The following is a 207,297-nucleotide window of genomic DNA, read 5'->3' on the forward strand; positions in this document are numbered from 1 at the left end:
CTGATGCTACAATGTCTCCTCAGACCTGACCTCAGGCATGTCCATATCACTCTGTTTGCCTCATCAAAGATGCCATCACAGTGCGTTTGTTTTCCCTGCAAAACAAAAAGCAACCTGAGCTTAGACTCGGAACCATATAAATGGTTCCAGTGCCTCAGATGGTGTCAGACGACCAAGTGGAACTTAATACATTTTTTAAAATTAGACTTAATTTTTTTAGAGCAGATTTAGGTACACAGCAAAATTGAGAATTGGGAGGAATTTACAAAGGTTTCCCATATGCCCTGTACCCCCACACGTGCATAGCCTCCCCACTGTCAACATCCTTACCAGAGTGACACATTTGTCATAATCAAGGAATCTAAACTGACAGATTATTTTCACACAGAGTCCATAGTTTACATTAAGGTTCATTCCTGGGGTACATCCTATGGGTTTGGACAAATGTGTAATGACATGTATCCACCATTATAATGTTGTCCATAATAGTTTCACTGCTCTAAAAATCTTCTGTTCTATTCATCCCTCCCTCCAACCTAACCTCTGGCAACCATTTATATTTTTACTGTCTCCATAGGTTTATATTTTCCAGAGTCCATACAGTTTGAAATCACAGAGAATGCAGCCTTTTCAGATTGGCTTCTTTCACTTAGCAATATGCATTTAAGTTTCTTCCATGTCTTTTCATGTCTTGTTTTTTTATTATTATTTTTAATCTTTTAATTTTTAAATTATTTTAAAATTATTTTTATTGGAGTTCAATTTGCAACATATAGCATAACACCCAGTGCTCATCCTGCCAAGTGCCCCCCTCAGTGCCCATCGCCCAGCCACCCCAACCACCCGCCCACCTCCCTTTCCACCACCCCTTGTTAGTTTCCCAGAGTTAGGTTCTTTCATGTTCTGTCACCCTCACTGATATTTTCACTCATTTTCTCTCCTTTCCCCTTTATTCCCTTTCACTAATTTTTATATTCCCCAAATGAATGAGACCATATAATGTTTGTCCTTCTCTGATTGACTTATTTCACTCAGCATAATACCCTCCAGTTCCATCCACGTTGAAGCAAATGGTGGGTATCTGTCGTTTCTAATGGCTGAGGAATATTCCATTGTATACATAAACCACATCTTCTTTATCCATTCATCTTTCGAAGGACACCGAGGCTCCTTCCACAGTTTGACTACTGTGGACATTGCTGCTAGAAACATCGGGGTGCAGGTGTCCCGGCATTTCACTGCATCTGTATCTTTAGGGTAAATCCCCAGTAGTGCAATTGCTGGGTCGTAGGGCAGATCTATTTTAACTCTTTGAGAAACCTCCACACAGTTTTCCAGAGTGGCTGCACCAGTTCACATTCCCACCAAAGGTACAAGAGGGTTCCCTTTTCTCCGCATCCTCTCCAACATTTGTGGTTTCCTGCCTTGTTAATTTTCCCCATTCTCACGGGTGTGATGTGGTATCTCATTGTGGTTTTGATTTGTATTTCCCTGATGGCCAGTGATGTGGAGCATTTTCTCATGTGCTTTTTGGCCATGTGTATGTATATTTGGTGAAATTTCTCTTCATGTCGTCTTCTGCCCATTTCATGATTGGATTGTTTGTTTCTTTGCTGTTGAGTTTCATAAGTTCTTTATAGATCTTGGATACTAGTCCTTTATCTGATAGGTCATTTGCAACTATCTTCTCCCATTCTGTAGGTTGTCTTTTAGTTTTGTGGACTGTTTCTTTTGCTGTGCAGAAGCTTTTTATCTTGATGAAGTCCCAATAATTCATTTTTGCCTTTGTTTCTCTTGCCTTCACGGATGTATCTTGCAAGATGTTGCTGTGGCCAAGTTCAAAAAGCCTGTTGCCTCTGTTCTCCTATAGGATTTTGATGGAATCCTGTCTCACATTTAGATCTTTCATCCATTTTGAGTTTATCTTTGTGTGTGGTGTGAGAGAATACTTTAGTTTCATTCTTCTGCATGTTGATATCCAATTTTCCCAGCGCCATTTGTTGAAGAGACTGTCTTTTTTCCAGTGGATAGTCCTTCCTCCTTTGACGAATATTAGTTGACCATAAAGTTGAGGGTCCACTTCTGGATTCTCTATTCTGTTCCATTGATCTATGTGTCGGTTTTTGTGCCAGTTCTACACTGTCTTGATGACCACAGCTTCGTAGTACAACCTGAAATCTGGCATTGTGATGCCCCCAGCTCTGGTTTTCTTTTTTAATATTCCCCTGGCTATTCGGGGTCTTTTCTGATTCCACACAAATCTTAAGATGATTTGTTCCAACTCTCTGAAGAAAGTCCATGGTATTTTGATAGGGATTGCATTAAATGTGTAAATTGCCCTGGGTAGCATCGACATTTTCACAATATTAATTATTCCAATCCATGAGCATGGAATATTTTCCCATCTCTTTGTGTCCTCCTCAATTTCTTTCAGAAGTGTTCTGAAAAAAAAAAAAAAAAGAAGTGTTCTGTAGTTTTTAGGGTATAGATACCTCTTTGGTTAGGTTTATTTCTAGGTATCTTATGCTTTTGGGTGCAATTGTAAATGGGATTGACTCCTTAATTTCTCTTTCTTCAGTCTCATTGTTAGTGTAGAGAAATGCCACTGATTTCTGGACATTGGTTTTGTATCCTGCCACACTGCCAAACTGCTGTATGAGTTCTAGCAATTTTGAGGTGAGTCTTTTGGGTTTTCTATGTACAGATTCATGTCATCTGCAAAGAGGGAGAGTTTGACTTCTTCTTTGCCAATGTGAATGCCTTTTATTTCTTTTTTTGCCTGATTGCTGAGGCTAGGACTTCTAGTGTTATGTTGAATAGCAGTGGTGAGAGTGGACCTCCCTGTCTTGTTCCTGATCTTAGGGGAATGGCTCCCAGTGTTTCCCTATTGAGAATTATATTTGCTGTGGGCTTTTTGTAGATGGCTTCTAAGATGCTGAGGAATGTTCCCTCTATCCCTACACTCTGAAGAGTTTTGATCAGGAATGGATGCTGTATTTTGTCAAATGCTTTCTCTGCACCTATTGAGAGGATCATATGGTTCTTGTTTTTTCTTTTGTTGATATGATCTATTGCATTGATTGCTTTATGATTGTTGAACCAGCCTTGCATCCCGGGGATAAATCCCACTTGGTCATGGTGAATAATCTTCTTAATGTACTGTTGGATCCTATTGGCTAGTATCTTGTTGAGAATTTTTGCATCTGTGTTCATCAGGGAAATTGGTCTATAATTCTCCTTTTTGGTGGCATCTTTGTCTGATTTTGGAATTAAAGTGATGCTGGCCTCATAGAACGAGTTTGGAAGTACTCCATCTCTTTCTATCTTTTTGAACAGCTTTAGTAGAATAGGTATGGTTTCTTCTTTAAATGTTGGATAGAATTCCCCAAGGAAGCCATCTGGCCCTGGGCTTCTGTGTTTTGGGAGGTTTTGATGACTGCTTCAACTTCCTCCCTGGTTATCGGCTTGTTCAGGTTTTCTATTTCTTCCTGTTCCAGTTTTGGTAGTTTGTGGTTTTCCAGAAACGTGTCCATTTCTTCTAGATTGCCTAATTTATTGGCATATAACTGTTCATACTAAGTTTTTAAAACCGTTTGTATTTCCTTGGTATGGTGGTGATCTCTCCTTTTTCATTCATGATTTTATTAATTTGAGTCTTTTCTCTCTTCTTTTTCATAAGGCCGGCTAATGGTTTATCTATCTTATTAATTCTTTCAAAGAGTCTTCATGTCTTGTTAACTCATTTTTTTTAGCACTGAATAGTATTCTATTGTCTGGATATACAATTTATTTATCTGTTCACCTCCTGAAGGGCATCTTGGTTGCTTCTACATTTCAGCAAGCAGAAATAAAACTACTATAAACATGCACGTGCAGATTTTTGTGTGGAGTATGGACATAAGTTTCCAACTTCTTTGTGCAAATAGCCAGGAGCATGACTGCTGGATCATTTGGTAAAAGCATGTTTGGTTTTGTTAAAAATCATAAAACTGTTGTCCAAGCAACTACCATTTTGCTTTTTTACTTAAGCAATGAATGAGAGTTCTCTGCTGTCCCATATCTTCTGCCTTTGGTGTTGTCAGTGTTCTCAATTTTGCCATTCCAGTGGTGTGTAGTAGTATTTCTTTTTGTTTTTTTTTTAATTTGCATTTCCTTGATGACACAATGTGGAGCATCTTTTCATATGCTTATTTGCCATCTGTATATCTTCTAGGACAAGGTGTTTGTTTTTTAATAATAAATTTATTTTTTATTGGTGTTCAATTTGCCAACATACAGAATAACACCCAGTGCTCATCCCGTCAAGTGCCCCCCTCAGTGCCCACCACCCAGTCATCCCCACCCCCCGCCCTCCTCCCCTTCCACCACCCCTAGTTCGTTTCCCAGAGTTAGGAGTCTTCATGTTCTGTCTCCCTTTCTGATATTTCCTACCCATTTCTTCTCCCTTCCCCTCTATTCCTTTTCACTATTATTTATATTCCCCAAATGAATGAGACCATATAATGTTTGTAGGACAAGTTGTTTGTTAAGGTCTTGGCTCATTTTTTAATTGGGCTGTTTGTTTTATTATTAAATTTTAAGAGTTCATTGTGTACTTTATCAAATATGTCTTTTGCAAATATTTTCTCCTAGCCTGTAGCTTGTCTTCTTATTCTCTTGACAATGTCTTATGCAGAGCTGAGAATTTTAATTTTCCTGAAGTCCAGTTTATCAATTCTTTCTTTCATGGATTGTGACTTTGGTGTTGTATTTTCAGATCCCCAACTCCAAGCCCTCTAGATTTTCTCCTACATCATGGTCTATAACACTTATAATTTGCATTTTATATTTAGGTCTGTGATCCATTTTGAGTTAATTTTCACGAAGAATGAAAAAGTCTGTGTATAAATTGTTTGTGAATATCCAGTTTTTCCAGCACCATTAATTGAGAATATTCTCTTTTCTACCCTGCATTTCTTTGCCCCTTGTTAGAGATCAGTTAACTAGAAGTGTACGGGTCTATTTCTAGGTTTTCTAATCTGTTTATTTTACCATAATAAAAAATTTGTGGGGACGCCTGAGTGGCTGAGTGGCTGAGTGGTTGAGCATCTGCCTTTGACTCAGGGCATGATCCCAGGGTCCTGGGTCGAGTCCCACATTGGGCTCCCTGCATGGAGCCTGCTTCTCCCTCCGCCTGTGTCTCTGCCTCTCTCTCTGTGTTTCTCATGAATAAATGAATTTAAAAATCTTTAAAAAGTTTATGGCATTAAGAAAAAAAATGGTTTAATCTGCATGTATCTGAGGTTTTCTAGCTATTTTTCTGTTACTGATTTCTAGTTTAATTATATGTGGTCTAAGAGCAGACATTATATGAGTTAAATTACTGTAGAGTAGTTAAGGTGTGTTTTATGCCCCATATGTGGTCTCTCCTGGTGTGGGTTCCATGGAAGCCTAAGAAGGATGGGAGTGGATGATGTCATCTGAAGATGTCCACTGCATCCGGTTGCTGAAGTCCACCATCACATCCACCTGCTGAATGTGGTCACTTCTGATAGGGGGCTCCCAAACACTCCAGCTGTGCTAGTGGGTTCAGCTGTTCTTTGCAGTTCTATTAGGTTTTTACCTCAAGTATTCTAATGCTCTTTTGTTAGGTACATGCATGCTGAGAACTTACATTTTCCTGGAGAATTGCTCTTTATCATTATATAATATCTTCCTTTGTTCCTGGTACTTTCCTTACTTTGACATCTGCTCTGTCAGAAACCAACAGATTCTGCTTTCTTTTGATTCCTGTTAGCATGGTACATGTTTCTCCACCCTTTCACATTTGATCAATATGTGTCTTTATATTTAAGGCAGATTTCCTATTGAAGACATAATCCCATATTGTTTCTTGGTCCACTCTGACTTTGTCTTTAGACCACTGATGTTCAAAGTGATTTTTGATATAGTTGGATTAATATCTACCATATTTTATTGTTTTTGTCTTCCACTATTTTTCTGTCTTTTGTGGTTTTCATTGAGAATTTATGATTAATTTATGATTCTATTTTCTCTCTTCTCAGCATATCAATTATATTTCCTCTGTTTTTATTTTTATTTTATTATATTTTGGAAGAACATTTAGTATGTAATCTATCCTCTTAACAAATTTTTAATTGCACAATATATTATTGCTGAGTAATAGTTATTGTTTTCTCTTTTTTTAGTGGTTGCCCTAGAGCTTGTACTATACATTGATAACTAAAACTAGTCCACTTTTTAAAAGATTTTATTTATTTGAGAGAAAGAGAGAGGGAGAGCAGGAGCAGGGGCAGAGGGAGAGGGGGAAGCAGACTCCCCACTGAGCAGGGAGCCTGATGTGGGGCTCGATCCTGGGATAATAACTTGAGCTGAAGGCAGACACTTAAGCAGCTGAGCCACCCAGGCAACCCAGTACTAGTCCACTTGCAAGTTACACAATACCACTTCATGCGTAGTTGTGAGTACTTTATGATAACAAAGTAATCCTAATTTCTCTCTCTTGTCCCTTGTAGCATTATGGTCACTCATTTTTTTCATCCATAAACATGTATCAAATACACAGTAGCTATTATTATTTTAATTTTTTTTTAAATTTTATTTATTTATTCATGAGAGACACACAGAGAGAGGCAGAGACATAGACAGAGGGAGAAGCAGGCCCCTCGAAGTGAGCCCAATACAGGACTTGATCCCAGGACCCTGGGATCATGCTCTGAGCTGAAGGCAGACACTCAACCACTGAGCCACCCAGGTGCCCCATGCTATTATTATTTTAAACAAATAGTTATCTGTTAGACCAATTAAGAATAAGAAAAATAAAAGTTTTTATTTTACCTTCACTTATTCTTTCTCTAATTCCTTCCTCAATATAGATCTGAATTTCTGACCTATATCATGTTCTATCTACCTAAAGAAATTCTTTAGGAAAGTCTACTGGCAACAAATTCACTCAGTTCTCAGTTTCTGCTTGAGAAATTCTATATTTTCCTTCACTTTTGAATGATAATTTCACAAGATACAAAATTCTAGGATGGTGGTTTTCTTCTTTCAAATACTCCACTTGCATGATATCTGGGAAGCTGGATATAATTCTTGCCTTTGTTCTTCTATCGATAAGGTGGTTTCTTTCTCCCCTCTATCTTCTTTCAATATTTTTTATCTTTAATTTTCTGTAATTTGAAAATAAGTTGCCTACGTCTAGCTTTGGAGGCATTTTTCTGTTTGGTGTTCCCTGAAGTTCTTGAATATTTGATTTTGTGTCTGACATTCAGTCATTAATGTTTAAATATATCTTCTTTTTCTTTCTCTCCCTCTTTTCCTGGTACTCCCATTACTCAGAAGTTATATCTTTTGTAGTTTCCCACAGTTCTTAGATACTCTGTTCTGATTTTTTTTCAGTTTGATTTTGGTTTTGGAGGTTTCTATTGAGATATACTCAATCAGAGATTCTCTTTTCAGTGCTTCCAGTTTAAAAATAAGCCAATCAAATCCATTCTTTGTTTCAGTTAGTGATTTTGATTTCTAGCATTTCTTTTTTATTCTTTCTTAGAATTTTCATCTCTATTTTTACACTGCCATATGTTTTTGTATTCTGTCTAGTTTATGCATTAGAGCCGTTAGCATTTTAATCATAGTTGTTTCAAATCCTGGTCTGATAATTCCAACATCCCTGCCATATCTGAGTCTGGTTCTGATGCTTGCTCTGTCTCCTCAAATTTTTGGTTTGTTTTGTTTTTATCTTTTAGTGTGTCTTGCATTTTTTTAAATTGATAGTTGGACATCCACTAGGTAAGTAAAACTATTACAAATAGGCTTTCAATAATGTGGGATGAGATGTTCTCATCCTGAGAAAAGTGTTCTGTAGTCCTGTGACTAGTTTTCCGTCTTTCAGAGCTTTTTCCTCAGGCTGGAGCCTCACACAAGCTTCTCCAGCTCCCTCTTCTCTCCCTTGGTGAGATGGGCAGCTAGACTGGGCGAGAGCTGGGTATTTTCCTTCTGCCACAGACTTGAGTCTAATAGAACACTGGCAGGTTAAACTCTGGTTAACCAGCTTCTCCCGAGAGTGGCTTTATTAAGAACAGAGTGCTCCAGCATTATTTTTAAATGGTTGCTTCCCCCCCCCCCCCCCCCTGCAGAAAGAACCGGAGGATTTTTCTGATATTCATTGTAACAGTTTCAGGAGGTAAAATTCACAAAAGTAAGTGGAGCCTCCAGTAACTAAGGCCTCTGAAGTTTTTTTTTTTTCCCCAGACTTAGCTCCACTGTGCCTCCAGCACTTTGTTAATTACAGTTCCTATTTTCCTCTCTCAGCACTGAAACCATGAAGGCTCCAGCGAGCTGTGATTCTCTGGAGGTTTGCTCTGAGACCTCACTTCTTTTGTAAATCTAAGAATTGTTGATTTTTCCATTTTCTCAGTTTTTACTCATTAGGCCAAAGTGGTAACTTCCAAGATCCTTATGTGTTAGACCAGAAACTGGGAGTCTCAATACATTAAAAAAAAAAAAATGAGAACCATCAGTTTGGATTTGAGAGGATGATCAGAGATACACAAAATTAAAAAGAATTTTTTTCCCAAGCTGAAAAGAAACCACATTTTCTTTTTGGTCTAACTTACAACTGTTTAACTCATTGAGTTGACACCCTTATCTATTTCTACAGCAAATGGCAGTAATCACCCTGGAGAGGGCCCACTGGAGGAAATGTGTAATAAAAATAAACTTTCCGCCTTTTTATTTTCTCTGTGACTGACAGAAACTAAGTTGTCTTTGGAACGTTAAGCCTTTCAAATATATTTCAGGAATATCTTGGTATCATTCAACTGGAAAAAAAACAAATTTTCTCTCTCCATAGTTCCCTCCAATTCCCAAGGGCTTTCTAGGACAGAATCACAGAGTTAAAATAGCTTAGACTAATTCAGGCTCACTCAGGCAAGCTATTTATCCTCTTGTACATAGCTTTTTTTCCCCTTTTCGAACATCTAGTAACTCTTTAATGCCATGAAAATATCTATGTGATATGAACAAGACTGCTGTACTTACTAAGTCACCTCCTTGAAAGTAATTCTAAGAGTTCAGCTTTTGGTGAGCATCTATTACTTGTCTTTCCAATTATATTTCAATACACACTGTTACAATGTCATAACCACGAACCCTTTATCATCTGCCTAATTACTAAACAAGTCCAATTATGTGAGCACATTCTTAGCATCTAAATATTTTGGTTCTAGGGGAGGAGCAAGATGGCGGAGGAGTAGGGTCTCCAAATCACCTGTCTCCACCAAACTACCTAGAAAACCTTCAAATTATCCTGAAAATCTATGAATTCGGCCTGAGATTCAAAGAGAGACCAGCTGGAATGCTACAGTGAGAAGAGTTCGCGCATCTATCAAGGTAGGAAGACAGGGAAAAAGAAATAAAGGAACAAAGGCCTCCAAGGGGGAGGGGCCCCGCGAGGAGCCGGGCTGAGGCCGGGGCGAGTGTCCCCAGGACAGGAGAGCCCCGCCCCGGAGACGCAGGAGCTGCACCGACCTTCCCGGGCGGAAAGGGGCTCCAGGGAGTTGGAGCAGGACCCAGGAGGGCGGGGATGCCCTCGGGCTCCCGGGGACAGTAACAGAGCAACTGCGCGCCAGGAGAGTGCGCCGAGCTCCCTAAGGGCTGCAGCGCGCACGGCGGGACCCGGCGGGACCCGGAGCAGCTGAAGGGGCTCGGGCGGCGGCTCCGCGGAGGGGGCTGCGGGGCCCCGGGAGCAGCTCGGAGGGGCTCGGGCAGAAGAAGAGGCTCCGTGCGGTGGGGGCTGCGCGGTTCCAGGAGCAGCTCGGAGGGGCTCGGGCGGCGGCTCCGCGGAGGGGGCTGCGCGGCCCGGGAGCGCGAATCCACCAGCGCAGGCTCCGGAGCACAGGGCGCCGGGACACAGCCCAGGATCCCGCCTCCCCCGGGACAGGCAGAGGCCGGGAGGGCCCAGGACAGCAAGGACGCTCCTGCCCCAGCTGAGCAGATCAGCGGCCCCGCCCCGGAGCCTCCAGGCCCTGCAGACGGAGTTCCTGCCGGAGCTGAATCCAGGTTTCCAGAGCTGCCCCGCCACTGGGGCTGTTCCTCCTGCGGCCTCACGGGGTAAACAACCCCCACTGAGCCCTGCACCAGGCAGGGGCACAGCAGCTCCCCCAACTGCTAACACCTGAAAATCAGCACAACAGGCCCCTCCCCCAGAACACCAGCTAGACGGACAACTTCCAGGAGAAGCCAAGGGACTTAAAGAACACAGAATCAGAAGATACTCCCCGGTGGTTCTTTTTTTGTTTGTTTGTTTTTGTTTTTGTTTTTGTTTTTGTTTTGTTTTGCTTTTGATTTGTTTCCTTCCCCCACCCCCTTTTTTTCTCCTTTCTTTTTCTTTCTCTTTTTCTTCTTTTTTTTTTTTTTTTTTTTTTCGTTTTTTTTTTCTTTTTCTTCCCTTTTTTTTTTCTCTTTCTCTTTTCTTTCCTTCTTTCTCTCCTCTCTTTTTCTCTTTTTCCCAATACAACTTGCTTTTGGCCACTCTGCACTGAGCAAAATGACTAGAAGGAAAACCTCACCTCAAAAGAAAGAATCAGAAACAGTCCTCTCTCCCACAGAGTTACAAAATCTGGATTACAATTCAATGTCAGAAAGCCAATTCAGAAGCACTATTATACAGCTACTGGTGGCTCTAGAAAAAAGTATAAAGGACTCAAGAGACTTCATGACTGCAGAATTTAGAGCTAATCAGGCAGAAATTAAAAACCAATTGAATGAGATGCAATCCAAACTAGAAGTCCTAACGACTAGGGTTAACGAGGTGGAAGAACGAGTGAGTGACCTAGAAGACAAGTTGACAGCAAAGAGGGAAACTGAGGAAAAAAGAGACAAACAATTAAAAGACCATGAAGATAGATTAAGGGAAATAAACGACAGCCTGAGGAAGAAAAACCTACGTTTAATTGGGGTTCCCGAGGGCGCCGAAAGGGACAGAGGGCCAGAATATGTATTTGAACAAATTCTAGCTGAAAACTTTCCTAATCTGGGAAGGGAAACAGGCATTCAGATCCAGGAAATAGAGAGATCCCCCCCTAAAATCAATAAAAACCGTTCAACACCTCGACATTTAATTGTGAAGCTTGCAAATTCCAAAGATAAGGAGAAGATCCTTAAAGCAGCAAGAGACAAGAAATCCCTGACTTTTATGGGGAGGAGTATTAGGGTAACAGCAGACCTCTCCACAGAGACCTGGCAGGCCAGAAAGGGCTGGCAGGATATATTCAGGGTCCTAAATGAAAAGAACATGCAACCAAGAATACTTTATCCAGCAAGGCTCTCATTCAAAATGGAAGGAGAGATAAAGAGCTTCCAAGACAGGCAGCAACTAAAAGAATATGTGACCTCCAAACCAGCTCTGCAAGAAATTTTAAGGGGGCCTCTTAAAATTCCCCTTTAAGAAGAAGTTCAGTGGAACAGTCCACAAAAACAAAGACTGAATAGATATCATGATGACACTAAACTCATATCTCTCAATAGTAACTCTGAATGTGAACGGGCTTAATGACCCCATCAAAAGGCGCAGGGTTTCAGACTGGATAAAAAAGCAGGACCCATCTATTTGCTGTCTACAAGAGACTCATTTTAGACAGAAGGACACCTACAGCCTGAAAATAAAAGGTTGGAGAACCATTTACCATTCGAATGGTCCTCAAAAGAAAGCAGGGGTAGCCATCCTTATATCAGATAAACTAAAATTTACCCCAAAGACTGTAGTGAGAGATGAAGAGGGACACTATATCATACTTAAAGGATCTATTCAACAAGAGGACTTAACAATCCTCAATATATATGCTCCGAATGTGGGAGCTGCCAAATATATAAATCAATTATTAACCAAAGTGAAGAAATACTTAGATAATAATACACTTATACTTGGTGACTTCAATCTAGCTCTTTCTATACTTGATAGGTCTTCTAAGCAAAACATCTCCAAAGAAACGAGAGCTTTAAATGATACACTGGACCAGATGGATTTCACAGATATCTACAGAACTTTACATCCAAACTCAACTGAATACACATTCTTCTCAAGCGCACATGGAACTTTCTCCAGAATAGACCACATATTGGGTCACAAATCGGGTCTGAACCGATACCAAAAGATTGGGATTGTCCCCTGCATATTCTCGGACCATAATGCCTTGAAATTAGAACTAAATCACAACAAGAAGTTTGGAAGGACCTCAAACACATGGAGGTTAAGGACCATCCTGCTAAAAGATAAAAGGGTCAACCAGGAAATTAAGGAAGAATTAAAAAGATTCATGGAAACTAATGAGAATGAAGATACAACCGTTCAAAATCTTTGGGATGCAGCAAAAGCAGTCCTAAGGGGGAAATACATCGCAATACAAGCATCCATTCAAAAACTGGAAAGAACTCAAATACAAAAGCTAACCTTACACATAAAGGAGCTAGAGAAAAAACAGCAAATAGATCCTACACCCAAGAGAAGAAGGGAGCTAATAAAGATTCGAGCAGAACTCAACGAAATCGAGACCAGAAGAACTGTGGAACAGATCAACAGAACCAGGAGTTGGTTCTTTGAAAGAATTAATAAGATAGATAAACCATTAGCCAGCCTTATTAAAAAGAAGAGAGAGAAGACTCAAATTAATAAAATCATGAATGAGAAAGGAGAGATCACTACCAACACCAAGGAAATACAAACGATTTTAAAAACATATTATGAACAGCTATACGCCAATAAATTAGGCAATCTAGAAGAAATGGACGCATTCCTGCAAAGCCACAAACTACCAAAACTGGAACAGGAAGAAATAGAAAACCTGAACAGGCCAATAACCAGGGAGGAAATTGAAGCAGTCATCAAAAACCTCCCAAGACACAAGAGTCCAGGGCCAGATGGCTTCCCAGGAGAATTTTATCAAACGTTTAAAGAAGAAATCATACCTATTCTCCTAAAGCTGTTTGGAAAGATAGAAAGAGATGGAGTACTTCCAAATTCGTTCTATGAAGCCAGCATCACCTTAATTCCAAAGCCAGACAAAGACCCCACCAAAAAGGAGAATTACAGACCAATATCCCTGATGAACATGGATGCAAAAATTCTCAACAAGATACTGGCCAATAGGATCCAACAGTACATTAAGAAAATTATTCACCATGACCAAGTAGGATTTATCCCTGGGACACAAGGCTGGTTCAACACCCGTAAAACAATCAATGTGATTCATCATATCAGCAAGAGAAAAACCAAGAACCATATGATCCTCTCATTGGATGCAGAGAAAGCATTTGACAAAATACAGCATCCATTCCTGATCAAAACTCTTCAGAGTGTAGGGATAGAGGGAACATTCCTCGACATCTTAAAAGCCATCTATGAAAAGCCCACAGCAAATATCATTCTCAATGGGGAAGCACTGGGAGCCTTTCCCCTAAGATCAGGAACAAGACAGGGATGTCCACTCTCACCACTGCTGTTCAACATAGTACTGGAAGTCCTAGCCTCAGCAATCAGACAACAAAAAGACATTAAAGGCATTCAAATTGGCAAAGAAGAAGTCAAACTCTCCCTCTTCGCCGATGACATGATACTCTACATAGAAAACCCAAAAGTCTCCACCCCAAGATTGCTAGAACTCATACAGCAATTCGGTAGCGTGGCAGGATACAAAATCAATGCCCAGAAGTCAGTGGCATTTCTATACACTAACAATGAGACTGAAGAAAGAGAAATTAAGGAGTCAATCCCATTTACAATTGCACCCAAAAGCATAAGATACCTAGGAATAAACCTCACCAAAGATGTAAAGGATCTATACCCTCAAAACTATAGAACACTTCTGAAAGAAATTGAGGAAGACACAAAGAGATGGAAAAATATTCCATGCTCATGGATTGGCAGAATTAATATTGTGAAAATGTCAATGTTACCCAGGGCAATATACACGTTTAATGCAATCCCTATCAAAATACCATGGACTTTCTTCAGAGAGTTAGAACAAATTATTTTAAGATTTGTGTGGAATCAGAAAAGACCCCGAATAGCCAGGGGAATTTTAAAAAAGAAAACCATATCTGGGGGCATCACAATGCCAGATTTCAGGTTGTACTACAAAGCTGTGGTCATCAAGACAGTGTGGTACTGGCACAAAACAGACGCATAGATCAGTGGAACAGAATAGAGAATCCAGAAGTGGACCCTGAACTTTATGGGCAACTAATATTCGATAAAGGAGGAAAGACTATCCATTGGAAGAAAGACAGTCTCTTCAATAAATGGTGCTGGGAAAATTGGACATCCACATGCAGAAGAATGAAACTAGACCACTCTCTTTCACCATACACAAAGATAAACTCAAAATGGATGAAAGATCTAAATGTGAGACAAGATTCCATCAAAATCCTAGAGAAGAACACAGGCAACACCCTTTTTGAACTCGGCCATAGTAACTTCTTGCAAGATACATCCACGAAGGCAAAAGAAACAAAAGCAAAAATGAACTATTGGGACTTCATCAAGATAAGAAGCTTTTGCACAGCAAAGGATACAGTCAACAAAACTCAAAGACAACCTACAGAATGGGAGAAGATATTTGCAAATGACATATCAGATAAAGGGCTAGTTTCCAAGATCTATAAAGAACTTTTTAAACTCAACACCAAAGAAACAAACAATCCAATCATGAAATGGGCAAAAGACATGAACAGAAATCTCACAGAAGAAGACATAGACATGGCCAACATGCACATGAGAAAATGCTCTGCATCACTTGCCATCAGGGAAATACAAATCAAAACCACAATGAGATACCACCTCACACCAGTGAGAATGGGAAAAATTAACAAGGCAGGAAACAACAAATGTTGGAGAGGATGTGGAGAAAAGGGAACCCTCCTACACTGTTGGTGGGAATGTGAACTGGTGCAGCCACTGTGGAAAACTGTGTGGAGGTTCCTCAAACAGTTAAAAATATACCTGCCCTACGACCCAGCAATTGCACTGTTGGGGATTTACCCCAAAGATACAAATGCAATGAAACGCTGGGACACCTGCACCCCGATGTTTCTAGCAGCAATGGCCACGATAGCCAAACTGTGGAAGGAGCCTCGGTGTCCAACGAAAGATGAATGGATAAAGAAGATGTGGTTTATGTATACAATGGAATATTACTCAGCTATTAGAAATGACAAATACCCACCATTTGCTTCAACGTGGATGGAACTGGAGGGTATTATGCTGAGTGAAGTAAGTCAGTCAGAGAAGGACAAACATTATATGTTCTCATTCATTTGGGGAATATAAATAATAGTGAAAGGGAAAATAAGGGAAGGGAGAAGAAATGTGTGGGAAATATCAGAAAGGGAGACAGAACATAAAGACTGCTAACTCTGGGAAACGAACTAGGGGTGGTAGAAGGGGAGGAGGGCGGGGGGTGGGAGTGAATGGGTGACGGGCACTGGGTGTTATTCTGTATGTTAGTAAATTGAACACCAATAAAAAAAAAAAAATAAAAAAATTAAAAAAAATAAAAAAAAAAAAATAAAAAAAAAAAAAATAAATAATATTTTGGTTCTAACTAAAGAAAATTAGGTAATTTTATACATTTGCTTTTCCTTAATTTCTGGATTTCATAGCTCCCTCTATATTGTGCCTTTGAGTCCAGCTGTTTCTCTGATGTCTATTTCACACATATACATTTTATCGCAGTGAAAATGTTTCATTTACTTCTTTGCACACCGTGATGATCATGCATTAATTCTTCACCCATGCTTAGATTTCCTACTCGTTATATTTTCTGAATTGTTCCTTCAAATCTTCAAATTCTCCAAAAAGGATCTATTCTATTGCTTCATATAGCTTTTTATGAAATCCAGTTTGTTATTCTCTCAGTGCAGATGGGGTGGCTGGAAAGACTAATGGCAAGGATGTACTTGCCATAGTTGTCCTTTCTGTTTACTCTTTAAATCACAGTTTAAGTAATTGTTCTATACTCTAGCTACTACCGACTCCCATCTTACCTCATCCCAGCACATACCAGGTTCTGGTGAATTATGTGTCCTAAATTAACAAAGGTGAAAGTGGTAGAATCAATAAGACTCAGGTCATACTTTTTGTTGTGCCCAAGATTGCGAATCCGAGAAACCACCAAGGAGCCGACACCGATGCAAACACACGAGGGTTTATTACAAGCTCGAGCTTGGGTCCAAGTGCACCCGACACAGCGGAGCAGGGACTTGGACCCCGAGACTAAGAGGCGTAGCAGCTTTATAGGGGCCAGAGGCCCATGGGATACGCAGAAAGTTGCACAGTCATCGGTCCACACGCAGGTGGCCGATTGAATTACACCTTACCCTATAGTATCCACTTGAGCTGGCCTATTACTTTGGTCAGAATCGGCGCGCAGTTTTGGCGGGCACAAGGCAGGGTTACATTGTTATGAGCCGATTTCTGATTAGGGTGTGCCCAGCGGCTTGACTGGGGGGGGGGCAGCGCCTTAAGCAATAAGCAGGTCATGTGGGGGTCATATGGGAGGTGGCGGGTGTAGCACAAAATGGAGTTAGTCCTGCTCTGCTTGTCCAGGGGTAGAGGATTTTTGTTAAATTTCCTGGGTCCCACACTTTTGAGATGGCAAATAACCCCTGAATACTAATTCTATAATTCTATGCCAGGCACTATTCTAGGCACCAAGACAGAAAAAGTCCCTGCTCTCATGGATCACATAATCCAGTCAGGGAGACAACCAAGGAACAAATTAGCATTGGGTGCTACAAAGAAACTGGGAAAACAGGTTAAAGAGTGATGTTTTGAATTTTCCCTTCATAGATACACTATTCATGGAAGACTTCTCTGATGAGATAACAAGTAAGCAGAGGAGTGAATGAAGATGAGGTATGGGCTGTGCAGATACCTCCAAGAAGGATCTTTCCAGATGTAGGGAGAAAGAGGGAAGGGGCCCTAAGTCAGAAGTATTCTCGACATGTTTGAGGAACAGAAGAGAGGAAATAGGAAGCAGAAACACATTTGCAAGTCTCAGAGGGAATCACATCTACTAACACCCCCTGGCCACTGGAAGTCTCACAGCCAACTTGTGAATCAAAAGGTGAGGAAATCAACTCTGCCTCTTTAGTGGGAGGAATTGCAAAGGCATAGACAGAGAAGCAGGGGAAAGATGGGGACTGTCTTAGAAAGTCTTTATCCACATTCCTAATTATTCACTTAGAATAAAAACCAAAAAAAGGAACAAAAGACAAATGATCTTTTGAGTATTCTCCTTGAGAGTATTAATGCAGTAAATAACTTGTTTGATTTTTAACTATTAAATCCCCCTTCTATTCCTAGGATAAAGTCAATGTGTTCACAATCCACATGGTCTTTAGAAATTTATGTCTTTGGCTTGTTCAGTATGTATTTGGGCTTCTGAGTGGACTTCTGGAGATCCACGAGCACACAGCAAAGAATGAGACTGGCCCTCAGTCATCTGTCTTACCTTGTCCAGTTTTTTCTAGTATTAAGACTATGTTGTTCCTGGGGTGCCTGGGTGACTCAGTCCATTAAGCATCTGACTCTTGATTTGGCTCAGGTCATGATCTCAGGGTCTTGAGATTGAGCTTCACTTGGGCCCCACACTCAGCGTGGTATCTGCTTGTCCCTCTCCCTCCTGCTCTGCTCCTCTCCAAGCTCACTTGCTCTCTCTCAAATAAACAAATAAATACAATCTTTTTAAAAAAGACTTTATTGTTCCTATAACAGTAATTGGAAAATGTACCCTCTCTATAGTTCTGCAGATAAGTTGGTTAAAGATTGTTTTTCAAAATGTTTGGTATAATTTTCCAATGAAGTCATTTGCACTGTTTTCTTTATGGGATAGTCTTAAATATTGATTCATTCTTTAATAATATAAGACTTCTAAGACTTCCTGCTTCTTCTTGTGTTTGTTTTGATAAGATGCACTTTCCTAGGATTTTTTCCAGCTTCCTACACGTATAGCTTTGTTTATAACATTTTCTTACTATTTCTTCATGTCTGTAGGATCGTGACAGGCAAACCCACGAGACCTCATGAGGGAGAAAGCTATTGCTTCCCTTTGCTCCTTTTCCTGCTTCTGTTCTTACAAGGACCTGCACCCCCACTCAGAATGCTTAAAAGCACACATCCTCCTGGTAAGGGACAGGGAGTTAACAATTCTTTAGAACAGATAATATCTAAGGAAGGACCAGGTGAGAATGACAGTCTGAGGCTATCACAGGTGCATCCCAGACCACCAGAGCTAGACATCTCGATGCCCAGATCCCGGGCTTCAGGGAGTAAGTGACTGAGGATGGACACCTGGGTCCTTGTGTTTGTTCTGACCAATTTCTGGATGCCTGAGAGGACAGGTGCACCAGCCCATAATCCTCAGGAAAAACCCCAGACCCCAAGCAAAGACAAGGCTGTCTCCTTTCCCTTCTGTGTCTGCTGGACTGTCTGTCTGTACCTTCAATAAACTGCACTCACCAGAAGGAGCCGGCTCACATTTGATTTCCATCCTGAGTGAAGCCTGGCATCCTTTTGGCTGGTCCTGCAGGACATCCCCAGCCACCTATCCTTCCCCACTAGTCTGCTGCCTGCATCAAGATGTGCAATGATATCTCTCCATTTGCAATTCCAGAAATTGCTTTCTTCTGCCTTTTCTCTTCTTTTCTTTTTAGTCATACTTAGAGTTACCAATTTCATTAATTTAGATAAGTTGTATTTTTTTAATTGTTTATTTTTTATAATTGAATTTTATTCCTTTGCTTTCTGTTCTTATTTATTTTCTTCTACATTTTTTGGGTTTACTTTGCTTTTGTTTTTATTACGTCTTGAGCTGGATGTCTAATTTTCACTTCTCTGCTTTTTACAACATGGATTTAAAGATAAATTTTCCTCTATATTCTGCTTTAGCTTCATCCCTCAAATTACAGAATGTATTTGTGTGCATCAGATCGGATAAGCTATTAGTCTGATATCAGTGGCTCCATGCAGTAAAGACTTATTTTTCACTCAAGTGTGAGTCTACAATGGATCAAATCACTCTCATTGGCCAGTCTCCTCCAGGGGTCTCTCAAGGATCCAGGCCTTTCCCATCCTAGGGTGATGCCTAACATCACCGACTGAGTCACTGTCAAAGAGAATTTAATAGTAAGGAGGGACTTATATAATTCCACTGGTTGGGGTCTTGTTACTCTTGCTGTGTAACTAACCACCCCAAACTTAATAGCATGACATCACCATTTTATTTCATTCATTCATTCTGCCTATCAAGTGTTCAGTAAGACTTGATGGCTGGGTCTGAGGGCTGCAATCAGGAGTGTCTTCACACAGATAGCTGGCTGCTGGTGCCAGTGGTCAGCTGACACTTCAGTCAGCAGACCTACACAGAGCCTTTCCCTGTGGTCTGTTCTTCATAGCTTGGAGGTCTCAAAGTATGTGGACTTCTCATACAGTCACTCCAAAAATGAGTGACCCAAGAGGACTGAGTGGATGTAACAAGGCCCTCTTGAACCTTGCCTCGGAGGTTGTATGTTGTTCCTGCTGCATTGTGATGGTTATGAAGGAGTCATTAAAGTTGATCTCAACTCAAGGTGAGAGGAATAGATCTCATATATCAATTGGAAGAGAGTCAGTCACTGTGCGGAAATGTTGAGAACCCTCACACCCAGGCACATGGTCTGCATAACTACAGAAGAATCTGACAAATGTTATTTTCTTACCCACTCAGGAAGGGGAAAATGAAACAGGGTTTGGTGAGCACATTACAAGTAGATGCAGCAGCATTTTTTCATTTATTAGAAACCCCATTCTAATTTCCATTATGAGTTCCTCTGTTATTTTAGTAATCCAGGTGTACTTAAAAGGAGTGTATTCTGCAGTTTGTCTAGTGCAAACTTTTTCTATGAATAACCAAATAATGCATATTTGAGGATTTGTGAGCCACATATGGTCTTTGTAGCACATTTGTCCTTATTTTTATTTTTTCACAACTCTTTTAAAATATAAAAGCCATTCTTAGATCACATTTCATTCAATAACAGTCCGCAGGCACAATCTGGCCTAGTTTGCCAGTCCCTCCTATGATGACTACTAGGTCAGGTTTGCCAGTTCTGTTCAAATCTCTTATATCTTTCAGTAAAGAAGGATTTCCCACATCAACTGTGAACAAAGACATGTCAAAATCAAATCTCTGAGATTGTGGATTTCTGTTCATAGATCGATTACTTTTTGCTTCATGCATTCTGAGAGGTCTTATTATTGAAAACTGTTAGACAAGCAATTTCTGTTTAACATCAGTGTTATGTCCATGGGAAAATGACATTTTATGCAAAATGTCACTTACTGGTGAGGAGCCTATTTATCATCTATAATACATTCATGTTAATGCCAAATCCTCAATCAATTTCCTAAAATGTCACTAAAACACAATAAAGAACTTATAACTATCTGTAGTGTTTATTATATACTAACATGTTAGGGATACAGTATTTTTGAAACATAACTTCCTAATCACCAAACACCTAATTTATTTGTTAACCAATATCTGCTTTGTAAAAAGTAACATAATTTCTTTTAGCACCAAAACTATCTCACATAAACATTCCCTTTGGGCAGCCCCGGTGGCTCAGTGGCTCAGCGCTGCCTTCAGTCCAGGGCGTGATCCTGGAGACCTGGGATTGAGTCCCAGGTCAGACTCCCTGCATGGAGCCTGCTTCTCCCTCTGCCTCTCCCTCTGCCTCTCTCTCTCTCTCTCTCTCTCTCTCTGTCTCTAATAAACAAAAAGTAAATACAATCTTTAAAAAAAAAACACATTCCCTTTGTTGACATTGAATGCTTTTCAAAACATTTACTTTTATAGCACAGAAAAGATTGTCACAGACAGGTATCTCTAGTGAACACTGGTGCAAATATCCTAAATAAAATATTAGTGAACAAAATCATGTACCACATTTAGGAAGTAATATTTAACAATCAATTTGGATTTATTCTGGTACTGCAAAAATGATTCAATAGTAAGATATCTATTAACATAATAGGCCATATAATAAACCAAGGAAGAAAAATCTTTAGTTGCTTGGAAAGCCTCTTTTTCTTTTTTTTTCCTTTAAAAAGTTTTTTTACTTTTATTTTTTTAATAATAAATTTATTTTTATTTGTGTTCAATTTGCCAACATACAGAATAACACCCAGCGCTCATCCCGTCAAGTGCCCCCCTCAGTGCCCGTCACCCATTCACCCCCACCCCCCGCCCTCCTCCCCTTCCACCACCCCTAAAGGGAGTCAGAACATGAAGACTCCTAACTCTGGGAAATGAACTAGGGGTGGTGGAAAGCCTCTTTTTCAGACAAATTGGAGAAACCTCCAGAAAATAGTAATTGATGGATATTTTCTTACACACACATGCACATACACACAAACACACACACTTGTATGTAGTTTTATATATATATATATATATATATATATATATATATATATATATATATATACATATATATTTAATCTACTATTTTACAATGTGCTGGTGACATTAGCCAATAGGATTAGACAACTATAGTCATAGGAATTTGAAAAAAATAGAAAAAAGGTATCTCCAGTTCAAATGATATGATGGTATTCCTAGAAAACTCTAAATCATGTGCAATAAGCTAAAACAAGAAAAGAATTCAATAAGGTATCCAGGCATAAAAAGAACATAGAAATTAATGGACTTCTTGTAAGCAAAATAACTACTTAGATAATACAATGGAACAGTGACCATATTTAAAATAAGAGGATAAAAATGTTTAAACTTAGGAATGTGCTTACCCTAAAAACACTTTAAAACAATTCTTCAAGGCACAAAAATAGATATGAGTAAATAAAAAAAGACAACCCTTGTATTTGGGTATAATAACTCGAGTTGCAAATATGTCAGGTTTGCTCAAAAAAAAATACCAGCAAACTTTTCTTCTATGGAGTTAGAAAAGTCGATACCAACGTTCCTATGGAAAAACAAGCATACAGCAATAGCTAAGAAAATACAGAAGAGAAAAGCTAAGAAAAGGGACTAGCTGGACAATATATTAAAATATATTACAAATCCTCTGGTATTAAAACAGTTTGGAGCTTTTTTATGAATAAACAAGTATATTAATGGAATAGAACAGCAAGTTTTGAAATAGGCCCAAACACACATGGAAGGTTAATCTGTGATGAAGATGCTATGTGGAAACCCTGGGACAGAAGTGAAGTTTTTAATAGATGTTGGGGTGAAGGGCAGCCACGTTGAAAAAGACAGAAGGGAATCCATCTCTCACACCATGCACAAGAACAAACTCCAAAATGGACCAGGTATATGGATAGGAAGATAAAACTAAGAAGGGTTAACTTTCCTTACACCCATGCCGACTAACCATGACCCAAAATCCAGATTTGCTAAGATTTGAGGAAGCTGCTCTTGCCTCGAGGGAAGAATCATCCCTTAATTGACATGCCATTTCCCTATGAATACTGTGTCATCCTCCACTGTCTTCTTTCAAGATCATCTCCTCCTATTTGGTTTTTACCAGATCAGCTATGATGTGCCTACTTCTATATCACAAATAAAATTTCTGTAAGCCTCAAAGTTGCCATGTGCAACAATGATTAACCCTGGGCAAAAGACAAAAAATACACAAAGGCACTGAAAGTGAATGAACCATTTAGTTAGGATTTCTTGAGAGAAAACTTGGAACAAGAGGCCCACGCAGGGTAAGTTTCTCCCTTTTATAGCTTTTATTTGCAGACAGGCCAAAGCAGCTTGCACGTAGGGTGGGTAAACTTCCGGCATTCTACAGTATTTGTGGCCTGTGGAGCAGAGGACAAATTCAGGGCCATTTCAGGGAAGGCAGGAGAGATTCCTGAAAAGAGAGCTAGAGTACGGTGATTCTTAAATTATGTGAGTGAACTCTGGCCGAGACTTTGGCCCTTGAGCTGCATAGAGGAACAGATAAAGTGACAACTAAATATACAAGAATGGACCTGAGATTTGAGCTGCCAAACAGGAGAAACGGTCTACAATTTAACTTCAGTCAAATTTTCTGCTTTCAAAAGAAACAGTATCAGGCTTTTCCAGAGCTTCCAAAATGTAATATTCCAGAGTCTTCCCAGGATACAATCCAAAATTAATTAGCAAGTAAGAACCAGGAAAATGTGGCCCATTTTTAAGGGAAAGAGGATAAGCAATGATGATGCAGATGTTGGAATGAGCAGGCAAAGGTTTCACAGGGGCTGCTACAGTAATGCACAGAGAAGGGAGTGTTGATAGCAGTGTGGCAGGATGATACAGTATCTGCAATTTTAAAGTCATTGCATGGCTTTCAGAGCAGAATTCAGGTGATGGAGGAAAACAACAGAGAACGTAAAGACAGACCAATAAAGGATATCTAATCTGAAGAAGAAACAGGATTGAAAGAAAATAAATAGAGCTTTAGGAATCTGTGAGATGCTGCTGTGTAGAATAACATACACATATCTGGAGTCTAGGAAAGAGAGGAGTGGATGGGTCAGAAAAAGTGTTTAAACACATACTCTCCTAAATTTTATACAAGTGTAATAAGGCACAGGTTATTAGATTCGAGAAACTCAGAAACTCTGGATTTGCTTTTAATTTATTAATTCTACTTCTAGGCATTTATCCTAAAAATGTAACTCCAAAGTGTGAAAATACATGTGCATAGGCTTATTCATTATAGCATGATTAATAGTTACAGATATTGGATATAATCTCAACTTCAATATGTTGTATATTGTTTGAACAGATTTAAGTTTTCCCCAAGGGACAGCCAATTTTTCTTAATGGGCCAGATTGTAGTGTTTGGTCCATACTGTCTCTGTTGCTCTGCAGTTAGCTCTGTGGTTGCAGGTTTACAATTGTAAACAAATGTGCATGCTGTGTGCCAATAAAACTCCATTTACAAAAATAGATGGTGGGTCCAATTTTGCCAGTGGATCATGGCTTGCTACACCTTGATTTGCACAATGTGCATCTATTAAAAAAAAGATTGAAGAGAATCTTTACAAACTAGTATGGAGAAATGATTTTAAAGAGACGCACAGAAAAGGGACAAATCCAGGACCACTTGAACATCAAAATAAATAATGACAATGATGGATAATAGCACTTTGAATAAAATGTATATCCATGAGTTCATGGAAAATAAACGAACCGCTAGAAGGGAAAGCAGAGCTCCTTCTTATAGTACAACACCAGCAAATGAATATAGAAGGAATGATGACATTAGAAATATCACTATTTTGTAACTATTATAGTAATAATTGATTCAAGCAAGAATCATCCGTGGATGCTAAAACTAGTGGGTGTAAGTTTGGTTAGGAACAAGGTATTTATTTACTCAGATCCAAAGTATCACTCTGTCAATTACTTGTTCATCACAAAGGTAATGATAACTTGATGGTAGAAACCAGGAATAAACCATGTTAACCAGGTGATCAAGGTTAGAACCACCCATAATGGACATCATAGACTTTTTGACACCATACAGAGGGGAGTATGATGTCATGTTTGTGCTACCCTGGCCAGCATGTATAACCTCCATCTATGATGAAGACATGTCAGACAAACCCAAACTGAGGGATGTGCCACAGAAATCACTGACCTATGCCTTCAAAATGTGCCACACTGAAGACAAGCTGAGGAAGTGTTCCAGATCAAAGGGGACGAGACAGACATGCCACGTGTTTGCAGTGTGTGAGCCAGGACGGAGTCCTGGACCAAACAAACAAAACTGCCAAAAAGGACATTCTTGGAATAATGTGCAAAGCCAGATTAAGAACAGAGGATTGATAAGAGAATTGTATAATGTTAAAATATCCTTGTTCTTAGGAAATTCACATTGAGATATTTTGGGAGTAAAAGGATATGAGATCTTCAACTTCCTATCAATGGATTAGAAAAATTGTAATGGTGTCTGTATAGAGAGATGGTGATGTACCAAATGTGAAATATAAATAAAAATATAACTGGTGAATTTGGGTCAAAGGTAGATGGGAAATCTTTCCACTTTCTAGAAGCTTTTCTATATATATTTTATTTGAAATTGTTTCAAAATTAAAAAAAGAAATCGTTTCAAAATAAAAAATTTACAAGAGGTAAGATGTCAAACCACACTCCTGTCACAACAAAACCAAATCCTGTCACAAACTTTCTTACTTCTCAACAGAAAAATCTACTTTGTGATTTTTGACAATGTTCTACCAATTGTATTTGAAATTATATATGTAACATACAATTTTGTTTAAAATGTTGTTTTGAGTTTGAGTATGTAAATATTCATATATCCCTTAAAAACATTACCCAAAAACGGTTGTAGGGAGAAATTGGTACCCACTATGCACTTTGGGTCTTTTTTTTTAATAATAAATTTATTTTTTATTGGTGTTCAATTTGCCAACATATGGAATAACACCCAGTGCTCATCCTGTCAAGTGCCCCCCTCAGTGCCCGCCACACAGTCACCGACCCCGCCCTCCTCCCCTTCCACCACCCCTAGTTCGTTTCCCAAAGTTAGGAGTCTTCATGTTCTGTCTCCCTTTCTGATATTTCCTACCCATTTCTTCTCCCTTCCCCTCTATTCCTTTTCACTATTATTTATATTCCCCAAATGAATGAGACCATACAATGTTTGTCCTTCTCCGACTGACTTACTTCACTCAGCATAATACCCTTCAGTTCCATCCACGTCGAAGCAAATGGTGGGTATTTGTCTTTTCTAATGGCTGAGGAATATTCCATTGTATACATAAACCACATCTTCTTTATCCATTCATCTTTCGATGGACACCGAGGCTCCTTCCACAGTTTGGCTATTGTGGACATTGCTGCTAGAAACATCGGGGTGCAGGTGTCCCGGCGTTTCATTGCATCTGAATCTTTGGGGTAAATCCCCAACAGTGCTATTGCTGGGTCATAAGGCAGGTCTCTTTTTAACTCTTTGAGGAACCTCCACACAGTTTTCCAGAGTGGCTGCACCAGTTCACATTCCCACCGACAGTGTAAGAGGGTTCCCTTTTCTCCGCATCCTCTCCAACATTTGTGGTTTCCTGCCTTGTTAATTTTCCCCATTCTCACTGGTGTGAGGTAGTATCTCATTGAGGTCTTGATTTGTATTTCCCTGATGGCAAGTGATGCAGAGCATTTTCTCATTGCACTTTGGGTCTTGAAAAAACCTGGAAAATCATTAACGCAGAGCAGGCCTCCTTTGCTGTGACCATATTTTCTAACATATATTCTGTCGCTATGAAGTTGTTGGTTGGCAAGCTCAGGTGGACTCTGGACAGACCGCAGGCAGACAGGATGGGGCGAGGGGACACACAAAGGGCGCTTCCCTTCAGGCCCGTGCTGTCCATAGCGCGGGGAGCCCCGCACCTGTCCACACCTGCTATGCCTGTCCACACCTGCCGCGGACTCTGTCCCAGCCCTCAGATGGGCTCTGTCCTGGGTCCACATCCTGCTTGTGTCAGCAGCCCAGCGGGGGCATGCACGCCCCCAGGTGGGGCCATGGGGAGGCGTGAGAGGCCTCGGGGCACCCAGACTGATCTCCGGATCTCCGGGGCACCTTGGTCACATGCTCTCCCCACCCTTCCCCACCGGCCCTCTTCAGGTCTGCTGCAGAAAGGAGTAACGGGCAGTACTGTGCTCTGTGCACACAAAGAGAACTAAGTGATGGCATGGCTTCCAGGCGCCAGGTGGGGACCAACCCCGAGTGTGTCACCGGGCGCTCCGCAGCGTGCAGAGAGGGCAAGCACTGCCCTCCCGCCCCTGGGCCTGGAGACACCTGCACATCTGCTGCCAGTCGCAGTGTGGAGAGCAATCGCAGGTATAGAGGTTCACAGCGAGTGCTGGCCGCCCTGGGCTGGAGCTGGTCAACGCAGGAAAAAGATGAGCCAGGAATCTCGGAGCGGGCACAGCTGGGGAGGTGTCAGAGGCCGCTGCCCCCCCCCCCCACCATCCCACATCCCCTGCCTATAGGAATGCACTAGGGCGTGAAGGTGAAGGTACCGATGCCACCCCGGGCGCGGAGGGGTCATTCCTCATCTAGGGGCCAGTCCACCTGTGAATCCTGAAGGGTCAGTTTCCCCCTGCATCTGGAGAGGAGGGGTGAGGAGCCCTGAGGACCCCTGCAACCTGGGGGTCTCGGGATGCACCTGGGAGAGGTGAGCAAGGACAGGTGGTAAGCGTCAGAAAGTAAGGTAACAGCCCAACTATAAGAAACGCAGCCCTCCAAAAATGTGTGTAATTATTGGCCCACGAAGCTGACTGGAATCTTGCCGAAAGAACTTTAAATTTTGAGACGTGTTCTGCCAAAGGAGCCATGAGCCCTCAGGAGAGCTGGAACTCTCAACTTTTTCCTCTCTGGACACCTGCAGGCATGAGTCGTCTGGGTGGGCTGCATTAGCTCAGCTCTCAAAGGTTCTCTGTATAAATATAAAATTTAATACATATACAGATGTAAGTTTTGCTTTTATTAGTCAATACCCAAATATTTTTCTTTATTATTTCAGCTTTTAGGGGAATACTTAGAATGGCATTATACACCTGAAGATTACATATTAAAAAATAAAAGTTCACCTGACTCTTTCTCTAGAGGTTTTATGGTTTTTAAAATGACATTCAATTTCTTAATGCATCTCATTTACTTTATGGCAAAGGTAGAGAAAGAAATCTCTTACCCACTTCCTTTTATTCAGTATGGCTTCATTTTCCCCAATGAGTTATGTCCTTTATCATACCATAAAATCTTATATCCTTAAGTCTTTGACTGAACTTTCTATTATATTCTTTTAATGTTTCCATTTTGTGAATACCCAACTATTTATTGTGGTTTTACTAAATCATTTAATGTCTTATAGAGCAAGTGCCTTTCACTGCTTTTTAAAAATGCATTTACTTGCTTTTGTCACATTTATTCTTAGAAAAAATAAATAATAGAGAAAACTTGTCCCTATAGAGGAATGCATATTTAAAATACTACATTCTACTCAAATTAATCTATAAATTTAATACCAGTCTCAGTCTCATCAAACTATCAATAAAATGTATAATTTATGTAGACTTTGACTCATTTTTTTAAAGTTTATACTTTACATGAATTCTACAATTCTTGGTTGAATTTATTTCTATTTATTTTATATTTTTTAGCCTTTACTATTTTTTGACTGGCTATAGCTAGCATATAGGAGAACTATTTAGTTTTCTGTTTACCTTTATGCTCTAACATTATTCCAAACATATTTCTTTCTCCTGTTTTAATAATTTTCAGTTAAAAATATTTTTCAAACTTTTCCTCTTATTTATTTATCATATTTTATTTAGCTTATTGTAGAAGTTCTTAGTTAGTGAGCAATAGTAATGTATTGGGACACTTTTCCCTTATTCCTTCCATCAATGGAAGCATCTTTGATATTTCTCCATGTTGGTTTTATTTGAAATAGGTAATCTTCACCATGGTCATGATGTGTCTGTTATTCTTAGTTTCCTAAGTTTTTTTTTAAACATACATTTAGAATAGATATTGGTTTTTTATCAACTCTGCATTTTGGATCCCTGGGGATGGTTAATTTTTTAATTTTGTACTTGTGCTTAAGGGATCTTGGTGTTCATTTAATTTACCAAAGTTAACATTATTCACTTTACAGCATATGTAGAAAATTGAGGTCCAGGCTGTATTTGACTACTTCCAGTGATAAGAAAATAACTACATATAAGGCAGTTCCATCCATTCTTGATATGTCTGCATTTCCTGAGCCAGGGTGACTCCACTCCATAACTCAGCAGTGCTCTCAACTGTCCTCTGATTGTTTATGAACCATTCCTCTGTTACCCAGTCTGTATTTGTTAATCTTGCTGCCAAATATATTACATGATGCCCTTGGTCAGTAGTTTACTGAAAGGATTCTAATCATTCTACCAAAAGACAAGTTAATTTAGTCCAGCATGACTTATCCTAAGCAAAGCCGCGGTGATCACAGTGCTTACACAATATCCGTATAATAATATTAAGATACTGAACGCCTATTTAAGCTCAAGTCAATATAGTAAATTAAAATAAATTGCTGATGTTTCACATAGTGTTTCTAATGTTTAACATAATAAAGTTTTAGCTACAACAGAGATAGTAAATGCAATTATTACAACCTCATTACTTTAAAAATTAAGATAGGGAGGTTCAGAGATGTAGTGCATGCAAGTATCTGCCTCAAGCCCTAACCTATGAAGACCTTCACCGAGAGAAGACCAGTCCTTCTGAAGCTTCTGGGCTTTCGTTTTTCCTCTGTGTATTCTACATGAATTAGGAGTCAGGACTTGGAGCTCCATGCTTTAAATTACCCAGATGATTTCCTGACTCTACTATTATCTGTAGCTGTCGGCCAACTCACCCTAAACTGCATTTCCCAGCAAAGCTCCCGTGTCAGTAGCTTCCTGTCAGCAGCAGCAGCTGCCCCGTCTTCCACGGAGCACCTCCTCAGTTTCTCCCTGAGCAAGGAAGCATCTCCTCTCATTCTCCTAGCCTTTGTCCCTGAGGCCAGTGACAATTCTGTTTTCTTTGCCTTTGGGCTCCTAGCTCGAGACTCTCTAGGGAGCAACCCCTTCTCTTATTCATTTTGCCCCACTTAACTTTTCAAAATACTGTTATAATAATTATACCTTTTGTAAAATTAATCAGTATCAATCAAACCATGCAGATGTGTGTAGTGAGGAGGAAGTGATCTTGTCATGGTGTCCCTACCACCCCATAGAGAACAGAGCCCTGAATTTAGAAGTCCCAGCCCAGTGTCCTGTTTGATCTCAACATCATCAGCAGACCTATCAGCACACGCATACCACCCGATCTCTGTGAGAACTGTCACTTCTTCACACACCCAATGGTTTTCACTTTGAGCACTGTATTTTCTCATTCTGCCAACTACTTTCTTTGGTCTGCATGCCCTCAACGCTGCTGCACTTGGTTAAAACATATTACTAGATCGAGAATTGGTCTTGTCTTTTAGTGCCACCATGTTCTTAAATGTGATTGAAGAAACGACACTTAGAAGGTAAGTCTACAACGCAGGAAAAGACTGAGGGGTCCTTGGTAGGAACCCATCACTTAGCAATGGCTAAGCAGGAGAGGAAATCACAAGCTCTCAGTGAAGGGAATGGTTAAAACAAGAACACAGGCCCTCAGACTACCAACCTGCTTCTCTCTGTGGACCTGCATCAAGTCCTTGAGAGCCTACTTCTGCCTCTGTGGACAGATGCATTTACTGGTCCAGTACCAACTCTATGTCAAAGAATAGAGAAAAGTGAGTCTTATGTTGCAAAAGGATAAACTGATATCACATCAGAAGTTTACTGTAATAACATTTTCAGTGTGAAGGTTGCTACCTGAGTATGAAAAACTGTGTGATGAGAAAAGGGACAGACAGTGCAACTAACTACAAAACAACAAGGTAGTTGTGTCTCAATGTTTGTTTGTTTTTAAGTTAAAGACTAACACGTCAACTAACACCCTCAGCCCTTTCCCATCCAAGTACTAACCAGGCCCGACCCTGCTTAGCTTCCGAGATCAGACGAGATCGGGCGCGTTCAGGGTGGTATGGCCGTAGACTACCCTCAGCCCTTTCCAATTTTGCTTTGACTTACAGAATTCGAGTCAGGTCAAAAACATTTGAATATTACTTCCCCACTTAACTGTTTCCTCCAGTTGATGTTTCTAAACAGATTGCCTTGGTGCCATTTAAATTAAACATTTATTAACTGATTCATTCAAGCATCAAGCAGTTGAGTTCTTACAGACAGTATTTGCCATGAACAAACACATTTCAAGCAGATTTTCTTATTGCTGGGTATAATGACCAGAAAAAAATCAAAACTCTAAATCATGGCTCCAGATGTGGACAGAACAAAAAAGGAGATTCTTAAATTAGGAACAACACCCTTTAGAATGACTGAGGTTAGTCTTTGAGGTCAAGAGTGTTTTCCTATTTTTTTTTTTTTGGTCTATTACTCTATCCATCCATCCATCCATCCATCCATCCATCCGTGCCACCTACTTGCGCCCTCAGGGTGCAGTGGCTTTCACCCTCCTGAGCTCTCTCGTTCCCAGTGCTGGCAAACTCAGAAACTCTAAATTTGTCATCTCTTCCCCCTTCTATCAAGTTGATTGCTTTTGCTCACACTTCCAAAATCCCTTTCATTGCTCACTTTTCATGGTATGCAGAGGTACCTTTACTTCAGAATTTCAGGGCAGCCTGGGTGGCTCAGCAGTTTAGTGCCACCTTTGGTCCAGGGCATGATCCTGGAGACCCGGGATTGAGTCCCATGTCAGGCTCCTTGCATGGAGCTAGCTTCTCCCTCTGCCTGTGTCTCTGCCTCTCTCTCTCTCTCTCTCTCTCTCTCTCTCTGTGTGTGTGTCTCTCATGAATAAATAAATAAAATCTTTAAAAAAAAAAAAGAATTTCAGACAGTCTGGCTGTCTTCAATACAGTTGTAGTGGGCTTCTTTCTGATCTTTTCATGTCTGGCTCCCTGCCTTCTCTCTTCCCTTAACCAGCACCTGCTTGGAGAGGCCTCTTTACCTGACCTGAAGTAGTTGCCAGTTACCATCATTACATCAACCCATCTCATTTTCTTTTTTTTCTTTTTTAAGGTTTATTCATTTATTTATTTATGATAGAGAGAGAGAGAGAGGCAGAGACACAGGCAGAGGGAGAAGCAGGCTCCATGCCGGGAGCCCCACGCAGGACTCGATCCTGGGACTCCAGGATCGCGCCCTGGGCCAAAGGCAGGCACTAAACCGCTGAGCCACCCAGGGATCCCCCAACCCGTCTCATTTTCATCGTGGCCTATGTCTCTGGTTTAATCTCTTTCTTCCATGAAAGCTCCATGAAGGCAAGTAGGGCCCTTATCAGGCTAATTTGTCTCTGAATCCTAAAATGGTGCTTGGTACACAGTTGGCATTGATTAAGTATTTGTTGAATAAATGAATCGGATTCCTAATTGATTGATTCTTAAACAACTATTGATATTGATTCATTCTTGCTGAGAAGTTTTAAATTCTCACATCTGTGAGGATTAAACAGAATTTAAAACTAAATCTTAAAAACAGTTTAGAAATGGAGAAAACATCTGGCAGAGAAATAATTTCAGCATTTGCAGAGATGGAAAGAAAGGTTTTCTCTGAAGTAAGTAGGCTGCTGTCTTTATCGTCTCATCATAAAATGCCTGCCTATTTTTGTTGCTCAGGAACTGGGCACATCTGGTGTTGGGAACATAGAACGTCGTTCATTTTAAAATAAAGAGTTACAGTAAATTCAGGGGTTGGGGACGGGAGAGAAGATGCCCTAAGAGACTGAAGACGGTCTGGAGAAAGGAGAGGCTCTTGTCCTTTGCAACAAACAAAAACAAAACAAGTTTCTTTGGTACTTCAAGAATCTTCCTTAAAGGAACCTTCCTAGAAAGTTCTCAATTTGTATTATTTCCAAATAAGCAGACTTAGGGGGAAGAGAGAAAGAGACTGGAATGAAGGAGGGAAGGAGGAAAGGAGGAAAGAAAAAGAGGAGAGAAGAGAAAAATGGGAAAAGAAAAAGAGCAAAGAGGGAGGGCGAGCGCGTGGTTCCACCTAGTCCAGGGCAGCGGGTGAAGCGCGGAGGCCGCCGAACCCCTCGAAGGCGGGGACCCCCGCGGGCCCCAGGGGAGGCGGGCGCAGCGCCGCCGCAGTCCGGTCGCCACCGGGACTCCTGGCTCCACGCCCCGCGCCGCCCGCTCGGCTCCCCGCCCCGCCCGCGCTCGCTCCGCCCCGAGGCCCCGGCCCCCTCCCCGCGGGGTCCCCTCACCCGACGCGCTGGGCTAGGTCCCCCGGGTACCCCCGAGTGGCGACTTCGCCCCGGGCCGGCCTGGGAGCGGCTGGCGGAGCTCGGAGCCGCCGGAGTCCGCAGCCCTCACCTCCGCTGGGGCCCGGGCCGCGCAGCCCGACGTGCCTTCCCCGGGAGCCCGGCCCCCGCCGGCCAGGCAGGCGCGCGAGCCATGAACCAGGGCCGGGGGTTCGCCCCCGGCAGGGGCGGCTCTCCCCGGAGGGCGGCCGGGGCCGGCGCGCGGCGCAACCAGAGCCAGGACTATCTGCTCCTGGACTCGGAGCTTGGAGACGACGGCGGCCCTCAGCCCCCGCGGCCGGCCTACGGCTACTATCCCTGCCTGTGAGTGCGGGCCCGGGGCGGTCGGGCGCAGGGGCGCGGGGCGCGGGGGCGCGGGGGCGCGGGGGCGCGGGCCGGGGGCGCGGGCGGAGGGGCCTCTGGACCCGCATGTCCCTCCTCGGCCACGCGAGCCTGGACAGAGCCTGAGGGGCCGGGGAGCTGGGGGCCGCGCGTCCGGGGGGTGGCCCTGCTGAGCGCACGCGGGGACTTGGGCCAGGAGAGCGTGACCCACGGCACCCCCCGGCCCCACGGACGATGTCACGGGTCCGTCTCCAGCCCGGCTGGCTCCCAGTCGGCTCAGACCCCTGTCGCTGCGCCGAACGCACAGTCTGGGCCAGGCACTGGCTCGCATTCGTGGCTGCCGGACTCCGCGTCCGAGGGACAGAGGGTTACAACTCTAGGGTCCCCGGCGCTGCCCGCGCGCCCCGCGCCCCCTGCCTGCCCCCGCCCTGCGCTCCCTGTCGCGGCCAGGCCGCGCAGAAGTTCAGAGGTGCCAGTGCCGGGTGGGCTTGCCCCGTACATCCTGCGCCCACCGCAGGTCTCCCGGTAAAGTCGGGGCCGCGGGAGCCCTGTGCGCTGTCCCAGCCCGAGCGCCAAGCACTCACCGAGGGCACCCGGTGGGGGGGGTGGGGGGGTGGAGAGTCGTCCGATGTAGATGCCAGGGGGTAGAGTAACTAGAAGGTTTGATTTAGAAGCTGGCGGGGTTTCTGCGGGGGCGGCGGGGGCGACAGGGGCAGTCAGAGGGTGGGGGTGAGGAGCAGGCTCTGCGAGCGCACGTGCAGCCGGCAGATAGCGTTCCTGCTTCTCTGCACTTCCCTTGATTGGATGGTGTGGCTTCCTGACATTGTTTCCGCGCGGTTTCCAAGGAAGGCGGTGCTGAGCAGCAGCGGGGTAAGCGGCTCGAGCGGGGGGCGCTCACCTCCTCACCGTCTCCCCCCTGCCAGGCTCCTGGCACAACCTTGTGATGAAAGGTGCGCCTTCCAGTGGTAGGTCAGGTGTGCCCAGAATCTCAGATGGGCTGTTCCCTTTCTCAGGAAGAGGTGAGCCCCAGGAAATGGTGCATCTAATTTTTTCCCAAGATAAGAGAAAAAAAGTTGGAGCTGGTTCCATTCATCTCTGTGCTGTACAATTTGAAGCACTTACTATTATCTTTTCTTCCTTTTTCAAATATCAAGATATATTTCACATACCATAGAATTCGTTCACATTGTACAGATCAGTGCTTAATATATCCACAAAAGTGTGAAAAAAATCATCACTCTCTATGAGAGTCTTCCACAACATTTCCATCATCCACAAAAGAAATCTTGTTCTTGACATTAAATTAGAAAATATTTCTATGTCTATAGCACAGTGTCTCTCTAGCCTTAATGGGCGAACGAATCACCTGGGAATCTTGTTAAAATGCAGATTCAGATTGTGTGGGGCCTAGGTGTAGCCCAAGATTCTGCATATCTAACAGTCTCTGAGATGATGCTGTCCATGGACTATGCTCTGAGGAGCAAGGAGATACATGTGAAGAAAAAAAAAAGTCAATCCTACATATTCTGAATACAGCTATTTTCAAATGTGCTTTGAGGGTATATGTTTAAAACAAAAGTGAATTTTTTTTATTGGCTTAGACGAGACCTACTAAGACTGACGGTTATATATTTGGTAATGTCATCTGCAGCTAATTAAGCAACTTTAAAAAGCTATACTGCTTTTTAAAAATTAGACTGTCCTGTAGAGAAAATTTAGATTTTTTTTCACCTGATTATTCTATAATCATCTGTTACTCTGTGTGTGGGAAATAATAATTTGATTTTAAAAATTTGTGGTTGTAAATTAGTAGTGACAGGGACTAAGTGAAGTGATAATTCTAAGTTGTTCTGTAAACTTTGCCCCGTACTTTCTTTGAACGTGATCCACTGCCTTATTGATATATCTACTTCTTAACATTACCTACTCTCTAGAGAATAATTCTCCTTTCTTGCTTCAGGAAACTCAGACCATTCTAAATGTGTAGACCAGGACAGCAGAAGATGACGGAGATATTGTAATGTGCTTCAATTCGTGAACACCCCCGCATCATGTCGAATCATACTATAATTAATATGATATGTTATAGTATAAGGTATTATTTGTGAAGGTGGCAATCATTAGTACACTGTAGATATGGGTATCACCATTTTCTCAAATCATTGAGATTTTTCCCTTATAAGATCACAAATTATTGAAAGTTGTAATTTCTGTGGAACATATTCTATGACTTTTGCTTAAAATTCTGTTTCATAGTTTACATGTGTAGAAAGACTTTCATGTTATATTGTTTATATCATGAGGCTTTTACTACTGAAAATTGTGGCACATCATCTTATTTGAGAGCAGTTGCATATTTTCAGGCCTCAATAGTGTTTGAGGGGTAACATTCAAAATGATATGTAGAAAAAAAGATCCCCTTTCTCTCTTTCCAACTTTTAGTTAGAAATCAGTTAATACACTCCCTTTTTTGATCAGTTTGTAATGGTGATTATCAAGAAATGACCCACATCCTTCCTGGATCCCAGGAGGCATTTCAGAGCTATTTCACTTAGAAGTTAAAAGTATGTCTCTAGTCCATTACTTCTGAACATGGGAAAGAATCCTGGACATAAAAAATAATGTGAAGGGTTTCTAACTACTCAACATCTGAAATACAGTTCTACTACACTTCTGCTTGGGAAGGACTAATTGATTAAATGATTATAAATAATGAAACAGTGAAGTGTTTATAAACTAAAGCTCTGGCAATGCAGTAGACTGAGATAATCTAAAAAAATTCTGTACAAATACCTAGTAATACTGAGTTAAATATTTAAAATGACTTCAAAACATTAACTAATTTTGCAATCAATCAATCAACGAGAGAGGATTATTACCATGTGCCTGAAGCAAAGCAGTGAAAAGTCAAGTACAGCCTGTGTATGAACTGACCCGTGGCTGCCCCACAGGGGATGGATCAATGTGACCACAGAGATTGGATTCCAATATCTGCATGGCACAGAGGTGAAGCTAAGGCCTTGGTTCCAAATGAGGCCCAGAGCTGGAATCAAGGGATTCCTATCCCTGCGTGAAACCAGGACCCTTCCTTTAATAAATGCCACCAGCCATGAGTGAAAACAAAAACTTGACTAGTAAGAAGGAAATCTTCTGCTAAGAATTTTATTCATTGTGCCTGTGTCTTGTGAGTTTTTGTTTTTGTTTTTGTTTTTTTATACCACCTGCTGACCTAGAAATATTCCTGTCAAAAAATACCCCTGGGAAATATCAGAAAGGGAGACAGAACATGAGAGACTCCTAATTCTGGGAAATGAACTAGGGGAGGTGGAAGGGGAGGTGGGCGGGGGGTGGGGGTGACTGGGTGATGGGCACTGAGGGGGGCACTTGATGGGATGAGCACTGGGTGTTATTCCATATGTTGGCAAATTGAACAACAATAAAAAATAAATTTATATTTAAAAAAATACCCCTGGGGCTCCTCACAGAGGAAAACACAAAGCTGTCCTGAAGCAATCGTACCCCCTGCCAAGGATCCTCAAGGAAACAGCAAGCCTTCTGAGGAAATGCTCACAGTAATATGTGACCAAACATACAAGGAAACAATTGGCCAGGACTGAGACTGAGCAGATGATATGATCCATGAGAAGAGTCAGCATAACACATAACAGCAGTTTTTAAATGTAAACACTTGACATAATATAACAACACAAGAAAGAATGTAAGATGGGCATGTATAAAATATTGACAACATGTAACAAGAAATCAAACCCTAAGAAAGTAAGACTAATTTTTTAAAGACAGATGGAAAATCTATAAATGAAAAGTATAATTTTGAAATAAAAAATTCAGTGGAAGGATTAAAATGCAGATTGACCATAGCAAATTTGGTGATAATACCCAGAATGCAGACATAAATAAATGAAACATATCAACATCATTGAGTTATGGAACTAGAAGATAGAAGTCCCAGAAGGGGAAAATACAGACAGGGGAGAGGTAACATTGGGATAGATAAAGGGTGATAATTTTCCAGAAATGGTGAATTCTCGTGTTTATGAAGTACAACAATATCAGTGCAATATAGAAAACTAAACTCATTTAAACATACCATTTTGAAATTGCTGAACATTAAAGATAGGAGGAGATATATAAAATGAACTAAGATACAAATGACTTGAAGGAGTAAACTCTAAAATAAAAATATATATGATGGAAATGTACTCACATTATCTTGATATCTGTTATATAATGTGTAGCTTGTATGAACTGTGGTTTTCTTTTATATAAAAGAAATTATTCACATAATGTTTTATACAAAGTCAATGTTCCATGGCTGATAGGGTCTCTTTAAATATGAATATGGCCAAAAAGGGATTCATACATAGTAGTGTAGACTTCACAGAGAATCCTAAGGATCCATTATGACCTTTGGGAAAAAAATAGAATATAATCATAAAGCATAGACCTGGGCTTTGGTGAAGGGTTTGCAGTTTGGAAGCTACTAGTAGGAGAAAAGCAAATGTAAAAGTCACCTTTGGATTTGCTTCCCCTTCTTCATTTATGAATGGACCTCTGTTCCATCTCTTGGATATTTGGTGGGTCTCTTAATTGACCACTTTGGAGGTCTGTTCTACATGACAGAGACAACCTGTTTTGGTTCCAAACCTCCCCTGGCTTGAAGCAACATCCGCTGCTAACAAATTATTATCATGAAGATGTTTTTTAGGGGTCAGCTTTGCAGGTTGTGGAGTCACTGCCAGATACGCTGAAAGGGCCTCATGTATTCTGTAACAAGATGTTGATTTGCCTCTAGAAAGACATTGCATATTTTTTTTCTAGACAGTTATGTTCCTTGTGTTATAAGAAGTAACTTCATAAGGCAATTCATCTTCGCCTCCTAGAGAGTAAATCATAAAAGGAAAACATTTTCTTAAATCCATTCTTATTTTTCTTCCTCTTTGTGAAGTATGCTAAATATAATTGGATCCAGTTGGATGAAATTACTATTTGTGATTGCTCTTTGTGTAGGAATCTTCTCGGGCTTTCAGGACAGGGAGAAGTACTCATCTATATGCCAAATTTCAGTTAAACTTTGGCATCTAAAATTGGTATGCTGTTCAAGATTCTCAAGTCTTTGGAATTGATTGAATCACATTTCTTAGAGAATGTCTGTTTGCAGCGAGCATCTAGAAATGAATGTTACAGATTCCCAAACAACATATATGATTGCAGCATCATTGTTCTCTACCTCATCCAGGTAACTCAGCCAGGGCAAAGAGGAGAAGTAATGTTAACTAGAGTTATTTACCATTTAGTGCAAGTTGCTGTTTCTGTAGAGGACTAATCAAAAATATGTACATGTATTTCGGGAACAGATATATTACATATAGTTTTGAATAACTACCTTGTAGCAGGTCCTTTTCTACCTGTCATTCAAACGTAGTTTGCTCTTTGGAGTGGCCTCTAGGCTACTTTTAATGTCCATTTTATAAATGACAATGCTGAAATTTAGAGAGGTTAAGCAATGTTCAAGGAGTTACACAGCTAGTAAGTTGTTGGGTTGGGAGGTTGCACCCATTCCCTACCCTCTCAGCGTCCACGCAGCTGGATATGTGGTGGCAGGTGCCCTTGGAGAGCACACTCATCATTTCTCCTCTGTGTTTTCATAGGGACTTGAGACAGCACAGGTTGGCCCTCATTTCCTGAAGCAAGATTGTGGTCCTGTGCTCAGCATATCACCCTCTGGGTGAGGGGACAGGACAGGAGGAAAGTTAGGAAGATCAGTATGCTTCACCTCTACCTTCTCTTTCTGTTGAAATCATCACCTTTGAGGATCGAGCTTTCTATTCCACTTCTTCCACTGAGTTAATAATCTATTTATTCACTCATCTCTGTTGACCTTATATGATCATGTGCAGCAATAATGAAAACAGTGGCTAGATTTGTTAGGGGCTTTAGGGGCTTCTATGTAGGAGGCTGCCTTGTACATATTAACATACTTCATATGTATTCAACAAGCCCGTTTTACTGATTTTACTGATAAGAAAGAAAAAAATACCACAGCAGAGAGGTTAAGTGACTTGCTAACGATTATACTGAATAGTTGACAGAAAGAGGAAGGAAGGAAGGAAGGAAGGAAGGAAGGAAGGAAGGAAGGAAGGAAGGAAGGCAGGCTCCATTTTATCACTTATCCAGATAAACAGGGATGCCAGGTTTTTGAACTGCCAATCTTTATCACCAAAGGAAAATTATGAATGTGCCCAAACTGACTAATCTGTAGCTGATTTACTAATTTTATCAAATGGCCCACAAGCTGAGGATGACTCTGCAGAGGTAATGAAAGAGAAAGGTTTCTTTTATTCTTCATTTCGGCCTGTGAAAATTAAGTTGCTTTGGTGCTGTGATGCAGGCTGCATCAGAAAGCTGACCTGATTCACTGGCTGGTGTGAAAGTGCAGATTTCACTGCATGATCTGCATCATGGTTAAAAGCATTTTACGTGTCTTCATCTGAAAGTGCATATTGTTAGAGGCAATTACAGTGTGGATAGTCATATTAAAACTCATTGTCGGGATCCCTGGATGGTGCCGCGGTTTGGCGCCTGCCTTTGGCCCAGGGCACGATCCTGGAGACCCGGGATTGAATCCCACATCGGGCTCCCGGTGCATGAAGCCTGCTTCTCCCTCTGCCTGTGTCTCTGCCTCTCTCTCTCTCTCTCTCTCTCTAGAAAAAAAAAAAAAAAAAAAAAAACTCATTGTCTACTCAAGACATGTTTCATCTTTAAATTCCCATAGCTCTGGTTTGTAGCACAAAATTCTCACACAAAATTGGGATGAGATCTCTTCATGGACATTACTGAAAATCATCATGGGATTTATAATAAGAATTGGAAATGACGTGTTTCTAAAGCTCTTTTTAAAATTCTTTTAGGCAGTTAAACTGTAACAGATAAAACTAGTTGTTATTGTTACTATGTTAAATTCTTTGAACAAGAATTTTGCAGTGAATGAGTTGGAGGGTGGCTGGCAGTGGCAAGAAGCTGATGCCTGGGCAGGATAAAATCCCTGCTACTACCTGGGAGACTGTTTTCTGCAGAACATCTTTTCGTGGCTGGGCATTCAGGGCCAGACACTGTATTCCATTTTGTAGGATGCATTAATTTCTTTTAACAAATATTTGCTTAAGTTCTTTGATGTCCCAGGCATCATATTTGGGACCCATGAACACCATGTTTCATTGAATCTAAAGTTCTATCAATTGTGTAACCTGCCCTGATATTTTATATGCATTCAACATATAAGCAAAAAAAAATGCTATCAATTAAACTATACTTTAGATTTTTGTTTTATATCTATTGAAAAGCTTTTTAGACTTAATTACATACAGAGTTGGGTCGCATATAACTCTTATGCACAGATGAAAAAAAGGAAATCTAAACAAAATGAATTTGGTTAATGTATTTCCTAAGTTCCTTCATGTCAGAAATGGATTTTCTGAGTCACTTTTCCACTCAGAATCTTCAATGCCCTTGTTATCCTACACAGACCTGTCCTCTGTTCCCAAAAGAATGATGGTGATACAGCATTTCCTTAAAGAATTAAAAGAATCTATGATAGACCAAAAGCTGTTGGTGCTGGGCAATTAAAATGACTTTGCAGTTACATGGAGTTCCTGGTGTTTGGTTCTGGAATTGGGGTAAAGGAGAGAATGGGATAGGAAAGATAAGCAAAGGACACCTTTTCTGGTCAGTCCAGAATTTACAAGATTTGAACTTTATTCTCCAGCTGACTTTGAAACACAGATAAGACTATGAGAGTCTTTTGCTTTATTTATATTAGCTTATTTGATTCTCATAGCAAACTTGTGTTATATGATTTCCATCTGTAAATGAGGAAGCAGAGGTTTCAGAAACGTAACTTCTCATTTTACAGCTGTCCAGCATCTGAACCAGAACTTGAGCTCGTATCTGACAGTTTATGTGAGCTCATGTTTGTTTGCTTCTTGTTTGTACTTCTTCCCCGCCAGGAGAATGGCACCTCCCTGAGAACAGGGAGCTGGTCTGCAAACAGTGACCAGGCACTCATGAAATATTTGTTGGATGAATGCATTGATGTTTCTTTTATCCAAAGTGATTTCAGTGGATTGGCCTTATCACTTCAGTTCCTTTCTCCCTGGACCTCAAATGGTGTTGCTAGCTTTTGCTGCTAAGGTACCATGTTTTCATCTTAGTTTTTTCAGAAGCACTGCAATATTGGAGTTTCATGTTCTTGCACCTCAGGTTTTTGGATGAATTCTAAGAGCATGTGATATATGCTTGAGTCCTAAGATGGTGCTTGTTAAATATTTTTAATAATCCTACAAACAAGAATATATTAATACTAACTATTTCATTTTTTATACTGTGTTGACAAAATACCCAGGGGGGTCTATCTTTTTTGTTTTTACTAAAATGGTGAAAGGTTCTTGAATTTTTATGTAAGTTATATGGAAACAATTGCGTAAAAACTGAGTTTTCTGAGACCAAAGCTCTTTTTATCTAGGAAATTCTTTTTTTAAAAAAATTTTTTTTAGATTTTATCTATTTATTAATGTGAGACACACATGGAGAGGGAGAGAGAGAGAGACAGAGAGACAGAGACACAGGCAGAGGGACAAGCAGGCTCCATGCAGGGAGCCTGATGTGGGACTTGATCCCGGGTCTCCAGGACCATGCCCCAGACTGCAGGTGGCACTAAACCACTGTGCCACCAGGGCTGCCCTATCTAGGAAATTCTTAAGTACTTGATGAAATAATCCAACTTAAATTCAAGAAAGTGAGAAAGAAATGGTTAAGTGAAAATGGTCTGAATGTTGCATCATATTGATAACTTTGATTTGGACCAAGTTGTGCCTGGGCAAACTCTGCAGTAATCAAAGTCATCTAGTTGATTTTCATTACAATCTGTCCTCTAAAAATTGGATCAATTATTTCAAAGTGTTGCATATTATGTGATATAAACACAGAGAATATATTATCAGCCTCTTGTCTAAACATATGTCCCAGAAGATGAGGATACAGTTTGCAAATCTGGCTACGTATCAGAATCCCTTGAGTTGTTTTTTAAATATAGATTCCCTAAGAATTATGATGGTCCAACAAGATCATAATTACTAGGATTGCCTGGGAATAACATTTAAAAAATTCCTCCAAATTTTGGAATTTTGTTTCAGCTACTTTAGGTTGACTATGAAAACCAGAGTTAGGAACTAAACCTAATTTAAATCAAGAAAACCATTACTATATATTTATCCAAGAAAAAGCTATGGGATTTAAACATTCATTTTTCTGCCTAGGATCCAATGATCAGATATTATCAGATAAGATGGGAAATATTATACTTTAATTCAGCAGATTCTCATCAAATACTACTATATACTAGGTGCTATTGATATCTTTTAGGAGAATAAATGATGTTTCTATATGTTTTGCTTGATACAATGTCAGGAAAGTAATGTAGTGTTTTATGAGAAAGCATATGAGAAAAGTGAACTTTCTAGTTTGTTTCTTAAGTAAAAGTATGATGCAGTAATTTTATATTTAAACTAGAAGACAAAGAATTTTATTTCTATCTTAATATTGACCTTCTTCCTGATTTGGATTATCTGTAATTTCATAAACTATGGACTAAGTTTGTTCTTATTCAGATCACCCAAGATTTGAAGGAATAAAATTACCCAAAGGAGAAAAATTTTCTTATTAAATAAGTTTATTGTCAAAGCCAAATTAGCTGGCTTTCTTTTTCTGAATATTATGAAGTTTTGAAAAATTTTTTTGTAATTCTGCCTCCAATGGTGTAGTAGAATAGATTACATTAGCAGCCATCCTATTACAAAACAACTAAATTCTGCATAAAACAATTTATATTTCTGTACTTGCAGGAAGTGGGGAGAATAAGCATCCCGGCCTCTGTTTTTCCACATCACAAGACAGAGGTTAGCAGAGCAGTGCTGCACAGTGAGTTCTCTTGAAAGGCAGAACTCCTGATCTCAGGTTCAGGATACCCCTTGGCCCTGAGACTCCTCAATTAATACTTGTCCTCTAAATTCTCCACAAATTGGTGATCCTTGATTATGAGTGTGTATTTATTTAATTCATCTTACACAAGGAAACAGCCATCATGAGTGGGAGTCAACAGAAACCATATACGAGATATAAATCCCCCAAGGAATTTGTAGAAGGACTTATGATAAGAAAATAAAATTACTTGAATTAAGCAAAGAGATCAAGATGGAATCACAAAAGTGAACAAGCAAAAGAAATTGTCCAAGATGAACAAGCATATTGGAAAACAACAAAACAACTTCCATAAATTAAAAAAAATATATTGTTGAGATAAAATGATCAATAGATCAGAGTTAGTGTGGAAGACTGCATCCAGCCTGAGAGAGAATTGCTTGTAGGGGAAAAACGTGACCTAGAAGACGGGAAGTAAGAAATCTCTTAGAATGCAGAAAATCATGTAAACTGTGAGCGGAACTGTGAGCAAGGTTAATGGATGGAAAGGCTGGAATTGCAGACATTACATGTATTCCAAGTCCCATACGCAAAGAATACAGAGAATAGATGAGGAAATAACTGAAAAATATTGGCGAAGTCTTTAGAATTGATGAAAGAGATGGAACCACAACAAAGCCACAACACATATGTGACAATAAATAAGGAGAGGTCTCCAGACAGTTACAAGGCACTGAAACTAGATTATAACAGATTCACTAAAAATGATCTTGTAAACATCCAGATAGCACCAGACCACATGCTGCTAGTCCTAGAAAAAATATCAAAACTCAACGTTTGATGTATGGTCACTACCAAATGTGTATAGTTTTCATGCTATCATAAAGTCAAAAAACTGTAAGTGGAACTATCATAAGTCAGGACAGTCTGTACTAGACTAGAAATGTTTCTTAGGAGGGTGGTCTGAGATGGCAAAGAAATGGGAGAAATGAAACATACCTATGTAGATATGTAGTTATTTACACATTATAGGAGAATAATAGTAATTATAATTCATAGGTTTAAAAAAAAGACAGAACTAAAATCATGTGAGCTGAGAAGGAGTTATCAGACTTAAAAAGATTCTGAAGTGGGATCCCTGGGTGGCGCAGTGGTTTGGCGCCTGCCTTTGGCCCAGGGCGCGATCCTGGAGACACAGGATCGAGTCCCGCGTTGGGCTCCCGGTGCATGGAGCCTGCTTCTCCCTCTGCCTATGTCTCTGCCTCTCTCTCTCTCTCTCTCTCTCTCTCTCTCTCTCTGTGACTATCATAAAAAAAAAAAAGATTCTGAAGTGATGCTGCTTGGGAAGTGGGGATGCTTTAACTGTGCACTGTAAAACTTCAAAGGTAGCTTCTGTAAGAATATGGAAGAGTGGAAATAGAGTGTATAACTCTACCAATCAGTGAAGGGAAAATAAAGACAGAGGAAAACAGTCAACTGGGGAAAAAGCAAGCAAGGAAAAAGAAGCCAAGAAAAAGAAACAGGATAAATTCAAAGCAAAAAATAAGATGGTAAAAAAAAGTCCGTATATATCAGTTAAGATAAAATTTAATTGACAAAATTCACCAAGGTGAAAAAAAACAGATTTACAAAATAGATTTTTCTTAATCCAGTTATCTTTCATTTAAATATGAGACATCCGGGATCCCTGGGTGGCGCAGCGGTTTGGCGCCTGCCTTTGGCCCAGGGCGCGATCCTGGAGACCCGGGATTGAATCCCACGTCGGGCTTCCGGTGCATGGAGCCTGCTTCTCCCTCTGCCTATGTCTCTGCCTCTCTCTTTCTCTCTCTGTGACTATCATAAATAAATAAAAATTAAAAAAAAATAAATCTGAGACATCTAAAACATAAGGACATGGAAAAACTGGACATCAAGAGAGGAAAAAAGATACATCTGGCAAACACAAAGAGAAATATAGGTAGGTACACTAAACCAAAAGAAAAAAATGCTTCAAAGGAAATCCATTAGTAGGGAAATAGAGGCCAACTACAAAATTATAAAAAAGTATAATTCATCTTGCAAGTATTAAAGTTAAAAATCTGCATACCTACAATAAAGTAGCCTTAGAAATAAAGGCAAATATTGAAGGAACTGTAAGAGCCATATTGAAAACCTATCATCATGGTGGGAAATCTCAATTTTTGATAGGTTGAATAAAAAATTATAAATAAGAAAACTTGAAAGATAAATTACACAGCGTGATTTATTAGACATATATATAGAACATGACTATTTAAAGAATGTCCACTTTTTTCAAGCACATGTGAAACATTAAGATTTGTTGAGTTTTGCTTTATTGTCTAGCACATATAAATTTTAGTAAAAGAGTATGTATCTCATAGAAATACTATATGATCACAATGCAATTGAATTAGATAAGTCTCCTGAGGCAGGAGAAACAAAAGCAAAGTGAACTACTGGGACTACATCAAAATAAAAAGCCTCTGCACAGCAAAGAAAACAATCAACAAAACCAAAAGGCAGCCTACAGAATGGGAGAAGGTATTTGCAAATGATATACCCAATAAAGGGTTAGTATCCGAAATGTAGAAATAACTTATAAAATTCAAAACCAAAAGAACAAATAATCCAATTAAAAAATGGGCAGGAGACATGAACAGACATTTCTCAAAGAAGACAAGCAGATGACCAACAGGCATATGAAAAGATGTTCCACATCACTCATTGTCAGCAAAATGCAAATCAAAACCACACTGAGATACCAACTCAGCTGCCAGAATGGCTAAAATGAATAACACAGGAAACAAGTGTTAGTGAGGATGTGGGGAAAAAACCCTCATAAGTAAAAACAGTTTTCATAAATCTTAATGTATGCATTTATACATTTCATAGATAAAGAAGAAATCATAATTAGAAATCTTAAGATAGTTAAAAATAAATTACAATGAAAATATTACATATGCCCAAAGTTTGAAAATTAAGACTCTGTGGCCAATTTTCAGAATAATAGAAGATATCAAAATTGGCTCATGAAGATAGAGAAGTCCTAAATAGTTTTATAACAAATAAAGGAATCGGATCAGTACATAAAAAATGTTCTCATAAAGAAAAGACAGACTCAGAGTTTTTAAAATAAGTTTTTTTTTAAGATTTATTTATTTACTTATTCATTCATTCATTCATTCATTCATTCATTCATTCATGAGAAATACACACAGAGAGAGATAGGCAGAGACACAGGCAGAGGGAGAAGCAGGCTCCATGCAAGGAGCCCGACGAGGGACTCGATCCCGGGTCTCCAGGATCACACCCCGGGCTGCAGGCGGCGCTAAACCGCTGCGCCACCGGGGCTGCCCTTAAAATAAGTTTTAACAAATTTCTTTTCTTCCTTTTAAGTTTTTATTTTAATGCCTGTTAGTTAACATACATACTTTTGGTGTAAAATATAGTGATTCAGCACTTCCAAACATCACCTGGTGCTCATCACAAGTGCGGTCCTTCATCCCCATCCCCTATTTCCTCCATCCCCCACCCTCCTCCTCTTTGGTGACCATAAGTGTGTTCTCTAGTGCTAAGAATGTGTTTCTTGGTTTGCCTCTCTGTTTCTTTTTTTTCCCCATTTGCTGGTTTTATTTCTTAAATTCCACATATGAGTGAAATCATATGGTATTTGTCTTTCTTGGACTGACTTATTTCACTTAGCATTGAATTCTCTAGATCCACCCATGTTGTTGCAAATGGCAAGATTTCATTCTTTTTAATGGCTGAATAACATTCCATTGTATGTGTAAACCACATTTTCTTCATTTATTCATCAGCTGATGGACACTTGGGCTGCTTTCATATCTTGGTTATTGTAAATAATGCTGCTATAAACATCTGGGTGCATATATCCTTTTGAATTAGTGTTATTGTATCCTCTGGGTAAATATCCAGTAGTGCATTTGCATGATTATAGGGTAGCTCTATTTTTAACTTTTTGAGGAACCTCCACACTGTTCTCCAGAGTGGCTGCACCAGCCTTCATTCCCACCAACAGTACAATAGGGTTCCCCTTTCTCCACATCTTCACCAACATCTGTTGTTTACGGTGTTGTTAATTTTAACCATTCTGACGGGTGTGAGGTAGGATCTCATTGTAGTTTTGATTTGTATTTCCCTGATGATGGGTGATGTGGAACATCTTTTCATGTGCCTGTTGGCCATCTGAATGTCTTTGGAGAAATATCTGTCCATGTCTTTTGCCCATTTTCTTTTTTTAAATTAATTTATTTTTTTATCGGAATTCAATTTGCCAACTTATAACGAAACACCCAGTGCTCATCCCATCAAGTGCCCCCCTCAATGCCTGTCACCCAGTCACCCCCACCCCTTGCCCACCTCCCTTTCCACCATTTTCTAATTGGATTATTTGGTTTTGGGGTGTTGAGTTTTATAAGTTCTTCATATATTTTGGATGCTAACTTTTTATCAGATAAGTCTTTTGCAAGTATGTTTTCCCATTCCATAGACTGCCTTTCAGTTTTCTTGACAGAAAACTGTGCAGAAGCTTTTTATTTTGATATAGTCACAATAGTTTGTTTTTACTTTTGTTTTCCTTGGCTCGGGAGATGGATCTAGGGGAAAAGTTGCTATGGCTGATGTCAGAGAATTTACTGCCTGTATTCTCTTCTAGGATTTTTATTGTTTCATGTCTCGCATTTAGATATTTCATCCATTTTGAGTTTATGTTTGTGTCTGGTGTAAGGCAAGGTCCAGTTTCCTTCTTCTGAACGTGGCTGTCCAGTATTCCCAACACCATTTAGTGAAGAGACTGTCTTTTTCCCATTGGATATTCTTTTCCACATCATCAAAGATTAGTTAACCATATAGTTGAGGTTTCATTTTTGGGTTTTCTATTCCATTCTGTTGATCTATGTGTCAATTTTTTTGCCAGTACCATACTGTTTTGATTACTAAAGCTTTGTATTTATAATTTATAAATAAATAATTTAAATATAAATATATATTTATAATTTAAGGTCTGGAGTTGTGATGCCTCCAGCTTTGCTTTTCTTTTTCATGATTGCTTTGGATATTTATGGCATTTTGGGGTTCCATACAAATTGTAGAATTATTTGTTCTAGTTTTGTGAAAACTACTTTGGTATTTTGATAGAGATTGCCTTAAATGTGTAGATTGCTTTGCGTAGTATAGACATTTTAACAATATTTCTCCTTCCAATCCATGGGCATGGAATGTCTTTCCATTTCTTTGTGTCATATTCAATTTCTTCCAACAGTGTTTTATAGTTTTCAGGGTACAGGTCTTTCACCTCTTTGGTTAGGTTTATTCCTAGGTATCTTAGTGTTTTTGGTGCAACTGTAAATAGAATTGCTTTCTTAATTTCTTCTTCTTCTGTATGTTGGCATATAGAAATGTAATAGTTTTCTATATGCTGATTTTGTATTCTGCAACTTTACTGAATTCATTTATCAGTTCTAGTAGGTTTCTGGTGGAGTCCTTAGGGTATGTACAGTATGTCTTCTGTAAATAGTGAAAATTTGACTTCCTCCTTACTGATCTGGGTGCCTTTTATTTCTTTTTTTTTGTCTCATTGCTGTGCTAGGACTTTCAGTACTGTGTTGAATAAGGATGGTGAGAGTGGATATGTCTGTCTCCTTCCTGACCTTAGGGGAGAAGGTCTGTTTTAGTCAAAGCTCTTATCATCAGTAAGGATGGTATCAGTAGTGGGTTTTTCATAGATGGCCCTTTATTATGTTGAGATATGTTCCTTCTAAACCTACTTTATTGAGGGTTTTTTTTTTATCATGAATGAATGTTGTACTTCATGAAATGCTTTTTCCACATCTACTGAAATGATTTTATGGTTCTTATCCTTTGTTTTATTGATATGACTTATCACATTGATTGATTTGTAAATATTGAACCTTGCTTGAATCCCAGGATTAAATCTCACTTGCTCATCGTGAATGATTTTTTAAATGTTCTATTGAGTTCAGTTTCTTAGTATTTTGTTGAGGATTTTTGCATCTGTGTTCATCAGGAATATCAGCCTGGAGTTGTCTTTTTTAGTAGAATCTTTGTTTGCTTTGGTATCAGGGTAATGCTAGCTTCATAGAATGCATTTGTAAGTTTTCTTTCCTTTTCTATGTTTTGGAATAGTTTGAGAAGAATAGATATTAACTCTTCTTTAAATGTTTGGTTGAATTTGTCTGTGAAAACATCTGGCCCTTGACTTGTTTGTTGGGAGAGTTTTGATTACTGATTTAATTTCTTTGCTGATCATCAATCTTCAAATTTTCTCTTTCTTCCTGTTTCAGTTTTGGTAGTTTATACATTTGTAGGAATTTATCCATTTCTTCCAGGTTGTCCAATGTGTTGGCATGTAGTTTTTCATAATATTCAATTTTAATTATTTGTATTTCTGAGGTGTTGGATGTTATCTCTTTTGTGATTCTATTTACTTGAATCCTTTACCTTTAGTATTAATAAAACTGGCTAAAGAGTTATCAATTTTGTTGATTTTTTTTAAGAACTCTGGTTTCATTGAACTGTTCTGTTGTTTTTGTTTGTTTTACTTTCTGTATCATTTAGTTCCTATATTATCTACTCTGATCTTTATTTCCCTCTTTTTTAAAAATTCTGAATGGCAGCCTTGCTGGTTGGAGTATTATTGGCTGCAGATTTGTCCCTTTCCGCATGTTGGATATATCATGCCTCTTTCTTCTGGATTGGAAAGTTTCTGCTGAAAAATCTGCTGATAGTATTATGAGTTTTCTCTTATAAGTTACTGCCTTCCTTTATCTTTCTGCTTTTAAATTATTTTCTTTATCATTATATTTTGCCAATTTAATCACAATATGGTTTGGTGTTGGCCTGCTTTTGTTGATTTTGATGGGAGTTCTCTGTGCCTCCTGGATCTGGGTGTCTGTTTCCTTCCCCAGATAAGGGAAATTTCCAGCTATTGTTTCTTCAAACAATTTTCTCTCCCCTTTTCTCTCTTCTGATACTCCTCTAATATGAATCTTACTACATTAGATGGAGTCACTGAGTTCCCTAAATCTATTCTCATTTTGTGTAATTCTTTTTTTCTTTCTTTTGTTCAGCTTGATAACTTTCCATTACTCTTTCTTCTCAGTCATGAATTCATCCCTCTGTTTCTTCTAGCCTGCTGGTCGTTCCATTAAGCATGTTTCTCATTTCATTTATTGAGTCCTTTGTCTCTGCTACATCATTCCTTATCTCTCTGTTATGGGTCTCACTCATGCTTTTCACTCTTTTCTCAAGTCCAGGGAGTACCCTTATGATTATTACTTTAAATTCTCTATCAGGCATATTATTTATATCTATTTCATTTAGATCTCTGGCTGTGACCTTATTCTGTTCTTTCATTTGGGACAAATTTCTCTGTTTCCTCATTTTGTCTGCCTCTCTCTATTTCTCTGTGTTAGGAAAGTGAACTGTCTTCTGCACTTGAGGGCAATGGCCTTGTGAAGTGGAGGTCCTGGAGTGCACTGCAGTCCCATGTCCTTCGTCTCCCAGGGTCTGGCGCTTCTGGAAGTGTCTCCAGTGTGTGCTGCGTGTGCTGTGCTGTTGTGTCCTGGCCACTTTATCCTTCAGGCCAGTCATCGTCAGAGAGGCTCTCCTTGTCTGTTATGGGCAGTGTTTGGTCCCTGACCTGAATGCAGCAAGTCTTAATGAGGTATCAGCTGGTCTGTTATGAAATGAGGCCTGTTGCCATCTCCACTGGAGAAGAAGCCCAGCAAAACTCCCAGGTTAGGAGACATGATGTAAGCAAGGGTTTGGGCCTGGCTTCTCTGAGAGGGGGTGAGCAGCACTGGGACTGAGACAGGCATGATTGGGAATGGCATTTTCACTATAGTGTAGTGAGTCCTGGTGTAAGGAAGTTAGGTAGTAAGCATTGGTGGTACTGTGCTGATTCCTGCAGGTAGCCCTGTGCTTATGCTAAGGAGCAGGGGAGGGAGATGGTGACAGCCAGTTCCTTTGTTTTTAGAAAGGTTTCAACCTTGGGGGTGGAGTTTAGCAGCATGTATGCATGTGTGTGCGGTGTGTGCATGTGTGTGTGTGTGTGTGTGTGTGTGTACACCCTGACCATTGTTTTCATGCCATAGCTTCTCTATAGTTCTCAGATGCTATTTTGCTCTTATCATTGTGGTATTTTACCCAGTGGAAGGCATCATCATTGTAAGGTAAAAGCCAATTTTAAATATTTTAAAATGCAAAAAAAAATGAGTGTTTTTGATTGAACAAATATGGTCTTGCCTGTCTCTTACTCTTCAGCACGTGGTTGTGTTGAGTCATTGAGCAGATGCTTGCTAAGTGCACATCAGCATTGGCCTGCTTTGTCTATTGCTTGCTCTCTAGGTTCTTACTTTTCTCTTCCTTTATTCTCTGCTGGACAGAGATTCACCATGAGGCAATAGTAGCTGCTCAGTGAACATTTGTGGATTCATTGCCTGATTTTCAAAGGAGCAGTCAGCTAGTATCAGGAATTGAACTTGGTAGTGTCTCTGGCTGTAGACAGAGCAAACAAACCTCTGCTTCTGCTCTTGGACAGTGAGAAATGGGAAAGAGGAGGATGGGGTTAGAAAGAGGAGAGAAGGGGGGATCCCTGGGTGGCGCAGTGGTTTGGCGCCTGCCTTTGGCCCAGGGCGCGATCCTGGAGACCCGGGATCGAGTCCCACATCAGGCTCCCGGTGCATGGAGCCTGCTTCTCCCTCTGCCTATGTCTCTGCCTCTCTCTCTCTCTCTCTCTCTGTGTGACTATCATAAATAAATAAAATTTAAAAAAAAAAAAAAAAAAGAAAGAGGAGAGAAGGAAACAGTTTCTGGTTGAAAAGTGTGTGTCTCTCTTTTATCCGAAATCACGGTGTTTGTTTACTTGACTTTTCCCCTATATCCCAGCTGCAGTGTAAGCTCAATGAAGGGATGGACTTGGAGTCACTTTCCACTCTATTCCTACCTCCTACAATACCACCTGTCTCCTAGCAGGCAATCAATAAATATGTTTTAGATAAATGACTGAACAAATGTGTTGACTGAGGTTTACCAATGCCTGAGAGGAGTTTAGTGTGTGGAAAAGTTATTTACAATAATTGATATTTAATTTCATTTAGTTACATTGAGTTGCAAAATGTAAATCCTAGTGTTTCTCAGGCTTTTGTTTAAAAAAATCATTTTTAGGGAGATAATTGACAAATAGTATTAAATTAGTTTCAGCTACAAGATAGTGATTCATTATACTTACAGATTACAAAATGATCAGCACAATAAGTCTAGTTAACATCCAGGGCCATACATACTTATAAACTTCCTTTCTGAGAACTTTTAAGATCTAGTCTCTTAGCAACTTTTAGATGTACAATCCAGTGTTACTAACTACAGTCATCTTGCTGTACATCACATCCCCAGGACTTACCTGTTTTATAACTAGAAGTTTGTACTTTTGGCCACCTTCGCCCATTTTGTCCACACCCCCCACCTCTGGCAACCACTAATCTGTTATCTATTATATACAAAATTTTTTTTAGAGATTCCATGTATAAGTATAGCAACCTATTATCAGTATTTTAACAACTTCTAAGGTGATTATTTTCTAATATGTTAAATTTGAGAGCCACCACCCAAGAGAAGTTCTTACCCAAGGGCCCCAGGATTGTATATATTCTGTATGTATATAGGAATGTTCAAAGCATTGTTTCTAATATCAAATAATTATGCAACAATCCTAAGAAGATACTGTAGGCTACCTGTAAGTCTGTGCAGGTCAGAAAACAAATTAACAGCAGAGGATATTAGCATAGCCTGAACCCCTAAATTTCTCTCATCTTAGATTTTTATGGGAGGAAGGAAGCATATCTTTGGATTCTTGCAATGTGTACATGCATTTCTGTAGCTCCCTGCAGCAAACATACAACCTGTCTTCTCCCAGGCCATCCTTTCCTCATTCTGAATGTGCAAGTAAAAAATGGAACAAAGAGGGGAAATACATAATATGAAACTAGTTGGACCAACCCTAGGCAAAAGGATGAAAAGGCAGATCTTTTTTTTTTAAGATTTTATTTATTTATTCATGAGAGATGCAGAGAGAGAGAGAGAGAGAGAGAGAGAGAGAGAGAGAGGCAGAGACACAGTCAAAGGGAGAAGCAGGCTCTGTGCAGGGAACCTGATGTGGGACTCGATCCCAGGACTCCAAGATCATACCTGGGGCCAAAGGCAGGTGCCAAACTGCTGAGGCACCCAAGGATCCCCCACCATCATACCTTTTAATTGCTGGGTTAAACCCAAAGTTTAATACAGATTACTTAGGGAAGAAAGTAGACAAATATGATAATTTTAATCTAACTTTTCTGGATAAATCTAATCTCTTACGCTTAATTTCTTTGTTGTGAAAAGGCAGATCTGTGTTCACCTTTGCTCTGTTCTCTCACAGAGAGCACAGCACACTCACCTCCTCGTGTTGTGCTCTGCTCACTCTGTTTTTTCAGAACCCCTGGTCTCTCCACACATCCTACCTTCTCTTTCCTCCTCCCTCCAGGTTCATTTCTAGAATTCTTTTCTTGATCATCTTCATTCCATTCATATTTGACTTTGTGAACTCATTTGTTCAATAAATGTATGGTGAGCACCTATTATGCAGTAAACCGTGTACAAGGAACAGGAAATAAAAATGGTGAAAAACCCAGGGTCTTGGTTTAGGGAATACAGATCTTAGTAAGGAAGACTGATAATAAATAGTTTTAAAATTCTGTGATATTTTCCTACCTAAAATCTGCTCACCCTTCAAGTCTCCTTAAATTAATTTTCCTGATACACCATCCCCACCCCACCCTTGTAGGCAAACAAACACCTGAACATTCACAGTATCCTCAACACTTCATACAGCATCTGGTCCCAAGGAAACCCTCTCTCAGTATTTAATGAGTGCCTGACTGAACACATTCTTGTCCTCATTCCATCCCTTGAGGTCTCTGTTGTCACTATCATCATCTCCACCATCACCACTGTCACCATCATCACCATCACCACCATCACCCTCAACACCATCACTACTGTCACTATCACCATCATCACCACCATCACCATTATCACCACCATCACCATCACCACCATCACCATCACCATCATCAGTTTCTTTTTTTAAAAATTTTTAAAAGATTTATTTATTTTAGAAACAGAGAGAGAGAAAGAATGTGTTGGGTAGAGGGGAAGAGGGAGAGAATCTCAAACAGACTTCCCCCTGAGTGCAGAGCCTGATGTGGGCCTTAGTCTCATGACCCTGAGTTCATGACCTGAGCCAAAACCAACAGTCAGCCATTTAAGCAACTGAGCCACCCAGGTTCCCCTCCATCGATGTTTCTAAATAGCACTGTGCAATAGAACTTTCTGCAGTGGTGGAGGTGCTCTGTATTTGCTGTGTTCAGTACAATAGCCAGTGGTATTGAGCACTTGAAATGTGACTGGTACAACTGAATTTTTAGCTTTATTTAATTATAGTTAATTTGAATTAAAAATTAAATTGCTATTTGTGGAAAGAGGCTACCATGTTGATCAGTGCTGTTCTAACCTTTTATATGGGTTCCTTTTCCAAATTCTTGGCAGAAGGAAATGTTAATAAAGAATTTACTATGTGCCATGCACTATCTTAAGCATTTTGCACATATTAACTCATTTAAACCACACTATAACCCCGAGGTGGGGTTTAACAGACATCTTTACAGTTTAAGATGACACTTTTATTTTATTTTAGTTTTTTTTTTAAGATGATACTTTTAAGATTAAATTCTCTCCTAAGATTGGCTTGAGCCCTGACGCTTGATGGGAGACTCAGCAGAACCCTATACGATCTTGGAATTGGCATTCTCTATAATTTTTTTTCCTGTTTATTTTTAAATTTTCTTGTTTCACTGGAAAGGAAAGGTGATGCTCAGTTTTAAACATTAGAAGGACACAAATTGCTTTGTTATAATAAAACTAAGTGTGTACACAAAAAAGAATAGATTTTTTTTCTTAGGATTTTATCTGTGTGATTTTTTCACAGCCACTTAAAGGGAGTATCCTGGGTCTTTTATCATAAAATACTCAGAAGGCACAGCTTGTTTTTGTTTTCACTGCTTTCCCCTCTGAGCTGCACCAATACTCAGTTTGTCCCAGCCCAGCCCCCTTGTTGGTGATGGTCCTCATCTGACCCCCACCCCACCCCAGGAACATCTGGGACAAAACCCAACCCACTTACTCTAAAATTTCAAGTTGTACAGAACGAGGCATTTTCTTGTCATGAAAGGAGTAAAATGGAAAAAGAATAGGGAGGGAATTGTAAAATGTGATTTATAGGGAATTTACCCTGCTGACATTCTGGGACTCGGGGTGAAGTCATAAGCTTCTTTAGGGATTGCCTCAAATTGGTTGGTCCTAAATATAAAACAGCTTATTCAAATCCTTGCAAGTCCCATTGAAACTGGTTGATTCCCCTAGTTGGTTATCTCCCTCTTTACACTTCTTTCTTTAGTACATGTTTCTTTTTAATTCCTATCTTTCTTCTCTTTCCTTCTGTGACCTGAGCTACCCAGTCTCAGGAGGATTAAAGAAGGAAGAGAAAGCAGAATTAGGAGGCATTCATGTTCAAAGCACATTTGGATGTTTAGTATTATAAGATATTTATTCTACCACAGGTTCACTTCACTCATCTGGCAACTTGAAACCATATTTTGTGTGTGTGTGATGCTATAGTGTATTTTATGCATTTGTGAGGAATGTACCAGGCAATTCATTAATAACTGTTAAAAGGCCAAAATATCAAAGGATTTTGCTTTTTTTAGAAATTAAATTATAGGGCATTTAAAATGATCTCTGGGGGCAAGATGGCGGAAGAGCAGGGTCTCCAAATCACCTGTCTCCACCAAATTACCTAGAAAACCTTCCAATCATCCTGAAAATCTATGAATTCGGCCTGAGAATTAAAGAGAGAACACCTGGAATGCAACAGTGAGAAGAGTTCACGCTTCTATCAAGGTAGGAAGACGGGGAAAAAGAAATAAAGACACAAAAGGCCTCCGAGGGGGAGGGGCCCCGGGAGGAGCCGGGCTGAGGCCGGGGCGAGTGTCCCCAGGACAGGAGAGCCCCGTCCCGGAGGAGCAGGAGCTGCACCGACCTTCCCGGGCGGAAAGGGGCTCGCAGGGAGGTGGAGCAGGACCCAGGAGGGCGGGGATGCCCTCGGGCTCCCCGGGACAGTAACAGACACCTGCGCCCCGGGAGAGTGCGCCGAGCTCCCTAAGGGCTGCAGCGTGCACGGCGGGACCCGGAGCAGCTCGGGGGGGCTCGGGCGGCGGCTCCGCAGAGGGGGCTGCGGGGCGGGAGCAGCTCGGAGGGGCTCGGGCAGAGGAAGAGGCTCCGTGCGGAGGGGGCTGCGCGGTTCCAGGAGCAGCTTGGAGGGGCTCGGGCAGCGGCTCCGCGGAGGGGGCTGCGCGGCCCGGGAGCGCGAATCCACCAGCGCGAATCCACCAGCGCAGGCTCCGGAGCACAGGGCGCCGGGACACAGCCCAGGATCCCGCCTACCCCGGGACAGGCAGAGGCCGGGAGGGCCCAGGACAGCAAGGACGCTCCTGCCCCAGCTGAGCAGATCAGCGGCCCCGCCCCAGAGCCTCCAGGCCCTGCAGACCGAGAGCTCTGGAGCTACTGCGTGGGCTGACTCCAGGGCTCCAGAGCTGGCCCCGCCACTGGGGCTGTTCCTCCTGCGGCCTCACAGGGTAAACAACCCCCACTGAGCCCTGCACCAGGCAGGGGTACAGCAGCTCCCCCAACTGCTAACACCTGAAAATCAGCACAGCTGGCCCCTCCCCCAGAAGACCAGCTAGACTGACTGACAACTTCCAGAGGAAGCCAAGGGACTTAAAGTACACAGAATCAGAAGATACTCCCCCGTGGTTCTTTTTTTTTTTTTTTTTTTGTTCTGTTTTGTTTTGTTTTGCTTTTTGATTTGTTTCCTTCCCCCACCCCCCTTTTTTTCTCCTTTCTTTTTCTTTCTCCTCTTCTTCCCTTTTTTTTTTCTTTTTCGTTTTTTTTCTTCCTTTTTTTTTTCTCTTTCTCTTTTCTTTCCTTCTTTCTCTCCTCTCTTTTTCTCCTTTTCCCAATACAACTTGCTTTTGGCCACTCTGCACTGAGCAAAATGACTAGAAGGAAAACCTCCCCTCAAAAGAAAGAATCAGAAACAGTCCTCTCTCCCACAGAGTTACAAAATCTGGATTACAATTCAATGTCAGAAAGCCAATTCAGAAGCACTATTATACAGCTACTGGTGGCTCTAGAAAAAAGCATAAAGGACTCAAGAGACTTCATGACTGCAGAATTTAGAGCTAATCAGGCAGAAATTAAAAATCAATTGAATGAGATGCAATCCAAACTAGAAGTCCTAACGACGAGGGTTAACGAGGTGGAAGAACGAGTGAGTGACATAGAAGACAAGTTGATAGCAAAGAGGGAAACTGAGGAAAAAAGAGACAAACAATTAAAAGACCATGAAGATAGATTAAGGGAAATAAACGACAGCCTGAGGAAGAAAAACCTACGTTTAATTGGTGTTCCCGAGGGTGCCGAAAGGGACAGAGGGCCAGAATATGTATTTGAACAAATTCTAGCTGAAAACTTTCCTAATCTGGGAAGGGAAACAGGCATTCAGATCCAGGAAATAGAGAGATCCCCCCCTAAAATCAATAAAAACCGTTCAACACCTCGACATTTAATAGTGAAGCTTGCAAATTCCAAAGATAAGGAGAAGATCCTTAAAGCAGCAAGAGACAAGAAATCCCTGACTTTTATGGGGAGGAGTATTAGGGTAACAGCAGACCTCTCCACAGAGACCCGGCAGGCCAGAAAGGGCTGGCAGGATATATTCAGGGTCCTAAATGAGAAGAACGTGCAACCAAGAATACTTTATCCAGCAAAGCTCTCATTCAAAATGGAAGGAGAGATAAAGAGCTTCCAAGACAGGCAGCAACTAAAAGAATATGTGACCTCCAAACCAGCTCTGCAAGAAATTTTAAGGGGGACTCTTAAAATTCCCCTTTAAGAAGAAGTTCGGTGGAACAGTCCACAAAAACAAGGACTGAATAGATATCATGATGACACTAAACTCATATCTCTCAATAGTAACTCTGAATGTGAACGGGCTTAATGACCCCATCAAAAGGCGCAGGGTTTCAGACTGGATAAAAAAGCAGGACCCATCTATTTGCTGTCTACAAGAGACTCATTTTAGACAGAAGGACACCTACAGCCTGAAAATAAAAGGTTGGAGAACCATTTACCATTCGAATGGTCCTCAAAAGAAAGCAGGGGTAGCCATCCTTATATCAGATAAACTAAAATTTACCCCAAAGACTGTAGTGAGAGATGAAGAGGGACACTATATCATATTTAAAGGATCTATTCAACAAGAGGACTTAACAATCCTCAATATATATGCCCCGAATGTGGGAGGTGCCAAATATATAAATCAATTATTAACCAAAGTGAAGAAATACTTAGATAATAATACACTTATACTTGGTGACTTCAATCTAGCTCTTTCTATACTCGATAGGTCTTCTAAGCACAACATCTCCAAAGAAACGAGAGCTTTAAATGATACACTGGACCAGATGGATTTCACAGATATCTACAGAACTTTACATCCAAACTGAACTGAATACACATTCTTCTCAAGTGCACATGGAACTTTCTCCAGAATAGACCACATATTGGGTCACAAATCGGGTCTGAACCGATACCAAAAGACTGGAATCATCCCCTGCATATTCTCAGACCATAATGCCTTTGAAATTAGAACTAAATCACAACAAGAAGTTTGGAAGGACCTCAAACACGTGGAGGTTAAGGACCATCCTGCTAAAAGATGAAAGGGTCAACCAGGAAATTAAGGAAGAATTAAAAAGATTCATGGAAACTAATGAGAATGAAGATACAACCGTTCAAAATCTTTGGGATGCAGCAAAAGCAGTCCTAAGGGGGAATACATCGCAATACAAGCATCCATTCAAAAACTGGATAGAACTCAAATACAAAAGCTGACCTTACACCTAAAGGAGCTAGAGAAAAAACAGCAAATAGATCCTACACCCAAGAGAAGAAGGGAGTTAATAAAGATTCGAGCAGAACTCAACGAAATCGAGACCAGAAGAACTGTGGAACAGATCAACAAAACCAGGAGTTGGTTCTTTGAAAGAATTAATAAGATAGATAAACCATTAGCCAGCCTTATTAAAAAGAAGAGAGAGAAGACTCAAATTAATAAAATCATGAATGAGAAAGGAGAGATCACTACCAACACCAAGGAAATACAAACGATTTTAAAAACATATTATGAACAGCTATACGCCAATAAATTAGGCAATCTAGAAGAAATGGACGCATTCCTGGAAAGCCACAAACTACCAAAACTGGAACAGGAAGAAATAGAAAACCTTAACAGGCCGATAACCAGGGAGGAAATTGAAGCAGTCATCAAAAACCTCCCAAGACACAAGAGTCCAGGGCCAGATGGCTTCCCAGGGGAATTTTATCAAACGTTTAAAGAAGAAACCATACCTATTCTCCTAAAGCTGTTTGGAAAGATAGAAAGAGATGGAGTACTTCCAAATTCGTTCTATGAGGCCAGCATCACCTTAATTCCAAAACCAGACAAAGACCCCACCAAAAGGGAGAATTACAGACCAATATCCCTGATGAACATGGATGCAAAAATTCTCAACAAGGTACTAGCCAATAGGATCCAACAGTACATTAAGAAAATTATTCACCATGACCAAGTAGGATTTATCCCTGGGACACAAGGCTGGTTCAACACCCGTAAAACAATCCATGTGATTCATCATATCAGCAAGAGAAAAACCAAGAACCATATGATCCTCTCATTAGATGCAGAGAAAGCATTTGACAAAATACAGCATCCATTCCTGATCAAAACTCTTCAGAGTGTAGGGATAGAGGGAACATTCCTCGACATCTTAAAAGTCATCTACGAAAAGCCCACAGCAAATATCATTCTCAATGGGGAAGCACTAGGAGCCTTTCCCCTAAAATCAGGAACAAGACAGGGATGTCCACTCTCACCACTGCTATTCAACATAGTACTGGAAGTCCTAGCCTCAGCAATCAGACAACAAAAAGACATTAAAGGCATTCAAATTGGCAAAGAAGAAGTCAAACTCTCCCTCTTCGCCGATGACATGATACTCTACATAGAAAACCCAAAAGTCTCCACCCCAAGATTGCTAGAACTCATACAGCAATTCGGTAGCGTGGCAGGATACAAAATCAATGCCAAGAAATCAGTGGCATTTCTATACACTAACAATGAGACTGAAGAAAGAGAAATTAAGGAGTCAATCCCATTTACAATTGCACCCAAAAGCGTAAGATACCTAGGAATAAACCTAACCAATGATGTAAAGGATCTATACCCTCAAAACTATAGAACACTTCTGAAAGAAATTGAGGAAGACACAAAGAGATGGAAAAATATTCCATGCTCATGGATTGACAGAATTAATATTGTGAAAATGTCAATGTTACCCAGGGCAATATACACGTTTAATGCAATCCCTATCAAAATACCATGGACTTTCTTCAGAGAGTTAGAACAAATTATTTTAAGATTTGTGTGGAATCAGAAAAGACCCCGAATAGCCAGGGGAATTTTAAAAAAGAAAACCATATCTGGGGGCATCACAATGCCAGATTTCAGGTTGTACTACAAAGCTGTGGTCATCAAGACAGTGTGGTACTGGCACAAAAACAGACACATAGATCAGTGGAACAGAATAGAGAACCCAGAAGTGGACCCTGAACTTTATGGTCAACTAATATTCGATAAAGGAGGAAAGACTATCCACTGGAAGAAAGACAGTCTCTTCAATAAATGGTGCTGGGAAAATTGGACATCCACATGCAGAAGAATGAAACTAGACCACTCTCTTTCACCATACACAAAGATAAACTCAAAATGGATGAAAGATCTAAATGTGAGACAAGATTCCATCAAAATCCTAGAGAAGAACACAGGCAACACCCTTTTTGAACTCGGCCACAGTAACTTCTTGCAAGATACATCCACGAAGGCAAAAGAAACAAAAGCAAAAATGAACTATTGGGACTTCATCAATATAAGAAGCTTTTGCACAGCAAAGGATACAGTCAACAAAACTAAAAGACAACCTACAGAATGGGAGAAGATATTTGCAAATGACATATCAGATAAAGGGCTAGTTTCCAAGATCTATAAAGAACTTATTAAACTCAACACTAAAGAAACAAACAATCCAATCATGAAATGGGCAAAAGACATGAAGAGAAATCTCACAGAGGAAGACATAGACATGGCCAACATGCATATGAGAAAATGCTCTGCATCACTTGCCATCAGGGAAATACAAATCAAAACCACAATGAGATACCACCTCACACCAGTGAGAATGGGGAAAATTAACAAGGCAGGAAACCACAAATGTTGGAGAGGATGCGGAGAAAAGGGAACCCTCTTACACTGTTGGTGGGAATGTGAACTGGTGCAGCCACTCTGGAAAACTGTGTGGAGGTTCCTCAAAGAGTTAAAAATAGACCTGCCCTACGACCCAGCAATTGCACTATTGGGGATTTACCCCAAAGATACAGATGCAGTGAAACGCCTGGACACCTGCACCCCGATGTTTATAGCAGCAATGGCCACAATAGCCAAACTGTGGAAGGAGCCTCAGTGTCCAACGAAAGATGAATGGATAAAGAAGATGTGGTTTATGTATACAATGGAATATTACTCAGCTATTAGAAATGACAAATACCCACCATTTGCTTCAACGTGGATGGAACTGGAGGGTATTATGCTGAGTGAAGTAAGTCAGTCGGAGAAGGACAAACATTGTATGTTCTCATTCATTTGGGGAATATAAATAATAGTGAAAGGGAATATAAGGGAAGGGAGAAGAAATGTGTGGGAAATATCAGAAAGGGAGACAGAACATAAAGACTGCTAACTCTGGGAAACGAACTAGGAGTGGTAGAAGGGGAGGACGGCGGGGGGTGGGAGTGAATGGGTGACGGGCACTGGGGGTTATTCTGTATGTTAGTAAATTGAACACCAATAAAAAATTAAAAAAAATAAAAATAAAAACAAAACAATATAAAACCCATTTAAAAAAAATAAAATGATCTCTGGAATCCTGATACTGACCTGCCTTTTCAAATATTTTGTTGACAGAGAGACAGAGTGCAAAGGGGCGGGGGACAGGGGAGGGAGGCTCTTGTAGAAAGAGCTTGTACCATCTGCTTTCAGCCTAAGGCAGCTTCTCTCCCTTGTGACATCCGATCAGATGGAGGAGGACAACAGTGAGAGCCACTGTCCTCCGACACACTCAAGAGTCTGCATGAAGGTTAAAACAAATTTTAAAAGTTCATGACAGGATGAGCACTGGGTGTTATTCTGTATGTTGGTAAATTGAACACCCATAAAAAATTAATTTAATAAAAAAAAAGTTCGTGGGAGACAGGCTTCTGAGAAAATTAAAGAGTTGGCATGAAGCTAATGCATGTAATTATAAAGCTAAATAAAAGACTTAGTGTAGATATTTCTAATCTGTTTGGTACTCCCATTTAGCTTATCAGAAATAACAAACAAGGGAGACAGTACTTCAGAATTTCTTATCTCTATGTCAGTTGCTGTCAATTTGCCTAATAGCTTTATATATATATAAATATATACATTTAATAAATATATATTTATATTTATAAAGCTGAGCTACTCATTGATATTTTATTGGCAGCATGGGGTAACCACTGACATTTACAATGGTACCCTTGAGTCATCAAAAGAAGCTTATCTTGGGGGCACCTGGCTGGTTCAGTCGGTGTAGTATGTGAGTCTTGATCGCTGGGTTGTGAGTTCAAGCCCCACATTATGTAGACATTACTTTAAAATAAAACCTTTTTTTAAAAAAAAGAAAAGGAAAAGAAATTAAGGGGTGCCTCGGTGGCTCAGCTGGTTAAGCGTTCGACTCTTGGTTTTGGCTCAGGTCATGATCTCAGGGTCGTGGGATGGAGCCCCCCATTGACAGGCTTGTGCACAGCCAGGTTTGTTTTTGAGATTCTCCCACTCTGCCCCCACCCAATTTGCACATGAGCATTCTTTTTTTTTTTTTTTTTCTTTTTTTATTTATTTATTTATTTTTTTTATTTTTTTTTATTTTTTATTTTTTTATTGGTGTTCAATTTACTAACATACAGAATAACCCCCAGTGCCCGTCACCCATTCACTCCCACCCCCCGCCCTCCTCCCCTTCTACCACCCCTAGTTCGTTTCCCAGAGTTAGCAGTCTTTACGTTCTGTCTCCCTTTCTGATATTTCCCACACATTTCTTCCCCCTTCCCTTCTTTTCCCTTTCACTATTATTTATATCACATGAGCATTCTTTCTCTCTAAAATAAATACCAATCTTTTTTTAAAAAAGAAACTTAAATTTACCATTCTGAACATAACTTCAAAAAAGGATAGATGTACACAATGCATTTTAGATTTTAAATCCAGTGTAGATAACAGAATCATTCACACTGTAAGGCCTGGTAGTGAACCCCCATGGGGCAGCTCCGTAAACCAGCGTCCACAGGCTGACTCCCCTTGCCAGCCTCTTCTTCATCTTCTTCCTGATCCTGTAGCAAATGTGCGGATGCTTTTGCTGTGCCTTTCTTCAAGCTCCTTCCTTCCTGCTCCGCCTGCTAGCACTAGGCTGGCATCCTGCTCCTTCCAGCATAGCCCTGCAGGGAGTGTGTCTCCAGCCTCCCCTGTGCCCTGGGCTGGAGCTCTCGTCCCCTTCTGGGGACCTGCAGGTGTGTCAGCTGCCTGGGGCTGTGGGGCCAGCACTTAGTAACACAGTTGCTGGTTGCCAAGGCCTTTGCCATGCACACCATCTGAAGCACCTGGTGCATGGAAGAGTGGTGGAATGGATCAGTCTTGCCAACTCTAATTCCTAGGCAAGTAATGAAAGCAAGTAAAGCAAGTCTGATGTAAATTAGGGAAGTGATGGCCTTTCAAGAACATCGTGCTTTACAATGGCCATCCCTGCTTAGCCCCCAAAGTGATCACCATGACTCAGAAGGGGCCAGTGTTTCTGAATCCTCTGATATTTTAAGAGAAGCCCACAAGTAAGATTTTATACGTGAAATATTCCAATTTTTAAAGAAGAATTTCAAAGAAGTCCAAGAAGACCAAAGACAGATCTAACTCCCAGATTGACAGCTTTTAAGGATTTAGAATGAGTAAAAGGTCAGTTTCCAAGAAACCCTAGAGATTGAATACATTTTGCTCGATAATATACCACCACAATGAAACCTACTGCTCCATTCACCTCCCCCATCCAAAGAAAGAATGTTATAATCTTGGTGTCATAAAAGCTTTAATTTTAATTTCTCATCTTGGGCTTACAGCACTTTTCCATGTCCAGCTGTTGCTTAAAAAATAAGAACCGTAAAAAAGTCAGCTTGAATTGATAGTAGATGCTTTCAAGCTTATGGAAAAATAAATTCTGAAAAAATGCTGCAATGAAAATTCTTTCAGATTACTAAGAAATCTGTTAACTCTTTGTTAAAAACAGAACGAACCAAACCAACCAAAGTTTACCTTTAGTTAGAGGTACTTCCATGATATACCATGGCTATTAAGCTTTAAAGTACTAAGTCTTAAAATCTATAGGTGTAACTGTATGGAAAAACACTCCCTAGGGAATAGCTGACATCGTGCTCCTCCAAGTTTTATAAATAAAATTTTATTTTCATAAAATTCTCTACATTTTATATCTCTGACCACAGGGGGAAAAAATGACTGGTTCTCATGAAAACTGCTATGGCCTACCATAAACTCAAATAATCTTTGACATCTGTTTTATGCTAGAAGTTTGCATCTTGTTCCATACTGTTCCCATGTTCATCTCACAATAAAATAGTTTTTCCATCAGCATGTCTTCCAAAAAAAGATGTAGTATGTTTATCCATAGCTATGAATGCCCTTGGGTCTTGCCATATGCTGAGGGGTACTCATACGGGGGCAGGGGAGTCCATGGTTCACATCAAGGATTATGATGGGAAAATACCAACTCCATCTCTTCCCAGGCTCAGGTCATGAGCAAAAAAAAAAAAAAAAAAAAAAAAAAAAAAAAAACTGAGCACAGAGGATCCTTGCTAGACAGGAAAATGTTAAGGTTGCCAAGAGGAGGCTTTTTTAAAATAATGGAATAAAAGAGAAGTCTCTTTCATCATGGTGAAAGCGTAGGATACCACATGACAATGTTGAAAAGAGGCAGAAGAAATAGGATGTAGCCTCCCATACCTTCTATGACTGGTGGACACGAAGCCTAAAGCATCCTGCCTTTGAAGAATGGGTGAATAAAGCCGATAACACCAGCGGGAGAGTGAGTTGTTTGATCACCCTGCATGTCCTTAATGAGTCCCTCATGTAGGGAATGACAACAAGGCCTGGGCTCCCTCCGCAGGCCCATGTGGCCCCCTTGGGGGGGGGGGCTGGCACAGACTGGGGGCTCCTGACTACTGGGCCACCCTGTCCTAGCCTGAAAGTCATGGGCAGTAGCTAAGAAGAATGCAGCCTGGAGCAGCTGAGCCTGCGGGATCGACTGTGGCCTGTGTTAGGACTCTCAAGGCCAGAGACCGGATGAACAGAAGGAGGCCGGACATGGAAAGAAGCAGGGAGCTCCTTGCCCACAGGGTGGGGGAGTGGGCTGGGATGGACTGGGGCTCAGCTGCTCTGAAAGCTGCACTGGCTGCTGTCTGTGTGAGCCTGCTGTTTACAATAACTTTCTTTCACTTGTAGTTAATAAGAAATTGGTACATTGGCTGTATCTCATTTTTATTTTAAACGTTTCCCTCATTGGGTGAAGCAGAGAATGGGATGCTATGAGTCTGCTAATGCATGTCCTCAAATGGCCTTGCCTAGTCCTGTGGCCACCAGTAGGAACTGGCCAGGTGCTGGAGGGTAGGGTAGCGGCCAGCATGTCTCCCACAGCTGGGAAGTTCACCCTGTCCCCAATCCAATGTATTTCATCCATAGAGTCCTATAGGCAAGGGTAGTATGGAGACCCTGGCATACTCAGCCTCCACTTATTCTCTTCACAGTTAATTTCCTACATTGTTCCCCTCTCAGACCTACTGAGGTGCCTAGGTAATATACTAAGCATAACATACATGCAAATAAAAGTTTAAAAATATGAACATACGCAAATCACAGCTTTTCTGTCTAGCTTCTCTGAAACTGACCCCTTAAATAATAATAATTTAAAAAATCTATACAGAGGTAAAAAGGAAGAATTTCCACTTTCAGTTCTCCTGTTGAAATGATACAGAGCACAATCTCACGCATCCTTCCCATTGTGAACAGTGGTCTGTCGCCCAGAATGCTGATTCTTCCTTCCTCCTTCCTTACAGACTCTATGCATCCTGTCAGTATGGCAAAGTAACCTCCCTGTGAATTCAGTGGCAACTGTGTGTGTTCTGTATTTCCGTATGCAACATGCATATGTCTAGCACAGTATCTAAACCAGACAGGGAAGGTGCTCATGACACTCACAACAGAATCTAGTACACAGTGGGTATTTGCAATGCTTCTTTTTTCCATGAGCTTGACATCTGGATCGTGATAAATATTAAGTAAATTTTTGTGGAGAGAATGATGTACAAGTGCATTTACTCTTCTAGAACTAAGATTTCTTTTGGAAACCAAAAGAGACGTGAATATAATAAAGGAGCTTTCTCATACGTACTCAGTAGAATAATTTATAATTCCTATTGGAGGAGCGCCTGGGTGGTCAGTCAGTGAAGCGTCTGCCTTTTTTTTTTAATAAATTAATTTTTTATTGGTGTTCAATTTACCAACATACAGAATAACACCCAGTGCTCATCCTGTCAAGTGTCCCCCTCAGTGTCCGTCACCCACTCACCCCCACCCCCCGCCCTCCTCCCCTTCCACCACCCCTAGTTCATTTCCCAGAGTTAGGAGTCTTCATGTTCTGTCTCCCTTTCTGATATTTCCTACACATTTCTTCTCCCTTCCCTTCTATTGCCTTTCACTATTATTTATATTCCCCAAATGAATGAAAACATACACTGTTTGTCCTTCTCCAATTGACTTCACTCAGCATAATACCCTCCAGTTCCATCCACATCGAAGCAAATGGTGGGTATTTGTCGTTTCTGTTGGCTGAGGAATATACCATTGTATACATAGACCACATCTTCTTTATCCATTCAACTTTCGATGGACACCGAGGCTCCTTCCACAGTTGGCTATTGTGGACATTGCTGCTAGAAAGCGTCTGCCTTTGGCTCAGGTCATGATCTCAGAGTCCTGGTGATGATGGAGCAGAAGGCCAGCTGAGAACAAAGCACAAGCTGACGCCACTCCCCTCACACATACCCCCCACCGCGGCAGCTGGGATGTGTGTGACCTTCCTCAGGCACTCCTGGCTGCCCTAAAGCTAACTTCTAGAGATCACAATCCTGCAAGACCTGAGTCTCCCTCACTTTACAAATGTCTTGTAATTTACAAGAAAAAAGCATTTTTATCAATACTCTAGCTTCCGGAAGGAAATGTAGATACCTTTAAATGTCCCTATGACCTATAGCCCATTGACAGATACTTAAAGTGGGCAGAATGTAAGATTCCTCTGGGAAACTCCCACTGTCTTCATGCTGAAGCCTGGCTACTGGAAAAATCACTTTAACTTAACAATGGCAAGGTCACTGGTATCCTGTGAATCCTCTTTAGCAGATGAAATTTTTTTAAAACGTCCTCTTTCCTTCCTCCCCCAGCTCCCCAGTATATAATCAGCCACCCCTCACAACCCAGGGCAGTAGCTCTTCCTGCCCATGGGTCCTGCCCCCAGGCTTTCATAAAGCCACCATTTTGCCCCAAAGATATCTCTAGAATTCTTCCTTGGTCATGGGATCCAGACCTCCCCCTACCAAACTTCATTTACATTCCCAAACTGTATCACTGGAATTGAGTCCCCTGTTGGGCTCCCTGCTCTGCAGAGTGTCTGCTTCTCCCTCTCCCTGTATCCCTCCCCTTGCGCTACTGCCTGTTGGTGTACTCTCTCTGTCTCTCTCTCTCTCTGTCTCTGTCTCTCTCTCCCTCTCTCTCAAGTAAATAAATAAATAAAATCTTTAAAAAAAAATAATTCTTAGTGGACCTTATACAGTGTATGCTGAACTGCCAAGAAGGGAAAGAGGCTGGAAACTATGAGGAACATAAAGTGGGTTCTAAAGTATTGATCAGCATTCTAGATGGTAGTGTCCAAGGGCCTGGACACTAGTATCAGTTGGCTTCGGCTAACACTGGCACCCAAAGGATCTGATCTGATGGGTGGACAAGGTGACAGGAATTGAGTGGTAGTAAGATATTTGGATACAGCTTATAGTGTCATCTTAATTATTTTTTATTAATCCAGTTTCAAATAGGATACCAGCTATACTAAGGATTCAGGGAGAGGGTTACAAAGCCTAATCAGGGAGAAACAAAAGCAAAAAAACCAAAAAGCTGTCCTCCAGGTGGGCAGATGTAGGAGATTGTACAGAGAACCTCAGGGGACATTAGGTTCCTGCATGAGACCTGTTTCAGATCTAGAATAATTGGATGGGACTGAGGTTCCTGGATTTGAGCATTAGATGCTGAGGCAGGCACACGTGGGGATTGACTGCTCCTTTCTGGTTACCCCTCCCCCATTCACACCCTACTTGCTGAATTTCTGCAAACCCAGACTTTAAAATTCTCTTTTCACATTAATCAAATACAACTTAGTTTCTTTCCTATTTTTGAAGAAAAAAAAACAGTTTCCTGGATATGATTTTTCATTTCATTTCTGGGAATTGAGACAGAAAGACAAACTGGATAAATTATTTGTATTGTCACTACCATTAGTGTTCACCCCATTTGTACATATTTATTCTAGGAACTGCCCAGAACCCAGAATTAGGACTAGTCCAGTCCACCAGGGTAAGATGAATACTCAGTACAAACAGGAAAATAGTGACAGTTTGACACATTTACAATCGAGTTAGATAGATTTTTTAAAGTAGGTAACCTGATAGCTGAGACTGAATTTCTTTTAAAATTTGTTGTTGAAGTGTCAAGCATTGTTCCCTTTTTTCTTGGGGGGCAGGTAACAAACAAACATAAAATGGACAGAAGAAAAATATATCTCAGAAGCAAAACAGAAGTTTCTGGCTCATCTCTTTAGTTTCTTCTTTGTGCCAGAATGGATTGACCAATGTTTTATTATTTGGTCCAGATGCTTCCTGGACCATTTTTGATTCTTGAGGTATAAATTACTGAGACAGAAGATGGTAAGAATATTTAGAACTGAGTAGTTTTGGATGATTAGAAAATCCTGCCTCATGTGCTATTTTTTCAAAAATAGGTCATTGTTTGTTTCACAAATGTGTTATGTGGATTTCTCTGCTTCATCTATTTGTTGTATCTCTTACAACAAGGGGGGACCTGCTGCACCAGGGAAAATATGCACCAAGTGGTCCTGGCTTCACTTAAAGGAAAATCATAGCTTTATAGGTCCTGCAAATAATTTATAAATTATAAGTAAATTATATGATCTTATGGATGTTCAGAACTGTCCAGAGTTTGAGATTTTACTTCCCATGCAAATTTACAAGATAGGCTGTCACAGTTTCGGGGATACTAGTAGAGGATACAAACCTGGGGTGGGGGGACATAGAGCTCAGTTTATTGCCAGAGCAGTGTCAGTACCCATGTGTTCTCATCATTGGATCTGTTCCCCCGCCCCAGTCTCCACAGGAAGACCCGACAAAACGAGGTAGTGCTGCACCCGGTGAGCTGTCCTGCAGAAGAGGGACTCTGACCTGGGGAAACCAATGGGCAGTTGCCATGCCTGCCCCTGTGCCCTGCACAGAGACACCATCTCTGTCTCCCAGAGCTCTTTACTAGACAGACGTCCTTGAAATTATAGTTTGAAACAGAGACTGCCATTGCCTTGAACACAGATGTGTAGAAACACTGTAGACCCATCTGTGAGTAACAATTGGATTTCAGGAGTTTTTTAAATCAGTAATTGGTAGAGACCATATACTGGAGGAAAATTTATTTAAAAATTATTTATAGGGGATCCCTGGGTGGCTCTGTGGTTTAGTGCCTGCCTTCGGCCCAGGGTGTGATCCCAGAGTCCCAGGATTGAGTCCCACATCAGGTTCCCTGCATGGAGCCTGCTTCTCCCTCTGCCTGTGTCTCTGCCTCTCTCTCTCTCTCTCTCTCTCTCATGAATGAATGAATGAATGAATGAATTAAATTAAAAATAAAATTAAAAAGAAGTTATTTATAACTACAGGAGAAAATTGCAAATCCTGAGCAATTTACCTTAGGTTTGAGAATGATAGACTAGCCATTTCTAAATGTTCTTTCTTGGGAGAGTGATTTAAATAACATGATTTTTTTGGTCTTCCTTAGAGCTTAGTTTGCTTTTATTTTGATATTGAGGTATAGTTGACATATAGCATTATGTTGCAGGTGTGCAATATAATGATTCAGTATTTGTATATATAGTAAAATAATCACTGCAGTAAGTCTAGTTAACATCCACTACCATACATAGTTACAAAAATTATTTTTCTTGTGATGAGCAATTTTAACATCTATTCTTTTAGTAACATTCAAGTATGCAATGCAGTATTATTGTATATAATTATATGTATTATTTGGAAATATATATATAGTTGCCATGATGTACATGACATTCCCATGGCTTCTTTATCTTATAACTAGAAGTCTCTACCTTTGGATCCCCTTTAACTATTTGCCCACCCTGTCCCCCCACCCACCACCAAGTTGTTCTCTGTATCTGTGAGGGTTGGTTTCTTTCCTTTTTTAGGTTCCACATATAAGTGAGATCATGGAGTATTTGTTTTTCTGCGTCTGATTCATTTCACTTAGCATAATGCCCTCATGGTCCATCCAAAAACATTTGTTGTTGCAAATGTCAAGATTTCCTTCCTTTTTATGGATGAATAATATTGCACTGTCTGCCTCTCCCTCTCTCTTCTGAATTTTCTTTATCCATTCATCCATTGATGGGCAGTTGTTTCTATATCTTCTATATCTTGTTTCTATATCTTGGCTCTTATAAATAATGCTGCAGTGGAAAGAGGGTATGGATAGCTCTTTGAGAGAGTGATTTTTCATCTCCCTCATATATCTATCCTACAGTGGAATTATTGGATCATATGGTAATTCTATTTTTAATTTTTTGAGGAACCTACACACTATTTTCCACAGTGACTGCAACAATTTACTTTCCCACCGACAGTCTGTGAGGTTTTCTTTTCTTCACATCCTCTCCAGCACTTGCAGTTTCTTGTTTTTTTTGGTAATAGCCATTTTACCAGCTTGAGATGGTGTCTCATTGTGATTTTGATTTGTATTTGCCGATGATGAGTGATCTTGAGCATCTTCTCATGTACCAATTGGCCATCTGTATATCTTTGACAAATTTATATTCAGATCTATCCACTTTTAATTGGATTGTTTGGGATTTTTTTTCCTATAGAGTTGTATGGGTTCTTTATATGTTTTAGATATTAACTTCTTACCAGATAAATGATTCGTAAATATTTCTCCCATTCAGTAGGCTGCTTCTTCATTTCTTCGAAGATATCCTTTACTATGTAGAAGCTGTTTGGTTTGATGCATTTACTTATTTGTTAAAAAGGGAAATTATGCAAAAAAGAAGTTTGAATGGTCAAATCTAATACTTTTGCTTTCCTTTTTGACAAACTGTTATAAATATAAATATAAATATATTAAACTTGTCACCTTAAATTGGCCACAAAGACCTTTTACACTTTAGTACTTTCAAGTATGTTGTCTTTACTGAGGGTCCATCCATGATATTCATTTAGTCCTTTTAATTCTTTCAGTTGTTAACCTGATTGTTTACTGATTAAATACATTCTTTTTTTTTATGATAGTCACACAGAGAGAGAGAGAGAGAGAGAGAGAGAGAGAGAGGCAGAGACATAGGCAGAGAGAGAAGCAGGCTCCATGCACCGGGAGCCCGACGTGGGATTCGATCCCGGGTCTCCAGGATCGCGCCCTGGGCCAAAGGCAGGCGCCAAACCGCTGCGCCACCCAGGGATCCCTACATTCTTTTTTTTTTTTTAAAGATTTTATTTATTTATGACAGACAGAGAGAGAGAGAGAGAGAGGCAGAGACACAGGCAGAGGGAGAAGCAGGCTCTATGCAGGGAGCCTGACATGGGACTTGAGCCCGGGTCTCCAGGATAACACCCCGGGCTGAAGGTGGTGCTCAACCTCTGGGTCACTGGGGCTGCCCAATTAAATACATTCTTAATCATATTATTAAAATACTTTCCAAAAAGGCTATTCCAGTTTCTGTGTCATCAGCAAAAAAAAAAAAAAAGGCAGATATAAATTTCACTTCAGTTGTATACAGTTTTGGTGATATCATTATACTACTGCTAATTCAGTGTATGAAAAATAAGCCTTTTACCAGTTTTAATTTGCATTTATTTAGTTATTAGTTGATTGAATATTTTTCTATGTGTTACTTTACTAATTATATTTATATTATGTGAGTTATGTTTCCACGAACTTTATTTCTTTATTGGGGCCTTAATATTTTCCTCACAATTTTATATAAGCCCTTTTCAGAATACAGTAATCTAACCCTTTACTGTCTTATTCATTGCAGTGTTTTTCTCTTAGCCAATTTCTTTTCATTGAAACCACTTTATTATAAACATTTAAAACTTTAATTTCATTATGTCATTTCATTATGGTCCCTTCTATCTCACTCAGGTTTTTAATTATAGTACAGAATTGATAAATACTGAATGCCTTTTTATTGCCTTTTTTGCTCTTTTCTTGGGTGTGTTTTTATTTAGTTAACTACATAAAACACATGGATATTTTACTCATGTTTCTTGAGCTATATGATATAATATGAAATACAAAATATATAAGTAATTATTTTTCCATATAGTTGACTTATTTGCCTCATGTATTTTTCCCCACATAATTTCCTTTATATTTTAACTTTTTTATTGTGCTAAAATACATATAAAATAAACTTAATTGTAAACATTTTCAAGTGTACCATCCAGTGGTGTTAAGTACATTGGTCTTGTGCAACCATCACCAACCACCACCCACCTCCAAAACTCTTTGCAGCTTGCAGAACTGATCTCTGCACACTTTATGCAATAATGCCCATGAACCTCTTTCTCCAGTCCTTACAATCATGTTGCTACTTCCTTTTTTTTCTTTTTCTTTTTTAATAAACTACCATTCTACTCTCTTTACTATGAGTTCAGGATAGTTTTTATGTGTGTGTGTGTTTGTTTTGTATTTTTAAATGTATTCTACATACAAGTGAGATCATGGTTTGTCTTTCTGTGTCTGACTTATTTCACTTAGCATAATAATCTCAAGATTTAAGTATGTCACAAATGGCAGGAATTTGTTTAAGACTGAATAAAATCAAACACATATCAAATTTTCTTTATCCATTCATTCATCAATGGACATTTAGGTTGTTTCCATTTTTTGGCTGTTGTGAATAGTGCTGCAGTGAACCTGAGACTGCAGATACCTACTCAAGATACAGATTTTATTTCCTTTGGCTGTATACCTAGAAGTAGGATTGTTGGATCATATGGTAACTCTAATTTTAATTTTTTTGAGGAATCACCATACAGATTTCTGTAATAGCTGCACCATTTTTTTATTCCTATCAACAATGTATGAGGATTTCTTTTTCTCCATATTCTTGAGAATTCTGTTAACTTTTGATCATAGCCATTCTAAGTTATGAGGTGATATCTTACTATGATTTTGATTTGCATTCATTATTTAATGATGTTGAGCATCTTTTCATAGACGTGTTGGCCATTTACATGTTTTCTCTAGAAAATTTTCTATTCAAAATTTTGCTCATTTTAAAATCAGGTTATTTGTTTTTTGCTATTGTTTTAAGAGTTCCTTATGTATTATGGATATTAACCCTTTATCAAATAGATGGTTTGTAAATATTTTCTCCTGTTCCATAGGTTACCTTTCATTTTGTTGATTGTTTCCTTTACTGTGCAGAAAGTTTTAGTTCGACGTACTCCCTACTTGTGTGTTTTTGTTTTTGCTTCCTCTATTTCTGATGTCAGATCCAAAAAATTATTGTCAAGATCAATGTCAAGGATATTTGCTCCTGTGTTTTCTTCTAGGAGTTTTATGATTTCAGGTCTTATGTTTAAGTATTTAATCCACTTTGATTTGATTTTTGTGTGTGGTATGACTTCCATCTTTTGTATGGGAATATCCAGTTTTCCCTAGTGGGGGAAAAACTCATTCCCATTTATTGAAAAGACTGCCTTTCCCCCATTGTGTGTTCTTAGCACCTATGTTGAAAATTAAATGACCATATATCATGGGTTTATTCTGGGGCCTCTGTTTTCCATTGATCTACGTATCTATTTTTTGTTCCAATACCATACTGTTTTGACTACAGGAAGTGTGATACCTCCAGCTTTGTTCTTGCTTAAGAACAAGCAAGAACAGCTGGACCTATTTTGACAATTTGGGGTCATTTGTGGTTCCATATACATTTTAGGATTGCTTTACTTGTTTCTGTGTAAAATGCTACTGGAATTTTCATCGGGATCATACTGAATCTGTAGATTACTTAAGGTAGTATGGATATTTTAATAATATTCATTTATCTAATCCATAAACACAGGATATCTTCTTACTTATTTGAGACATCTTCAATTTCTTTTATTAATGTTCTATAGTTTTCAGTGTGTAGCTCTTTCATCTCTTTGGTTAAATTTATTCATAAGCGTTTTTGTTCTTTGTAAATGGACTTATTTTCTAACTTTCTTTTACAGATAGATTTTTGTTAGTGTATAGAAACTCAACTAATTTTTGTGTATTGTTTTTTTCTTTTTAAAAAATTTTTAAATTAAATTCAATTTGCCAACATATAGTATAACACCCAGTGCTTATTCCATCAAGTGCCCTCCTCAGTGCCAATCACCCAGTTACCCCATCCGCCTGCCTCCCCTTCCACAACCTTTTGTTTGTTTCTCAGAGTTATGAGCCTCTCGTGGTTTGTCTCCTTCTCTAATTTTTCCCACTCAGTTCCCCTGCTTTCCCTTATAATCCCTTTCACTATTTCTTATATTCCCCATATAAGTGATACCATATGATGATTGTCCTTTTCCAATTGACTTATTTCACTCAGCATAATACCTTCCAGTTCCATCCATGTTGAAGCAAATGGTGGGTATTCATCTCTTCTGATGGCTGAGTAATATTCCATTGTATGTGTATTGATTTTTGTATGCTATAACTTTATCAAATTCATTTATTCTAACAGTTTCTTGGTGGGTTTTTTAGGGTTTTATATATATAAGATCATGTTTTGCTTGACTAAGGAAAAAAATGACTCAAATAAATAAAATCAGAAATGAAAGAGGAGACATTAGAGCTGACACCACAGAAATACAGAGAATCATAAGACACTATTATGAACAATTATATACCAGCAAATTAGATAACCTAAAAGAAATGAATAAATTCCTACACCTACCACATCTGAATCATGAAGAAAAATGAACATAGCAACAAGTAAGGAGACTGATTTAGTAATCAAAAATCTCTCAATGAAAAAAAGTGCAGGACTAGATGGCTTCTAGTGAATTCTATCAAATTCTTGGTGAGTTCTATCAAATATTTATAAAAGAATTGTTGCTACTCTTTCTCAAATGATTCCAAAAAATTAAAAATGAAGGAACACTTCCAAATTCATATTTTGAGGCTATATTACCCTGATATCAAAGCTGGACAAAGATACTACAAGATAAAAAAATTATAGGTTTTTTTATCATGAAGCTTCCATTTATGATAAAAAAAAAACCTTTCAAAAAATTAGGTATGGAAAGAATGTACCTCAACATAATAGAGTCCATATAAGACAGGCCCACAGCAACATCATACTCCATGGTGAAAGGCTAAAACTTTTCCTTTAAGATCAAGGAATAAGACAAGGGTGCCCATTTTGGCCACTTCTATTCAACATAGTTCTGAAACTATGTTGCTCTCCTACCCAGAGCAATCAGGCAAGAAAAAGAAATAAAAGTCACCCCAAAATGAAAAGAAGTAAAATGTCCTCGCATGATTTCAGTAATTAATTCCTTTATTTTAAGATATATCCTTTTTTTTTTTTTTTTGATATATCCTTTTTTAAAAAAATCAAACTGTTGAATAAATCAGGTGTATTCCTAGACGTTGAGTTCTTTCCACATAACATGGGCATTTAATTTTGTATCTTACTTACTCTCTAGTCAACTAGGTGATTAAAGTAGACCTTTCTTCCTACCTGAACATCACATACTATTTTTTAAAGACAATTAGATTGTTATTCTTTATGAAAAAATGTTATTTGATCATGAAGTGAATCAGAAATATAAAAAATATATATATATAGAATATATAGAATATAGAAATATATCATGAAGTGAATCCGAAATATAGAAAGGTAAAAAGAGGGGATCCCTGGGTGGCTCAGTGGTTTGGCGCCTGCCTTCGGCCCAGGGTGTGATCCTGGAGTCCTGGGATCGAGTCCCACGTCCGGCTCCCTGCGTGGAGCCTGCTTCTTCCTCTGCCTGTGTCTCTGCTTTTCTCTATATATATATCTCTCATGAATAAATAAATAAAAAATCTTTAAAAAAAAAGAAAGAAAGGTAAAAAGGTAATAATTCAGGTCACCCTCCCGCTCAGTGGCACTGCCTGGAGTTACCACTGACATTTCCTTGCAGGTCCTTTCAGACAACATCTGTACATATGCCACACTCCGTGTGTGTGTGTGTGTGTGTGTGTGTGTGTGTGTTTTACAAAACAAGATTGGATTATTTCTTCATACTTTTCTGTACCATGACATTTTCATATTCAGTAGTATACATATTTGGTAGAATCCTGCACTGCAGTGACCACAGATATATTCCATTCTCCAGTAGGGGCATTGTGTTCCACAGTATGGAAATCTGTTTTGTTTTTTTTTTTTTTTTTTTTTTTTTTAAGTTTTTTGGTAGTCATTTCCTTTTAGGCTTCTTTTTACTAATAAGCATGGTATTTATAGACATGGTGTCTCCTGCAGTAGAAAAGGTATGTATGCTTTGCTGTCAATGGAGCTGGAGTCCAGTATTAGTTACACAACTTTTTCATCCTTGGACAAACTGCTCTTTAAATATCTCTTTTGTCATCTGTGATGTAAGTATAACACCCCTTTTCTTAGTTTGCTGGGGAGATTAAATGAAGTGGACAATTTTAAATTCCTGGTATATAGTACAAGAAGGGAAGGAATGAGAGAACTATATTTCAGAAAGCTTGCCTTATTGGAGTTTACTTGGATTATGGTCTGTTTCATAGGAATCTTATTTAAGTCCCATGACTGAAATAACAGCTTCCATGTATATGGTAAGTCTTCCATGCTCTGCATAGCCTTAAGGACTATTGAAGTTATGATTGGCATCTCCTAGAGAGTTTATATGTGAGAAGTACTAAGTTTCCATCTATTCCTGGTTTGGTAAAAGACTTTTTAAAATTATAAATAGAGGTTGAATTTTATCAAACATTTTTTTCCTGCAGCTGCACTTTAACTTTTTGAAAATTCACTACTTCCCAAATGATATGCTAGATGCTTTATACACATCATGTCTAATCTTCAAATCAGTTTTGCAAAGTAAATAATATTGTTGCCATTTTGTAAATGAAAAAACCCACAAGGCCCAGAAAGGCTAAGCAGTTTGCCCACATTTTCAGGTACTAATTGAAAAGCTGAGATTCAAAGCTCAGGGTCTCTGGCCACTTTAACTGCTTATTCATTAATTTATACATGAATTTATGCAATAAATTGTTACTAGGGACTTCTGTGTTCCCCTAAATCTCTGCCATTTCTAGCTTCATCTTTCTCAGCATGAGTATAAAGAAGTCTAGAATGTATTTCCAGATCCATATACTTTTCTACTTCCTGCATGAATTCAAATAATCTATCTTTACTTTCCCCTCTTCTTTATTGCTCTGTTAATAGCATGGACCAAGCCGATGATCACAGGCAAAACAAATAAATGGAGAGCCCCTCTCTGTGAAAACTAGATAGCACCAGGCATGACACAGGATAAATGGGTCAGATAAAACTGTATTTAATAGCTGATGTGAAAAATACAGTTATCTCCGTAGAATCAGTCAAATGGAGAGAGGTGGTGATTGTGAGGAAAAACAAGCGATCATCATCATCAACTTTGTGTTAAGTAATGGTTAAATACTTGTAATGTGTTAGCTAAGCTGTGAGAAAGAAGTATTCTGGAGCTGAGACTAGATGAATGTGTGGTCTTCACCAGGAGACTCAGGTCTCCTGTGAGAGTCAGGGCATCACACTGGCATTCAAAAGACCCAGGCAGACTATCTGATGTGATGTGTCAATAAAGCTATTTTATGGATTATAAAGCAGAGGCCATGTGCTTTGTGAACATATTCATTTTACTTCAAATATGGCAGAATATGATGGGTACACATACATGATGTAGGTGTGAATAAACACTACTACAGAACTATTTCTCATTCAGAAGCAAACTCTTATAGGGGCCATATACTTAAAGAACTACGTGATCTCCACAAATCAAACCCAGCAAATTCCTAAGATATACCATCTGACAGGACAGAGTTTCTACATTTAACAGACTTTTGGTGCTCCTACTCCATCTCTTGAAAAGCTCAAAAAGTGTCAAGTAATTTGAAGACTAACAGGCAAATGTCTGCTTTCTTTATTACTTTGTGGCACTGGATATTGATGTGTGGGGTCTAGACAAGCTAATAATTTGACTTTCCTTCATACATTGCTTAAGTGTAAACATGTCATTTGTTGAAAATGACTGTGTGTGGTTCATTAGCTCTGTGCTCATTGACAGCAAGATTTGAACAAAGTAAATTCCTACAGCATTTTAAAGTATATCAATGAGCTCGTTGAAATGAAATCTAATTTTTGAAAAAGTTTAATTGAGTTAGAAATTACATTTACCCTAAGTTTATGGTTCAGTGAGTTTTGGCAAATGCATGCAGTCATTAATTACCAACAAAATCAGAATATAGAATATTTTATCACTTCAGAATTTCCCTCCTATCTCTTGGCAGTCACTTCCTCTCTTGATCTCATGCCCCCATAATCACTGACCTATTTTTTTTCACTCTAATTTTGTTTTTTCTAGGATGTCATACAAATGGAATGTTTCTGGCTTCTTTAGTTCAGCAGAACACTTTCTTTTTTTTTTTTTTAAGATTTTATTTATCTATTCATGAGAGACACAGAGAGAGACAGAGAGGCAGAGACACAGGCAGAGGGAGAAGCAGGCCCCATGCAGGGAGCCCAACGTGGGACTCGATCCCAGGTCCCCAGGATCAGGCCCTGAGCTGAAGGCAGCACTAAACTGCTGAGCCACCCGGACTGCCCAGCAGAACATTTTCAAGGTGGATCCCTGTTATTGCATGTCTCATTAGTTCATTCATTTTTATTATTAATGAGTATCATTTCATTGGATGAATATACCATAATCTGCTTATTTATTGATCAGTTAGTGGACATTTGAGTTGTTTTCAGGATTTCTTGGTTGTGAGTAGAGTTGTTATGAACATTTGCATATAGACACTTGTGTAAGTTTTGTGTTCATTTATCTTGAGGCAGGATTGCTGGGTCAGTGGCCACATGTAAGTTGAACTTTATAAGACTACCAAATTGCTTTTCAGAGTGGCTGTACAATTCTGCATTTGCAGTAACAATGTGTGAGTTGCAGGTGCTCCACACTTTTGACAAGCTTGGTATTGTCATTTTTTAAAATTATCCATTTCATGATTAATTAAGCTGAGCCTTTTTTCATACACTTAGTGGCTTTTTGTATATTTACTTTGTTGAAGTGTCTTCTAAATCATTTGTCCATTTTTTGGAGAATTTGTCTTACTTACTTATGTATTCTGGATACAAGTTCTTTATCATATATGTGTTTTGCCAATATTTTTCCCCTTTTGTAGTTTGTACATTTCCTGAGTGTCTATAAAAGAGCAGCAATTTTAATTTTGATGATTTATAGCTTATAAATTCTTTCCTGGTGTCATGCTATCAAAAAAATCTTTGTCTAATTTAAAGTCACAAAGATTTCCTCCTATGTTTTCTCCTAAAGATTTTTCTCTTATGTTGAGGTCTGATGTCCATAGTTAATCTATCTAGGTTCATCTTTATAAAGTCATTTAGAATTCTACAGAAATCACATTCACTAAGCATAATGGTAGCATATATAAATACTGCTATAAAGACTTGTTCAAAATTTGTTTAGATAATTTATTTATTGGCCTCAACAGCAAAGTATTTTTACTTTTTACTTGACACTGTTCTCTCTTCAGTTTTGTTTTGTGTTTTTCTGAATCATGTGGCTTTTTAACACTCATGATAACACTCATTAAATTTTAGATAATGAAACACTCCCTTTAGGTAAAAATCATGATACAAGCATCATTTGGTTTTTGAAAATCAGCTCAGTATGACTGCAGGTTTTAGTAATGATTATTAGCCAGCTAAAAAATCAGTATTTACAGAAGACAAACTTGCAAAACTACCCAACTGAGCTAGATCTGTTCCCACAGGATAAATTTTTAAATTTTCATTTAAGGTCACTATCTTCACCAGAGGGGTCAAACAGAGTGACCAAGTTACATTTTTTTCAGTCATGAGCAGTTAGTTGGCACCCTATTTATGATTGGCTACACTGTTAACTTATTAACTTAATAATAGGTGCTCTTATTACCTATTTGTATGAGTGTACCAGACAGGTGCCTAACAGACCTGGCATTTCTTTTAGACTCTGTATCTCAGATAATTGCGTTCTTAGATCTAAAAGGTCAAGATAGTAGAGACCAAGACACTAGACATTGGAGACAATCAATAGACTAAATAAAATAATGGTTCTAATTTCAGTTATTTTCATACTATCTAGGGATCTATCTTCTCTTCTAATAGAGCATCCACCAGCCACTCTACCATTAACATATTAGACTTGACTCTTACTGATCCCAATCTGAATTGTCCAAAAGTTGCTTGATATTTCCAGATATTCCAGACTTTCAGGCACATTATATTTTTTTAAGGTAATAGAAGCCTTAGGGTGGTTCCTGGTTGGAGGAGTTCTGCTTAAGGTCCTCCCTCTCAGCCACTTGAGAACTTGTATATTAACACACTCTGAACTTTTAGCTCTTAAATTACTGAGAATACTAATACTATGGAACTGTACTTTAAAAAAAAATAAGAGAGTATTGCTGGCTTTCTCCAGCACTGAGTGGCAGTTGGAAGAGGCATCTTCCAGCCCAACATCCAAGGTATTCTGCAGAACTTGGCAAAAGTAGGCATGCGTGGAACCTCTCCGCAGAGATGGCACATGAAGAATTCACTCATCCTATTCATCCTTTCAGTATGCACCTGTCGTTTTCACGTAAGGCAACACAGTTAAACAAAAATGAATGTCAGTATATTCCAAGCATGTGCAATAAATGTGGATATTTAACACTACGTAATCTTGGGAAAATATGCATATGATAAAAAAATCTTAAAAATATATGTACTATAGGGGAGCCTGGGTGGCTCAGTGGGTTGAGTGTCTGCCTTCAGCTCAGGTCATTATCTCAGTGTTCTGGGATGAAGTCCCTTGTCGGGCTCCCTGCTCAGTGGAGGGTTTGTTCCTCCCTCTACCTCTGCCCCCTGCTTGTGCTCTCTCTCTCTCGGATTCTGGGAAGATGGTGACCACGGAAGAAGCATTATTTTAAATGCATTCTAATGCCTACATATAAACAGCCAGGGCAACTATTTAGCAAAATCAAAAACTGATGGACCATATTAACAATAAAACTGGTAACAAAGTATCTCCACAGAAATGTAGGCTGAGAGGATAAGCTAGAAGCGCTGCTGCTCCGGACCAGTGTCTGTTCTGCAGGAAGCAGAGGGATACTAAGTGTGGCACTGATGAGTGGAGCAGCTCAGCTGACAGCAGCCGGCAGGAATTTTCTAAAAGGTTGGCTCACCATAAGCACACAGTTGAGACTGGGACGGGTGTGCTCGCTCCAGCAGCACAGCCCAGGGGTTCACGGTAACTCCTAAACATCAGAGCAGCTTAGACCCTGTGAAGTCCCAAAACAGCCGTTAGAGCTTCTTCTGGAATCAGACCTCACAGTCAAGAGTGGAGTTAAAATTGAACATGGTAAAGAGGACAGATAAAAGAAAAGAAGGTTCAAAGGGAATGGATGAGTCATGAAAAAACTTAAACGCGTGTTAGTAAGTCAAAGACGCTGATCTGAAAAGCTTTCATGCTATTTGGTTCCAGCTCCATGACATTCTGGAAAGACAAGACAATGGAGACAGTAAAAGGATCAGTGGTGGCCAGCGGTAGAGGATAGGGAGGGGGTGGGTGGGCACAGCCCACAGGATGTCTTGGGCACTGAAGCTGTTGCTTTGAGTGTAATGATGGATGCACACCATTATACATCTGTCTAAACATGTAAGATGTTCCACAGCAAGAGTGAACTCTAATGTGAACTGGGTCTTGGGGTGATAATTATGTGTTGGTGTAGAGTCACCTAGTCTAAGGAAGGCACCACTCAGGTGGAGGGTGTTGAGATAGAAGAGGCTGTAGGTGAGCAGGTCAGGGGGTGTATGGGAAATTCTGTAACTTCTGCTCATTTCTATGAACCTCAAAGTGCTCTAGATAACCAAGTCTATTAGAATAAGGTGGGTGTGTTTGTTTTCATTAACTGCTATAAAACATTGCCACAAATTTAGAAGCTTAAAACAACATAAATATATGATCCCACAGTTTGTAGTTCAGAATTCTGGATGGTCTCAGCTGGTTCTATGTCCCAAGTCTGAAACCAGGGTATCAGGCCTCCGAGCTCTTATTGGAAAATTCTAGGAAGGACCCACATCCATTCAGGTTGATAGCAGAGCTCAGTGCTTGTGGTTGTAGGACCAAAGGTCCCATTTCTTTGCCATCTGCTCCACAGCTTGCTTTCTGCCGCCGGAGCCTACAAAACCTTCTCTGGTGTGTGGCCCTCTTTCATCCCCTCATGTGGACTCAGCCCTATTCACATCCCCTGTCTCTCTTCTCTGCCTCTACTTCATCTCTCCTCCCTCCAGGTGGAGAAGGCCCTCTGCTTTTCAGTGCTCTGTGATTAGACTGGGTTTACACAGATAATCCAGAATCTCTTCCTATGTTTTGTGTTATGGCCGATAAACACTCTTATATCTGAAGAGTCTGTTTTGCTCTGTAACATACATAGTCATGGGTTCCAGGAATTAGGATGCAGATGCCTTTGGGACTGTTCAGCCTCCCCCAGCATGGGAGGCGCACGGAGCTCAGGAACTGTGGGAAGCAAGCTGCCATTCAGAAACAACAGAAGAGGGAGCTCTGTGACACGAGGGAAGTTTCCTGGACTCTGCCTCCTTCCAAAAGTTCAGAGAAAATAAACTCAGGTAAAACAGAGAACAGAGAAGTACAGACAAAGCCTTTTTCCAAAAACAAACTAAAAGACAAAATATGATACAGGATGTGGAAGAACAATATTCAACAGAATGAGAAAAATTCAGAAAGAAGGTAATAAAACAGGTTTCAAAAATAAAATATTTAGCACAAGATGTAAGCAACAGAGCATGCTTTAAAAGAAACAAAAGGTGGAAGAGGATAACACATTAATGTAAAAGAGAGAATAAGGTGATTTAAAGGATTAGAGAAAAAGTCACAAAAACATGAAGAATAGGCAATTCCACATAAAAATAATTGAAGCCTCTGAAGAAATTAAAAATAGGGCCAGGGAGCAGAAGAGAGCCATGCACAACAGTGACTCAAGAAAAGTTTTTGAGTGTATTTGAAATTATATGTTGAAAGCACGGTGAGTCCTAGGAATATCAGTCCAGAATGACAGACATCAAGCTGCATTGTGGCAAAATTACTGCAATTTAAAGAAAACACTGGTGTGGCCTCTAGGTGAAACTGGCAAGTGACCCATAAGGGACAGAAAGTCAGATGATTATCAGGTCTTTCTTGACAGCAATAGTTTATGCAGAAAGTGAGGTCACATGTTTGCAATGCTCCGGTAACAAAACATCAGCCAGGGATTTTCTGTTGAGCAAACTCACGTTCAAATACAAGGGGTTCAGACAGACTGCGAACAGCATCCAAAAGCCCAGGAAACTGATAGGGACGTGCTCCCAAGTCCCTGAGTGACTGGAGGACCCTGAGACAGGCCTGGGTGCCCTTACAAGTGCTGAGACTATGGAACTGAGACCATCGGAAGGGACAGTGTGGTCGAGGTAACCCTGTGCTGCATGGAATGTGGGCCAACTGCCAAAATGTAGGGGAGAAGGAACATAAAAATAAATAAAGGATAAAACCACAAAACAACGCACCCCCAGTGGTTGTAGAAGTGATAGGAGTATTAGTATAGTCATTCCGAGACTGTGATGTAGGTAACGGGGGATACAGTAAATGAATATTGTAGGAATGTACATGTGATTATATATAAACATAAACAGACAAAATCATCTTAAAAGATGTCCTAAGGGCAGTGACACTCAGTGACTGCGTGATATCCTCCCTAGACCTGCACTTGCAAGTGTGGCGGCTCCAGGGCAGCATGGTATTCAGGCCCACACCTGCGTCCCTCCTGCCTGCCTCCCAGCTGCTGGGCATCCACGTCCTCCCGACTCTACATTCGGGCCGGGGTCCCAGCAGAGCCACTGGCTGCCCCGGGACTGCAGCAGTGCCCTGGCCTGGCCTCCTGGCCTCAGCCCCATGTCCACGCTGCATGGTGAGATCTGCGGCACACCCAGGGTCACAGCGCTCTGTGTGCTCAACTCATTGGTGGCTCCCAGAGCCAAGTGGCTGGAACAGCATGAAGGCTGCAGCTCCAAGGGCCAGAGCCTGAAGGACTAGAGTTCTCCTTCCCGCCTCCTGATTCTGCAGCCCAGGGGCTTCCCTGGCGGTGTAGGAGCTATCACATCCATAGTTTCCTCTTCCTCCTACCCTGTCTTATCCCTTCAGGTTTTAGCTGAAGTGTCACTTTCTGCAGAAGACTTTCCAGATCACGGCCCTGGACCAGAACCATGGCCTAAGTGCATAGCTCCCTGAACTTCTTAGGAGCCCTGAGTGCTGGACATTATGTTTTCGATGCCAGTTTTCCCAGGGACATGGACAAGCCAGGAAGCCCGCCTATCAACTTTTTAAATGAAAATTTTTCCAGACAGGTCATTTAATTGACCTGAAAAATATTTCCTTCTTCCCATCCTAACTGCTAACCACAACCTGGCTGGTTTACCAGGACCCTCAGAACATGCTTTCATGCTCTGCTTTTAACAGACTCAACAAACCTCAATGGGGAAAGCTCTATCAGCATTGATTATACTAAACTATAAACTAAACCACTAAGTCATACCCCAGAGTCAGCCCAACTGTCTATATTTTCTATATTTGAGGTGTTCAGATTAATGACCTTATAGTCCTCTGCAGTCCCAAGTCATGAAAAAAAAATGGACTTAATTTCTGGGCACAAAAGTTGATAAAATCTTTTTGAAGACTTCCAATAACAAAGATTAAAGCAAAAAACAAAATGAATAAATTCTTTGACTAGTCAGTAAGTTAACCACAAGGATAAATTAACTAGAACATCTTACTTCTGAGCATTCTGGAAACTTGCACTCCTCTTTTATATATTGTTCTACATTTCTTAATTGCTCAGGAACCCCAGATGACTTATATATGTTTATTTTCTCACATACATTTTATAGCCATGTGTGAATATACATGGCTTCTGTGTGCAAGTCAGGATTTCCTAATGAACCATAATTTTAACTTCTGAAAAATCACAGTGAGTTAAAGCGTCACTTTGCTATGAAGTGGGTGTGTCAAAGGAATGTGAGCCATCTCTTGCTAAGTGAACTATTATTTCTAAATGTATATCAGTTTTTATTTCATATTCCCTTCAGCTGGATCAAGAATGTATAGTTATTGATCTTTTGCTTGTCATATTATCCAGCTACCTATTTTTTTCACCTTCCTTGCCATCATGGAAATGTAACTCTAGAAGGATTTGTCTATTTTTGGATAATGTGGTTCAAACAGCTTCCTAACAGCTGCTCGGTGGAACCTTGCAACAATACTGAACATGGGCAGCAGCACAGGCGGTATTAGCAGTGACAGGGACTGGGTGCACGTGTAGCATGGGACATGGGAGTGGCATGGGGGACACAGCAGAGGCAAAGGCTGAGAAGATGTCTTGCCCACAGGGACTTGTAGTGGGAGAGCAGCCTCCTGCACCAGATGGAGTGGAAGCTTCCAGACTGGCATGTGGAGTTTGACACCAAGGAATCTAGCAAACAAAGAGGAAGGAAGAACATCTTCTATGGAGGGAAGATCTGCCTCAAATTCAGGATAGCCTCAGTATTTATAAAACAAAGTAAGAGTTCCTCAGAGGTGGTGGCAGGCAGCCTGTAGGACACAGAGCTTTTGTTTGATCTCTAGTTTCCAAACGGCGGAGCTGATGCCACTTTAGAAGGTGTGTCTAAAACCATCACTTCTACCAGGAGCAGATCTAGGCTTGGTGGGGTCTGATGCTTATATAATTTAAAGGTCTGTGTTTAAAGAAAATACAAAATCATGAATACAAGTTTACTAGAGTCCCTGCCTGTGCGTTGGAAGGCACCTTCCCAGAGAGGCCCTGGAGTGTGAGCTTCTGAGCTCTGGATAAATGTGCCAGGGGTCCAGCTGGACCTGACCTGTCCTTGCTTTTACTTTAGCATCATGAGTGATGAGTCTGATTTTGGTTCTTATCCATGCAATTCTGCCGCTGTCTCAGGACACATGCTACCCTCTGATCTACAGAGCCAGCTTCTGCAAGCCCTCTGCACTGCGGCTAAGGCAAGCTGAGGGGAGGCTGAGAGGATGTTCTGTGGTAACATGGCTGAGAAGTGTGTGAAGTGGACAGGGAGAACAGGAGGACAGGGAGCCTGACTGCTTCCAGGGATGAGAACAGGACCGTAACCTATGCCTCGGTGCCGAGGACTGGGAGTGTGGCATGAATGTGGGGGTGTTGAGGTGGGGCTGTGTATTGGGGTTGGTTGGTATTTAAATTGTATTAAATACAAAAAACCTCGGGACACCTGGGTGGTTCAGTGGTTGAGTATCTGCCTTTGGCTCAGGTCATGATCCTGGGGTCCCAGGATCAAGTCCTGCATCGGGCTCCCTGCATGGACCCTGCTTCTCCCTCTGCCTCTGTCTCTGCCTCTCTCTGTCTCTCTCATGAATAAATGAGTGAATTAAGTCTTAAAAAAAATAAAAATAATAAAAAATACAAAAACCCTCAAATCCCCTTGTCATCATATTCATGGGATTCAGGAAACAACCAAACAGATGTTCTTAGAGTCAAGACTGTGAATCAAAGTGTGACTTGGAGCAGACGCCCTCCTTGTTGCCCATCCGCAGTGTCACAGCCTATCACATCTAGGAGGAAAGAGGATTGCCAACTCAGGTGAAAGGCCAGGCCTTTAGCAGGTGAAGGAGGCAGACTCTGGGTCAGGTCCCTGCTCTGCCCCTTAGAAGCTGGGTGACCAAGGGCAAGCTCCTCTCTGGTTCCTCGGTTTTCCCTCCTCTGCGGTGGAGGCACTAATAGTAAGGATGTCATAGGATTCTTAGGAAAATTGAGTTATTATATTATTCAAATTATACCTGGCACATGCAGAGTAAATGGTATCTAAGTGTTTCATAAATAAATGTTTTCTGAGGTTATTTAATTCTGTAGAACAGGCTTCTGCCCAGTCTTAAAATTATTCTACTTTGTCTTCAGATGACTCTGTATTAAAACAATTTTAAGAATACCACATCTATCAGAGGACCTACTTAAAAGACAAAGGCATGCTCAGTGCAGGCTTATGCTTTTACCCAGACAACTTAACTTTTTTTTTAATGAAGCAGCAACATCTGCTAGTTCCTCTAGGAGACCACTCTAGGGGCAGTACTGTCACTACTGGACGGTGCCCGCATACTTACCATACATTTCCATTTCCTCCTGTTTGGCCCACCCTTGCTGGTCAATACCCTGCCTGTGCATTAGCCACTCCCCCAGCTGCAGTATGTGAACTCGACTAATCTTTCCTGATTTTTCTAGGCTTTTTGTGAAGTGTGAATCTTTTCTAACCTTTTGATCTATGAACTCTGTGTCACAAAGTGAAGTCTTGTGGATCTACAAGCCTGATATTTATTTACTTATTTTTTTAAAGATTTTTTTTTTTTACTTAGAGAGAGAAAGAGTGCATGTGCACATGTGTGCACAATCGTGGGGAATGGGCAGAAGGATAGAGAGAGAATCCCAAATAGATTCCATGCTGAGCACACAGCCCAAATCGAGGCTTGATCTCACAACCCTCAGATCCTGTCTGGAGCCAAACTAATAAGAGTCAGACCCTTAACTCATTGAGCTACCCAAGTGCCCCTCTCTGCCTCCTTTTTTCCATTCAATCACCAAATTCCAAGAATTCTAGGGCATCTTGCTGTGGGCCATTTTACAATTGTTCTTACTCATTCAAATATACCTACAAGGTTAGTATTCTTGTTATCTCTTCTCAGAGAATTAATTTAATTAATCAATCTCAGAAATTAAGTTGCTCAATCAGGATTGCACACTGAGTAAGTCACAAACCTGGAATACAAAACAAATTCCATCTGACTCCAAGGCCAACATGCTCTGCCATGGCAAGGGGTATGCTAACAACCCTTGTGTTTGTTCCAAAAATGTCATTACTTTGAGATGTTTGACTTTTCCACATTTATACAAAAATTAGGTACTAGGTTTTTATACATTTTCATTTAATAAATCCTTTTAGATTTCTACTTAAAGTAGTTGCCTATTTTAAGTGAGGCAATGAGAGTTGATTGTTGCGTATGTATTTCTAAAGGTTAGAAAGTGAGAAATAATTGCCAAGTGAATGAAGTAGGTGGGGTTTTTTTTGGGGGGGGTATCAAAGAAAAATTACTTAAAAAATAATGTCAGTTGATCTCATTTATATGTGGAATCTAACAAAGTTGAATACACAGAAGCCGAAAGTAGAATGGTGATTGCCAGGCTGGGAGGTGGGGAAATGGGAGATGTTGGTTAAGGCACAGAAGTGAGTCATGTGGCACAATCGGTATAGTCATCTACTGTAGAGCGTAATGATGATAGTATCACTGCACCGATACTGCTGCAGGGTCACTTAGCACGAAGGTCAAGAAAGAATTCTTGACATATTTCATGGTAAAACAGGAATTTTATTAAGGAGCATGGGAACAGGACTCCTAGGCACAAAAAGCTGCACTTTCGCTGTATGAAGCTGGTGCTTATATGCTTTGTGCTCAAGGGGGAAGGGACATGCAGAGAGTACTAGATCATAAATTTCTTCTTCGAATTTCTACTCATAATACTACTTTTTCAAGATTTCTTTATGCTTATCATTCGGTTTCATATTAACTATCAGTTAGGTGTACAGAGAATCATGATGTAAGAAACGTGGAGGTTCAGAGCCTACAGCCAAGAAGGAATTCTTGAGATGTCTTTGGTGCAGAGAGATGGTTTTACTAAAGCTTGGGGACATGATTCGTGGGCAGGAAGGGATCTTGAGAGGTGGCCCGTTATAGACTTCCAAGTTGAGAGGGGGTCAGGGAGGGCATAATTCTCTAATGAATTTGTAAGCCAGGTTCTCAGGACCTCGAGGGGCTAGCTGTTGTTGGGAAAGGGTCATTTATTACTGCCTAATAAAAGCTGAGTCATAAAAAAAAGCTGAGTCATGAGACCCTTCAGATGTATATCAGTGGGCCATGTGCTTGAGGGGTGATCACCAACACATTTCTTGGGGGGGTAGAGATAAAGGACATTTCTACAGGAATTTTTATGTGTTAAAGTAGACTCACAAAGTCCTGGGGTCGGGCTAAGATTGCCTGTTGCCCTTGACCAAGTATTAACAAGGGGGCAGCAGAGTGCCTAGGGGAAGTTCACTCTGCTGTTTCAAGGATGTGTCAGTGGTCTGGAGGGAGTAGGAAGTTTAACTTTTCTTTTGCTTTTGCTCTCACGTTGATGAGAACCTTTAAGAATGTAGCAACCAGTACTTATTTCATCATTATTAAAACTATGAAGGCTAGTAGGTCAGCCTTCTGGGTTAAAGGTGAACATGTTTCTACTTCCATCCTTCATCAATATCAGAAATTTGCTAAGAAAGTAGACTTTGTGTACTCTCAACTCAAAGGACAAAAGGTAACTATGTGAGTAGATGCATAAGTTAATTAACCTGATTGTGGTAATCATTTCACTGTGTATTTATATATCAAATCATCATGTCATACACCTTAAATATACTAAATATGTACGTTTTTGTTAAATAATAAAATAAACTCTTATCTGGCAAAAAGTGCCATTAAAATTCTGGATCTTCTATTTAAAAAAAAAAACAAACAATGTAGGAAATTCTACCACCCACCCATAGATAACAAGTGATGTCAAATTTTGTTGTATTTTATAGATAAAGATTGTGTATATAGCACTGGATATACACAGATCATACCATGTACTACTCACTGTTTTGAGAAATGGGGGATATGGAAACGAAAGCTCTTATAGTGTGGTAGGATTACATTTACAGATAGAAGGCACTGTCTCTTTCCGTGTCAGTAGATTTACCTGCATGGCCATGATGGGCCTACCATCCCAGATTTATAAGATAGGAGCAGAGGAAAGAGGAAAGACTGGATGGGGCCCCCAAATGTGGGGCGAGGACTGAGGGAGGCTGGTGGCATGGGAGGTGTACAAAGGAGATGGAAGCTTACTGAATCCACCACCAGGGAGTAGCAGGCAGGTTAGTGGGAAGGCAGTAGCTGGGGGCTGTTTTTAAAGAGGGAAGGTGGGCAGGTGTGGCACCATATTTTTTTGTTAACTGTGCCTAGTTGGAAGCAATCTGTTGGTTAGCTGAGGCCTGTGCATATTCTGAGGTAGGTGGTCTGCTGTGGTCAGCCAGGTGGTCACCATGGGCCTTTCTGCTTTCCATCGCTCAAGCTTGTCTGCCCACAGGTGGTCTCTGCATAGCATGAATGAGAAGCTACTTTTAGATAGAAGAATAATGAATCATTTGGAGGAAAGCAACATGGCTAGCAGTGAGTAATTCTCTGTTGACTTCAGCAAGCACAAAGCTAGAGATTCCTTGCCACTGTAATTTTAGAATGACAAAGGAACACAGAGAGGAGAGAAGAATATTTTCCTCAAATGACATGGAAAGGTTAGAAATTTTCACATAGAATCACTGTATCCATTCTTAATCATTTTGTGCAACATTAGAAACATTTTAAACCACTTTCTCTTGTACCCACATGCACATGCATTAAACGATCTTTGCAAGTACAGCAGAGTATTTGAGTTGTGATTGTATATATTTTTCATCTCAAATGTAGAACCATTAAAATGGTTTTGCTTTGTCTATCTCTCCCAGAATGTGCTAGTTCTGGTATGATTGATTTGAAATGTTTCATGAGAACGACAAAAGAAGATTCCAGGTAGTGAAAGAGGGTGGCAAGAGTCTAGCTCCTAGTCTTGTATGTATCCCAGAGATAAGACAAAAGAAGAAACTGCACAGAAACCATGCCTGTGGTGTAACTTTAAGACGTGTCAGGAAGGAAGACTCTCTGCTCTGTGGTCCTTCTAGCTGGACTTAGAATCAAATTGACATGAAGAGAAAATCACATTTAATAGATCTGCTGAGGGAGCAGAAGGCTCACTGAGGACTGTTGTGCCCAAGATTGCGAATCCGAGAAACCACCAAGGAGCCGACACCGATGCAAACTCCCGAGGGTTTATTTACAAGCTCGAGCTTGGGTCCAAGTACACCCGACACAGCGGAGCAGGGACTTGGACCCCGAGGTGGGTTTTAGCTTAGTTTTATGGGCTGGTCTAGGGGACCTCCAGAAGGGGTGGAGGAATTTCTCAAGTTCTGTTTACATTCTGATATGGGGCTTGCAAGGGCATTGAGCTCTGCTCTCATTCTGATATGGGACTTTCTGCCACCAGCCTTGAGCTCTGTTCTCATTCTAATATGGGGCTTCCTGCCACTGGCTTGGGCTCTGTTCTCATTCTAATATGGGGCTTTCTGGGACATTAAGCTGTAAGCTGTTTTTTTTTTTTTCCTGTAACTGAAGTAATGTAAATTTCAGCTCTTCTTCACAGGGGCCTGGGATGGCTGGACAGGTGCTAATGCTGAACTTAAAGTGGAATGGCCTTAATTTTCTCGGCCTCCACAAGGACAAGCATGGCCGACACCCCACAAACCCTGCAAACCATGCCCCAACTCCCAGGCAGGTTGTGGGTTACATTCCTCCAGCACTCCCGGTGGCCCTGAAGCTAAAGGAAGGAAAGCAAATGGTTAACCAATAGAGATCACAGCCCAGCAGGTCCTATATCTCCTTCAATTTACAAATGTCTTAGTGATTTACAAGAACAAAGCATTCTTATCAATAACCTAACTTCCAGAAGGAAACTCCCGTCTATAATGTTAATGCTGGGGGATCCCTGGGTGGCTCAGCAGCGGATTGGCGCCTGCCTTTGGCCCGGGGGGTGCGATGCTACAGTACCGGGATCGAGTCCCGCGTCAGGCTCCTAGTGTGGAGCCTGCTTCTCCCTCTGCCTGTGTCTCTGCCTCTCTCTCTCTGTGTGTCTATCATGAATGAATAAATAAATCTTAAAATAAAATATAATGTTAATGCTTTGCTAGAGGGAGAAACAACCTTAATTTGATAATGACAAGGCCTCCAGGACCCTGTCTTTAGCAGATGAAAGTTCTTTCAAAAACCTCCCTCTTAAAAAAAAAAAAAAAAAAAAAAAAAAAAAAAAAAAAAAAACCTCCCTCTTGGGATCCCTGGGTGGCGCAGCGGTTTGGCGCCTGCCTTTGGCCCAGGGCGCGATCCTGGAGACCCGGGATCGAATCCCACATCGGGCTCCCGGTGCATGGAGCCTGCTTCTCCCTCTGCCTGTGTCTCTGCCTCTCTCTCTCTCTGTAACTATCATAAATAAATGAAAAAATTAAAAAACAAAAACAAAAAAAAAAACCTCCCTCTTTCTTACCTTCCCCAGCTCCTCCGTATATAATCAGCCGCCCCTCACAACCCAGGGCAGCAGCTCTTCCTGCCCATGGGGCCTGTCCCCAGGCTTTCATAAAACCACCATTATGCACCAAAGACATCTCAAGAATTCTTCCTTGATCATGGGCTCCAAACCTCCCCCCACCAAATCTCACATAGATTCCAATACTACATCAGACCTACAAACAGGGTGGCCACACAGACATAGAAATTCCAAAGACTTTTGAGGCAACATGAAGTTCCTGTGAGCTCTGGAAAGAAGTAGGATCTGAGGACACAGAAGGACAGCCACAAGCAGGAAGGTGAGAGCAGATGTTTGGAAAAACCAGATTGAACTGTGATGCAGATGGGTTTCCTGGGTGCAGAGGCATCTCTGAATAACTATTATCCTGGTACAAGCTGGCAGTGAGGGGGAGGTAAAGAGCTTCTCCTGAATCTGCTGGGTTTAGATCACTTTTACTCTCAACCATGTTCATGCCAAAGTGGCACATCTTGGGTCAGCTTGCCCCGGCCCCTGCAACAAGGGTAACCAAAAGCTCAAAATAACTGCAAGACTGAAAAGAAAAACCTACTAGATCCTAATGTGAGCTGTCCCATCCTGCCTGCCCCCCTCCACCCTGGCCTGTATACACAGGAAAAGAACAGAGTAAGAAAATCTATGTGAAAGAGATGAGAAGAAAACGGTGAATAGCCTTGGGTGGATCTAACACTACTGCCAACAGGACCAAGCTGCCCCTCCTTCCAAAAAATACTGAAACAGGTGCCCTAGTAGGTCAGAGCATAGACTACAGAGAAAGGACTTAGAAGCAAGTATTCTTCAGAGTGTGCTTGTTTTGGAGAGAAAAGTGAAAATGAAGTGAGAATTGCTTTTTGGCTATTAGGTAGTGAAAGAGCAAATAAGCAAGAGAGAGAAAGGTTTTGTCTTGGGATACGATAGATAACCCAAACTACAACCCCATCTCGTGGGACCAGAGTAGCCAGCAATCCACTGCTGGCTCTGAGCTCTACAGATGTCATGGAAGATGGTGCCACTGAACCAGAAATCCTGCACAATAATAATAATAATTTTTAAAAAGGAACAGAAAAAAGTTCTAGTTATCCTCCATCCTCACTGGAGCATGGTACAACTTTTCTTGTTAGTTTTGGCCATTCTAATAGGCATGCAGTATATATGTATATATGTATATAAATATATATATATTTTTAAGATTTTATTCATTTATTCATGAGAGACACAGGAAGAGAGGCAGAGACACAGGCAGAGGGAGAAGCAGGCTCTATGCAGGGAGCCCAAAGTGGGACCTGATCCCGGGACTCCAGGATCACACGAAGCCAAAGGAAGACGCTCAACTGCTGAGCCACCTAGGTGTCCCAGTATGCAGTATATCTTATAGAGGTCGTCACTTGCATCTCTTGATTGGCATAATATGAGCATATTTTCCTGTGCTTATGTATCATCCATATTTATGTTTTGGTGAACGACAAAAGAAGATTCCAGGTAGTGAAAGAGGGTGGCAAGAGTCTAGCTCCTAGTCTTGTATGTATCCCAGAGATAAGACAAAAGAAGAAACTGCACAGAAACCATGCCTGTGGTGTAACTTTAAGACGTGTCAGGAAGGAAGACTCTCTGCTCTGTGGTCCTCCGACCCTCAGAGTCAGAGTGGCTCCTGCGGAGCCTCATGAGTATTAACTTAAAATGCAGATGGATGAATCTTCATCACAGGCTAGTTTAAGATAGGGCACTGCCTGAAGTTGAACGTTGATGTTCCTGACAGAGAGCTGACAGCAGGGAAAATAAGCTCAGAAAGAGGATAAGTGAGGCATCTGTTATTCATAATAGAGCATTTGTACACCTGCCATGTTCTCTGCACACGTTTCCACCAGCACTCATAAGGACATGAGTCATGCTGAGGTCAGACTGACCACTGGAGCGTGTGCAGGTGCAGTGGCCCAGCCTCCTGGCCAGCCTCTCCCCTGCCTGCCGTCCCCTGCTCATGTGGGCTGGCCATCCACGCTGCATCCACGGGCTCCTCTGTCCCGAGGCTCTGAGGTGGGGCAGCCTCCAGGAGTCCCCTGTGGGGCAACAGAGACAGGACAAGGATGTCAGGATGTCTGTTCCCTTGGCTCTTTCCTTGACGGTTGGCTGTTGCCCTTGGCAAAGGTCAAGAACTATCAAGTGGCCCTTGCCTTAGGCTGTCCTGTCTAAACTGCAGTGGCTATTTTGTCCTTATGCCCTTCTGGCCTCAACCCACACGGTCCAGGACCTGGCGCGTGTTGGATTTCCATAATTCCTGCCCACACATTCCCAGTCTCTTCAGGAAATGCCTCAGGTCACCCGGTTCAAGAATGCTGGTTTTTTCCTGCCTGGAGTCTGTCCTACATGAGGTTACATGTGGAGCTGAGAATAGGTTTGTGTAATAATACACAGGACAACGACAGTTTCTGTTAAGAGAAGCAAATAGTTTAAACCTCTTTCTTTGATGAGATAATAGGGATATATTTTGCTTGTATTATACATAAACTTGTTAATATTCTCAGGGATACTGTATTAAAATAGATCAAAATAGAATCATGTGGGGATCCCTGGGTGGCGCAGCGGTTTAGCTCCTGCCTTTGGCCCAGGGCACGATCCTGGAGACCCGGGATTGAGTCCCGCGTCGGGCTTCTAGTGCATGGAGCCTGCTTCTCCCTCTGCCTGTGTCTCCGCCTCTCTCTCTCTCTCTGTGTGTGTGTGTGTGTGTGACTATCATAAATAAATAAAAATTTTAAAAAAATAGAATCATGTGCCCAGAGAGCTACCAAAGAATATTTTGAAGAAGGAAGATGTGATAAATAATCCATAAACTGGGGGTAAAAAAAAAACAATGACATTTCAGACTTTGTTATTTTATTAAAAGTTTCTTTTTTTTTGTAATAATAAATTTATTTTTTATTGGTGTTCAATTTGCCAACATACAGAATAACACCCAGTGCTCATCCCATCAAGGGCCCCCCTCAGTGCCTGTCACCCAGTCACCCCACCCCCCACCCTCCTCCCCTTCCACCACCCCTAGTTCGTTTCCCAGAGTTAGGAGTCTTCCATGTTCTCTCTCCCTTTCTTTTTCTTTTTTTTAATAAATTTATTTTTTATTGATGTACATTTACCAACATACAGAATGACACCCAGTGCTCATCCCATCACGTGAACCCCTCAGTGTCGGTCACCCGTTCTCCCCCACCCCCCGCCCTCCTCCCCTTCCACCACCCCCAGTTCGTTTCCCAGAGTTAGGAGTCTTTATGTTCTGTCTCCCTTTCTGATATTTCCCACTCATTTCTTCTCCCTTCCCTTATATTCCCTTTCACTATTATTTATATTCCCCAAATGAATGAGACCATATAATGTTTGTCCTTCTCCAATTGACTTACTTCACTCAGCATAATACCCTCCAGTTCCATCCACATCGAAGCAAATGGTGGGTATTTGTCATTTCTAATGGCTGAGGAATATTCCATTGTATACATAGACCACATCTTCTTTATCCATTCATCTTTCGATGGACACCGAGGCTCCTTCCACAGTGTGGCTATTGTGGCCATTGCTGCTAGAAACATCGGGGTGCAGGTGTCCCAGCGTTTCACTGCATCTGTATCTTTGGGGAAAATCCCCAACAGTGCAATTGCTGGGTCGTAGGGCAGGTCTATTTTTAACTCTTTGAGGAACCTCCACACAGTTTCCCAGAGTGGCTGCACCAGTTCACATTCCCACCAACAGTGTAAGAGGGTTCCCTTTTCTCCGCATCCTCTCCAACATTTGTGGTTTCCTGCCTTGTTAATTTTCCCCATTCTCACTGGTGTGAGGTGGTATCTCGTTGTGGTTTTGATTTGTATTTCCCTGATGGCCAGTGATGCGGAGCATTTTCTCATGTGCATGTTGGCCATGTCTATGTCTTCCTCTGTGAGATTTCTCTTCATGTCTTTTGCCCATTTCATGATTGGATTGTTTGTTTCTTTGGTGTTGAGTTTAATAAGTTCTTTATAGATCTTGGAAACTAGCCCTTTATCTGATATGTCATTTGCAAATATCTTCTCCCATTCTGTAGGTTGTCTTTTAGTTTTGTTGACTGTATCCTTTGCTGTGCAGAAGCTTCTCATCTTGATGAAGTCCCAATAGTTCATTTTTGCTTTTGTTTCTTTTGCCTTCGTGGATGTATCTTGCAAGAAGTTACTATGGCCGAGTTCAAAAAGGGTGTTGCCTGTGTTCTCCTCTAGGATTTTGATGGAATCTTGTCTCACATTTAGATCTTTCATCCATTTTGAGTTTATCTTTGTGTATGGTGAATATTAAAAGTTTCTACAACTGTTTCATTATTTACTCCTGTTTTCATTCTCTCACATAGTTGGGTTTCTAATTTATAAAAGCAAACTGTCAGTTGTGATCAAAATAAATTAAAAATATGTAACATACACAAAACATGCTGGCTCCCACTTGAGAGACAAACGGTTCAGGAATCTGTCTTTCCCTGGTGGAATAAAGCCAAGGTGTGATGCCATATGACTAATCTCCGGAAAGTTAGTACTGAATGGGATAAGATGACTCCACGGGGAAACTGAGGCTTCTTGAGTCACATAAGGAATTGCTATCTTGAGAACTCTCTGGAAGTCCTGGGAATTTGGTAATATATGGTGAAGATGGGTGGTCATGCTCTATGTGGGGTATCAGGACAGGCAGAGGGCAAAAGAGGTGAGAGGAAAGGACCACAAAATCTCCACTTCTGATCAAGTTACACGAAAGCCTTTAAAGGAATATGCATTTCAACTACTTCTGTACCTTAGTGATTTCAATTCTAACTTGAAAGGGTATATGATGTGTTTTTTAAATTTTTATTTACTTATTTATTTATTTTAATTTTTTTAATTGGAATTTGATTTGACAACATATAGTATAACACCCAGTGTTCATCCCATCAATTGCACCGCTCAGTGCCTGTCACCCAGTCACTCCATCCACCCGCCCACCTCCCCTTCCACTACCCCTTGTTCGTTTCCCAGAGTTAGGAGTCTTTCATGTTCTGTCACCCTTTCTAATTTTTCCCATTCATTTTCTCTCCTTTCCCCTATAATCCCTTTCACTATTTTTTATATTCCCGTATGACTGAAATCATATAATGCTTTCTCTTCTCAAATTGACTTACTTCACTCATCATAATACCCTCCAGTTCCATCCATGTTGAAGCAAATGGTGCGTATTTGTCATTTCTAATGGTTGAGTAATATTCCATTGTATATATACCATATCTTCCATTTATCCATTTATCTTTCGATGGAACTGAGGCTCCTTCCTCAGTTTGGCTATTGTAGACATTGCTGCTATGAACATTGGGGTGCATGTGTCCTGCCATTTCACTGTATCTGTATCTTTGGGGTAAATCTCCAGTAGTGCAATTGCTGGGTCCTAGGGTAGCTCTATTTTTAACTCCTTAAGGAACCTCCCAAGTTTTTCAGAGTGGCTGTACCAGTTCATATTCCACCAACACTGCAAAAGGATTCCCCTTTTTCCACATCCTCTCCAACCGTTGTTGTCTCCTGTCTTGTTAATGTTTCCCATTCTCACTGGTGTGAGGTGGTATTTCATTGTGGTTTTGATTTGCATTTCCCTGTTGACAAGTGATGCAGAATATTTTCTCATGTGCTTGTTGGCCATGTGTATGTCTTCTTTGGTGAAATGTCTGTTCAGGTCTTATGCCTATTTCATGATTGGATTGTTTGTTTCCTGGGTGTTGAGTTTTTTTTTTTAATTTTTTTTTTAATTTATTTATGATAGTCACAGAGAGAGAGAGAGAGAGAGAGAGGCAGAGACACAGGCAGAGGGAGAAGCAGACTCCATGCACCGGGATCCCGATGTGGGATTCGATCCTGGGTCTCCAGGATCGCGCCCTAGGCCAAAGGCAGGCGCCAAACCGCTGTGCCACCTAGGGATCCCTGGGTGTTGAGTTTAATAACTTCTTTATAGATCTTGATAACTAACCCTTTATCTGATATGTCAGATATGTCATTTGCAACTATCTTCTCCCATTCTGTAGGTTGTCTTTTAGTTGTGTGGACTGTTTCTTTTGCTGTGCAGAAGCTTATTATCTGGATGAAATCCTAAGAGTTCACTTCTGCTTTTGTTTCCCTTGCCTTCATAGATGTATCTTGCAAGAATTTGCTGTGGCCAAGTTCAAAAAGCCTGTTGCCTGTGTTCTCCTCTAGGATTTTGATGAATTCTTGTCTCACATTTAGATCTTTCATGCATTCTGAGTTTATCTTTGTGTATAGTGTAAGAGAATGGTCTAGTTTCATTCTGCACTTGTCTGTCCAATTTTCCCAGCACCATTTATGAAGAGACTGTCCTTTTTTCAGTAGATAGTCTTTCCTGCTTTGTCAAATATTAGTTGACCATAGAGTTGAGGGCCCATTTCTGGGTTCTCTATTCTGTTCCATTGATCTATGTGTCTGTTCTTGTGCCAGTACCACAGTTTCTTGATGATCACAACTTTGTAGCACAACTTGAAATCTGGCACTGTGATGCCCCTGGCTCTGGTTTTCTTTTTCAATATTCCCCTAGCTATTCGAGGTCTTTTCTGATTCCACACAAATCTTAAAATTATTGCAACTCTGTGAAGAAAGTCCATAGTATTTTGATAGGGATTGATTGAACCTGTAAATTGCCCTGGGTAGCACAGACATTTTAGGAATATTTATTCTTCCAATCCATGACCAAGGAATATTTTTCCACCTTTTTACGTCTTCCTCAATTAGTTTCAGAAGTGTTCTGTAGTCTTTAGGGTATAGGTTCTTTACCTCTTTGGTTAGGATTATGTCTAGGTATCTTATGCATTTGGATGCAATTGTAAATGGGATTGATTCCTTAATTTCCCTTTCTTCAGTCTCATTGTTAGTGTATAGAAATGCCACTGATTTCTGGGTATTGATTTTGTGTCCTGCCACGTTGCTGAATTGCTGTATGAGTTCTAGCAATCTTGGGGTGGTGTCTTTTGGGTTTTCTATGTACACTATCATGTCATCTGCAAAGAGGGAGTTTGACTTCTTCTTTGCCAATTTGAATGCCTTTTATTTCTTTTTCTTGTCTGATTGCTGAGACTAGGACTTGGACTTCTAGTACTATGTTGAATAGCAGTGGTGAGAGTGTACATCCCTGTTGTATTCCTGATCATAGGGGAAAGGCTATCAGTTATTCCCCACTGAGAATGATATTTGCTGTGGGCTTTTCATACATGGCTTTTAAGATGGTGAGGAACATTCCCTCTATCCCTACACTCTGAAGAGTTTTGATCAGGAATGGATTCTGTATTTTGTCAAATGCTTTCTCTGCATCTATTGAGAGGATCATATGGTTCTTGTTTTTTCTCTTGTTGATGTGATCTATCACATTGATTATTTTACCGGTGTTGAACCAGCCTTGCATCCTGGGGATAAATCCCACTTGGTCATGGTGAATCCTAATGTACTGTTGGATCCTATTGGCTAGTATCTTGTTGAGAATTTTTGCATCCATGTTCATCAGGGAAATTGGTCTATAATTCTCCTTTTTTGGTGGGGTCTTTGTCTGGTTTTGGAATCACGGTGATGCTGGCCTCATAAATTGAGTTTGGAAGTATTCCATCCCTTTCTATCCTTCAGAACAGCTTTAGTAGAATAGGTATTGTTTCATCTATAAACGTGTGATAGAATTCCCCTGGGAAGCCATCTGGCCCTGGACTTTTGTGTCTTGGGAGGTTTCTGATGACTGCTTCAATTTCCTTCTAGTCATTTTGCTCAGTGCAGAGTGGCTGCATGAGCAGGCTGTGTCAAGACTATCAACCACAACCTAAGTAAATTTCACCATAGATGATTCTGATGAGGTCAGAGACCAGTAAATGAAAACAAAGATCAGAACAAAATAAAACAAAAGGACCACTAAAGTGAAAAACAAATCTTAAAACAAAGTAGGAAAAAATAAAAGGCCGAAAATTTCAAAGAAGAAGAAAAAAAAAAGATGAGAAAAAAACAAATGTAAAAAGGAAAAAGAGAATAAAATGGTGGGTACTTAGATGGTGGTGGTGAAGGTGTTGTTGTGGAGGGAGAATGTAGTCTACCTGAGGGGTTCTAGAGCTGATCTTCTTGGTTCTGAGTGTATAAAGTTCTGTAAGTTAGAAGATGCTCAGTCCCAAATTTATATACTAGCAATACTTGTAGAAAGCCCCAACTTTGACCACTGAAGCATAAATGAGATAAAAGAGGGTTGCAGAATAAGAATGAAGAGAGAATATAATCCTACAGAATGAACTAACATGGTATTCCAGTTGGTTTGGGTGCATGCTGGTCATGTTTGGAAGATATTAACTTCCACCATTGTAGAACAAAATGAGGCAGAGAAAACAAAAAAACCGTATCTTGTATATCTCCCAAAATTAAATTGAGTATGTTGAAGGGAATCTAGAAGTGGAAAACATATCTAAGACATGTAATTGTAGAAATTTAAAAGTCAAAAAGGAAGAAACATAAAAATGAAGAGGTGTTAAAATATTGTAGTTAAGGTGGGAAAAGGGAAAAATTTTGGAAATTTTTAGTCTGATATAAAAATGAGTTGTAATGTAAAAAGGGAAAAAAAAGTTTTTTAAGTGGAAGGACCCTCTAGTTCTATATACTATAAATCCCTCGACTTCCCCTGGAGCTTTCCAGGGCTGCTTGGTCAAGAACTTGGTCTTCCCCTATTCTTCCAGCGGGTCTTCTGGGGGAGGGGTCCGCTGTGCTGATTCTCAGGTATGTGTGGCAGGTGGAGATGCTCTGCCCCTTGCCTGGTGCCAGGCTTAGTGTGAGCTGTTTATCTGGTGAGGCCTTTTTTCCCTGGCGGCCCCACGTCTCCCAGGCACAGGGTGAAACAAGGAGGAAAAACAACACTGGTGGCAGCCAGGTCTCCAGCCCTGGAGTCAGCTCCCTGCAGTCACTACCGCAGTCTCCCAGTTTGTCCTGGCCAAGATGCTCCCATGGCCAGTGTGGGTGCACTGATCTGCACAGCTTGCAGGGCGCCGAGTGGCAGGAGAGTCCTCATTGTCCTTGCCCTCCCCTCCTCTGCCTGTCCCAGGGGGAGTGCAGGATCGTGGGCTTTGTCCGCTCTCAGAGCTCTGGGATTCGGGGTCTTATGCTGCTGGAATTGCGTTTCTGGGGAGCCTGGCTCCCGAAGGCAGCAAGGCGCACACCCCTCTATCCGGAGCTGCCCACCTAACCCACTGGCTTCCCCTGCCCCCCCGCCCCCATGCCCCACCAGCTGCGCACTCCAGCCCTTTACCGAGGTCTGTCCACAGTTTGTGGAGCACTTACCCTGGGCACACTTCCTCTATTAGTGACTCCGGGAAACTGGAGGCTTCACTGACTGCCCCTTCAGCAATTCTGCCCAAATCCCTGCTGAGCACTTTCCCATGCCAGAAAAATCTGGTGTGGATTTTTAAAGTTCCGGCTTCTCGGGATCCCGGGGTGGCAGCGGTTTAGCGCCTGCCTTTGGCCCAGGGCGATCCTGGAGACCCGGGATCGAATCCCACGTCGGGCTCCCGGTGCATGGAGCTTGCTTCGCCCTCTGCCTATGTCTCTGCCTCTCTCTCTCTCTGTGACTATCATAAATAAATAAAATTAAAAAATAAATAAATAAAGTTCCCGCTTCTCCAGGGGTGGGCTTTCCTGTCCCAAAGGCTTTTGCCACCCTGCTTTAGCCTGGCTCCTTGCGGTGCTCCTCCCCGACTTGATTCTTTTTTTCTTTTTTCTTTTCTTTTTTCTTTTTTTTCTCACCTTCCTACCTGGCTAGAATCGAAAACTACTCTCTGTGGGATCCCTGGGTGGTGCAGCAGTTTGGCGGTTTGGCGCCTGCCTTTGGCCCAAGGCGTGATCCTGGAGATCCGGGATCGAGTCCCACGTCGGGCTCCCGGTGCATGGAGCCTGCTTCTCCCTCTGCCTGTGTCTCTGCCTCTCTCTCTCTCTCTCTCTCTCTCTCTGTGACTATCATAAATAAAAAGAAAAAAGAAAAAAAAGAAAACTCGTGTCTGTAGCATTCCGGCTTTCTCTCTTTAAATCTCAGGTCAAATTCATAGGTGTTCAGGATGTTTTGAAAGTTATCTAGGTAAGTTGGTGGAACCAGGTGAGTTGAGGACCCTACTCTTCCGCCATCTGGCCCCACCCTCTGGGATATAGGATGTTATTCATATCTCCGGATCCACACAATGAGGTTCGGCCTGCGTTTTGTCGGTAGGGTTGTGCATCTTCTTTGCTGTTGGCTCTCTGGGAGCACGTGGGCTCCAGAAGCTTGGTTCTTGTTTAGTTTGCAATGTGCCTTTCTGCTAAGCCCTCAGAATCTGGGGATTCTCTGGTGAACAAGAGACACAACAGTCCCTCCTCTCGGGACTTGGGAAGCCACCGCGTATGCTGACTGCTCCTCAGCCCAGAGGGAGGGACAGATGTGTGTGGCCGGAGTAAGCAGACATGTAAAAACAGTCTCATTAGGATAAAATGACTCTTATCATTCATTCTCCTAAAGTGTTTGGCAAAATTGCCAGTTGTGTTGACTGTTAATCTCTAAATACTTAAGTTCAACTTTTCCCATGGGTTATTGTGCAGATAATAAAATGTACATCCTGGAATTTCCTTCATTTTCACCTTCTGGCTGACTGTCGGCATTTTCGGCTCCCCTGTGCCTCGTGGATACTCACATGCCCTTTACATTCACACTGCTTTAGTACAACTGTGCTTTCCCTTTAAAATTTCAAGGATTTTTGAAACAACAAATAAAAAGTTAAGCTAGATACTTAATATAAAGCTTAGTTTGTATAAGAGCAATTCCATTTGGTAAAAGCACATTATATTTGAACAGGAAATAGAGATATTACATGCTATGGACTCAAAGCACATAGTCCATCTGACTCAGAAGCTAATTTGCGTTACCAGCATTTTCAATCAAGATGGATTATTCCATCTCTCACTATCTGGGGCAACTGGCACTATCTCGCCAGCAAAAACTATCAGGAAAATGAGGTATGTAAAAACTATTGATTTTCATGACCTTATCAATATTTGAGGACCGAGGGGGCAGTGGCTAGATACATTCCTTCCTGGAACTGGTATTTATGTATTGTGATAAAACAAATTTTTAAAATACAGACAGGAAAATGTAGCTTACTAAACAGCTAATCATGTTACATGTGGCTAAATGGATGAATAAAAATTCCTAATAAATATTTTTCTTAAATAGAAGAACTGACTTTGCAAAAATATGCCCTTTAGCTGGAATGAAAATATCGCTTTTGTTGATATATTGTTTTGGGTGTCCCCCTTTCTAGTAGATGGTTTTACTAGGTTTCTTTGCAATTAATGTACAGTTCTACAACATGGCCTTATAAAATCCATTCTTGAAGGGGTAAATGTAATCTAGCAGCATCTAATATCTTTCTTGAAAGTCTTAAAATATGTATTCCTTGAAAAGTTATTTTACACGTTTTGCTTTTGCATTTGAAAGGCAGGGATTAAGCAACACCACTTGTGACAAAATACAATACATAGAACCTTTTTAGACTGCAGTTAGGGAAGGCGGGAGGCAGCAAAATATGCATTTTGTTGGGTCCCCCTACTGGCAGCCCTCCCTCTATCTCACCACCCATGCAAGAATGAGTGGTGTATGCCCACAGCATCTTCTCAGATGCCTCTATAAACATTGTATGTCTGGCTCCCCTGTAGACAGAGTGCCAAAGAAATGATGATAATCCAGGGCTTTTTATAAAAAGTGTATCTGAAATGTATGTCACTCCAGTGGATTAATATTAGTGTTTGCAATGATGAGACAGGAGATGCTTTAAAACTGAAGAAAACAGGGCAGCCCAGGTGGCTCAGTGATTTAGCGCCACCTTCAGTCCAGGGCATGATCCTGGAGACCCGGGATCAAGTCCCACTTGGGGCTCTCTGCATGGAGCCTGTTTCTCCCTCTGCCTGTGTCTCTGCCTCTCTCTCTCTCTGTGTGTGTCTCTCATGAATAAATAAATAAAATCTTTTTTAAAAAATGAAGAAAACATTCCCTGTGGAAACGTTTTTGCTGTTTCCTCAAAATAATGGAAGCTATAGGTATGAAAGCCATAATAGTCTAGAAGGAAACAGGACATATCTTCATGAATAGTGGCTTGGTGGGTTAGGACCTGCCATTATTCAGATCTGTAGGCATTCAAGTCATAAATCAGTATTTTAAAATTTTGGAATTAAAGATGTCGCAACTCAGAATGAACTGAGTTATAGTACCTCCGTAATAGAATACAGAATATATATACCTCAGTATATATTTAGAGGTGTTAGGTGAATGAATAACACTCTGGAAAACAGATTAAAAATTCGAATATGAGTAAAGTTACTGATAATAATTTTTCTTTCTTTAAAAAGACAAAAGCCAATCGATCACCATTGCAGTCCTTGCCTTTCTATTAGTCTTCCACCTGAATAATGGCTGAGAAGTGATAAAGCTGGTGATCTTCTTGTTCATAGAAATGCATATTCCTGTGGCCATGAGAAATAGTGAAACCCAAAATTAGGAGATTTCCACATTTATAATTTCAGTGGACCCCAGAAAAGCCTTGGTTAGAGTAATTATTTCACCCATTCTTATGGAAGAAAAAGAACAAAACAGACTTGGTTCTTGGTCTTATTTTGTGTCTATTTTGTGCTTATTTGGTATTGTTTTAGTAGCATCAGAACTTCTTCCCCAAGTCCTCACTCCTAGTACTTTCATCTCACTTTTATTTTTTTAAAGATTTTTTTTTTTTTACAGAGAAAGAGGGGGGGGAGAGCATGCGAGAGAGAGAGAGAGAGAGAGAGAGAGAGAGAGAGAGAGAGAGCAGGCAGAGCCGCAGGCAGAGAGAGATAGAGAAGCAGACTCCCCTCTGACATGGGACTTGATCCCAGGACCTGAGCCAAAGGCAGATGCTTCACCAACAGAGCCCCTCAGGTGCCTCTCATCTTAACTGTTTTCTCTAGATTTTACAGTTTCTCTTTTTCGTTATCCATGTTCAGCAGACCTTCCCCTTCCCTAAGGTGTGAGGTTCCTCTGGTCCTATCACAGCAACTATGGGGGGAATGCTTGCAGGAGGCAGGACTGCAGGGGATTCTTAGAAGCCGGAAGAATGACAGAGAGAAGGGAAGGGGGTCAGAATCTCAGAAGGAAGAGGATGGATGGCTGCTTACATGACAAGTCTTGGTGATCTCTCTGCAGTTCGACCTCAGGTAACATTCTTTACTTCAGACATAATGCTGCCCTTCTAAAGACTCACCTCCAAGAATCATCTTTTGCCAAAAGTTACATTAGCAAATTATTCTGAGGGAAAATTGCACTTTTTTAGAAAAGACTTTTGAATTAATACTTTCTTTCAATAGAAAAGAATAGCTACAAAAATCACTAGCTTTTTGAGGAAAAACTCTGATACAAAATATAGAGAATGAAATATTCATTAAAAAGCAATTTATGACACCTAGTGGTTCAGTTGGTTGGGCATCTGCTTTCAGCTCAGGTCATGATCTCTGGGTCCTTAAATTGGCCCTGCTTTGGGTTTCCTGCCTAGGGGGGAGCCTGCTTCTCCCTCTCCCTCTGCTACTCCCCTGCTTGTGCTCTCTCTCTCTCTCTCTCTTTCTGTTAAATAAATAAATAAATAAAATCTTTTTGAAAAAGCAACTTAGAAGTAGATTCTCTGAAGTATTTGGATCTGTGTAGAGTATCACTAATGTCTCTGGATTTAGAGAAGAGAAGATAATGTGTCTTTGAAAGAAGAAAAGGTGTTCTAAAGAACAAAAAGATGTTCTTGAGAATTAAAAACATAATTGCAGAGAAAAATTTTCAAAAGATATATTAGAGGATAAAGTTAGAGAAATGTCCAGAGTATAATACAAAAGCAAACAAACAAAACTCCTAAAAAACCAAAACCAAATCAATAAAAAGAACACATGCAATTAACTGGAAAATTGGAGAGAAAAGATAAGAAAATTAAATGCTAATCCCAGAATGTCCAGCATCCAAAAGGAGTCCCAGAAACAACAGTGAGCCAGAAACAAAATTATCAGAGATGTGAGTCAAAAATATTTCTCAGAAAAAGAAAAAAAATATTTCTCAGAGAAGGACACTTTTTTTTCTAGATGAAAAGATTTACTGGGTGCACAGAATGATGGAGGAAAAGAGATTCCCTTCAATAAAAAATTATGTAATTTTAGGATAGCAGCAGCAAAGAGATATCCAGCCTCATATTTCCCAAGAGCTACTATAAAAATTAGTATCTAATAGAACAAGTCTTTCAAAATTATTTTCAACCTAGAATTCTCTACCCAGCCAAACTACGAATTAAGATTTTTGATATTACTAACTCATTTTTAGACATGCAAAACCTGAAGGAATTTTCCTCTCCTGCTCGTTTTCTCTGTCAGCTCCTAGAAGATGTGCTGTCCTGGATTACGGGAGTGAACTGAGAGGGAGGAGGATCTGGGATACACATTACATGAGGATCCATCACAAAAGTAAAGTGAAGAGAATCCTTGGGATGATGCCAAACAGAAGATCCAAGAACAACATACATTTGAATCTAGACCACAGCTGGGTCCAGGTTCATAGACACTCTTCAAGAAGCTAAAATTCAAAAAACACGTAGCACATTGGATGAATTAAATGAAGATTTAGATTGAAGGAGTGTAGAGTTTTTTGAATTAGTCATACATACACAGAACATTAAGCATATGAATACAGAAAGAGAAGTTTTAATTACTGGGTTTCGGGACACAGAGAAGTGGTGCCAGGAAAGACACATGCATGTCACAGCTTGGACCAGCACTGCATTATCCTAACATAATAGTTACACCATAACTATCCTGGAATGATATGGAGCTGTGAAACATGTTTGTATGTGTCCATGTGGGTGTGTGAGAGGAGGGAGATCGTGAAAGTGAGCTAAATGCTCAGCTTCGGTGGGTCCATAGATAATGACAAACCTGGAAAATCAGAAATCACAATATTACTAAGTAATATGGATATAAGGATTGAAATTATAAAATAATCAGTTAAATAGTTGACATTCTTACCTCTGGGGATCAGAAAGTGGGGGAAATGAAGAACATAGGGTTGCTGTTTTTTTATAACATGCTTATGGAGTCCTTAAATTGTGCATGTGCATAACTTGATAAAATTAAAAATGGAATTGAAAACAAAGCAATAGCTATAGAAATCAAAATATATGTAAAAATCATTTTCTTAAGATTTAACAAAAGTTCCCTATATAGTATCTAAAGACCTACTTTAAAAATTAATGGAATTGTGGCATATGTCTAGCCATTGGCCTGGGATAACATTTTAAATTTATTTTTTATGGTTTTATTTTTAAAGATTTTATGTGTTTATTTTAGAGAAAGAGAGTAGCAGGAGGAGCAGAGGGAGAGGGACAAGCAGACTCCTTGCTGAGCACAAAACTTGATGCAGAGTTCAGTCCCATGACTCTGAGATCATGACCTGAGCTGAAATCAAGAGTCAGATGCTTAACTGACTGAGCCACCCAGGTGCCTCCCTAGACATCATTTCTTAAATTTACAAAGTTGTCTCTTTAATAAAACATCAGGCTGGTTACTTTTGAAGAGAGACCAAGGATGGTGGAAGGGTTTATTGCTGAATGAGTCTATGGAAAGCATTGGTGAATGTGTCAGCATACTCTTTGAGCTCCTTAGAGAACCATAGTCTGTTTCTGAGTGGCTGACATGTCACTACTTCTTTGGGCATCACACTACCAGAGACAAGAGACTTGGTACCAAGATGGATAAGGACTCATAGAGAAACATAATTAGGCCACATTGGAGGGAAGGATCATTTATGGGGTCTTTGGACTAACTTTAATTTCTTCCTAATGGGAAATTTGTGACAGTTTTAGATGGATGGCTCTATAAACATTTATAAAGAAGGAAACATCTCTCACGTCTATCATCAATCACACCTTTTCCCCTCTTGAAATTTCAGCCCCCTGTCCTCCTAACATATTCCCTCTTTGTTCTGCAGGGAAGGGCCCATGTGAGTCTGTGGTTAATGATAGTGATAAGGATTGAGTCTTAAACTATAAAACATAAAGTTATAAATCAATAAGGGAAAAAATCCCCATTGTAGCATTTGATTAAAGAAGGAATCACTCTCTCCTATCACAGAGTGAAGGCTTATCCTGAAGGCTAGCCACCTTTTTGACCACTGTCTTCATCATAGATGAATTAGTCATACATACACAGAACATTAAGCATATGAATACAGAAAGAGAAGTTTCTGATTCCAGGATCATAGAGGTGTTCTTTCCCACCTGCACTGTAATCACAGTGTTCTCATTTCCAGTGATTTTTAGAACACCTCACAGAGTCCAAGTCTCAATTGTTCCCATTAATGAGACCTGTGCTGTAGCATCTGGTTGATCCCTGTGCTGGGGAAACTGTCTACTTGCACCCACTCTGTCTCACACTCCCAAAACATAACCTCCCCTGAGTCCTACACATCTTTCTGTCTTTAGCCTGTAACTTTCTCCGGGAAGCATCGTTAGATAATGCTGCTCTAGGTTTATCATGACAAACAGCTGATGACAAGCCACTGTGTTGATTCCCAATTTCTTCCCTGAGACCCTAAGATTTATCAGGGCAGGAAAGTTTCTACTTTTGTCACCATTGGTTTCCCTGGGGCTTACAGCATCTGTGATCGACACATACCCGTTAATCCCTATGTGAACAGCACAGAGAGACTATGGGAATTGCCAGTCTCCACCCCAAATGGAAACATTGAAATCTGCAAAGTGCTTGGCTTTCTTAAAGGAGAAGTTCTTGGAATCCATTAACAAACGCATCTTCATTTATATTATAGTTGGTCTAGAGCTGATGAGCAACATCTAATATACTTGAGGGTTGCATTAGATGAACAGCGGGTCATTTGGCACAGTAAAATGCTTTTAATATGATTTGTTCCAATCTTTCTATTTTATTACAGCCGGGACACCGACAGCAGACTGGCCCACCGGCGGCAGACGATTCTCCGTGAGAAGGGGAGAAGGCTAGCCAACCGGGGACCAGCATACATGTTTAATGATCGCTCAACAAGCTTATCTGTTGAGGAGGAGCGTTTTTTAGATGCTGCTGAATATGGCAACATCCCGGTGGTGAGGAAGATGTTAGAAGAATGTCTCTCACTGAACGTCAACTGTGTAGATTACATGGGCCAGAATGCCCTGCAGTTGGCAGTGGCCAATGAGCATCTGGAAATCACAGAACTTCTTCTCAAGAAAGAAAACCTGTCTCGAGTTGGGGACGCTTTGCTTCTAGCTATTAGTAAAGGTTATGTTCGGATCGTGGAAGCTATTCTCAGCCATCCAGCTTTTGCTGAAGGCAAGAGGTTAGCAACCAGCCCCAGCCAGTCGGAATTCCAGCAAGATGATTTTTATGCATATGATGAAGATGGGACACGGTTCTCTCATGATGTGACCCCAATCATTCTGGCTGCCCACTGCCAGGAATATGAAATAGTGCACACCCTCTTGCGGAAGGGTGCTCGGATTGAACGGCCTCATGATTATTTCTGCAAGTGCAGTGAATGCAACCAAAAACAGAAGCATGACTCCTTCAGCCACTCCAGATCTAGGATTAATGCCTATAAGGGCCTGGCAAGTCCAGCTTACCTATCACTGTCTAGTGAAGACCCAGTCATGACAGCTTTAGAACTTAGCAATGAGCTGGCAGTGCTGGCCAACATTGAGAAAGAGTTCAAGGTAGGTCTCTTACGTTAAGGACTTCACTCTCCAAAAGCCAGAGTCAAGGTGTATCCATATGTTTCTAGTAGGTGCAGCATCATGCTAGTTACCGTGGACAGGAAATAATTTTATATATTTTCTGAACAAACTCTTTGTTGTAATGAAAATGTAGTAAAACTTATGATCACTGCCATTTTGAGATGGTCTACTGTAGACACTTTACATTTGTTATGTCTAATTCTTATCACAGCCTTGAGAAGATATGAGATACTTTTCAGATGAAATGGAGGCATAGAAAGGTTAATTAAGGCCCAAGACACACATCTGTTAATTGGCAAGCTGGGCTCAGAATCCAGGCATGCAGTACTCTAGAGCAGGTTCTGTCTCCTGGGGAACCATGTGTGGGTTCAAAGCATGGTGATAGGTGCCACTGAGGCCAGAAAGATGAATAAGCTGAAAGAAGTCCTGGTTTGACTGGAGAGACACATGTGCATGTAAATAGATGTGATATAGAGAGAAGTGGAAGTACTAGGTGAGCTATAGTCACTGTGCTCTGCAGTCCCAGTCAGTTCTCAGGGGAGTTACAGGTGCTATGGCATTTCAGCTGCATAGGGCAGAGTGCAAAGGATCTGGGGAGGCAGGGGAAGGAAAAGATATTTCAGAGCCAGATGACAGCAAAAGCTATAGCTTGTAGCTACAAAAGAAGTAGTCAAGGAGTCTTTTTATAGAAGATGCATGGAGAGATATGCCAGATACCTCTTGGTCCACATGGTTTGTGCTGCATTTAGAGAGGATGAAAGCCCAGATTCCCAGCCCCAGAATTTCCATCAGTCATTGCTTTTCAACTCAGAGGTTGACAGGCAAACACTCACTGCTAATTTACTAGTGTATGGTGAGAGCATGTGGCCCAAAGACATGACCCACAGTTAACTCAACCTGCCAGCTTCACATTTCCTTTCAAGGAACCAAAATCACAGTGCAGCATCTGGCTAATGAACTACTGCCAACACTCATTTCAAGTGATTTTACCTGTCAATTTCAGAGAACTTAAAATATGAAAACATTTGTAAAGGGATTCCCATAGTCTTATTCTTTCTTTCTTTTTTTAAAAAAAATTTTGTTTTGTTTTGTTTAAGAATATGTCTTGAGAATTCGTAGTGAACTGGAAACAGTTTTTTAGGTCAGGCATTAAATAGCACAAAGCTCCCATACTTTTTCAGCTTGTGAGGTTCCTACTGAACAGTACTGCCCCACACTGGAACATGCTCTCCTTTTAAATATCTAATTTCACCTGAGCCTTTTTGGAATTGTAGGGAACATCGATTTTGATCCTTACATTTTTGTCTTTTTAAAGGCTAAGGATACATCTAGGAGTTGAAGGCTAATATAAGAAAGGCTAGATGCATTGAAGTTTACCTTTAGCTGCATGGGTACTTGCAAATATCAAGGATGGGCCCGTTTTCAGATCTTGCCTTTAATGGCATAGAATAAAATAATTGTGCTTTACTGAAAGCTTGCTAAATGTTCAGCACCATGCTAAGTACATTCTACATGTGGTTTGCTTAATCTCATTTAACCTCAGTTTTCTCCTTTGTAAAATAGGAATAATAATAGCACCTACTTCATATATTGGTTTTAACCTATCTGAGATCACATGCCTGAGCAGTGGATGATCTGTGATTTGATTGTAGGTATATTTTAGTGTAAAAGTGCAAACCAGTAGCCATTCTACTTGATAGTGGACATGGGGAACATATACACTCACACACCTCAAAATTTGTTGCCAAGATCCTAACTGACTATTGCGTGAAAAGGGTAAAGATATTTCCTTGTGACTCTGTGTATACTATCTGAGCAGATACCTGTCTGGAAGTAGCATGAGCCATTTGTCTTTGGGAATCTGTTTGCATCTGCCATTAGCAAAGTGTAGCCTATGTAGAAGTCACTAACTTGTGTTGGAAGGCCACTTGGCACAATTTACAGAGAGGAGTAAAGCACCCAAGTAGGTGCTTTATACAAATCCATATAGACTTCCCCCAGCATCTTCCTCTCCTGATTCTTCCAAGAGATCTTTCATCCTAAGCATACCAGTACTTCCAGGATGGAGGAGACAACTAGCAAAGCTGTGGCTCTGAAAGTAAACTCTGCCACTCAGGCTTTGTGACCTCAGGGGACCTTATGTTTTTCTTTTTAATTCAGTTAGCCAACCTGTAGTAAGTATATCATTAGTTGAAGAGGTCGAGTTCAGTTACATATCAGTTGCATCTAACACCCAGTGTTCATCACATCACATGCCCTCCTTCATGCCCATCCCCCTCCATCCCCTCTCCCCTCCAGTGATCCTCAGTTTCTTTCCCAGAGTTAAGAGTCTCTCATGGTTTCTCTCCCTCTCTGATGACTTCCCATTCAGTTCCCCCCCTTCTCCTATGATCCTCTGCACTGTTTCTTATATTCTTCATGAGTGAAACCCATATGATAATTGTCTTCCTCTGATTGACTTATTTCACTCAGCATAATACGCTCTAGTTCCATCCACATTGATGTAAATGGTAAGATTAGATTTTTGATATGCAAAATGGGAATAGTATTTACCCTACTTGCTTCCCAGGTCTTCAAAGATCAAAAGAAAAGCATTCTACAAAGAAAGTGGCATAATTCTAAAAGGCAAAGGTTTTGGGGCCAAACAGAATTGGATTTGAAGCCTGATTTTGATACTAAGTGGCTGGATGATCTTGGACACATTCTTAACCAAACTAAGCAAGATGATTTTGAAGATTACATGAGACAGTGGAATCCATTTGCAATGCAACAAGCTCCAGCTAATATATTTTCTTGATTCACATTGGGCTATAAATGGCCTCATTTCAATGGAAGAGAAAACACAGACCTGAATGAAGATACTAATACATAGTGTATATAACCTAGAGGTTTTTTTTAATTGAAGTATGTTATATCCCCACTCACAGTGCAGGCAAGTTCTCTTTTTTTACATTCTTGGCAACACATTATTGTCTTTTTTATTTTAGCAATTCTCACAGATGGAAGGTGGTATCTCATTGTGGCTTGCATTTTTCTGATGAATAGTGATGTTGAACATGTTTTCAAAACGTGAATTTTTGATGTTTGAATAAGATCTACACTTTCTAAATCTTCCCAACATTATATTGTAATCAGTAATAAATTACAACAAAAAGCATTTTCATTAAATTTTCTTTTCTCCAAAGAGAAGAATTTTGGTTTTCAGCCTTTATATTAGATCTTGTCTTTTGACTCTGATTTTGGTACATAAAGTTCCTCAATAACAACTTAGTAAATAGATAAATGACACGTTTGTTTTTCTCGAGAACCTCTCTAAATGTCCTGTGTTTCTCAAGTTTACCAACACAGTTTACAAGATCTTCCAAAGATCTATCAAATATATGAGTCATAAGTCATGAACAAACATAAGAGATACGACATGTGCAAAGTAGTAAGATCTGGCTGAGGGGAAAGTTGCTCACTTTGTATTTCTTCTGAACCAACAGATGAATTTGACACAGTACATGACTTTTCGACTTTTCCATAGCTTTGATTATGTTTTAGACAAATCTCTTCTCTTTGGATAGGAAGAAAATCTTTACGGTGCTAAGATATTTCAGAAATCACTCAGCAGAACAGCAATTAAAGCACATTGAAAGAACAGTAAACCTAAGATAGAATTTTTCTGTTTTTCTCTATAAACTATCAAGTCACTGATAAATTCCACTGCATAGCATAGTAAATGTGCTACTTCTCCATTATTGTTTTGTTTTGTTTTGTTTTGTCTTTCCTAGAATGATTACAAAAAACTGTCGATGCAGTGCAAAGATTTTGTTGTTGGACTCCTTGATCTGTGCAGGAATACGGCAGAAGTGGAGGCCATCCTGAATGGGGATGTTGAAGCATGCCCCAGTGGCGGAGATCACGGTCGTCCAAATCTCAGCCGTTTAAAACTTGCCATTAAATACGAAGTAAAAAAAGTAAGGTCAGGCATGAAGCCCATGTACGCTATTTCAGTTTTTATTGGTGCGATGTAAGGATGAGGGGCTGGCATAATGCTCTCGAGCTGGGTTTCACTAACCTGCAGGTGCACGAGGGAGGTTCTTTAAGTAACCCTTAGAGCTTAGCTGTGAGTCTTTGAAATCTAGACTTGTCCAGGCAGTGATTGCCACTTTCTTGTGCTTGTCTCATGCTGTGAAAACGACTTTGTGTGTCCTGATTATCAGGTACTGGTTATATGAGAGGAACAGCAGCACTGGAGACCCAGTTTCATTTTCCGTTTGTTTCTGTGTGCTGGTTTGGGACCAGTGCCCTTGATTCCTTCTGGGGTGCATCTGAATCCCTCCAACACTCTCTGGGGACCACTTTCAGTCTCTGCCTTCATGTCATGCCCTCCATTCTTAATTGCTTTCTTAGATTAGGTATCTTTTTAAAAAAACACAAAAGTTTTTAAGGACAGTTTCTATTAAACTAGTCTATATAAGAAAGAGTCTAATAAAACTTACCATACATGCTTATGGCAAGTTTTCAAGCAGTATAGACATGCCACCTTTCTCTTTCCCCAATTCTTTTTTTTTTTAAAGATTTTACTTTTAAGTAATCTGTACACCCAATGTGGGATTGAACTCACAACCTCAAGATCGAGAGTGGCAAGCTCCAGGGACTGAGCCAGCAGAAGCCCCTCTATATTCCCAATTCTTAGTGGAGAGTAGTTAAGCACTATTATATTCCTCTCCACAAATTTACATCTTGGATATCTTCACATTTCAGTAAATAAACATCCATCTCATCTTTTCAAAAGCTGTTTGTATATTATTATTTCATTTAATCAGCTTGCTATTTAAGAGTGTTTATTATTTTCTTCAGGTTTTCATTAATTCAAAATATTTGCTAAGTTTCCCTTCAAAAAAAGTGTACTGGTGTATATACATGCCACTGGTATACCAGAGGACTTATTTTTTTCTATTCACAATGGGTGTTATTAAATCTTACCATTCAGAGAAGATAAACATTGTATCATGTTTTAATTATCTTCAATGTTAACCATCATTAACCATTTGTATTTCTTTTATCTCACCTTTCAATATTTTTAAATCAATTTTTATTTTGCACTGTTGCTTTTTGTATATTAAATAATGTTGCCTTCTGTCATATGTGGTGTTCACTTATAAAAAATAAATATGCTAGAATAAAAATTGGGGAAAATAACAAGTAAAATTTAATTATAAAGTTTTCTTAATTGTAAGAGTTTATGGCACAGGAATAAAAATGTATCAGTGGAATAGAAGAGGCAGCCTAAGCACAGGCCCATATACAAATGGGAGTCAGTGGGTGTAGCATTGTGGGTCAGTGCAGAAAAGGTGGCATGCTTTTTTAAAAAAAGTATTTAAATATCTGGCCAGTAGAGTCTTTACATCACTCTTTCAAGATGGAGAAAAACATATGAGTCCTTGGCAAAGAACTGATTAATCTTTTTATAATATTAAATTTCAGAAATTTTTCTATGCTGTCAAAGAAAGACCATTAGTAGTAAAGGAAGAGTTTGATAAATGGGAATCTTCAAATTTATATAATACATATTAGAACCTCCTGCCACGTTGCTTGATGCCTGTCAACTAGATGTTTAATGTTTGTCCTGTAATTCAAACAATATTTTTCATGGAAAACCCCAGAACAAAATATTAAAACACAAGAAAGGAGTTTATGAACTTTTCTTTGATCAAGCTATTAAATGTTTTCTCATTTCCCTGCTAGTTTGTAGCTCATCCAAACTGTCAGCAGCAGCTTCTGTCCATATGGTATGAGAACCTGTCTGGCTTACGGCAACAGACCATGGCGGTGAAGTTTCTTGTGGTCCTCGCAGTGGCGGTCGGATTGCCCTTCCTGGCTCTCATTTACTGGTTCGCTCCATGTAGCAAGGTACGTCTGCAGAGCCCGGACCTGAATAGTGTCCTGGAAGTCTGCAGAGCCATATATCTAGAGCCAGTGAATCAGGGAAAATTCTGTTTCCCAGATGAACATTTCATGGAAGTCACAGTTGGTTTAAATAATATTATTGTTCTTAGTATTACAAAAATAATATTAATTTGCTATAGGAGATAGAAGGGAAAATGGATAGAGAATTAACCTGTTATACCACCACTACTGAGCTGAGAAAGAAGACTAGTTACTGTGTTAGTATATTTCCTTTCAATCCCCACTAGAGGCGTGTCTTTTCATATATTTTTATAAATTTAATGAGGTCATAGTATGCATTGAACAGATATTTTAAATATAATACTAAAATATCATTTTTTTGTCCTTTATTCCTCCTCAGGCAAAGTCCGAGATACTAGTTCTTTTTTGTGTGTATTTATTTTAGTCAATTTGACCAGATAAATCTCAATTTAAATAAAGAACAACCATGTAAATACTAATGTGATGCTCATTTCAGTGAAGAATATTTATTTTAGGGACAAAGAACACTGCGATGGGACAGCAAAGATAGTCTGTCAGCAAAATCCATCTGCTCAGACTTTGGTGGAGATACTATGTTCAAAGGGACCAGCCTTTCATTAGTATGACAGCACAAGTCTGAACTATGTTGACCTGTCACTCTTCACAGGCACAGAATTCTATCTGTCTTGCATTGCCAGCAATCTCATTCTTCATGTTTTTGAAGCCACATTTCTGGACTGTGTAAGTCTCAATTCTGAGAGTCAAACTGAAATAACTCTGAAACGATGTGGCTAAAATGTCTGCTGGACCACCCGGGTGCTGTGTACAAACACCAGTCAAATACTTGCTGTTCTTTATGCAGGCAGGACTCATCTTCAAACATTTGTAGCACATGGATGCAAACACATGAGTCACCATAAGCAACATATTGTCTTCTTTTCACTTAGTCACATATTTGATGGGATTTGAAGGGACCTTTCTAAGTGGACTTGAGCCCCAGTGGAGCCAGGCTTCCTCATAGAGGGAAAGACATAGTCCCCTGCAGGGGCAATGATGGGAACTGCTGGAAACTCAGGGTTTTTTCCTGAAGGCAAAATCTGTCATCATAGGAGTTTTTTTCCCTTAAAATATATAAGGCCCTCATATTGAGCTTCTAGAAGTAAAACAGAAAAGGTAAAAATAGTGAGATTTAGTAGATTTAGAAATTAGTAGTGTTTTTTTTCTAGAAAGTTATAATTTTTCTTTTCTTCTCTTTGTCATAGAAATGACAGATTTCTCATTGAAACAAAAATCCAGAATTATCCTTACTAGCACACAGGTCACATCCACGTGCATAGGTACTCCCTTCCTACCTTACTGCTCCCAAGTCTTCAGAGATTTAGTTGAATTGAGTAGCCAGGGCGGGAGTGTTCTGAATTATCCTGGTTTCCTGATGACTCTGTGATCAAACTGTAGTATCTTTCCAAACTGAATGATTGTCCTTTTCCATATCCAGGGAGTTCAGAAGCATGATGACTTCCAGAGTGCTTGGTGTTTGACACTTTTTTTTTTTTTTGACAACACTATTTTTGACAGTCCTTAGAGTTTCTTAGATTTTGACTGAATCCTAATTAACCTAATTTCCTTTACTATTTCTTCTTTCCTGGTCATGTTTCTTTCCTTGCATCTGTTTTCCATTCTCGTTTATGAACCCTGAGGCAAATAATTAAATTAAAAGGACACTGTCAAGGTATTTTTGTTTTTATTTAAAATCTATTTTATTACCTGTTATTTAGCTTTTGAAGTATGATGATAAAATTGACCTTCACAATTTTTCCCTTAGCAATGAACATAAACACTATTTACAGGTTATAGAGGAATATTGCTTAAAAGCTATATTGATGTTTTTATTTAAAATACTATTTTAAGTGAAAGAGATTATAGGGAAAAGGAGAGAAAATGAGTGGGAAATATCAGAGATGGTGACAGAACATGAGACTCCTAACTCTGGGAAACGAACAAGGGGTAATGGAAGGGGAGGTGAGGGAGGGATGGGGTGACTGGGTGACAGGCACTGAGGGGGGCACTTGATGGGATGAGCACTGGGTGTTATGCTATATGTTGGCAAATCGAACTTCAGTAAAAAAATATACAAAAAAAGAAAATAAAATACTATTTTAAATACTAGGGGAGTCTGGGTGGCTCCACTTGGTTAGGCATATGACTCTGGATTTCAGCTCAGGTCATGATCTCAGGGTTCTAGTTCAAGCCCCTAGCTAGGCTCCATGCTGAGTGTGGAGCCTACTTAAAAAAAAAAAAAAACTACTTTGAATACTAAAAAATTTCTGACACATCCATAAGAATTAAGCCAGATCAGATTGCAGGCCTGTATACCTTGACAAAGTCCCTATTTCCATGTAAAGTTGGTTTTCTTTCCTCAAGTCTGCTTCCTTCTAGCAGAAAGTTTTTTTCTTTACTTGTTTCCTTTGTCCACCATAACCCAAATATGTTTTATGCTCATTACAATAAAAATAGGTCATGCTGTGATTTCAAGCCATTTTAGCTTAAGCTAACTTCAACTTTTAAAAAAAAATTTATTTAAATTCAATTCAATTGAATTGATTGAATTTATTCAATTGTGTCAGAGGTAGCGGTCAGTGATTCTTAAGTTGCATGAAGAGCACATGCATGTGCTCTTCCCACATCCCAGTGCTCATCACATGGTGTGCCCTCCCTCTTGGTAATCCCCCAGCCACCCCCTCCCCCACCCCAGAGACCTTCAGTTGGTTTCCTAGAGTTCAGAATCTCTCATGTTTTGTCTCCATGCTTTCATTGTATTTTATTTTTTCCTCTCTTCCCCTATGATCTTCTGTTTTGTTTCTTAAATTCCATATATTAGTGAAATCATGTGGTATTTGTCTTTCTCTGATTTATTTTGCTTACCATGGAATATTACTCAGCCATCAAAAAGAATGAATTCTTGCCATTTGCAATCATGTGGATGAACTGGAGGGTATTATGCTGAGTGAAATAAGTCAGTCAGAGATTGCTTCCACCTTTCCTGTTCCTATTGGTATTTGGCAGTTAGGTATTTAGTCATCATTAAATACTTGAAGAAAGTATAATATATAATCTCCAAAGCCAAGTATTTCTTTCAACACTTAACGTCAAAATTTTGTCAGGCCCATTAATTATTTACCTTGTTCAATTGGTAAGTCCCCTTATTTACAGTCATTTTTATTATTTTTTTAATTTTTTTAAAGAATTTTATTTATTTATTCATGAGAGACACACACACAGAGAGAGGCAGAGACACAGGCAGAGGGAGAGGGAGAAGCAAGCTCCATGCAGGGAGCCTGACGTGGGACTCGATCCAGGCTCTCCAGGATCACACCCCGGGCTTCAGGCGGCGCTACACCGCTGCGCCACCGGGGCTGCCCTACAGTCATTTTTTTTTTAGAAATTTGTTTATATCCCAGCATACATGGACGACAGATTTTACTAAAATGCATAACTCACTTCAATTCCTAAAGTCCACTGAATGGTGCCAAAACCTCCCTTAGTTTAAAGAGGAACACAACTCTCAATAATTTGTAGTAAGACATAGAGGTGTATGGAGGTGCCTGGGTGGTGTGATCAGGTGGGTTTCAGACTCTGTTTTCAACTCAGGTTGTGATCTTGAGGTCCTGGGTTGGAGCCCCGTGTCTGCTCCGTGCTCAGAGGGGAGTCTACTGGAGATCATCTCTCTCTCCGTCTGCCCCTCCTGCTCATGCACTCTCTCAGATAAACAAACAAACAAATAAATCTTTAAAAAAGAGAGAGATGGGGCAGCCTGTGTGGCTCAGCAGTTTAGCGCTGCCTTCTGCCCAGTGCCTGATCCTGGGGACTCGGGATCGAATCCCAGGTCGGCTTCCTGCATGGAGCCTGTGTCTCTACCTCTCTCTCTCTGTGTGTCTCTCATGAGTAAATAAATAAAATCTTTAAAAAGGAGAGAGGAGAGACTAGACTAGGATTAATTTCAGCTTTAGCATCTATGATTTTGAAAAACATAGACGAGTAAGGTTTCTAGGAACAGAGAACTTGATTGCATCCCTTCCATTGTAATGTTAAGCTTTTTTCAGTATTAAAAGAACCTTTTGGGACCCCTGGGTGGTTCAGCGGTTTAGCGCCTGCCTTGAGCCCAGGGCATGATCCCCGTGTTCTGGGATCAAGTCCCACCTCAGGCTCCCTTCATGAAGCCTGTGTCTCTGCCTGTGTGTGTGTCTGTCTGTCTGTGTCTCTCATTAATAAATAAGTAAAATCTTAAAGATAAATAAATAAAAGAACCTTTTTTCCCTCAAAGAAATGACATATCTCTGTACTTTAAGGAGAATAATATGAAATTATTTGTAAACCAAATAGAATCATTAACTCTGAAACAAGAAGTCCTGCTTTCAGATTCCAGCTCTACCACTTAAGGAGCTGTGTGACTTTTAGGCTGGTTTCTGGATCTTAGGATCCTCAAATTCTTCATCAGCAACACAGAGTCTTAGGGGCACCTCCCCTTAGACTGTTGTCATGGACATGAGCGAAGAGAGTAAAGCACTGAAACTATTACTTTCTGGCTAAGTGTTGATGGGTTATTAATTTACACATTTTTCTGTAATAATAAATTCAATTGAAAATCTGTTAAAAGCAATGAAGCCCCCTTCCAAGAAGAAATCTAATCTGCACATATATGCTGAGTCATTCACTATTTCAGGTGATGTATGGATCCCCTGAGACTCATCCTGGACACACTGTCCCTCTGCCCACCTAAGACTTGTACATCTCTGATGGAAACTAATCCTGTACAACAGAAGCAAAAGAGCTTTTATTGTTTCCATATTTCACATGAAGAATATGATTTCCCCATAACTCAGGAAATTTACTCATTGCCATTCAGCTAATGAGAGAATGACTCTGGAACCTGAAGTTATAATGTTGGACTTTAAATCCAGTGTCATTTCAGGATGTTGTTCCCAATACGCTATGGGAACTGCCTGTCGTCCTGTCCTCAGTTGGGGGTTCTGTCTGTGGTGCTCGTGACTCTACTCCATCAACCTGAACACCAGCACAGCCACATCAGGTGCACCTGTGTCTGTGACACATGTGTGAGGACAGCAGGCAGAGCAAACACGGATCTAGGATCTTTACATGGCAAATGGATTCAGTTCCATATTTTCTTTTTTTTTAAGATTTATTTATTTATTTATGAGAGAGAGAGAGAGAGAGAGAGGCAGAGACACAGGCAGAGGGAGAAGGAGGCTCCATGCCGGGAGCCCGACACGGGACTCGATCCCGGGACTCCAGGATTGCGCCCTGGGCCAAAGGCAGGTGCTAAACTGCTGAGCCACCCAGGGATCCCCAGTTCCACATTTTCATCCACTAAATTAGTTTGGCTTTTATGATTAGTGATGGCACTATACTTTGCCTTTTGTCATAAAATACTATTTTGTCAATGTTATATAATATTTTAAGAATTTAAGTATCATTTAACAGAAAAGTTAACTTATTTAATTGTAAGTCCAGAATATCAGCAAGTGTAGATGAGGGATATGACCAAAATTTTAAGACAGCATAAAGAATTATTATTCTTTCATTAGTTATATAAATATACATAATTATCTTGGAGAACACCGGAGTACACAGGTATTTATTACTGTGTATATGCGTGTGTTTTGCAAAGTAGACAAACCAGAGTTAAGATTTTCTTTCGGTGTGTGTTGTGGCAGATGGGGAAGATCATGCGCGGACCCTTCATGAAATTTGTGGCACATGCTGCCTCCTTTACCATTTTTCTGGGACTGCTGGTCATGAATGCAGCTGACAGATTTGAAGGCACCAAACTCCTTCCTAATGAAACCAGCACGGATAACGCAAGACAGCTGTTCAGGATGAAAACATCCTGTTTCTCATGGATGGAGATGCTCATTATATCCTGGGTAATAGGTAAAGACTGAGATGCTGTCCTCATTTGTGTGTGTGTGTGTGGCCTGAGCAGTTGGGCTGACTGACCCTGATTCCTTCATGCAACACTTACACAGATGCATCCAGGTGATGTGGCGCACTGCACACCAGGATTTTCCCTCTGTTTCTCCCCACCCCCTTTTTTTTCCTTTTTTCTCCCTCTGTTTCTTAAGTGTACTTATCTTGGGTTCAGTATCAGGTGCATGGTCTTCTCACACACCACCTGTTTTTTAAGTTTCCAAGAAAAACCTGGAAGAAAACAGTACAATAGTATTAATCAAATCTGGCTGATGATGAAGTACTGCTATTCATATTTTGGGAGAGCTGAGATTTCTGATTTAAAGGCAACCACATGATTTTATGTTGAGATTTACTGGGAATAGAGCTATTAGTCACTCCCATTTACTGAACAGCTATTACGTGCAGAACTGTTCAAAGCACTTTAGAGACATCAAACACACAATCTCTCTGAGTCGTAGTTCTGTAATCTGGAGCCTGACTCGAACACGTATTTTACAGTGTTTATCTGAGGACTGAGTAATTTGCTTTAGATCCCCCGTATAGTGGGTAAAGCAGAGAGCATGTAGGCTGTTTGTCTTCAGAATCAATCATGCACATGGCTTGTCCTTAAATATAATGCAAATGTGAAAGGTATTTCAATGAGATGTTTGTGCATTCACAAACATGAATTCAGTAGCCAGGTGGTGCCTTAGTTAAGGAAGGAGGGCACCTAGGTAAGTGCGCAGAGCCCCTGCAGTAATGGGAGTTCAGTGTGGTCAAGGTCAGTCAGTACATCCATCACTGACAGATACTGTAGCTGAGGTGCTGTTAGGATCACATGAACATGCACAGAGTAGGCATCTAAGTCTGAGTGAGGTGGAATATAGAAGGGGCAGAGGCCACCTCCCTGGACAGACCTTCCAGCTCAGACTTGGAAATAAGGCAAAGTCCGCAGACCTAGAGTTTTGGGGAGAAAGGATGCTAGGAGGCCTGGAAACCCTGCCAGTGGAACTGTGGAGCTGGGATGGCACCTGGCACACTTGAAATGTCAGGAGGTGGCACTGCTCCAGCACAGGGACCTTGGAGTGTGGATGGGTGGTGGCCACATGGCCCCAGCGGCTTTCAGCATTAGGTACCAGTGTCAGCACATCTTAGCAAGGTCACAGCAGCTGAGAGGTGGTGAGTGCAGAGGCCTAGACCTGACCTCAGCCTCCCTAGCATCTAGGGAAGGGTGGGTGTGAGGGTAGGCCTCCAGGAAAGCCGGTGCTCTGCATGTAGGGAGGGAGCCTGTGGGCCCCACCTGGGATTACTGGGTGGTGGCTTCACTTCTCTGACAGTGGAGCAGAGAGACTGTCATGCTCGTGCTCAACCCCACCCAGGAGAATGAGAAGCTGAGGAGTAGGTCTGAGCTGTGGTTGGCTTTGAAGCGCCCATGGGATTTCCAGGGGAAGATGTCCAGTAAATACTAGAGCTCATAGCAAAAGGGAGAAACAGGGTGGGGGCTCAGCGTGCAAACTGCATCCCCAGGGTGTAATATACCTTAGATAAAGGAGAGTTTGATTTGTCACTATTTCTTTTCTAAATTTATTTGACATTGACCAGGTACCATCGAATTATAAGAAATAAATTACATTTCACTTTGAGCCTTTGATTTAAACTAAGAATAGTCATTTGGACATTGCCGTAAACTAACTGCTTATGTATGTGTGTTAGTATATATAAAGTACATAACAGTGCTTTGCACATAGGGAATGTTCCATAGATTTCAAATAATTATGATTATTATTAAAGTTTTCACTAAGAGTTCATATGTTACTTTTAAGGGCACCTGGTTGGGTTAGTTTGTTAAGTGTCCAGCTCAGGTTGTTGTTTTTTTTTTTAAGATTTTATTTATTTATTTGAGACAGAAAGAGAGCACATGAGCAGGGGGGAGGGGTGGAGGGAGAAGGAGAAGCAGAACTCTGCACACCCTCCACATGGGGCTCCATCCTAGGACCCTGGGATCATGACCTGAGCAGAAAGCAAACACTTTATCAACTAAGCCCCCCAGTCACCCTGACATTTTGGTTAACATGTTTAGATTTTATTTTTTTTATTTTTTTTATTTGTTATTTATTCATGACAGAGAGAGAGAGAGAAAGAGAGAGAGAGGGAGAGAGAGAGAGAGAGAGGCAGAGAGAGAGAGAGAGAGGCAGAGATACAGGCAGAGGGAGAAGCAGGCTCCATGCAGGGAACCCGACGTGGGACTGGATCCCCGGTCTCCAGGATCACACCCCGGGCTGAAGGTGGCACTAAACCGCTGAGCTACCAGTGCTGCCCTGGTTAACATGTTTAAGTGTTTATCCATAAATGTTTTCCATGAGCTTTCATCCACATCTTCCAAAAGGCTTGTGCAGAGACAAGATTAAATGCACAACAGTTTTGCTGTGGGGGGTTTAAGGGGGTTTCACGCGACCAGACATGAGGAGGTTTCTGAGGCTGCAAGGGCCATCAGGCTGGGATGCAGGTCTGATCCCAAGGGAAGCGGACAGGGAAGGAAGGTGGAAGAGAAGCATCCCAGATCTCCATTTAGCTATCACAGAAGCCCAGTGTCTCCCAAGCATGGGGGCCCCTGGGCACCAGTGGGAAACAGCCCATGGGAAGTATGGCCTCATGCCCATAGTGTCTAGAAGTGATTGCTGAACCCCAAGGACAATTAAATTTCTGTAGTTGGAGATATGTGAGGTCCATCCTTGTGGCCACTACCCCAGAGTCATTAGAATATCATATTAAATGGCTGCAAATACTCCATCGTGGGAGTCCCATCATGGCGTCCATCCTGAGGGTGTGAGTGTGGCTGTGTTTGTATGTTCTGGTTATTATGAAGAAGGCTAAAACGAACACCTTTTTGTTGTTGTTGTTGTTGTTGCTGCTGCTGCTGCTGCTGCTTCAAGCAGGCTCCATGCCCAGTGCAGAGCCCAGTGCAAGGCCCGAAGTCATAGGCCCTAAGACTGAGACCTGAGCTGAGATCAAGAGCTAAAATCAGCATATCTTACCTGTCCAGGTGCCCCTAAACATCTTTTAAATACCTTATATGTATAGAATCAGTGGATTAAAGACTGTTATTTGATGGGACACCCGGGTGGCTCAGTTGGTTAAGTGTCCAACTCTTGATATCATCTCAGTTCTTATCTCAGGGTTGTGAGTTCAAGCCCCACATTGGGCTCCGTGTTGGGCATGCGGCCTACTGAAGATATTTTTTAAAAAATAAAGATTGTTGTTTGAGCACTCTTGAGCTTTGTCAATTGCCTTCAGGTGATACACTGATATGGCTGGACTGGGATTTGTGGGGACACAGGAATTATTGTTGGAATGGTGGGATGTAGCCAGACTTTGAAGAATTTTGAATGTCAGGCTGAGACCTTTCAAACTTACTTTGTTTTATTGGAGAGCTAAGGCTGGAATGAAATTAAATTGAATCTATTTTAATCCTTTTCTAATGCAGGCATGATATGGGCCGAATGTAAAGAAATTTGGACAGAAGGCCCCAAGGAATATTTATTTGAGTTGTGGAATATGCTTGACTTTGGTATGTTAGCGATCTTTGCAGCTTCATTCATTGCAAGATTCATGGCATTTTGGCATGCTTCCAAAGCCCAGCACATCATTGACACAAATGATACTCTAAAGGACTTGACCAAAGTCACATTGGGAGACAATGTGAAATACTACAATTTGGGTAAGTTTATAGTGCACTGTCAATGCAAGTTAATAAAAATGCAGAGTTTTCTGCTAAGAGTCAATAGGAGTTTGATTAGTACTCAGTTTGGAAGCATCTGTGTCTGAAAAAGCATGCTCTCTGCGCCTGCCTTTGTCTTTCTACTGGCTGGAAACCTGTAACTTTCTCTTTTGGACCAGTTGGCAAACCACGATTGGGAATGCCTGTCTTATGTCTTAGATTTATTGTTTTTCTTTGTATCTATTAAAAACACATTTGAGTGGTATACATTTGAGTACCACTTATGTTTAAGACAGTAAAATCTGTGACAGCAGGGGAAATGCGGGATCCCTGGGTTGCTCCTGATAAGACTCAGTGCTGCTCCCCAGCCAGGCTTTGAACTGGGTGGGAAACCAAACAGAAAGCTGTGAAGGCCAGATCCCTGCCTCTAATGCTAATCAAGTTCATAGTGGATGACCTAGTTCTGAGTCTCTTAGCCAAAGGGCTCCATAATGAGGCAGATGTGTCCCTGGGTTTGTAGACAGTGGTGGACAGGGCAGTCCTCCCCACGGCGGGCATGGCAGCAAGTGCCCGATGGGGTGAGGTACCTTCACGGAGAAGCAGATGAGGAGGATTCTCAGAAGGTGGATAGAGCTGAAACCAGTACACTCAGTTATCACTCTCTCAGGGTAGCTGCTAGGGGAGGCATTCCACCTCCAGGAGGAAGGGGAGTCAGGAGGGAGACAGGCTCTGTGGGTGCTGAGGGGACATCCCTCCTTGAGGAAACCTGGGGCGGGGAAGACAGATCCCTTTTGAATATTTATTTCAAACATCCTGCTAAGAAATCAGTTAACATCAGACTGACATCTCTGTGGGTTTATTGACGATATCACACAGTGATCTCTTTATTAGTATTTTTAAAAACATCTATTTTAATGTTTAACACTTTTTTAATATACAGAATTTTTAAAAGTCACAGCTATTTATACATTGTACTCATAGACTCACTATAAACCAGGAAACTGCTTTTACTAGTTTCTTGTATCTGTTCCTCATTTAACTTCCTAACAAGTAAGCAAAAACAAATAAGCAAATATAATCCTATTTTTCCTCTTTCTTACACATTGTTTTGCATTTCTCTTCATAATGGTTTCTTAATTGAGTTTTGATGGCCTAATATAATAATGCCAGGAAAATGAAAAAATGAATACTTGCCACATTTTTATGATTAAAATAGATTTATCTGGGCAACCAATAAAAATTGCTTCTAGTAAGTTGAAATAACTGCAAGTATTTTGCACGCCCTAAATTACATTTTAGTGTAATTATAAGTTTAAGGGTAAATAATAAATGCTAATTGTATAATGCCAAGCAAGTTCTAAACACTGAATATGTTGGCTTATTGACTTTGCAAGTGAAAAAGGGAGGAGTGATATTATCTCACTTTTAAAGATGAGAAAATAAAATGAAGAGAAGTTAAATAATCTGCACTAGTTCTTACACACACACACACACACGTATATGCACACACGTGCACACACAGGAATTTTTGCAGATACCGAGTCCCTAGTTTGAACTCTTAACCATTATGCTACATTCTTATGGAAAATTGCCAGCAAACCAGGAGGGTCCTGGTTCTTAATATATTCAGAAGCTTCCATATGCCTGGTCCTTAAAGAAGCCCTTGAAGATCACAGATTTCCAACAGACATTTGATTGTTAATGTGATTATATTTCTTTTGCAGAAAAGAAGTTACCTCAGTAAACAACTTAGAGACATTCATGGTAACTCGTGTCTTTCCTCTTTCCTAGCCAGGATCAAGTGGGACCCCTCTGATCCTCAGATCATATCTGAAGGTCTTTATGCAATTGCTGTAGTTCTGAGTTTCTCAAGAATAGCTTATATCTTACCAGCCAATGAAAGTTTTGGGCCTCTGCAGATATCACTCGGGAGAACAGTGAAGGATATCTTCAAGTTCATGGTCATATTCATCATGGTCTTTGTGGCCTTCATGATTGGAATGTTCAACCTCTACTCCTACTACATTGGCGCAAAACAGAATGAAGCTTTCACAACGTATGTGATCTCAGATGATCTGATGGTGGAGATTGCAGATTAAATAAATGTTAGCTTAACAGTGTTCATCTATGTCCATGGGCTGGATAATGTTTTGGCGAAGACTTCATCTCCAGTTTCTCTTTAGCAGAACGAGAGGATTTTTAAATGAATTGGGAGAACTTGAAAACATAGGCACCTCCTGATATAAAGTAATAATAGCTAACATTTTTAGCACCAGTTATTCTGGTAAAATACCTCACTCACATCATTTTATTATCTCTCTTACACAAAAAGAAGAAACTGAAGTTCAAAAAAACTTAAATAACTTGCTGGATGTTGCATAGCAGCTAGTGTTACAGAAAAGCTGTGCCATGAGCCCTGGTCCTGGACTCCAGCCTCTCTTCTGCTTGTTAGGGTTCCTGGGGCTTTTGTCCAGTTTGTCAGATCTTATCATTGAGAAGATCTAGGTTTTAAGTAGTGACAAGTGTTTTGACTTAGGTTTTCCATAGACACAAGTGTTTTTTATGTAGTATGTTTAGAATAGATAACTCAAATTTAGGTTGTCCACCTTACAATGAGAAACATTGACTGAAGCATAAACTACGTTAACCAGTCTCATAAAGTGCAGTTTATCAAAGAAATGAAACCAGCTCGGTTAAGCAGAGGGGCTTAGCTTTGGTCAATAATTATGCATAAAGCATTGAAATTCCTACCTAAGACTTGTCAGTGATTTTGATAATAGTGTCTATGTGTATAATTGCCATATTTTCCTTAAGACACACACTATTATTATTTATTTATTGGATACAAGTAGAAGTATAGATGAGCAGAAAGCCTAAAAGGACTCTAACAAATTGTGTTGTTTTTTTTTTAAGATTTTATTTATTTATTCAAGAGAGACACAGAGAGACAGAGACACAGACAGAGGGAGAGGCAGGCTCCCTGCAGGGAGCCTGATGCAGAACTCGATCCCAGCACCTCAGGATCACGCACAGAGCCGAAGGCAGATGCTCAACCACTGAGCCACCCAGGCGTCCCACAAATTGTGTTATTTTTATTAAATAATACACTTAACACTTCCATTGCCAAGGCTACGGATTATGAAAATGTTGCTACCTGTGGTTATCAAGTTGTTGATAGCATTTATTAAGTGCTTATTATGTGCCAGATACTGAGCTTAGTGCTTCATCCCTGCAACCATCCAGGAAATAAAACTTACTGTACCCATTTTACAGAAAATAGGTTTAGAAAAGTAAAGAATTTTCTCATGAATATCTAGTTATTTGCAAAGATACTAAATCAACTCAATTCTATTATGGGATGATAGTCATTTATACACTTCATTATTTACTTTCTCTCTTTATTTTCTCCCAGAGTTGAGGAGAGTTTTAAGACACTGTTCTGGGCTATATTTGGACTTTCTGAAGTGAAATCAGTGGTCATCAACTATAATCACAAGTTCATTGAAAACATCGGTTATGTTCTTTATGGAGTCTATAATGTCACAATGGTCATTGTTTTGCTAAATATGCTGATTGCAATGATCAACAGTTCATTCCAGGAAATTGAGGTATGATTTCCGCACATTTGTGTACTCGTGATGACATGAACAGTTGTGTACTCCATGATGACACGTGCAGTTATGTACTCCATTATGATGTGAACATGTGTGTACTCCTTGATGACACGTATAGTTATGTACTCCATGATGATGTGTACATGTGTACTCCATGATGTGTACACTTGTGTACTCCATGATGACATGGACAGTTGTGTACTCTATAATGACACATACATTTGTATACTCCATGACAAAATGTATGTGTGTGTACTCCGTGACGACATGCTTTACCTTATTCTGGGCATCAGCTCAGCAATGCTGGTGAAAGTACAGGCTGCTTTTCCTCCTTTGTACTTTGCCTGTTTTATATACTTGTCTGGCCAGTAATCTAGAAAATTTTCACTCTTTGCTTCCAAATGCAACATTGATGGGTGTAGGGGGATAGTTAAGTCAGAAGGAGGAAAAATGTGATCTGATTCATTATTGTTTTTTTTTTTAAAGAAAACTTAGAAATACTATGTCAGCTTGAATTTATATTTTATTTTTAAAAATTATTGCTTACAAATACCACCATTAGTCTCCAAATCTTTTTGGTAGTGATGTTTAAAGTTGACCCTCTCTCAAATTTAGAGTGAGAGAATAAGTGTTTATTCCAGAAATTTCAGAAGGTGTCCCAAATTAAGTTATGATCTCTTGCAGAACAAAAGAGTGAATAATTATATGGTATTTTTTTAGAATGTAGAAAAATACATTTATATCTTTCAGTATTTTTGTAAACATATGCACATTTTGAGCTCTGTAGTTCTGCAAGCCTGATAAAAATTTCAGACAGCTTTTGGAAGGAGTGTCTGAGTAGAGCCTTAACATTTAAAAAAAATCTTGGACTGGTCTTTGTGGTCTGAGAGTGTTTGCAGGCACCTAGCTACGCAATATTAGAAGAATCCCAGTAATTCTGTTTATGCATCTCTTTGCTAAACTGTCATGTGTATTTGTATAGGATGATGCTGATGTAGAATGGAAATTTGCAAGGGCCAAACTTTGGTTTTCCTACTTTGAGGAGGGAAGAACTCTACCTGTTCCTTTCAACCTGGTGCCGAGTCCAAAGTCCCTGTTTTATCTCTTACTGAGACTTAAAAAATGGATTTCTGAGATGTTCCAGGGCCATAAGAAAGGTTTCCAGGAGGATGCAGAGATGAACAAGGTAATATGACTTGATAACTTAAAATTATATTTTTAAACACTATGATCATTAAAACCACACATCCCTTTAGAAAGAAGTGGTCCATGGTGACATGTCCCATTGTTCCCAGATCAGCATGGTCCTTTGGCTTGTGTCTGTTTAACAGGAGCACACTGGATATTTCTTACTTAAAAGAATATAGGAAAAATCCATGAAATGTAACTATAATAGTGTATTACATTATCTGTAAGGGGCCCCATTTTTGCTGTTGAAGCTACATGCCCCTATGTTACCTTCGATTCTCACTGCAAGATAAAGCATCAGTAGCTGATTATGACTTGGGGGAATTTGACAGACTCTTAACTTCTACAGTGAAAACTTCAGAAATCAATTACTTGCATGTAATATGGAAGACAAGGCTTGGCACTAAGTCATTCAAGAAAGAAAGATCTAAGGGTATCAACTGGGAACAATTATCCTATGAGGCAATGGAATCTCAAGAAGCCCTAGAAGAAACACAACGTGTAGATGAGGGGTAGCAGTCCGTTCATAAATGTTTGGGGCACATGTGGGATGTTGTGTAGAATTGTGTACAGGGTGGGGGCAGTGACTCTGCTGAAGCAGTACTCTCCATCTGGGGGAGCACTGAGAGACAGATTCCTTCAGACAAGAGGGGCCAGCATGGGGGACAGGTCTGGATAAGGTGTCATGGGATGGGGAATGGGAGGAACTGGCTGTTCCATCCAAAGAAGGAGTATTGAAGGGGAACAAGGTGAGTATCTTTAGAACTCCTGATTTTGACTATGGTATGTATACATGTGTTTTTTTCTCTTCAAAAACAAGAAGAGAGGCAATGGGCAAAAGTTGCAAATAGTTCAATTTTAGTTCAGTGTAAAAACAAACTTATCATAATAAGATCTATCCAACAGAGTGGGCTGTCTTGTGAAGTAGTAAGTTCCCCATCATTGCAAACAATCAGTAAATGTTGGATGACCAATATTAGGAGTTTATAGAAGATCTTCCTACAGTGAGTGGGCAGTTGAGCCAAATGATTATAACATCTTGCAGTTCTAAGATTCTATCACTGAGAGAAAAGAGAAATATTCTAATTTCTGCTGTTTGCCATTGACCTGTTGGGATTCTCAAGTAAATAATAAGCTTTCTGAGCTTTAGTTTCTTCAGCTGTGCTGTGGTAATTTATATCAACATCATAAAGATAAAAATCAAATAAATATGTAACAGGACTTTGAGGATTATAAAGCCTTCTTTACATGTACTTATATTATTTATGTGAAATTTTTGGAGAAATACACCATTTACTGCATTCTTCCAGTGTTTTAACTTCTAAAATTCAGTGAGTTGATGGCAGGAATTTCTCTCATTTTACTTTAAGTGTGGAGTTTACAGGTCTAATTAGGACTGCAACCTGAGGGCCCCTGGTTTTTTTTATTAATTATTTTTTTCTATTTTTAAAAGAGAAATGAAGAAAATAAATTTGGAATTTTGGGAAGTCATGAAGACCTTTCAAAATTACCACTTGACAAAAAACAGGTAAGATCATACCTGAAAATATGATGTCATGCATGTGACCAGGCTGATATGTTCAGAGAAAAGAACAGGTGTTCAGAAGCAACTTCAAGAAATAGATAATAGACCTGTGAAAAAAAGTTAACTATTTTAATAATGCCTCAAAGAATCTGTCATGGAGAGGTGAAAATAATCAGCAAAAAGAATTACATATATATATATATAAAAAAAAGAATTACATATATATATAATATATATGTAATATATATTACATATATATTAATGTATATATACATTAATGTGTATATATATATTTAAGACAGAGAGTAACCATATATTTTGGGGTACTTACGGGTGATGAAAAATAGGGATAGTGACGTGAAGAAGGAAGCATAGAAAAGATGGAGGAAGTCATCAGGGAGCCAGTGGGAACTGGCTGGCATCCCTGCAGTGGGGCAGGTGGCAGGACGCAGCCCTAGCGGCAATGATAGAAACTCAGTGGCCCCTGCAAGTACATCAGCTCCTACCGGAATGGCAGACTTCCCTACCATGAGGAAATTTGCTTCCTTCTCCTAGGGTGCACATAGTAGGGGTGCAATATGCACTTGTTACCAAGGGATATTAGAGATGACATCGTTAGAAGATGGGCCAGGTAGCAGGTAGGACTTGAATTCAATTGCACATAATAAAAAAAGAATCATGGTGGCTTAAATAAGATGATTGTGTGTCCCTCTCCTTGAATGCTTCAGAATTAGGCCACATAGGACTGTTGTCAGCATGGCGCCTCTGATTCCCTGGATGTTTTTGCTGTAGTCAGAGGCGAGATGACGGCCTCCCCCTCTGCCCATCACCGTGGCTTCTCAGATGATGAACGGAGGCATTTCCTTGCTTGCTGGCTAAAGCAGCCTGGGCCCTTGGAAGTGCCTCCCAGTTCCTTTGTGGTTGCTCCTTAGCCAGACTTGCAAATGCCTGGGAGGGGCGGGAGGCCATTTAGCTTTGTTTTTGAGCTAAGTACTTGCCCCCATCAGCAGAATAGGAATTCTAGGAAGTAGGGATCAGGATTGATCTTAGTCCTCCGAAGATTGGGGCCCAGTAGCAGTAATTCATGGTGCTTCCCTGACCCTCACTTCCCTTGTCTATAAACTAGGCATGGCCAGTTGTCAACCCATCACGCACCACTGCTGGGAGCATATGGTGATGCTTTGTGAATGGCAGACATACTTGTGCCACACGTGTGGTGCATTCATGAGAATAAATCATCGGACAAATAGGAAAATTCAAGGGAATTTAAATGCTTTTTTTTCCTTTATGATAGAAGCTATAGTATCTCGGAAATCAAATAACCCTATTTTCTTTGTAATTTCTTCAAAAATGTAGAAAATTAAAATTTATTTTAATATCTTAAAAATACATTTTTTAACAGATTTATTTATTTTAGAGAGAGAGAGAGAGCACATGTGTGGAGACAGGCAGGAAGGGCAGGGGGGAAAGAGAAAATCCAAGGAGATCCTACCGGCACTAAGTGCAGAGCCCAACACGGGGCTTGATCCCATGACCCTGAGATCCCAACACAACCCCAATATCCCAATATGGCCCAGAGACCACAACCCAAGCCAACACAAAGAGTTGGTCGCTCACCCAAGTGAGCTACCCAGGCACCATGTAATTTATATCTTTTAAAGGAGGCTTGGATCACTTCACATTTTCCAATACAACATATTTTAGTCCTGGATTAAAATAAACTCTTTTATTATTTTTTTATGGGAGTTCAATTTGCCAACATATAGCATAACACCCAGTGTTCATCCCGTCAAGTGCCCCCCTCAGTGCCCGTCATCCAGTCACCCTAACCCCCCGCCCACCTCCCTTTCCACCACCCCTTGTTCGTTTCCTGGAGTTAGGAGTCTCATGTTCTGTCACCCTCTCTGATATTTAAGAGCATTCCTGAACTGTAGTATCTGCCCCTAGTTGTGAATCAATAACAAGTCAATTCTAGTATCAGTCTCACTGTCCAGAGACTCTTTGGTGTATTTGTGTGTCTTGGCTCTTGTGGTAATGGGCTGCTCACACCTTCTGTCAGGGCGTGTGATGAGCCGACCGCCTCCAGCACCCAGGGCCCAAGGCTGCCCACCCTGGCCACACTCTAGGTCCCAGGCCTTTCTGGCCAGTACATGACCCTCCCTGGGGCCACATCCTATTGGCTTGGCTGGTTCTCAGTCTTGCTCTCCCCTCTGTTGCAGGTGAGCTGAGCCTCAGGGTCTGGAAGCCTCTTCTGCCTCCCCTGCTCCTATTCCCCATTATCTTCCAGAGGCATGATTCTGGATACATCTCATACTTCTAACTGTCTTGGCGTTTGGTTCCTAGAAGACCAAAGTAACACAACTATCCTCTTTACTTTGCTTGGCCCCGTAAGCCTGTGATGAACAAAACTTGGGGCACGTGCCAGACACGTATTCCTGGGAGAATGTTTTTTAAAGCAACTGTTTATATTTCAAATCATTTTTGCCTATTGTGGACTCCCACTGGAAATGTGTGGCTCTGACAGGTACCAAGGAAAGTTATGCGCCCTTACCCAACGTGGGTAGCTTTTGCTTTCTTTTTCATAAAGTCTAAAACAATTAAGTTTCCATTTCGTTTGGATCTTCTCTCTGACCCCTTGAGGATCACAGTGGTCAGTTTGCACCAGCACTGTCTTCACAGGTTCTCCAGATGCACCATGGAAACCAGTAGGGTGAGCCAAATTAAAATACATATTGAAGCAAAGTAAGCAGACCTGCTTATTATCTTTGATTATATTCTGCAGCTCTGAAGGTCCGTGAATTCAGTGGTTGCTAGCATTCACTTTTCAGGTACAGTCTGAAAGGATAGTGTAGTTAAAGTCAGTTCTCTGTCATAACACGTGACTTGTTTAAACCTGAAAGTGCCAAATAACTGCTCTCTGCAAGCTCCAGGAAAGACTACTTTCTTGGAAAGTGGTCAGCTTCAGAGCCAGCTTGTGCACCCTCCACAGTAGGCCGACGTGGAGCACAGATGTGTTATTTTAGCATTTTCTGTCTATTCTACACTGGGTTGAGTGGGATGTGGAGATTTTTTTTCAATTAGTTGTTTATCTAGGAACTGTGTCCTTTAGCCTGAACTAGATTGGAGGCTATCTTTTTAATCATCTAATGAAATAATTATATAACGTAACAGTTCCAGATCATCAGTATCACCAGGGCCAGTTCTCCAGTTGATTTTGTACAGGTTCTCAATCCTCTCCTTCAGGTATATTGAGTTAAAATCCCTGGCATGGAGCTGGGAAACGTATATTCTAATAAGATCTTAAGCAATTTCTAATGCTCATCTGGGTGTGGGAATATTTCATTCCCTGAATGACTTTGTCATGGACACATCAGTAAGCAGAAATATTCAGCAGAGCATCTCCAGAAAAGGTAGACTAGATTAAAATGCAACAAGGCCTGAACCCACATAGTAGGTATTAGATACTCATCCTTCTATACAATAGTGATGACTGCTACACATGTGGAGTGCCATCTGTATACATACCAGGATCTGGATTCTACACACCTTATCTCTTCAACTGTCACATTACCTCTGAGAGGGAGGGAATGTTATTTCTTCTATTTTATGCATTAGAAACTGGAGGATATAGAGCTGAAGTAATGGCCCAAAATCTCATTTCAGACAAATGACAGAGTCAGATCTACTTGATTCCAAAGCAAGAGCTTTATAAGCACTGTACCACATGGTTGTCTCTTGTCTGCATCCCTGCTGACAGCACATAGATGTCTATACCGTTTTAGCTCAGGGCTTTGTTCCCAGCCTTAGGCTAAATGCTAATACCAAGCTAATTACTAGGAAATGAGCAAGAGAAAACATGAAGAAGGCAGGAAATGTAGTATAAAAGCAAAAGATAGGCAACCATTCCTTCAGAGTGTGTCTCTCACACACACATGTAGTGTGTCTGCATATTAGGAGCAGAGCTTCCACCCATAAGCTCTCCCTCCCCACTCCTGTTGGATCTTCCACGTCAGTACCATCTGCAGAAACCCAAATCCCTGAGGTATAAATGCTATTCCTATCACCTCTAGAGTCCCCTTTGACTTTCCAGGCTTCTTTAGTGGGTGTGGATGGCAGCAGATCTACATTAGCCTTTCCCGTCACCAGGTGGTAAGAGGGCTCCTTTGCAGCACTGAGTTTCCCCTATACCATTTCTTTCATATAATTGTTTAACATGTATTTGTTAAATACTGACTACATATTAGAAACTGATTAGAATTTTTTGTTATGCTTGCATCCAGATCATATTTCAAGTTTAGAGAAGAATTAGTCACATAAAAGTGATCCAAATGAATTTATAACTGTTTAGTCATAGACCATTTAACTATACCGGTGGTTCCCAGCCAGGGATGCTCTTGATTCCCCCACTCCCAGTACCTCAGGGTACAGCTGTGATTCCTGGAGACATTCTGGCTGTCGCCACCAGAGAGGGAGCTGTTTTTGGCATCTTACAGGCAGAGGCTGTGCAGAGCCTCTGAGGCAGAGCATCTCATAGGGATGCTGCTTACCATTCTACCATGCACAGGATGCCCCCACAATAAAGAATATAAAGAATTATCTAGCCCAAAGTTCAAAAATGTTGCAGTTGAGAGACTCTGGACCATATACATGGGGTGCACACAGTGGTGGGGGTGCCGTGTGTTGTGCCAGAACTGTACGAACACCCAGTAGCTGTGGTTATTGACACTCAACATCTGTACTCTGGAACATCTACACTCCTACACATTCTCAGATGAACAGAGTACCACTTTCTGGCATTCCTGCCACTGTTACTTCTTCTATGCCACCCAGTGTAGGGCATCTGCCTCATGCCTTAAATTCATTCTTCTTGTTTCACTTGTATCTTTACCATTTAGTTGAGCTGCCACCAACTGGTTTATCAACCTAGATTGCACATGTCTCGTATAGCAAGGTGTCTAGAAAGCAAGTGAACCCCATCAGTGACTCCAAAGTACTTCTTCCTTCATTTCACCAACCAGTGCTTTCTGAGCACCTGTCAAGGGTCAGGCTGGCTCTAGCGACACCAAGATGAGGCCAACAAAATCCCTCCTTCCATCAGAGCCCAGGAGGATATAGACAGTAAACACATAACCAAGCCAGTGAATAAAATAATTGTCAATTGTGAAACATTAGAAAGGATACAAGAGGCCTAGCTTGTGCGGGATCTATTTTTCATGGAGTGAGCAGGAAAGGGCTTATTGAGGAGCTTAGGTTTTCAGCTAAAACCCAAAGGGTTAGGCAGAGTAAACACTCAGCCAGAGGCAAAGGCTGTTTCAGGGAGTAGAATAGCAAACACAGACTTAAATCAGAAAAAGAGGAAATGAAAGAGGGCCTTGTGATGTTAATATAATATTCAGTTCCAAAAAAATCCCAAAAGGATGATCTCCACAGGTGTGTGGTGTTGTGAGCTGCCTTGCCGATGATTGGCATATCAAGCATGAAGGCCTGCCTACACATTCATCTTCAAAAAAATCTCAAAGAAACATAAGTTTTCACTTTACTCCTTCCATGAACACCTTTTGGACATACTAGTGGCCTCTAATGACAGAAGGGATTATTTCAATCATGAGGCTGACAGTTCATGAATAGATAGCAAATGAATCAAAGGCATGAGGCCAAGGACTCCCTTTTCTGCTATGAATCTGTCCTCACCCTCCGTGCTCTATCATAACACATGGGGGATGAAAGTGAGCTTGAATCTAGTCATCACATGTAATGAAGCCCTTATGGCACAAATCCTGGTCAAAGCCAGGAAGAATTATACTGCCATAAAAATAAAGGAATAACTACATTCTTAAAATATAAATATTAAAACTTACATTATTAAAAATATCATTGAAGTTTGCGTTTGTCTCACAGATTAATATATTAGTAGGACTTGAAGGAGCACAGGTGTCTCCTGGGGCTCCCTTCATAGTCTGAGTGCAGAAGGTTCTGGCATCTCCCCTACTGCTGCACAGCAGCCCGTGGCAGAGCCAGAGAGTTCCGTCTTCACATTCTGTCAAGAGCTCTTTTGAAGAATCCAAGCTGCCTCTCTTTGGTTAATTTTGTCAATAGTATACTTTTCTCTTAATGTTTTCCAAAGTTAATATAAAGTAAAAGAATGTGGATATTTTGCTGACACTATTAGGTCCAAAGAAAAGCAGAAATAGCTACATGGAAAGGCATGCTATCTACATAGTGTTTTGAAAATTGCATATTGTGTTTTATGGGCCTTACCAGCCTTACTGTATTTCCCCTGTTATAATAACTTGGCTGGATTGTACCTGTTTTATTCTTCATTGAATACCCAGAATCTGTAGCACAGCACCCGCATACAGAGGACCCTCAGTCCATACGCACTTGTTCAAAGGATGAATGTGTGACTAGCTGTTTTATTTTTTTCTTACTTAATAAATTTATTTTTTATTGGTGTTCAATTTGCCAACATTTAGAATAACACCCAGTGCTCATCCCGTCAAGTGCCCGTCACCCAGTCACCCCCACCCCCCACCCACCTCCCCTTCCACCACCCCTAGTTCGTTTCCCAGAGTTAGGAGTCTTTCATATTCTGTCTCCCTTTCTGATATTTCCCACTCATTTTTTCTCCTTTCCCTTTTATTACCTTTCTGACTAGCTGTTTTAATTTAGCATGTGGCCATGTAAAGCATCAAAGCATTGAATTTAAGGATTTTAATTCTCAATGAGCTTTACTTAGAGCAGCTTAGTTATCATTGGGAAATATAAATCATGGCTGTTTCTGAAGATGGTCCTGAAATTTCTTGTCCGCTGGAATACAGTTGTGCTCTGACAGACAGACAAACAAAAAACCAAGCAAATTGGAGCTGCTGTGTTTTGCTCAAGTTTTCTTACTTACTTCTTTTTAAAACCATTTTTTCTTTTTAGAAAATGCCATAAAGAGTTTTTAAATCATTCTCTTAGCATGTTAATATGGTATGTTACAACCTTTTTTACTGATTGCTTTAGATCTTTGTTATTTGCCTGTTCAAGCAATATATTTTTTGAAAAGTACTGCCCAAATATGATAGTATACAGATTCTAAAATTCAAATACATTAATTAATTGTTTCTTGGCACCTGAACTCTGTCCCACAACCAAGTCTTATGCTGGTGTTCCTCCGGGACCCCCATCACACCCTCCTGCAGGTGTGGATGCTGCGGTCATTTATGCTGGCCTCCTAAGATTAGTGGACTTCTGAGATCTCCACCATTACTCTCCCAACTTGTTTGCCTTTCCCTCCATTGGAGACTTACCTGGGGGCAGATTAAAGCATGACTCTCATGACATGATCAGTAGCCATGAAGTCTGTGAGCTCCTCAGAGAAGCCTAATTAGCTGTTGAGTGGCTGAGCACACAACATAAGCTCTATGATTTATCTTGGAAGACAGACTGCCAAGCAAATTAAATTAAAATGTACATATGTAATTAATAAATTCCTATATATAACTAATAAATCTCCTCACATTATTTAAAAGAAAAAGAGGAATTTCTAATTCTTTTCAAATTACAGCTTGGGCATAGTAAACAATCAAGTGTAAGGAGCTCAGAAGATTTCCAGTTAAACAGTTTCAATAATCCTCCAAGACAGTATCAGGTAAGCATGATTTTTTTAAAGAACTAAGGCTAGTTATTTGTAATATTTGAAATCCCAAACCATGTGATTCTTTATTATTTTTAAGATTTTATTTATTTATTCATGAGAGACACAGACACACACAGGGAGAGAGAGAGAGAGGGGAGCAGAGACACAGGCAGAGGGAGAAGCAGGCTCCATGCAGGGAGCCCGATGTGGGACTCGATCCTGGGGCCTCCAGGATCATACCCTGGGCCGAAGGCAGGTGCCCAACTCCTGAGCCACCCAGGGATCCCACCATGTGATTCTTTAAATGAAAATGATCTATTATGTTGTTTTCCTCAATATCAAAATAATTCATGAATTCGACTCATATGTGGCTGTACTTTCTAAGTTCTGGAGGTACATAAGTAAATAAAACAGATGAAGTCCTGGCATACCAGAGTTTAGAGTCTACATGTTCATTGTGAAGAGTCTATTCTCACAAAAAAAATACATAAAAGAGAAAAATGTACCTCAAACTCTACCACTGAGATTTAAAGACTACTCACTTTTGGTGATCTTCTGCCAGGTGATTATATGTGTATATATATATAATTTTACATATACTTCACTGTTATATATATATGTGTATACATGACATTATATAAATGAGTTAATATTGAAATAACAACTGTTATTTAAAACATTCACAAAACATATATTCATACTAATTTTAATGTATGTATAGTATTCCTTTGTACTATACAAAGTACTAAGTACTTTCACACTGTACTAAGTACTAAGCATTGGTACTAAGTACTATCTCACTGTACTAAGTATATAATAATTTATTAAAATAATTTCCTTTTGATGACTTGAAGGGGTTTTTTACATTATAAGTAATACTATGATGAATTACTTGTCCATGCACCCAATTACATTCTTAGAATAAGTTCTTAAAAGTGGAATTTTACTGTCCAACATTTAATTTGGGGTTTAGAGTAAGACTTGGCTTAACTATGTATCCACCCAGGACTTCCTGCACATGATACTGATCCTGCTACTTTTCATGAAGGTAAAAGCAACATTCTCATGGTAGAAGTCCAGGTACCAGAGAAACTTTGTTATAATGACACTAGTCATTTCTGAATTACTAGCAAGTATAAAGTCAAAACTGATTACATTTCTTGGTAAAGGAAGTCAAAAAAGCAGTAACAAGTGTGCATTTGGTTAATTTCTGGTTTCCACATGCAGTACTATCCATACCTTTCACCTCCCCAATGAAAAGGCTGTGTTTTGCTCTAATACTTTGCAAATAGAGTACACGCAATGAACATCGGGGAGTAGATGTTTGCTCTAAACTTATTCCTTTCTCAAGAATTAACTTCGGAGTCATTAATTCTGGTAATGTAAAAATTGCATTAATTACCTGCTGACAGTATGCATTCCTTGCCAGATAAATCATTTTAATCTTTGTTATTAGCTATCACTCCTTAAAGTCCTTAGGAAAGAGAGACTTGGACACTTATTCCAAATGAGAGATTTGTCACAAACATAAAACTGAGCTGATTTCTCCTTTCGTTGTCTAGAAAATTATGAAGAGGCTCATTAAGAGATATGTGCTACAAGCCCAGGTAGATAAGGAGAGTGACGAAGTGAATGAAGGTGAGTTGAACAGAGAGCAGCTGGCCCCGAGCAGGAGTGAGGGCTGCAGGGAAGCTGAAAGGAGAGAGGTGGGAGGGTGAGCCTCCAGGGTTAGGAAAGATGAGGTTCCTCCAACTGTCAGGCTGTTAGAGCATCCAGGGAAATGTGCTCATTCTCCACAGTTGGGGTAGATGTCACCTGCTGCATAAGTGACTCTTGCTTTTGGTGTTGGCTTTCAGAGAGGAGGAGGTGGTTGGAAAAAGCAAATACTCTTGCCCCCAACTCCTGCAAACATTTGTCACCACTGCCTCTTTTTTACTCCTGCAAACATTTGTCACCACTGCCTCCTTTTTGGAACATTTGTTATAATTCTTTCTCTATAGCCTTTTCATTAACCAAAAGCTTAGCTGAGAAAATAGAAATCTGCCCCATTAGGAAGTTTTTTCCTTTGAAAGGATTCAAACTACAGATGTGTGTGGAATTGGGACTGGCTTCATCCTGTTCCAGAATCACTAGATTTCACTAGAGTTTCTGCATGTGTATTTACAGTTGACTTCCTCTCACTCTTGTTTTTCAAAGGGGAACTGAAGGAAATTAAGCAGGATATCTCAAGCCTCCGCTATGAACTCCTTGAAGAAAAAACTCAGACTTCAGAAGACCTAGCAGAACTTATTAGAAAACTTGGGGAGAAATTATCAATGGAACCAAAGCAAGAGGAAAGCAATAGATAATATGCTAAGACTTCCTTTAAAAAATCATATTTATTTGTCCAATTGCATTATATTATTTTCCAATTTATCTTTTAAGTGCCAGTGTGACCATCTTTTAAACAAAATGTCCAAAGATAACATGGGTCATCCCATCATCCAAAACCTTAATATTTCATATTTTTGGTGATTAAATTTCATTGTTCAGGCTAAAGTTTATAGATTAGGATGAAAATTGTGCCTGGTTTGATGCCTGTTTTTATGAACTGCTCTTTTGTGTCTAACTATTGTGATGACATGACTGCTGGGTGGCATTTGCCTAGAGGCTATAGTAGCTACAGGTGGCAGGCAGTGACTTCCATGAGGTATTTCTTGTGACAGTGACTTTGGTACTGCTTGCCTGCCTTAGGGGACCCCTGATGATGACTTCCAGCCCTGAAACTGAGGGAATGATGATCTAGGGCTATTTGGAGAATGCTGTTTAATCATCTGTCCTGCTTGGCTCCCACAGAATAAGATTGGTAATATCTGTGCAAAATGCAGTAAAATCTTTCTGATTCATCTTGCTGAAAATTTTACACTTGACAGTGAAAAAGTGCTTCCTCTAATGAACCCTGGAAACGTGGTTTAGTTTATGTGTGTGTATGCACACACATGTGTACGTGTGTGTATGTGTGCAACGTGCACAACTGCATATGAAATGCTTGTCCTATTTTCATTTGCAGCAATACAGACGCTCTAAACCTCTTTATCTTATTATTTTTACTGTGACTGAAAAATTACTGACTAAATAGGAACCCTTTATTGGAGAAGTATCAAAGTCAGAGATGAAAAGTGTCAGTGGCCACATTTCCAGCTCTGGAGTCAGGAGCTCCCCATAAATGCCAAACTGCAGCCTCCCAGTCCACACTGGCCTAAATGCTCCTGCAGTTTCCCAGGAACCCCGTGGCAGGAGAGTCCTCACTGTCCTGTGACCTCCCCACTTCCACCTGTCTTGGGGGAACACAGGATCCCTGGCTTAGTCTGCTTGGGTGTCCTCGTATCTAGGGCCTTGTTTGCTGGACCCTTTTTTTAAAAATTTTTTTAAATTTTTATTTATTTATGATAGTCACACAGAGAGAGAGAGAGAGGCAGAGACACAGGCAGAGGGAGAAGCAGGCTCCATGCACCAGGAGCCCGACGTGGGATTCGATCCCGGGTCTCCAGGATCGCGCCCCGGGCCAAAGGCAGGCGCCAAACCGCTGCACCACCCAGGGATCCCAGGACCCTTTTTTCTAAAGTAAAAAAAAAAGTCATAAATTATTGTGGTTATATGGTCCAATTATAGCATAATTTTATGCTATTTCTGAGGGCAATTGTGAGTGAAGTCCCACATTTGGCATTGAGTATAAAGGAAAGAAGTATTGAGATAACTTGCAAATACTTACCTATCAATTTCAATATGTTCTCCCCTTCTCTCAACATATATCAAACAGGAATCTGTATTTGTACACATTCATGGAGGTTGTTGTTACTGATGATTTGAGGCAACATCTAAAACAACACAAGATTGACTGATGGTGGAAGAGTAGGAGTCCTCAACTCATCTGGTCTCACTAACTTACCTAGATAACTTTCAAAACTTACCTAGATAACTTTCATAGCTTTCAAAACACCTATGAATTTGACATGAGAGGTAGAGAACAGCTGGAATGGTAGAGAGAAAACGTTTTGCTTCTAACAAGGTAGGAAAGTGAAAAAATTAAAAAAGAAATACAGTTGGGGAGGGGAACCACACTAGCCAGGTGAAAGCCTCCAGGCACAAAAGCCCAATCCTGGACAAGCAGGACCTTTAAAAATCCACACCTGAGTTTTCTCTGACAGAAAAGTGCTTAGCAGGGAAATCGGGCAGAACCACAGGAGTGACAGTGAAGCATCAAGATCCCTGGAGACACTTTAAGAATAGCGCCTGGAAAAAAAAAAAAAAAGAATAGCGCCTGGGACAAAGATCACTGCAAACCACGGTCCAATCTCAGTAAAGGGTTGAAGCGCTGCAGCCCTCCAGGGCATTTGGGAGAAGCCCGCTGGTTACACTGGCTGGCTCCAGAGCTCCCTTTACCCTAGAGCCTGCAACAGATGGAGGTGGCTGTCCTCTGTTCCCTTTGGGAAAGGCGGCCCCTAGGGCATGGGTCCAGCAAAAAAAAGTCCCAAGCAGACTAAGCCAGTGATCCTGTGTTCCCCCAAGACAGGTGGCAGTGGGGACGGCACAGGACAGTGAAGACTGTCTTGCCACGGGGTGCCTGGAAAACTGTGCAGAAAACCCAGGAGCATCTAGGCCAGTGTGGGCTGGGAGGCTGCAGTTTGGCATCCATGGGTAGCTCCTGACTCCAGAGCTGGGAATGTGGCCACTGCCAATTTTTTCCTCTTCTTTTCCCCTTTCACCTGGGAGAGGTGGGGCTGCCAGGGAACAAAGGCCTCACAGGTAAACAGCTCACACAGAGCCCTGACACCTGGCAGGGGGTGGGGCATCTCCACCCAGGCACACACAGCTGAGAATCAGCACAGCAGACCCTCCCCCAGAAGACCAGCTGGAAGAACAGGGGAAGAGGAAGTTTACTGAACAAGCAGCACTGGAAAGCTTCAGGACTGAGAGAAAATAGTACATAGAACTTGAGGGTTGTTTTTTCTTTTCTTCTTTGTTTTTTCATTATGACTTATTTTTATATCAGGTTAAAAATTCCTATATTTTTTCTCTTTTCCCACCTTAACTACAATATTTTACCACCTCTTCATTTTTAAACTTTCCTTTTTGACTTTCTTATTTCTACAATTACACATCTTAGATATACTTTTCACTTCTGGATTCCCTTCAATGTTTTCAATTAATTTTGGTAGATCTATGAGATATGGGCTTCTGCTTTTTTCTGTCCTGTATTGTTTTACAATGGTGGAAGTTAGTACCTTCTAACACAGAGACAAAAATATACCCAGAACCATGTGGAATACTTTCTTGGTTCATCCTGTGAGACTATATTCTCTCTTCCTTCCCATTCTCTCCCCCTCTTTTATCTTGTTTATGCTTTTGTGGTTGATGTTGGGGCTTTCTATAAGTATCGCTTGTTTATATAAAATTGGGATTGAGCGTCTTCTAACATCCTAAAACTGCTGAGCCACCCAGGGATCCCAACAAAATACACTCTTGGTTTCAAGAGGATAACCCTCTAGGTCCCCTTAGGGAAACTACATTCTCTAGCCACCATCACTTCCTCAACACAACCATCCTCCCCACTTTTTAATTTATTTTATTTTTTTCTTTGTATTTGGTTTTCAGTTATTTATTTTTACTACTTTGTTTTAAAATTGGTTTTTCACTTTAGTGGTCCTCTCATTTATTTTCTTCTGTTCTTCTTTTTCTTCTATTTACTGGTCTCTGACCTCTATGGAATCATCTAGGGTGTATTTTACTTAGGTCATAGTTGATATTTTTGACTCACCCCACTCATACAGCCACTCTGGACTGGAAAAAATGACTAGAAGGAAGAATTCACCACAAAAGAAAGAACTGGAAGAATAATCTCTGCCACAGAGTTACTGAATGTGGATTTAATATGATGCCAGAAATTCAATTCAGAAGAACAATTATAAAGTTACAGGTGGCTCTGGAAAAAAGCGTAAAGGACTCTAGAGACTGTATCATTGCAAGATTGGTATCTAATCAGGCCAAAATTAAAGTATTATAATTGATGCAGTCCAAACTAGATGCTTTAACTGTTAGGGTTAATGAGGTGAAAGAGAGAGTAAGTGACATAGAGGACAAGTTGATGGAAAGGAAGGAATCTGAGGAAGAGCCCATGAAGAAAGGCTTAGGGAAATAAATGATAGCTTGAGAAGAAGAATATACATCTAATTGGGATTCCAGAAGAGGCTGACAGAGAAAGAGGACCACAGAGTATATTCGAACAAATCATAGCTGAGAACTTCTCAAACCTGGGGAAGGAAACAGGTTCTGATCCAAGAGAAAATCCTCCCCCCAAAAAAATAAATAAAACCGTTCTATACCTTCACATTTAATAGTGAAACTTGCAAATTCCAAAGATAAAGAGAAAATCCTTAAAGCAGCTCTGCACAAGAGATTCTTAATTTATATGGGGAGATATATCAGATTAAAAGAAGACCTCTCGGGCAGCCCCGGTGGCGCAGTGGTTTAGCATCGCCTGCAGCCCAGGGCGTGATCCTGGAGACCCTGGATCGAGTCCCACCTCAGGCTCTCTGTATGATGCCTGCTTCTCTCTCTGCCTGTGTCTCTGCCTCTCTCTCTCTCTGTCTCTATGAATAAATAAATAAAATATTAAAAATAAAATAAATAAATAAATAAATAAATAAATAAATAAATAAATAAATAAAAGCAGAACTCTCCACAGAGACCTGGCAAGCCAGAAAGGTCTGGCATGATATATACAGTGTACTAAATGAGAAGAATATGCACCCAAGAATACTTTATCAGCAAGTCTGTCATTCAGAATATAAGGAGAGATACAGAGCTTCCAGGATAGGCAGAAACTGAAAGAATATGTGACCACCAAACCAGCTCTGCAAGAGATATTAAGGGGGACCCTGTAAAAGAAAGAGGGAGCCCAAAGAAACAATCCACAAAAACAGGGAATGTATAGGTAATACAATGACACTAAATTCATATCTTTCAATAGTTACTCTGAACATAAATGGGCTAAATGATCCCATCAAAAGATGCAGGGTATTGGACTGGATAAAAAAAGCAAGACCCATATATATTCTGTCAACAACAGACAGATTTTAGACCTAAGGACACCTCCAGCCTGAAAATAAAAAGGTAGAGAAACATTTCCATTCAAATGGTCCTCAAAAGAAAGCTGGGGTAGCAATCCTCATAACAGATAAATTAAAGTTTATCCCAAGACTGTAGTAAGAGATGAAGAGGGGCACCATATCATACTTAAAGGGTCTATCCAACAAGAATACCTAAAAATCATGATCATTTATGCCCTTATTATGGGAGCTGCCAAGTATATCTATCAATTAATAACCAAAATCAAGAGATACATAGATAATAATACACTAATAGTAGGAGACTTCAACACGGCACTCTCAGCAAAAGAGAGATATTCTAAGAAAAACATCACCAAAGAAACAAGGGCCTTACATGATACACTAAACCAAATAGATTTCACAGATACATGTAGAACATTCCATCTGAATGCAACTGAATACACATTCTCCTCAAGTGCACATGGAACTTTCTCCAGAATAAACCACACACTGGGTCACAAATCAGGTCTCCATCGATACCAAAAGATTCGGATTATCCCCTGCATATTTTCACACAATACTTTGAAACTAGAACTCAATCACAAGAAGAAATTTGTAAGAACCTCAAACACATGGAGGTAAAAAAGCATCCTATTAAAAGATGAATGAGTCAACCAGGAAATTAGAGAAGAATTAAAAAGATTCATGGAGAAGATGGCGGAAGAGTAGGGTCCCCAAGTCACCTGTCCCCACCAAACTACCTAGATAACCTTCAAATAATCCTGAAAATCTACGAATTTGGCCAGAGTTAAAGAGAGAACAGCTGGAATGCTACAGTGAGAAGAGTTCACGCTTCTATCAAGTTAGGAAGCTGGGGCGGGGTGGGGGGAGAGAAATAAAAGGCTTCCAAGGGGGAGGGGCCCCATGAGGAGCCAGTCTAAGACCTGGGCGAGAACCCCCAGGACAGGAGAGCCCCACCTGGAGAAGCAGGAGCTTCACCAATCTTCCCAAGGCAGAAAGGCACTCGCAGGGAGTTAGAGCAGGACCCCAGGAGGGCGGGGATACTCTCAGGCTCCCTGGGACACTAACAGACACCTGCACCCTGGGGAGAGCGCCACACCCCATGGCCGAACTCCCTAAAGGGCTGCAGCACGCGCGGCTGGACCTGGGAGCAGCTCGGAGAGGCTCGGGCAGAGGCTCCGCGCAGAGGAGGTTGCACGTCCGGAGCAGCTTGGAGGTGGCTCTGGCAGAGGAAGAGGCTCCTGCAGAGGGGGCTGCGCGGCTGCGAGCGCGAATCCAACAGCGCAGGCCCCAGAGCACAGGGCGCTGGGACACAGCCCAGGATCCGGCCTCCCCCTGGACAGGCAGAGGCCGGGAGGGCCCAGGACAGCAAGGACGCTCCTGCCCCAGCTGAGCAGATCAGTGGCCCCGCCCCCAGAGCATCCAGGCCCTGCAGGCTGAGAGCTCTGTAGTTACTGCTGGAGCTGAATCCAGGACTCCAGAGCTGGCTGCCGCCACTGGGGTTGTTCCTCCTGGGGCCTCAAGGGGTAAACAACCCCCACTGAGCCTCACAGTGACCTCACCTGATAAGCAGCTTAAACATCACTCACTGAGCCCTGCACCAGGCAGGGGGCTGAGCAGCTCCCCCCAAGTGCTAACATGTGAAAATCAGCACAGCAGGCCCCTCCCGCAGAAGACCAGCTAGACCAACGGGGGGAAAAGCAAATTATTAACCAAGAAGCACTGGAAGTTCCAGGGGAAGTCAAGGGACTTACAGTGTACAGAATCAGAGGATACTCCCCCTTGTTTTGTTTTGGGGTTTTGTTTTGTTTTGTTTTGTTTTTGATTTTGATTTCTGTTTGCTTCCCCTCCTTTTTTTTCTTTCTTTTTTTCTCTTTTACTTCTTTTTTTCTTTTTTCTCTTATTTCTTCCTTTTTTCTTTTTTTCTTTTTCTTTTCTTCTTTCTCTTCTCTCTTTCCCCCCTTTTCCCAATACAACTTGTTTTTGGCCACTCTGCAATGAGCAAAATGACTAGAAGGAAAATCCTCACCTCAAAAGAAAGAATCAGAAACAGTCCTCTCTCCCACAGAGTTACAAAATTTGGATTACAATTCAATGTCAGAAAGCCAATTCAGAAGCACTATTATAAACCTACTGTTGGCTCTAGAAAAAAGCATAAAGGACTCAAGAGACTTCATGACTGCAGAAACCGCTGCGCTCCCAGGGATCCCGCTCTTAATATTCTTCATCTATTTTGCCCATCTCCAACCGGCGTCCCCTCTGGCTATCAGTCACCATGATCCATCACATTACCAAGAGAAAGGACATGGGGCAGCCCGGGGGGCTAAGCGGTTTAGCACCTGCCTTTGGCCCAGGGCGTGATCCTGGATTCCTAGGATTGAGTCCAACCTCGGGTTCCATACATGGAGCCTGCTTCTCCCTCTATGTCTCTGACTGTGTCTCTGCCTCTCTCTCTCTCTCTCTCTCTCTCTCTCTTGCTCTCTCGCTCTCTGTCTCTCATGGGTAAATAAATAAAATCTTAAAAACAAAAACAAGAGAAAGGACAAAGGCATACGATCCTCTCAAGAGTTGCAGAAAAAGCATTTGACAAAATACAACATAAAAAGCATAGCGGGTTTTTTAATTTTTTTTTTTTTTTTTGCATAGTGGGTTTTGAGGAAACGTATATCAACAGAATAAAGGCCGTGTAGGAAGGCCCGCATCTGACATCATCCTCAAGGGTGAAAACCTGAAATTGTCTCCCCTAAGAGCAGGAACAAGCCAAGGAAGTCCCCTCTCAGCACTGGAAGTCCTACCGTAGTCAACAGACAGGAAACAGAAAATGTTCCACACCTGTAAGGGGGACGACAAACTGTCCCTATTTGCTGAAGATGTGACATTAGAAATAGGAAACCCGAGAGACTCCACCAAAAACTGTTAGAACTAATGAGTGAATTCAGAAAAGTTGTGGGACACAAAATGAACAGAGATCAGTAGCCTTGCTGTGTCCCGACAATGAGCACTCAGAAAGGAAATTAAGGACATGACTCCCTTATCAGGAGCATCCAAAAGAACAAAATAATTAGACTGAACCAAGAGAGTGTAAGACTTGTACACTGAAAATTACAAGACTTTGGGAGGACATCCTGGGCTTGTGGGGTCAGAGCCTTCATCTTGTTAAAACGTCCACAGTTCCAGAAGCCACCCGCAGTTCCAATGTCATTCCTATCAAAATCATGGTGGCCTATTTTCAAAATAGAAAAAGCACTGGTAACATTCGTCTGCCCCCACAAATGACCCTGGACAGCAAATCAGTATAGGAGAAGCAGGACAGAGCTGGACGCAGCACTTTCCTATTTCAAACGATGTCACAGAGACACAGGATAAAGCAGTGTGGTTCTCGGGCCCCCGGCTGGCTCCGTTGGTTAAGCATCTGACTCCTGACCTCACCCCTGGTCTTGATTTCGGGGTCATGAGTTCTAGCCCTGTGCTGGGCTGTGGACGAGGCATGGAGCCTACTTAAACAAACCAAACCCACAGGGCTGTGGTTCTGGCATAAGCTGAAGGAGCAGAATAGAGAGCCTGGAAGAAAATGCACTCTGATACAGTCAACTGATTTTTTTAACTTAATTTCATTTAAACCCAATTAATTAACAGTATAGTGTATTATACTTTCAGAGGTAGAATTCAGGGATTCACCACTTGGAGATAACACCAGGGCTCATGACAAGACGTGCCCTCCTTCATGCCCGTCTGCCAGTTACCCTGTCCCTCCACTCCCCTCCCCTCCAGCGACCCTCAGTTTGTTTCCTGTGATTGAGTCTCTTTTTCCTCCATCTCTGTTTTCATCTTATTTGTTTTTCCTTTCCTTCACAGATGTCCATCTGCTGTGCTTCTTTAATTTCACCTATGAATAAAACCATACGGTGATTTTCTTTCCTGACTGACATATTTCACTTAACATGATCCCTCTAGTTCTATCCACGTCATTGCAAATGGCAAGATTTCCTTCTCTTTGATAGCTGAGTACCATTCCTATCATCTATCTATCTATCTATCTATCTATCTATCATCTATGACCATCATCTATCTCCCATCCTCTTTATCCATCAGCTGCCCGAGGGCACTGAGGCTCCTTCCACAGTGTGGCTACTGTGGCCCCGGCTGCTATGGACATTGGGGTGCAGGTGTCCCCGAGTCTCACTGCATCTCTATCTTCGGAGTGTGCTCCAGGCCGTGCACCTGCCGGTCGCAGAGCAGCTCTATTTGTAACTTCCTGAGGAGCCTCTGCACCGTTTCCAGGGCAGCTGTACCAGCCCGCGGTCCCGCCCACAGTGGAAGAGGGTTGAGTGAGTTTTGCAGGACATGGTAAAAGTCTGGTCCACATTTCATTTCGCGTCCTGTGGGCTCCATTCATTGTCCTTATTTCTGGGGAAGACGGGTGTTGGGCTCCGTTTCAGTGAGACATTTCCGAAGCTCACAGGCCTCAGCTGGAGCCTGGAAGGAGGCAGGTGCAGCCCCGGGTGCAGGGACGCGGCCTCCTGCACGGCCTCCTGCACGGCCTCCTGCACGGCCTCCTGCAGCGCCTGAGCGTGCTCAGGGGGCGCCCAAGCCCAGGCCCCACCCAGGGGGAGCGCATGCGCAGTAGGCCTCGTCCCCCTGCACTAACAGGAGCCCGCCTGTGCTGGGGAGGCCTGAGGAGGACGTGGGGTCTCGTCCACGCTGAGGAGCCCCAGGCACCTCAGGACCCGCGGTGAGGCTTCAGGGGGACATTGGGCCGTGTTCACGCTGACAGGAGCCCCGGTCTCCTCAGGACCCGCGGTGAGGCTTCAGGAAGATGTGGGCCCGCATCCACGCTGATAGGAGCCCCTGGGCCGCCTCAGGACTAGCGGGGAGGCTTCAGGAACATGTGGCACCGCGTCCACTCTGGCAGGAGCTCCGGGCCCCTCAGGACATAAGTTGAGGCTTCTGGAAGCTGGGGGCCGCATCCACGGTGACAGGAGCCCCGGCCTCCTCAGAACCTGCGGTGACGCTTCGGGAGGATGTGGGGCCACGTCCACACAACCAGACGCTGACCTCCTCAGGACCCCCGGTGTAGACTTCGGGAAATATGGGGATGCGTCCTTGCGGACAGAAGACCCCAGGCTTGTCAGGGCCTGTGGTGAGGCCTAAGAGAGAAGTGGGTGCCACATCCACACTGACAGGTCTCCGGCCTCCTCAGAACCCACTGTGAAGGTTTGGAAAGATTTGGGGCCACGTCCATGCTGACAGGAGCCCTGAGCCTCCTCAGATCTTATGGTGAGGCTTGAGGAAAATGTGGGGCCACGTCAACACTGACAGGACCCCCGTCCTCCTCAGGACCTGCACTTGGGCTTCGGGACATATGGGGCTGCGTCTATGCTGACAGGAGCCCACAGCCTCCTCGGGACCTGCAGTGAATTTTCCGGGGTACATGGGGCCATGTCCAGGCTGCCAGAGGCCCCCGGCCTCCTGAGGACCTGCTGTGAGGTTTCCAGAGGATGTGAGGCATAGTCCACAGTGACAAGAGACGCAGCGTCCTCAGGACCCGCTGACTATGACTCAGGGACACGTGGGGCCACATCCGCACTCACAGGAGCCCGGCTTCCTCAGGACCCCCTGGAGGACTCTGGAGGCGCCGTTGGGGGCCACGTCCACATCAGAAGGGACTACTCACAAACACAGGGTAAGTGAATGGGTAGAATGAATGGTAGGGTCAGGGGAGGGGAGGCAGTTGGTGGTTAGGGTTAGGTTAGATGTTAGGGGTTAGTGATGATGCTTATGGTTATGGATTAGAGGTTAGGGTGAGGGATAAGGGTAAGGGTCAGTGGTTAGGAATTAGGATGGGGGTTAGGGATTAGGGAAAGGGGTTAGGGTTAGGGTTAGGGACAGGATTTAGAGTTAGGATTAGGGTTTAGGCTTTATTATTAGGGCTGGAGGTTAGGAGTTGGGGTTAGGGTTATGGTTAGAGTTAGGGTTGGGCTTAGGTTGGCAGTTAGGGTTAGGGGTTAGGATGTGAGTTAGGGATAGGGGTTAGGGTTAGGGGTTAGGGTTAAAGTTAGGGCTAGGTTTAGGGTTAGGGAGTGGGTTAGGGTTAGGATAGGGGTTAGGGCTAGGGTTAGGGTTAGTGTTTGGTTAGGGGTTAGGGTTAGGGTCAGGTCAGGGTCAGGGTACGGTTTTGGAAAAGGGTAAGAGATAGGGTTAGGGAGTGGGTTAGGGGTCAGTTTTAGAGTACAGGTTAGGGTACAGTTTGTGATATGGGATAGGGTTAGTATTAGAGGGTTAGGGTTGGGGTACAGGTTAAGGTTAGGAATAGGATTTGAGTACATTAAGTTAAGGTTAGGGATAGAGGTTAGGGTTAGTGTTAGATGTAAGGTAGGGGTCCGGGTTAAGGGTTTAGATAGGTTTAGGAGTTAGGGTGAGGGTTGGCAGGAAGGTTCAGTGAATGTGTTTCGGTCTTGGGGTTTGTGTTTGGTTTTCGATTAGTGATAGGTCTTGTTTAAGGGTTAGGTTAACATTAGGCTTAAGTGTAGGGTTAGGGTTATGTCTGTGTATGGTTAGAGTTTGGGTCTTGGCATGTGCCTGCACTGGGACTCCTAGTATCTTCGGCAGTTTAGTTTTATGCACTCCATTTAGGTTTTGGATTCAAAGATAGCCTGACTCCACCAAGTCAGTGGCCTCCCCAGAGAATCAAAATCCAGGCTTCTGCTGGGGTGAGAATAGACATGGCAGGCTTCTCCTGAGCTGAGCTAAGGAGGGGATTTGTGGCTCTAAATACTCTTTATTTGGATTTTCAGTTGCCGTTCTGATTTTATCTCTTGTGCGTACATGGTTCATCAATACTACCAATTATTATTTTAAAGTTTTACTTGAATTCCTGTTTGTAAACACAGTATGATATAGTTTCAGGTTTACCACATAGTGATTCAACCCTTGGATACAATGCCTGGTACTGGTCACAGGTGCCCTCCACTATCCCCATCCCATGATTCCCCATCCCCCACACCTTCCTCTGGTATTTATTAGTTTATTCTCTGTGGTTAAGAGTATGTTTCTTGGTTTGCTTCTCTCATCCCCCACCCTCTGCCCCTTTGCCAGTTTGTTTGGTTTCTTAAAATTCACATGTGAATGCAATTGTATGGTATTTGGTATCTGTCTTTCTCTGATTGAGTTCATTTAGCATAAGCCCTTTCCACTTCTCTCACGTCATCGTAAATGGCTTCATTTCATCCCTTCTGATGACCGAGTGATGTCACAGTGTGTATATTTACCACATCGCCTCTGCCCATTCATCTGTCGATGGACATCTGGGCTGTATCCACAGTTTGGCTGTTGTTGATAACGCTGCTACAAACACTGGGCTGCGTGTCCCTCTTCGAATCTACTAAACTACTTTTGTATCCTCGGGGTAAATACCTAGCAGTGCAATTTTGAAATCGTAGGGTAGCTCTAGTTTTAATTTCTTGAGGACCCTCCACACTGTTTTCCACAGTGGCTGCACCTGTTCACATGCCCACCAGGAGTGTAAGGGGGCTCCCCCTTCTCCATAGCCTCACCAACACCTGTTGTTTCTTGTGTTGTTAATTTTAGCCATTCTGACGGCTGTCAGGTGACATCTCATTGTGGTTTTGGTTTGCATTTCCCTGATGATGGGTGATGCTGAGTGTATTTCCGTGTGTCTGGTGGCCATCTGGATGTCTTGTCAGAGACAGAGTCCGTTCATGTCTTCTGCCCATCTGCAGTTGGATAATTTGTGTTTAGGATGCTGAGATTTATATTTGCTTTATGTATTTTGGATACTAACTCTTTATTGGATGTGTTGTTTACAAATATCTCCTCTCATTTTGTATGTTGCCTTTTAGCTTTGGTTGTTCCCTTCACTTTGTGGAAGTTTTTCAATTTGATGAAGTCCCAATAGTATTTTTGCTTTTGTTTCCCTCGCCTCAGAGGCATATCTAGAAAGAAGATACAATGGCCAATGTCAAAGACGTTGCTGCCTATCTTTTCTTCTTTTTATGGTTTCAGGTCTCACATTTAGGTCTTTAATCCATTTTGAATTTATTTTTTGTATATATGGTGTAAGAAAGTGGTCCAGTTTCATTCTTCTGCATGTGGCTGCCTGGTTTTCCCAACACCATTTGTTCTTATCCTGAGGTCAGGGTTAGGGTTTGTTGAAGAGACTGTCTTTGTGCCATTGGATATTCCTTCCTGCCTTGTTGTAGATTAATGGATCATAGAGTTACAGGTTTGTATCTTGTTTCGGCTTTCCATTCTGTTTTCGGCTTTCCATTCTGTTCTATTGATCTAAGTGTCTTAGATTCAATTCCTTTCCTGGTTATCTGTCTGTTCAAGTTTCTTATTTCTTCCTTTTTCATTTTTGCTATAATATTATATATTGATAGGAATTGATCTATTTCTTCCAGGTTCTAGGTTGCTGGCATATAAATTTTCATACAGTTCTCTTATTATCGTTTGTATTTCTCTAGTGTAAGTTGTTATTTCTCTTTTCTCATTTGTGATTTTATTTGGGTCCTTTCTCATCTTTTTATCTTTTTTCTTTTTTAAAGATTTTATTTATATATTCATGAGAGACACAGAGGGGCAGAATAGAAAAGAATAGAAAAGAATAAATAGAGAGGAAAAGAAAAGAATAGAAAAGAATAGAAGAGATTAGAAAAAAAGAGAATCGAATCAATAGAATAGAAGAGAATCGAATACAATAGAAAAGAATACAATAGAATAGATTAGAATAGAATGGAATAGAATTGAAAAAAATCGAATTGAATCGAATAGAATAGAAAAGAATAGAATAGAATCGATTTGAATTGAATAGAATAAAACAGAAAAGAATAGAATCGAATAGAATCAAATCGAATAAAAAAGAATAGAAAAGAATAGAATAGAATACAATAGAATAGATTAGAATAGAATAGATTAGAATAGAATACAATAGAATATTAGAATAGAATTGAAAAGAATCGAACTGAATCGAAACAAATGGAATAGAAAAGAATAGAATAGAATAGAATAGAATCAAATCGAATCAAATAGAAAAGAATTGAATCAATTCAAATAGAATAGAATAAAAAAGAATAGAATAGAATCAATAGAATAGAATATAATAGAATAGAAAAGAATCGAATCGAAACGAAAAGAATCGAATAGAATACAGAAGAATAGAATACGATCGATTAGAAAAAAAAGGAATAGAAGAGAATAGAATTGCATCGAATCGAATCCAATAGAATAGAAAAGAATATATTCGAATCGAATAGAATAGAATAGAATAGAATAGAAAAGAATAGAATAGAATAGAAAAGAATCGAATAAAATCAAAACGAATAGAAAAGAATCGAATCAAATCATATCAAATAGAGTACAAAAGAATAGAAAAGAATAGAGTAGAATAGAATAGAATAGAAAATATTCAAATAGAATAGAATAGAAAAGAATCGAATAGAATAGAACACAACAGAACAGAGGAAGGGAATCGAATAGAAAAGAATGGAATAGAATAGAATAGGATAGAATAGAATAGAATAAATTAGAAAATAGAATTGAATCGAATAGAATAGAAAAGAATGGAATAGAATAGAATAGAATAGAATAGAATGAATAGAAAAAAGAATCGAATCAAAAGAATCGTATCAAAAAGAATAGAATAGAATAGAAAAGAAAAGAAGAGAATGGAATCGAATTTAATAGAATAGAAAAGAATAGAATAGACTCGAATACAATAGAAAAGAATCGAATCAAATCGACTAGAAAAGAATCGAATCGAATAGAATAGATGAGAATAGAATAGAAAAGAAAAGAATAGAATCAAATAGAATACAATAGAATACAGTAGAATAGAAAAAAGAAAAGAATCGAATTGAATCGAATCAAATATAAAAGAATGTAATACACTCAAATAGAATATAATAGTATAGAATAGAAAAGAATAGAATAGAACAGAATAGAATAGTATATAAAAGAATAGAATAGAATAGAAAAGAATGGAATCGAATCGACTCGAATAGAAATCTATAGAAGAATAGAAAAGAATCAAATCGAATCAAATCGAAGTGAATTGAATAGAATAGAAAATAATGGAATAGAATAGAATAGAAAAGAACAGAAAAGAATAGAATACAATAGAATAGAAAAGAATCAAATAGAATGGAATAGAATAGAACAGAACAGAATAGAACAGAAAAGAATAAAATCAAATCGAATTGAACAGAATAGAAAAGAATAGCATACAATCGAACAGAATAGAATAGAATAGAAAAGAATAGACTAGACTAGAATAGAATCGCATAGAAAAGAATGGAATTCAATCGAATCTAATGAACTCGAATAGAAGAAAAAGAATCTAATTGAATCGAATTGAATCAAATAGAAAATAGAATACAATCAAATAGAATAGAATAGAACAGAAAAGAATAGAATCGAATAGAATAGATTGAAAAGAATAGAATCAAATAACATAGAATAGAATAGAATACAAAAGAACTGGATCGAATACAATAGAATAGAAAAAATAGAATAGAATCCAATAGAATAGAATCGAATAGAAAGGAAAAGTTTGAATCGAATCGAATCGAATTGAATCAAATAGAATTGAATAGAATAAAAAGAATCGAATTGAATCGAATCGAATAGAAAAGAATAGAATCCAATTAAAAGAATAGAATAGAATAGATTAGAATCAAATCGAATCGAACAGAATAGAATAGAATAGAATAGAACAGAATAAAATAGAATAGAATAGATTGGAAAGAATCGAATCCAATCAAATAGAATAGAATAGTAAAGAATCGAATCGATCGAATAGAAGAAGACAATCGAAAAGAATCGAATAGAATAGAAAAGATTCAAATCAAATAGAATAGAATAGAATAGATTAGAATAGAAAAGAATATAATAGTATAGAATACAATAGAATTATATAGAAAAGAATAGAATTGAATAGAAATAAATCGAATCGAATTGAATCGAATAAAAAAGAATAGAATAGAATCGAACAGAATAGAATAGAAAAGAATAGAATTGAATCGAATCGAAATGAATATAATAGAAAAAAATAGAATAGAAGAGAAGAGAAAAGAATAGAATAGAATAGAATCTAATAGAATAGAAAAGAATGGAATAGAATCGAAGAGAATAGAAAGAATGGAAAAGATTCGAATCGAAATGAATGGAATACAATAGAAAAGTATCGAAACGAATAGAATAGAATAGAATAGAATAGAATAGAAAAAATCGAATCAAATAAAATCGAATAATATCGAAAAGAGTAGAATCAAATAGAATAGATTCGAATCGAATAGAAAAGAATCTAATCAAATCGATTAGAATAGAATAAAAAGAAAAGAATAAAATCGATTGGAAAAGAATAGAATAGAATAGAACAGCATAGAATAGAATAGAATCGAAGAGAATAGAAAAGAATAGAATACAATCAATTAGAAAAGAAAGGAAGAGAAAAGAATAGAAAGGTTCGAATTGAATCAAATCGAATAGAATAGAATAGAAAAGAATAGCATTGAATAGAATAGAATATAGAAGAAGAGAAGAGAAGAGAATCGAAATGTATCGAATCCAATAGACTAGAATAGAATAGAATAGAAAAGAATAGAGTCGAATAGAATAGAAAAGAATCGAATCGAATAGAATAGAATAGAAGAGAAAAGAATCGAACCGAATAAATAGAATAGAATAGAAAAGAATAGAATCACATCGTATCAAACAAAATACAAAAAAATCGAATCGAATCAAATAGAATCGAATAGAATAGAAAAGAATAGAGTAGAATAAAATAGAATAGAAAAGAATAGAATAGAATAGAATCGAATAGAATAGAAAAGAATGGAATAGAATTGAATAAAATAGCATAAATTAGAAAAGAATAGAATTCAATCAAATAGAATAGAATAGAAAAAGATAGAATCGTATCGAATAGAATCGTATCGAAAAGAATAGAATAGAATAGAAAGGAATGGAATCGAATCAAATAGAATAGAATAAAATAGATAGAATAGAAAAGAATCAAATCAAATCGACTAGAAAAGAATTGAATCAAATAGAATAGAATACATTAGAATAGCATAGAATAGAAGAATAGAATAGAATAGAATAGAATGGAATAGAGTGGAATAGAGTAGAATAGAAAATTATAGAATAGAATCGAAATGAGTGGAATCGAATAGAATACAAAAGAATAGAATACACTCAAATAGAATAGAATACAAAAGAATAGAATAGAAAAGAATAGAAGAGTATAGAAAAGAATAGAATAGATTAGAATTGAAAAGAATCAAATCGAAAACAATAGAATAGAACAGAAGAATAGAAAAGAATCGAATCGAATCGAAGTGAATCGAATAGAATAGAAAAGAATGGAATAGAATAGAATTGAATTGAATCGAATCGAATCGAATCGAAAAGAAAGGAAAAGAATAGAATAGAATACATTAGAAAAGAAGAGAATCGAATTGAATCAAATAGAATAAAATAGAAAAAATACAATCGAATCGAATCATATCAAAAAGAATAGAATAGAATGGAATGGAAGAGAATAGAATAGAAAGAATAGAATAGAATAGAATAGAATAGAATAGAATTTAGAGAATAGAAGAGAATACAAAAGAATCGAATCGAATCAAAAAAGATTTGAATTGAATCGATTCGAATAGAATCGAATAGAAAAGAATCGACTCGAATCAAATAGAAAAGAATTGAATCGAATCAGATCAAATGGAATCTAAAAGAATCGAATCGAATAGAAAAGTATAAAATAGAACAGAATAGAATAGAATAAAAAGAATAGATTAGAATAGAAAAGAATAGAATAGAAAAGAATACGATAGGATAGGATAGGATAGGATAGGATAGGATAGGATAGGATAGAAATGAATAGAATAGAATAGAATAGAATAGAATAGAATAGAATAGAATAGAATAGAAGCATGGAAAAGAAAAGAATCCAATCGAATGGAATTGAATCGAATAGAATAGAAAAGACTAGAATCGAATCAAATAGAACAGAAAAGAATAGAATCAATTCGAATAGAATAGAATACAAGAGAAGAGAAAAGGAAAGAATCGATCAAATAGAATAGAATAGAATAGAACACAATGGAATAGAATAGAATAGAATAGAATTGAATTGAACAGAATAGAAAAGAATAGAATTGAACAGATTAGAATAGAAGAGAAAAAAATCGGATTGAATCGAATTGAATAGAATAGAATAAAAAGAATTGAATCGAATCGAACGGAATGAATAGGATAGAAAAGAATCAAATCGAATCATTCGAATAATAGAATAGGAGAAGATAGAATAGAATAGAATAGAAAACAATCAAATCGAATGAATGGAATAGAATAGTATAGGATAGAATAGAAAAGAATAGAATAGAAAAGAATAGAATAGAATACAAAAGAATCGAATCGAATCAAATCAAGTCGAACCAAATAAAATAGAACAGAATTGAAAAGAATAGAATAGAATGGAATCGATTAGAATAGAATAGCATAGAAAAGAATCAAATCCAATCGAAACAATTCGAATTGAATAGAGTAGAATAGAGTAGAAAAGAATAAAATGAAATCGAATCGAATAGAAGAATAAAATAGAATAGAAGAGAATGGAGTAGAATAGAAAAGAATCGAATAGAATGGAATGGAATAGAATAGAAAAGAATAGAATAGAATACGAAAGAATAGAATAGAATAGAATAGAATAGAATAGAATAGATTAGAAAAGAATCAAATAGAATAGAATAGAAAAGAATAGAATCGAATCCAATAGAATAGAATAGAATAGAATAGAATAGAAAATAAATGAATCGAATCGAATAGAAAAGAATACAATAGAGTCGAATAGAATAGGCAGGAATAGAATAGTATAGAAGAGAAAACAATCGAATAGAATAGAACAGAAAAGAGAAATCGAATCGAATAGAATAGAAAAGAATACAATAGAATAGAATAGATAAGAATCGAATAGAATTGAATAGAATAAAAAGAATTGAATAGTAACGAATAAAATCGAATAGTTTAGAAGCATGGAAAAGAATGGATTCAAATATAATAGAATAGAAAAGAATAGAATAGAATCAAATAGAATAGAATCGAAAAAAATAGAATCGATTTGAATCGAATCGAATAGAATAGAATTGAAAAGGATAGAATCAAATCGTATCGAATAGAAAGGAATAGAATAGAATACAATAGTATAGAAAAGAATGGAATAGAATAGAACAGAATAGAATAGAATAGAAAAGAATAGACTAGAATAGAATCAAATAGAATCGCATAAAAAAGAATGGAATTCAATCGAATCGAATCGACTCGAATAGAATAAAAAGAATCTAATTGAATGGAATCGAATCGAATAGAAAAAAAGAATACAATCAAAAAGAATAGAATAGAATAGTATAGAAAAGAATAGAATCGAATTGAATACAATAGAATAGATTGGAAGCAATAGACTCAAATAACATAGAATAGAATAGAATACAAAAGAATCGAATCGAATACAATAGAATAGAAAAGAATAGAATCCAATACAATAGAATTGAATAGAAAGAAAAGTTTGAATCGAATCAAATCAAATAGATCGAATAGAATAAAAAGAATAGAATCAAATAGAAAAGAATAGAATAGAATAGAATCAAATAGAATAGAATAGAATAGAATAGAATAGAATAGATTGGAAAGAATCGAATCCAAACAGAATAGAATAGTAAAGAATCGAATCAAATAGAATCAAATTGAATAGAAGAGAATCGAAACGAATCGAATAGAATAGAAAAAGAATCGAATCAAATCGAATAGAATAGAAGAGAAGAGATTAGAATAGAAAAGAATAGAATAGTATAGAATAGAATAGAATTATATAGAAAAGAATAGAATCGAATAGAAGAGAATAGAAATAAATCGAATCAAATCGAATAAAAAAATAGAATAGAATTGAATAGAATAGAAACGAATATAATAGAAAAGAATAGAATAGAATAGAAAAGAATCGAATCAAATAGAATCTAATAGAATAGAAAACAATGGAATAGAATCGAAGAGAATACAAAAGAATGAAAAAGAATCGAATCGAATCAAAACGAATGGAATACAATAGAAAAGAATCGAAACTAATCAAATACAATAGAATAGAATAGAAAAATATCGAATCGAATCGAATTCGAATAATATATAAAAGAGTAGAGTCGAATTGAATCGAATCAAATAGAATAGAATAGATTCGAATCGAATCGAATAGAAAAGAATCTAATCAAATCGATTAGAATAGAATAAAAAAGAATAGAATAAAATCAATTGGAATAGTATAGAATAGATAGAAGAGAATAGAATCGAATTGAATATAATAGAAAAGTATAGAATACAATCGATTAGAAAAGAAAGGAAGAGAATAGAATAGAAGAGAATCGAATTGAATCAAATCGAATAGAAAAGAATAGCATCGAATAGAATAGAATATAAAAGAATAGAATAGAAGAGAAGAGAATTGAATCAAATCGAATCGAATAGAAAAGAAACGAATCGAATAGAAAAGAATCAAATCGAATCGAATAGAATCAAATCGAATAGAACAGAAAAGAATCGAATGAATCGAATAGAATAGTAGAGAAAAGAGGAGTCCCTGGGTGGCGCAGCGGTTTAGCGCCTGCCTTTGGCCCAGGGCGCGATCCTGGAGACCCGGGATCGAATCCCACGTCAGGCTCCTGGTGCATGGAGCCTGCTTCTCCCTCTGCCTGTGTCTCTGCCGCTCTCTCTCTCACTGGGTGCCAAAAATAAAAAAAAATTTAAATAAAAAAATAGAAAAGAATCGAATCTCATCGTATCAAACAGAATACAAAAGAATAGAATTGAATCAAATCGAATACAATAGAAAAGAATAGAGAAGAATAGAATCGAAAAGAATAGAGTAGAATAGAATAGAATAGAAAATGGAATAGAATCAAATAGAATAGCATAAATTAGAAAAAAATAGAATTCGATCGAATAGAATAGAATAGAAAAAAATAGAATTGAATCGAATAGAATCGTATCGAAAATAATAGAATAGAATAGAATAGAATAGATAGAATAGAAAAGAATCAAATCAAATCGACTAGAAAAGAATTGAATCAAATAGAATAGAATACATTAGAATAGAATAGAAAAGAAAAGAATAGAATAGAATAGAATGGAATAGAATAGAGTAGAATAGAAAAGTATAGAATAGAATCGAAATGAGTGGAATCGAATCGAATACAAAAGAATAGAATACACTCAGAATAGAATAGAATAGAAGAGTATAGAAAAGAATAGACTAGAATAGAAAAGATTAGAATGGAATCGAATTGAAAACAATAGAATAGAATAGAAGAATAGAAAAGAATCGAATCGAATCGAAGTGAATCGAATAGAATAGAAACGAATGGAATAGAATCGAATCGAATAGAATAGAATCGAATCGAATAGAAAAGAATGGAATAGAATCGAATAGAATACATTAGAAGAGAATAGAATAGAATCGAATTGAATAGAAGAGAAAAAATACAAAAGAATCAAATCATATCAAAAAGAATAGAAGAGAATGGAATAGAATGGAATGGAATGGAATAGAATAGAATAGAATAGAATAGAATAGAATAGAATTTAGAGAATAAATAGAATACAAAAGAATCTAATCGAATTGAATCGAATTGAAAAGAATCAAACGGAATTGAATCGAATCAAAAAAAATCGAATCGAATAGAATAGAAAAGTATAAAAAAGAATAGAATAGAATACAAAAGAATAGAATATAATAGATTAGAATAGAAAAGAAAAAAAGAGAATAGAAAAGAATAAGATAGAATAGAGTAGAATAGAATAGAATAGAATAGAATAGAAATGAATAGAATAGAATAGATTAGAAGCATGGAAAAGAATAGAATCCAAAGGAATGGAATGGAATCGAATAGAATAGAAAAGACTAGAATCGAATCAAGTAGAATAGAAAAGAATAGAATCGACTCGAATAGAATAGAATAGAATGGAATAGAATAGAATACAAGAGAAGAGAAAAGGAAAGAATCGATTGAATAGAATCGAAAAGAATAGAATAGAATAGAATAGAACAGAAAACAATGGAATAGAATAGAAAAGAATAGAATTGAACAGAATAGAAATCAATGGAATAGAATAGAATAGAAAAGAATGGAATCGAATCGAATAGAATAGAATAGCATAAATTAGAAAAGAATAGAATTGAATCGAATCGAATCAAATAGAATAAAATAGAAAAGAATAGAATCGAATAGAATAGAATAAAATAGAATAGAATAGAATAGAATTGTATCGAAAAGAATAGAATAGTATAGAATAGAATAGAATAGAATAGAATAGAAAAGAATGGAATCGAATATAATCGAGTTGAATAGAATAGAAAAGAATAGAAAAGAATCGAATCAAATTGACTAGAAAAGAATCAAATGGAATAAAACAGAAGAGATGAGAATATAAAAGAAAATAATAGAATCAAATAGAATACAATAGAATACAGTAGAATAGAAAAAAAGAATAAAATAGAATCAAATTGAATCGAATCGAATAGAATAGAAAAGAATATAATATACTCAAATAGAATAGAATAGTATAGAATAGAAAATAATAGAATAGAATAGAAGAGTATAGAAAAGAATAGAATAGAATAGAAAAGAATGGAATCGAATCGAATCGAAATATATAGAATAGAAGAAAAGAAAAGAATCTAATCGAATTGAAGTGAATCAAATAGAATAGAAAATAATGGAATAGAATAAAAAGAAAAGAACAGAAAAGAATAGATTACAATAGAATAGAATAGAAAATAATCAAATAGAATGGAAGAGTATAGAACAGAACAGAATAGAATAGAAAAGAATCGAATCGAATCGAATAGAAAAGAATAGAATAGAATCGAACAGAATAGAATAGAAAAGAATAGACTAGAATAGAATTGAATCGCATAGAAAAGAATGGAATTCAGTTGAATCGAATCGACTCAAATAGAATAAAGAGAATCTAATTAAATCGAATAGAATAGAATACAATCAAAAGAATAGAATAGAATAGAATAGAATAGAAAACAATTGAATCGAATAGATTGGAAGGAATAGAATCAAATAACATAGAATAGAATAGAATAGAATAGAATAGAATAGAATAGAATACAAAAGAATCGAATACAATAGAATAGAAAAGAATAGAGTAGAATCCAATAGAATAGAATCGAATAGAAAGGAAAAGTTCAAATCGTATCAAATCAAATCGAATCCAATAGAATCGAATAGAATAAAAAGAATCGAATTGAATCGAATCGAATAGAAAAGAATAGAATACAATTGAATAGAATAGAATACAATAGAATCAAATAGAATAATAGAATAGAATAGAATAGAATAGAATAGATGGAAAGAATCGAATCCAAAGAGAATAGAATAGTAAAGAATCGAATCGAATCAAATAGAAGAGAAGAGAATCGAAAAGAATCGAATAGAATAGAAAAGAATCAAATCAAATCGAATCGAATAGAATAGAATAGAAAAGAATAGAATAGATTAGAATAGAAAAGAATAGAATAGTATAGAATAGAATAGAATTATATAGAAAAGAATAGATTCGAATCAAAATGAATAGAAAAGAATCTAATCAAATCGATTAGAATAGAACAAAAAAGAACAGAATAAAATCGATTGGAATAGTATAGAATAGAATAGAAAAGAAAAGAATAGAATAGAATAGAATTGAATCGAAACGAATAGAATAGAATAGAATAGAATAGAATAGAATAGAAAGAATAGAATAGAATCTAATAGAATAGAAAAGAATGGAATAGAAGAGAAGAGAATAGAAAAGAATGGAAAAGATTCGAATCTAAACGAATGGAATACAATAGAAAAGAATCGAAACAAATCAAATCGAATCGAATAGAATAGAATAGAAAAAAATCAAATCGAATCGAATAATATCGAAAAAAGTAGAATCGAATAGAATCAAATTGAATAGAATAGAATATATTTGAATAGAAACGAACAGAAAAGATCTAATCAAATCGATTAGAATAGAATAAAAAGAATAGAATAAAATCGATCGGAATAGTATAGAAGAGAATAGAATAGAACAGAACAGAATAGATAGAATCGAATAGAATAGAAAGGAATAGAATACAAAAGATTAGAAAAGAAAGGAAGAGAAGAGAATCGAATTGAATCAAATCAAATCGAATAGAAAAGAATAGCATCGAATAGAATATAAAAGAATAGAATAAAAGAGAAGAGAATAGAATCGAATCGAAACGTATTGAATCTAATCGAATAGAATAGAATAGAAAAGAATAAAATCAAATAGAATAGAATAGAAAAGAATCGAATCAAATAGAATAGAAGAGAAAAGAATCGAATCGAATGAAAAGAATAGAATAGAAAAGAATAGAGTAGAATAGAATCGAATAGAATAGAAAAGAATAGAATAGAATAGATAGAATAGAATAGAATAGAAAGGAATCGAATAGAAAAGAATGGAATAGAATCGAATAGAATAGCATAAATAAAAAAAGATTAGAATTCAATAGAATAGAAAAAAATAGAAACAAATCGAATAGAATGGTAGAAATAGAAAATAGAAGAGTATAGAATAGAATAGAATAGATTAGAATCAAATCGAATCAAAAACAATAGAATAGAATAGAATAGAAAAGAATCGAATCGAAGTGAATCGAATAGAATAAAAAAGAATGGAATAGAATAGAATAGAATAGAATAGAATAGAATAGAATAGAAAAGAATGGAATAGAATCGAATAGAATACATTAGAAAAGAATCGAATCGAATCGAATAGAAAAAATACAATCGGATCGAATAATATCAAGTAGAATAGAATGGAATAGAATAGAATAGAATAGAATAGAATAGAATAGAATAGAATTTAGAGAATAGAATAGAATACAAAAGAATCTAATCAGATAGAATCAAATTGAAAAGAATCGAATCGAATCGATTCTAATAGAATCAAATAGAAAAGAATCAACTCGAATCAAATAGAAAAGAATTGAATCAGATCGAATGGAATCGAAAAGAATCGAAACAAATAGAATAGAAAAGTATAGAATTGAATAGAATAGAATAGATTAGAACAGAAAAGAATAAAATAGAATAGAAAAGAATGGGATAGAATAGAATAGAATAGAATAGAATAGAATAGAATAGAAATGAATAGAATAGAATAGAATAGAATAGAATAGAATAGAAGCATGGAAAAGAAGAGAATCCAATCGAATGGAATCAAAGGAATAGAATAGAAAAGACTAGAATCGAATCAAATAGAATAGAAAAGAATCGAATCGAATAGAATAGAATACAAAAGAAGAGAAAAGGAAAGAATCGATCAAGTAGAATAGAAAAGGATAGAAAAGAATAGAATAGATAGAATAGAATAGAATAGAATAGAATAGAAACAATGGAATAGAATAGAACAGAATAGAAAAGAATAGAATTGAACAGAATAGAAAACAATGGAATAGAATAGAATAGAAAAGAATAGAATTGAACAGATTAGAATAGAATAGAAAAAATCGGATAGAATAGAATAGAATAGAAAAGAATTGAATCGAATGGAATGGAATGAATATGATAGAAAATAATCAAATCGAATCATTCGAATAGAATAGAAAACAATTGAATCGAATGAATGGAATAGAATAGTATAGGATAGAATAGAAAATAATAGAATAGAATAGGAAAGAATAGAATAGAATACAAAAAATCGAATCGAATCAAATCAAATCGAATCAAAAAGAATAGAACAGAATCGAAAAGAATACAATAGAATGGAATCGATTAGAATAGAATAGCATAGAAAAGAATCAAATCCAATATAATCGATTCAAATTGAATAGAGTAGAATAGAATAGAAAAGAATAGAATAGAATGGAATAGAATAGAAACAATAGAAGACAATAGAAAAGAATAGAATAGAATATGAAAGAATAGAATAGATTAGAAAAGGATCAAATAGAATAGAAAAGAATAGAATCCAATCCAATAGAATAGAATAGAATAGAATAGAATAGAATAGAAAGAATTGAATCGAATCGAATCGAATAGAAAAGAATAGAATAGAGTCTAATAGATTGGCAGGAATGGAATAGAATAGTATAGAATAGAAAGCAATCGAATAGAATAGAACAGAAAAGAATGAAATAGAATCGAATAGAATAGAAAAGAATACAATAGAATAGAATAGTATAGAATAGATAAGATCGAATAGAATTGAATAGAATAAAAAGAATTCAATAGAAACTAATAAAATCGAATAGATCAGAAGAATGGAAAAGAATCAATTTGAATACAATCGAATAGAAAAGAATAGAATAGAATCAAATAGAATAGAATAGAATCGATTTGAATCTAATCGAATCGAATAGAATAGAATTGAGAAGGACAGAATCGAATCGTATCAAATAGAGGAATAGAATAGAATACAATAGTATAGAAAAGAATAGAAAAGAATGGAATGGAATAGAATAGAATAGAAAAGAATAAAATCAAACAGAATAGAATAGAAAACAAAAAAATCAGATCGAATCGAATAGAATCAAATAGAATACAATAGAAAAGAATCGAATCGAATTGGCTAGAAGAGATTCGAATCCAATCCAATCGAAACAAATAGAATGGAAAAGAATAAAATAGAATCAAATCGAACTGAATAGAAGAGAATAGATTGGCAAAGAGTAGAATAGAATAGAATAGAATAGAATAGAATAGAATAGAATAGAATAGAATGAAAAGAATCGAATCGAATTGAAAAAAATCAAATAGAATCAATAGAATAGAATAGAAAACCTTTGAATCGAATCGAATAGAATAGATTATAGATAGAATAGAAAAGAATAGAATAGAATAGAAAACAATCGAATTGAATCAAATCGAATAGAATAGAATAGCATAGATTAGAAGAATGGAAAAGAATCGAATCGAATCGAATCGAATCGAATAGAAAGGAATAGAATTGATTCAAATAGAATAGAATGCAATAGAACACAATAGAATTGAAAAGGATAGAATCGAATCGAATCAAATAGAAAAGAATAGAATAGAATTCAATAGTATAGAAAAGAAAAGAAAAGAATGGAATGGAATAGAATAGAATAGAATAGAATAGAATAGAATAGAAAAAAATCGGTTCGAACCGAATCGAATCGAATAGAAGAGAAAAGAATGAATCGAATAAGATAGAATAGAAAACAATAGAATAGAATAGAATAGAATAGAATAGAATAGAATAGGTAGGAAAAGAATAGAATAGTATACAATATCATAGAAAAGAATCGAATGGAATGAAATAGAAAAGAATAGAATGGCATAGAATAGAATAGAAAAGAATGGAATCGAATAGAATTGAATGAAAAAAATTGAATCAAATCGAATTGAATAGAATAGAAAAGAATAGAATCGAACAGAATAGAATAGAATAGAAAATAATAGATTAGAATACAATCAAATCGAATAGACTAGAAAGAATAGAATCAAATTGAATCGAATAGAATAAAAAGAATCCAATTGAATCAAATCGAATCAAATAGAAAAGAAGAATACAATCAAATAGAATAGAATAGAAAAGAATCTAATCAAATCGAAACGAATAGAATAAAATAGAAAAGATTAGAATTGAATAGAATAGATTGGAATAAAAATGAATCGATTTGAATCGAATCGTATCAAATAGAATAGAATCAAATACAATAGAAAAGAATACAAAAGAATTGAATCGAATTGAATCGAATCGAATTGATTCTAATTGAATAGAAAAGAATGGAATAGAATCAAATAAAATAGATTAGAAAAGAATAGAATCGAATCGATTGAATTGAATCGATAGAATACAATTGAATAGACAAAATACAATCGAATCGAATCGAATGATATCAAAAGGAATAGAATACAATAGAATGGAATAGAATAGAATAGATTAGAAAAGAATAGAATAAAATAAAATAAAATGGAAAAGAATCAAAATGAATCAAATCAAATCGAATAGAAGAAAATAGAAAGGAATAGAAAAGAATAGAAGAAATCTAATTGAATCGAATAGAATAGAAAAGAATGGAATCGAATGGCATCGAATCAAATCGAATTGAATAGAATACAAAAAAATAGAATAGAATAGAATAGAATAGAATAGAATAGAATAGAATAGAAAAAAATCGAATCGAATCGAAATGAATAGAATAGAATAGAAAAGATTAGAATCGAATCGAATAGAATAGAATCAAATAGATTGGAATAAAAAAGAATTGATTCAAATTGAATCATATCGAATAGAATAGAATAGAATAGAAAAGGATTGAATCGAATCGAATAGAAAGAAAAGGAATAGAATAGAATAGAAATGAATGGAATAGAATAGAATAGAATTGAATAGAATAGAAAAAAATCGGATCAAACCGAATCGAATCGAAGAGAATAGAAAAGAATGAATCGAACAGAATAGAATAGAAAGCAATAGAATAGAATAGAGTAGAATAGAATAAAATAGAATAGAAATAAATGGAATAGAATAGAATTGAATTGAATTGAATTGAATTGAATAGAAAAAATCGGATCGAACCGAATCGAATCGAAGAGAATAGAAAAGAATGAATTGAACAGAATAGAATAGAAAGCAATAGAATAGAATAGAGTAGAGTAGAGTAGAATAGAATAGAGTAGAATAGAATAGAATAGAATAGAATAGAATAGGTAGGAAAAGAATAGAACACAAAAAATAGGATAGAAAAGAATCGAATCAAATAAAAAGATTAGAATAGAAGAGAATAGAAAACAAAAGAATGGAATCGAATCGAATCGAATCAAATCGAATAGAAAAGAATGGAATAGAATAGATTGGAAAAGAATAGAATCGAAAACAATAGAATAGGTAAGAATAGAATAGAATAGAATAGAATAGAATAGAATAGAATAGAATAGATTAGAATGATAGAATGGATTAGAATAGAATAGAATGGAAAAGAATAGAATAGAATAGAATAGAATTGAATAGAAAAGAATCGAATCGAATCGAATAGAAGAGGTAAGAAAAGAACAGTAAAGAATCGAATCGAATCGAAAGAAGAGAGTAGAATGGAATAGAATAGAACGGAATAGAATAGAATAGAATAGAATAGAATAGAATAGAATAGAAAGAATCGAATCGAATAGAAGAGGTAAGAAAAGAATAGTAAAGAATCGAATCGAATCGAATCAAAAAGAAGAGAGTAGAATGGAATAGAATAGAATGGAATAGAATAGAATAGAATCGATTCGAATAGAATAGAATAGAATAGAATAGAATAGGATAGAATCGAATAGAAAGGAAAGGAATGGAATAGAACAGAATAGAAAAGAATGGAGTAGAATAGAATAGAATAGAAAAGAATAGAATTGAACAGAGTAGAATAGAAAATTAAAAAATCTGATCGAATCAAATGAATCGAATAGAATACAATAGAAAAGAATCGAATCAAATAGAATTGAATCGAATCGAATCGGCTAGAAAAGAATCAAATCTAATCCATACGAAACAAATGGAATACAAAAAAATAAAATATAATCGAATCGAACCAAATAGAATAGAATAGAATAGAATAGAATGGCAAAGAATAGAATAGAATAGAATAGAATAGAATAGAATAGAATAGAATAGAATAGAATAGATATAAAAGAATCGAATCAAAAGGAATCAAATCGAATCAATTGAATAGAATAGAATAGAAAAGAAAACCATCGAATTGAATCGAATAGAATAGAATATTATAGATAGAATAGAAAAAAATAGAATAGAATACGAAACAATCAAATCGAATCAACTCGAAAAGAATAGAATAGAATGGCATAGATTAGAAGAATAGAAAGATTAGAATCGAATAGAATAAAATAGAAAGGAATAGAATAGAATCAGAATAGAATAGAATTGAATAGTAAAGAATAGAATTGATTCGAATAGAATAGAATAGGATAGAATCGAAACGAATAGAAAAGAATAGAATAGAATAGTATAGAAAAGAATAGAAAAGAATGGAATGAAATAGAAAAGAATAGAATAGAATAGAATAGAATAGAATAGAAAAAAATTGGATTGAACCGAATCGAATCTAATAGAATAGAAAAGAATGAATAGAATAAAATAGAATAGAATAGAATAGAATTGGTAGAAAAAAAATAGAATAGAATAGAATAGAATAGAATAGAATAGAATCCAATTGATTCGAATCGAATCAGTTGGAAAAGAATAAAATAGAATACAATAGAACACAATAGAATACATTGGAATACAAAAGAATACAATAGAAAAGAATAGATTGGAAGGATCGAATCGAATAGAAAAGAATCGAATAGAATAGAATAGATTAGAAGAGAATCGAAATGAATCGAATAGAATAGAAAATAATCGAATCGAATGGAGTAGAATAGAATAGAAAGGAATAGAATAGAATAGAATAGAATAGAATAGAATAGAATAGAATAGAAATAATAGAATCAACTAGAATAGAATAGAATACAATAGAATAGAATACAATGGAATAGAAAGAATTGAATAGAATCCAATAGAATAGAATCAAATAGAAAAGAATTGAATCGAATAAACTAGAAGAGAATCAAATTGAATCGAACCAAATCGAATGGAAAAGAATAGAATACAATAGAATAGAATATATTGGAAAGAATCGAATCGAATCGAATAGAATAGAATAAAATCAAATCATTTAGAATAGAAGAGAAGAGAATCGAAATGAATCGAATAGAATAGAAAAGAATCGAATAGAATGGAATAGCATAGAATAGAAAAGAATAGATTAGAATAGAAAAGAATAATATGGTATCGAATAGAATAGAATTGAATAGAAAAGATTCGAATCTAATTGAAACGAATATAATAGTAAAGAATAGAATAGATTAGAAGAGAAAAGAATAGAATAGAATCAAATAGAATTGAATAGAAAAGAATAGAATCATTTAGAATAGAATACAAAAAAATTGAATCAAATCGAATCGAATAGAATAGAAAGAATAGAATACAATCAATTAGAAAAGAAAGGAATAGAAAAGAATAATAGAGAATCGAATTGAATCAAATCAAATAGATTAGGAAAGAATAGCATCTAATAGAATAGAAAAGAATAGAATAGAATAGAATAGAATAGAATAGAATAGAATAGAATTAAATCGTATCGAATTGAATAAAATAGAAAAGAATAGAATAGAATAGAATAATAGAAAAGATTTGAATCAAATTGAATTGAATAGAAAAGAATCTAATCAATTGAATAGAATAGAAAAAAGAATAGAATAAAATCTATTCTAATAGAATAGAATAGAATAGAAAGAATAGAATCAAATGCAAGAATAGAAAGAATAGAATACAATCGATTAGAAAAGAATAGAAGAGAATCGAATTAAATGAATCGAATCGAATCAAATAGAATAGGAAAGAATTGCATAGAATAGAATAGAATTGAATTGAATTGAATACTGTCGAATCTAATTGAATAGAATAGAAGAGAAAAGAATCGAATCGAATAGAAAAGAAAATAATTGAATCAAATGAAGCGAATCGAATAGAATAGAAAAGAATCGTATCACATCGTATAGAATAGAATTCAAAAGAATCAAATCGAATAGAATAGAATAGAAAAGAATAGAGTAGAATCGAATAGAATAGAATAGAATAGAAAGGAATCAAATAGAGTAGAATAGATTGAATAGAATAGAACAAAATAAAATAGAATGGAATTGAATAGAAAAGAATGGAATAAAATCGAATAGAATAGAAAAAATTAGAAAAGAGAATCGTATCGAAAAGAATAGAATAGAAAAGAATAGAATGGAATGGAATAAAATATAATAGAAAAGAATCGAATAGAATAGAATAGAATTGGATCAAATCAAATAGAAAGAATAGAATAGAATAGAAGAGATTAGAATAGAATAGAACAGAATAGAATACAGAAAAATAGAAAAGAACAATATAGAATAGAATTGAATTGAAACGTATCGAATTGAATAGAACAGAAAAGAATACAATCGAATTGAAACAAATCGAATAGAATAATAGAAAAGATTCGAATCGAATTGAATCGAATTGAATAGAAAAGAATCTAATCTAATCTGATCTAATCGAATCTAATCTAATAGAAAAGAATCTAATAGATTAGAATCTATTCTAATTAGAAAAGATCTAATCTAATCTAATTAGAAAAGATCTAATCTAATCAATAGAAAAGAATCAAATCGAATAGAATAGAATAAAGAAGAATAAAATAAAATCTATTCGAACAGAACAGAATCGAATAGAATAAAATAGAATAGGAAAAAACAGAATCGAATCGAATAGAATAGAAAAGAATAGAATACAATCGATTAGAAAAGAAAGGAATAGAAAAGAATAGAATAGAATAGAATAGAATAGGATAGAATAGAATAGGATAGAATAGAATAGAATACCATCAAATAGAATAGAATAGAAAAGAATAGAATTGAAATGTATCGAATCTAATGGAATCGAATCGAATAGAAAAGAATAGAATCGAATCTAATCAAATGGAATAGAATAGAAAAGAATCGAATCGAATCGAATCGAATAGAATAGAAAAAAAGGATCGAATTGATGGAATCGTATCGAAAAGAATATAATAGAATAGAATAGAAAAGAATGGAATCGAATAGAAAAGAATGAAATAGAATCAAATAAAATAGCATAAATTAGAAGGAATAGAATTGAATTGAATCCAATCAAATAGAATAAAATAGAAGAGAATAGAATCGAAAAGAATAGAATAAAATAGAAAAAAGAATCGAATTGATAGAATCATATCAAAAAGAATAGAATAGAAAAGAAAAGAATGCAATGGAATCGAATAGAATAAAATCGAATCAAATCAAATAGAATAGAAAAGAATCGAATCAAATCGACTAGAAAAGAATCGAATAGAATAGAATAGATTAGAAAATAAAATAAAAGAATAGAATCAAATAGAATAGAAGAGTAGAATAGAAAAGCATAGAATAGAATCGAATAGAAAAGAATAGAATACACTCAAATAAAATAGAATAGAATGGAATGGAATGGAATGGAATGGAATGGAATAGAATAGAATAGAATAGAATAGAATGGTATCGAATCAAATCGAAAAAAATGGAATAGAATAGAAAAATAGAAAAGAATCTAATCAAATTGAAGTGAATGGAAGAGAATAGAAAAGAACGGAATAGAGAGAATAGAATAGAAGAGAACAGAAAAGAATAGAATAAAATAGAATAGAATACAAAAGAATCGAATCAAATCAAATAGAATAGAATAGAAAAGAATCTAATTGAATCGAATCCAATCAAATAGAATAGAAAAGAATAGAATAGAATCGAACAGAATAGAAGAGAAAAGAATAGACTAGAACACAATCAAATCAAATCGCATAAAAAAGAATGGAATCTAATCGAATCGAATCGAGTCGAATAGAAAAAAAGAATTGAATTGAATCGAATCGAATTGATAAAAAGAATAGAATAGAATCGAATCGAAAAGAATAGAATAAAATAGAATAGAATAGACTGGAAAGAATAGAATCAAATAGAATAGATTAGAAAAGAATCGAATACAATAGAATAGAAAAGAATAGAATAGAATCCAATAGAATAGAATCGAATAAAAAGAAAAGAATCGAATAAAATCGAATCAAATTGAATCAAATAGAATAAAAGGAAACGAATTGAATTGAAAAGAATAGAATACAATTAAAAGAATAGAATAGAATAGAATAGAATAGATAGAATAGAATAGAATAGAATAGAATCAAATAGAATAGAATAGAATAGAATAGAATAGAAAAGAATCAAATCGAATCGAATCGAATCGAATAGAAGAGAATAGATTAGAATAGAATACTGGAGAATAGAATAGAATTGAATAGAAAAGAATAGAATCGAATAGAATAGAATCGAATAGAAAAGAATCAAATCGAATCGAAAAGAAAACAATAGAATAGAATCCAACAGAATAGAATAGAATAGAATCAAATTGAATCGAATAGAAAAGAATAGAATAGAATAAAAAGAATCAAATTGCATTGAATCTAATCGAATGGAAAAGAAGAGAATACACTAAAATAGAATAAAAAGAATAGAATAGATTGGAAAGAATAGAATCAAATAGAATAGAATAGAATAGAAAAGAATCAACTCGAATACATTAGACTAGAAAAGAATAGAATCAAATTGAATCGAATCGAATCGAATCGAATAGAATAGAACCGAAAAGGATCGAATCGAATCGAATAGAATAGAATGGAATCGAACCGAATTGAAGAAAAGAATCAAATCGAATCGAATCAAAACGAGTGTAAGAGAAGAGAAAAGTATAGAATAGAATAGAAAAGAAAAGAATAGAATAGAATGGAATCGAAGAGAATAGAAAAGAATAGAAAAGAACCGAATTGATACGAATGGAATAGAATAGAAAAGAATAGAGTAGAAAAAAATCGAATCGAATCAACTTGAATAATATCGAAAAGAATAGACTAGACTAGAATAGAATAGAATAGAATAGAATGAATTGAATCGAATAGAAAAGAATAGAATCAAATCGTATCAAAAAGAATAGAAAAGAATACAAGAGTATAGAATAGAATAGAATAGAATAGAATAGAATAGAGTAGAATAGAATAGAATAGAATGGAATCGAATAGAAATGAATGGAATAGAATCGAATAGAATAGCATAAATTAGAAAAGAAGAGAATTTAATCGAAATGAATCGAATAGAATAAAAGAGAAAAGAATCGAATCGAATCAAATAGAATAGAATAGAAAAAAAACAGAATCGAATCAAATAGAATCGTATCGAAAAGAATAGAATAGAATAGAAAGAAAAGAATGGAATAAAATAGAATAGAAAAGAATCGAATCAAATCGACTAGAAAAGAATTGAATAGAATAGATTAGAATAGAATAAAAAAGAAAAGAATAGAATAGAATAGAATAGAATAGAATAGAATAGAAAAGTATAGAATAGAATCGAATTGAATCGAATAGAAAAGAATAGAATACACTCAAATAGAATAGAATAGAATAGACTGGAATGGAATTAAATCGAATCAAAACAATAGAATAGAATAAAATAGAAAAGAATCGAATCGAAGTGAATCGAACGAATAGAAAAGAATGGAATAGAATTGAATAGAATACATTAGAAAAGAATAGAATAGAATGGAATGGAATGGAATAGAATAGAATAGAATAGAATAGAATAGAATAGAATAGAATAGAATAGAAAAGAATCGAATCGAATAGAATAGAAAAGATTAGAATAGACTAGAAGAGAGTAGAATAGAAAATAACAGTATAGAATAGAATCGAATTGAATCATATCAAATGGAATAGAAAAGAATAGATACGAATTGAATCGAATAGAATAGAATAATAGAAGATTCGAATCGAATTGAATCGAATAGAAAAGAATCTAATGAAATCGAATAGAATAGAATAAAGAAGAATAGAATAAAATCGATTCGAATAGAATAGAAAGGAATAGAATAGAAAAGAAAAGAATAGAATAGAATAGAAAGAATAGAATACAATCGATTAGAAAACAAAGGAATAGAAAAGAATAGAAGAGAATCGAATAGAATAGAATAGAATAGAATAGGAAAGAATAGCATCGAATAGAATAGAATAGTATAGAATAGAATAGAAAAGAATCGAATCGAAACGTATCGAATCTAATCGAATCAAATAGAATAGAAAAGAATCGAATTGAACGAATCGAATAGAATAGAATAGAAAAAAATCAAATCGTATCGAATAGAATACAAAAGAATAGAATGGAATCGAAGAATAGAATAGAGTAGAATAGAAAAGGATAGAATAGAATCGAATTGAATCAAATCGAATAGAAAAGAATAGAATACACTCAAATAGAAGAATACAATAGAATAGAACAGAATAGAAAACAATAGAATAGAAAATAATTGACTTGAATTCATTAGAATAGAAAAGAGTCGAATCGAATAGAATAGAATAGAACCGAAAATAATCGAATCGAATCGATTAGAATAGAATAGAAAAGAATGGAATCGAACCGAATTGAAGAAAAGAATCAAATCGAATCGAATCGAATGAAACGAATATAATAGAAGAGAAAAGTATAGCATAGAATAGAATAGAAAAGAAAAGAAGAATATAATAGAATACAAAAGAATGGAATAGAATCGAAGAGAATAGAAAAGAATCGAATCGATACGAATGGAATAGAAAAGAATAGAATAGAATAGAATAGAATAGAATAGAATAGAATAGAATAGAATAGATTAGAAAAAATTGAATCGAATCGAATAATATAGAAAAAGGTAGAAACAAATCAAATCAAATAGAATAGATTAGAATAGAAAAGAATCGAATCAAATAGAATAGATTAGAATAGAAAAGATTCGAATAGAATCGAATCGAATCAATCAAATAGAATAGAATAGAATAGAATAAAAAGAATCGAATAGTATCGAATAGAGTAGAAGAGAATCGAATCGAATCGAATATAAGAGAATAGAAAAGAATCAAATCGAAAAGAAGAGAATCGGGATCCCTGGGTGGCGCAGCGGTTTGGCGCCTGCCTTTGGCCCAGGGCGCGATCCTGGAGACCCGGGATCGAATCCCACGTCGGGCTCCCGGTGCATGGAGCCTGCTTCTCCCTCTGCCTGTGTCTCTGCCTCTCTCTCTCTCTCTGTGACTGTCATGAATAAATAAATAAAATCTTTAAAAAGAAAAAAAAAAAAGAAAAGAAGAGAATCGAATTGAATAGAATCAAATAGAAGAGAATAGAAAAGAATCGAATACACAAGAATAGACTAGAATAGAATAGAATAACAGAATAGAAAAGAATCGAATCGAATAGAATAAAACAGAAAAGAATATAAAAGAATAGAAGAGAAGAGAAGAGAATAGGAAAGAATAGAATAGAATCCAAAAAACAGAATAGAAAAGAATAGATTACAAAAGAATAGAACCGAATCGAATCGAATCATATAGAATAGAGAAGAATAGAAAAGAATCGAATCGTATCGAATAGACTAGAATACAAAAGAATCAAATCGAATAGAATCGAATCAAATCTAATCAAATAGAATCGAATAGAAAAGAATAGAATAAAATAGAAAAGAATCGAATCGAATAGAATAGTATAGGATAGAATAGAATAGAATAGAATAGAATAGAATAGAATAGAAAAGAATTGAATCGAATCAAATAGAATAGAATAGAATTGAATTGAATTGAAAATAATTGAATCAAATCGAATTGAATAGAATAGAAAAGAATCGAATAGAACTGAATAGAATAGAATAGAATAGAATAGAATAGAATAGAATAGAAAATCGAATAGAATAGAATAGAATAGAATAAAATAGAAAGAATCTAATCGATTCGAATAGAATAGAATGAAAAAGAATCGAATTGAATCAAAACAAATCGAATAGAAAAGAATCAAATAGAATAAAATAGAACAGAAGAGAAGAGAAGAGACTAGAATAGCATAGAAAAGGATCGAATCGAATAGAATCAAATAGAAACGAATCGAATCGAAAAGATATAAAATAATAATAGAATAGAAAAGAATTGAACCGAATCGAACAGAATAGAAAAGAATAGAATAGAATAGAAAAGAATCGAATCGAATCGAATCGAATCGATTCGAATAGATAGAATAGAAAATAAGCAAATAGAATCAAATCGAATCGAATCAAATAAAATAGAATTGAATCGAATTGAACCGAATAGAATAGAATATATAATAATAGAATAGAATAGAATAGAATAAAAAATAGAACAGAATTGAATAGAAAACAATAGAATCGAATCGAATAGATAGAATAGAATAGAAAAGAATCGAATCGAATCGAAAAGAATAGAATAGAATAGATAGAATAGAAAAGAATCGAATAGAATAAAATGGAATAGAATAGAATAGAAAAGAATCGAAGAGAATAAAATAAAATAGATTCGAATAGAATAGAATAGAATAGAATATAAAAGAATCAAATCGAATCAAAACAAATAGAAGGGAATAGAAAAAATCGAATCGAATAGAGTAGAATTGAACAGAAGAGAATAGAAAACAATCGAATCGAATCAAATAGAATAGAATAGAAAAGAATCGAATAGAAGAGAATAGTTAGAATAGAAAAATAGAATAGATTAGAAAATAATCGAATCAAATCGAATCGAAACGAATAGAATAGAATCAAAAAGAATCGAATCGAATAGAATAGAATTGAACAGAATAGAATAGAATAGGATAGAATCAAATAGAATGGAATAAAATTGGATAAGAATACAATAGAAAAGAATCGAAGAGAATCGAATCGAATCATATAAAATAGAATAGAATAGAATAGAATAGAATAGTAATCGAATCGAATAGAATAGAATAGAAAAGAATCGAATAGAAGAGAATAGTTAGAATAGAAAAATAGAATAGATTAGAAAATAATCGAATCAAATCGAATCAAAACGAATAGAATAGAATCAAAAAGAATCGAATCCAATAGAATAGAATTGAACAGAATAGAATAGAATAGGATAGAATCAAATAGAATGGAATAAAATTGGATAAGAATACAATAGAAAAGAATCGAAGAGAATCGAATCGAATCATATAAAATAGAATAGAATAGAATAGTAATCGAATCGAATAGAATAGAATAGAAAAGAATCGAATCGAATAGATATGAAATAATAATAGAATAGAATAGAATAGAAAGGAATTGAACCGAATCAAATAGAATAGAAAAGAATAGAATAGATAGAAAAGAATCGAATCGAATCAAATATAATCGAAAAGAATCTAATCGAATTGAGTCAAATAGAATAGAATAGAATAGAAAAGAATAGAATAGAAAGGAATCCAATCAAATCGAATAAAATAGAATAGAAAACAATTGAATTGAATCGAATAGAATAGAAAATAATTGAATGGAATAGAATGGAATAGAATAGAATCGTATTTAATCGAAGAGAACAGAACCTAATCTAAACGAATAGAATAGAATAGAAAATATTACAATCGAATAGAATACAATAGAATAAAATAGAAGAATAGAATAGAATAGAATGGAATAGAATAGAATAGAAAACATAGCATAGAATAGAATAGAATAGAATAGAATAGAGAAGAATCGAATCAAATCGAATACATAGAATAGAATAGAAAAGAATTGAATCGAATCGAATCGAATTGAATAGAATAGAATAGAATAGAAAAGATTCGAATGGAATAGAATCGATCGAATAGAATAGAATAGAAAAGAATCGAATAGTATTGAAAAAAGTAGAAGAGAATCGAATCGAATATAAGAGAATAGAAAAGAATCGAATCAAATAGAATCGAATAGAAGATAATAGAAAAGAATCGAATAGACAATATTAGAAAAGAATAAAATAGCGTAGAATAGAAAAGAATCGAATCAAATAGAATATAATAGAAAAGAATATAAAAGAATAGAACAGAGAGAATAGAATAGGAAAGAATCGAATAGAACAGAATAGAAAAGAATAGATTAGAAAAGAATCGAACCGAATCGAATCAAATCATGTAGAATACAGAAGAATAGAAAAGAATCGAATCGTATCAAATAGAATAGAATACAAAAGAATCGAATCGAATAGAAACAAATCAAACCTAATCAAATAAAATCGAATAGAAAAGAATCGAATAGAATCGTATAGGATAGAATAGATAGAATAGAATAGAATAGAATTGAATTGAAGCGAATCGAATCAAATCGAATAGAATTGAAAATAATTGAATCGAATCTAATAGAATAGAATAGAATAGAACTGATTAGAATAGAATAGAATAGAATAGAATAGAATAGAATAGAAAATAATCGAACCAAATCGAATAGAATAGAATAAAATAGAAAGAATCAAATAGATTCGAATAGAATAGAATGAAAAGAATTGAATCGAATCGAAACGAATGGAATAGAATAGAAAAGAATGAAATAGAATAGAACAGAACAGAATAGAATAGAATAGAAATGAATCGAATTGAAAAGATATAAAAAAATAGTAGAATAGAATAGAAAAGAATTGAACCAAATCGAATAGAAAAGAATCGAATCGAATTGATTCGAATAGATAGAATAGAATAGAAAATAATCGAATAGAATCAAATCGAATCGAAACGAATAGAATAGAATTGAATTGAATCAAATAGAATAGAATTGAAATGAATAGAATAGAAAAGAATCGAATCAAATATAATCGAAAGAATCGAATCGAATCGAGTCGAATAGAATAGAATAATATAGAATAGAATAGAATGGAATAGAAAAGAATGGAATAGAATAGAATAGAATAGAATAGAATAGAATAGAAAATAATTGAATCAAATAGAATAGAATAGAATTGAATCGAATGGAATAGAATGGAATGAAATAGAATCGTATTGAATCAAGGAGAATAGAACTAATCGAAACGAATAGAATAAAATAGAAAATATTACAATCGAATAGAACAAAATAGAATGGAATAGAAAAGAATCGAATCGCATCAAATAATAGAATAGAATAGAATAGAATAGAAAAAATGGAATCGAATTGAATCATATAGAATAGAATAGAAAAGAACGAATAGAATAGAATAGAATAGAAAATAATCAATTCGAATTGAATCAAATCGAATCGAATAGAATAGAATAGAAAACATAGCATCGAATAGAATAGATTAGAATAGAGAAGAATTAAATCGAATCGAATACATAGAATAGAATAGAAAAGAATAGAATAGAATAGATAGAATACAATAGAAAAGATTCAAATAGAATCGAATCGAATCACTCGAATAGAATAGAATAGAATAGAATAGAATAGAATAGAAAAGAATTGAATGGTATTGAATAGAATAAAAGAGAATCTAATTGAATAGAAGAAAATAGAAAAGAATCGAATCAAATAGAATAGAATAGAACTGAATTGAATAGAATCGAATAGAAGAGAATAGAAAAGAATCGATGGGACAAGAATAGAATAGAATAGAATTGCATAGAATAGAAAAGAATCGAATAGAATAGAACATAAAAGAATATAAAAGAATAGAATAGAATAGAATAGAATAGAATAGAATAGAATAGGAAAGAATCGAATAGATATGAATAGAACAGAATAGAAAGAATAGAATACAAAAGAATCGAACTGATTCGAAACAAATCATATAGAATAGAGAAGAATAGAAAAGAATCAAATCGTATCAAATAGAATAGAATAGAAAAGAACCAAATAGAATCGAATAGAATAGTATACGATAGAATAGAATAGAATAGAATGAATAGAATAGAATAAAATAAAATAGAAAGAATCAAATCGATTCGAATAGAATAGAATGAAAAAGAATCAAATCGAATCGAAACGAATCTAATAGAACAGAAAAGAATCAAATAGAATAGAATAGAACAGAAGAGAAGAGAAGAGAAGAGAAAAGAATAGAATCGAATCAATTCGAATACAATAGAAAAGAATAGAATAGAATAAGTAGAATAGAATAGAAAAGAATTGAACCGAATAGAATAGAATAGAATAGAATTGAAAAGACTCGAATCGAATTGAATTGAATAGAATAAAATAGAAAAGAATCGAATTGAATCGAATGGAATCGAATCAAATGGAATCGAATAGAATATAACAGAAAAGAATCGAATCAAATCCAATCGAATCGAATAGAATGAAAAGAATAAAATCGAATCAAAGTGAACAGAATAGAATAGAACAGCAAAGAATGAATAGAATCAAATAGAATAGAATAGAAAATAGAATCAAATCGAATCAAATACAATAGAATAGAATAAAAAAGAATCGAATAGTATAGAATAGAATAGAATAGAATAGAATAGAATAGAATAGATAGAAAGGAATCTAAATGAATCAAATCAAATTAAATCGAATAGAATAGGATAGACAAGAATCAAATTGAATCGAATCGAATCAAATAGAATAGAATAGAAAAGAATCGAATCGAATTGAATCAAATAGAAACGAATAGAATATAAAATAATCAAATCGAATCGAATCGAATCGAATAGAAAAGAATAGAATAGAATAGAATAGAATAGAATAGAAAAGAATCGAATCCAATCGAATAGATAGAATAGAATAGAAAAGAATCGAATAGAATTGAAACAAGACAAATAGAATAGAATAGAAAAGAATCGATTCAAATAGAATAGAATAGAAAAGAATGGAATAGAATAGAATAGAATAGAATAGAATAGAATAGAATAGAATAGAAAATAGTAGAATAGAAAAGAATTGAATCAAATCGAATAGATACAATAGAATCGAAAAGAATTGAATAGAATCGAATCAAATGGAATAGAATAGAAAAGAATCGAATCGATTCGAATAGAATATAATAGAATAGAAAAGAATGGAATCAAATCGAATCAATTAGAAGGGAATAGAATAGAATTGAATAGATTTGAATTGAATAGAATGGAATAGAATAGAATAGAATAGAATAGAATAGAATAGAATAGAATAGAATAGAATAGAATAGAAAAGATAGAATAGAATAGAAAAGATGGAATAGAATAGAATAGAATAGAAAATAATCGAATCAAATCGAATCGAAAAGAATAGAATAGAATAGAATAGAAAAGAAAAGAAAAGAATAGAATAGAAAAGGTAAAATCCAGGCGAACCGAATCAATACGAATAGAATAGAATAGAAAATACACAAATTGAATTGATTCGAATAGAATAGAATAGAAAAGAATCGAATCGAATTGAAGAGAATTGAATCAAATCGAATAGAATAGAAACGAATCGACTGGAATAGAATAGAATAGAATAGAAAAGAATCGAAAAAAATCAAATCGAAAGGAAGAAATTAGAAAAGAATTGAATCGATTAGAATAGAATAGAATTCAATAGAATAGAATAGAATAGAATAGAATAGAAAAAATAGAATACATAGAATAGAAATGAATCGAATCGAATAGAATAGAATAAAATAGAAAGAATAGTATAAAATAGAATTGAAAAAGAATCGAATAGAATAGAATAGAATAGAATAGAAAAGAATAGAATTGAAACGAATCGAATATCATAGAATAGAAAGGAGTTGAATCGAACTGAATCGAATCAAATAGAATAGAATAGAATAGAGCAGAATAGAAAATATTCAAATGGAATGGAAAGGAGTTGAATCGAACTGAATCGAATCAAATAGAATAGAATAGAATAGAGTAGAATAGAAAATATTCAAATGGAATGGAATCGAACAGAATAGAATAGAATAGAATCGTATTGAATCAAATAGAATAGAATGTAATCGAAATGAATAGAGTGGAATAGAAAAGATTAGAATCCAATAGAATACTATAGAATAAAATAGAATAGAATAAAACATAATAGAATAGAATAGAATAGAATAGAATAGAATAGAATAGAATAGAAAAATTGAATTGAATCGAATTAACTAGAATAGAATAGAAAAGAATAGAATAGAATACAACATAATAGAATCCAATCAAATTAAATAGAATAGAATGGAAACCATAGCATCAAATCGAATAGAATAGAATAGAATACAGAAGAATCGAATCGAATCGAATCGAATCAAATAGAAAACAATCGAATCCAATAGAATAGAATAGATAGAATAGAATAGAAAAGATTCGAATAGAATCAAATCGATCGAATACAATAGGAAAGATTCGAATAGTATCGAATCGAATAGAATAGAATAGAATAGAAAAGAATCGAATTGAATCGAAGAGAAGAGAATAGAAAAGAATCGAATCGAATAGAATAGAATAGAATCGTAATGAATCGAGTAGAATAGAACCTAATTGAAACAAATAGAATAGAATAGAAAAGATTAGAATCGAACAGAATACAATAAAATAAAATAAAATAGAATAAAATATAAAAGAATAGAATCGAATCGAGTAGAATAGAATATAAAAGTCGAACCGCATCGAATAGAATAGAATAGAATACAACATAATCAAATCGAATGAATCGAATCGAATAAAATAGATAGAATCGAAGCATACCAAATAGAATAGAATACAAGAGATTAGAAAAGAAGAATAGAGTAGAATTCAATAGAATAGAAATGAAGACAAAAGAAAAGAGTCGAATCGAATCGAATCAAATAAAATAGAAAAGAATCGAATCAAATCGAATTGAATCAAAAAAATAGAATAGAATAGAATAGAAAAAAATACAATAAAATCGAATAGAATAGAATGGAATACAATAGAAAAGAATCGATAGAATAGAATAGAAGACAAAAGAATCGAATAGAATCGAAACGAATAGAATAGAATAGGAAAGAATCAAATAGAATCGAATCATATAGAATCGAATATAATCGAAAAGAATTGAATCGAATCGAATGGAAAAGAATTGAATTGAATTGAATTGATTTGAATTGAAAGAAAAAGAATGGAAAAGAATCAAATCAAATCGAATTGGATAGAATAGAATTCAATAGAATCGAATAGAAGAGAATAGAAAAAATAGAATAGAATAGAATAGAATAGAATAGAATAGAAAAGAATCGAATCGAATTGAAAAGAATAGAATAGAATAGAAAAGAATCAAATCGAAGCTTATCGAATCTAGTCGAATCGAATAGAATTGAAAAGAATAGAATAGAATAGAAAAGAATAGAATCGTAATGAATTGAATAGTATAGAATGTAATCGAAATGAATAGAATACAATACAAAAGATTAGAATCGAATAGAATACAATAGAATAGAAGAGAATAGAATAGATTCGAAACGAAATCTAACAGAATAGAATAGAAAAATCAAATAGAATCGATTTGAATGGAATAGGATAGAATAGAATAGGATAGAATAGATAGAATAGAATAGAATAGAATAGAATAGAATAGAAAAAAATCGAACCGAATCAAATAGAATAGAAAACAATAGAATAGAAAACAATAGAATAGAATAGAATAGAATAGAATAGAAAACATTGCATCTAATAGAATAGAATAGAATAGAATAGAATAGAATAGAATAGAAAAGATCAAATCGAATCAAATCGAAAAGATAGAATAGAATAGAAAAGAATCGAATCGAAATGAATAGAATAGTTAAGAATAGAATAGAATAGAAAAGAATCAAATCGAATCAAATCGAAAAAATAGAATAGAAAGAATCTAAACGAATCGAATAGAATCGAAACGAATAGAATAGTTCAGAATAGAATAGAATAGAATAGAATAGAGTTGAATAAAATAGAATAGAATAGAAAAGAATCGAATAGGATAGAATAGAAAATAATAGAAGAGAATAGAAAAGAATCGAATCGAATAGAATACATTAGATAGAATAGAATAGAATAGAAAAGAATCCAATAGAATAGAATAGAATCGAATAGAATAAAAAGAATAGTATCGAATTGAATAGAATAGAAAAGAATTGAAACGAATCGATTCGAATAAAACAGAAAAGAATCGAATCGAATCGAATATAATCAAAAGAATCGAATCTAATTGAGTCGAATAAAATAGAATTGAATAGAATGGAATAGAAGAGATTACAAAAGAATAGAAAGAATACAATTCTGTGACTATCGTAAATAAATAAAAATTAAAAAAAGAATAGAATATAATACAATACAATACAAAAGAATCAAATAGAATAGAATGGTATACAAAAGAATCGAATCGAATAGAATAGAATAGAAAAGAATAGAATAGTATCGAATCGAATTTAATTGAATCGAAGAGAAAAAATAGAATAGATACGAATCGAATAGAACAGAATAGAAAAGAATCGAATTGAATCAAAACGAATAGAATAGAATAGAAAAGAATCAAATCGAATCGAACTAATAGAATAGAAAAGAATCGAATTTCGTCGAATAGAATAGAAAAGAATCGAATCGAATCAAATAGAAAAGAATAGAAAATAAAAAAAGAGAATAGAGAAGAATCGAACCAAATAGAATAGATTAGATAGAATAGAAATGAATCGAATAGAATCGAATCGAATAGAATAGGATAGAAAGGAATAGAATAGGAAAGAATCGAATAGTATCGAGTCAAATACAATATAATAGAAAAGAATCGAAACAAATCGATTTGAATAAAATAGAAAAGAATCGAATCGAATATAATCGAAAAGAATCAAATCTAATCGAATCGGATATTACATTCTATTCAATTCTAATCTATTCGATTTGATTAGATTCGATTCTTTTCGATTATATTCGATTCGATTCTATTCGATTCAATTGAATAGAATGGAATACAAGAGAATAGAAAGAATAGAATAGAATAGAATAGAATAGAATAGAATAGAATAGAATACAAGAGAGCCAAATAGAATAGAATACAAAAGAATAGAATAGAATGGAATGGAAGAGAAGAGAAGAGAAGAGAAGAGAAGAGAAGAGAAGAGAAGAGAAGAGAAGAGTATCGAATCGAATAGAATAGAAAAAAAGAATAGAATCGAATAGAATAAAAAAGAATCGAATTGAATTGAATCGAAAGAATAGAATGGAATAGAAAAGAATCGAATAGAATAGAATTGAATAGAAAAGAATCGAATAGAATAGAATCGAATTGAATAGAATACTAGAATAAAATGGAATAGAAAAGAATCGAATCAAATAGAATTGAATCGAATCAAATCGAATAGAATCCAATCGAATCGAATAGAAAAGAATCGAATTGAATCGAATAAATTGAATAGAAAAGAATAGAATAGAATAGAAAAGAATAGAAAAGAATAATATCGAATCGAATTGAATAGAATAGAAAAAATGGAATACAATCGAATATATAGAAAAGAAACATGTCAAATCGAATAGAAAAGAAGAGAATCGAATCCAATTGAATCAAATAGAATAGAGTAGAATAGAATAGAATACAAAAGATTCAAATCGAATCGAATAGAATAGAAAAGAATCGAATCGAATGGAATAGAACGGAATAGAATAGAATAGAAAAGAATCGAATCGAATCAAATATAATAGAATAAAATAGAAAAGATTCGAATCGAATAGAATAGAGTCGAATAGAATAGAAAAGAATCGAATCGAATCGGAAAGAGAAGAATCGAATCAATTTGAATCAAATAGAATCGAATAGAATAGAACAGAATAGAATCAAATCGAATCAATTAGACGGGAATAGAAAAGAATCGAATCGAATAGAATTGAATTGAATTGAATTGAAGAGAATAGAAAAGAATCGATTAGAATAGAATAGAATAGAATAGAATAGAGTAGAATAGAATAGAATAAAGTAGAATAGAATAGAAAATAATCAAATCAGATCGAATCGAAAAGAATAGACAAGAATAGAAAGAAAAGAATCGAATGTAATCGAATCGAATATAATAGATTAGAAAAGGATAGAATAGAATAGAAAAGAAAAGATTAGAATAGATTAGGAAAGAATCAAATGGAATCGAATAAAATAGAAGAGAATAGAAAAGAATAGAATAGAATAGAATAGAATAGAATAGAATAGAATAGAAAATAATAGAATAGAATTGATTCGAATGAAATATAGAATAGAATAGAATAGAATAGAATAGAATAGAATAGAAAAGATTCGAATCAAAAGAATAGAATAGAATAGAATAGAATATAAAAAAATCGAAGAGAATAGAATAGGAAAGAATTGAACGGAATCAAATAGAATAGAGAAGAATAGAATAGAATAGAATAGAATAGAATAGAATAGAATAGATAGAATAGATAAAATAGAATAGTAAATAATTGAATAGAATCAAATCGAATCGAATAGAATAAAATAGAATAGAATAGAAAATAATAGAATTGAAACGAATAAAATAGAATAGAAAAGATTAGAATCGAATAGAAAAATAGAATAAAATAGAAAAGAATTGAACGGAATCAAATAAAATAGAGAAGAATAGAATAGAATAGAATAGAATAGAATAGAATAGAATAGAATAGATTAGAATAGATAAAATAGAATAGAAAATAATTGAATAGAATCAAATCGAATCGAATAGAATCGAATAGAATAAAATAGAATAGAATAGAAAATAATAGAATTGAAACGAATAGAATAGAATAGAAAAGATTAGAATCGAATAGAAAAATAGAATAAAATAGAATAGATTAAAATATAAAAGAATTGAATCGAATAGAATAGGATAGAATATAAAAATCGAATTGAATTGAATTGACTAGAATAGAAAAGAATAGAATAGAATAGAATACAACATAATTGAATCCAATCAAATTGAATAGAATAGAATAGAAATCATAGCATCGAATCGAATAGAATAGAATAGAGAAGAATCGAATCGAATAGAATAAAATAAAACAGAAAAGAATCGAATCCAATAGAATAGAATAGGTAGAATAGAATAGAAAAGATTCAAATAGAATCAAAACGAATCGATTGAATAGAATAGAAAAGAATCAAATAGTATCAAAACGAATAGAATAGAATAGAAAAGAATCGAATTGAATCGAACAAAAGAGAATAGAAAAGACTAGAATAGAATAGAATCGCAATGAATCAAATAGAATAGAGTCTACTCGAAACGAATAGAATAGAATAGAAAAGATTAGAATACAATAGAATAAAATAGAATAGAATATAAAAGAATCGAATCGAATAGAATCGAATAGAATAGAATATAAAAATCAAATCGCAGGATTCCTGGTTGGCGCAGCGGTTTGGCGCCCGCCTTTGGCCCAGGGCGCGACCCTGGAGACCTGGGATCGAATCCCACGTTGGGCTCCCGGTGCATGGAGCCTGCTTCTCCCTCTCCCTCTGCCTGTGTCTCTGCCTCTCTCACTCTCTCTCTGTGTGACTATCATAAATAAATTTTAAAAAATTAAAAAAAAATCAAATCGCATCGAATAGAATAGAATACAACATAATCGAATTGAATGAACTGAATCGAATAAAATAGATAGAATTGAAGCGAACCGAATCGAAAGAATAGAATAGATTAGAAAAGAATCGAATTGAATAGAGTAGAATTCAACAGAATCGAAATGAAGACAATAGAAAAGAGTCGAATCAAATCGATAAAATAGAAAAGAATTGAATCGAATTGAATCAAAAAGAATAGAATTGAATAGAATTGAATCGTATACAATAGAATGGAATGGAATGGAATAGAATAGAATAGAATAGAATAGAATAGAATAGAATAGAATAGAGAAGAATCGAATAGAATGGAATGAGTAGAATAGAACAGAATAGGAAAGAAACGAATAGAATCGAATAGAATAAAAAACAATAGAATAGAAAAGAATTGAAACAAATCAAATCATATAGAATAGAATATAATAGAAAAGAATCGAATAGAATAGAATAGAAAAGAATAGAATTGAAACGAATAGAATAGAATCGAATAGGAAAGATTAGAATCGAATGGAATAAAATAGAATAGATTAAAATATAAAAGAATCGAATTGAATAGAATATAAAAATCGAATTGAATCGATTCACTAGAATAGAATAGAATAGAATAGAATAGAATACAACATAATTGAATCCAATCAAATTGAATAGAATAGAATAGAAATCATAGCATCGAATCGAATAGAATAGAGAAGAATAGAATAGAATAGAATAGAATAGAATAGAATAGAATAGAATAGAAAAGAATCGAATCCAACAGAATAGGATAGATAGAATAGAATAGAAAAGAATCGAATTGAACAAAAAAGAATAGAACAGAATAGAATCGTAATGAATTGAGTAGAATAGAACCTAATCGAAACGAATAGAATAGAATAGAAAAGATTAGAATACAATAGAATACAATAGAATAAAATAGAATAGAATAAAATATAAAAGAATCGAATTGAATAGAATCGAATATACAAAAATTGAATCGCAACGAATAGAATAGAATAGAATAGAATAGAATACAACATAATCGAATCGAATGAATGGAATTGAATAAAATAGAATCGAAGGGAACTGAAATGAAAGGATGAATAGATTAGAAAAGAATCAAATCGAATAGAGTAGAATTCAACAGAATCGAAATGAAGACAATAGAAAAGAGTCGAATTGAATCGAATAAAATAGAAAAGAATCGAATAGAATCAAAAAGAATAGAATAGAATAGAAAAGAAAAGAAAGGAAAAGAATCGAATAGAATGGAACGAGTAGAATACAACAGAATAGGAAAGAATCGAATAGAATAGAATAAAAAACAATAGAATAGAAAAGAATGGAAACGAATCAAATCATATAGAATAGAATATAATAGAAAAGAATCTAATCGAATAGAATAGAATAGAATAGAAAAGAATCGAATCAAATTGAATTGAAAGGAAGAGAATAGAAAAGAATCGAATCGAATTGGATAGAATAGAATAGAATGCAATAGAATCAAATAGAAGTGAATAGAAAAGAATTGAATTGAATTGAAAAGAATCAAATCGAAGCTTATCGAATGTAGTCGAATTGAAGAGAATTGAAAAGAATAGAATCGTAATGAATCGAATAGTATAGAATCTAATCGAAATGAATAGAATACGATAGAAAAGATTAGAATCGAATAGAATACAATAGAATAGAAGAGAACAGAATAGATTCGAAACGAATCTAACAGAATAGAATAGAATAGAAAAAATCGAATCGAATCGAATCGAATAGAAAAAATAGAATAGAATAGAAAAAATTGAATCGAATCAAATAGAATAGAATAGAAAACAATAGAATAGAATAGAAAACGTTGCATCTAATAGAATAGAATAGAATAGAATCAAATCAAATAGAATAGAATAGAATTCAATTGAATTGAAAATAATTAAATCGAATCAAATTGAATAGAATAGAATAGAAAAGAATCGAATAGAACTGAATAGGATAGACTGTGGAAGGAGCCTCGGTGTCCAACGAAAGATGAATGGATAAAGAAGATGTGGTTTATGTATACAATGGAATATTACTCAGCTATTAGAAATGACAAATACCCACCATTTGCTTCAACGTGGATGGAACTGGAGGGTATTATGCTGAGTGAAGTAAGTCAGTCGGAGAAGGACAAACATTATATGGTCTCATTCATTTGGGGAATATAAATAATAGTGAAAGGGAATATAAGGGAAGGGAGAAGAAATGTGTGGGAAATATCAGAAAGGGAGACAGAACGTAAAGACTGCTAACTCTGGGAAACGAACTAGGGGTGGTAGAAGGGGAGGAGGGCGGGGGGTGGGAGTGAATGGGTGACGGGCACTGGGTGTTATTCTGTATGTTAGTAAATTGAACACCAATAAAAAATAAATTAAAAAAAAAGAACTGAATAGGATAGAATAGAAGAGAATAGAAAAGAAAATCGAATAGAATAAAATAGAAAGAATCGAATCGATTCGAATAGAATAGAATGAAAAAGAATCGAATCGAATCAAAACGAATCGAAGAGGATAGAAAAGAATCAAATAGAATAAAATAGAACAGAATAGAAGAGAAGAGACTAGAATAGAATAGAAAAGAATCGAATAGAATAGAATAGAAAAGAATCGAATCGAATAGAATCAAATAGAAACGAATCGAATTGAAAGATATAAAATAATAATAGAATAGAATAGAAAAGAATTGAACCGAATCGAACAGAATAGAAAAGAATAGAATAGAAAAGAATCAAATCGAATAGATTCGAATAGATAGAATAGAATAGAAAATAAGCGAATAGAATCAAATCGAATCGAATTGAAAAAAATAGAATAGAATAGAATAGAATAGAATAGAATATATAATAATTGAATCGAATCAAATAGAATAGAATAGAATAGAATCAAATAGAATAAAAAAGAATAGAATACAATAGAATCGAATCGAATAGATAAAATAGAATAGAAAAGAATCGAATTGATTCAAAACAAATAGAAGGGAATAGAAAAAAATCTAATTGAATAGAATAGAATTGAACAGAAGAGAATAGAAAACAATCGAAGAATAGAATAGAATAGAATAGAATAGAATAGAATAGAATAGAATAGAATAGTTAGAATAGAATAGAATAGATTAGGAAATAATCGAATCAAAACGAATAGAATAGAATCAAAAAGAATCAAATCGAATAGAATCGAATCAAATAGAATAGAATTGAACAGAATAAAATAGAATAGAATAGGATAGAATTGAATAAAATGGAATAAAATAGAATATATAAGAATACAATAGAAAAGAATCAAAGAGAATCAAATCAAATCATATAGAATAGAATAGAATAGAAAAGGAATAGAATAGAATAGAATAGAATAGAATAGAAAAGAATTGAATCGAATCGAATAGATATGAAATAATAATAGAATAGAATAGAATAGAATAGAAAAGAATTGAACCGAATCGAATAGAAAAGAATAGAATAGAATAGAAAAGAATTGAATCGAATCAAATATAAACGAAAAGAATCGAATCGAATCGAGTCGAATAGAATAGAATAGAATAGAATAGAATGGAATAGAAAAGAATGGAATAGAATAGAATCCAATCGAATCAAATAAAATAGAATAGAAAACAATTGAATCGAATCGAATTGAATAGAATAGAAAATAATCAAATGGAATAGAATAGAATCGTATTTAATTGAAGAGAACAGAACCTAATCTAAACGAATAGAATAGAATAGAAAATATTACAATTGAATAGAATACAATAAAATAGAATAGAATAGAAAAGAATCGAATCACATCAAATCGAATTGAACAGAATAGAAGAGAAAAAATCGCCTCGAATTGAATCGAATAGAATAGAATAGAAAAGAATTGAATCAAATAGAATAGAATAGAATAGAAAATAATCGAAAGGAATGGAATGGAATCAAATCGAATCGAATCGAAAACAGAATAGAATAGAATAGAATAGAGAAGAATCGAATTGAATCGAATACATAGAATAGAATAGAATAGAATAGAATAGAATAGAATAGAATAGAACAGATAGAATAGAAAAGATTCAAATGGAATAGAATCGATCGAATAGAATAGAATAGTATCGAAAAGAGTAGAAGAGAATCGAATCGAATCGAATATAAGAGATAGAAAAGAATCGAATCAAATCGAATAGAAGATAATAGAAAAGAATCGAATAGACAAGAATAGAATAGAATGGCATAGAATAGAAAAGAATCGAATAGAATAGAATAGAACAGAAAAGAATATAAAAGAATAGAATAGAGAGAATAGAATAGGAAAGAATCGAATAGAAAAGAATAGATTAGAAAAGAATCGAACTGAATCGAATAGAATCATATAGAGTACAGAGAATAGAAAAGAATCGAATCGTATCAAATAGAATAGAATACAAAAGAATCGAATCGAATAGAAACAAATCAAATCTAATCAAATAGAATCGAATAGAAAAGAATAGAATAGAATAGAAAAGAATCGAATAGAATCGAATAGAATAGTATAGGATAGATAGAATAGAATAGAATAGAATAGAAAAGAATTGAAGCGAATCGAATCAAATCGAATAGAATAGAATAGAATTGAAAATAATTGAATCGAATCTAATTGAATAGAATAGAAAAGAATCGAATAGAACTGAATAGAATAGAATAGAAAATAATCGAACCAAATCGAATAGAATAGAATAAAATAGAAAGAATCGAATTGATTCGAATAGAATAGGATGAAAAAGAATCGAATCGAATCGAAACGAATGGAATAGAATAGAAAAGAATAAAATAGAATAGAATAGAATAGAATAGAATAGAATAGAATAGAAAAGAATTGAATCGAATAGAATCGAATAGAAATGAATCGAATCGAAAAGATATAAAAAAATAATAGTATAGAATAGAAAAGAATTGAACCAAATCGAATAGAATAGAAAAGAATTGAATCGAATCGATTCGAATAGATAGGATAGAATAGAAAATAATTGAATAGAATCAAATCGAATCGAAACGAATAGAATAGAATTGAATTGAATCAAATAGAATAGAATTGAAATGAATAGAATAGAAAAGAATCGAATCGAATATAATCAAAAGAATCGAGTCGAATAGAATAGAATAGAATAATATAGAATAGAATAGAATAGAATAGAATAGAATAGAATAGAAAAGAATGGAATAGAATAGAATAGAATCAAATCGAATAAAATAGAATAGAAAAGAATTGAATCGAATCGAATCGAATAGAATAGAAAATAATCGAATCGAATGGAATAGAATAGAATGGAATAGAATTGTATTTAATCGAGGAGAATAGAAACTAATCAAAACGAATAGAATAGAATAGAAAATATTACAATCGAATAGAATACAATAGAATAAAATAGAATGGAATAGAAAAGAATCGAATCGCATCGAATAGAATAGAATAGAATAGAATAGAATAGAATAGAATAGAAAAATTTCAATCGAATTGAATCGTATAGAATAGAATAGAAAAGAACGAATCGAATAGAATAGAAAATAATCGATTCGAATTGAATCGAATCGAATAGAATAGAATAGAAAACATAGCATCAAATAGAATAGAATAGAGAATTGAATCAAATCAAATACATAGAATAGAATAGAAAAGAATTGAATAGAATAGAAGAGATAGAATAGAAAAGATTCAAATAGAATCGAATCGAAACAATAAAATAGAATAGAATAGAATTGAATGGTATTGAATAGAATAAAAGAGAATCGAATCGAATAGAAGAGAATAGAAAAGAATTGAATCAAATAGAATAGAATAGGACTGAATTGAATAGAATCAAAGAGAAGAGAATAGAAAAGAATCGATGGGACAAGAATAGAATAAAATAGAATTGCATAGAATAGAAAAGAATCGAATAGAATAGAATAGAACAAAAAAGAATAGAATAGAATAGAAAAGAATCGAAAGATGCGAATAGAACAGAATAAAAAGAATAGAATACAAAAGAATCGAACCGAATCGAATCGAATCATATAGAATAGAGAAGAATAGAAAAGAATCGAATCGTATCGAATAGAAAAGAATAGAATAGAATAGAAAAGAATCGAATTGAATCGAATAGTATAGGATAGAATAGAATAGAATAGAATAGAATAGAATAGAATAGAATGAATAGAATAGAAAAGAATCGAATCGAATCGAATCGAATAAAATAGAAAGAATCAAATCAATTCGAATAGAATAAAATGAAAAAGAATCGAATCGAAACGAATCGAATAGAACAGAAAAGATCAAGTAGAATAGAATAGAATAGAATCGATTCGAATACAATAGAATAGAATAGAAAAGAATAGAATAGAATAGAAAAGAATTGAATCGAATCGAATAAAATAGAATTGAAAAGAATAGAATCGAATGGAATCAGACGGAATCGAATCGAATGGAATCAAATAGAACATATCAGAAAAGAATCAAATAGAATCCAATCGAATCAAATAGAATGAAAAGAATAAAATCGAATCAAAGCGAATAGAATAGAATAGAACAGCGAAGAATGAATAGAATCAAATAGAATAGAATAGAAAATAGTATCGAATTGAATCAAATACAATAAAATAGAATAAAAAAGAATCAAATAGTATAGAATAGAATAGATAGAAAGGAATCTAATCGAATCAAATCAAATTAAATCGAATAGAATAGGATAGAAAAGAATCAAATTGAATCGAAACGAATCAAATAGAATAGAATAGAAAAGAATCGAATCGAATTGAATCAAATCGAATCAAATAGAATATAAAATAATCGAATTGAATCGAATGGAATAGAATAGAATAGATAGAATAGAAAAAATCGAATAGAATTGAATCAAAACAAATAGAATAGAATAGAAAAGAATCGATTCAAATCGAATCGAATAGAATAGAAAAGAATAGAATAGAATAGAATAGAATAGAATAGAATAGAATAGAATAGAAAAAATAGAATAGAAAATAGTAGAATAGAAAAGAATTGAATCAAATCGAATAGATACAATAGAATCGAAAAGAATTGAATAGAATCGAATCGAATGGAATAGAATAGAAAAGAATCGAATTGATTCGAATAGAATAGAATAGAATAGAATAGAATCAATTAGAAGGGAATAGAAAAGAATAGAATTTAATAGAATTGAATGGAATAGAATTGAATTGAATAGAAGAGAATAGAAAAGAATCGAATCGTATTGAATAGAATAGAAAAGAATAGAATAGAATAGAATAGAATAGGTAAAATCCAGGCGAACCAAATCAATACGAATAGAATAGAATAGAAAATAAACAAATTGAATCGATTCGAATAGAATAGAAAAGAAAAGAATCGAATCGAATCGAATACAATATAAAATAATAGAATAGAATAGAATAGAAAAGAATCGAATCGATCGAAGAGAATTGAATCAAATCGAATACAATAGAAAAGAATAGAACTGAAATGAATTGATTAGAATAGAATAGAAACGAATCGACTGGAATAGAATAGAATAGAATCGTATTGAATAGAATAGAAAAGAATCGAAAAAAATCGAATCGAAAGGAAGAAATTAGAAAAGATTGAATCGATTAGAATAGAATAGAATTCAATAGAATAGAATAGAAAAGAATAGAAAACATAGAATAGAATAGAATAGAAATGAATCGAATCGAATAGAATAGAATAAAATAGAAAGAATAGTATAGAATAGAATTGAAAAGAATCTAATAGAATAGAATAGAAGAGAAGAGAAGAGAATTGAAATGAATCGAATATCATAGAATAGAAAGGAGTTGAATCGAACTGAATCGAATCAAATCGAATCAAATAGAATAGAATAGAGTAGAATAGAAAATAATCAAATCAAATGGAATCAAACAGAATAGAATAGAATAGAATCGTATTGAATCGAATAGAATAGAATGTAATCGAAAGGAATAGAATACAATAGGAAAGATTAGAATCAAATAGAATACTATAGAATAAAATAGAATAGAATAAAACAGAATAGAATAGAATAGAATAGAATAGAATAGAATAGAATAGAATAGAAAAATCGAACTGAATCGAATTGACTAGAATAGAATAGAAAAGAATACAACATAATCGAATCCAATCAAATTGAATAGAATAGAATGGAAACCATAGCATAGAATAGAATAGAATAGAATAGAATAGAATAGAATACAGAAGAATCGAATCGAATGGAATCGAATAGAACAGAATAGAAAACAATCGAATCCAATAGAATAGATAGAATAGAATAGAAAAGATTCTAATAGAATCAAATCGATCGAATACAATAGGAAAGAATCGAATAGTATCGAATCGAATCGAATCGAATAGAATAGAATAGAATAGAATAGAATAGAAAAGAATCGAATTGAATCGAAGAGAATAGAAAAGAATCGAATAGAATAGAATAGAATAGAATAGAATAGAATCGTAATGAATCGAGTAGAATAGAACCTAATTGAAATGAATAGAATAGAATAGAAAAGATTAGAATTGAACAGAATACAATAAAATAAAATAAAATAGAATAAAATATAAAAGAATAGAATCGAGTAGAATAGAATATAAAAATCGAACCGCATAGAATAGAATAGAATAGAATAGAATAGAATAGAATAGAATACAACATATTGAATCGAATGAATCGAATCGAATAAAATAGAATCGAAGCATACCGAATAGAATAGAATACAAGAGATTAGGAAAGAATCGAATAGAATAGAGTAGAATTCAATAGAATCGAAATGAAGACAATAGAAAAGAGTCCAATCGAATCGAATAAAATAAAATAGAAAAGAATCGAATCAACTCGAATGGAATCAAAAAGAATAGAATAGAAAAGAATACAATAAAATCGAATAGAATAGAATGGAATAGAATAGAATAGAAGAAGAGAAGAGAAGAGAAGAGAAAAGAATCGAATAGAATCGAAATGAAACGAATAGAATAGGAAAGAATTGAATAGAATAGAATCATATAGAATAGAATATAATAGAAAAGAATCGAATCGAATTGAATGGAAAAGAATTGAATTGAATTGAAAGAAAATGGAAAAGAATCAAATCAAATTGAATTGGATAGAAAAGAATTCAATAGAATCAAATAGTAGAGAATAGAAAAAAATCGAATAGAAAAGAATAGAACAGAATAAAATAGAATAGAAAAGAATCGAATCGAATTGAAAAGAATAGAATAGAATAGAATAGAATAGAATAGAATAGAAAAGAATCAAATAAAAGCTTATCGAATCTAGTCGAATCGAATAGAATTGAAAAGAATAGAATAGAATAGTAATGAATCGAATAGTGTAGAATCTAATAGAAATGAATAGAATACAATAGAAAAGATTAGAATTGAATAGAATACAATAGAATAGAAGAGAATAGAATAGATTTGAAACGAAATCTAACAGAATAGAATAGAATAGAAAAAATCAAATAGAATCGAATCGAATGGAATAGAATAGAATAGAATAGAAAAAAATCGAACCGAATCAAATAGAATAGAATACAATACAATAGAATAGAATAGAATAGAATAGAATAGATTGGAATAGAAAACATTGAATCTAATCGAAGAATAGAATAAAATAGAAGAGAATAGAAAAGAATCAAATCGAATCAAATCGAAAAGATAGAATAGAATAGAACAGAATCAAAACGAATCGAATCGAATAGAATAGATTGAATAGAATAGAATAGAAAAGAATCGAATAGAATAGAATAGAAAAGAATCAAATAGAATCGAATCATATAGAATAGAATATAACAGAAAAGAATCGAATCGAATGGAAAAGAATTGAATTGAATTGAATTGAATGGAAGAGAATGGAAAAGAATCAAATCAAATCGAACTGGATAGAATAAAATTCAATAGAATCTAATAGAAGAGAATAGAAAAGAATAGAATAGAATAAAATAGAATAGAAAAGAATCGAATAGAATAGAATAGAATAGAAAAGAATCGAATCGAATTGAAAAGAATACAATAGAATCAAATCGAAGTTTATCGAATCTAGTTGAATCGAATAGAATAGAATAGAAAAGAATAGAATCATAATGAATCGAGTAGTATAGAATCTGATCGAAATGAACAGAATACAATAGAAAAGATTAGAATCGAATAGAATACAAAAGAATAGAAGAGAATAGAATAGATTCGAAACGAAATCCAACATAATAGAATAGAATGGAAAAAATCAAATAGAATCGAATCGAATGGAATAGAATAGAAAAAAATCAAATCGAATCAAATAGAATACAATGGAATAGAAAACATAGAATAGAATAGAATAGAATAGAATAGAAAACATTGCATCTAATCGAATAGAATAGAATAGAAAAGAATCAAATCGAATCAAATCGAAAAGATAGAATAGAATAGAAAAGAATCGAAACGAATCGAATTGAAATGAATAGAATAGAATAGTTAAGAATAGAATAGAATAGAATAGAATAGAATAGAATAGAATAGAATAGAATAGAATAGAATAGAATAGGGATCCCTGGGTGGCACAGCGGTTTGGCGCCTGCCTTTGGCCCAGGGCGCGATCCGGGAGACCCTGGATCGAATCCCACGTCGGGCTCCCGGTGCATGGAGCCTGCTTCTCCCTCTGCCTGTGTCTCTGCCTCTCTCTCTGTGTGTGACTATCATAAATAAATAAAAATTAAAAAAAAAGAATAGAATAGAATAGAGTCGAATAAAATAGAATAGATAGAATAGAAAAGAATAGAATAGAATAGAACAGAATAGAAAATAATAGTAGAGAATAGAAAAGAATCGAATCGAATAGAATAGATTAGATAGAATAGAATAGAAAAGAATCCAATAGAATCGAATAGAATAGAATAGAAAAGAATAGTATTGAATCGAATAGAATAGAAAAGAATTGAAACGAATCAATTCTAATAAAACAGAAAAGAATCGAATCGAATCGAATATAATCAAAAGAATCGAATCTAATTGAATCGAATAAAATAGAATTGAATAGAATGGAATAGAAGAGAATACAAAAGAAGAATAGAATAGAATACAATACAATACAATACAATACAATACAATACAATACAAAAGAATCTAATAGAATAGAATAGTATACAAAAGAATTGAAACGAATCAAATAGAATAGAAAAGAATAGAATAGTATCGAATCGAATTTAATTGAATCAAAGAGAAAAAATAGAATAGATACGAATCGAATAGAACAGAATAGAAAAGAATCGAATCAAAACGAATAGAATAGAATAGAAAAGAATCAAATCGAATCAAACGAATAGAATAGAAAAGAATCGAATTTCGTCGAATAGAATAGAATAGAAAAGAATCGAATAGAATCAAATAGAAAAGAATAGAAAATAAAAAAAAGAATAGAGAAGAATCGAATAGAATAGAATAGATTAGATAGAATAGAAATGAATAGAATAGAATAGAAAGGAATAGAATAGGAAAGAATCGAATAGTATCAAGTCGAATACAATATAATAGAAAAGAATCAAAACAAATCGATTCGAATAAAATAGAAAAGAATCGAATCGAATATAATCGAAAAGAATCGAATCTAATCGAATCAGATATTCCATTCTATTCAATTCTAATCTATTCGATTCGATTAGATTCAATTCTTTTCGATTATATTCGATTCGATTCTATTCGATTCAATTGAATTGAATGGAATACAAGAGAATAGAAAAAATAGAATAGAATAGAATACAAGAGAACCAAATAGAATAGAATAGAATACAAAAGAATAGAATAGAATAGAATGAAATAGAATAGAATAGAATAGAAAAGAATAGAAAAGAAGAGAATAGTATCGAATCGAATTGAATTGAATTGAATAGAAAAAAAGAATAGAATCGAATAGAATAAAAAAGAATCGAATTGAATTGAATCGAAAGAATAGAATGGAATAGAATAGAATAGAATAGAAAAGAATCGAATATAATCGAATCGAATTGAATAGAATACTGGAGAATAAAATGGAATAGAAAAGATTCGAATTGAATAGAATTGAATAGAATCAAATCGAATAGAATCCAATTGAATCGAATCGAAGAGAAAAGAATTGAATTGAATCGAATAAATTGAATAGAAAAGAATAGAAAAGAATATCAAATCAAATTGAATAAAATAGAATAGAAAAAATGGAATACAATCGAATATATAGAAAAGAAACAAGTCGAATCGAATAGAATCAAATAGAAGAGAATCGAATCCAATTGAATCAAATAGAGTAGAATAGAATACAAAAGATTCAAATCGAATCGAATAGAATAGAAAAGAATCGAATCGAATGGAATAGAACGGAATAGAATAGAATAGAAAAGAATCGAATCGAATCGAATCAAATAGAATAGAATAAAATAGAAAAGATTCGAATCGAATAGAATAGAGTCGAATAGAATAGAAAAGAATCGAATCAAATCGAATAGATAGAATAGAAAAGAATCGAATTTAATGGAATAGAAGAGAAATGAAAAGAATCGAATCGATTTGAATCAAATCGAATCGAATCGAATAGAATAGAACAGAATAGAATCAAATCGAATCAATTAGACGGGAATAGAAAAGAATCGAATCGAATAGAATTGAATTGAATAGAATAGAATAGAAGAGAATAGAAAAGAATCGAATAGAATAGAAAAGAATAGAATATATAGAATAGAGTAGAATAGAAAAGAAATAATCGAATCAAATCGAAAAGAATAGACAAGAATAGAAAAGAATCTAATGTAATCGAATCGAATATAATAGATTAGAAAAGAATAGAATAGAAAAGAATAGAATAGAATAGAATAGAATAGAATAGAAAAGAATTTAATGGAATCGAATAAAATAGAATAGAATAGAATACAATAGAAAATAATAGAATAGAATCGATTCAAATGAAATGGAATAGAATAGAAAAGAATCGAATCAAATAGAATAGAATAGAAAAGAATAGAATTTAAAAAAATCGAAGAGAATAGAATAGAAAAGAATTGAACGGAATCAAATAGAATAGAGAAGAATAGAATAGAATAGAAAAGAATAAAATCGAATCAAATAGATAAAATAGAATAGAAAATAATCGAATAGAATCAAATCGAATCGAATAGAATTGAATAGAATAAAATAGAATAGAATAGAAAAGAATAGAATTGAAACGAAATGAAACGAATAGAATATAATAGAATAGAAAAGATTAGAATCGAATAGAAAAATAGAATAAAATAGAATAGATTAAAATATAAAAGAATCGAATCGAATAGAATAGAATATAAAAATCGAATTGAATCGAATTGACTAGAATAGAATAGAAAAGAATAGAATAGAACATAATCGAATCCAATCAAATTGAATAGAATAGAATAGAAATCATAGCATAGAATCAAATCGAATCGAATAGAAAAGAATAGAATCGAATCGAATAGAATAAAATAAAATAGAATAGAAAAGAATCGAATCCAATAGAATAGATAGATAGAATAGAATAGAAAAGATTCAAATAGAATCGAAACGAATCGATTGAATAGAATAGAAAATCAAATAGTATCAAAACGAATAGAATAGAATGAAAAGAATCGAATTGAATCGAACAAAAGAGAATAGAAAAGAATAGAATAGAATCGCAATGAATCGAAAGAATAGAATAGAATCTACTCGAATTGAATAGAATAGAATAGAAAAGATTAGAATACAATAGAATAAAATAGAATAGAATAAAATATAAAAGAATCGAATCAAATAGAATCGAATAGAATAGAATATAAAAATCAAATCGCGGGATCCCGGAGTGGTGCAGCGGTTTGGCGCCCACCTTTGGCCCAGGGCGTGACCCTGGAGACCCGGGATCAAATCCCATGTTGGGCTCCCGGTGCATGGAGCCTGCTTCTCCCTCTCCCTCTGCCTGTGTCTCTGCCTCTCTCACCCTCTCTGTGTGTGATATCTCTGTGTGATAATTTATAGTTAAAAAAATCAAATCGTATCGAATCGAATAGAATACAACGTAATCGATTCAAATGAACTAAATCGAATAAAATAGATAGAATCGAAGCGAACCGAATCGAAAGAATAGAATAGATTAGAAAAGAATCGAATCGAATAGAGTAGAATTCAACAGAATCGAAATGAAGACAATAGAAAAGAGACGAATTGAATCAGTAAAATAGAAAATAATTGAATCGAATTGAATCAAAAAGAATAGAATTGAATTGTATACAATAGAATGAAATGGAATAGAATAGAATAGAATAGAGAAGAATCGAATAGAATGGAACGAGTAAAATAGAACAGAATAGGAAAGAAACGAATAGAATCGAATCGAATAGAATAAAAAACAATAGAATAGAAAAGAATTGAAACGAATCAAATCATATACAATAGAATATAATAGAAAAGAACCGAATAGAAAAGAATAGAATTGAAACGAATAGAATAGAATACAAAAGATTAGAATCGAATGGAATAAAATAGAATAGATTAAAATATAAAAGAATCGATTCGAATAGAATAGAATATAAAAATCGAATTGAATCGAATTCACGAGAATAGAATAGAAAAGAATAGAATAGAATACAAAATAATCAAATCCAATCAAATTGAATAGAATAGAATAGAAATCATAGCATCGAATAGAATAGAATAGAATAGAATAGAATAGAGAAGAATCGAATAGAATTGAATAGAATAGAATAAAATAGAATAGAATAGAAAAGAATCGAATCCAATAGAATAGGATAGATAGAATAGAAAAGAATCGAATTGAATTGAACAAAAGAGAAAAGAATAGAACAGAATAGAATCGTAATAAATCGAGTAGAATAGAATCTAATCGAAACGAATAGAATAGAATAGAAAAGATTAGAATCCAATAGAATCCAATAGAATAAAATAGAATAGAATAAAATATAAAAGAATTGAATTGAATAGAATCGAATAGAATCGAATATAAAAATCGAATCACAACGAATAGAATAGAATAGAATACAACATAATCGAATTGAATGAACTGAATCGAATAAAATAGAATCGAAGGGAACCTAATTGAAAGAATAGAATAGATTAGAAAAGAATCGAATCGAATAGAGTAGAATTCAACAGAATCGAAATGAAGACAATAGAAAAGAGTAGAATCGAATCGAATCGAATAAAATAGAAAAGAATCGAATTGAATCGAATCAAAAAGAATAGAATCGAATAGAATTGAATCGTATACAATAGAATGGAATAGAATAGAATAGAATAGAATAGAACAGAACAGAATAGAAAAGAAAAGAAAAGAATCGATAGAATGGAACGAGTAGAATAGAACAGAATAGGA

At 37.1% G+C, this 207,297-nt stretch overlaps 1 protein-coding gene across 1 annotated transcript; it reads left to right on the forward strand.

The window, feature by feature from the left end:
- The first annotated feature begins 33,082 nt into the window (after window positions 1-33,082).
- On the forward strand, window positions 33,083-143,853 carry TRPC6 (transient receptor potential cation channel subfamily C member 6). Its single transcript, XM_035716257.2, has 13 exons — window positions 33,083-33,252; window positions 110,624-111,398; window positions 115,193-115,378; window positions 117,153-117,317; window positions 123,068-123,284; window positions 126,787-127,020; window positions 128,812-129,076; window positions 130,433-130,628; window positions 131,617-131,820; window positions 133,276-133,350; window positions 140,897-140,980; window positions 142,531-142,606; window positions 143,165-143,853. Exons 1-13 carry the CDS (start codon window positions 33,083-33,085, stop codon window positions 143,314-143,316), a joined length of 2,799 nt encoding a protein of 932 aa, XP_035572150.1. The 3' UTR covers window positions 143,317-143,853.
- The last annotated feature ends 63,444 nt before the right edge of the window (window positions 143,854-207,297 follow it).

Source organism: Canis lupus, chromosome 5 (genome assembly GCF_003254725.2).
Source record: "Canis lupus dingo isolate Sandy chromosome 5, ASM325472v2, whole genome shotgun sequence".
NCBI lineage: Eukaryota > Metazoa > Chordata > Mammalia > Carnivora > Canidae > Canis > Canis lupus.

What these genes read in the sequence shown, in the direction of transcription:
- TRPC6 (XM_035716257.2), top strand. Translation starts at nt 33,083, where the DNA reads ATGAACCAGGGCCGGGGGTTCGCCCCCGGCAGGGGCGGCTCTCCCCGG. An exon ending in CAGAATGAAGCTTTCACAAC is followed by an intron (nt 129,077 to 130,432) that starts GTATGTGATCTC and finishes ATTTTCTCCCAG; the next exon opens with AGTTGAGGAGAGTTTTAAGA. An exon ending in GAGTGACGAAGTGAATGAAG is followed by an intron (nt 142,607 to 143,164) that starts GTGAGTTGAACA and finishes TGTTTTTCAAAG; the next exon opens with GGGAACTGAAGGAAATTAAG.